The 288,358-nt window shown below is 43.5% G+C and overlaps 2 protein-coding genes across 2 annotated transcripts in view; both read left to right on the forward strand.

Moving 5' to 3' along the window:
- Positions 1-40,115: 40,115 nt before the first annotated feature.
- SCUBE3 (signal peptide, CUB domain and EGF like domain containing 3) lies at positions 40,116-168,050 on the forward strand. Its single transcript, XM_075853524.1, has 23 exons — positions 40,116-40,707; positions 59,628-59,750; positions 59,858-59,983; positions 70,055-70,189; positions 72,751-72,873; positions 74,732-74,848; positions 82,349-82,396; positions 83,942-84,058; positions 98,292-98,414; positions 98,688-98,804; positions 98,978-99,100; positions 99,265-99,381; positions 109,306-109,395; positions 116,217-116,330; positions 116,506-116,667; positions 151,932-152,135; positions 153,323-153,484; positions 155,597-155,764; positions 155,996-156,157; positions 159,648-159,845; positions 162,804-162,956; positions 163,071-163,150; positions 166,209-168,050. Exons 1-23 carry the CDS (start codon positions 40,584-40,586, stop codon positions 166,356-166,358), a joined length of 3,036 nt encoding a protein of 1,011 aa, XP_075709639.1. The 5' UTR covers positions 40,116-40,583; the 3' UTR covers positions 166,359-168,050.
- A 5,360-nt stretch (positions 168,051-173,410) lies between these two features.
- Positions 173,411-288,358, forward strand: part of DEF6 (DEF6 guanine nucleotide exchange factor) — a 328,222-nt gene continuing 213,274 nt past the window's right edge. The window contains exon 1 of the mRNA XM_075850631.1: positions 173,411-173,539. Within this exon, the coding sequence (XP_075706746.1) occupies positions 173,444-173,539 (96 nt within the window). The 5' untranslated portion in view covers positions 173,411-173,443. The remainder of the gene's footprint in view (positions 173,540-288,358) is intronic.

A 288,358-nucleotide genomic window follows, 5' to 3' on the forward strand; every position in this document is an offset into this window, starting at 1 on the left:
GAAAATTCCAAACACATACGTAAACAACAAGCCACAAACCTTTAACTTTAAAAGGGTTGTACTCTGGCTAACAGATGAGGATTCTGAACAGGGAAAATCCCCTCCCTCTTTTTTATAACACAATTTGCTAACAGGTTATTTGAAAATATGATTTTAAGCCAGACAAGTCCTTTGAAGGGGTTGAATAGGATTAGAAAATCTTGGCTGCTTTCTTCCAAAAAACAGTGCCACAACAGGCTGCAGATGGTATTGCAGTTTAGCCCCTTCCACTTCAATGGAGCTGAGCTTAAAGGGAATGTGTTGCCAGAAAAACATGTTTGTTTTTTTTTTAGTTAAACAATTAGTGTGTAGGTGATTAAACATTGTTCTAATTTTATTTTATTTTTTCACGAGTCAGGAAATATTATAAATTGGATTCAATTTATAATATTTCCCAGCACTGGTCACTAGATGGAGCCATTCCCAAAATTGCAGCATTGCATGTGGTAAAGCAACCACATTGCTTTATGCTGCAAAATTGGGTAAAAATCCCTCGCTCTAGTGAGCTCTCAGAATCCCCCCCTCCTTTATCCTGGCTAGTGCCGGGAGAAACGAGGGGTTTGAACGGTCTAACCTCCTACACTGTGTGTCGCCATTTTTTGAGCTAACACACAGTGTAGTAGGTTTACATACAGTAGTAAACACACACTGAAACACGAACATACATAGAAATAACTTACCTGCTCCAGTCGCCGCCGCTCCCTCCGGTCCATCCGCTCCGTCTGCTGCCGCTGCTCCATGTGCTCAAGTCCGGAAGCCGCGACCGGAAGTAGTAATCTTACTGTCCGGCCGCGACTTCCGGTCCACAGGAAAATGGCGCCGGACGGCGCGCATTTCAAATTGAACTGTGTGGGAGCGGCGCATGCGCCGTTCCCACACAGCTACATACACGACAGTGGATGGAACGGGCCCCGTTCGCAGTCCCTATGGGACTGGAGCTGCCGTATTCCATGTCTGTATGTGTCATTAATCAACACATACAGAAATGGAAAAAAAAATGGCAGCCCCCATAGGGAAGAAAAAGTGTAAAAATAAAAAAAAGTAACACACAAACACACAAATTAATCCAAACGTTTTTAATAAAGCACTAACATCTTTAACATATTAAAAAATTTTTTTTGGTGACACTGTTCCTTTAAGTACCAGACAGACCCCCTGATATGCAGTTTACAACCTGCTCCTGGTTTTAGACTTTTCTCCTGTGGTCGTGTCCCACTCAGTAATACATGATGTATGTGTCCAGGCTGCTGCTGCCTTCACTAGCTCCCATGTATCAGCACAGATTTCTCTCTACACAGAAAGTTAATGCGGAGCAGTTGCTGCAGAGTGCAAATTTTTCACAGATATGCCATTTCAGGCATTTTTCCGCATCTCCTATTGTTCAATGATTACAGAGTCTCAGAGGTGTCAAAATAAAACTAGAAAATTATATAAAAATATACTTCTCTAACGCTAAATCTAACCACGCTTTTTGACGCTACCTTCCCTGGCACTAAACCCATACCTCCCAACCATCCTGCATTCAGTGGGACAGTCCCGGATTCTGGGTGGTGTCCCGCTTTCCCGGGCGGCCGGGAGTATGTCCCGCAGATACAGTTGAAGCCAATTCTGAAGCAGGGAACCATCACCTCCCTGCTTCAGAATTAGTTCAGAGAGGAGCAGAGGGAGCTCCTCCGCTTGCCGAGGACTCCCCGGGCACAGCACTACTTTAAGCGCTATGCTCGGGGAAGCCCTTGATGTTCCTGTCCATATATGGACATTGATGTCAGTAGCTACTCCTTGAGCGGAATTCCCGTTGCCGACTCTGGCTGGGGAGCCCCTGACGTCAATGTCCATATATGGATAGTGACCTCAGGGGTTTCTTCTAGGAGCAGAATCCACAGCCAGATCATAGGCAATGAGGATTCCGCTCAAGGAGTAGCCACTAATGTCACTGTCCATTTATGGACTAACGTCAATGGCTTCCCCGAGCACAGCACATGAAGTAGCGCTGTGCCCAGGGAATCCTCGACGAGGGTTCCCTGCTTCAGAACTAGTGACTACTCATTGAGTGGAATCCCTGTTGCCAATGATCTGGTCAGGGATTCCGCTTCTAGAGGAAACCCCTGAGGTCACTGTCCATATATGGACATTGACGTCAGAGGCTCCTCCTGGAGCGAAATCCCCGGCCAGAGTTGGCAACGGGGATTCCACTCAAGGAGTAGCCACTGACATCACTGTCCATATATGGACAGTGACACCAGGGCTTCCCTCTAGGAGTGGAATCCCCGGCCTATGCTCTGGCTGGGAATTCCGCTTCTAAAGGGTGTCCCAATGGTGCTATCTACAGGGAGAGGGGCTCTGTGTCACTACCAGGGAGGGGGCTCTGCGGCACTTCATGGGAGAGGGGCTATGTGTCACTATCTGGGTGGGGGGGGCTGTGTGGCACTACCTGGGAGGGGGGCTGTGTGGCACTACCCGGGAGGGAGACTGTGTCGCACTACCTGGGAGGGGAGCTGTGTGGCATTATCTACAGAGGGCCCAATCTTCAAGGGGGTGTGGCACTATCTACATGGACACTATGGCACTATATGTGTAATGACAGGATAGGGAGACAGACAGGTGAGCCATAATCTACCCGCCACTCAGTCCCTGCCTACTTGCACAGCCCGTCCTAGGCGTCGGCGTAAAACTGGGCGACGGTCCCTACGCTCAATAAGTGCACGACAGACAAACAAGACAAGGGAACACAAAAGCAAGGGATGTGGGGCAGTTGCCCACGGCGACTCCGTGAGCAACAGAGTAGTGGATGAGCCGAGTCAAACCATGAGTGTACGAGGTAACAAATGCAGAGCAGGAGAATAGTCAGTCAAGCCAGGGTCAATATGAAGCAGAAGTCAATGGTAACAGCAGGAACAGCAGAGCCAGGAAACAAGAGAATCACAGGCAAAGGACAAGCAGCAAATTAAGGCATAAGTAGACCAAGGGCGGGAGCTAAAACCGTCTGGCCAGGCTGCGATAGGCTCTCCCACTCCTCAGTCTACCAGACTGAGTGGTAGCAGATTGAGTCACTCTAGCAGACCTAGGAACAGATGCAGGCTGATTAACCACGGGCGTCGACACAGAAGCTGTGTCAGGCAAATCCTTCATAGTACCCCCCCCCCCTTTTTTATGAGGGGCCACTGGACCCTTCCTAGGTGGACCTGGCTTGTTGGGGAACCGAAGATGGAACTTCCTGAGCAATAACCCGGCATGAATATCCCGGGCGGGTACCCAATTCCTCTCCTCAGGCCCGTATCCTTTCCAATGGACCAGGTACTGGAGGGAGCCTTGGACCATCCTGCTGTCCACAATCTTGGCCACCTCGAATTCTACCCCTTCAGGGGTAAGAACAGGGACCGGCGGTTTCCTCAAGGTAGCCAAGGACGGGGAGCAGCGTTTCAGGAGGGAGGCATGGAACACGTTGTGTATTTGAAAAGACGGGGGTAACTCCAGCCGGAAGGAGACAGGGTTAAGGACAAGCAGCAAATGAAGGTATAAGTAGACCAAGGGCGGGAGCTAGAACCAGCTGGCCAGGCTGCGATAGGCTCTCCAACTCCTCAGCCTAAAAGCCTGAGTGGTAGCAGATCGAGTCACTCTAGCAGACCTAGGAACAAATGCAGGCTGATTAACCACGGGCGTCGACACAGAAGCTGTGTCAGGCAAATCCTTCACAATATGGGGGCATTATCTACAGGGGACACTGTGGCCCTATGTACATGGGCACTATCTACATGGGCACTGTGTCACTATCTACAAGGGCACTGACACTAGGGGCATCTAAGGGGGCACTATACTGTATAGGGGCAGCTATGGGGTATTATGCTGTATGGGGAAATTTGTTTGGGCCTTATACTGCATGGGGGCATCTGTATGTGCATTAAACTGCATGGGGGCATCTGTGTTGACTTTATACTGTATGGGTGCATCTATGGGGCAGTATAGTGTATGGTGGCAGCTATGGGGGTATTATACTGTATGGTGGCAGCTATGGGGGCATTATACTGTGTGGGGTCAGCTTTTTGGTATTATACTGTTGCGGGAGACACTATGGGAGCATGATGCTGTGTGGGCTGAACCGGTTGTGTATGGTCGAGAATTGGGTGGGATTAGAGGCGTGGTTTAAAAGAATAAAATAGCCGTGTTGTTCTGAGCGCGCCGCATTGGATGTCCCTCATTGTGATACTTGGAAGGTATGCTAAACCGAACTATGCTTTCTAATGATAAGTTTCATGACATTAAACGTAACTACAGTACTTCACGCTAACTTCCCTACAGTACTTTATGCTAACTACGCTTTTTGATGATAAGTTCCCCGAAACTAAATCTAACAACAGTACTTGATGCTAGCTTCCCTACAGTAGTTTATGCTAACTACGCTTTTTGATTATAAGTTCCTTGACAATAAACCTAAGTACAGTACTTAACGCTAACTTCCCAGATGCTAAATCTAACTACACTTTTTGATGGTAAGTTCCCTAACACTAAACCTAACTGCAGTACTTGACGCTAACCAGGGCCACACCGTCCATGAGGTGAGATGGGCATCTCGCCTCAGGCGGCGGCCTGCTGCCTCTCTGTGGGGACGGTGGCGCCACTGAAACAAGCTGCCGCCACACCATCCTGCACTGTAATTGTACCTGCATCTATAGGACACAAATACAATTACATGCATAAGCACCGAACGGCGGGGCACGCAAGTGGCGCGTCATCGCGCACACTTGCGTTGTTGAGTGGAAGGGTATGGTACACCGCCAATCAGCACCTTTCAACAACGCAAGTAGCGCGATGACACCATCGCGCCGCTTGCGTAGTTGAAAGATGCTGATTGGCAGGGCAGAATGTCAGACTTGCCCTGCCAATCAGCGTATTTTAACGACGCAACTGGCGTGATGATGTCATCGCGCAGATTGTGTCGTTTAACCCCATCAGACCTGCTCAGAAGAGGGCAGGCCTGCATTACAAGAGGACGGCACAGGAACGGGATCAGGTGAGTATGTAAAGTTTTTTTTTCTGTTAAAAGTGTGAGGGGCTATATGTGGAGTACTGTCTACAGGGTGGCTATATGTGGAGCACTATCTACAGGGGGGCTATATGTGGAACACTATCTAAATGGGGGGCTATATGTAGTGCACTACCTACGGGGGCTATATGTGGAACACTATCTACAGGGGGCTGTATGTGGAGTATTATCTACAGGGGCTATATGTGAAGCACTATCTACAGGGAACCATATGTGGGGCATGAGCTACAGGGGCTACTATCTACAGGGGGATCTCTGGGGGGCACTATCTACAGTGGGCTGTATTGGGGGGTGCTATGTATGTAGGGCACTGTCTACAGGGGCCACTATGTATGTGGGGAACTGTCTACAGGGGGCTCTATGTGGGGCACTGTCCATGGGGGGCTTTATGAGGTGCACTATCCATGGGGGGCTCTATGTGGGGCACTGTCTACATGGGGCTCTATGTGGGGCACTGTCTACAGGGGGCTCTATGGGGGCACTATTTACAGGGGGCTCTATGGGGGCACTATCTACATGGGGCACTGTGTGGGGGGGACGCAGTGTATGGTGCTATTATAGTCAGGGACACAGTGTATGGCACTATTATACTTAGGGGCTTGGTGTGTGGCACCATGAAAATATAGGTGCAGAAATGTTTGAAAAGTGAGAAGCTGAAGACATCTAAACGGAAAACTGCAAAAATGGGTTGTGGCCGGGAGAAGTCATCATAGAGGTCTGGACTGGATGGCGAAGAAAAAAAAGAAGAACACCTAGAATCTGAAAAGACGTCACCTGAGTCACTTAATGTAAATGTTTATTTTGCCTCTAATTAGTAGTGTAGTCACTGTATAATCTGCAGCGAGATGATGGGTGGTATGATTTTTTTTGTGGAACAACAACTCCCAGCATATTCTTACCATTGTTTGGGCCATGCTGGAAGCTGTAGTTTTACGTGGTATAAACCTATACGGCAGGTGTGCACTAAGTTAAGCTGTATTGTGTTTATGTTCTTAGCTTGGTTCTGGAGCTGTATTAATGTACTGAGCTTGGGTCTGGTGTTGTATATATGTGCTGAGCTTTGTTGTGGTGCTGCATATATGTACCGAGCCTGGTTTTGTTGCTGTATATATATATATATATATATACACACACACATATATATATATATATATATATATATACATACATATATATATATTATAGGTAGAGATAAGCAGCACTATGCGACAGATTCCAACACGGTAATGGGTGCAAGCAGGTAATCCAGATCCGTGGATTATAAAACATAAACGAAAGAAAACCCACAGCACTCCGATGGTTCCAAAAAGTATGTGATTTATTCAGTCAACAGCTGCAACGTTTCCATCCTGCTATAGGACCTTTTTCAAGCATATATATATATTGAGCTTGGTTCTGATACTGTATATATTTATGAGTTTGGTTCTGAAGATGTAATTAGTTTTAGCCCCTTGAACCGCCACCATGCGGTAATACATGACCTGACAATATTTTCAAACATAACCTTGTTTTTTTCAGATGCAGCAAAATCTATAAAATCAACTTTTAAAACAACGCACACTATATGCTAATTACTCATTATAGGGTCATGGGGCAGTGATGCTTTCTTGAAGAGTCACATAGTCCTGCCTCCAAACCCACCTTTCCATGCTTGATTGACATCCCCCTGGCTGTTATAGATCACTACCAGTCAGTGGCGGATTAAGTAGACCATAGGCCCTGGGCTGTTACTCAAAGTTGGGCCCCCTTTCTCCACCACCGCCCTGTAACTATTGTTAACACTTCCTTTTTGTCCAGACATTAACAAATGGGTGTTACTACTGCCCTTGTCAAAAGGCTGTGTCCCCACATACTGACAGTTTCCAACCATCACTGACAGTATTGCACCGTGTAGGGACGCATTCTCCTGACAAGGGGAGTAGTAACACTTATTTGTCTATCAATCCTGGACAGCACAAAGACTTTTTGTGAAATACAAGGATTTCCTATAATAAACATGTCAGGAGAGATGGCAGATTTTCTATAAATCTAGTGACTCACAGGTGACGACGTAGTTTTTTTCCTCTTTTCTTCTCCATATGGTCCAGACTTCATGACGACTTTTCCCGGCCATGACCCATTTCTGCAGAATTTGCCACTCAGATGTCTTTCACTCCTCACTTTTCCAACATTTCCACACCTATAAACAAAGATAAAATTATTATGGTGGCACACACTGTGCCCCTAAATATAATAGCACCAAACACTGCGCCCCTGAATAAAAATGTACCAAACGCTGGGCCCCTAAATATTATAGCACCATAGACTGCGCCCCTGAATATAATTGTCAAACACTGTAGAGTAAAGCACCACATACACACAGCCCCTGTAGATAGCACCACACACAACCCCCTGTAGATAGCGTTACACACTGACCCCTGTAAATAGCGCTACACAGCCCTCCCCCTCTGTAAATAGCGTCACATAGCCCTCCCCCTCTTGTATATAGTGCTATTCAGCAATCCCCCTTAGATATAGTGATACACAGCGCTCCCCCTTCTATATACTGCTAAACAGCAATCCCCCTTGTATATAGTGCCACATAGCGCCACCCCCCTTGTATATAGTGCTACACAGCCTCTCCCCCTTGGACCTGCAGCTCTTGTAATTGCTCAGTATAATGTCCCCCATAGCTGCCCCCACAGTATATTGCCACCCATAGCTGCCCTATACAGTATAATGCCCTTCATAGCGGCCTCTACACAGTATAATTTCCCCCTTAGCTGTCCTATACAGTATAATGCCTCCATAGCTGCTACACATTATAATGCTCTCCATAGCTGCCTCTACAGAGTATAATGTTCCCCTTAGCTGTCCTACACATTATAATGCCCCCATAGCTGCCTCTACACAGTATAATATTCCCCTTAGCTGTCCTATACAGTATAATGCCCTCCATAGCTGCCTCTACATAGTATCAATGGCGGATCATCATATGGGCATTTCGGGCGGCCGCCCGGGGCCCGAGGCACTCAGGGGGCCCATTGCTGCCCGAACTGCACATAATCGTAAAAACTATGCAGCGCTAACTGTCACTGCAGAGAGAGAAGGTGCAGGCAGAACAATTCGGGGCGGGCTTAGCCGGGATAGTGAAAGTTACCTCTCTACATAAATGTGCTCCGAATTGAAGGCTAAAGGACCTTTGATGACGTCGTGCCCATGTGACCCCCACCCACCAATCAGGTCCGTCTATCACAGTGAAGGAGCAGAATATCTGCAGGGAAGAAGGCCCACCCACCAGTCAAGTTTTTACACAGCGCTCCAGGCTGGTGAGTGCTTTTCCAAACCCCCATCCCTTCATCACTCACTCCCTCCATCTGTTCATCCCTCCCTTCATTCTTCCATAACTCACTCCCTCCCTTCATCACTGCTGTGTGTGATGCTATATACAGGGGGATGTGTGTGTAACGCTATATACAGGGGGATGTGTGTGTGATGCTATATACAGGGGGATGTGTGTGTGATGCTATATACAGGGGGATGTGTGTGACGTTATATACAGGGGGATGTGTATGACGCTATATACAGGGGGATGTGTGTGACGCTATATACAGGGGGATGTGTGTGTGATTCTATATACAGGGGGATGTGTGTGTGTGTGACGCTATATACAGGGGCTGTGTGTGTGTGTAACGCTATATACAGGGGGATGTGTGTGTGATGCTATATACAGGGGGATGTGTGTGTGATGCTATATACAGGGGGATGTGTGTGTGATGCTATATACAGGGGGATGTGTGTGTGATGCTATATACAGGGGGATGTGTGTGACGCTATATACAGGGGGATGTGTGTGACGCTATATACAGGGGGATGTGTGTGACGCTATATACAGGGGGATGTGTGTGACGCTATATACAGGGGGATGTGTGTGACGCTATATACAGGGGATGTGTGTGACACTATATACAGGGGGATGTGTGTGACGCTATATACAGGGGGATGTGTGTGACGCTATATACAGGAAGATGTGTGTGACGCTATCTACAGGGGCCTTTGTGCACGTGGTGCTTTACTATACAGTATTTGACACAATTATATTCAGGGGCGCAGTGTTTGGTGCTATTATAGTTAGAGGCACAGTCTGTGGCACCATGATCATTTGGTTTTCGTTTATAGGTGTAGAAATGTTGGAAAAGTGAGCAACAGAAGACATCTAAGTGGCAAATTCTGCAGAAATGGGTCATGGCCGGGAGAAGTCGTCATGAAGTCTGGACCGGATGGAGAAGAAAAGAGGAAAAATGTTACCAGAATCTGAGGAGTCGTCACATGTGAGTCACTAGATTTATAGAGAATCTGTCACCTCTCCTGACATGTTTATTATAGGAAATCCTTGTGTTTCACTAAAAGTCTTTGTGCAGTCCAGGACTGATAGACAAATGCATGTTACCATTCCCCTTGTTAGGAGGATGTGTCCCTGCACAGTATGATACTGTCAGCGATGGTTGGAGACTGTCAGTATGTAGGGACACAGCCCTTTGACAAGGGGAATCGTAACACCCATTTGTTAATGCTTGCACAAAAAGGTAGTGTTACGGCTCGGTGGGGGAGAAGGGGGGCCCAAGTTTGGGTAACAGCCCAGGGCCCATAGTCTACTTAATCCGCCACTGCATAGTATAATGTTCCCGTTAGATGTCCTATACAGTATAATGCCCTCCATAGCTGCCTCTACACAGTATAATGCTCCCTTTAGCTGTCCTACACAGTATAATTCCCCCATAGCTGCCACATAGTATAATGCGTCTACACAGTATAATGTTCCCGTTAGATGTACTATACAGTATAATGCCCTCCATAGCTGCCTCTACACCAGGCGTCTCAAACTCGACCGGGTAAGTGGGCCGCATATAGAAAAAATGGGAAGTTGACGGGCCGCATTACTTTCAAATTTGATACAATACAAAATTATTGTTAAACAATTAGTTATTTGAACTACTAGAACACTATATTACTAGAATAATACTACATTACTATAATAATAGCGCTAGGTTTAAAATTTGAGATATTTATCCACGTGCTTATTTCAACAATCCAGCTTTCCAGTTTAAGTGTCGCCAAATGCAGTCCGGCGGCTCAGTTAGCACACATGTCAAGATTGGGCAGCCCCTTTTTAGATAGTGCTGCAGTGCCCTCTGTGGATGCTGCCGCAGTGCCCTCTGTGGATGCTGCCGCAGTGCCCTCTGTGGATAATGCAACACACCCCTAGATAAGGCCACAGTGCCCTCTGTAGATAAGGCCACATTGTCCTCTGTAGATAAGGCCACAGTGCCCTCTGTAGATAAGGCCACAGTGCCCTCTGTAGATAAGGCCACAGTGCCCTCTGTAGACAAGGCCACAGTGCCCTCTGTAGATAAGGCCACAGTGCCCTCTGTAGATAAGGCCACAGTGCCCTCTGTAGATAAGGCCACAGTGCCCTCTGTAGATAAGGCCACAGTGCCCTCTGTAGATAATGCAACACACCCCTAGATAATGCCAGTGTCCTCTTCAGATACTGTCACACACTCACTTGTAGATAACGCCACAGTGCCCTCTGTAGAGGCTGCCACAGTGCCCTCTGTAGAGGCTGCCACAGTGCCCTCTGTAGAGGCTGCCACAGTGCCCTCTGTAGAGGCTGCCACAGTGCCCTCTGTAGAGGCTGCCACAGTGCCCTCTGTAGAGACTGCCCCAGTGCCCTCTGTAGAGGCTGCCCCAGTGATGTCAGGGGCTTGCCCAGAGCTGGAGTCCCAGGCAGAGCGCTAGTAGGCTCTTCCTGGGACTCCAGCTGTGCTCCTGACATCACTGGGACTCCTGCTCTGGGGAAGCCCCTGACATCATTGTCGATGTATAGACAGCAATGTCAGAGGCTTCCCCAGAGTCCCGGAGCAGAGCCGATAATAGCGCTCTGCCCGGGACTCCGCTCTGGGGAAGACCCTGACACACTCTCCATGTATTAGATAAAGAGAAAAAACATACGGCGCCACATAGTGCAATTATCCAATGGTCATGGGAAACAACAATGGTAAGGCGATATGCACTCACCTGGACGAGTTATGCTGACCAGGCACAACGCTGTTGAACAGTAAAAAGAGATCTCCAGCAAGCACGACACTGAGAGGATCCGTGTGGAGAAGACACACCCAGGGTGTGTACAGCCAGGTGCGAGGTATAGCTGCTGCCAAGGTCCAAAACCGGTGAACGTAAATTCACCGTTGGTGATAAGATAGGAGATAGGAAAAAAAAAGGACCAATAAAAGGCGCTGCTAAACCAATGTAGGTTTATATTGAAGTGTAGATAATAGGCTATGCGTTTCGACGCAGAAATTGCGTCTTCATCAGGCCATGTATGGGCAGATATGTCAGGGAATTCCGCAGCGTCCCGGAGCAGAGCCTATACTAGCGCTCTGCCCGGGACTCCGCTATGGGGAAGACCCTGACACACTGTCCACATATGGGCAGCGATGTCAGGGAATTCCACAGAGTCCCGGAGCAGAGCCTGTACTAGCACTCTGCCTTGGACTCCGGCTCTGGGGAAGCCCCAGACATCGCTGTTCATATGGGGACAGCGATGTCAGGGAATTCCACAGAGTCCCGGAGTAGAGCCGACACCAGCGCTCTGCTCGGGACTCCGGCTCTGGGGAAGCCCCAGACATCGCTGTTCATATGTGGACAGCGATGTCAGGAAATTCCACAGAGTCCAGGAGCAGAGCCAACACCAGTGCTCTGCTCCGCTCTGGGCAAAACCCTGACACACTGTCCATATATGGGCAGCGATGTCAGGGAATTCCACAGAGTCCCGGAGCAGAGACTGTACTAGCGCTCTGCCCGGGACTCCGGCTCTGGGGAAGCCCCAGACATCGCTTTTCATATGTGGACAGCGATGTCAGGGAATTCCAGAGTCTCGGAGCAGAGCCGATACTAGCGGCTGTGTCCCACGGGCCGCAGATGACAGCCCCAGGGGCCGCATGCGGCCCACGGGCCGCGTGCTTGAGACCCCTGCTCTACACAGTATAATGTTCCCCTTAGCTGTCCTATACAGTATAATGCCCTCCATAGCTGCCTCTACACAGTATAATATTCCGCTTAGCTGTCCTATACAGTATAATGCCACCATATGTACGTATCTAACAAAAAAAATAACATAATTACTTACCTATCCCCGTTCCCACGACGGGTGGGGGATGCTTCTCCTCCTCTGCACTGTCCCGTGAGTGACTCGGTGCAGACAGGCGTGATGACATCACTACATCGCACCTGCCTGTGCCGAGCCACTCACGGCAGAGTGAATGCTGGAGCGAGGCTCCAGCATTCAACCCGATTGAATCTGCGTCCTGCGGACACAGGTTCAGTTGGAAGTGGGACCAGCGCGGTCCACAGCGGCAGTTAGTAGCGCTAGAGCGCTGCATAGTTTTTTAAGATTATGTGCGGTTCGGGTGGCTCATATGATAATCCGCCATTGCTACCAGTCTACTTTAACTTTCTCGGATGCGCCATTGCCTTGTATGAGGAAAGTTCGCAACTACCCTCTCAAATCTAACTTTTAGAATAGATGGAGGGAGCCACACAGGATGTACACCACCAGTAAGGATAGAGCAAATGATGGGAAGGGACGAGAGGGAATAACGTGTGGTTCTATGAACAAAGTAAAATAATAAACTTTATTGATTTAACTAACAAACAAAAAAACATTTTTTATATAATTTTATAAAATGTCCAATGTAGGTCTACATTAATCTGCAGAGGTCCCCAAATACTGCACTTTATAGGGAACAAAATTAGCCACAGTAAATAACTGTCCAACAGTACGAGCAGACAGTAGTTACTAAAATTAAAAGTGCCTGGCACTATTGTTGCAAGGTATAACAATTTCTATGTCAATGATGAAATCAAAAGTGCAAGGAGCGGCAAGTGAGATAGCCAAGAGTGATGTCACCATGGCTTTATTGCCCCAAAATAAATGCTATAAGACAATGTAAGTGTCTGTAGTCCATGTCATGGATTGTGCAACATGGATAATAACCGCTGGCAGCTGGAGGTAAATGTTCCCTAAACAACGGGACTATGCTGGCAGTGGAACCAACTAAATTCTATGTGGAGAACAAGGCAAAATAATTGCGCCTTCTCTGAGCTGCTCTAAACCAAATGCCAAAAATGAACATTGTAGGACTGTTTACCCGCCTGAACCGCTTGTCAAAGCGGAAGAATCAACAGGCAGCAGGACAGTTGAGCCGCAGAGCTGCTCTCACCTTCGCGAACTACTCGCGGCTATGAGATGAGTGAATAAATTATCAACAAGTGAGCACTGTGTTGTTGCTGATCGCTTCCAACGCTTGTGATAAAGGCGGAGGAAACGGGGGAGAGCCTAGCAACTCAACAGAAGAGCCGCTTGAGGTCTGTGAGCTAACACGGCTTATAGTAGCGAGTATGATTATGCCTCCAGTCAGTACGCACAACTAAAATAACTCTCGCTCACATCGCTAAGGACAAGAGCCGAGGACGCGAGAGAGAACAGGGCAAGACACTGCCGTACATAAACACAGTTGGTTTAATGAATGTACTGTCGGCTAAATAAAGAGAACCTATCATCGGACGTATAAAAACTAAACAACCGACGCACGTTTTGCCGGCATTTCCAGCTTCTTCCAGGGGTGGCGACCGCCGATTTGACAGCCCTTAAATGGGTCAATATTTGATTGACAGCCCTAAGGGCCAATGGAATTATTACAATATGAATATAATGTTTCAGTGTATAGAAAGAAATCTAATTTGCTATATTGCCCTGTGAAAGGCTCAATATTAGGAACATCAATCAAAAGCAACAGTATGACTGAAGTTTCCAATTGTAAGAAAATAAGGATTAAGGAGATTGTAGAGCTGTTGCAGATAAGGAAGATCTGCGAGTGCCTACCTACCTAAACTAACTAATAAACTTTTTTTGCAGCTTTATAAAATAAATAATAAACAAAATATCCCAAGGACCAAGAAAAATTGTCCCTGAAGGCTGATCAGTGATTCCTAATCAAAAATGTGGGGTATACAATAAAGTAGATGGGGATAAGGAGGGGGTAAAGAGGGGTATGGAAGGAGATCTGGCAGTAAAAAACACTCTGAGGCACACAAGTCTTCTATACACCCGCTCTGATTGACCTACAAGCCCTTGCCTGGTAGATGGAGTGCCGCCGCGGGTTGTGACGGTTTGCGGCTCCTAACGTTGGTGTCATGTCCGTGGCTGCGGGCCATCAGGTTCACTCTCCCCCTGATGGCCGCAGCCATGGGTCTGCGAGCACTGGCCCCAGTCTCCTCCTCAGGAGACACCAGCGCTCACTTCCACTCACCTCGGCCGGGTCCCGTAGGCTGCGCGCACACACGCTCGTGCCCGCTCTAATAGGGACAGCACGCTCAACGGACTTTAATGTTTAAACCAGCCCATGAGTGCCCTGGACTATAAGAGGGGCCCAGCCCCTTGCTTCGATGCCTGAGCGTTGTTTGTAATTTCCTAGTTTGTCTATGCAAATAGTCTCCCAGTGTTTTCCAGTTCCCAGTGTTTCCTGTATCCCGTGCTATCCTGGTCAAGTGCCGTGCTGTAGTCGTGCTGTGCTGTATTCTACGCCTGTCCTGCTACTCCATGCCTGACGTCTACCCGCTGCCTAGTCCCAGCCGAGCTTGCCTCGCTACTGTCCGAGCTGCCACAGGTATCCTATACGAACTATAGACTTTGACCTGTGCTCTGTTGGCCAGCTGCCATACCGCCAAGGCGGTATGGCCCAGTGGCTCCACGAACCCTACGTAACAGTTGGGAGGAGTGGCATGTGGCATGGCACGTGTGGCATTCACGTGATAAACATGATAGATCAACATTCAACCAGCTATGAAGGCTTGTCTTTTTTTTTTTAATGGCGAAGTTGCATTGAGGCACCATTTTGAGGTAATTTATTGATGAACTTTTATTAACTTTTTTTGGGGGGCTATTGAAAACAAAAGAAATAATTGGATATACTTTTTTGTGTCTTAAATTTACAGCATTCACCATGTGGTATAAGTCACATAATAACTTTCTTCTGCGGGTCATTACGATTATGGCAATATCAAATTTCTATAGATTTTTATGTTTTACTACTTTACTACTTATACACAATAAAAACACTTTCTTTAAGTATTTGTTTTTGTGTGGCCATATCCTAAGAGCCATTTTTCTGCCAACGTAGCTGTATAAAGGCTTATTTTAATTTTTTTGCGGGAGTACTTGTAGTTTTTATTGTCTTTTTTGAAGGCAGGATGAACAGAAAACAGCAATTTTGGCATTGTTTTTATTTTATTTTTTACATTGTTTATGGTGCAGGTTGAATAACATAATAGTTTTACTTATTAGTTTGGGTTGTTACGGATGCAATGATACGAATTATGCGTAACTTTTTTTTAAATGTTAGTCTTTTTAATTATAAACACATTTATAATTTTTAGATTGTATACTTTTTTATTTTCACCATTTTTTGTACTAAAATTGGATTTTTAATTGGAAAAATGGATTTGATTTTGTTTACTTTTTTTCCTTTTACAAATTGATTTATTTAATAATTTATTTATTTTTAAATGTAGTCAGACAAGGGGACTTGAATGTGCGAACCTCTGATTGCTTCAATAATACAATAAATGTATTTATTGCTTGCCAATACTGACAGGCAACCTATTAGACACTGATATAGGCAGGGCATATACGCATGGGAGTCTACACCACGTTCCAAATTATGCAAATGTTATTTTTCGCTGATTTTCCTAAATAGTCGATGCAAATGACAGTCAGTATAATCTTCAAGCCATCAACCGTTGGAGTATAATTCAAATTTTATTGAACAAATCTCCTAATGATAACAGATTTTTTTTTTAGAAGTAAAAAAACTCAAATTATTTTGCACAACAGAGATCAAAACATTTTAAAGGTTGTAAAGAGAACAAAAATGGTAATTTGTTGAATTTGCAGCATCAGGTGGTCATATTTACAGAAATCAAAAGCTCTTTCAATAAAAAAAAAACTTAGCAGGCCAAGTTACATGTTAACATAGGACCCCTTTTTTGATATCCCCTTCACAATTCTTGCATCCATTGAATTTGTGAGTATTTGGACAGTTTCTGCTTGAATATCTTTGCAGGTTGTCAGAATATCCTCCCAGAGCTTCTGTTTTGATGTGAACTGCTTCCCACCCTCATAGATATTTTGCTTGAGGATGCTCCAAAGGTTCTCAATAGGGTTGAGGTCAGGGGAACATGGGGGCCACACCATGAGTTTCTCTCCTTTTATGGCCATAGCGGCCAATGACACAGAGGTATTCTTTGCAGCATGAGATGGTGCATTGTCATGCATGAAGATAATTTTGATACGGAAGGCACGGTTATTCTTTTTGTACCACGGAAGAAAGTGGTCAGTCATAAACTCTACGTACTTTGCAGAGGTAATTTTCACACCGTCAGGCACCCTAAAGGGGCCTATCAGCCCTCTCCCCATGATTCCAGCCCAAAACATGACTCCGCCACCTCCTTGCCAACGTCGCAGCCTTGTTGGGACATGGTGGCCATTCACCAACCAATCACTATTCCATCCATCTGGACCATCCAGGGTTGCACAGCACTCATCAGTAAACAACACGGTTTGAAAATTAGTCTTCATGTATTTCTGAGCCCACTGCAACCGTTTCTGCTTGTGAGCATTGTTTAGGGGTGGCCGAATAATAGCTTTATGCACACTTGCAAACCTCTGGAGGATTCTGCACCTTGAGGTTCGTGGGACTCCAGAGGCACCAGCGGCTTCAAATACCTATTTGCTGCTTTGCAAAGGCATTTTAGCAGCTGCTCTCCTAATCCTATTAATTTGTCTGGCAGAAACCTTCCTCATTATGCCTTTATCTGAACGAACCCGTCTGGGCTCTGAATCAGCCACAAATCTTTTCAGAGTACGATGATCACGCATAAGTTTTCTTGAAATATCCAATGTTTTCATACCTTGTCCAAGGTATTGCACTATTTCACGCTTTTCGGCAGCAGAGAGATCCTTTTTCTTTCCCATATTGCTTGAAACCTGTGGCCTGCTTAATAATGTGGAACGTCCTTCTTAAGTAGTTTTCCTTTGATTGGGCACACCTGGCAAACTAATTATCACAGGTGTCTGAGATTAATTACAATGATTCAAAGAGCCCTAAGACACAATACCATCCATGAGTTTAATTGAAAAACTAATAATTAAATGTTTATGACACTTAAATCCAATGTGCATAATAATTTGGAACACTGTATGTTCGGTCCCCCGGCTTCCATGACAGCGCATCAGCACCCCTCCCCCTGTCTAACCACTTGGATGCCGCGGGGGCTATTGACACACCATCTAAGAGGTGAAACCGGGGGAATTGGAGTTTGCGCTGATCCCAGCTGTTGCAGCAGGGTGTCAGCGTTGCATTTACAGTGCTTTGCATCAAGGAGCAGCCACTAGCACTGTAACTGTATAGCGCAGAGCGGGAAGAGGTTAAAATGATGATATAAAGATGGCATCGAGAGGTGCAATGGCGGAAGTGTTGTTCTTCATCACAGGATTATAATTCTCTTGTGTTCACAAGATAACAAAGGGCGAACTGGTGTCATTGGTTTAAGTACAGTTATGTTGCAACTGTGCAGATGTGCCAAGATTTCACTTCCTTTTAGCAGGTCCTATGACTCAGTAGGCCAGTCCAGGCACTTGTAGTGCAGATAGCAACTGTTACTAATCAGTAATTCATTGAGTTATGTAAAAGTGGGATGTAGAAATAAAGTTGTGCATGTCACAGTTATGCTGCACACAAGCAGGGCCGGCCTTAGGTTGGATGGCGCCCTGTGCGGGACTCTATATTTCCGCCCCCTACACAAACCAAAAAGTATAGCCATGCACATACTGGAACATACAGTATATATTGTACATAGATAAAGACAGATATTTAGACATACAAGCAAATATACATACACACATTCTGGACTATATACATACATACATACATAAAGGTAAATATATAGACGTACAAACACATATACACACACACACACACACACACACACACACACACACACACACACACACACACACACACACACACACACACACACACACACACACAGATAAATACACAGACAGGAACATATACAAATACATAAAAGGCACATATATACAAGCACAAAGACACATTTACAAACAGACCCATATATACCCACACAAGTACATATATACACAGTAAAGATAATGTAGTAGATTTCACATGCAGTCCTAGGTAACACCACAGATAACACAGTGATAACTCCCTGAGTACAGATAATGGAGTAGATTTCACATGCAGTCCTATGTAACACCACAGATAACACAGTGATAACTCTCTGAGTACAGATAATGTAGTAAATGTTACCTGCAGTCCCATGTAACACCACAGATAACACAGTGATAACTCTCTAAGTACAGATAATGTAGTAGTGTTACCTGCACACCGATGTAATACCACAGGTAACAGTGATAACTCTCTGAGTACAGATAATGTAGTAGTGTTACCTGCAGTCCAAAGTAACACTACAGGTAACAAACAGTGATAACTCTGAGTACAGATAATGTCTTAGGCCTCATTCACATGGCAGGGTTTCCCGGCCGGGTGCCGGCCGTTCATAAATCGGCTGGCACCCGGCTGCATTAGGAATAATAGACCCCTAATGGGGCTATTCACACGACCGATTTTTTGATGGCCGGGAAAACCACCCGTCAAAAAATAGGACATGCTCTATTTTCGCCCGGGTACCCGGCCGCCCGGGGCCGGGTAATACCCGGCCATCACCGGGATGTGTCCCGAGTGACGGCCGGGTTTTCCGGCTCTTGCGCTCTATCTCCTCCTCCTCACAGCGCAGAGTGCATGTGAGGAGGAGGAGTTGATGCCATTCTGACGAATGGCATCGCTGTACACGGTTTGGCAGGGCCGGGGTGTACAGCAGGTGGAAGGGAGCGCTGCGCTGGCTCCCTTCTCCTGCTTGTCTTAAAAGCGCCCTGCCCGGCGACACCTTTGATGGCGCCGCTAGCAGCTGCAGCAGCTGCTGCTGCTACTACTACTGTAGCGACGCCACTATGTGCTATGTGCTAGCCGCACTTTAGCTCCTTGAAGAGCGCTTGATGTCTCTGTCCATATCTGGGCAGTGACATCAGGGGAAACTCCTGAAGCGGAATCCCCGAACACATGGGGATTCCCCTTCAGGAGTTGCCGCTGATGTCACTGTCCGGATCTGCCCGGCCCGGCACGGATGCATAACTTTATGCAAACCGGCCGGGCAGAATGGCCGATTTTACCGGCCGGCACTCGGGCTCGGACGCGACCCGGTCGTGTGAATCCCGCCTTAGATGATAACTATAACCACAGACACATATAAACACACACTGAGGCGCATATATATATATATATATATATATATATATATATATATATATAAAAATATGTGTGTGTGTGTGTATGTATGTATGTATGTATGTATGTATGATTTGTATGTAAATCATGCAATGCACTTCCAAACTGGAGATACACTTTAAAAACATTATTTCCATTAATGAATTGCCATGAATTGGTAAAAGTTTTATATATTACTGTATATGAAAATGTGGTGTTTCCCTTGAGGGCAGAAGAGTAAATAATGGGCAGCAGATTATATAAGGGATAGCAGGGTATATAAGGGGGAGGAGAGTATATAAGTGGCAGCAGGATATGTAGGGGTAGCAGGGTATATAGGGGCAGCAAGGTATAAAAGGGCAGCAGGGTATATAGGGGCAGCACGGTATATAAAGGGGCAGCAGGTTATATAGGAGCAGCAGGGTGTATAAGGGAAAGCAGAGTATATAAGGGGCAGCATGGTCTATAAGCAGCAGCAGAGTATAAAGTGGAAGCAGGGTATATAGGGGCAGCAGGATATATAGGGGTATAGGGGCAGCAGGGTATATAGGGGCAACAGGGTATATAGGGGCAACGGTATATAGGGGCAACAGGGTATATAATGGAAAGCAGGGTATATAAGGGGCAGCAGGGTATATAGAAGGCAGCAGGGTATATAGGGGCAGCAGGGTATATTGGGGCAGCAGGGTCTATAAGTGCAAGCAGGGTATATAAAGGGCAGCAGCATAGATAAGGGGCAGCAGAGTATATAGGGGCAGCAGGCTATATAATGGAAAGCAGGGTATATAAGGGGCAGCAGGGTATATAAGGGGCAGCAGCGTATATAAGTGGCAGCAGGATATATAGGGGTAGCAGGGTATATAGGGCAGCAAGGTATATAGGGACAGCAAGGTATATAGGGGCAGCAGGGTATATAAAGGGGCAGCAGGCTATATAGGGGAAGCAGGATATATAGGGGTAGCAGAGTATATAGGGGCAGCAAGGTATATAGGGGCAGCAGGGTGTATAATGGACAGCAGAGTATATAAGTGGCAGCATTGTATATAAGTGGCAGCAGGGTGTATAGTGGAAGCAGGGTATATAGGGTTCAGCAGGGTATATAGGGGCAGCAGGATATATAGGGGTATAGGGAAAGCAGGGTATATAAGTGGCAGCAGGGTATATAGGGGCAACAGGGTATATAGGGGCAGCAGGCTATATAATGGTAAGCAGGGTATATAAGGGACAGCAGGGTATATAAGGGGCTGCAGGGTATATAAGGGGCAGCAGCGTATATAGTGACAGCAAGGTATATAGGGGCAGCAGGGTATATAAGGGCAGCCGGGTATATAAAGGGGCAGCAGGGTATATAAAGGGGCAGCATGGTATATAAGGGGCAGCAGGGTGTATAAGGGACAGCAGAGTATATAAGGGGCAGCATTGTATATAAGGGGCAGCATTGTATATAAGTGGCAGCAGAGTATATAGTGGAAGCAGGGTATATAGGGGCAGAAGTGTATATTGGGGCAGCAAGGTCTATAAGGGCAAGCAGGGTATATAAAGGGCAGTAGCATATATAAGGGGCAGCAGGCTATATAATGGAAAGCAGAGTATATAAGGGGCAGTTGGCTATATAAGGGAAAGCATGGTATATAGGGCAGCAGGGTATATAAGGGCAATCAGGGTATATAAAGGGCAGCAGCGTGTATAAGGGGCAGCAGGGTATATAGGGGAAGCAGCCTATATAATGGAAAGCAGGGTATATAAGGGGCAGCAGGGTATATAAGTAGCTGTAGGGTATATAAGGGGCAGCAGCGTGTATAGGGGCAAGCAGGGTATATAAAGGGCAGCCGCATATATAAGGGGCAGCAGGGTATATAGGGGCAGCATGGTATATAGGAGGCAGCAGGGTATATAAGGGGCAACAGGGTATATAAGTGGCAACAGGATATATAGGGACAGCAGGGTAAATAGGGGTCAACAGTGTATATAGGGGCAGCAGGTTATATAGGGGCAGCACAGAGAACTTAATTTTAATACAGTGATAACTCCCTGAGTACAGATAATGGAGTAGATTTCACATGCAGTCCTATGTAACACCAAATATAAAATACAGTAATAACGATCTGAGCAAAGATAATGTAGTAGACATTACCTGCAGACCTATGTAACACCACAGATAACACAGTGATAACTCTCTCAGTACAGATAATGTAGTAGTGTTACCTGAAGTCCTATGTAACACCACAGGTAACAAACAGTGATAACTCTGAATACAGATAATGTCGTAGATGCTAACTATACCCACAGACACATATAATCACACACAGAGGCACATATAAATATATAAATATGTGTTTGTATGTACAGTGAAGGAAATAAGTATTTGATCCCTTGCTGATTTTGTAAGTTTGCCCACTATCAAAGACATGAACAGTCTAGAATTTTTAGGCTAGGTTAACTTTACCAGTGAGAGATAGATTATATTTAAAAAAAAAAAAAAAAGGAAAATCACATAGTCAAAATTATATATATTTATTTGCATTGTGCACAGAGAAATAAGTATTTGATCCCTTTGGCAAACAAGACTTAATACTTGGTGGCAAAACCCTTGTTGGCAAGCACAGCAGTCAGACGTTTTTTGTAGTTGATGATGTGGTTTGCACACATGTTAGATGGAATTTTGGCCCACTCCTCTTTGCAGATCATCTGTAAATCATTAAGATTTCGAGGCTGTCACTTGGCAACTCGGATCTTCAGCTCCCTCCATAAGTTTTCGATGGGATTAAGGTCTGGAGACTGGCTAGGCCACTCAATGACCTTAATGTGCTTCTTTTTGAGCCACTCCTTTGTTGCCTTGGCTGTATGTTTTGGGTCATTGTCATGCTGGAAGACCCAGCCATGAGCCATTTTGAATGTCCTGGTGGAGGGAAGGAGGTTGTCACTCTGTATTTGATGATACATGGCTCCATCCATTCTCCCATTGATGCGGTGAAGTAGTCCTGTGCCCTTAGCAGAGAAACACCCCCAAAACATAATGTTTCCACCTCCATGCTTGACAGTGGGGACGGTGTTCTTTGGGTCATAGGCAGCATTTCTCTTCCTCCAAACACGGCGAGTTGAGTTAATGACAAAGAGCTCAATTTTAGTCTCATCTGACCACAGCACCTTCTCCCAATCACTCTCAGAATCATCCAGATGTTCATTTGCAAACTTCAGACATGTGCCTTCTTGAGCAGGGGGACCTTGCGGGCACTGCAGGATTTTAATCCATTACGGCGTAATATGTTACCAATGGTTTTCTTGGTGACTGTGCTCCCAGCTGCCTTGAGATCATTAACAAGTTCCCCCCGTGTAGTTTTCGGCTGAGCTCTCACCTTCCTCAGGATCAAGGATACCCCACGAGGTGAGATTTTACATGGAGCCCCAGATCGATGTCGATTGTCTTCCATTTTCTTACTATTGCACCAACAGTTGTCTCCTTCTCACCCAGCGTCTTACTTATGGTTTTGTAGCCCATTCCAGCCTTGTGCAGGTCTTTGATCTTGTCCCTGACATCCTTAGGAAGCTCTTTGGTCTTGCCCATGTTGTAGAGGTTAGAGTCGGACTGATTAATTGAGTCTGTGGACAGGAGTCTTTTATACAGGTGACCATTTAAGACAGCTGTCTTTAATGCAGGCACCAAGTTGATTTGGAGCGTGTAACTGGTCTGGAGCAGGCTGAAATCTTAATGGTTGGTAGGGGATCAAATACTTATTTCTCTGTGCACAATGCAAATAAATATATATTATTTTGACTATGTGATTTTCTGTTTTTTTTTTAATATAATCTATCTCTCACTGGTAAAATTAACCTAGCCTAAAAATGCTAGACTGTTCATGACTTTGACAGTGGGCAAACTTACAAAATTAGCAAGGGATCAAATACTTATTTCCTTCACTGTATGTATGTATTTATACATATGTAAATCATGCAGTGCACTTCCAAACTGAAGATACACTTTAAAAATATTATTTCCATTAATTATTTGCCATGAATTGGTTAAAGTTTTATAAATTACAATATATGAAAATGTGGTGTTTCCCTTAAGGGCAGCAGAGCATATAAAGGGCAGCAAGGTATATAAGGGGCAGCAGAGTTTATAAGGGGCAGCTGGGTATATAAGGAGCAGCAGAGTATATAAGGGGCAGCAGGGTATATAAGGGGCAGCAGGGTATATAAGGGCCAGCAGGGTATACAGGGGACAGCAGGGTATATAGGGGGCAGCAAGGCATATAGGGTAGCAGGTTATATAGGGTCAGCAGGGTATATGGAGGCAGCAGAGTATATAAAAGGTAGCAGGGTATATAAGGAACAGCAGGGTATATAAGGGGCAGCCAAGTATATCGAGGCAGCATGGTATATAGGGTGCAGAAGGGTATATAGGGGCAACATGGTATATAGGGGTATAGGGAAGCAGGTTATATAAGTGGCATCAGGGTATGTAGGGGCAGTAGGGTATATAGGGGCAGTAGGGTATGTAAGGGAAAGCAGGGTACATAGGGACAGCAGGGTCTATAAGGGGAAGCAGGGTATATAGGAGGCAGCAGAGTATATAGGGGCAACAGGGTATATAAGGGTAAGCAGGGTATATACACGAGGCAGCAGGGTATATAGGGGCAGCAGGGTATATAGGGGCAGCAGGGTATATAAGGGGCAGCAGGGTATATAAGGGGCAGCAGGGTATATAGGATGCAGCAGGGTATATAAGGGGCAGTTGGGTTTATAAGGGGCAGCAGGGCATATAAGGGGTAGGAGGGTATATAGGGGAAGCAGGGTTTATAAGAAACAGTAGGGTATGTAGGAGGCAGCAGGATATGTAAGGGGCAGCAGGGTATAAGTGGTAACAGGATATATAGGGACAGCAGGGTATATAGGGGCAACAGGGTATATAGGGGCAGCACAGAGAACTAAATTTTATCTGTTCTATTTATTTTTTATATAAAACACACACTTTTACAAAGAGACATAAACACACACACATACACAAACACACACACTGTAACATATACACTTATAAACATAGAGACACATACTGTATACATACTGTATACACATTTATACACACAGAGACACATAGACACTTACCATCTCTCCTCGCTGACAGGATCACAGGTTTCTTGCAGGATGGGCTGTGGGTGGAGCTTCCTCTTCTTCTCTTGCTCCTCGGGTCTTATGGGAGGCATGCAGCACCCTGTGCACTCGCACAGGTCGCACACCCCTAATGCCTGCCCTACACACAAGAAGCGTGACTGTTGATGTTTATTCTACTCATATCAAGATTCCCCAGTTAAATACCTAAAATCATTTGCACATAGGGTTGGACTGGCCCAGTCTACACAGCTCCCTACAGGTTATCCAGTCCTGATGAATAGTAGAAAAGATTAGTTACAGATAGTTTCTTTCATGTACCTTTGTGATCAGTTCTTCAAAAGGTGAAAAAGTGAGTTGGCTGTCTTATTGAGATTTGACACTCTTACTGCAATGTGACAGGATGCATTGAACTGAAACTGAACCGATTACCACATATATTCTGAAGTACCATTAAAGTGGTTGTCAAACAAAGACAACCACTTTTTAAAAAGAAGCCAGCAGCTGGTCACCGGGGCTCCGGCTACTGCAACCTTCAGTATTCAGCTGTTATAATGTTTTAATTGTATTATGCAAAGGTAACAGTGTTCCAACTGTTGGACTTGATGGACCTTTGTCTTTTTTCAACCTTATCAACTATGTAACTATGTATTATTCAGTAAGAGAAAGGCCAGACCCACTTGATTGTGTATGAAGTATTTGTTACAAAATGTCTTTTCTTTTGACATATACTGACAGATTCTTCTTCTCTCCTATTTCTTTTCTTTTGTTTTTTTTAAACTGCTTTTTACTAGGACAAATGACCCTTACAAACCATCTTTACTGATAAAAGATTTTCATTTTCTTCCCATAGGGTTTTTGCATCTGCAATAAGTCTCATATCATCTTCTCCTCTACTTCCCCAAAAAACAAATATTGTGTGCATTGTATTGTGTATACACTGTATGTTAGCTATTGCATCTAGATACTGAACATTTCAATTAAAGTTATGTGTATTAAATTGTTAAAAAAAAAGATTTTAAAAATTATATTATTTAAAAGCATGAATTCATACGGATGGCATACAGATGGCATAACTTACATATTTGGGGCCCTGTATCAAAACTTGGAATGGGGCCCTTCTAACTTTCCTGCTGGCATGGGCCATCCCAGTCACTCCTTTGTTAAAGGAAGGAGGTGGTTTAGGCTGCCCTTCTTTCCTCCTTGGGAGCTCCTGAAAATGTTCAGTGTGCAAGGGAAAAAGGGGCAAATACTAGCCCTCTCATTTTAATGTAAGCCCAGATCTTGTTACTCCACTGTTGTACAATATCAGCATTCTATTTAACAATTTTGTTATATTGAAGTAGAATTAAATCACATTTCCTGTTTTTTCTTGAATAAACATGCGTCAAGTATTTACTTTAACTTGGAACCTACCAGGGGGTCCTCTGTTAACTTTAATGAACACTGTCTGTGACCTTAGTATACAGAAATGCAGCTGACTATACAGGAAAAAAAGCTGAACTACACAACAGGTTCTCTTTATGTTCATAGTATAAAAAAAGGAGGATTTCGCACCAGGTCCAAGAATACACATTTTTTTTATCTCTTTGCACTGAAGATTTCAGTAATATGAGGGCAGCGTATGTAGTCAAAGGGGCACAGGCTCAAGCCTACATAAAATGTGTGGTCAATTTAACCTGTGGCTGTTAAAGACTTAATATTCTATGTAGTGCAGGATGGAGTACAACAAAATGTAGTTTAAGAGCACCATACTAGACAATAAATGGTTGTCCTATGTACATTATCATAAAAAGTCAGCAAAACTTAAAGTGTATCTAAACGTTTGACCAACTTCTGACATGTCATACTGACATGTCTGAAGTTTGGATTGGTGGGGGTCCGAGCACTGAGACCTTCAACAATCGCTAGAACGAAGCAGCTGAAGTGCTCGTGTGAGCGCTCAGCCGCTTCTTGTCTGTTCGGCTTTTTCCGGAAATAAATATATCGAGTACAGACTCAATAGAAAGTCTATGAGCCCATACACCGATACATCGGCTTTCCGGAAAAAGTCGAACAGACACGAAGCGGCTGAGCACTCACAGGAGCGCTTAAGCTCCTTTGTTCTAGCGATTGGTGAGGGTCTCAGTGCTTGGACCCCCACCAATCCAAACTTCTGACATGTCTCTATGACATGTCAGAAGTTTGCCAAACATTTAGCTACACTTTAAGTTTTGAAGTACATATTTGACTCTTCTTTTCTGCTTTAGTACTTTTTATAAATACTAAAACATTTATTTGTCTTTTAAAGGTAATTTATACTTTTCCTATTGCGTAATGTGCAATATCATTTTTATGCCTTGTGTCATTTCTCTCTGCACCTCATCCTTTTGCCCTTAGCATGACTTGTTCTAACTACTCCTTAAGTGCCCCATGTAATCCAGTTTTACTCATATTTAATCAGGCAAAGGAAATGCGTAATTAGAATCAGATGCAGAATCAGTCTCTCCTTCTTCTTCTCGTGACCTTTGGTCTCTGTCCGTGTCAGATCTCCCTTAAGCATGCTGTTACACTGTACTATATAAAGTGTTAAGAAGTAAACATTATAGGTAAACATGTTTTAACCCATTCAATATTTCTCGACATATACATTTTAAAGCAATATTCAGATCAGCACAAACCATTTTCTTTCTACTTAATTTACCATTATTCTACTGAACTATTGCCCCATTCTCAAATAAAATAAATATCTGGGAACATCTGGAAAAACTTGCTTTTTGTTAGAACTATACAAAACAAATATCTCATGTAAAAGGGAATTTTTATGTATCTTTTCAGCTCGGGTTCATATAAAGATCTCCTCTTCTGTTTCATCAGGTTTTTTTTTTTATCAAGCCAAAGGCAAAACCAGTTGTGACATGACAGGTAAACCTTGGCAAATATTGAATGGCAAATAGAACTTTAAAAGTTTTGTTTTTTTTGCCACACTGTTACATAGTTACGTAGGTTGAAAAAAGACATAGGTCCATCAGGTTCAGCCTATCTCAATAAATTCACATCATCCATTGCTTGATTAATTATAACTCTCAATGCCATTTGTCAGTAAATAAATAAACATCTAGCCTTTTTTTTAAATGCTGACATAGTATCCTCCATCACTACCTCTTGGGGAAGGGAATTCCATAGCTTGACCACTCTAACTGTAAAGAACCCTTTTCAATATTGATATCTGAAACGTCTTTCTTCCGCACGCGATGGGTGTCCCCTTGTCCTTAGTAGTCCTTGGAAGGAACAGATCATGTGCTAGTTCTCTGTATTGACCACACATATACTTATACATATTAATAAAATCCCCCCCCTAAGACGTCTTTTTTCCAATCTGAACAAGCTCAAATTTTCTAGCCTTTCATTGTAAGCGACACCTCCTAACCCATTTAATAATCTAGTTGCCCATCTTTGAACCCTCTCCAGTTCCCCTATGTTCTTTTTACAATGTGGAGCCCAAAACTAAATTCCATATTCTAGATGTGGCCTTACAAGGGATTTATAGTGTTAATCTTACATTTGAATCCCGGGTTTTTATCTCTCTTTTTGTACACCCCAAAATCCTATTTCCTTTTGCAGCTGCTACCTGACATTGAGTGCTGCTGCATAGCTTATTTGTTACCAGAATACCCAGGTACCTCTCTTGTTCCGTTATCCCCAATTTTATTACATTTAATGTATTAATGCTATTATTGCATCCTAAGTGCATTACTTTACATTTATCAACATTAAATTTCATCTGCCATGTTTTTGCCCAAGCTGCCAGCTTATCTAGGTCTTTCTGTATATACTAAAGTCAAGAATCCTACAAAACTTTTGTATCATCAGTAGAGATGAGCGAACTTATCAAAAGTTCGGTTCGGCTAGTTCGCCGAATTTCCCGAAAAAGTTCGATTCGGACCGAACTAGTTCGGACCGAACCTGTAATTTCCGTGCGCCGAGCATGCTACTATCCAGGGTGCTGATAGAGTTAATGGGCTGCACTAACTCTTTCAGCAACCTTGACAGTACATGCTCGGCGCGCGGAAAATAAAATTTTAATGTAATAAAAAAAAAATAATAATACGTTCATACTTACTTTCCTCCTGTCCGGCCTCCAGCGATGACGTTTCATCCATGTCGCCGTTGCAGCCAATCACAGACTGTAGTGGCGGTCACACACGTCAGGATGATGTCAGAAGGCCGGCCTCAAGGGATGACGCTTCATCCCACGTGACCGCCTCTGCAGCCAATCACAGGCTGCAGCGGCGACATGGATGAAACGTCATCGCTGGAGGCCGGACTGGAGGAAAGTAAGTATGAACGTATTTTTTATTTTTTTTGGCATGTATGTATGTTGGCATGTATGTATGTTGTCATGTATGTATGTATGTATGTATGTTGTCATGTATGTATGTATGTATATATGTGCATGTATGTTGGCATGTATGTATATATGTGCATGTTTGTATGTATATATTTGCATGTATGTATGTTTGCCTGTATGTATGTTTGTATGTATGTTTGCATGTATGTATGTTTGCATGTATGTATGTTGGCATGCATGTATATATATGCATGTATGTTTGCATGTTTTTATTTTTGCATGTGTGTTTGCATGTATGTTTATATATATGTGCATGTATGTAATTATGTTTGCATGTATTTATGTTTGCATGTATATTTGTGCATGCTTGTATATATGTATGTATCTTTGCATGTTTGTTTGTTTGTATGTATGTATGTTTTCATGTGTGTGTGTGTGTATGCATGTATGTATGTATGTATGATAGTTCGCATGTATGTATGTATATATGTGTGTATGTTTGCATGTATGTATATTTGCATGTATATATGTGCATGCTTGTATATATGTATGTATGTTTGTATATATGTATGTATGTAAGTATGTATGTTTGCATGTATGCATGTTTGTATGTATGTTTGCATGTATGTATGTTTGCATGTATGTATGTTGGCATGTATGTATGTTGGCATGTATGTATGTATATATAGGTATGTTTGCATGTTTTTATTTTTGCATGTATTTTGCATGTATGTTTATATATATGTGCATGTATGTAATTATGTTTGCATGTATTTATGTTTGCATGTATATTTGTGCATGCTTGTATATATGTATGTATCTTTGCATGTTTGTTTGTATGTATGTATGTTTTCATGTGTGTGTGTATGATAGTTTGCATGTATGTATGTATATATGTGTGTATGTTTGCATGTATGTATATTTGCATGTATATATGTGCATGCTTGTATATATGTATGTATGTATGTTTGTATATATGTATGTATGTATGTATGTATGTATGTTTGCATGTATGTTTGTTTGTATATATGTCTGTATGGCCATGTATGATACTGTCTGCTGGCGCCCTGTATCTAAGTCAACTTCGTGGCAGGCTTCTATACATGGTATAACAGTCAGTATCACACATTAAACTGAATCTAAGCCTACAACATGTTTTATTTCATTTTTTTAAATTTATTTTTTTACAGGTTTGGTGTTTGGACTAAGTCGGTTTCGAGGACTACTTAGATGACGAGTTTTTTTTCTACAATAAAATGGTTAATGAGGGTTGTGTTGGGGGTGCTTTATTTCAATAAAATATTTTATCTATATCTTTGTCTTTTCTTTTCAAATTTTATTACTACCACTTTAGTAATGGCCGCTGTCTGAGTGACAACATCCATTACTAAGGCGAGGCTTAGTGTTAGCCGGTGCAGAGGCTAACACTAACCACCATTATTACCCCGGTACCCACCACCACCAGGGGTGCCGGGAAGAGCCAGGTACGATCCAGTACCCGACCATCTGTTGTGATGGTCGGGCTCTGGGGCGGCCGCAGGCTGGTATTATGAGGCTGGGAAGGGCCAAGAACAGTGGACCTTCCCACCCTTGTAATGCTAGGCTGCTGCTGCTGTGTTGTATCTGGCTGGTTATAAAAGTGGGGGGGACCCCATGCCATTTTTTTTAATTATTTATTTATTAATTTTTAATTTTTTAAAAAAAAGACATGGGGTTCCACCCACTTTATCATAACCAGCCACATACAACACAGTGTTATTAGCCTGGGAATGGACAAAACCAGTGGCCCTTGACACCCATGTAATGCCAGACTGCTGCGGCCTTGTATATGGCTGGTTATTAAAAATGTGGGGGACCCGTCTATTGTTAAATTTGTTAAATTAAAAAAAAAAAGCGACGTGGGGGTCCCCCCCATTTTTATAACCAGCCCGATACAACACAGCAGCAGGAGCCTAGCATTACAAGGGTGGGAAGGTCCACTGTTTTTGGCCCTTCCCAGCCTCATAATACCAGCCTACGGCCGCCCCAGTACCCGACCATCACAGCAGATGGTCGGGTACTGGATCGTACCAAGCTCTTCCCGGCACCCCTGGTGGTGGTAGGTACCGGGGTAATAATGGGTGTTTAGTGCTAGCCTCTGCACCGACTAACACTAAGTACCGCCTTAATAATGGACGCTGTCAATCAGCCAACTGCCATTATCTAGGCACTAATAAAGTTTAAAAAAAACCACAAAGACAATTCTTTTTTATTGAAATAAGAAATCCCCAACAAAACCCTCGTTAACCATTTTATTAAAATTTTGAAAAAACGTAGATCTACGCAGTAGTCCAACGAATCGAAGATGTAGTCCAATCGGTACATCAAAATCTGCAACAACATAAAAAAACAGTTATCAATGTGAACATTAACAATACTTCTACTCGCCTACACACATATACACACACACACACACACACACACACACACACACACCCAAACACACACACATATACCCAAACACATGTACACAAACAGACCCATATATACACAAACACACATATACACACAAACACATATACACAAACACACCCATATATACACAAACACACACACATAAACACACAAACACACACATATACACAAACACACATACAAAAACACACACACACAAACATCTACACACATGCACACACACACACACACACACACACAGTTCACAGCAGCACAGAGTATTTCAGGAGATGAGCGTGCGGATCTTGTGCGGGGTGGTGACTTGCCAGTCATGTGAAGGTGTTATTGAGGACAGGAGTGGAGGAGAGGTAACAGACTGAGCTACGTAATGGTAAGAGCAGAGTTCACAGCAGCACAGAGTATTTCAGGAGAGGAGCGTGCAGATTTTGTGCTGCTGTGAACTCTGCTCTTACCATTACGTAGCTCAGTTGTACCTCTCATCCACTCCTGTCCTCAATAACACCTTCACATGATTGGCAAGTCACCACCCCGCACAAGATCCGCACGCTCATCTCCTGAAATACTCTGTGCTGCTGTGTACTCTGCGCTTACCATTACGTGGTGACTTGCCAATCATGTGAAGGTGTTATTGAGGACAGGAGTGGAGGAGAGGTACAACTGAGCTACGTAATGGTAAGAGCAGAGTTCACAGCAGCACTGAATCTGCACGCTCATCTCCTGAAATACTCTGTGCTGCCTTAAACTCTATGGACAGGTCAGGATCCTGTTTCTTTTAAATGCTGCACTGTAGCACAGCCTTATATAGTGGATCGAGCGGGTTCCCCAGCAGCATTTAAAAGAAACAGGATACTGACCTGTCCACAGAGTTTAAGTCAGCACAGAGTATTTAAGGAAATGAGCACGGCCGGCCACGGGCAGCCGGTCGTTTTTCCGAGCCGTGCTCCCATTATAAAATATATTACCCGTAATGACGGGTGGCTACATGTGTGCACCCGTCATTACGGCAGCGTTGCTAGGCGACGTCAGTAAATAGTCACTGTCCAGGGTGCTGAAAGAGTTAACTGATCGGCAGTAACTTTTTCAGCACCCTGGACAGTGATTACCGATCACAATATAGAGTAACCTGTAGAAAAAAAAAAGACGTTCATACTTACCGAGAACTTTCTGCTTCCTCCAGTCCGGTCTCCTGGCCGTTGCCTTGGTGACGCGTCCCTCTCGACATCCGGCCCGACCTTTCTGGATGACGATACAGCCCATGTGACCACTGCAGCCAATCACAGGCTGCAGAGGCCTCTGCAGCCAATCACAGGCTGCCGCGTCAGAAAAGAAGGTCGGACTGGAGGAAGAAGAGGGACTCGTCACCAAGACAACGACCGGGTACGTATGAAATGCTTTTTATTTTTAATTAGCAGCCTCTTTTCTCTATTAGTGATTGATAGAGATAAGTGGCTGCCGATTTGTATAATATTTTTGACCGGGTTCAGTCAAAACGGGTTCGGCCGAACTCGGTGAAGTTCGGATTCGCTGCGAACCGAACTTTTCCAGATGTTCGGACCGAAACCGGGTTCGGCTGTCCCGGTTCGCTCATCTCTAATCATCAGCAAAAACTGACACCTTGCTATCAATCCCATCCACAAGTTCATTAATAAAAGAGATTAAAAAGAATTGGGCCTAACACCGATCCTTGTGGTACTCCGCTGCTAACTTATACCCATTTTAAGTAAGTACCATTTATAACAACTCTTTGTTTTCTGTCCCTTATCCAATTCTTTACCCACTTGCATACACGTTCCCCCAGTCCCTGTGTCTGTAGCTTCAGAAAAATACGGTTGTGTGGAAAAGTATCAAAAGCTTTTGTAAATACAAATAAATCGCCATGAGGCGAGGTGAGCCGACAGCCTCAGGCGGCGCAACAGAGCCGAAAATGGGGGGCGGTATTTTGAGCCAGGGACGAACTGGACCTGGGGAGGGGCATGCGTTCTTTCACTTCGCAGACATGCCGCATGACTGGCACGTCTGTAAGAACACTGATCCTTTTCTCTGACGCTGTACGCAGCACGCGCCGCCAGAGAGGAGCAGGTCTGCAGGAGGAGCGGTCGAGCGTTCTCTCCTCAAGTAAGAAGAGAAGGGACGAGACACACAAGGTGAGCGGTGGCCTGTATTAAAAACTGAGCGCCACTTACTGCACTCACGCTACTGCCTTCACTAATTTAAAAGGTGTGGGTCGGCCGAAGCTGGGGGACCGGAACCCGGGAGTATACTGTAAGGGGGGTCTGGGCATTTTACTGACAGCCAAGGGCTCTATGGGGGGGGGGGAAATCCACCCCATAGAGGCCTCACGTCAATATAATGGAAGGATAGAGGGGGGGGTCTGACATGCCGCAGAGGGCTCTATAGGGGGGATTCTCCCCCCCTTTAGAGCAGTCAGCCAAATGCTCAGACCCCCCTAACCAGTGGCATATCCTCATATGGGCAGTTCGGGTGGCTGTCCGGGGCCCAAGTCTCCCAGGGTGTCCATGGCCGCCCAAACCGCACATAAGTTAAAAAAAACTATCCAGCAGCTGGCTGCCGCATTCTCTCGGTGATCTGTCCCACCTGCTGATGAAGGGGGGTGCATGTGCATGGGGAGTCAATTGCGGCCATGGAACAGGGAGCGGGCGGCACAGCACATCAGCTGTACAAAGCAGACTGTCAGAGAAAGTGATGGGTAGATGCTGGAGTCTCTCTCCCTGATAGTCAGCTCCTCTGTGCTGCTATGTACTGTCCCATCTATCTAAACCTCCAGCAGCTGCTTGATAACGGCAAGACTGCAACTAGGAGGTGAAGGACCTGTAGTGACATCACAGTCACATGATTAAGGTCCTGGAAGCTGTATCTAAGCACAAACACCGCAGAGGAAGAGGCTCTGGTAAATGTGTGTGTATATAGTGAACATAGTGTAAGTCTATATAGTGTATTGTGTGTATAATGTAAGTCTATATAGTGTGTGGTGTGTGTGTATAGAGTTTATAGTGTGTTAAATGTAAGTGTATATAGTGTAAGTGTGTGTGTGTGTGTGTGTGTGTGTGTGTGTGTGTGTACACTACCGTTCAATAGTTTAGGGTCACTTAGAAATTTTCTTATTTTTGAAAGAAAAGCACAGTTTTATTCAATGAAGATAACATTAAATTAATCAGAAATACACTCTATACATTGTTAATATGCTAAATGACTATTCTAGCTGCAAACGTCTGGTTTTTAATGCAATATCTACATAGGTGTATTGAGGCCCATTTCCAGCAACCATCACTCCAGTGTTCTAATGGTATATTGTGTTTGCTAACTGTGTTATAAGGCTAATGAATGATTAGAAAATACTTGAAAACCCTTGTACAATTATGTTAGCACCGCTTTAAATAGTTTTTCTGTTTAGAGGAGCTATAAAACTGACCTTCCTTTGAGCTAGTTGAGAATCTGGAGCATTACATTTGTGGGTTCGATTAAACTCTCAAAATGGCTAGAAAAAGAGAGCTTTCATGTGAAAATCGACAGTCTATTCTTGTTCTTAGAAATGAAGACTATTCCATGCGAGAAATTGCCAAGAAACTGAAGATTTCCTACAATGGTGTGTACTACTCCCTTCAGAGGACAGCACAAACAGGCTCTAACCAGAGTAGAAAGAGAAGTGGGAGGCCCCGCTGCACAACTGAGCAACAAGACAAGTAAGTTAGAGTCTCTAGTTTGAGAAATAGACGTTTCACAAGTCCTCAACTGGCAGCTTCATTAAATAGTACCCGCAAAACGCCAGTGTCAACGTCTACAGTGAAGAGGCGACTCCGGGATGCTGGCCTTCAGGACAGAGTGGCAAAGAAAAAGCCATATCTGAGACTGGCTAATAAAAGGAAAAGATTAATATGGGCAAAAGCACACAGACATTGGACAGAGGAAGATTGGAAAAAAGTGTTATGGACAGACGAATCGAAGTTTGTGGTGTTTGGATCACACAGAACATTTGTGAGACGCAGAACAACTGAAAATATGCTGGAAGAGTGTCTGACGCCATCTGTCAAGCATGGTGGAGGTAATGTGATGGTCTGGGGTTCCTTTGGTGCTGGTAAAGTGGGAGATTTGTACAAGGTAAAAGGGATTTTGAATAAGGAAGGCTATCACTCCATTTTGCAATGCCATGTCATACCCTGTGGACAGCGCTTGATTGGAGCCAATTTCATCCTACAACAGGACAATGACCCAAAGCACACCTCCAAATTATGCAAGAACTATTTAGGGAAGAAGCAGGCAGCTGGTATTCTATCTGTAATGGAGTGGCCAGCGCAGTCACCAGATCTCAACCCCATAGAGCTGTTGTGGGAGCAGCTTGACCGTATGGTACGCAAGAAGTGCCCATCAAGCCAATCCAACTTGTGGGAGGGGCTTCTGGAAGCATGGGGTGAAATTTCTCCCGATTACCTCCGCACATTAACAGCTAGAATGCCAAAGGTCTGCAATGCTGTAATTTCTGCAAATGGAGCATTCTTTGACGAAAGCAAAGTTTGAAGGAGAAATTTATTACTTCAAATAAAAATCATTATTTCTAACCTTGTCAATGTTTTGACTATATTTTCTAGTCATTTTGCAACTCATTTGATAAATATAAGTGTGAGTTTTCATGGAAAACACAAAATTGTCTGGGTGACCCCAAACTTTCGAACTGTAGTGTGTATATTGCATATATTGTATAGTATGTAAATAGTGTGTGCTGTGTGTATAATGTAAGTCTATATAGTGTGTGTCTGTGTGTATAGTCTGTATATAGCATAAGTCTATATAGTGTGTGCTGTGTATAGATTTTATAGTGTGTATAAAGTAAGTCTATATAGTGTAAGTGCGTGCGTGTAGTGTGTGTATATAGTGTGTTTGGTTTGAATATACCTGATAACTCCTTCCCCCCCAGAGCCATAAGAGTCGGACGCACTGACCCCCCCCCCCCCACCCCCTTGCAGTATAATCCACACATATATCCCTCAGGAGTTATTTTACTGCAAAAGGAGGGTTGTCTGACTGCTTAATGGGTAACTAGAGTTTTTTTTTTTAATTGACATGTCATAGTGGCATGTCAAAAGTTCTGATCGGTGGGGGTCCAGGCACTGAGACCCCACCAATTGCTAAAACAAAGTGGCAGAAGCGCTCAGGTGAGTGCTGTGACACTTTGTTTCTGGTTGTCTTTCCTCTGATAGCTGAGCAAGCAGTGTATGGGCTCAATAGAAAGCCTATGAGTCCGTACACCGCTCTGAGGAAAGACGATCAGAAATTAAGTGGAACAGCGCTCACCCGGGCCCTTCTGCTGCTTTGTTTTAGTGATCGGTGGGGGTCTCAATGCTCGGACTCCCATCGATCAAAACTTCTCACATATCACTATGACACGCCAAAAGTATTTTAAAAGTTTAGTTACCCCTGGGGGACTAAAGTTATTGGTCTGTGTTAATGTATGGGCCTGGGGTCCTAATTTGCTTAGGAGTTTGGTCTCGGGTGTAAAACAACTTAGGGTGTTTAGTTTCTGAATTTTTGTGCCGCTATAGATGCTGAAAATGGCTGGAGAATCGAGGGGCAAAGATTTCTCATCAGGAAACTGTGCAGTCATCAGGAGAAGTCGCCATAACGGTCTGTATCAGAAGGAGAAGAGAAGAAAAGAGAACGACTCCCATCAGAGAATAAATCACTTATGAGTCATTGGATTTATAGATCTGTCCCCTCTCCTGACATGTCCATTACAGGAAATCCTTGTATTCTATAAAAAGCCTTTGTGTACCCAGGACTAATAGACAAATGCGTGTTACCATTCCTATTGTCAGATGGATGTGTCTCTACACAGTGTGATACAGTCAGCAATGGTTGGAGACTGTCAGTATGTAGGGACACAGCCCTTTGACAATGGGAATCGTAACACTCATTTGTCAATTCTCACACAGAAAGGTGGTGTTTAATATAGACATGGTGTGGCAGGGCAGTGGTGGAGAGGGGGGTCCAAGCTTGAGGAACAGACCAGGGCCTATAGTCTACTTAATCTGCCACTGCCCCTAACCTTGCAGTATAGTAATTAGTGAGGGCTCTATGGGGTGGATTATTCCCCCATAGAGCCCTCTTCTATCAGTAAAATGCCCAGACCCCCCCTTGCAGTATACTCCCGGCCCCCCAGCGTCGGCCGACCCCTTTTAAATTAGATGGGGCAGGAAGCTGAGCGCAGTATAATCCTTCCCCATAAATCTACCCCCACTAATTTAAAAGTAATCGGCCGACGCTGAAGGGCGGGGGATTCTACAAGGGACGGTCTGAGCATCCTACTGACAGCTGAGGGCTCTATAGGGGGGGGGGGGAATAATCTTCCCCATAGAGCCCTCACTATCTACCATACTGCAAGGTTAGCGGGGTCTGAGCGTCTGACTGACTGCTGAGGGCTCTAAGGGGAGTCCACCCTCTTAAAGCCCTTAGCAGTCAGTTAGACACCCAGACCCCCACCTTGCAGTATAGTAATTAGTGAGAGCTCTATGGGGGGATTATTCAGCCCCCCATAATGCGTGTTGAGATCTTTGTAAGTCTGGAATGCTTCTGCTGAGCCCTCAGCCTTCAATGTTTTGAATGCTTTTTTTTTTTGTCTTGCCCTATGCAGTAATTCCCTGTTTAGGAATAAAAGGAGACCAATATGGATAGACATTTTGTTACCAGTGGGTATAAACTTACTACACAATTCATGTAATATATCTTTAAAAGCTCCACATTTATGTTCAGTATTCCCATTTACCATTAGATGATCCCAGTCAACAAGACTGTTTCCCTCAGTCGATAGAATTTTGCTTTCTTAAAATTCCAGGTTTTTTTTGCTCCCCTTCGTATTGCTTTATTGAACATTATATAAAAAATTACCATATTGTGGTCACTATTGCCCAAGTGCTGCTGGACCTCCACATGTGATATTGTATCTGGTCTATTAGATAAGACCAGATCCAGCACATTATCCCCTCTGGTTGGCTCATTAACCAACTGACTGAAATAATTGTCTTAAATTGTGTATAAAAACTTTGAGCTTTCAGCAGATCCAGCGGCCTCTATGTCCCAATTAATGTCAGGATAGTTAAAATCCCCCATAATAAGGACCCCAGTATTATTTGCTGCTTTTTCTATTTGTTGCAGCATTTCATCCTAGCCCGTTCTGCTATGTTCGGTGGCTTATAACAAACTCCAATTAGTAGTTTACCATTATTAACCGTTCCATGAATATTTATCCATAATGACTCCACGCTGTCACAGTCTCCCCCAATGTCTTCATTCAGAACTGGTCTTAGGCTGGATTTTACGAACAGACAAACCCCTCCACCTTTTTTTATCTTTGCTATCCCTTCTGAATACGGTGTAGCCCCCATATTTGTTACCCAGTCATGGCTCATCCAGCCAGGTTTCTGTTATGCCCATTACATCAGAATCCATGTCGGTCATTAGAATCTCCAACTCGTCCATTTTACTTGCAAGACTTCTTGCATTCGCCAGCATACCTTTAATCTTACCGACACCTTTAATATTCTTAGGTCCGTATTTTTTCCTAGTCACCTCCCTACTCGGCTTGCTAACCCCGGCCCCCACTAAATCCCCATTATCCCCTTCTGTATCCCACTCCCTATGTACTCTATCTAACCCTGCTTGTGTATCCCCACTCTCCCTCCCCAGATTCTAGTTTAAATGCTCCTCGAGCCATCTAACCATTCTTTCCCCCAGCACAGCTGCACCCTCCCAATTTAAATGCAGCCCGTCCCTACCATAGAGCCTTGTAGCCAACAGTGAAGTTCTCCATGAACCCAAACACTTCCTTCCTGCATCAATTTCTAAGCCACTTATTTAACTGCCTAATCTCCCGCTTTCTTTCTAGTGACACTCGTGGCACTGGTAGTATTTCTGAAAACACTACCTTTGAGGTCCTGGACTTTAGCTTCTCTCCTAATTCCCTAAAATCATTTTTAGGGACCTTCCATCTCCCACTGACTTTGTCATTGGTACCGATGTGTACCATGACTGCCGGGTCTTCCCCAACCCTACCCAGCAACCTGTCTATTCGATCCGCAAAATGCCGATCCCTAGCACCCGTCAGACAAGACACTGTTTGGCATTCACAGTTGCAGCGACAGATGACCCTATCTGTCCGCCTAATAATAGAATCCCCTACCACCGGTATCTGTCGGACCTTTGCTGCACTCCTACTTCCATCCTTCCTACAGCAGTCCAGTAAAATATATTATCTGCAAATACAGGTAAAAATGTAATAAGGGATATAAGTGATGTTAAAAATAAACTTTAGATACCGTATGTAACACAGCACAAAGGTGATATTCTCTTACCCACTGTGTAGAGAGTGGAGATAATAGCGAATTTAGCAAAAATATCTGAGAGTTTAATAATCTGTAATATAAAAGATTAGTACTAGTGCTAGAATTCACATAATATGAAAAATGAGCTCTCAATATAGTACCCAAATATCACCCGAGACAGGGCATCTATGGAGAGGAAAAGTGTATAGGAGGAGCATACCTCCCTCCTTTTCCCCCTCTCCTTTTGGTCCCCCCTCCTTTTTTTCCCTCCCTCCTTCTCCACTCTCCTTCCTCCTCTCCAGCAGGAACCTTTGTGTGTTGCAGCTGGTGAGGGGGGAGGTTTCACTCTATCTTTTCAGTATACAGACTCCTTTTTACCAGCAACACTTCTCCTGCCCTCATTACACTACAGATCTATTTTTATCTTATTTTTGTGAGTGGGAAGGGGAGGTGGGAATCCACAGTACCTTCATTTTAATTAGCATTTTACGTTTGTTTTTATTTTTTTAGCATACAAATAATGTGTGATATTCTATTGGATGATTTTTGCCAATTACAGCTACAATGCAGAGAAAATTGCATCTGTATTCAATGCAGTTAACTTAGCTCAGGTGTCAACTTTAGTAAATTGATACCTAGGTCTCTGCCATTGAGCAATATGATACTTTTATTAACACAGTAGGGTTTCTTTACTAAAAAATGTGCCCTTATAAAACATGTTGCATGGGAAATGAATAGCTCCTCTGGAAGAATATGTTTGACAGCTTAACAGAAGAAAGTTGTGCACGATTGAGCATTCAGATTAGATTTTTTTTTGTGTTGTAAGTTAGCCAAATATGTATTTTTACTGGCACAGAGTATGCACACCCATTGCCTTGGGTATACCTTGGGGTATGGTATACTTTTTATTTTTGCTCCTGTCTTACGCCGGCCACATCTGTTTCAGCGCAGCTAGCCAAGGTAAGACAACTTCTTCCTCCTGTACTTGGTATAACTACATGTTGTAGAATGTAGCTCAGCAGATATTGTCAGTTCTTTGCGAAAGCATGAAATGTTTATTAGTTGGGTATATATTATACTTTATTTATATATGTTTTAATATGGTTTGGTCTGCCTTAACTTTAAATTGCTTTTTCTTACTTTAAACTAAGTTTACAAACTATATAGAGTTCTTTACTTGCTCTAAGACCATTTTATATTAATTGGTATATAAATGCATTGAAAAGAATCTTTAAATGCTGATATGAAATTATCCTGAGGGCATATATTAAATATTATACGCTTTTAGAAATCTCTATGACTACATCATAAAATCTCGTATATACAGTGTCAACCCTTTTGTTACTGTTCCCATCACAACTTCAATAAGAGCTATAAAGTCAATGTCCCAAGTGAGATACCTGCTTAGATCATAACATTTATGCTGTTACATGAAAGAACATAAAATAGAAGTAAATGAAAACTTTTCACACAAAATAGCAAATATGTGAGTTTTAACGTATATAACAACACTAAAGATTATCTAATGAGTATTTGTCACTTAACTACTCAACCTTTGTTCTTGATGAGTTCATGAGACTTGGTGAATTAGAAATAACAGACATAAGGACATTGACATCCCTATAAGTATTCAGTGAGTATCTCATCATGAAATGTAATCTTGTCTCTAATAACAAAAACCCCAAACTCCAGTAGTGTCTTCTAACTATTTGTTAATAGAGTTCTTTGTAACACAACATCATGCAAGCTCATTATTCTCATACGTAAACCTAGTACCATTATAAACAATGCATTAAGGCAAATTATACACTTCTGCGTGTTGCAAGTAATATAAGCATCCAGGTTATCCTGTTTGTGCATTATTGTGCTTGTGCACAGATTTTCTGTCCCATCTTTGTTCTGACCTTTGAATTAGTTGCTTTTGAGGGCTGAGCTAGCCTATGATGTGTTTTCTTGCTGCTGTTATGAGGCCTCTTGTTATTTTTTGACATTTTTTAGCTATGACTGTGGATGTTTGGTGGGGTGGGGGAAATCTCAGCCCAAGTGTTCAGGGCCAGAGGCTAGCAGTCTCGGGTGGCGGGGGCTACGGTATAAGATCTCGGCTTGTATAAAAGCCTTTGATACGTCACATAATTAAAAACAGCAACTAGGGAAATGACCATGAGGTACAAAGTTAAGACATTCTTGCAAGACATGCTCATTACATAAATATCTGATATCATTACACAAAAAGGACACAATGGTAATATGCTATACTACATTCGGTTGTCTATCTATCTATCTATCTATCTATCTATCTATCTATCTATCTATCTATCTATCTATCTATCTATCTATCTATCTATCTATCTATCTATCTATCTATCTATCTATCTATCTAATCTATCTATCTCTCTATCTATCCATCTATATCAGTTCTGTCTGGAATACTTTATCATTAACATGTAATATACATTTTTAGCATTGTTGTTGATATTATTGATACAATTGTAACCTTTTATTTCATGTTGCTTATATAGCACCACTATATTCCGCAGCGCTGTACAAAGGCTGGCATTACTTACATGAGTCCTGTCACCAAGGGTATCCCCTATCTCCCACCCACACACTAAGGCTCATTTACTTTCTATAAAATTGGCCAATCAGTAGGTTTTTTTGTAGTAATGTGAGGAAACTGGAGTACCCATGGAAAACCCAGACAAGTATGGGGAGAACATACAAACTGTGTGCAAACTTGGTTGGCAAATGTTCCTCATAGACTCACTTGAACCACTGAGTATTAGGCCTCATGAACAACTTCCGAGTTGTATGGAACGGTATCGATAGAATTCTATGAGGCTCTACCGTACCTTGTTTGCCTCCAGTCTATATAGAGGTTATTTTTATATCGGATTCCATATGAATAAAAAAAAATTGTGCCATACTCCTTCAAATGTTGTATTAGAGCTATTCCCTCCTAGAAGCATTGCTGCTAATAGAGCGTAAGCATGTAATATGGTAATGTACGGGGCTCAAAATGACAGCATGCGAAGTACATAGAAACAAGTCATAATATGACATGACTGAAGGTACAATTGTTACCAAGATCAAATCTATTATTTATATTAGCGAGTGTATCAATAGATATATCTTCATGTTCATGTACACTTGAATTGGCATACAGTAAAGAATGTGCCCATTAAGGTAGTCATTTGTGTTGTACATAAATAATGATAGTAAAGTATAGTAAGTAAAATACACTATTCACAGTGTACAATGTATACTGTACCAATATTGGATTTCCAAATGATAGATTCTTAAGGCCCTTTTACACTGGCCAATTATCGTGCAAACGTGCGTTCACAGAACGCTCATTCCCGATAAGTGGCCTGTTTAAACAGCTGATGAACGAGAAAACGCTTGTTCATCGGCTGATTGCATAGTTTTATATGCAGAGATATTATCGTTGTCGGCAGCACATCTTCCTGTGTAAACAGGGAAATGCGCTGCTGACATGATAATAATGGATGGGGATGAGCAATCGAAGTAACAAGTGCTTGTCCCCATACATTGCTCCTTGTGAAAGGCGCAAAAGAGCACCGATCAATGAGCTGTCTCGTTGATCGGTGCTCGTTTACATGGCATAGGTCGGGCCGTGTAAAGGTATCTTAAGTCCAGAAGGACACAACAAATCTATTGATAATGTTGAAAAACTCACATTCCTTTCTTTTCTTCCACATTTTCTTTTTATTATTTGTCTTAGTCTGATTTCATCACAGAACATTAACCGGTTGAGAAACAGGCTTCTTTGAGCCTTCAGGACAAGACACCACTTAGCCATTTTTTAGCACGGCAAAGTTAAATGGCAAAAACTTTTTTAGTTCATGGGCTAGCGACGTGAGTTTGCGACATTTTCTTTCGTGAACAGGTTTCTTTTCTTATCAATTTTATGTTTTTTGTTTTGTTTATCTAATTTTTAGACTTATAGTTGAACTTTTTTTTACACAAATATGCTCTTTTACTTTCTCGCAATATTTTTTTTTTTGTAAAAATACAGTGCCTACTACTGACGGCATCCCAGCTGCCTCTATTCTGTTAACAGCACTCATTGAGCTCTGTATGTAAAAGAGTGAAGCGGTGAAGACCGTTTCTGTATTCTCTCCAGGGTCTGATTGATCGCTCGGGCAGCCAGCTAAGGCCATACAGTGGGAGGTATGGAACCAGAAAAGAGAAGTGTACTAACTTTAGTTATACCAGCTCAGAAGATAAGCATCTATATACAATGCATTTGGAAAGTCTTCTGTTGATTTCACATTTTTCACATTTTGTTATGTTGAAAAATTCAAGTTTTTCCCCGCCATTTTGCACTCAATACCCCATAATGACAAAGTGAAAGCAGAACGTTAGTAATCTTTGCTAATTTACTGAAAAGGAAAAATGAAAATCTTGCATTGACATAAGTATTCAGACCCTTTACTTAGTACTTAGTTGAGCACCTTTGGCAGCGATAACAGCCTCCAGTCTTCTTGGGTATGATGCCACAAGGTTTGCGCAACAGGATTTGGGGATTTTCTGCCATTCTTCTCAGCCGATTCTCTCAAGCTCTGTCAGGTTGGATGGGGACCGTAAGTGTTTAACCATTTTCAGGTCATAACCTGATAACCCCTTTGAAAGCTCCATGCAGATGCTGCCTTACCCAGGATCCCTGTGCTGGGTTGTCCAATGGTAACAAGGCTAGACTTACAGAGGATATTCATGTTTGTTGTTTTTTAGTAAAATTATATAATAATTTAATTGTCTTTAAAATCAGAACTGGGAACTATTGTATGACAAAAAGTTGTAGATAAATGCTTACTAGTAAAACTCATGTGATTGAAAATTGCTTGTCAACTCTTTCACAGTTTTGCACCTGCTATATTTTTAGTACAAGTGCGACACCTACCCAAATATAGTGGTATGACTCATGTTTATCTTGCGATTCATGTTTCTTTTTGGGAAAAATGGTTTGTTTATCAAGTTGTAGATCACTAGCAGAGACTTATTTCAGTGACTGTATGGAAGTATAAGAGATATAAAATGTTCTTGATTTTTTAAAAACTCTAAAAAAATATTTTTTTACCAAAATAGATCTTTAAATAATTTTTTGTTATCATCTCTTTTGTGTGGGCACTAATATGTTGCACCCAAGATGAGCCACACTGCCCTTCCAGTGTCACCCAGAATGGCTTCCGAGCACCAGCCACAATAACCTCAGAGTAGGGCTGGGCAATTAATAAAAAACAAAAAAGAAACCGAAATTCAGCGCACATAACCGCACATTGGATGCAGATACAGTTAAATCCAATGGCAGAGCAGGGGGCCGTTAGCCATCAAAAATACTAAAACATATAGTGCAGGGTAGGCTCTAGGGAATTTGGCCAAAAGGGCGAGCGTCAAAAAAACGCCCTCCCCCTTCAAAATCAAACAATGCTTACAATTAATAATAAGAGCAGAGCAAGCACCTGTGTATAAAAGATAGAATGGGCATAGCTCATAGGCAAGGTACTGCTTCTCATCCTGGTCAATCAATTTAATGTGTTTCTTTAAAAAAGTAGATGTAACTAGGAAAAAGCCCCCTGTAGTGCCACACAGCCCCCTGGAGATAGGGCCACACACAGCACCCTGGAGATAGGGCCACACACAGCAACCTGGAGATAGGGCCACACACAGCACCCTGGAGATAGGGCCACACACAGCACCCTGGAAATAGGGCCACACACAGCACCCTGGAGATAGGGCCACACACAGCACCCTGGAGATAGGGCCACACACAGCACCCTGGAGATAGGGCCACACACAGCACCCTGGAGATAGGGCCACACACTTCATTTTTAGATCGTGCCACACTCCCCTCTGTAGATAGTGCCACACACTCTCCACTTTATAGATAGTGCAACACTTCCCCCCTCTGTAGATAGTGCCACCCTCCTTTTTAGATAGTGCCACACTCCCCCTGTAGATAGTGCCCAGGTGCCCCCAAAACAAATTAAAAAAAGCATATTCACTTAGTTCTGTTCCCGTAAAGAACGGAGCTCCACAGCCCCTTCAGTCCTGTAGCCTATGAAGCATCATGACAGGATTCTTGTATAGTCAGGCGCATTCCAGTTATATCATCGCGCCGGCATGGAGCCTGTCCCAGCGTCTTATAGGCTGCAGGCCTAATGTGTCTTGTAGCCTACTGAATGGCAGAACTAGTGCATACTATTCAATTGCATCTGTGCCCTGATGATGCAGATACAATTGAATATGAGGGGGTGGAGTTTGCCAAGACACATGCCGGAGGTTGCAATGTACTGCTTATTCCTGCTCTGGTACTGTCACTATGTATCAGTGGTTCTGGCGCAGGAAAATGTAAGCCCTTTTTCCACTCCCCACCAGCTTTCCCAGCCATCGGCGCCCCGGGCAGTTGCACACCCTGCCTGAAGCTAGAGACGGCAGTGATATAGTATATCTGAAAGGCAGTCAAGTTTCAAACCTCCTCCATCACTATATAAATGTATAGACCTACAGAAATTCTCTGAACTTTATTAGATTGTAATTTCAGTTCTTGAAAGGTACTAATACTTCTTGTCGAGGTCCAGGTCAAAGGGATTCTTGGGGGCAATGCTTCCTGGGAAAAGTTTGCAAAATAGCTCACTTCCAGAAGGAAGAAATTAGTCTCTGGTTTGGCTATTAGCCTGAGTCATGTTTCAAGGCTCTATAAAGGGTCAGACAATGACTAATAGGGTAGTCACACCATAGGTGGCACTAAAGATTAAAAAAAAATTCTTCCAGCAAAGTGTCATTTTGCATCATTTCAGTTCTCAAATTTTGTGAAGGACAGATATATCATGATTGTTGAGTTCATCTAATAAACTTTATGTGGTGGATTGTTGCAAGTGGTTATAGTAGTAAAACTCGGTTATACCAATACCTACTGTATTAGGTCATAAATTCATATAAGTTAGCATTTGTAAAAGATAGTGCAGAATGAGACTATAGTCTATTCTTGCACTAAAAGAGTTTCTGGAGTGGCTATTTAGTTTGATAATCCTCTAAGAACCCAGAATCTTTACAATTGCAAGTAGGGACCTTGATGTTGGTTTCTAAAATCAGGGTGTTCTGTAACCCCCTAGAATAGGAGGACCAAATTTGTGCCCACTGCTCCTTTAGCAGCTTGACTCCCAGGTCCCCCTCACATCTGTGAACATATTGGTAGGTGGCGACCAGATGAAATTGGGGTAAGATTAGAGTAGAGAAAGAAAAGGGAGCCTGGCGGCATTTCAAATCAAATTGCAAGAGTACAGGGGGAGTGTGACTTTTTTTTTGCAGGGAGCAGAAAAGATATTTGATCTACAGATACCAAAACAGTTCTCCTTCTGGCTGGGAAAATTTTCCTTGCAATGTAGGACATTGTTTAACACCCAGGATAGATGAGAAGTGGTAAACTTTTTTGAGGCCTGCTGCAGACCAAACCCAAAACATGTGTGGGGTCTCAAGGCCAAAGGGGAATAGCATGTTACTGCAAATTGGGGCAAGGAAAAGAAATGGCGAGATAAATTTGTCAGAGTACTTAACTGAATCCAAGATCTGAAAAGAGTGGATTAGAATGGAGTTACTGACAAAAGAGTGCTGGGAGGGAAGGAGCCTAAGGAGTCCAGGTAAATCGGGTGACATTCTGGTGCCTCAAGGGCAAGCCAAAGTTTGGGTTAATGCACCCAGTGTAATAAAGTGCCAACTGGACTAAGAATATTTGGTAGTATTTGGTTATATTAGGGACCCCCCAGAACCCCTTTTGATCGATGTTAATAAACATGGCACAGTTATCTCTGGGAAAACCACCCTGGCAGACATATTTATTGATCATGCTCTGTAATATTGAGAGCCAGTGGCCAGGGACTGGGATTGGGAGCATGCAGAAAAGGTATTGGGAGAAAAAATATTTTCAATGTGTGCCTAAATCTTTAAGAATAGAGCAAAGAAGTTGTAGTATCGGGGGGTAGTTGGCTGCAAATATGGAGTGTAGATCATTGGTGAGGCTAATCCCCAGGTATCCAAGATGACCTGATGACCATTGGAAAGGGAAGTTTGATTTTAGGAGTGTGACCACCTGATCGGGAAGCGAAATATTCAAAGAGATCAATCGATAAGAGACCATGTCGATGGCCTTCTTGAAATTAAGGGAAAAGAACATAGCCTTAATGCCCCTAAGTTAACAGCCATGCAGCAGGTGGACGGCCCTACGTATGTTGTCAGAAAAATTCTGCTTCCTCTTTACCTAGCGTTAAGTAATATGATCTTTCTAAAATAAATCACTCTATTCGCCTTATGGTGCCATTCTACTTCCCATGGGAAATCTTTTGAGATCCATTTATAAATGATAACCAATCTTGCCAGAAACAAAATCTTTCTAATTAGTTTGCTACAACCACAAGACCGGAGGTGCCAAAAATAAATAGCATCAATAAATTGGAACCTCTTTCCGAATTAATTTAGAAATAGATGCTGCTAGTCCACTCCAATATCTATGTAACTTGAGGCAATGCCACAACAAGTGGATGAGATCTGCTTGGTGCATACAGCATTTCTGACAATTATCATTATTCCTTAACCCCATTTATATTCCTTTAAAAACGTTGGCGTATAATAAAGTCTATGATTGATCATAAAACAAATAAATCAGTGATCGTGATTTAATGATGCTTCTGCGATATGTTTATAAAATAACCCCAATCAACCCTAATCTCAAGATCCTTATCTGATTTTCCTTGTGCTTTAATAGGATTTCCTTCATCCCCTAAAAGTATTGTTGTATATAGCGAGGACAAATGTCCCTTCTTACTGTTTAAACATTCTAATGATTGAAAAAGGTGTAAGAACGAACCGTGATTTATATTTAATGGCCAGAGGGGCGTGTTTAATTTGAAAATATCTAAACAGACCGTAATCAGGGACCTTGTACAGTCTCTGCAGTTCAGTAAAATTTTAGTTGTGAATTATTAAATAAATGTGATATCCTTGTGATGTGATGCTTTTTCCAAAACAAATAGTCTGGGAGGCCGTCAAACTCACCAATATTCCTATTCTCCCATAGAGGAGTGACTTCAATAAAGGTATTAATTTTTTCAATGAGTTTGACAGCATCCCAGACCCTCTATCATACATAGGCCGAAGTCCCAAATCAGGAGAATTCAGAACCCCGGCTTCTAGACCTTCGAATATATTAGACCATTTGTCCCCTAGTGTTTTCAACAAAAATCTATTAGTCCCCAGGCCCTTCCTGTCCAGAAACTGTTGGAACTGAAGCTAAAAAGTACTTCCACCAGTCAGGAATTGCAAAGCCCCCTTTGGTTACTGGGAGAATAAGAACAGAGAATTTAATTAGATTTTTTTCCGGTTCCAAATTAGGTCATTAGAGGTAGCATCTAGAGTTTTAAAATTTTTCCCCGGCAATCAAATCGGACAGATGGAGGAAAAATGTAATACTTTAGGTAAAAAAAAATTTGATCAGTGCAATTTTTACAGCTCTGGTGAATGGTAACTTATTCCATGCTTTAACTTTCCCCCTCAAATATGCAAACAGAGGAATTATAATCAGTGTAATGTAGTCAGCGAGATCCCTAGACATTTTCATGCCTAAATATTCGAACACCTCAACAGAATGCAAGGAGGAAATCTTATCGGGTTTAACCTTGGTTGATGTATTTAACAAACTAGATTTTTGACAATTGAAATTAAGGCTAGCCTACTCACCAAACTCTTGCTATCGCCGAATTACATGGTCGAACGAGGATAAATCCCCTATAAACAGAGGAACATCGTCTGCGTATAACGAGATTTTATCAACCTTATTACCCATTTGGAAACCCACTATATTCTAAGAAGTTCTTATCTTCATTGCCAAAACCTCAACTACTAAAGTAAATAATAGGAGGATAGAGGACAACCCTGCCGCACTCCCCTTTCTAAGTTAAAGGGAATGTGTCGCGAATGAAACCTTTTTTTTTAAGTGTCGTTACTTATTGCTATTATATTTTTTAAGTCTTTTGCTGTATTTTTTTTTCTTCCATATGGTGGAAAGTATTACAAATTAAATAATAATTTGACATGTTTTCCTATGTTGGCTACCAGGGGGAGCACTTCCCAGAATTACAGCAAGGTGAATAAGGCAAAGCAACCTGACTCACAGCTGCCGTAAATGTGGGAGGGAATCTCACCCCCCCTCCTACAAGCCAGGAAAAGGTGTCTTCAAATTGCTAAGCAGTGTCCGGCAGCCATTTTGGGTGTGATTCTGCAGCTGGCAGAAGTTATAGGACACACCAAAATGCTAAGGGTATGTTCACACGCTTACTAAACAAAGGGAAAACCGCTCCTGATTTTCATCCATTTTTTAATCAAACGTAAGTTTTTTACGGCCGTTTTTGGAGCTATTTATCTATAAAGTCAATTAAAAACGGCTCCAAAAACGTCCCAAGAAATGATGTACACTTCATTTTGGTGGGCGTCTTTTTACGTGCCGGTTTTGGAAAACGACCACGTAAAAAACGCCATGTCGGAACAGAACGCCGTATTTCCCATTGAAACCAATGGTCAGATGCTTGTAGGCGTTCTGCTTCCGATTTTTCAGCTGAAAACATTGTTTGTGAACTTACCTTTAGAATGATGAAAGTGAAGTGAATGACTTTTCAGTTGACCGGTTCACACGCCGTGTATTTGACACGTTATTTTTTTGCACATTTTACGTGCCAAAAACCACATAAAAAAAAATGCTTGACTTGATTACTCTTGATTTTGCGTGTTTGGGGGATTTGTGTGTGTGTGGGGGGGGATGTGCTTGCCGCTGATTCTTCAAAACAGCTGATAAGCGGCTATGAAGTATCAGCGGCGCCCGTGCACACTCCGCTCTGCCACACACACACACACACACACGGGAAAAGTCTTACAGGGGGTAGTCCAGGAAAACATGGCGCCGCACCTGTCCTCAGGTCGTGTGTGGTATTACAGCTCTGTCCTATTCACTTCAATGGAGGTGAACTGCAATACCAGACACAACCTGAGGACAGGTGCGGCGCTGTGTCTCCCATCCGGACACCCCCTTCTGTTCTGAGATGACCCAACGGGGGAGGCTGGTGTCAGAGCCACCCACCGCCATCACTGCAGATAGAACCACACAACTACGGCATGAGGGCAGGGCTTGTCCTGAGTGAACTGTATCTTGTTATGGACAGATTTATAGTCACATGAACCCCATCTGATGAACCGGTAACCTAGGTCCAATCACATGACAGAGGGGGATCACCAAAAACCCTGTGCACCCTCAGCCCATCCATCCAGCCCTTTCCTGGTTATATCTGCTTCTGGGAAAGCTGGGTGACCACCATTACCCTCTCCTACTGGAGTGTGTTTGGCGATGTGGCTAATGAACCTCTCACACTCCAGTAGGAGGGGTAATGGTGGTCACCCAGCTTTCCCAGACCCCTTAACGGTAAATCTCTCTAGTTGTGCTGAGACTGTTTGGGGATGTGACTAATGAACCTCTCAGTCTAAGCACAACTAGAGAGATTTATTGTTCAGGGGTCTGGGAAAGCTGGGTGACCACCATTACCCCCTTCTACTGGAGTGTGTTTGGGGATGTGACTAATGAACCTCCCACACTCCAGTAGGAGGGGTAACGGTGGTCACCCAGCTTTCCCAGACCCCTAAACGGTAAATCTCTCTAGTTGTACTGAGACTTTTTGGGACTGTGACTAATGAACCTCTCAGTCTCAGCACAACTGGAGAGATTTAACGTTCAGGGCTTTCCCAGGACAGTTACATCATGTGTCCTTTATACAGGGGGGGGGCCGTCGGTGGGGGGGCCGTTAGGGGGGAGGGTCCCGTCGGGGGGGGGGGCCATCAGGTGGGGGCACGTCGGGGGTCACGAGAGCGGCGGTCTGTGAGAGAGAGAGCGGGACAGACAGAAACACACATCTTACCTGCAGTGCAGCTGGTCTTCATGATGGCGCCTGCTATCTCCCTGCAAACAGCTGCTCTGCTGTGTGACTCTGACCTGCGTCTGCGCAGTACAGAGACAGAGAGCAGAAGCAATAGACGGGAGCCGTTCATTGACTCCTATGTACTGTAGCTGCCGTATTCCATTTCTGTATGTGTCGTTAATCGACATATACAGAGATGAAAAAAAAAATGGCAGCCCCCATAGAGAAGTAAAAGAAAGAAAAAAAATAAAGTACAACACAAAAACACAAATAAATAAAATTTATTTTAATGACATACTAAAAGCAACATTATATAAAAAAGATTTTTTTCATGACACCTTACCTTTAAAGTTAGCTCATTTCTGACCGTTTATGCCTACTCTGGCCTGTGGTTGTCTATACAGTAATTTAATCGAATTTATGAATTTTACCAATACAACCCAAAATCCTAAAAAGAAAATGCCATTCGACAACATCGAAAGCTTTCATAGCATTGATTTAGAGGATAGCACTCTTCTTAGCGTACACTTTCACGTATTGTAAATTAGCAAAGACTCGGTGGACGTTCTTTACCATAACCCTGCCCGGAAAAAACCTGGTCGGGTCCAGGTGAATTATACTGTTCATTACCTTCATCAGACTACCGGCCAAAACCTTGGACAACAGCTTGACGTCGGTATTCAACAATGAAATAGGCCGGTACAATTCCGGCAAGAGAGGGTCCTTATCTTTCTTAGGGATCATAATATTTTCTGTGGCCTCCATAAATTCGGGAAGCCTACCTCTAACTAAGGAAAAAATTGCTGTTTCCACTAAAATATGGATTAATTTTATCCGGATATAACTTATATAGTTCAAATGGAATTCCGTCTACCCCCACAGCTTTGTCATTTGGCATTTCCAGCAAGGACTCTCTCAATTCTTCCGATGTTATCAGGTGATCTAACATTGATCTTTGTTCGCTATCAATATTAGGGAATTCCATTCTATCTATGCTATCCTCAGAGTCTTTTAACCTAGAGCGGTACAGGTCTTTGATAGAATCCTCTGAATTCTTCTACCACTTCCCTAGCATCGTGAACAAGTTGCCCCTTTGTGTTCTTAATTGAGGAAACAGAATTATTTACAATATGGGCCAAAAATTTACTTGATTTGCTAGCTTCAAAATAGTATTGTTTGCAACTCAAAAAAAATTCTGATTGTGCTTCCTCCTGTATCAAGTTTTCATATTTCATTTGGGAGACTTTCCTTTGAGATTCCATAGCTTCTAAAGGATTATCTGCATATTACCTTTCCGCCTCCTCTAGTTCTTTTTTAATAATATATCTTTGAATATACTTGGCTTTCTTAATAATGTTTTGGTTTCTTAAAACAATTCCTCTAATGAATGCTTCTAGGGTCTCCCATAATATCGCTCAATGCGGGCAACCTGAGTTGGCTTCCAGGAACACTGACAATTCATCATCTATCTCGTGGAATGGAATTTTCACTAAGACTGATGGAAAAATCATATATATCATAAGAGGAGAATGGTCTGAGACCTAACGTGGTTCATAAGACACTTTCTTTATATACTTCAACATTAGTTCATTAACCCCTTCATGACGGCCATACGGCTATATATGTTCCAACTGCAGTTGTCACGTATATAAATGTTGGCAGCCTGTAACGGGGTTTAATGATGCAATGCTGCTTCAGTGTGAGCAGCGCTGCACTCTCATGTCTGCCGGGGCTTTAAGAGCCTCCAACTGTAGATAGCACCACACACAACCCCCGAAAAAACCCCTGTAGATAGTGCCACCTAACCTCCCTCTAGGAGCAGAATCCCCGGCCAGCACTCTGGCTGCAGTTTCCCCTCCTAGAGGGAGGCCCCGACATCTCAACATCCCCGCTGTAAATAGTGCCACCCCCCCTGTAGATAGCAAATCCCCGCCCTGCTGTAGATAGCATCGAACCCCCCTTCCCAATGTAGCGGCAACCTAAACTCCCACTAGGAGCAGAATCCTGGTATCAGATCGCTCCGTGCCGGGAAATCTGCTTCTAGAGATTCACCAGTCCAGCGTCAGGGGCTCTCTCTAGGAGCGGAATCCCCGGCCGAAACTCTGACCCGGGATTCCACTACTGGAGAAGCCCCTGACGTCACTTTTCATATATGGACAGTGACGTCAGGACTTTCTCAAGGAGCGGATTCCCTGGCCAACATTCTGACCGGGGATTCCGCTACTGGAGAAGCCCCTGGCGTCACAATCCATATATGGACAGTGATGTCAGTGCTCTCTCTAGGAGCGGAATCCCCGGCTGACATTCTGACCGGGGATTCCGCTACTGGAGAAGACCCTGGCATCACTATCCATATATGGACAGTGACGTCAGGGGCTACTCCTGGAGCGGAATCCCAGGCTACAGTGCTGCTGACGCTCAGGCAGGGGATTCCGCTTTTAGAGTTAGCCCCGGACCTCACTGTGCATATATGGACAGAGGCATCAGGAGCTCTCTCTAGAAGCGGAATCCCCAGTCAGAGGGATTCCGCTCCTACAGGGAGTACAGTGGTGCTATTTACAGGAAGGTGGTGACATTTACGGGGAGAGGGGGTTCTGCTATCTACAGGGGGTGTGGCAATACCTACAGGGGAAGTGGCACTATCTGCAGGGGGGTGGCGCTTTCTGCAGGGAGATGTTCCTCTCTACAGGGGGTGGTGCTATCAACAGGGGGGGATGGTGCTATCTTCAGGGGGTGGCGCTATCTGCTGTGGATGGCACTATGTACAGGGGGTGTGGTGCTGTCTACAGGGAGTGCAATATACAGGGGGTGTGGCACTATCTGCATGGGCATTGTGGTATTATATGGGCAGTACCTACAGGCGACTCTGTGGTGCTATCTGCATGGGCATTGTGTGTGGCACTATGTGGCCACTTTCTACAATGGGAACTGTGTCTCTATTTACAGTGGGCACTAACTATGTGGGCACTGGCACTATCTACAGTGGGCAATGTGGCACTATCTACAGTGGTATTGCATCACGATCTACATGGGCACTGTGGTGTTTTCAGGTAGCTGGGACAAAAAAAACCGTAACGAATAAAATTCATAAATTTTTTTTAACATCCATGAAAAACGGATGGCAAATGGCGGTGAAAAAGCTCAGATGACAAGGAGATTAATTAAAATTTTGAGAGACATTGATACAAAACAACCATGAAAAACTGACAGTTGATCCGTTGGTAACTGCCCTTTTTTTGCACGTCGTGTGACTATAGCCCTCTTCATTCTCCACTCACATCGATCCAGGGTGACGGAGAGAGAAGACGACTAATTGTTACATAGCTGTACAGTGTATGTATATATATATATATATATATATATATATATATATATATATATCTCAATATACATATAGTATAGATAAATATATACAAAAAAATTGCAAAAAAGTGTTTTTTTCACATTTTTTGTGATTTGTCTGCTCATATTAAAAACATGGAATTAATTTAACTAATATTGAAAATTAAAGCCTCATAAGTCTTGTAAAAAAAAAACAAAGTAAAAATATTTGTGATATTTAAAGCGGTTCCAAAGATATTATCGTTTAATTCCTAATTAAGTTAAAAAAAATAGCATACCTCTTTAGCCTTGCAGCGGCCCCCCTAATGTTCCATGACACTATTTTCAGCATGGTTCTTTTTTATAAATGGCCAACAAAGGAAAAAAGAAAAAAGAAAATCCTTTCTCTGTCTCCCCCCGCCCACCAACACCCATCCACAAGACCCACCACATACTTCGCTAATGCACCAACTACCAGTACACCAGAAAACTCCTCATCTCTCATCTCCCTCTACTATCTCCCCACCCCCGCAACCAAAGGTAAGTAGAATTGGTCACCAGTAGGGGACCCAATATGCCAATAATTAATGGTGAGAAGAACAAAGAAGAAAAAGAAAAAGGCAAAAAGTTTAAAGTTTGGCCATTGCTTGTCAAGCTTTAACATTTAACATTTTAATAGCAGCCTTGACTTCGTCAGGTGAGATGTCTTTATTTAGAAGATCGTCCAGTGACATAGATAAAGCTAACAATGGGTTTGGCGGACAATAAGTCCTTGATAGCAGACAATGTTAGGTGGGTTATATGCTCAATGTAGAGTCGGGTCAGATGGTGTTGAAATTCATGAACTATCAACTAAGGATTAGAGGTGGTAAAACCTGCACTCATCCGCAATCTAAGTGAAGGATGCGGTGGGACAGAACCCTTTAGGCGATGGGCCAAACGAGAATTGTTCCTAGTATTGAGTGTATAAAAGCGCTGTTGAGACCAGCAGATAATCCTCTCCACGATTTTTTGGTCAAAGATAAATCTAATTAATTTCCAATCATTGCCAATTCCTGAGCCAACTGAGAATTAGGCCGGAATCACACGAGCGTGTGCGTTTTGCGCGCGCAAAAAATGTGGCGTTTTGCGCGCGCAAATTGTCCACAAATGGTCCGTGTGTCATCAGCATATGATGCGGGGCTGCGTGATTTTCGCGCAGCCGGCATCATTATGACACTCTGTTTTTATGTTTGTGATACCTGAAGTGGCTAGTGGAATAGGAACCCTCCCAACTCTCCCTATTCCAACAGCCAGGCCCTTTTACGCAGGTTTTCCAGAAACCCTTGAGCAAGGAAAATACATTCTCCTTCTAGCGCGATTCCCTGGCTGTTTTAAAATGTATAGGACAGGAACCTGGGTGAGATGTATACTCCGTCCACTACTTTTCCCCTGGTCCTGTCACACCACATACTATGTTTGTTCCCTCAGCATGGTCTGCTATCAGGCAGTTCCTCTAAAGAGTAAATAAAACTGGTGCTTTAGAAAAATTAAAAAAAATTATCTAATTGGCACTCCTCTAGTCTTATCAGGGGCTTCTGCTACATAAAACTGGGGATATGAGGAGGCCAGGTATCGAGAGGCAGAGGGGGCAGAGAAGTGAGTCTCCTGTAAACAAACCACATTTGCATGTATACTCCTATAGTAGCAGGAGGCTTCGGTACATTTATTAGACAAAACCCTGCACATTGAGTGAAATGATTGTCAGCGGCATAGCAATATATCAGACAGAGGCTTAATAAGAAACCAAGGCTTGAGGGAACAGGCAGAAGGGAATGGCTTGTTGCCGATGGATCTACGGCTAGGTAGAGAGGGTGGATGAGAAAGGAAAGTTTCTTGAAAGAAAAAAAAACATGACCAGACCAGCCATCAAACAAAATACCAATTATACAGACAAAGCACAGAATGCAAAGCAACTGCACCAAATACACTGGAAGAAACATGGTCATTCAACAGTGCTAAGTTTAAGTGAGTAAAGACATTAAGGGGGAATACTGATAAAGAAGAAGAAGCAGCATCAGGCTCTTGCCAGCGGCGTTACAGTGTGAACAAAGTCCAGATAGTAAAACATGAGCATAAAGGAGAAGCCCCGACACTATGTGAAATTTTATGTTCTTAGCCTGTAGAACTTCCAGATAAGGCCGCAAAGCTCTGCATTTAGCATTGATAGACAGCGTCAAGTCAGTAAACATATGAGTTGGGAGCAATAGCTGGCATCTAAAGTGTATGCAAACCTTAACTTCCCTGTGGCCACTTCTGTGATTACTTTATGATCAGTGCTAAGTTTTATGGGTGGCAAGAAATTCTATTATGTTATTATTGTGCTGGTACTACTATTTGGCCTATATTTCTGTATGGGTATTGCAGCGTGGATTATCTGTAATCTGTCTGTAGGTGTTATATGGTCAGCTGGGAACCCTACAATATATACAATTTTAAGGGTGTCAATGGCATCACTAGGTCTGGGCACTCAGAGAATACAGTACTGAGTTTATAATCATGGTTGATTTTGGAGCTGTAGCCAGGGGGTTGGACCATACATTTGAAAAGTTGCTGCCAAAAGTCCTTCTGTTTTTCCACGATTGAGGCTCTTGAAAGGCAGCTTGCCAATACTATGGATCCAAAAAGGCAAACCATCCATGTCACATAAATTATATTACTTGGATCTTGTACATATGCACTTATTCTGCAATGATATAATATAAATGATTTTCTATGTGGAAGTTAATTTTTAATGTTACAAATAATGTTTTTGTATCACCTAACAAAATATTTTACTTTCATTTTTAAAAAGAAAATGCACCAAAGACTGCAAAAAATACGGCACATGTGAATACAACCTTAGGGCAGGGCCCCATGGGACTGCATTTACCCGCAATATCGTGCTACCACTAAGGGTATGTTCACACGGCCAAATTTCAGACGTATACGAGGCGTATTATGCCTCGTTTTACGTCTGAAAATAGGGCTGCAATACGTCGGCAAACATCTGGCCATTCATTTGAATGGGTTTGCCGACGTACTGTGCAGACGACCTGTTATTTACGCGTCGTCGTTTGACAGCTGTCAAACGACGACTCGTAAAAATACAGCCTCGTCAAAAGAAGTGCAGGACACTTCTTTCAGACGTTTTTGGAGCTGTTTACTCATAGACTCCAATGAAAACAGCTCCAAAAACGAGTTGGTAAAAAAATGAGTTGGTAAAAATGTGAGTTGGTAAAAAACGTCTGAAAAGCAGGGTCTGTTTTCCCTTGAAAACAGCTCTGGATTTTCAGACGTTTTGGTTGACTACGTGTGAACATACCCTTAGGGTATGTTCACACGGCCAAATTTCAGACGTATACGAGGCGTATTATGCCTCGTTTTACGTCTGAAAATAGGGCTCCAATACGTCGGCAAACATCTGCCCATTCATTTGAATGGGTTTGCCGACGTACTGTGCAGACGACCTGTTATTTACGCGTCGTCGTTTGACAGCTGTCAAACGACAACGCGTAAAAATACAGCCTCGTCAAAAGAAGTGCAGGACACTTCTTTGGACGTTTTTGGAGCTGTTTTCTCATAGACTCCAATGAAAACAGCTCCAAAAACGGACGTAAAAAACGCCGCGAAAACGGCGTGAAAACGCCGCGAAAAATGCGAGTTGGTAAAAAAACGTCTGAAAAGCAGGGTCTGTTTTCCCTTGAAAACTGCTCTGGATTTTCAGACGTTTTTGTTGACTACGTGTGAACATACCCTTACACTGCAATAACATGGGGTCTTACCCTAAGGGTATGTTCACACGTAGTCAACCAAAACGTCTGAAAATCCAGAGCTGTTTTCAAGGGAAAACAGACCCTGCTTTTCAGACGTTTTTTACCAACTCGCATTTTTACCAACTCATTTTTTTACCAACTCGTTTTTGGAGCTGTTTTCATTTAAGTCTATGAGAAAACAGCTCCAAAAACGTCTGAAAGAAGTGTCCTGCACTTCTTTTGACGAGGCTGTATTTTTACGAGTCGTCGTTTGACAGCTGTCAAACGACGACGCGTAAATAACAGGTCGTCTGCACAGTACGTCGGCAAACCCATTCAAATGAATGGGCAGATGTTTGCCGACGTATTGTAGCCATATTTTCAGACGTAAAACGAGGCATAATACGCCTCGTATACGTCTGAAATTTGGCCGTGTGAACATACCCTAAGTGTGACCACAACGTATCTGCAAAGCCATGGTCAAACGATATTATAGAAGAGATGAGATTCATATTGTTGAAATATATCAGTGTGGAAAAAGTTACATACCCAACTCTAAGGATCTGGGATTTCATCAAACCATGGGGATTTTGCTTGTTTCCCAACATATGACTGCACAGTCTTCCCGTGATATATGCTTCATGCTCTCCATATAATGCTAGGCTCCTGTGTTGTTGTTTTTTTTTGTTTGTTTTTGTGTGTGAATAAAACAGAATTTTCAGACATACTCTATGTTCTCAAACAGTATAACTAGAAGGTAACTTATACCATTAGGCTGTATACTTTTGATGAGATCCTATTAAACCTGCTTTAGATGTTGATGAATGTGTGGAAGGAACAGACAACTGCCACATAGATGCAATCTGCCAGAATACCCTCCGCTCATACAAGTGCATATGCAAGTCTGGATACACAGGAGATGGAAAGCACTGCAAAGGTAAGCAAGAGTTACCGTGAAATAACATCCCTGTGGATGCATTTCTTTGATTTTTTTTAATGAAAAAATAGTTGTTATATATTTGTTTTTTCTTTTTTTTAATATAGATGTGGATGAATGTGAGCGAGATGATAATGCAGGATGTGTACACGAGTGTGTTAATATCCCTGGCAACTACCGGTGTACATGTTATGATGGATTTCGACTGGCACATGATGGACACAACTGTCTAGGTAACGTATAATGTATCAGTAAACCCAGTAGTCATATGATAGTCAACCCTTAATCTAGTACCTAAATGGTATGTAGATAATTTAGAGTAGTGGCCCCTAAGGGTGCCCATATACATTAGATGAAAAACATCCAAACGTGGTAATGTCGTTGGATTACGATATGGAACTTTTGCACAAACAATTTCTAACGTGTGTCGGCCATCTATTTTTCTTTGACAATAGTAAAATAAACACCAGTATTTAATACCATTAACAATTAAATACTAATTATTCCCACCACTATAGCATATATGCATTGGTCAGAACCATACATGTACGGGTTCATGCACATGGCAGAGTACACTGAGCTGAGCCTGTACGGATCCCTTACTATGGAGCAATAGCCTCCATGCACTGCCGTATAGGCTCCGTATGACTGCGTGTGTATGGAGATATTCTCCCCTATATGCAATGCTTCTTATGAAGAATTCCTCTCTAATTACGGTCTCTGAGAAATGGCCGTATGGATAAGGACTAGCATTGTAATGTCTTCAGATTGTTAATTGTTACTTACATGGCAAGATTACTGAAAACAGGAATGACTTCAATAATGGTTCCATTGTAAATTACATGATACTGTAAACCCATAGGATACAGCGCTGCTAATGGGACAGTGGTTATTAAAGAGGCTCTGTCACCAGATTTTGCAACCCCTATCTCCTATTGCAGCAGATCGGCGCTGCAATGGAGATAAGAGTAACGTTTTTTTTTGTTTTTTTTTAAACCTCATTTTTGGCCAAGTTATGACCATTTTTATATTTATGTAAATGAGGCTTTCTAAAGTACAACTGGGCGTGTTTAAAGTAAAAGTACAACTGGGCGTGTATTGTGTGTGTTACATCGGGGCGTTTTTACTTCTTTTACTAGCTGGGCGTTGTGTATAGAAGTATCATCCACTTCTCTTCACAACGCCCAGCTTCTGGCAGTGCACAGACACACAGCGTGTTCTCGAGAGATCACGCTGTGACGTCACTCACTTCCTGCCCCAGGTCCTGCATCGTCTCGGACGAGCGAGGACACATCGGCACCAGAGGCTACAGTTGATTCTGCAGCAGCATCGGCGTTTGCAGGTAAGTCGATGTAGCTACTTAACTGCAAACGCTAATGCTGCTGCAGAATCAACTGTAGCCTCTGGTGCCGATGTGTCCTCGCTCGTCCGACACGATGCAGGACCTGGGGCAGGAAGTGAGTGACGTCACAGCGTGATCTCTCGAGAACACGCTGTGTCTTTGCACTGCCAGAAGCTGGGCGTTGTGAAGAGAAGTGGCTGATACTTCTATACACAACGCCCAGCTAGTAAAAGAAGTAAAAACGCCCCGATGTAACGAACACAATACACGCCCAGTTGTACTTTTACTTTGAACACGCCCAGTTGTACTTTAGAAAGCCTCATTTACATAAATATAAAAATGGTCATAACTTGGCCAAAAATGAGGTTTAAAAAAAAACAAAAAAAAACGTTACTCTTATCTCCATTGCAGCGCCGATCTGCTGCAATAGGAGATAGGGGTTGCAAAATCTGGTGACAGAGCCTCTTTAAAGAGGCTCTGTCACCAGATTATCAAATCCCCAGGGGCGTATCTAAAGGCTCATGGGCCCGGGTGCAAGAATTCAGCTTGGACCCCCCTACCACTCCCCAACACCACCATCATCATCAGACCCCTGCGCGCGCCTATTCCCAACAGCCCCCATAGTATAATGCCCCCACACAGTATAATGCCCCATAACGTATAATGCCCCCCCATAACAGCCCCATACCGTATAATGCTCCCCATATCAGCCCCCTATACAGTATGATTCCCCCATTTCAGCCCCCATGCAGTATAATGCCCCCCATCTTATCAGCCCCCATGCAGTATAATCCCCCCCCGCAATATCAGCCCCCATACAGTATAATGCCCCCCCATAAAAGCCCCATACCGTATAATGCTCCCCATACAGTATAATGCCCCCTATCTTATCAGCGCCCATGCAATATCAGCCCCCATACAGTATAATGCCCCCATATATGCATAATAGAAAAATAACATAATTACTTACCTATCCCCGTTCCCACGTCGGGTGGAGGATCCTTCGCCTCCTCCGGTGTGTGCTATGAGTGACTCAGCGCAGACAGGTGCGATGATGTCGCTGCATCCCGCCTGCCTGTGTCGAGCCTGCGTCGAGCCGCTCAGGGCACAGTGAATGCTGGATCAAGGACACTTCAGCTCCTTGCTCCAGGATTGAATGGAACCGGGACCTCGGTGAGTGACTCGCGACCCCCCGGAGGTCCTCACATGAACCCCCAAGGGGGACGCGACCCACAGTGTAGGGATGTCACGATACCAAAATTTGCACTACGATACCGATACTTCGTTTACTTTGCCAACAGTAATAAAAAAAGTTATTTCGTTTTCTGATGTGAGGCACGAGGTGTGATGATGAATTTTGAATGTGCCTCACATTAATAGTAATTAACCCCATCATGTTTCTCAGTCATAATGGGTTAATGTGTAAGGTACATCATGGGGTTAATTACTATTAGGGCTCGTTTACACGAGCGTGATATACGTACGCACCTATATTAGTCTATGGGGACATGCAGACAATCCGTGGGTTTTGCGCAGCGTGAGTCCGCTGAAAAAAACTCACGACATGCCCTATCTTTGTGCGCTGTTTGCGCATCACGCACCCATTGAAGTCAATGGCTGCGTGAAAATCACGCGCACCACACGGAAGCACTTCCGTGGGACGCGCGTGATTCGCGCAACAGCAGTTAAAAGTATGTTTGCAAACAGTAAAGCACCACGTGCTTTTCTGTTGACAAACATTCAAACGGAGTGTCATCATGATGGCAGCTGCGCGAAAAGCACGCAGCCGCGCATCATACAGGGCTGACACACGGAGCTGTTAATTGCCTTTTGCGCACGCAAAATGCCGCAGTTTTTGTGTCCGCAAAACGCACACGCTCGTGTAATTGAGCCCTTAATGTGAGGCACATGGAGGTTAAATTCATCATCGCACCTCGTGCCCCACAATAAGTGATAGAAAGCAGTTTTTATTTTATTTTTTACAGCGTACACATCATAAATGATGCAAAAAAATTATATGTATATTTTATGTATTGAGACTTATTTTAATGCTTATTGTAAAAAAGGCGTATGTGTATTTTTTTTTATTTAACATTACTTTGTTTTTACTTTATTTTTTAAACTTTAATGTACTGGCATATATCAGATATATGCCAGTACATTAGCCTGTGTACAGATAGTACACAGGCAGCTGTTAGGACATACCTAAGTATGCCCCAAAAACAGGAAATATGGTCAGACAGCACTGGGGTCCTTCAATGGACTCTGGGCTGTCTGCCCATATATGGTATGTCCCTCAATCGCGTCACAGGAATTCCCTGTGACGCGATCCAGGGGCATCCCCCTTCTCACTTTCCCTGAATGCTGGTCAGCTTTGATCGCAGCATTCAGGAGAATAGCGGCGGAGATGAGAGGTTTCTCTGATCTCCGCCGTTATAGAGCGGGGCTGCGGCTGTGTAATACAACCATTGCCCCGCTCCTGACAGGAAGTGCGCGCGTGGTCAGCATGAGGAGATGCGGCCGGCACTGCACTAATGAGCGGCGGTTCAGGCACTGAGGACAGAACATGGGGGTGTTTTGTAGTTGGCCCGCCATGTTCTGTTTTCAGTGCCGCAGATCATTAGTGCAGCGCTGGCCGCATCGCATCATCCTGACCCCGCGCATATGTCAGGACTCAGGAGCGGGGCAGTGATTGTATTACACAGCCGCAGCCCCGCTCTCATAGTCATGTGTACTATACTGTATTGTGTCGGATTGTGCAGTTTGCGGTGGAGAGAGGAGGGGGGGGGCTTTGATTTAACGCCCCCCCTCTCCACCGCAAACAGCACAAAACAACTCAATACATTACAAGGCATCACAACACATTACATTACAACACATTACATTACATTACATTACAACACCACACAATACATTACATTACAGACTGCAGCTTACCTGGAGTCCTCCGAACCAACTCTCCCACTCCACTGTCTGGAAGACTTGTCACGTGAGAACACGGTCGCATGGTACACTAAGTGTACCATGTGACCGTAGTAACCAGGAAGTGCCGGCTTCACGGCACAGAAGATTTATTTAGGAAGCTTGTTGTATGGCAACGGAGGCCCGTGGGCCCCCCAGGCTTAGGGGCCCGGTCGCAACTGCGACCTCTGCGACCACTATAGCTACGCCACGGCAAATCCCTATTTCCTATTGAATGTGATGGGCGCTGCAATGTAGATAACAGCAAAGTTTTTTAGTTTTTTTTAAAACGATCATTTTTGCCCAAGTTATGAGCAATTTTATATTTATGCAAATGAGCTTTTCAATGGACAACTGGGCGTGTTTTCTCGTATTACCAACTGGGCATGTATTGTGTTTTTACCAACTGGGCGTTGTGAATAGAAGTGTATGACGCTGACAAATCAGAATCATACACTTCTCATCGTTCCCACCCAGCTTCTTTCACTAAAGACACACAGCGTGACGTCACCCACAGGTCCTTCAAGCTTGTCGTCGGACAAAGAAGATACATCGGCTCAAGCCATCCAAAAGGTTAATATGCTCGTCTCTAGGGAGTTTACTATGCTTACCTGACACGGTGATGCTGCTGCAAATTCAACTGTACGCCTGGAGCTGATGTGTCTTCTCTCTTCCAACGCCAAGGTTGACGGACCTGTGGGTGACGTCATCATTCCCAGCCAGCTTCTTTCACTGCAGACACAGAGTGACGTCATCCACAGGTCCTTCAACCTTGGCATTGGAAGAGAGAAGACACATCAGCTCCAGGCGTACAGTTGAATTTGCAGCAGCATTACCGTGTCAGGTAAGCATAGTAAACACCCTAGAGACGAGCATATTAACCTTTTGGACGGCTGCAGCCGATGTATCTTCTTTGTCCGACGACAAGCTTGAAAGACCTGTGGGTGACGTCACGCTGTGTGTCTTTAGTGAAAGAAGCTGGGTGGGAACGATGAGAAGTGGATGATGCTGATTTGTCAGCGTCATACACTTCTATTCACAACGCCCAGTTGGTAAAAACACAATACACGCCCAGTTGGTAAAAACACAATACACGCCCAGTTGGTAATACGAGAAAACACGCCCAGTTGTCCATTGAAAAGCTCATTTGCATAAATATAAAATTGCTCATAACTTTGGCAAAAATGATCGTTTAAAAAAAAAACAAAAAAAAAACTTTGCTGTTATCTACATTGCACCGCCCATCACATTCAATAGGAGATAGGGATTTGATAATCTGGTGACAGAGCCTCTTTAAAGATCTATTTAAATTGTTTTATGATTTTCCAAGTGGAAACCTGTACAAATTTCCATCCGATCGAAAACAGTAGGTGCAATATGTCACGATCTGTGGGTATGTGGACCCACTAGGCCACACCGCCGTAGTGGAGTAGCAGCTGGCCAAACAACAGTCCTAGTACAATAGTACCTTTAATAGTCCAGACAGTAATGGAGGCTCGGCACAGATGAACTTGTAGACACCAGACGTGGTGTATATCATCAGGTGTGACCGGTGGCACAACACAACTCCAACAGGTTAGGGCCCAGGAACAGATATAGTACGGACTACAGGATACAGGTAGCAGGGCACGCGAACAACGAGAACAATAACACTAAGGGACCATTTGCTAAGACTAACATGGGTAAACACAACAACGCTCAGGCAATAAGTGAAAGGGCAGAGCCCTTTTTATAGTCCAGGGTGATCATGGGCTAATTACAAGATCTTATTCATGTGTGTACACAAGCCCTTCAAGGCCGAACGCGAGCGCTCGCTCACACACTACGGGAACCAGTGCAGCGATGCGGAAGTGAGTGCCGGCTTCTCTCAGGAGGAAAATGCTGCCCGTAACTAACTCGTCCGTGGTTGCGGCCGTCGGGGGCTAGGTAAGAACGTCAGTCTGCGGCTGTGGACGTTGCACAATACACATACCGACTCCTGTTTACTGTAAAAAAAAGGAACGATTACCATCATATTCATTCACTTTGTAGTCATATGGCAGTGGCTTTGTTCTATGAGGTTTGTACTGTTGAAATTAGACATACTTTTGCCATTAAAATATGTGACTAACCCTAGCATTGGTATATTTAGAAGGAAAATGCTTCCCCCTCTTTTTTCTTACAATCTATAATTGTATTCAAACTGTTCGTACTAAAAATAAATGGGCAACGTTCTATGAAAAGAATTCCAGAATATTTTATAATGATGTAGATCTTGTTAACCTTTTTATTGCCTTACTGCATTAACATTGAGGTTTCTCCGAAGTTATTTTCCAGTTCCACATTAGAATCTTAAGGTTAGTTTTGCTTTGTGTTGTTATCCAAGTCTTAAAACCACCTTCCTTCTCAGAAGACCACAAATCTAATTCTATTGACTTAAATAGAGGAAGCCAAGAGCTGGGCAGGGAGGGAACTCATGTGGTATGCTTTTGAGGTGGACCTCTAGGGAAATGAAAACCTGTATTTTATTTTCTGCCAGTATTTTTGCTCTTAAAAAGCAGAAAAACTGTTACAAGATTGCTAGCAGGCTGTAGATCACAGACCCATTACCACATTTATATTAAGAACAGTCCTTTTCACCTAAGTCTCAACTCCCAGACATTTTGGACCATTTGAGTTACACTGAATAGGCGATTTGACAATAAAGACTATTTAGCAGACCATTTTAATCTCTGTTTATAAAATATTAAAAATTAAAGTTACACAGACCTTGACCTCACAAAGATTTGATTAGTTACTATATTTAATTATAACTATATTGTATATAAGAATATAAACTATAGTTATGTTTTTTTTTCTATTATTGTTGTAATTATCAGCATTCATTATAATAAAACAACAATTTTAATTATTTTAACAATTAGCAAATTATGTAGGTATTACTTACAACTGCAAAATTATATCAAAACTCTTAGGCCTCATGTACACGGCCGTGCTCGCAATCACGGCCCGCGATTGCGGGCACGGCCGACTGCCGCACGCATTTTCGGGCCGTGCTCCCATATAAAGTAAGAAGCACATAAAATGCAAAAGAACGGACATGTTCCATAATTTTCGGGACATTTCTACGGCACGGACACCCATCCGTAGCAATACGGAAAGGTGTCCTCGGCCAATAGAACTGAATGGGTCAGTAATTGTGGACCGTATTACGGTCCGCAATTACAGACAATTTTTACGGTCGTATGAATGGGGCCTTAAGAAGCAGTTCATTTTTAAAGAATTGTATGAATAGTAATTTACTGATGTAATGATATTATTATAATTGCTCCCTTTTATCTACAAGAGCACTCTGTTAATAACCAAGAGCACTAAGGCTTCATGCAGACAGCCATATTACAGCTAAGTTTTTTTTACAAAGCTGTAATAGGGTTCCCATTCTAGTGCATGGGGCCTTTACTGTACTTCCATATGCCTTTAAAATTCATACTTAGGCATACGGAGGTTTTGTTGTGGCATGCTTCAGGAGTGACTGTATGTATGTTGATATTCTCCTCTAGAAGCATTGCTTATAGGGAGAATATATCTATATGTACCTCACAAAATGGATCCTCGTATAGCCTTCTCCCACTCATTGAATCACAAGATCAGACATGGGCCCTGTATCTAAGCTTACCACATGGTAGGCTTAGATACATGGCCATGTATGATACTGTCCAATGGGCCCTGTATCTATGCCTACCACATAGTAGGCTTAGATACAGGGCCCCAGAAGACAGTAATCTTACACTGTATAAGATTACTGTTTGCTGGGACACTATATCTAAGCCTAACATGTGATAGGCTAAGGTACAGGGTCCAACAGACGGTATCACACATGGGCCCTGCATCTAAGCCTATCACGTGTTACTAATGTTTTTTTTGTGTGTTTGTGTTTTTTTACAGGTTCGGTTGTTGGACTACTTTGGCTTCGAGGACTACTTCGATGACGGCTTTTTTGTTTTCAATAAAATGGTTAACGAGTATTGTATGTTTTTTTATTTCAATAAAATACTTTTTCGATATCTTTGTATTTACTTTGAAACTTTATTACTACCTCCTTAGTAATGGCCGCTTGCTGATTGACAGCGTCCATTACTAAGACGAGGCTTAGTGTTATCTGGTGAAAAAGGCTAACACTAACCCCTCATTCTTACCCCGGTACCCACTGCCACCAGGGGTGCCAGGAACAGCCGGGTATGATCCAGTACCCAACCATCTGTAGTGATGGTCATGTACAGGGGCGGTTGCAGGCAGGTATTATTAGGCTGGGAAAGCCCAAAAACAGTGGACCTTCCCATCCTGGTAATGCTAGCCTTCTGCTATGCTGTATTTGACTGGTTATCAAAAATGGGGGGGACTCCAAGCCTTTTTTTTTTTTTTTTTAAATAATTGGAAAAAATTATTTGGGGTCCCCCCCATTTATCATAACCAGCTAAATACAAAATAGCAGCAGCAGGCTAGCATTACCAGGGTGGCAAGACCCACTGTTTCTGGCTTCTCCCAGTCTAATAATTCCAGCCTGTGGCCGCCCTTGTGCCCAACGTCACTACAGATGGTTGCGTACTGGATCGTACCCGGCTCTTCCTGACAACCCTGGTGCCGGTGGGTACCGGGGTAATAATTTTGGTTAGTGTTAACCTTTTCACCGGCTAACATTAAGCCCCGCCTTAGTAATGGACACTGTCAATCAGTCAGCTGCTATTACTAAGGCGGTAGTATTAAAGTTTAAAAAAATACAAAGACATAGAAAAAATATTTTATTGAAATAAAAAACCACCACACAATCCTCGTTAAATATTTTATTGACAATAAAAAACCGCTGTCATCAAAGTAGTCCTCGAACCCGAAGTAGTGCAACAACCGAACCTGTAAAAAACCACAAACACAAAAAAATAAATTGTAACACATAACAAGCAAAGCAATTAATATACTTACCTTTCCTGGGTCCAGCGATGGAGCCGCAATGTCAGCGAGATGGGCCCTATATCTAAGCCTTTCATGTGTGATACTCTCTGCTGAACAACTGTATCTAATCCTATCCATAGCTATAGGGTCGTAGTGCTATAAATATGCTGTTTCCTATAATACAGCATAAGTTAGCCTTATTTCACATGCACAGTTGTTCTTATTTTACAAAATACAACATTTTTTATGTATTTTATTTTTCTAGAAAACCCCTTTAACAATAACCATAACCTCAAATGCCCTGGAATCAGCGGAAGAGTCCCGGGTTTGCTACAGTACATGTCCCTAGTATTCTAAATGGGGGGAGGATGTTTTCAATTATGGGTGGCATGTGGCTCACAATCATAAGTGTAATTTCATTGTCACTATATTTAGCATGTGGCTGGCACTTTGCATGGTGGCCATATGAATATAGCAGGCACTTTGTATAGTGGGCGTATGGTTGACACTGTATATGGGAGGGCATGTCGCTGGCACTGTATATGAGAGGAATGTATGGAATTGTTATTGGGGGAATGTTGCATGCACTAATGGGGGGCATGTGGCAGGCATTTTGAAGTATTTTGCATTTGGATGGCACTGTAATTGGGAGTGCTGTGCTATCACTGCAAATAGGTGCATGTGGCTATCACTGTATGAGGTGCTATATCAATTCATTTGCACCTTATAGCTGGCATTGGTAAATGGGCTCAGAACGCCCCTAGAAATGCAGGACACAAAAATGTGCAATTCTGTGTGTCAGAACATAGGGATGTACAATATGAAGTAACTGAGGTATATAATTGATTAAAAAAAAAACCTTGATTTTAATTGATACCATGATGCAGTTTTATAAAGATGCTGTTCTAGATACCTTTAAGAAAACCACAACTGCTAATAACTGCAAACCATGTTATTATGTCACACACAAAATATAGAAATATTTTGGGATGTTTAGTTTTCCCTTTTTTCCTTTATTATTGCAGTGGTTTTTGTTTTTACTTAATTTTATGTTCTCTTTATCGTCTTCATCTAGATTTGGATGAATGCTTGGAGGGAAATGGGGGTTGCCAGCAGATATGTGTCAACATGATGGGGAGCTATGAATGCCGCTGCCGAGAAGGATTCTTCCTTAGTGACAACCAACATACATGCATTCAGCGTCCAGAAGGTGTGCGATGTTATATTTTACATACAGCTCCCAATGGTATAAACTTTGCAAAGATAAAGTAAATTACTTTTCCACATAGCTACTGGAAATATACATTAATCCTAGCTTTACGGTAGAACCAATAAGTATTGCTTTTAATACTGTTTCAATATATTGTCAATAAGACCGGTCAGGGTTATCCTAAAAAGAAATTGTGGTGTGTTGTAGATGTGGATCAGAGAGCTGTCCTTGTAAGGGCTAGTTTGCACAGAGTTTTTCGTCTGGCAGAAAAAATCTGCCACATACATTTTTTCTGAATTTTTGAGGCAGATTTTGTAATGCACTCATTTTTTTTACGCGGTTTTTCAGGCTTGTTTAAGCGCTTTTTTAATTTTGCAACTGTAAAAACCGTGGACAGTTTTTAGTCAAAAGCCACGTCAAAAACAACTCCAAATGAATAGCACCGTTTTTTTCAGTCTTGTATTGATTTTAATGGAGATTTAGAAGCAGAATCTGCTCCAAGATAGGGCATGAAGCTTTTTTTTCCACGAGCGGACAAAAAACCCAGAGTTTAATGGAAGGAGATTTGGGCCATTTTTAGCGCTGATTTCGGTGTGGTTTCCGAGTCAAAATCAGCGCCTAAAAACGCCTAATGCATTGAGAAGTTGCCTCATCCAGAGGAGAGCTTATATTTGTAACTTTTTTTAACAGAAAATTGCCAAAGGCAAAGAAAGCCTGTTTTGTTCCCAACTACACTAAACTAATTAAACTAATGAATACAACCTTTAATAAGTTACTAAAAAGGGGGCATACCACATATAATTTAAAATTACAATGTATGCTGGCAGGTAAGTATGAGTATTGAAAAGCACAAGCAGAAAAAATGGGACATAGATAACATCAAGACCACAAAAAAGGCCATACTTACTAGGTAGGTGGGTGGGTGAAAACCGGTTCCCAGCAGGACGCAGACAGGTCAAAAAATGCTGCAGAAGGAGTGTGCATTAAATAGTGATAGCCCCTCCCACTAGTCTTCAGGGGAGTGGCGAACTAAGTGCTCAAAGGTGTGCGATAAATGAGTGTCAGTGTAGTGCTAGGGTGTGAATGTATGGTAAAAAAGAAATATGTATGTATGAAAGTGTCAGAACTGTGTAATAATGTAATAAAAATAAATAAATGTGATGAATAGGGGTCAGTGCTGTGAATAGTACATGGGGTGTCAGTACTATGTGTAATACGTGGAGGGATAATGTGCTGGTCGTCAGGCACGGCGTATCTTGCCGAATAACAGCCTATTTGTAACGCCGCTTGTGTTAGCTAAAGCGGGCTGCTCCCCTATTCATCACATTTATTTATTTTTATTACATTATTACACAGTTCTGACACTTTCATACATACATATTTCTTTTTTACCATACATTCACACCCTAGCACTACACTGACACTCATTTATCTCACACCTTTGAGCACTTAGTTCGCCACTCCCCTCAAGACTAGTGGGAGGGGCTATCACTATTTAATGCACACTCCTTCTGCAGCATTATTTGACCTGTCTGCGTCCTGCTGGGAACGGGTTTTCACCCACCCACCTACCTAGTAAGTATGGCCTTTTTTGTGGTTTTGAAGTATGAGTATTGAGACTGCTGGGTAAAGATTACGGCTATGTATAGACCAGACCAAGCAGTAAGAATGTAGATCTCAGCATGTGAAATAATATGTACTGACACTGCTAAGTGTGGTGATGACTATACATGGACCAGACCCAGAGGTCAATTAGAAATGTTGACCTGCACGAAACTGTAAATTGTAGTAGCTGCCAACAACATTGAGCTAAAATGAGAAGAGCCCACCCCCAACATGTTTCGTTATAGAACGTAGCGTCTTCAGGGTTTCGGGGCTAGTGACTAGTGCTTTTCTCATTTTAGTTCAATGTTGTTGGCAGATACTACAATTTACAATTTCGTGCAGGTCGACATTTCTAATTAACCTCTGGGTCTGGTCCATGTATTGCCTTTGGCAATTTTCTTTTACAAATTGAAGTATTTTGCCTGCAAACTACTAGGGTCTTTCATTAATATTTTTCTTATATTTGTAGTTGCTCTAAATTAGTTATAATTGAAGAGGTGTCCTAGGCTGGAACCTTCCATTACACCTACTGTATATGCCCTAATATGACAAATGGATAGGGGTTGTCTAAACTAAATAACCAATTTAAGGGCAGTTAGGGTGAGTACAGACGCTTTAGAAAAAAATCTGAGACAAATCCGCAATTAATCCATGGCAAAATTGCAGTCAATATCCACAGCAAATCCACAATATAATAGACATGCTGCATATTTAAAAATCCACAGCATGCCCTCAGATCTGTAGTTGAAAAAAACATGTGAATGGGGTTTTGCAAAACCCAAATCACAATGTAGTTTTTCGGTGCGGAATACGCATCAAAAATGCAAAACATATCTGAACTTTACATTAAGAATGTTATATGTTTAAAAAACATAGCAAACTAAATTTAGAATATGAACAACTTATAGGATATTTGTATTTATTGTTCTCCCTTTGTACCTACTTCTCTTTTCCAGAAGGCATGCACTGCATGGATAGGAACCATGGTTGTGCCCATATTTGCAGAGAAACAACTAAAGGTGTGTCCTGTGAATGCAGACCAGGATTTGAGCTAACAAGAAATCAGAAAGAGTGCAAACGTAAGTTTTATCAAGATAGCGGAAAATCAACTAACACAACACAATTTGCAGCTATTTGGAAATGTGTTGCTTGCTGTCTTAGGGATGGGATAGAGCATGATTTTATTAAATCACATGGCACATTTAGCTTGTCACAAGTATTGACCATATAGGGCCTATGTAATTCTTCACTTATGATTTGCCCTACATAGACAATTCTAAGGTCTTCAACATGACAGTAATGTTTAATTTATTGTCCATCGCTAGGTTTGAGGTTATTACATTGTTTTGTTCCACAATTGGGCCTATGGTTGGATAATAGCTAACAATAAATTTACTATAAGTCTGATATATCTGTACTTCTTGCTTCTGTTTAAAATATTTACACGGTAGATATGAGATGGGATGGAGGCATTGAGGTACAGGATAATAAGGCAGCTAGCTGGGCACAGTAAGAAGGAGGCATATAGAGAAAAGTGAAAAAAGAATCAAGAAAAACGTAAGGACATAAAGAAAGCGCTACTGACATTTGGCAAAATCCAAGGTAGTTGAATAGAGTTATTTTTTTATCATTATTTAATATGGCTTTGCGTTTCAACACAGCACCTGTGTCTTCATCAGGTCAAAAAGTACTTTTTGAAAACCAATTGAGCTATAACACGGCCTTTAGGCATAAAAATCAAATACAGCTTTATTTAACAACAAGATAAAAAATACACAAATATGATAAAAATGGAGCGTACAACCTTAAGAGAAAAAGCGAGAGAAAGAAGAAAGCACGTTAGGTGAAATGGGTACAAAAGACTGTGACAAGGTCCTTCATGTAAAACATACAATAATCATATTTATATATTTTTTATCTTGTTGTTTAATAAGGCTGTATTTGATTTCTTATGCTTAATAGTCATGTTAGCCCTCAATTGGTTTTCTTTGAGTTTGCTTCACACGAGCCATTTATATATATCAATGGGTTCCCTAGTAGGAGACAAAAAGTACTTTTTCCCAATATGTCAGTAGCGCTTTCTTTATATAAGTTTTTCTTGATTCTTTTTTCACTTATTGTGGTACCATTTGTATGATACCGGAGCTTTGGATTGAGAGCTGCAACTGTATGATACATTCTATACGCCAACGGCAGTATTGTGCCTGAACCGCACAACTGCCATAGGTGAGCATAGCTGCTTTTCCTCGCATTATATTCTTTTACCTACCCGGATGATCCTGCACTAAGTGGCGCCGTGCAATTTTCTTCTCTCTTTAGTTATAGAGAAAAGTGTCAGGACAACAAAGCCTTGATCTGCAGCAGTAAATTTACTCTTGCAACCAGGGAAAATTATTGCTTTAGTAAAGAAAGGAATAGGAGCCTAAGTGGGGCCAGGAAGATGCTGGTAGTGGGGGGGGGGGGGGGATTCAATTATTAGAGGAGTGAACAGGGCAAACTGCAACAAATACTGGGAATTCCAAAAAGTTTCAGTCTAATGGGTGCCTGGGTTTGGCATATCATAGAGGTTGGTGGGAACCCAGTGGTCATTATGCCCATTGGCAGCAATGACACAGTCAGGAATAGGAGGAATTTTCGTAACAATGATTTAAGCGACGTAGGCTTTAAACATAGGACATCGACCATTTGACCCACCAGAGAGGCAATTTTAGAATAGGGAGGCAAATAAGTCGCTTAAGAACTAGTGTAGGAAGGAAGGCTTTAGTTTATTCTGGGACAACTTTTATTGTTAGCTATAGCTTATAACTAGGTCATAACATTCAATTAGAAATTCAGTAATGCTATAAATTCTCCACTTCATAAACGTAACATTATTGTACTAGTTATATTGAACATTCAGTTCACTAAATTCTATATTTTCTGTTTCTTATAATACAGTGACATGTAATTATGGAAATGGTGGTTGTCAACATACATGTGATGACACTGATCATGGTCCCCGTTGTGGCTGTCATGTCAAGTTTTTCCTGCATTTTGATGGCAAGACATGCATAGGTAAGCGAATTAGCTTAAAAGCTATGGACACTTTTGCACTGAATATTTTTTGAATTATTCATTTACTTCCTAAATGAAAAGTTAAGCAATTTTTTTAAATAGTCTTCATTAAAAATGTCTTACTATTTTTCTACTGTAGGTTCTGTGCAGCTCCTGTCGATAACTGTCTGTGTTGCTGCTTCTAACTCAAATCCATCTGTCCACTTGTCCTGATAGGCTGATAGAATGTGCTATCCCCTGTCACGTAGGGTTCGTGGACCCACTGGGCCCTACTGCCTTGGCGGTATGGCAGCTGGCCAACAGGGCGCAGGTTAAAGTCTATAGTTCGTATAGGGTACCTGTGGCAGCTTGGACAGTAGCAAGGCAGGCTCGGCTGGGACTAGGCAGCAGGCAGACGTCAGGCGTGGTGAAGCAGGACAGGCGTGGAATACAGCACGGCACACAACCAGGATAGCACGGATACAGGAACAGCAACAGGAACACACTAGGAGACCATCACATAGACAAACTTAGGCAACAACGACAACAACGCTCAGGCATAGAAGCAAGGGGCTGAACCCATCTTATAGTCCAGGACACTCATGGGCTAATAGTTCATCAAAGTCAGGTGCCTGCGCTGCCCCTTTAGAGCGGGCATGAGCGTGCACCCTACGGGGTCCGGCCGAGGTGAGTGGAAGTGAGCGCTGGCGTCTCCTGAGAAGGAGACTGCGGCCAATGCTCGCTGACCCATGGCTGCAGCCGTCAGGGGGAGAGTTAACCTGACGGCCCGCAGCCACGGACATGACAGTATCCCCCCTCTTACGCCCCTTCTTCTTGGTACCAGAGCAAGAGAGAAACTTCTTCAGAAGAGTAGGGGCATTGAGGTTCTCTTCTCCTTGTGTCCGCCTTCCGCTTCATGCGGGTGACCGCCAGCAGGATGGAGGATCGAGTCTGCTGCCAGATCTGCAGAAAGTCTGTAAAAGCCGTGTCAGCAGCCCCTCGGACGTAACAGGGACCGGGAGAGGAATTTGTAGGTGTTGGCCATAGACGATATAGAACGGTGTCTTCTGTGTGGACTCGCTGGTGTGATTATTGTAAGAGAACTCCGCCCACGGAAGCAACTGCACCCTGTCATCATGCTGCTTGGAGATGAAGTGACGTAGGTAGTTCTCCAAGATCTGATTGAGCCTCTCGACCTGACCACTGGACTGAGGATGGTAGGCCGGGGAAAAGTCCAACTTCACAGCGAGGAGTCCGCAGAGGGCTCTCCAGAACTTCGAGGTGAACCGAACTCCCCGATCAGACATAATATGCGGCGGCAAGCCGTGCAGGCGGAAGATGTGTTGGATGAACAGCTTGGCCAGCAGAGGAGCAGAAGGAAGACCGGTCAGAGGAACGAAGTGGGCCATCATTGAAAATCGATCCACCACCACCCAGACAGTACTGCATCCGGCTGAGAGAGGCAGGTCAGTGATAAAGTCCATAGCTATATGCTGCCAGGGAGCATTGGGCACAGGGAATGGCTGGAGCAAACCAGCAGGTCTGGAGTGAGCGACCTTGTTGGCTGCACATACTGAACAGGAAGAAACAAAGTCCATAATGTCCTTGGGCAGCGTGGGCCACCTGAAATGACGAGCAATCAGATCCCGGGTCTTACAGGACCCCGCATGACCTGCCAGTCTAGAGGAGTGTCCCCAGCGGAGGATTCTTCCACGGTCAGCCAGACACACAAGAGTCCTCCCTGGAGGAATGTCTTCAACTTGCAGGGGATTGACAGAGACAATGCAAGACAGGTCAATAATGTTCTGTGGAATCTCCATGGTGTCTTCTGTCTCGAAAGACCTGGACAAGGCATCGGCCCTCACATTCTTGTCGACCGGGCGATAATGGAGCTCAAACTGGAACCTGGTAAAGAACAGTGACCACCTGGCCTGACGAGGGTTCAGCCGCTGGGCTGTCTGAAGAAAGATGAGGTTCTTATGGTCGGTAAAAATCAGGATAGGATGAGCGGTGCCCTCTAGTAGATGTGTCCACTCCTCCAGAGCAAACTTGATGGCCAGTAACTCCCCGTCTCCAATCGAGTATTTGCGTTCTGCGGAAGAGCTTGGAAAAATATCCACATACTATTGACTTGCCCCTGGAGCCTCTCTGGAACAGGATTGCACCAGTACCGACAGAGGATGCGTCCACCTCCAACGAGAACTGTAGAGAAACATCTGGATGAAGGAGGATAGAGCCTGACATGAAGGCACTCTTCAGGCTGTTGAATGCGGACTCTGCCTCAGGAGTCCACACCTTGGCGTTCATGCCCTTCTTAGTGACGTTAGCGATAGGAGACGTTTGGAATAAACTGTCTGTAGAAATTGGCGAATCCCAGAAAGCGCTGTATTACCCTCAAGCCTTGAGGGTGTGGCCATTCCAGGACAGACTTTAACTTTTCAGGATCCATCTCGAGACCTCGAATCGAGACGATGTAGCCCAGGAAGGGTAGAACATCTTTCTCAAACACGCACTTCTCCAACTTAGCGTACAGACGATTCTCCCTTAACCGCAGCAAAACTTGACGGACATGTCTCTGATGCGTCATAGGATCTGGAGAAAAAAATCAAGATATCATCAAGATAGACTAAAACACAAACATAGAGGAGGTCACGGAAAATGTAATTAACGAACTCCTGGAAGACAGCGGGAGCATTACACAGGCCGAAGGGCATTACTAGATATTCATAGTGTCCATCACGGGTGTTAAATGCAGTCTTCCATTCGTCACCCTGGTGAATCCGGACTAGGTTGTAAACCCCACGCAGGTCTAGTTTGTAAAAAATCTTGGCACCACGTATACGATCAAACAGTTTGGAGATCAGTGGCAACGGATATTTATTTTTCCTCGTGATCTTTTTGAGACCTCGGTTGTCAATACAAGGCCGAAGAGAACCATCCTTCTTTTTGACAAAGAAGAACCCGGCTCCTGCTGGAGAGGAAGACTTCCATATGAAGCCCCTCTCCAAGTTCTCTTCCACATAGGCGGACATGGACAGAGTCACTGGCAAGGAAAGAGGATATACCCTATCACGGGAAGGGATGCACCAGGAATCAGCTCGATAGGGCAGTCATACGCCCAGTGTGAAGGCAATGTCTCCGCCTCCCTCTTGCTGAAGACATCTGAAAATGCAGCATAATGACCCGGCAATCCTGCCAATGACCGAGGCAGAGTAGGATGAGCCGAACGAATCTGCACCAGGCATCGGCTTTGACACTCAGGGCCCCACTGGAGAACCTCTCCAAAATTCCAGTCCAGGACTAGGGCATGAAATCGGAGCCAAGGCAGGTCCAGCAACACAAGATTAACAGCTTTGGATAGGATATAGAACGACAGAAGTTTGGAGTGAAGAGCTCCCACTTGGAGCCTCAGTGGCTTGGTCACAGCTATAACTGGGTCTGGCAGAGGTGGTACAGATGCAACCGTCAACGGACTCTACAGGGGGTGGTGAAGAAGATCTACCAGGTCTCTACGAATGAAATTAGCAGCGGATCCAGAGTCCAGATACGCAGAGACCTGATGCGTTCTCTCGCTGGACACTATGGTCACTGGTTTAGACGGAAGTCCTTTCTTACCCAAGTTTGTCTCTCCTAGCAACCCTAGGCTTTGGGATTTTTAGGTACACAGACACACAAGATGGCCGGCGAGGCTGCAATATAGACAGAGTACCAAAGTGCGTCTGCGTTGTCTCTCCTGGGTGGATAGCTTGCACTGGTCCATCATCACAGACTCCTTAGGAGGATCAACATCTGAGGACACCAGGGGTTGCTGCAAAGTAGGGGCCAGACTAGGGTGGCCTCCCTCCCAATGAACCTCTTGGCGGCATTCTCGGATCCGCATATCAATCCAGGCGGACAGAAGGATGAGGTCATCCAGGGTAGACGGCAGATCTCTAGCGGCAACTTCGTCCTTAAATTTAGGAGACAGTCCATGCCAGAATGCAGCCACCAATGCCTCATTGTTCCATAACAGTTCTCCCGCCAGGGTGCGAAAGTGTATGGCGTACTCGCTCACAGAGGTGTCTTCTTGGCGTAGATTAATCAAGCTAGCCTACAGATGAGACCTGTCGATGCTCCTCAAACACCATGCGAATAGTCCGGAGGAAGCCCTGGTGTAATGTCCGTGGCTGCGGGCCGTCAGCTCCAACCTCCCCCTGACAGCTGTAGCCATGAGTCGGCAAGCGCTGGCCCCAGCCTCCTCCTCAGGAGACGCCAGCGCTCGCGTCTACTCACCTCAGCCGGATCTATTAAAGGGGCAGCGCGCGCACCGGAACTTGTGATGAACGTTGACCCGTGAGTACCCTGGACTATAAGAGGGGTCCAGCCCCCTGCTTCTATGTCTGAGTGTTGTTGTTTCCCTTAGTCTGTATTGCGAAAGTTCTCCTAAGTGTCTTCCAGCTTCCCAGTGTCCCCCGTACCTGTATCCTGTTTCCTGTGGTATCTGTACCATCCTGATCTACTGCCGTGCTGAGCTGTTGTCGTGTTGTGCTTCATTTCCACGCCTGTTCTGCTGCTCCACGCCTGACGTCTACCTACCACCTGGTCCCAGCCGAGCCTGCCTTGCTGCTGTCTACATTGCCTCAGGTACCCTTTTGTGGACTATAGACTCTGTACCATACCTGTTTGGCCAGCTGCCATCCCACTACGCAGTACGGCCCAGTGGGTCCACACCCCGCCTCGTGACAGTACACTCAAGCCATGGACCCCGCTGGTCAATTTAAGGGCATGTCACCCTCCCAAGCCATGCAGGTGGAACTGCAGTATCTCCGAACAAGACAGGATCAACTTCTTGTGGCGGTGGACTCCATGGCGCAGCAGCTAGGGGCGCTAACTGCTTCCATTTCCTCTATACAAGCTCCCCCGACCGACCCTCCTGCTACTTTTCCTGGTGGTTCCAGTTCGGATTCCCGGTTCTCGCTGCTATTACCTTCTCGGTTGCATGGAGACGCAAGTACGTGCAGGGGATTTCTGAACCAACGCTATATCCATTTTTCCCTGCACGCCCGAGCATTTCCTTTGGACGGAACCAAGATCGCCTTCATCGTGTCTCTACTCGCTGGCATGGCCCTGTCATGGGCGAACCCAATCTGGGAACAACAGGTACCCAAGACTCGAGACTTCCAGGGGTTCGTACGGTTGTTCCGTACTGTATCTGAGGAGCCAGGACGTGTTTCATCGTCAGCCACGGCTATCTTCAACCTTCGCCAAGAGGACACCATCCAGTTCCGGACCCTGGCGGGAGAGCTGTCCTGGAACAATGAGGCCTTGGTGGCATCCTTCTGGCATGGCCTGTCGCCCAGGATCAAAGACGAACTTGCTGCCCGAGACCTACCACCTGCCTTGGACGACCTGATTCTGTTGGCTACTCGGGTAGATTTAAGGCTCAGGGAGAGGTCTCATGAGATGCAACAGGAGAGACGGCTTCCTAGATTGGCACCCAACTTTCAACAACCCTCTTGCCTTCATCTACTGCTACGCCCGAGGTGCCGATGCAGGTGGATCGCCTAAAATTGTCTATACAAGAGAAACAGCGCAGGCACACCTCTGGTCTCTGTCTGTATTGCGGCCTTGTTGTGCGCCTGTGTCCCCAGAAACCAAAAAACCCCAACGCCTAGGTTTGGTTGCAGAGACAACCCTGGGCGCTACTGCATTTAATCATGAACTCTCTTCCAAACTGTTTATTGCCGTGACCATCGTTGCTGGCAAGAGGCTCCATCCGGTTTCTGCCTACCTGGACTCTGGCTCTGCAGCTAATTTCATCTGTCAAGACCTTGTGGATCTTCTCCAGTTGCCTACTGTCCGCCTGGAAAGGCCGTTGATCGTTGCCTCGATAGATGAACTGCCTTTGCCTAACCCAGTTTTTTCCATGACCAAGCCATTGAGACTTCAAGTGGGAGCTCTTCACACTGAGCTCATCTCCCTGTTTGTTCTGCCCAAGGCCGTCAACCCCGTGCTGCTGGGTTTGCCTTGGCTCCGTTTGCACGCCCCAGTCCTGGATTGGAGCTCCGGAGAGGTTCTCCAGTGGGGTCCCAAGTGTCTCGACCGCTGTCTGGGTCATATCCATCCACCGCAGCGTTATGTAACAATAAACTTCTCACTGAATTTATAATTATTTTAATTTAATTATTTTGTAGGTTTTGCTTTTATTTAGGCTTTGTTCACATCTGCGCCAGGGTTCCCTTCATGAGTTCCGTCAGACCTTTCCGTCAGGGAAGGCATGAACAGAAACCAAACGGAAACTATAGCTTTCTGTTTGCATTACCATTGATTTCAATGGTAAAGCTTCCGTTGCTAATGATTTCCATTTGTCTCCGTTCCGTAAGTTTTCCGTTCTTTTGGCAGAATCAATAGTGTAGTCGACTATGCTATTGATTCTGATTCTTACAGAACGGAGACAAACGGAAACCACTAGCAATGGAGGCTTTACCATTGAAATCAATGGTAATGCAAACGGAAAGCTATGGTTTCCGTTTGGTTTCTGTTCATGGGTTTCCCTCACGGAAAGGTCTGACGGAACCCATGAACGGAACCCTGACGCAGATGTGAACAAAGCCTTAGTAGGAAGTATTTAATATTCAAACCATGATTTTATCAATAACTTCCTACAATGTTAATACGATTTTGTATGTGGAGAACATATTTACTAAAAGGGTCTGTTGCTTGCAATGTCCTCCAATAGAGCAATAACAAGAGCAAATGTTGTCCATTGATCTATCAATCTGCATTACCAATGCACATGAGAGGAGATTTAATTGTAAATAGCAGAGCTGCGCTAACATCATGAGAACAGACTATAAGGTTGTAAAGACTATTTGGTCTACTGCAGTTTATCTAATCTTGTAAAAAATTTAACAGTTCTTAGATGTTAATCATACAGACCTAGGTCTTATTCACATGGACGAGTCCGTCTTGCACGCGCAATAAACGCTGCATTTTGCGCACGCAAAAGGTCCGTGTGTCATTAGCATATGGTGCGCGGCTGCGTGATTTTCGCACTGCCGGCATTATTATGACACTCTGGTTTTATGTTTACAAACAGAAAAGCATGTGGTGCTTTTCTGTTTTCATTCATTTCTTTTACTACTGTTGCGCGAATCATTCGCGGTACCCAGAAGGGCTTCCGTGTGCCGAGAGCGATTTGCGCGCACCCATTGACTTCAATGGGTGCGTGCTGCGCGAAACACAGCCAAATATGGGACGTCATGAGTTTCACGCAGCGCACATACGCTGCGTGAAATTCACTGACAGTCTGAACCGCCCCATTCATTAACATAGGTCCGTGTGACGCGCGTAGCACGGACATATAATACGTTCGTGTGAATAAGGCCTTACAGTAAGAAAATCTGGAGAGCTGTTTTCTGTAAACTGAACTTTTAGAATCATAAAATGTCCTTCAGTTATGGGAAGTTCACTTATCTTTTATTTGTCAATTAAGTGGTTTGTATTGTTCATTAAGCTAACACAGATGTCTCTTGTAAACAGGTGAGAAACGCTCCGATCAGACCCCCAGTGCCCCAATTTTAGCCAATGGTAAATATAAAGCATTACTTGTCAGCATTTGAGAATGTATATATTTATTGTCTCTTTTCTACGCATCTTTACATGAGGATGTTAAATTGTTGATCTATTCCAGAAAATGTTTCTACAACAGATTAGAGTACCAGATTATGATTCTGTTAGGCCTTAGCAGTTTTAGGGCCCACAATCCAGCCTCCAGTTCTGGTATTATGTCTATTGATCCGAATAGCAATAACCTAATGATTCATTGAAATCCTGTAAAATGCATTTCTTTGTTATCCTCTTTTTCTGTCAAAAAGACTAGAGAGACCCAGAATATGCAAACAGTGTTCAAATCTCTATATGCTCTTATTAGTGTAAATCCCTTTTTTGGCGCCGATTCCGCGCCAAAAATCTCACTGTGAACTGGGCCTTAGAAAGGATTGTTCCATGTTTATGCCAATATTCTAGATATGGCTTATGAATCTTTCACATGTATTACTAGGCAAGGATAATTGTAATCATTATGTTAGGTAGACACCCAATCTATTAACCATTTTTTTTGTGACTTTATCAACATTATATATCACTGAAGATCAATTCATTGAACATTTGAAGACAATTTAAGACCACACTCAAGTAGATAAAAATCTTGGATATTTAATATCTTTTTCAGATTATGTTTAATTTTTTTTTGCTTTTTTAAACACCACTGGCACAATATTGTAGCAGATGAAGCCTTTGCCAACAAAAATACTTTTTAACATTAAAGGCTCTGCTCACATTTCCATTCCGACATGGGTTTCGGTATTTTTTATGACGAGAATAATGCTGTCTGTTTGCTATATTTTTTTGTTTTACGCTAAGTTCACACTGTCATTACTATAGGTTTACCTCTCTTCCATCAGAGGAAGAGAGGATCGAAAGATTGAACGGAAAGCAACGGTTCAGTTAAAATTACCATTGAGTTCAATGGTAATTCTTTTGTTTCAGTTGCTTTCCATTTGTCTCCGTTCGCTAGGTTTCCGTTTTTTTGATGGAAGCAAAAGTGCAGTCTGCAGAACTTTTGTTTCCGTGAAAAAAAACGTAAACTAGCGAACGGAGGCAAACGAAGAGCATGTGAAACAAAAGAATTACCATTGAAATGAATGGTAATTCTAACGGAACCGTTGCTTTCTGTTTCAATCCTCTCTTCCTCTGACTGAAGAGAGGTAAAAGTATATTAACGGTAGTGTGAAAGAAGGCTAAGTGTAAACAATGACAAAAGCAACCATTAAATGATGCCTTTGGATTTACTTTTTTCAAATAAAATGCCAACCTAAATTGTTAAATACTTCCCAGCAGGGAAGCCAAATTGTTGGAAAACTGAAGACCTCATGTACCAAAACTATCACAGAGATTTTGCCTTGTGGCTCGTGGTTTAGTGGAGTTGATAGAGTTAATTAAACATACTAATGTAAATGGCTTCCCTTCATAACCAAGCCATGACAGCTACGATGGTTCCTTTTTTAAACAGATCCCAACAAATTCTGATGGTTCTTATTGACTTTTATTCATTTTTATTCTGTAAACTTCTAGAGACCTGCTCAGTAAATAATGGTGGCTGTGATAGTCGATGTCATGATGCTTTTACCGGAGTTCACTGCAGCTGTCCCATGGGTTTCATGCTTCAAGCAGACAGAAAAACCTGTAAAGGTAAATATATATATATATATATTTACATACAGTGAAGGAAATAAGTATTTGATCCTTTGCTGATTTTGTAAGTTTGCCCACTGTCAAAGACATGAACAGTCTAGAATTTTTAGGCTATGTTAATTTTACCAGTGAGAGATAGATTATATTTTTAAAAAAAACGGAAAATCACATAGTCAAAATTATATATATTTATTTGCTTTGTGCACAGAGAAATAAGTATTTGATCCCTTTGGCAAACAAGACTTAATACTTGGTGGCAAAACCCTTGTTGGCAAGCACAGCAGTCAGACGTTTTTTGTAGTTGATGATGAGGTTTGCACGCATGTTAGATGGAATTTTGGCCCACTCCTCTTTGCAGATCATCTGTAAATCATTAAGATTTCGAGGCTGTCGCTTGGCAACTCGGATCTTCAGCTCCCTCCATAAGTTTTCGATGGGATTAAGGTCTGGAGACTGGCTAGGCCACTACATGACCTTAATGTGCTTCTTTTTGAGCCACTCCTTTGTTGCCTTGGCTGTATGTTTCGGGTCATTTTCGAGCTGGAAGACCCAGTCACGAGCCATTTTTAATGTCCTGGTGGAGGGAAGGAGGTTGTCACTCAGGATTTGACGGTACATGGCTCCATCCATTCTCCCATTGATGCGGTGAAGTAGTCCACCTCCATGCTTGACATTGGGGACGGTGTTCTTTGGGTCATAGGCAGCATTTCTCTTCCTCCAAACACGGCGAGTTGAGTTAATGCCAAACAGCTCAATTTTAGTCTCAACTGACCACAGCACCTTCTCCCAATCACTCTCAGAATCATCCAGATGTTCATTTGCAAACTTCAGACGGGCCTGTACATGTGCCTTCTTGAGCAGGGGGACCTTGCGGGCACTGCAGGATTTTATTCCATTACGGCGTAATGTGTTACCAATGGTTTTCTTGGTGACTGTGGTCCCAGCTGCCTTGAGATCATTAACAAGTTCCCCCCGTGTAGTTTTCGGCTGAGCTCTCACCTTCCTCAGGATCAAGGATACCCCACGAGGTGAGATTTTGCATGGAGCCCCAGATCGATGTCGATTGACAGTCATTTTGTATGTCTTCCGTTTTCTTACTATTGCACCAACAGTTGTCTCCTTCTCACCCAGCATCTTACTTATGGTTTTGTAGCCCATTCCAGCCTTGTGCAGGTCTATGATCTTGTCCCTGACATCCTTAGAAAGCTCTTTGGTCTTGCCCATGTTGTAGAGGTTAGAGTCAGACTGATTAATTGAGTCTGTGGACAGGAGTCTTTTATACAGGTGACCATTTAAGACAGCTGTCTTTAATGCAGGCACAAGTTGATTTGGAGCATGTAACTGGTCTGGAGGAGGCTGAACTCTTAATGGTTGGTAGGGGATCAAATACTTATTTCTCTGTGCACAATGCAAATAAATATATATAATTATACTATGTGATTTTCAGTTTTTTTTTTTCTAGAATCTATCTCTCACTGGTAAAATTAGCCTAGCCTAAAAATTCTAGACTGTTCATGACTTTGACAGTGGGAAAACTTACAAAATCAGCAAGGGATCAAATACTTTTTCCTTCACTGTATGCTTTCTTTAGGGGTTAGTTCATTATGGAATGTGCATATTCTTTTGTTTTTCAATAACACTTTTTATTTTTTTTGAGGAAATTACCCATAGGCCTTTAGTATATGACAAAGCATATTTATATATTGATATAATAACTTTACTAAACTAAGAAGGCTGTATTATTTTTCTATTTAAATTGTTATTACAGAAATAATAGTCATACCATTAAGGGTATGTGCACACGCTTAACCAAAAGCATCTGAAAATAAGAGCTGTTTTCAAGTAGCAACTGATTTTCAGACGTTTTTTAAGCAACTCACGTTTTTTGCTGCATTTTTTTTAAGGCCGTTTTTGGAGCTGTTTTTCTATAGAGTCAATGAAAAACGGCTCCAAAAACGGCTCAAGAAGTGACATGCACTTCTTTTTCGCGGGCGTTTTTTTATGCGGCCGTTTTTAAAAACGGGCGCGTTAAAAAACGGCCTGTCGGAACAGAACGCCGTTTTTCTATTGAAATCAATGGGCAGATGTTTGCAGGCGTTCTGATTCTAATTTCTTGGACGTTTTTTGGCCGTTTACGGCCAGAAAAACGGCCGAAAATAAGCCGTGTGAACATAGCCTAATTCTGATCTATTTGAGTTTGTCACAGAAGAGCAATGTTGGGCCCTGAATTAGATTGTTGAAGATCAGCAAGCAAATCACCCTTTGGTATTATGGTTGCAATGACTAATACAATAACCCAGTTTTCCTCAATGATATTTTTTTGGATTTAGGTCAGTGCACTGCTTGTGTTACTTATTAATTGCCATTTATTTCTCCACCCTCTCACCCGATAATTATTTGATCAATTCATATATGACCCATTTTTTAAAAGCATAAAGCATAGTCTTTTCTGTGATATTCTAAACATCGAGGCTAAGTTCACACGGGGCAGAAAAGCACACAGCGTATCCTCCCTGTGCGCCGCAGGGAATTCCAGCAGAAAAACCGCACCAAACTGTGGTGCAGTTTTTCGCCCGGGAATGTCCGCTGCAGAAAACTGCAGCATTTAGCCGGACTGCTAGGGATGACGTTTTATCCCAGGGAACGTTATAAGATTTTTTTTTTATTAGAATAGGAGCCTATTGTCCAAGTATGCCACGTTTCATCCCAGGAGACCGCTACAGCCTGTGAATGGCTGCAGTGGTCACATGGGATAAAACACCACCCCATGAGGCCTCCCTGGAGCAAGAAACACAGACTTCTGGGTAAGTATGAGATAAGAAAAAATTTGAGTGGTGTTTTTTGTGGTGGAATCGCTACTATTTTTTGCGGGTTTTACCTCCCCATTGAATTCAATGGGGAAAATCCACAACAAATAAGCAGCGTTCACGCAAATACAATTGACATGCTGTGGAATTAAATTTCGCACTACAGGTCAATGTCTGAGCGTTTTTTTCCGCTCAGTATTTATGCAGTGTGTGGATGAGATTTGTTCTATCTCATCCACTCTGCTGCTACTGCATTTGCTGTGGATTTAATGCAACAAACTACGTTGTGGAAAATCCACAGTATTTACGCAACGTGTGAACTAACCCTAATGCATCCATTTTGACAAAAAAGATCTTGAGAGGGCTGTGCAACAACCCCTAATGGGCAGTTCACACGTAAATATTGAGCAGAAAAAACGGTCAGAAATTGACATGGGGTGCGGAATTTTATTCCCAGCATGTCCATTGTATTTACGTAAACGCTACTTATTTGTTGCAAGTTTCCCTCATTTAAATAAATGGGGAGGTAAAACCTGCAAGCAGTTGTTGCGTTTTTTTGCAGAGGAAAAAATAAAAAATCTTTTGTTTACTGTGAGGGATTTAGCATCTGTGTGGAGTGAGGCAAGCGAGTTCACAGCAGTAAGGGCAGGTTCCGGCGTGGTGGAATTGCTGTGGAATTCCGCTGCGGATAGTCTGCAGTGGAATTCTTCAGCGGACGTTTTTTACATTTGTTTCTATACATTTTTAGGTGAAGTATTTGTGGTATATTATAAAACCTTCCACCAAGGTAAATTATGAATTCATACTCTACTTAAATAACAATAGAATCACTGGAGTAGAACTAGAGATTTTCTAAAATATAACTTTTACTCATATTTTATAAAAAGTGTGCAATAGAGACACACCACATAAACTTTACATAAAGAGATATTCCCTATTAGAGAGAGAATCTAACAATTTAAACACTGATTAAATGCCAGTTTGTGCACATAATAAAAATTTTCAGAATACATGCTCCAAAATGTGTCCATACAGGAGGATATGCGTTTCTCCCAGAGGGAGGATATTGGTATGTATAGGGTTAAAGAAATACTTCATTTGAAATCAATTGGGACATGGCAGGCTTTATTGCAAATACGACATAGAAACGTGGCTGAACCAAGCAAAGGAAGTATTTTCGGAAAAATATTTTTTTCAGAAAAAATACACACCATCACTCAAAACAGCATTTAATGAATTAAATAAATGCTACAAAGAACAGGCAATATCTTGGTGGGAGGTGCAATCTTTCGAAAATTATATAAAACACAGCATAGTCCCTAGAGGATTAAGGATCAAACTTATACCAGCAACCAGACTCCAAAATCCAGAATTAATGCGGAGGTGGGAGACTGTGGCTACTAATAGCTCTTTGAAATTTATGCAAATCCTATTGGATGAAGAAAAACGAAAGGGAGAAATAAACCGGAGACTGATCAATCATCCTTCGATACGGATTTCACGGAGCCGGAACAAAACTATATTAGTAAAAGCAGAACGTCCAGAGGTAGAAATGACCCTAGGCAATATAGGGGACGGGGTACCTCCAGGGGGAGGAACCCCAAACAGACATGGGAAACCTCACAAGTAAATCCAAGCACATCATCCTATCAGAACCAAAATATCTATACAAGCAACGAGTCGTTACCTTTTTTAGTCGTTACCTTACCATCTACGAAACAGGGCAAACAATCCAAGATAAATGAAACCAAGATGAAAGTCATTAATCTATCACACAGACCCCTCTCTGACATGGAAACACATGTACTTAATAAAGGCCTTTCCTTCATACCCACAACTGCATATGAAGTCTTTAATTGGGTAAAAGACGTCAATCTATTTACCAGGAAACTCAAATGGCATAAGTTATATATAATAAAAGATAGAAACGAATGCCAAGAATTGGGATTAACTCCAAGCGAATTACCGCATGCAAGGGATTTAGCGACCCTACTATCTCCATATGAAAAGACAAGGGGAGAAGGTCCCTTTACTCAATGCACATTAAGAAGTCAAAAAATGCCTCCGATAGGAGATGTCTCCATAATAGATGTTTTCCAGGACTTTGTTATTAAGGACCTAATGGACATCGAAACATCTAGAAAATCATCTAACCTTAACAGAAGAGAACATTTAGCATTATTGTCACTTGAAAAGGATGAAAGTATCATCATAAAGGCGTCCGACAAAGGGGGGAATACAGTGGTTCTCAATAGAAAGGACTACATAGATATGTGTCAAACCATCCTAAATAACAAGGAGAGCTATGAATTACTGAAAGAGAACCCCATACAGAAGGACAAAGAAGAACTACTTGAGATCCTAAACCGTGCAAGAATGGACAAACTCATCGATTTAAATGAATTTAACTTCATGGCCATTGCTAAACCACAAATCCCAACTTTCTATGCCCTACCTAAGATTCACAAGGGGATCACCCCCTTAAAATGGTGCCCAATAGTATCAGGGATAGGAGGATTAACACTAAATGTAGGAATATATTTGGATAAAGTCCTGAGAATTTTTGTAGAGGCATTACCATCTTACACCAAAGATACCATGAATTTATTATAAAAAATTAATGACATCACGGTAGACCATAATACGATCCTGGCCAGTATTGATATGGAGGCGCTATACTCCTCAATTCCACATATAATGGGTCTAAGGGCGGTTAAATACTTCTTAGACACAAGAGAGATCCATCTACAGTGGCATAATGCTTTCATTATCGAGCTTTTACAATTTGTATTGACAAAGAATAATTTTCTCTTCAATGGTCAAATCTACCACCAACTCAGGGGCACAGCCATGGGTAACTCATGTGCACCAACATACGCCAATTTGCTCCTGGGTTGGTCGGAAGAAACCATGGTATTTACAGATGAACGACAATCCCTAAACCTCCCAATATTAATGTGGGCTCGGTACATAGATTACGTGTTTGTCCTATGGGGGGACCAGAAAGAAGCTTCACAAACTACGCTAATGCTTTGAATTACAATGTCATCGGCCTGAGGTTCACATTCGAATCTAATAATAAAAACTTACCCTTTTTGGATGTATATATCTCCAAGAATGACAAAGGAGGTCTATCATCAACCATATCTCCATGAGCACAAGTCACCTATAGACGAGGAAGGAGTATCAGAGATAGAGTAACACATAGCCATCTGAAAAGCCCCTCAAAAAATCTCAGTTGGTTAGATCAGGGTAAAACCAACCATGCTATAAATGTGGATATTGCAAAGCCTGTATGGTGGTACAAAATACAAACCAATTTGGGAGTGCACATACTGGCGAAAATGACAAAATCAATGACTTCATCAATTGTAGTTCCAAAAATGTGGTCTACAAAATTACATGTAGTTGTCCACTAGACTATGTAGGTAAAACCACTAGGGAATGGAGAAGGAGGGTCCTGGAACATCTGGGGGACATTGCGAACAATAGAGACAAACCAGTGGCCAGACATATACATCAAAATCATGGGGGAAATGCAAAATGCCTCAAATTTACAGCCATTGAGTTAATTTATCCATCGATAAGGGGAGGAGACATAGACACAATAGGGCTCCAAAGAGAATCCAAATGGATATTTAAATCTTCAGTACCCCATGGATTGAATGAACAACTAAATTATTGTTGTTTCATTTAACCCTCCTAAAAACCAAAATAACTATGTCTCAGAGTTCATAGATTATTTTAAAAAATAAGATCACTTTCCTTTGCCAAGCCTAAAATGGAAATATATACACAAAAATTATTATTTTTGCATATGAAGTTTAGGAGGACTATCTTAGTAGATATAACAGATGGTCATAGCCGTAAATGTCCTACTAAAAATCAATTAATTAAATAAAACTCATGAACATGACTAAAACTATAAAATCGTAAACTAGTCTCTGGTGTAGTCTCCTAACTCTGGTTTAGCAAGCTGCATCTAAAATGTATTGCGGTTATGATTTAAACAACCAGAGGAGACGTAAAACACACTATCGCCCCCCCCTTTCCCAGACTTACCTGTCAGTGGGTCTGTTTCACGTTGTGAGGACACGTGTCGGTCAGATGCCTGTTGATCCCTTGTTCACAGCGTGCGACTCTGCTATGTTGTGGAGCGGCGGCTGTAACAACAGGCCCATACCTGCTGACTCGCGACTCTGTGTTCTGGAGTTGTGCGTTGACGGGGCTACAGGCTCCACCCCTTCTGGGAGGGGTTCTGGACTCGTCTTCCTTATGGCGGACACACCCCCAGATACGTCACTGGGGGATGTTCGCTAAAGGAAGGGAATTCCAGTTAAATAGCAGTCAAAAAGCACGTGAGTGCGATGACGTCAGACGCCGAGGCATGCGTACACTATAGCTGGAACGGAACAGATCCTGCTGAGAATCTCTGCCACTGCAGAAGAATCACTTTTAAATTGCTCCAACTCTTTCTCTTGAGCCCCTAGTTGAAGGGGCCACCTGGCCTTATCTCCCCTGTAGAATTCCGGCCATAAGGAAACGCGCTGGGTGAAGGCAAAACTAATTGCCTAGATAAAAAGGATAATGAGGTTTCCCAGTCCCCGGTCGGAGGCTTAGTATGGACTCAGCTACACTACAGAGCGGGTAGGAGGGTTATTTAACCCTATACACACACCAATATCCTCCTTCTGGGAGAAACGCTTATCCTCCTTTATGGATTTTGGAGCATGCATTCTGAAAATTTTTATTATCTGCACAAACTGGCATTTAATCAGTGTTTATATTGTTAGATTCTCTCTCAGATAGGGAATATCTCTTTATGTAAAGTTTATGTGGTGTTTCTCTATTGCACACTTTTTATAAAATATGAGTAAAAGTTATATTTTAGCAAATCTCTAGTCCTACTCCAGTGATTCTATAAATTTTTAGGAAAGTTAGTTCAGACGTTGCTGAAAACTCTGCTGCGGATCATAGGCTGCGGTGCGGAATTTTCCCTCCGCATCATGCACTGTCTGTTGCGGAGAAGAAGCAGAATTTCGCTGCGTGTTTCAGCATTTGTAATGCAAAAACTGAAATCTGTGGCAAGTCTGCTGTGTTTTATGCAACGTCTGAATTACCTGTCAAATATGCAAATGTTGGTGCAGATTCGATGCGTAATTGCCCCAAATCTGCACCAACATTTGCAGCGGAAAAACTCTGCCACGTCTGAACGTGCCCTTAGAGACAGTGACACAGCAATACAGAAGTATTGCAGTGTATTATAAAAGCAAGCAAATGATCGCATAATTAAGTCTCCTTGTGGGACTATTAAAAAAAGTAAAAAAAAGTTTAATAAAGTTTATAATAAATAAATAAAACTCCCAAGTAAAAAAACTAAAACCCCACTTTTTCCCCTTACAAAATGCTTTATTATGAAAATAAGTCACGCATATTTGGTATCACCGCGTCCGTAACGTGCTGATCTATAAAACTATTACATTATTTAACCTGCACGGTGACCGCTGTTAAAAATAAAATAAAAAAACAATGCCAGAATTGATGTTTTCTGTTCATCCTGCCTTAAAAGAAATAAAGATAAAAAGTGATTAAAATGTACTCCATGTACGCATGTACTCCAAAATGGTACCAATAAAAACTACAAGTCGTCCCACGAAAAGCCTTCATACAGCTGCATCGGCAGAAAAATAGAAAAGCTATAGCTCCTAAAATATGGCAACACAAAAACAAATAATTTTGAAAAAAAAGTATTTTTACTGTGTAAAAGTAGTAAAACATAAAATAAACTATATAAATTTGGTATTGCAGCAATCATAACGACCCACTGAATAAAGTTATAATGTTATTTATACCACACGGTAAACTGTGTAAATTTAAGATGCAAAAAAGAAAGGCAAAATGTCAGGTCTTTTTTCATTACCCCACCAAAAAAGTTAATAAAAGTGAATCAATAAATTATATGCACCCCTAAATGGTGCTATTAAAAAATACAACTTGTTCCGCAAAAAACAAGCCCTTATACAGCTATGTAGACGCAAAAATAAAAAGTTATAGCTCTTTGATGTAAAAAACTTAAAAAAAATTGCTTGGTCATTAAGGTTTAACCCCTTAAGGACGCAGCCTAGTTTTGGCCTTAAGGCTCAGAGCCCATTTTTCAAATCTGACATATTTCACTTTATGTGGTAATAACGTGGGAATGCTTAAACCTACCCAAGCGATTCTGAGATTGTTTTCTCATGACACATTGGGCTTCATGTTCGTGGTAAAATTTGGTCGATATATTCAGTGTTTATTGGTGAAAAATTGCAAAATTTAGAGAAAATTTTGAAAAAATTGCATTTTTCAGAATTTAAATGCATCTGCTTGTAAAACAGACGGTTATACCACCCACAATAGTCACTAGTTCACATTTCCCATATGTCTACTTTAGATTGGCATCATTTTTTGAACATTCTTTTATTTTTCTTGGACGTTACAAAGCTTAGAACATAAACAGCAATTTCTCATATTTTTAAGAAAATGTCAAATGCCTTTTATTTAAGGTACCTGTTCAGTTCTGAAGTGGCTTTGAGGGGCCTATGTATTAGAAACCCTGATAAAACACCCCATTTTAAAAACTAGACCCCTCAAAGTATTCAAAACAGCATTTAGAACGTTTTTTAACCCTTCAGTCATTTCACAGGAATTAAAGCAAAGTGGAGGTGAAATTTGCAAATTTCATTTTTCTTGCGGAATTTCCATTTTATTCATTTTTTTTCTGTAACACAGAAGGTTTTACCAGAGAAACACTACTAAATATGTATTGTCCAGATTCTGCAGTTTTTAGAAATGTCCCACATGTGGCCCTACTGCGCTCGTGGACTAAAACACAAGCCCTAGAAGCAAAGAAGCACCTAGTGCATTTTGAGTCCTCTTTTTTGTTAGAATATATTTTAGGCAGCATGCCAGGTTTGAAGAGGTGTTGAGGTGCCAAAACAGTAGGAATCCCCCAATAGTGACCCCATTTTGGAAACTACACCCCTCAAGGAATTAATTTATGGTTGTTGTTACCATTTTGACCGCACAGTTTTTTCTCAGCACGTATTTGAATTGGGCTGTGAAATGAAAAAAATGACATTTTTTCCAAATAAATGTCATTTGTGATCAAAATTTCTTATTTTCACAGGGAACAAAATACCCCATTTGGTTGCCCAATTTGTCCTTAGTGTGGCAATACCCCATTTGTGGTGATAAACTGCCGTTTGGGCCCATGGGAGGGCTCAGAAGGAAAGGAGCGCTATATGTTTGTTGGAGTCCAGATTTTGCTGGATTGGTTTTTGGGTGCCATGTCGCATTTGCAGAGCCTCAGGGGTATCAAAGCAATGGAAACCCACCAAAAGTGACCCCATTTTGGAAACTACACCCCTCAAGGAATTCATTCATGGTTGTTGTTAGCATTTTGAGCACACAGTTTTTTCACAGCACCTATTTCAATTGGGCTGTGACATTAAAAAAATGACATTTTTTCCAATAAGATGTAATTTTTTATCAAAATTTCTTATTTTCACAGGGAACAAAATGCTCAATTTTGTTGCCCAATTTCTCCTGAGTGCAGCAATACCCCATTTGTGGCAATAAACTGCCGTTTGGGCCCATGGGAGGCCTCAGAAGGGAAGGAGCGCTGTGTGTTCTTTGGAGTCCAGATTTTGCTGGATTGGTTTTCGGCTGCCATGTCGCATTTTCAGAGCCCCAGAGATATCAAAGCAATGGAAACCCACCAGAAGTGACCCCATTTTGGAAACTACACCCCTCAAGGAATTCATTTATGGGTAATGTGACCATTTAGACCCCATAGTTTCTTCATAGAACTTATTTGAATTGGGCTGGGAATTAAAAAAATATATATTTTTTCCAATAATATGTCATTTTAGCTCAAAAATTCTTATTTTCACAAGAAATAAAATACTCCATTTTGTTGCCCAATTTGTCCTGAGTGCGGCAATACCCCATTTGTGGCAATAAACTGCCGTTTGGGCCCATGGGAGGGCTCAGAAGGAAAGGAGCGCTGTGTTCTTTGGAGTCCAGATTTTGCTGGTTTGGTTTTCGGGTGCCATGTCGCATTTGCAGAGCCCCAGAGCTATCAAAGCAATAGAAACCAATCACAAATGACCCCATTTTGGAAACTACACCCCTCAAGGAATTCATTTATGGGTGTTGTGACCATTTTGACCCCATAGTTTTTTCACAGAACTAATTTGAATTGGGCTGGGAATGAAAACAAAATTATTTTTTTCAAATAATATGTAGTTTTGGCTGAAAATTTCTTATTTTCACAAGAAACAAAATACCCCATTCTGTTGCGCAATTTGTTCTGAGGGCCGCAATACCCCATTTGTTGTGATAAACTGCCGTTTGGGCCCATGGGAGGGCTCAGAAGGAAAGGACCACCATTTGGCCTACTGGGGATTTTCTAGTGCGAAGTCATGTATGCAGAAGCACCTGAGGTACCAGTACAGTTGAAACCCGCAAGAAGTGACCCCGTTTTAAAAACTACACCCTTAAGGCATTCATCTAGAGGTGTAGTGAGCATTTTGACCGGAGACCTACACCCCATAAACTGTAATGTGGGTTCTCCCGGGTATGGCAAAACCCTACATGTGGCTGTTATCAGCTGCCTGGGCACACAGCAGGGCTCAGAGGGGAAAGACGAGGGGGGATAAGCTGTGCGGAGTGCATCAGGGTAAGTAAAATTGGGGTAAATTATAAACCAAGGGATGTATGATAAATTTTAAAACACTCTTTCATACAGAGCTCTGGTTATTCGGGACACGTGTCACATTGATATATTGTGTCATCCCTTATCACCCTCTTATAGCAGACTTTGCACCTCTTTTGACTTTTTCCCTTCTTGCCAGTTTGGGGAACTTCCCCTGGAAAGTGTTGCCCTGGTACGATGCGTGTGGCCCCGCTTCCAGAAGTACTGGGTGCCCCCCCTTCTTGGTCCCTAAAGATTAGGTTCTTGATAATCACCTCTTGAAATTCCAGGAAAGTTCCCGTCTGGCCTGCACATCGACGTAGCACGTACGCATTGTACAAAGCCATCTGTATGATGTGCACGGCCAGCTTCTTATACCACACCGCATGGCGCTGTAGGGCTTCAGGGCTTGATCTTACAAGTCCATCCCTCCCATGTACCTATTGTAGTCCAGGATGCAGTCTGGTTTGGGGGTGGCCTTTCCTTCATATATCCTAAACCTGTAGGTATACCCTGATGCACTCTCGCAGCTTATACATCTTCACGCCATACCTTGCCCTCTTACCCGGCAGGTACTCGCGGAATTGAACCCTCCCTTTAAAATGTACCAGGGACTCATCAATAGAAATACACTTCTCGGGGGTGTATGCTGGGGAAAACCGGGCACTGGAACGGTCTAATAGGGGTCTCCGTTTATACAAACGGTCAAAACTGGGGTCATCTCGGGGTGGGCACGACTCATTATCAGTATAATGTAAGAAGCGAAGTATTGCCTCATTTATTTATTTTTTTAGGTTACAGTTCAGTTCTGAAGTTGCTTTGAGGGGCCCATATATTAGAAACCCCTATGAAATACCCCATTTTAGAAACTAGACCCCTCAAAGTATTCACAACAGCATTTAGAAAGTTTATGAACCCTTTAGGTGTTTCACAAAAATTTAGAGCAAAGTAGAGGTGAAATTTAAATTTATTTTTTTGTCAGAAAATCCTCTTTACACAATTTTTTTTATAACACAAAAGGATTTATCAGTGAAACGCAAATTAATACGTATTGCCCAGATTCTGCAGTTTTTAGAAATATCCCACATGTGGCCCTCGGGCGGTAATGGACTGAAGCGCCGGCCTCCGAAGCAAAGGAGCACCTAGTGGATTTTGAGGCCTCTTTTTTTATTAGGCACCATGTCCGGTTTGAAGAGGTCTTGTGGTGCCAAAACATTGGGAACCCCCAAAAGTGACCCCAATTTGGAAACTAGACCCCTTGAGGAATCCATTGTAGTTTTCATGTCATGCATGCGGCTTTTTGATCAGTTTTTATTCTATTTTTAGGTGGCGTGGTGACTAAAAAACAGCAATTCTACTATTGTTTTTTTATTCTTTTTTTTTTACAGCGTTCACCGTGCGCTATAAATGACATATTCACTTTATTCTGCGGGGCGATACGATTACGGCGATACCAGATGTTTATAGTTTTTTTTTATGTCTTATGGCGTTTTCACAATAAAATACGTTTTGTAAGCAATAATTCACTTTTTGTGTTACCTTATTCTAAGAGCCATAACGTTTTTATTTTTCAATCAATAAAGCCGTGCGAGGACTTATTTTTTGCGCAACGAACTGTAGTTTCGATCAGGACCATTTTTAGGTACATGCGACTTTTTGATCTCTTTTTATTCCATTTTTTGGGAGGTGAAGTGACCAAACAATTGTGATTGTGGTTCGGTTTATTATTATTTTATTTTACGGCGTTCACCGTGCGGGATAAATAATGAAATAATTTTGTAGTTCAGGCCGTTACGGACGCGGCGATACCAATTATGTATAGTTTATTTGTTTGTTTATATATTTTTATTAATAATAAAGGACTGATAAGGGAAAAAGGGGGATTTCTACTTTTAATACTTTTAAAACTTTTATTTTCTTATTTTTACACAACTTCTTTTAACTTTTTTTTTACTGTATTACTTTGTCCCACTAGAGGACTTGACAGCAGGAGGCCCTGATCGCAATTCTAATACACTGCACTACATGCGTAGTGCAGTGTATTAGAACTGTCAGCTACTCACTGACAGCAAGCATAGTGGGTCCTGACGTTGTCAGGACCCACTAGGCTTCCGTCTATGGCATAGCCGGACGCCATTGTTTGGTGTCCGGTTGCCATAGTCACCATCGCCGGCCGCTATCGCGTAGCAGGCCGGCGATGGCAGCTTAACCCCTAAAAAGCCGCGATCTCTATAGAACGCGGCTTTTAAGGGGTTAATCAGCGGGGACACAGCGATCGGTCCCCGCTGTAGGAGCTGTGACAGCTGCTGAACAAGACAGCAGCGTCACAGCTCCTGTATGTGTCGGGAGGACGGCCGAAACGGCCGTTACTCCCGTGACGTACTATTACGTCATGGAGCGCGAACGATACAGCTGCCATGACGTAATAGTACGTCAAGGAGCGGGAAGGGGTTAAAATACCTTTAGTATTAAGGGGTTAAAATCATTTAGGGGTACTTTGTAATGTAGTGTTTGTTTGTTTGTTTGTTTGTTTGTTTGTTTGTTGTATAACGTCCATATAATAATAATAATCATCTTTAATTTCTTATTAAAATAGTTTCTAAATAATAATAGTGAAAATCCAGGCAAATTGAATGTTCTTGCTAATATTTCATAGTTAAACAATGATGTATATTATTTGTATTTGCAGATATTGATGAGTGCCGTGTTAACAATGGAGGCTGTGATCACAACTGCCGTAACTCAGTAGGCAGCTTCGAATGTGGTTGTAAAAAGGGCTATAAATTGCTCATTAATGAGAGAGGCTGCCAAGGTAAGATTGTATATAATGTTTTAGGGGAATATATATTACCGCTATTTGAAAAAAACAACTTAAATGTTATGATTATTAATGCTTTATCCTCCCAACCCCTGTAGCTGAAAATTAAAGAAGGGATCTGATTGGCTGTTATGGGCAACTTCTCCAATATTCCTTTGCACCAGTTTTAATACATCTCCCTCTTGCTCTTGCTTGTTCCTAAGTTTCCTTTGTTTTATTAAGTAGGCCTACAAAGGTTATAATATTTCTCTCTTTTACATTTCCCAGACATTGACGAGTGCTCCTTTGATAGAACGTGTGATCATATCTGTGTCAACTCTCCTGGGAGCTTCCACTGTTTGTGTCATAAGGGTTATACTCTATATGGGATCACACACTGTGGAGGTAAAGCTCTTACTTTATTTTGACTTTTTTTGTCTTTGGTTTATGGAATGAATTATACCGTTTTGAAATAATAACCTAAATTTTTTTTACTTTAATTGCACTTGGGGAGAAAACATGGGCACCATATAAAATCACACTCATTTTCACTAATATTTACTGTTATCATTCCACAGACATTGATGAGTGCAGCATAAACAAAAGTGGATGCAAATTTGGTTGTATCAATTTTCCAGGAGCCTTCGAATGTACTTGTCCTGCTGGTTTTAAGCTACATTGGAACCGGAAGGACTGTATAGGTAAGTCAAAAATACAAAAGTATTATAGGAGTGATACCTTTATTGGCTAAACAGGAAAAACTCCCTCTTATAGTTTTTCTGTCTACTTAATAACGGTATCCAATATAGCAAAAAGTTTTTCAAATGCATAATGATTCTGTAAAGCTGATATCTTTCCCATTTAGAATTGATGAAGTGTGCAACATCTGGACCTCCATCTCGCGCTTTTTTGGCATGCAATCGAAATGGGAAGAAAGATACCTGCTCTCTCACGTGTAGCTCAAAGACTTTGCTGCAGCCAGGTAATAAATACTCTAAGGCCAGGATCACACACATAGTTTTGTTGCCGTTTTTGGTGCAGTTTTGGATCAGTTTTTTGAGCCAAAACCAGAAGTCGCTTCAAAAAGAAGGAAATATATAAAGAAGAGACTGATTAATCTCCTTTCTTTTCCACCTCTGTGTTTGGCTCAAAACACTGAGCCAAAAACGTCACCAAAAACCGAATAAAATATGCGTGTTTGATCCTGGCCTTAAACATAAGCAAAAGAGAGCAGAAGGATCACAAATGTTTATATTAGTGTAACAAATAAAATATATTACACTATACCAGCTTAGTATGCCAATATAAGAATTTACTGTTGTGTAAAATGTTACTGCTGTGTAAAAATGTTCCTGTTTTTTTTACCAATTCTTGTGGGCACAGAGTAGTGTGCGATTTAAAAGAAACAATACAGTTTCACAATTGCATAAAAGTAATTGTGTATTTTTCACAGTTGTGTAAAATTAATATTTCTGTTTTTTTGTGGGAGTTGAAGTGGCAAAAAAAACAGTAACTCGGCCCTTTTTACCTTTTTTTCCCGCTCACCGTATTGGATTAAAATTTTTTACATTTTTGGAGTTCGGGCATTTTTGGACTCGGGGATACCTAATGTGCTTATGTTTATTATTGTTTATTCATTTTTATATGTGATCTAGGGAAAGGGGGTGATTTTAATTTTTATATATTTATATTTTTAAAGTTTTTTTTACCTTTATTTGGCTTATGCCATAGACTGCAATATCACAATATTTTTCTCAAAATTAGTGCATTGCTATAGAGACCTGCCACAGGCAGGTCTCTATACCAATCTTCCTATAGCAGGGCTGGAAGCGTTCACAATGCTCCCAGCTGCTAGAGGAGTACACCGCCTCCCACGATCTCACCATGCCATAGCCGATGACCGGCCCGAAGTGAAAGGGGCAGTGAAAACTCCTCTGCCTGTGAGCGGGCACCATATTTAAATACCCTTTCACGATGTGAATCAACAGATTAGCGACGGAAAGGGTTAATGAGAGTAGCAGCAGTGCGGATGGCTGCAGAATTTGCTGTAGTGAGTTACTATTTCTCTGTGGGTCTTTGGCTGGATTCACACACAGCGATTGTTGATGCGTTTTTTTTTTTTTTTTTTAGAGTAACCAGATGTTACATTAAGGTCTATAGTAAAATATGAAATGCACTACACACAACTCCAATCTGGTTTTTGGCGTTTTGTGGTCAGTGGCTTTCTTTTCCAAATGCAGCAAGCTCTGGGTATGGCGTTTTTTTCAGGCATTTTTTCTATAGGCTTCTCTATAGGATTTTAAAAACACCACAAAAAACGCATGTACAAAATGCAACTAAAAACTCCATAAAAACCGCATTCTACGTTTGAAAAATGCTAGTGTTTTTTGATGCAGTTTAAAACGCCTGAAATTTTCTGTGTGTGAAAGACGCCTTATAGACGGAGCTCTGTTAATAGTGGGAATAACAGTGGGTCACCTGTTTAGTGAACTCCGAGGAAATTTAAATACAGTCTCTGACACTTGTAGTTATTATTCTCAGTTGTGCACCTCTAGATCCCTTCCAAATACTTTATTCCTATGCACCATGTCATCCAAATTACAGGGTGCCAATATGTTTACTTCATTATCTTTTGCCTGTTCTGTTCATACTTCTGCGGTTGCTACTGCCAATGCAGGTGCTATTTGTGCTGGTGTTGGGCGCCATAGTGGTTATACTATGCTGGTTGCTATGACTCTGAAGGACAGTGAAGGAGCACACTACCAGTGAAACCCACAGCTGTTACCACAGACAGGACAAGTATATGTCTTTCACTTTTACACGTAAACCTTCTTTGGGAGTGCACTCCATTGTTTCTTTTAAAATGATGAATTATAGCTCCATGTTTTTGGATGCTGGAGAACTACAAGTACCATATGTCTTTAACTGCCCACTGAATTTCTGAGGCCAGTGTGGATGGTTCTGCATAATAGTTCTGATAACTATTCTTAATAGGTCGGATCCCCATGGTCCTCTTTCAGAGACCCAAACAGCAAGATGGCTACCTTCTGCTGCTCTCCACCTTCTCCAAGTGAGCAATGTGGTCAGCAACAAGGGCAAACCATTGTCACTGCGCTGTGCAAATGGGGTTTTAAAGAATGGCAAATTGGACAATTGCCATGTGCCCCATCTCCTAGATGATTGGACTCTCAGAAGCAAACTGAATTTACCATTGACTCCTTCAATGCCCTAGACCACCAGGGAATGTGAAATTAATGCCTACACTGCCCTCGACCACCAGGGAATTTACAATTTACTCTTTGGTATGAAGGAGGGGTCCCAACTTTCTGTTGCCTAGGCATCGCAGAAGCAAAGTGAGGACCATCTGTCAGGCATTTGCAAATCATCAGTTAGCCAACTAAGCTAACACATCGACCACTGATGCCATACCGTAATTTATTTTGAAGCATACGCACACTTTAAAAAAAATTGGGAAAATATAATCAACATTAAGGCCTGGTTCCCACGTACCCTGAAAGCTGCGGAATTTCCACAACGGAATTCTGTGTGCATACAGTAGCGGCAGTGAATGAGATTTAGAAAATCTCATGCCCACGTTTCGGGGAAAAAACTCAGCGAAAACATTCAGAAATTGCCCTGTGGTGCGGATTTTCAATCAGCAGCATGTCAATTTATGCTGCGTTTTTGTGGGGGAATCGCAGCGCTTTCTTGTGTTCTTCTTTGAGGCCTGTCTCCTGGGATGATGTTTTATCCCATGTGACTGCTACAGCCAATCACAGGCTGCAGCGGTCACATGGGCTGCAGCGTCATCTCCGAAAGCCACACTGCACGGCAAAGGAGGGGCGCGTCACCATGACTACGACCGGGGGAAGCATAAACTTTTTTTTCTAGCGCTGTTTTCCGCAGAGGATATTCTGCCTGGAAAACCATACTACATTGATTCGCAGCGTATCCGACCCGTGAGAACCCAGCCTAAGAGCTGGCACCTTCGCTCAAAGAACAGCCTGTCTCTTTATCTTCCCCGCCAATGAATTGACCTAACACTTCTTTTTTTATGTGACGTGTTCCCTAAACACGCGTGTGTAAAACATGCACTACCAGTGCGCTTTCCCATTGATGGGCCTAATTGTGTTAAAGGCTCTGTACACTTTTAAAACCGTTTTGTTTTTGTTTGTTTTTCTATAAAAATGTCTATCAGTATTATTTGTGCAACTTTCTAAATACTTTTTATTAAAAATAGTTTTTAGAGCGGCTGTATCTAGCGCTGAAACCTGTATCGGTCAGGTCAGCAGCACTGATGGGTTCAGTGACAGCGGGTCCATGCAAGATCCACCTGTTATCGATCACATCTAAGTTATGAACTTAGATGTGATCGTTAACAGCTCTACCCTGTGTGTCATAGACAGTCTGTTACTGAACCCGTCAGTCACGCTGACCTGATCTCAGTGTTAGGGCTGATTCAGACGAACGTGCCGTTTTTGCGCACCCAAAAACCGCTGCGTTTTGCGTGCGCAAAAGAAACTTCACAGTTCCGTGTGCCCTGTTCATATGGATGCGCGGCTGCATGCTTTTCACACAGCCGCCATCTTTATGACACTCCGTTTGGATGTTTGTAAACAGAAAAGCACGTGGTGCTTTTCTGTTTACATTCATTCTTTTACTGTTATTGCGCAAATAACACTTGTCCCGTGCTTCCGTGGGGCATGCGTGATTTTCACACACCCATTGACTTCAATGGGTGCGTGATGCGCGAGAAACGCCGACACATAGAACATGTCGCGAGTTTTACGCAGCGGACTAACGCTGCGCAAAACTCACGGACTGTCTGCACTGCCCCATAGACTTCTCTAGGTCCGCGCGAGCCGCGTGAAAACCACGCGGCCGGCACGGATGCAAAACACGTTCGTCTGAATCAGCCCTTAGATACAGTGAAGGAAATAAGTATTTGATCCCTTGCTGATTTTGTAAGTTTGCCCACTGTCAAAGTCATGAACAGTCTAGAATTTTTAGGCTAGGTTCATTTTACCAGTGAGAGATAGATTATATTTAAAAAAAAACAGAAAATCACATAGTCAAAATTATATATATTTATTTGCATTGTGCACAGAGAAATAAGTATTTGATCCCCTACCAACCATTAAGGCTGGGTTCACATGTGGCGGAATTTCACTTAAATTCCGCTGCGGACACTCCGCAGCGTTAATCCGCAGCGGAGCCGTTTCTCCATTGCCTTCCACTTCTATTTAGAAGTGTTCGTTTAGACGAGGGGTAAAATTCCGCGGAGCATAGGCTGCGGAGCGGAATTTGGTGTCCGCAGCATGCTCTGTCTGTTGCGGAGCAGTGGCGGACTCATGGCGGAATTTCTCCATTGACTTCAATGGAGATTCTAAATTCCGCAATGAAGTCCGCAGCTGTCATGCACATGTTATGTGTGCTGCGGATGCGTTTTGCTTTTTTAACTTGACATTTCTTCATTCTGGCTGGACCTATGTATTTCTAGGTCTACAGCCAGACTGAGGAAGTCAATGGGGCTCCCGTAATGACGGGAGCGTTGCTAGGAGACGTCAGTAAATAGTCACTGTCCAGGGTGCTGAAAGAGTTAAGCGATCGGCAGTGACTGTTTCTGCACCCGGGACAGTGACTACCGATCCCAATATACAGCTACCTGTAAAAAAAAATTGAAGTTCATACTTACCGAGAACTCCCTGCTTCTGTCTCCAGTCCGGCCTCCCAGGATGACGTTTCAGTCTAAGTGACGGCTGCAGCCAATCACAGGCCAATAACAGGCTGCAGCGGTCACATGGACTGCCGCGTCATCCAGGGAGGTCGGGCTGGATGCCGAAGGAGGGACGCGTCACCAAGACAACGGCCGGTAAGTATGAATTTCTTTTACTTTCACAAGGGAAAGTGCTGTCCCTTCTCTCTATACTGCACTGATAGGGAGAAGGGAAGTACTTTTACCGCAGTCCGCAGCAGCTAGTCCGCATCAATTTACTGCACATTTTGTGCAGATCCGCAGCAGAATCTGCAACGCAGATTCTGTGCGGCATTAATGCGGACAGTTGCGGAGGAAATCCGCCACGTGTGGCCATGCCCTAAGAGTTCAGCCTCCTCCAGACCAGTTACACGCTCCAAATCAACTTGGTGCCTGCATTAAAGACAGCTGTCTTAAATGGTCACCTGTATAAAAGACTCCTGTCCACAGACTCAATTAATCAGTCTGAGGGTATGTGCACACGCTAGCTGGCTTTTACAGCTGAAATTACAGACTGTTTTCAGGAGAAAACAGCTGCCTCGTTTCAGCCGTAAAAGCTCCTCCTCGTATTATGCGAGGCGTCTGTGACGCTCGTAAATCTTGAGCTGCTCTTCATTGAGTTCAATGAAGAACGGCTCAAATTAAGTTGCAAAGAAGTGCCCTGCACTTCTTTGCCGAGGCAGTCAATTTACGCGTCGTCGTTTGACAGCTGTCAAACGACGACGCGTAAATTACAGGTCGTCTGCACAGTACGTCGGCAAACCCATTCAAATGAATGGGCAGATGTTTGCCGACGTATTGTAGCCCTATTTTCAGGCGTAAATCGAGGCATAATACGCCTCGTTTACGCCTGAAAATAGGTAGTGTGAACCCAGCCTGACTCTAACCTCTACAACATGGGCAAGACCAAAGAGCTTTCTAAGGATGTCAGGGACAAGATCATAGACCTGCACAAGGCTGGAATGGGCTACAAAACCATAAGTAAGACGCTGGGTGAGGAGACAACTGTTGGTGCAATAGTAAGAAAATGGAAGACATACAAAATGACTGTCAATCGACATCGATCTGGGGCTCCATGCAAAATCTCACCTCGTGCGGTATCCTTGATCCTGAGGAAGGTGAGAGCTCAGCCGAAAACTACACGGGGGGAACTTGTTAATGATCTAAAGGCAGCTGGGACCACAGTCACCAAGAAAACCATTGGTAACACATTATGCCGTAATGGATTAAAATCCTGCAGTGCCCGCAAGGTCCCCCTGCTCAAGAAGGCACATGTACAGGCCCGTCTGAAGTTTGCAAATGAACATCTGGTTGATTCTGATAGTGATTGGGAGAAGGTGCTGTGGTCAGATGAGACTAAAATTTAGCTCTTTTGGAGGAAGAAAAATCTGCCTATGACCCAAAGAACACCGTCCCCACTGTCAAGCATGGAGGTGGAAACATTATGTTTTGGGGGTGTTTCTCTGCTTAGGGCACAGGTCTACTTCACCGCATCAATGGGAGAATGGATGGAGCCATGTACCGTCAAATCCTGAGTGACAACCTCCTTCCCTCCACCAGGACATTAAAAATGGCTCGTGGCTGGGTCTTCCAGCACGACAATGACCCGAAACATACAGCCAAAGCAACAAAGGAGTGGCTCAAAAAGAAGCACATTAAGGTCATGGAGTGGCCTAGCCAGTCTCCAGATCTTAATCCCATCGAAAACTTATGGAGGGAGCTGAAGATCCAAGTTGCCAAGCGACAGCCTCAAAATCTTAATGATTTACAGATGATCTGCAAAGAGGAGTGGGCCAAAATTCCATCTAACATGTGTGCAAACCTCATCATCAACTACAAAAAACGTCTGACTGCTGTGCTTGCCAACAAGGGTTTTGCCACCAATATTAATATTAAGTCTTGTTTGCCAAAGGGATCAAATACTTATTTCTCTGTGCACAATACAAATAAATATATATAATTTTGACAATGTGATTTTCTTTTTTTTTTTAATATAATCTATCTCTCACTGGTAAAATTAACCTAGCCTAAATATTCTAGACTGTTCATGTCTTTGACAGTGGGCAAACTTACAAAATCAGCAAGGGATCAAATACTTATTTCCTTCACTGTACATATTAGAAAAAAAACTATTTCAAAGGTGTACATAGCCTTTAACATAATTAGACCCTGTTCACACAGCGTGTATTCAACGCATTTTTTGAGAAATGGGAAAGCGCACTGGTAGTGCATACGATGCTTTTTTACACGCGCGTGTATAAAAAACATATTGCATAAATAAAGAAGTGTCAGGTCAATTCTTTGGTGCGTAAAACACGCCAAAAATGCACCTAATTCTCATAGTCAATGGGAGTCCTAATTATACACCAAATAAACGTGACGAAAATATACATAAAACGTGTTGGTTTTCTTGAGCACGTTGTGAAGAAGGCCTTAGGCTGGTTTTACACGAGCGTGTGCGTTCTGGGCGCGCAAAAAATGCGGCGTTTTGCGCGCGCAAAAGGTACTTAACAGCTCCGTGTGTCAGCCGCATATGATGCGTGGCTGCGTGATTTTTGTGCAGCCGCCATCATTATGACACTCTGTTTGTAAACAGAAAAGCACGTGGTGCTTTTCTGTTTTCATTCATACTTTTTACTGCTGTTGCGCGAATCACGCTCGTCCCACGGAAGTGCTTCCGTGTGCTGCACGTGATTTTCACGCACCCATTGACTTCAATGGGTGCGTGATGCGCGAACAACGCACAAATATCGAACATGTCGTGAGTTTTACGCAGCGGATACACGCTGCGTGAAACTCACGGACAGTCTGCACGGCCCCATAAACTAACATAGGTCCGTGCGAGGCGCATGAAAATCACGCACGTTGCACGGACGTATATCACGTTCGTCTAAATAAGCCCTAAGTGTCATAAAACCAAATAACACATAGTTATTCAATGCCAGCTTTGAAAAACTTTCATTAAAACCCAAACTTGGACTATGAGATAAATTTCAGCGACCTCTGCCAGATAAACTTGATTAGCCAATCGTCCTTTCTTCAGCCACCGCCATGGCCATTTTCAATACTGAGTCCTGAATCTGCTACAAAGATGTTCTAGTCACTCTGTCAGATATTTTTACTGCTGCTCTCCAAATTCCTAAATCCCACAAATTCTCTGGCATTTTTATAGAGACGCGTATGGGAAAACGCCTGAAAAAACACCTTACCCGGAGCATTCTGGGTTTGGAATAAAACGCCACTGACCGCAATATTGCCTCAGAAATGCCAAAAAACCAAACGCAGTTGTGTGTAGTAAATTTTTTTTTTTTAGGATAGACTTTAATGTAACCTCTGGTTGTACTTAAAATTGCATGAAAACATGCCACAAAAACTGCCAATAAAAATTCCACGAAAAACACACAAAAACGCAGCAAAATGATGTGTGTGAATCTAGCCTTAAGCAGCGCTTTTGCCCCTACATTCTCAGGATTGTTGGGATCTCAGTCTTTTTGAGATGGGAAAAGCCCTTTAACAAGATAGGGGCGTGTACAGGGTATCTATATACAGATAAGGCCTTATTCACACGGACCTGTCCGTATTGCGCGCGCAAAAGTTCCATGTGGCATCAGCATATGGTGCGCGGCTGCGTGATTTTCGCGCAGCCGGCATCATTATGACACTCTGGTTTTATGTTTACAAACAGAAAAGCACGTGGATCTTTTCTGTTTTCATTCATTTATTTTACTACTCTAGATCAAATCACGAGCGGCACCCAGAAGTGCTTCCGTGTGCCGTGCGCGATTTGCACGCACCCATTGACTTCAATGGGTGCATGGTACGCGAAACATGGCCAAATATAGGACATGTCGTGAGTTTTATGCAGCGCACATACGCTGCGTGAAATTCGCTGACAATCTGAACGGTCCCATTCATTAACATAGGTCCGTGCGATGCGTGTGAAAATCACGCGCGTAGCACGGAAGTATAACACGTTCGTGTGAATAAGGCCTAATGCTGAGTGTTTATACTGTTGCGGCCGAAATGTGAAGAGCTCATCGATGTCAATCAGTATACAATGAGTAAACATTATGCAGTACAACTTTTATTTGCTAAAACTTGAAAGATAATGCAGTTTTAATATATTTCATGTAAATGTTCAATATATATATTGGAGTAGATATGATATCTATAAATATAATTATACACGTCTTTTTCAGCCAAGTTATCGACATAATTATTTAAAAAGGCTCTGTCACCAGTTTATAACTGCCCCATCTTCTACCTAATCTAATAAGCGCTGTAATGTAGATAACAACAGGGTTTTTTTGTGTTTTTTTTTTAAAACTTTTATTTTCAAGTTATGATAATTTTTAGTTTTATGCAATTTTTTTCTAAATGCCCAACTGGGCGTTTTTTTACTTTTCACCAAGTGGGCGTTGTAAAGAAAAGTGTATGACGCTGACCAATCAGCGTCACACACTTCTCTTCATTCATGCCCAGATTGTTTCACTGCACAGCATGATGGTACTTCCTCCCACAGGACCTTCATCGGAGCCATGGAAGACTGAACAGACATCGCCTCCAGCTGCTGCAGATTCGGATAAACGTCCTGGCACGGCTGGAGACGATGTGTGTTGATTCTTCCATCGCTTCGGTGAAGTACCTGCGGGAGGAAGTCCCGTCACAGCGTGATCTCGTGAGGTCATGCTGTGCTGTGAAACAAGCTGGGCATGAATGAAGAGAAGTGTATGACGCTGATTGGTCAGAGTCATACACTTTTCTTTACAACGCCCACTTGGTGAAAAGTAAAAAAAAACGCCCAGTTGGGCATTTTTAACAAATTAGCATAAAACTAAAAATGATCATAACTTGGATTAAAAATAAACGTTTTTCAAAAAAACAAAAAAATTATTTGTTATCTACTTTAAAACACCTATTAGATTAGGAAGTAGATAGGGCAGTTATAAACTTGTGACAGAGCCTCTTTAAATACGAGCCATGCTTTCTAATATTTGAGACAATCCCCCTTCACTTCACAATATGTTCCATCTTCGATCCCCCAGCAGCATGCAGTATTTTAGTAGTATTTTATGCATAATAGATTTATTTATTTACTTATAAAATTGTTATTCTTTCTTTCTTCCACTCTTTTTTTTATATTATAAACAGATTCTGACAGCAGTTACATGTTCAGCTGTGGGGCCCCAGCAGTGAGACCTGGTTTCAATTCTAAACAGAATACAAGCCAACATTGTATTGGTAACTTTCTGCAAATACCATTCTTTTTGTTAGCTATAATAAGAAATATATATACAAAATCTACATGTTTTAATATCTAACTACTGAGCTAAGATTAAATTACAGGGACAAAGCCTGAGGCTGCACTACTGAAAGATTCTGATGACAACATGCCCCCTTGTGATATATTTGGGTGTAGTTTTGACATGGATTCCATGTTTGAGTTCAAATCCCCATTTACATTGGTATCTATATCCATGGTGGCTTGAATATGGCAAATATGGATCTTAACCCCTACCCGTACAAGGACGCAACTGTACGTCCTCGCCGGTCAGCGGTCTATTGCCGCTGATTTCAGCATTTAAGGGGTTTGCAGCAGATTGGCACACCCCACAATGCGATTGCGGGGGGTGCCAATGGTTGGCATGGCAACTGAAGGCCAGGCAATGGCCTCCGGATCTGCCATGTACGGAAGCCTGTCCTCATAGGCTTCCTGTCAGCATGACTGTCAGCGTCATGCTGACATTTATAATACATTACACTAGATAGGTAGTATAATGTATTATAGCAGCAAACCATGCTGCTGGTGTTCAAGTTAATAAGAATGTTGTAAAAATAAAATATATAAGTTAAAAAAACTAAAATTACTTGCTTTTTCCTTTAATAAGAATTTTATTATAGGAAAAAATCTAAACGTTAAAAAAAAGTACACATATTTGGTATCACCGCGTTCGTAAAGACCCAAACTATGAAACTATATGGTTATTGTTCCCATACGGTGAACACCGCAAAAAAATAAAATAAAGAACAATGCCAGATTCTATATTTTTTGGTCACCATCTCTCCCAAATATAGAATAATTAGTGATCGAAAAGTAGCATGCACCCCAGAATAGTACCAATAAAAACTACAACCGTCACACAAAAAACAAGCCCTTACACAGCTTTTTTAACTGAAAAATAAAAAAGTAATGGCTCTTAGAATATGGTGACACAAAAAATATATATTTTCTTTTTAAAAAAGTGATTTTACTGTGCAAACACTGCAAAACATATGGTATCACCATAATTGTATTGACCAGCACCTTGCTTGCCAAAAAATGGAATAAAAAGTGATCAGAAAATTGGATGCACCCCCAAAATGGTGCCAATACAAACTACAGATTGTCCCGCAATACATAAGCCCTAACACAGCTCCGTTGGAGAAAAAATAAAAAAATTCTGGCTCGCAGAATATGGTTACACAAAATGTGCAGAGTGTTCCAAAAGTGGATAAGATTGGGCACCATTTATCAGTGGGACATTGGCAACATATATGTGGATTATTATTTATTTACCACATTATTATACCCTCGTATTATACCCTGATCTACTCCGCACAGCATACATTTGCACGCACATTATAAACTGAAATACCAGCAACACCCCAAACAGAACAACTGCCAAGCTAAATCTGTGCTCCAAAAGCCAAATGGCACTCCTTCCCTTCTGAACCTTACAGCGTGCCCAAGCAACAATTTACAGTACCCGGGAGAACCCTCTTAACATTTTCTGAGGTATTTGTGGCACAACTGGACACATATATCGTGCACATAAATGGCATATCATTGGAAAATTGCAATTTTCACTTTACACCAGCCACTGCGCATTAACCTCTTCGCGTACTATGACATAATAGCATGTTGTGGTACGGGGGGGGTGATGTATGGAGCAGGCTCACGTGCTAAGCCCGCTCGATATGCTGCGGGTGTGAGATGTATATTACAGCTGAAACCCGGGACTAACGGACAGAAACAGCGATCCTGCTGTTACAGAAGCTTGTAAAAATTAGAATATACTGCAATACATTGGTTCAAGTCCCTTAGGGGAACTAATAAAATGTATAAAAAAAAATTATATGAAGTTATTAGTAGTGAAAAAAAATAGTAATTAAAAGCAAAAAAAAACAAAAACTTTTTCCACTAATGTAAAGAATTAAAAAAAATAACAAAATTGGTATCGTTGCATCTGTAATAGTCCAAAATATTACAATATACCATTATTTAACTCTCACGGTGAACCCCTGTAAAAAATAAAGAATTTAAACCGCTAAAATCATTGTTTTGGTCACCTTAGCTCTATAAAAAAAATGTAATAAAAAGTGATCAAAAATTTATAGGTACCAAAAAATGTTACCAATTAAAACTACAGCTCCTCCCGCAAAAAAATAAGCCCTCACAACGCTCAATCGACTAAAAAATAAAAAAAGTTATGGCTCTCGGAATGTTGTGAAACAAAACATTATTTTTTAACAAATAGTTTTTCTTTGTAAAAGTAGTAAAATATAAAAAAAAACTATATAAATTTGGTATCACCATAATTGTATTGAGCTGCAGAATAAAGTTAAGTTGTCCTTTTTACTGCACAGTGAAAGCCGTAAAAACGAAACGCAAAAAACAATGGAGGAATAGCAGTTTTTTTCCCATTTCAGCCCACATTGAATTATTTGTCAGTTTCCCAGTACATTATATGGTACTTTAAATGATGTCAATAGAAACTACAACTTCTCACACAAAAAATAAGCCCTCACACCATGCTATTGAGAGAAAAATAAAAACGTTATGGCTCTTGGAATGCGGGGATTGAAAAACGAAAATGAAAAGGCAAAAAATGGATTAGCCCTGAAAGGGTTAATTAGTTTCTAAGTAAAAAAAATAATTATGACCACATGTGGGGTATTGCCGTACTTGGGAGTAATTGATTTACATACGTTGGGGTGCTTTTTCTCCTTTATCCCTTCTGAAAATAAAAACATTCAACATTCTTCACGGCCTAATTCTAATAAATTCTGCAAAAGACCTACAGGGTCTAAATGCTAATTATATCACTAGAAAAATTCCTTGAGGGGTGTAGTTTCCAAAATGACACTTTTACGGGGGCCCACTGTTTTGATCCCACAGGGCGTTGCAAACGCGACATGGCACCAAAAACCATTCCAGCAAAATCTTTGCTCCAAAATCAAAATGGCGCTCCTGCCCTTCTGAGAACTATCGTTGGTCCAATCAGCAGTTTATTACCACATATGGGGTATTTACCCCTAGATAAATTCTTTGAGGGGTGTAGTTTTCAACATGGGGTCACTTTTTCGGGGTCTCCACTGTTTTGGCACCCAAAGACCTCTTCAAACCTGACACGATTCCTAAAATATGTGCTAATAAAAAGGAGGCCCCAAAGTCTACTAGGTGCTCCTTTGCTTCTGAGGCCTGCGTTTTAGTCCATTAGCACACTTAGGGCATGACCACACGTAGCAGAATTGCTCTGGAATTCCGCTGCGGACTGTCCGCAGCGGAAATCCGCAGCGTACACGTTTCTCCATTACCGTCCACAGCTTTTTAGTTGTGTTCATTTACATGTTGCGGACAATTCCGCTGCGTAGCATAGGCTGCGGCGCGGAATTTGGTGTCCGCAGCATACAATGGTTGTTGCGGACGTGTAGCGGACTTGTTGCGGACTCATTGCGGAATTTCTCCATTGACTTCAATGGAGAGTCAAAATTCCGCAATGAAGTCCGCAGATGTTATGTGTGCTGCGGAGTGTATTGGTTTTACTAACATGACATTTCTTCATTCTGGCTGGACCTATGTATTTCTAGGTCTACAGCCAGACTGAGGAAGTCAATGGGGCTCCCGTAATTACGGGTGACTACGTGTGTGCACCCATAATTACGGGAGCGTTGCTAGGCGACGTCAGTAAATAATCACTGTCCAGGGTGCTGAAAGAGTTAAGCGATCGGCAGTAACTGTTTCAGCACCCTGGACAGTGACTTCCGATCACAAGATACATCAACCTGTAAAAAAAATAGAAGTTCCTACTTACCGAGAACTCCCTGCTTCTTCCTCCAGTCCGGCCTCCCAGATTGACGTTTCAGTGCAAGTGACGGCTGCAGCCAATCACAGGCTGCAGCGGTCACATGGACTGCCGCGTCATCCAGGGAGGTCGGGCTGGATGGCGAAAGAGGGACGCGTCACCAAGACAACGGCCGGGTAAGTATGAATTTCTGTTACTTTTACTAGGGAAAGGGCTGTCCCTTCTCTCTATCCTGCACTGATAGAGAGAAGGGAAGCCCTCTTCCCCTCAATACGCAACGGCTAGTCCGCATCAATTTAATGCCCATTTTAGGCAAAGCCGCAACAGAATCTGCAATCTGTGGAATTGATGCGGACAGTGGCGGAAGAAATCCGCCACGTCTGGGCATGCCCTTAGGGCACATTCAGGCGTGGTGGAACTGCTGTTGAATTCCGCTGCAGACAGTCTGCAGTGGAAATCTGCAGCAGACGTTTTTTAATTGGTTTCTATACATTTTTAGGTAACTTAGGTCAGACATTGCGGAAAATGACAGTGCTGCATCATGCACATTCTGTTGTGGAGAAGCAGCAGAATTTCACTGCGGATTTCAGCCTTTCCAATGCAAAGGCTGAAATCTGTGGCAAGTCTGCTGTGATATCTGCAACATCTGAGTTACCTGTCAAATATGAAAATGTTGCTGCAAATTCGTTGCGAATTTTCAGCAACATTTGCAGCAGAAAAATTCTGCCACGTCTGAACATGCCCTAGGGCCACATGTGGGATATTTCTAAAAACTACAGAATCTGGGTAATAAATATTGAATAGCATTTCTCTGGTAAAACCTTCTGTGGTACAAAAAAAAAAATTATTACAATTGAATTTCAGCAGAAAAAAGTGACATTTGTAAATTTCACCTCTAATTTGCTTTAAATCCTGTGAAATGCCTAAAGGTTAAGAAACTTTCTGAATGCAGTTTTGAATACTTTGAGGGGTGCCGTTTTTAAAACGGGGTGATTTATAGGAACTTTCTAATATATAAGGCCCTGAAAGCCACTTCAGAACTGAACTGGTCCACAAAAAATAGGTTTGTACATTTTATTGAAAATGTGACGAATTGCTGCTAAAGTTCTAAGCTTTGTAACGTCCTAGAAAAATAAAAGTATGTTCAAATAACAATGCCAACATAAATTAGACATATGGGAAATGTTAACTAGTATATATTTTTGGTATTACTATGTGTTTTACAAGCAGATACATTAAAATTTAGAAAAATGCAAATTTTTGCACATTTTCTAAAAATGTTGGTGTTTTTCCCAAATAAGTGTTGAATTTATTGACCAAATTTTCCACTATCTTAAAGTACAATATGTCACGAGAAAATAGTCTCAGAATCGCTTGGATAAGAAAAGGAATTCCAAAGTTATCACCACATAAACTAAAATGTCAGATTTGAAAAAATCGTCTGTGTCCACAACGCCAAAACAGCTTGTGTCCTGAAGAGGTTAATGGTGATTTCAGCCCACCAAAGCCTCTGACACTGCACCATACAAAAAAATCTCTCAGTAGTGCAGCCTCAGGAGTAGGACCTTTGATCATATAGACACAAAAGTAAGATATTAAATCCGGTTTTCACATTTTTAATGGTCACTAAAGGGCATTTTATATATTTTTTTCTGGTAGCACTCGTTTAAAGTGTTTTTCCTTATTAAGAAAACAATAAGTTTTGAGTATATGTCTCTCTGCAAGGCAGGCAGCTGCTTCCACTGCAGAAAAATGAGTCTGACTGTTAGATTCACACGGGCGTTGCGCATCTCAGACGTGAAAAACTGCAGTTTTTCACATCCGAGGTTCATATGTGCTTTGCGGGATGCAATATCACGCATCCCCCATAGTCTTCACGCATCTAGGGATGCGTGAAGCGTGATAAAATACGACATGTCCTATTCTCTCACGGACCCTTCACACGGTCCGTTGAAACAACGGCCACATTGCATTATATAGGTCCCTGTGACGGCTGTTGTTTCAACGGAATAAGGCCTTAGGCTGGGTTCACACGACCTATTTTCAATGCTTAGACTGCTTTCAATGGAAATTACGATGTTCTGTTCCCACGAGCCTTTATTTTACGCTTCGCTGTCAAAAAACGGAGCGTAAAAAGACGCTCCGTAAAAAGAAGTAGCATGTCACTTCTTGAGGCATTTTTAGGAGCTGATTTCCCATTGAACACTATGAAAAACGCCTCAAAAAGAACCTCAAAAAACGTCTGAAAAGAAGCCTCAAAAGAAGCTCCAAATTTCATTCTCGGCTTCAAAAACGCCTGAAAATCAGAGGCTGTTTTCTCTGAAATCAGCTCCGTATTTTTGAGACGTTTTTTGTTAAGCGTGTGAACATACCCTTAGGGTGTTCATACACATTGCAGTAATGTGGCAGGCTGTCAGAAAACACACGGTGAAACACGTTATGAACATGTTTTACCCGTGGCCAAATACTGCATAAAAAATGGTGGAAATTCCCTGTAAGAACACATGCTGTTTTGCTGCTTCGTTTTTGACCACGCAGAACATTACCTCGATGTGTACAGGAGCCCTCATATTCTCTACTTCATGAATGTTCGGTTGAACGTCAATTAGACCATGTTTTTATGCAGCAGAAAACGTCCACTGTGGAAGCAGGCTACAATCCTTAGCAAAATGTATCACGCTGATTTTTTGTGCACCATGCAATAAGATTTATGATACCCCATTTAAATAAATTGTACTGTACTATGCTGCGTGGATTCGACAACAAATACTCATTATGTGGTCATGGCATAGTCAAAGGAACCTGTTGGCAATATTTAATTCCTTCATTTAAGTTTAGAAAATCTAACTTGGTTTCATTGTCCTACAGTATACTAGTATACCTTTGTTTTTATATATATATATATATATATATATATATATATATATATATATATATATATATATAAATATATCTTTTTGCAGTCCTAATGCTATTTTTTTTATATTTTAATATTAGAGACTATGGTGTCACCCGTTAAACAGAAAGCTTCCTTCAAACTTAAGGATTCCAGATGTGGCCTGCGAGTGCGTGGCAGATCAACAAGAGGGGAGGAAAACACAAGACATGGAAGTATGAGAAATGGAGAAGGAAAAAAGTGGTAGGAAGAGAGGATGAAAAGGAATGGTGGGAAAAGTAGCAAGAATAAATATTAGAAGAGGAGCATTATATCAGGGAGGGACGGAAAAACAGAAACAGGGCTATACTTTTCCTTAGCACGCTCGTATAACATTTTTTTTGTTCTCAGCTGCAGCAGCACCCTGTTCAGACTGTCAGCTGACCTATATTCATTTGAAGTGTGACTCTTCTTGGAAGGCTAGAGGCCGCAGCTCACGGTCTGCACTCAATAGAGAAGTGACAAGGATCTCACTAGAACTTGAAGCAGAAGTCAAAGTGGATGAAGCCACAGGTAAACGTTGCCAAAGTTATAAAATTAATGACCTGTCACTATTTAACGCATAGGAGATTTAGGGCTAGTCCAAACAGAGCGGCCCTGACCCGGTTATGACGCGGCCAGAACCGCACCAGCACCATGTTCGGCGCGACTGTCAAATAGCCTTTTAACGGCCACACGATATTGTGGGTAAAATGGCCCTTTACCTGCAAAAGCATGCAGCCATAAAGGCAGGCCCTTATTTGCCATTAGGCCTAGGGCGCCCAGCAAGACGGGGTGGCTGCAGGATCGTTTTTTCTTTTATTAAAAAAATTTTACTTTGTGACCTGACCGACCGGCGGTCAGGTCACTCACAGGGCATTGGGGGGTGGCTACACCAGCGCTTCTAAGACATACCCACTAACAACCACTACATTATCTGTCCTCAGAGAGTTATCACTGTGTTATCTGTGGTGTTACATAGGACTGCAGGTAGCACTACTACATTATCTGTATTCAGAGTTATCACTGTGTGTTATCTATAGTGTTACATACGTTGTCAGGTAATATCTACTACATTATCTGTATTCAGAGAATTATCACTGTGTGTTATCTGTGGTGGTACATAGGACGGCAGGTAACATCCACTACATTATCTGTACTCAAAGAGTTATCATTGTGTTATCTGTGGTGTTACAAACGAATGCAGCCATCTTTAACTTGACTCTGATAACTTGCTGCAGCGTGATATCACACAACAAAAGCCATTGAAAAGTAATTGAAAAAGTCAAGATAAGAGATCCAGCCATTGTTTATTTAAAGAGGCTCTGTCACCAGATTTTGCAACCCCTATCTCCTATTGCAGCAGATCGGCGCTGCAATGTAGATAAGAGTAACGTTTTTTGTTTTTTTTAAAAACGAGCATTTTTGGCCAAGTTATGACCATTTTTATATTTATGCAAATGAGGCTTTCTAAAGTACAACTGGGCATTGTGACTAGAAGTGTATGATGCTGACGAATCGGCATCATTCACTTCTCTTCACAACGCCCAGCTTCTGGCAGTGCACAGACACACAGCGTGTTCTCGAGAGATCACGCTGTGACGTCACTTCCCCAGGTCCTGCATCGTGTCGGACGAGCGAGGACACATCGGCACCAGAGGCTACATTTGATTCTGCAGCAGCATCGGCGTTTGCAGGTAAGTCGATGTAGCTACTTAACTGCAAACGCTGATGCTGCTGCTGAATCAACTGTAGCCTCTGGTGCCGATGTGTCCTCGCTCGTCCGACACGATGCAGGACCTGGGGCAGGAAGTGAGTGACGTCACAGCGTGATCTCTCGAGAACACGCTGTGTGTCTGTGCACTGCCAGAAGCTGGGCGTTGTGAAGAGAAGTGGATGATGCCGATTCGTCAGCATCATACACTTCTAGTCACAACGCCCAACTAGTAAAAGAAGTAAAAACGCTCAGATGTAACGAACACGATACACGCCCACTTGTACATAACTTTAAATACGCCCAGTTGTACTTTAAAAAGCCTCATTTGCATAAATATAAAAATGGTCATAACTTGGCCAAAAAAAAACCAAAAAAAGTTTACTCTTATCTACATTGCAGCGCCGATCTGCTGCAATAGGAGATATGGGTTGCAAAATCTGGTGAAAGAGCCTCTTTAATGCGTTAAAAGTCAAGGTAAAGGCGGCTACATCTGTAGGACTACAGGTAACAATATTACATTATCTATACTCATAGTTACAACTGTGTGTTATCTGTGGTGTTACATAGGACTGCAGATAACACTACTACATTATCTGTATTCAAAGAGTTATTACTGTGTGTTATCTGTGGTGTTACATAGGACTACAGGTAACACTACTACAATATTTGTACTCAGAGAGTTATCACTGTGTTATCTGTGGTGTTACATAGGACTGCAGGTAACACTACTACCTTATCTGTTCTCAGAGTTACAACTGTGTTTTATTTGTGAAGTTACATAGGACTGCAGTTAACATATACTACATTATCTGTACACAGAATTATCACTGTGTTATCTGTGGTGTTACATAGGACTGCAAGTAACATCCACTACATTATCTGTGCTCAGACAGTTATCACTGTGTTATCTGTAGTGTTACATAAGACTGCTGATAACACTACTACATTAACTGTATTCAGAGAGTTATCACTGTGTTATCTGTGGTGTTACATGGGACTACAGGTAACACTACTATATTAACTGTACTCAGAGATTTATCACTGTGTTATATGTGGTGTTACATAGGACTGCAGGTAACATCCACTACATTATCCGTACTCAGAGAGGTATCACTGTGTGTTATCTGTGGTGTTACATAGGACTGCACCAAACACTACTACATTAAGGCTGGGTTCACACGACCATGTTACGTCCGTAATGTACGGAACGTATTTCATGATTACAGTACGGGACAGTTGTCCTGCAGCGAGGCAGGGACTCCTAGCATCGTACATCACTATGATGCTAGGAGCCCGGCCCCCTGCAGTGTGTTCGGTCCGGGTCTTCCGCCCGAAATACGTTCCGTACATTACGGACGTAACATGGTCGTGTGAACCCAGCCTTACTGTACTCAGAAAGCAATCACTGTGTTATATGTGGTGTTATATGTGTTATCCATGGTGTTACATAGAACTAATGGTTTCCGTCTGTCACCATTGTGACAGGGTTCCGTCATTTTGACAGAATCAATAACGCAGTCGACTACGCTTTTGGTTCCGTCAAGAACAACGGAACCCTATCACAATGGTGACAGACAGAGGCTATTAGCTAGGTTTCCTCACCATTGAGTTCAATGGTGAGGGAAATGAAAGCTGAGGTTTCCATTTGCCTTTCCGCTGAGGGCTTAACCTGATGGAAACCTCAGACTAAACCCCTAATCGGAAGGACAACAGTGATGTGAACAGGCCCTAACATCCACTACATTATCTGTATTCACAGAGTTATCACTATATGTTATCTGTGGTGTTACATAGGACTGCAGGTATCATCAACGACATTATCTGTACTGAGAGAGTTATCACTGTGTTATCTGTGGTTTTACGTAGGACTGCAGATAACACTACTACATAATCTGTATTCAGATTTATCGCTGAGTTGTCTGTAGTGTTACATAGGACTGCAGATAACAGACCTACATTAACTGTATTCAATGTGTGTGTCTATGTGTCTCTGTGTATATATGTCTGTGTTTGTATGTGTATATGTTCCAATATGTGTGTATATGTGTCTCTGTGTGTGTATATGTCTATGTGTGTGTATATTTGTCACTGTGTATATGTGTCTGTGTTTGTTTGTATGTGTGTATGTTCCAATATGTGTGTCAATGTGTCTCTGTCGGTATTTGTGTACCTAAGTGCCTATATATGTGTCTGTATGTGTATATGTTCCAATATGTGTGTATGTGTCTCTGTGCATGTATTTGTGTATGTAAGTGCCTATATATGTGCCTGTATGTGTGTATGTTTCTGTGTGTATGCTTCTACTACATTATCTGTACTCAGAGTTATCACTGTGTGTTATCTGTGGTGTTACATAGGACTGCAGGTAACACTACTACATTATCTGTACTCAGAGACTTATCACTGAGTTATCTATGGTGTTATATAGGACTGCAGGTCAGATCCATGAAATTATCTGTATTTAGAGTTATCACTGTGCTATCTGTGGTGTTACATAGGGCTGCAGGTATTGTCTACTACGTTGTCTGTAGTCAGAGAGTTATCGCTGTGTGTTATTTGTTGTGTTACATAGGACTACAGGTAACATTTACTATATTATCTGTACTCAGAATTATCACTGTGCATTATCTGTAGTGTTACATAGGACTGCAGGTTACATCCACTAAATTATCTGTACTCAGAATTATTACTGTGTGTTATCTGTGGTGTAAGGGTATGTGCACACACACTAATTACGTCCGTATTATACGGACGTATTTCGGCCGCAAGTACCGGACCGAACACAGTGCAGGGAGCCGGGCTCCTAGCATCATACTTATGTACGATGCTAGGAGTCCCTGCCTCGCTGCAGGACAACTGTCACGTACTGAAAACATGATTACGTGATTACGGGCTGTATGGCGTTATCTACAGGGGGACTGTATGGTGTTCTCTACAGGGGGATGTATGGAGCTATCTACAGGGGGGCTGTATGGCGTTATCTACAGAGCGGGCTGTATGGCGTTATCTACAGAGGGGGCTGTATGGCGTTATCTACAAAGGGGGCTGTATGGCGTTATCTACAGGGGGGACTCTGTATGGCGTTCTCTACAGTGGGGGCTGTATGGCGTTCTCTACAGGGGGGGCTGTATGGTGTTCTCTACAGGGGGGGCTGTATGGCGTTCTTTAAAGTGAGGCTGTATGGCGTTCTCTACAGGGGGGCTGAATGGCGTTCTCTACAGGGGGATGTATGGCGTTATCTACAGGGGGCTGTATGGCATTATCTACATCGGGGGCTGTATGCCGTTATCTACAGAGTGGGCTGTATGGCATTATCTACAGAGGGGGCTGTATGGCGTTATCTACAAAGGGGGCTGTATGGCATTATCTACAGGGGGGACTCTGTATGGCGTTCTCTACAGTGGGGTCTGCATTGCGTTCTCTACAGGGGGGGCTGTATGGCGTTCTCTACAGGGGGGCTGTATGGCGTTCTCTACAGTGGGGCTGTATGGCGTTATCTACAGGGGGGCTGTATGGCGTTCTCTACAGGGGGGCTGTATGGCATTCTCTACATGGGGGCTGTATGGCGTTATCTACAGGGTGGTCTGTATAGCGTTCTCTACAGGGGGCTGTATGGCGTTCTCTACAGGGGGGCTGTATGGCGTTCTCTACAGGGGGCTGTATGGCGTTATCTACAGAGGGGGCTGTATGGCGTTATCTACAGGGGGCTGTATGGCGTTATCTACAGAGGGGGGATGTATGGCGTTCTCTACAGGGGGGGCTGTATGGCATTATCTACAGAGGGGGCTGTATGGCGCTAACCCGAAGTTCTCCATGACTAACCTCTGACTTCCGGCGTCTGCGCAGCTCAATAAAAATGAAAGGAGCGCTGGTCACGCATGCGCATAAGCGTGACCGGCGCTCCATTCATTTCTACAGAGCTGCCGACACAGACCCCGGAAGTCCGAGGTTTGTGATGGAGAACATTGGGGGACTTTCAGTCCCCTGTTCTCCCTGTCAATGCCAGCGATCACACATGTATCCTCTATCCTGTGGATAGGGGATACATGTCTTTTGTTTAATGGCAGAGCGGGGAGATACCTCCCTGCTCTGCCGTAGTGTTAAGTGGCGTCGCGCTGTAGCAGCCATAGCGGCAACTAGCGGAGCCTCTGGCCATGGTGGGGGCCCGTGCCGGCGGGCGACACGGGCCCCCTCATGCCGCGGGCCCCATAGCAGCCGCTACGGCTGCTACGGTGGTAGTTACGCCACTGGTGCCAGTGTGTGTGTGTGTGTGTGTGTGTGTGTATATGTGCTTATTTGCCTTTGTGTCTAAATATGTGCCTTTATGTATGTACAGTATATATGTGTTTCATTTTTGGTTTTTGGAGGGCAGGACTAGAGACTCCTGCACAGGGCTCCATCCAACCTAAGGTTGGCTCTGCTCAGACTCATGTTTTAAGTAGCACTGCAGCCATTTCTGGACAGCGCTGAGGGTAATGGCGGATCCACGTCACAACTGGAATGCACCAGGTAAAGTATTTATTATTTTACTATGTTGTATGTCCCAGTCCCTGGGACCAGAGGGTCACTTCAATTGTGCCTATGTCCTTAGGAAGCAAACACAATTAGAAGCGCAGGTGAGGCAAGGGAAGCATCAGTTCCCTTCCGCACCATTCAGCGCTTTTCTCGCTGCGCAGGTGGTGCAATGACGTCATTGCGCCATCTGCCATTGTTCCACTGGAGCAGGCCCGATCAGAAAAGACCATGTCTGCATCAACGGCAAATTTAAATGGTGATCCCAGGCCGATGCTTGGAAACTCCTAGCGTGGGGATTCCTTTGAATCTAAAGGAGTTCAGCATTAGGTTCATAGCGGCATGCGCACCCGAGATGCACCAAAATTCTGGCGCATCACGGGTGATCCTTCGCCCCTTACAAGGCTCAGGGAACTAATCACTGATAGGGAAATGAGGTAAATGAGGTAACCTGGGACCATGTGATGTAAACTAACCAATGACAGCTTAGAGCTGTCACTGCTTAGTTAGCTGTCACAGACCCAGGAAGGTAAATATGATAATAGTTTTTTTACAGGTTCAGTTACATAGTTAGTATAGTTGAAAAAAGACACATATCCATCAAGTTCAAGCAAGGGAATTGACATAGGAGCTAATATTTTTTAGTTCTAGAAAATGATCTAAGCCTTTTTTAAAGCCATCTACTGTCCCTGCTGTGACCAGCTCTTGCGGTAGACTATTCCATAGATTCACCGTTCTCACAGTAAAGAAGGCTTGTCGCCTCTACAGATTGAACCTTTTTTTCTCCAGACGGAGGGAGTGCCCCCTTGGTTTTTGATGGGGTTTTACATGGAACAGGATTTCACCATATTTTTTGTATGTGCCATTAATATATTTATATAAATTAATCATGTCCCTCCTTAGTCGTCTTTTTTCAAGGCTAAATAGGTTTAATTATTTTAATCTTTCCTCATAACTTAGATTCTCCATGCCCCTTATTAGCTTTGTATTTTTTCCAACTACATGGCACCCTTTTTATGAACTGGAGCCCAGAACTAAACTGCATAATCTAGATGAGGCCGCACTAATGCTTTGTAAAGTGGTAATATCCGCACTAATGCTTTGTAAAGTGGTAATATTACATCCCTGTCCCGTGAGTCCATGCCTCATTTAACACACGACAATATCTTGCTGGCCTTAGAAGCAGCTGATTGACATTGCATGCTGTTATTTAGTTTATGATCTACAAGTACACCCAGATCCTTCTCAACAAGTGACTCCCCCAGTGTAGCTCCCTCTAAAACATATGATGCATGCAGGTTGTTGGCACCCAGATGCATAACTTTAAATTCATCTACATTAACCCCTTAACCCCTAAAGGACATGGACAATTTTGGCCTTGAGGACAGAACAATTTTTTTTATATTTCCCTCTTTGCATCCCGACGCTCATAACTTTTACATTTTTTGTACGACGTAGTTGTATGAGACTTTGTTATATAAATTTTTATTTTGGCGAAAATGGAGAAAAATAGCAGTTCCGCTGCAGTTTTAATATTTTTTTATTTTACACCATACACCGATCATCATAAATAATGTTATACATTTGTTGTACAGGTTGTTAAGGTCGTGGTGATACCAAATATGTCTATATTATTTCATGTTTTGGGACTTATATTTTAAAAAGTTTATGTATTATAAAAAATGTGTTCCTGTGTATTTTTTTTTTACTTTTTATTTATTTATTTATCATTAAAAAAATGTACATTCATTTAACTTTTTTTTTAAATCCCATAAAGGGATTTTTCATTTTGATTTTGATTTTTCAACTGTAATGTACTGGCATAGATCTATATGCTAGTACATTAGCCTGTGTTCTGATTGTACACAGGCAGTTGTTAGGGCATAGCTCAGTATGCCCTAACAACAGGAAATATGTCCAGACAGCCCTGGGGTCCTTCTATGGACCCTGAGCTGTCTGGCCATACAAGTTATGGGCTTTGATCATGTCACAGTTATTTTCTGTGACACGATCAGAGTGCAGTCCCCCCTCCTTGAACGCTGCGATCAGCTTTCATCGCGGCATTAAAAGGATTAACGGCGGAGAGAGGATGTTTCTCTTCTCTCCGCTGTCAGGGCGGGGCTGTGGCTGTGTATTACAGCTGTTGCCCTGCTCTTGATCGCGCGCACAGACGACTGTCACACAGGATGAGAATACTCGTACTAATGCGCGAAGTACCCGCCGCTCAGGACGAGCATTCTCGTCCAGTGTCGGCAACAGGTTAAGAACGCAGCCTAGTTTGCGCCTTAAGGCTCAGAGCCCATTTTTGAAATCTGACATATTTCACTTTATGTGGTAATAACTTCGGAATGCTTAAACCTATCCAAGCTATTCTGAGATTGTTTTCTCGTGAGACATTGGGCTTTATGTTAGTGGTAAAATTTGCTCGATATATTCAGTGTTTATTTGTATGAAATTTAGAGAACATTTAGAAAAAATTGCATTTTTCTGAATTTAAATGCATCTGCTTGTAAAACAGATGATTATACCACCCAAAATAGTTACTAGTTCACATTTCCCATATGTCTACTTTAGATTGGCATTATTTTTCAACATTCTTTTATTTTTCTTGGACGTTACAAGGCTTAGAACATAAACAGCAATTTCTCATATTTTGAAGAAAATGTCAAATGCCTTCTTTTTAAGGTACCTGCTCAGTTATGAAGTATTCAAAACAGCATTTAGAAAGTTTGTTTAACCCTTTAGGCATTTCACAGGAATTAAAGCAAAGTGGAGGTGAAATTTGCAAATTTCTTTTTTCTTGCTGAATTTCAATTTTATTAAATTTTTTTCTGTAACACAGAAGATTTTCCCAGACAACCACTACTAAATATGTATTGTTAAGACTCTGCAGTTATTAGAAATGTCCCACATGTGGCTCTAGTGTGCTCGTGGACTAAAACACAAGCCCCAGAAGCAAAGAAGCACCTAGTGCATTTTGAGGCCTCTTTTTTATTAGAATATATTTTAGGCAGCATGCCAGGTTTGAAGAGGTGTTGAGGTGCCAAAACAGTAGGAATCCCCCAAAAGTGACCCCATTTTGGAAATTACACCCCTCAAAGAATTAATTTATGGTTGTTGTTACCATTTTGACCCCACAATTTTTTGCACAGCACGTATTTGAATTGGGCTGTGAAACTAAAAAAAAATATTTTTTTTTCCAATAAGATGTCAAAAATTTTCCTCAGTGCAGCAAAACCCAATTTGTGGCGATAAACTGCCGTTTGGGCCCATGGGAGGGCTCAGAAGGAAAGGAGCACTGTGTGTTCTTTGGAGTGCAGATTTTGCTGGATTGGTTTTTGGGTGCCATGTCGCATTTGCAGAGCCCCAGATGTATCAAAGCAATGGAGACCCACCAGAAGTGACCCCATTTTGGAAACTACACCCCTCAAGGAATTCATTTATGGGTGTTGTGACCATTTAGACCCCACCGTTTTTTCATAGAATTTATTTTAATTGGGCTGGGAATTAAAAAAAAATGTAATTTTTTTTCCAATAAGATGTAGTTTTAGCTCAAAATTTCTCAAATACCCCATTTTGTTGCCCAATTTGCCTTGAGTGCGACAATACCCCATTTGTGGTGATAAACTTCTGTTTGGGCCCATGGGAGGGCTCAGAAGGAAAGGATCACCATTTGGCCTACTGGGGATTTTCTGGTGCTAAGTCATGTATGCAGAAGCCCCTGAGGTACCAGTACAGTTGAAACCCCCGAGAAGTGACCCCGTTTTAAAAACTACACCCCTTAAGACATTCATCTAGAGGTGTAGTGAGCATTTTGACCGGAGACATACACCCCATAAACTGTAATGTGCGTTCTCCCGGGTATGGCAATACCCTCAATGTGGCTGTTAACAGCTGCCTGGGCACGCAGCAGGGCTTAGAAGGGAAAGATGAGGGGGATAAGCTGTGCGGAGTGCATCAGGGTAAGTAAAACTGGGGTAGATTAAAAATCAAGGGATGTATGATAAATTTAAAAACACTCTTTCATACAGAGCCCTGGTTTTTCGGGACACGTGTCACATTGATATATTGTGTCCTTCCTTATCCCCCTCTTATAGCAGACTTTGCACCTCTTTTGACTTTTTCCCTTCTTGCCAGTTTGGGGAACTTCTATTGGAAAGTTTTGCTCTGGTACGATGCGTGTGGCCTCGCTTCCAGAAGTACTGGGTGCCCCCCCTTCTTGGTCCCTAAAAATTTGTTTCTTGATAACCACCTCTTGAAATTCCAGGAAAGTTCCTGTCTGGCCTGTACATCGACGTAGCACGTACACATTGTACAATGCCATCTGTATGAGGTGCCCGGCCAGCTTCTTATACACACCGCATGGCGCTGTAGGGCTTCAGGACTTGATCTGACAAGTCCACCCCTCCGATGTACCTATTGTAGTCCAGGATGCAGTCTGGTTTGTGGGTCTCTGTACTGGTACCTCATACAGGTACATGGGTACTGGTGTGGGCATGTATTGTTGTCAATACAAGGACATCACTCTTGTCTTGTACTTGACACACAATATGTTGCTGCTAGAATGTCCCCTGCACTCACCCCTTATTGTTTGCCCAGGCAGTCTTAGGGAGCCCTCTCAGATTTCTTCTAGCAGTGCCGCATGCCGCAGTACCTCTGGAAGTGAGGCACTTGCAGAGTGGGACGCTGGTATAAAAATTATCCTGGTAGGGGTGGTAACCTTGGTCCAGCAGTGGGTGCACCAAATCCCACAAAATTTTTGCATTAACTCCCAGTAAGCGGGGGCATTCTCGGGGCTGAATACTGGTGTCCTTTCCTTCATATATCCTAAATTTTTAGGTATACCCTGATGCACTCTCGCACAGCTTATGCATCTTCACGCCATACTTTGCCCTCTTACTCGGCAGGTACTGGCGGAATTGAAGCCTCCCTTTAAAATGTACCAAAGACTCATCAATAGAAATACACTTCTCAGGGGTGTATGCGTGGGAAAACCGGGCACTGAAACGGTCTAATAGGGGTCTCAGTTTATACAAACGGTCAATATTGGGGTCATCTTAGGGTGGGCACTGCTCATTATCAATATAATGTAAGAAGCGAAGTATTGCCTCATTTTACCTCAGTTCTGAAGTTGCTTTGATGGGCCTATATATTAGAAACCCCTATCAAACACCCCATTTTAGAAACTAGACCCCTCAAAGTATTCACAACAGCATACAGAAAGTTTATTAACCCTTTAGGTGTTTCACAAGAATGTAGAGCAACGTAGAGGTGAAATTTACATATTTATTTTTTTGTCAAAGAAAATCCCTTTTATTAAAAAAAAATCTGCAAAAACAGAAGGTTTTACAAGACAAACGCAACTCAATACTTATTGTCCAGATTCTACAGTTTTGAGAAATATCCCACATGCGGCCCTAGTGCACTAATGGACTGGAGCACTGGCCTCCGAAGCAAAGGAGCTGTCATGAAGCTGGTTAGTGGACCCACTAGGCCGTACCGCCGTAGCGGGGAGGCAGCTGGCCAAACCACAGGAAACCCCAGAAATACAATGTCCCGCACAAGGGTACCTGGATAGTCCAGACGGTGGTCGAAGCTCTGGCACAGATGGAGATGGTTGCAGCAGACAGCGCCAAACGTGGCGGATGAAACAGGAGCCGCAAGTTGCGCCAGACGTGGCAGATTCCTCCGGACGTGGCAGATGACACAGGACGTGGCAGATTCCTCTGGACATGGCAGATGACACAGGACGTGGCAGATTCCTCTGGACGTGGCAGATGACACAGGACGTGGCAGATTTCTCTGCACGTGGCAGATGACACAGGACGTGGCAGATTCCACCGCACGTGGCAGATGACACTGGACGTGGCAGATGACACAGGATGTGGTGGATTGCTCCGGACGTGGCAGAAGACACTGGACGTAGCACGACTTGATACTAAGGCACAGCATGGGAAACAGGAACGGGGAACAAGGCACGGGTAACAACAGGAACAGGAAACACTAAGGGACCATTTACAAGACAGACTGGGAAAACTAACAACGCTCAGGAAAGGATTAGAAGGCCAGGGGCCTTCTCATGGACCAGGAAATCGTGGCAGTTGATGATGATGTTGATGATGATGATGATGACTTCCTCCTATTTGCGCGCGCTGGACCTTTAAAGCCGGGCACGAGCGTGCGCGCGCACCCTACGGGACACGGAGCAGAAGTGAGCGCTGGCATCTCCTAGGAAGGAGATGGGGACCAGCGCTCACAGATCCATGGCTGCGGGCGTCGGAAGGTGAGCAAACCTGATGGCCCGCGGCCATGGACGCTACAGTATCCCCCCTTTACGCCCCCTCTTCTTGGGGTCAGAGTGAGAGAGGAACTTTTTAATAAGAGCAGGAGCGCTGAGGTTCTCTTCTGGCTCCCAGGACCTCTCCTCAGGACCAAACCCTCTCCAGTCCACCAAATAGAAAGTCCTTCCTCCTACCCTTTTGCAGTCCAGGATCTCCTTTACCTCGACTACATCAGAAGGACCGCTGGGAGCAACTGTGGAACTAGAAGTCTTGCTGTAGCGGTTCAGGACCACTGGTTACAGGAGGGACACATGGAAGGAGTTAGGGATTCTGAGAGTAGGAGGCAGCCGCAGCTTATAGGAGACAGGGTTGATTTGTTGCAGGATCTCGAAAGGACCAAGGCACCTGGGAGCAAACTTGTATGAAGGCACCCTCAAGCGAATGTTCCAAGAGGACAGCCAGACTTTAGTCCCCGGAAGATACTGAGGCGGCTTTCTTCTCCTAGTATCTGCCTTACGCTTCATGCGATCTACCGCCAGCAACATAGAGGACCGGGTCTGTTGCCAGATTTGCAGGAAGTCCCCATATGCAGAGTCAGCAGCGGGTACCTGAGAAGAAGTCGACACAGGAAGAGGGACTCTGGGATGTTGACTGTACACGATGTGAAACGGAGTGGAAGTGGTGGACTCACTTGTGTGGTTGTTGTATGAAAACTCGGCCCATGGAAGAAGCTGTACCCAGTTGTCGTGCTGTGAAGAGATGAAGTGGCGGAGATAATTTTTCATGATCTGGTTGATCCTCTCAACTTGCCCATTGGACTGGGGGTGATAGGCTGAGGAAAAGTCCAAACTCACATCCAGGAGTTTACAGAGGGCTCTCCAGAACTTAGAGGTAAACTGAACACCCCGATCTGACACGATGTGTAGAGGCAAGCCATGCAAGCGAAAGACGTGTAGAATGAAGAGACTCGCCAGACGAGGAGCAGAAGGTAGGCCGGTCAGCGAGATAAAATTAGCCATCTTAGGGAGCCGGTCCACAACCACCCAGACAGTGTTACATCCTGCTGAGGGGGGATGGTCTGTGACTAAGTTCATCGCAATGTGCTGCCAGGGGGCATTGGGTACAGGCAGAGGTTGAAGCAGGCCGGCAGGCTTGGAGTGAGTCACTTTGTTAGAGGCACACACCATGCAAGAAGAGACAAAGTTCAGAACATCCTTAGGTAGCGTGGGCCACCAAAAGTGACGAGCAATCAGGTCTCGGGTTTTACGGGCACCAGCGTGCCCAGCAAGTTTAGAACAATGTCCCCAGCGGAGAATTCTTCTCCTGTCTGCCAACCGAACAAAAGTCCTCCCAGGAGGGATGTCTCTAACCTGCAGAGGATTAGCAGTGACAATGCAGGACGGGTCTATGATGGTCTGAAGGGACTCCACCGTGTCTTCCGTCTCAAACGATCTGGACAGGGCATCGGCCCTCACATTCTTGTCCGCGGGACTGTAGTGGAGCACAAACTGAAACGGGTGAAGAACAGCGACCACCTGGCTTTACGGGGATTCAGTCGTTGTGCAGACTGAAGGTAAGTAAGGTTCTTGTGGTCGGTGAAGATCAGGATGGGGTGAGCAGCGCCCTCCAGAAGATGTCTCCACTCCTCCAGAGCCAATTTGATTGCCAGCAGCTCCCGATCTCCAATGGAGTAATTGCGCTCAGCAGAAGAAAACAGTCTAGAGTAGTAGCCACACACTTCTGCCTTTCCTTTGGAGCTCCTCTGGAACAGAAGTACACCTGCACCAACAGAGGAAGCGTCCACTTCCAGTGAGAACTGCCGAGATACGTCAGGATGATGGAGGATCGAGGCTGAAGTGAAGGCTCTCTTGAGGCTAATAAATGCGGACTCTGCCTCTGGAGTCCACACTTTGGCGTTCACACCCTTCTTGGTAAGGGTCGAGATGGGAGCCGTCAGAGAAGAGAAGTTAGGAATAAACTGCCGGTAGAAATTGGCAAATCCCAGGAACCGCTGTATGGCCCTTAAGCCTTGAGGACGTGGCCACTCCAGGACAGCCTTCACTTTCTCAGGATCCATCTTGAGGCCTTGATCCGAGATGATGTAGCCCAGGAAGGGCAGAGAATTCTTCTCAAAGACGCACTTCTCCAACTTGGCGTATAAATGATTCTCCCTCAATCGTAGTAGAACCTGACGGACATGCCTCCGATGAGTCGTTGGATCTGGGGAGAAAATCAAAATATCATCGAGATAAACAACAACACAGACATAGAGTAGATCCCGGAAGATATCGTTAACGAACTCCTGAAACACTGCGGGAGCGTTACACAGTCCGAAGGGCATCACTAGGTATTCGTAGTGCCCGTCCCGGGTGTTAAATGCTGTCTTCCATTCATCACCCCGGCGAATCCGGACTAGATTGTAAGCCCCTCGCAGGTCTAGCTTAGAAACTCGTATGCGATCAAACAGCTCAGAGATGAGTGGCAACAGGTATTTGTTCTTGACTGTGATCAGGTTGAGGCCCCGGTAGTCAATGCAGAGACGAAGGGATCCATCCTTCTTTTTAACGAAGAAGAATCCAGCCCCGGCCGGGGAGGAAGACTTTCGTATAAAACCCCTCTCCAGACTCTCCTTGATATAGGCCGACATGGATAGAGACTCAGGCAAGGAGAGAGGATATTCCCGTCCACGGGGGAGAGAGGCATTAGGAACCAGTTCAATGGGGCAGTCATAGGTCCAATGTGGAGGCAGCGTCTCAGCCTCCCTTTTGCTGAAAAAATCTGCATACTGAGCAAAATGGGGAGGCAGACCCGCCAACGACTGAGGCAGAGGAGACTTGACAGGATGGATCTGCAACAGTCAACGACCATGGCACTTGGAGCCCCATTGGAGAACCTCTCCAGAATTCCAGTCCAGGACTGGGGCATGTAGTCGAAGCCAAGGCAGGCCCAGCAGTACAGGATTCAGAATGCAGAACTCCAACTTGGAGCTTCAACGGCTTGGTTTTAAAAATGATGGGATCAGGCAGAGGCAGTCCATTAACTGAGGCAACAGCCAAACAGTTCCTCTAGGGGAACTGTGGGCAACTGAAGATGATCCACGAGCTCTTTCTGGATGAAGTTTGCAGCAGAGCCAGAGTCAAGATAGGCATAAACTTGATGCGTCCTGTCGCCGGATACCAGGGTCACAGGAATAGTCAATTTGGAACCGAATGCTCTGTTAGATTCCGTTCCACCTAGGGTTGTCTCTCTAACCAATCCTAGGCAATGGGGTCTCTGGGGACACAGACGCACAATATGGCTTCCACGGCCGCAATACAGACAAAGTCCAGAAGTGTATCTGCGTTGTTTCTCCTGGGTAGACAATTTGACATAATTACCCTGCATCGGATCCTCTGGTGGGACGACTGAGGAGGATTGCGGGACAGCAGAATCCAGCCTGGGATGTTCTCTCTCCCGGAGAACCTCTTGTGAATGTTCCCGGATCCTCATGTCAACCTGGGAGGCGAGTAGGATAAGATCGTCCAGTGTAGATGGCAGATCGCGAGCAGCCAGCTCGTCCTTGATCCCTGAAGACAGTCCCTGCCAGAATGTAGCCACCAAAGCCTCGTTGTTCCAGGTCAATTCAGCAGCCAGGATACGGAACTAAATGGCATACTCGCCCACGGAGAGGTCTCCCTGGTGTAGGGTTAGCAAGGATGCAGCAGCCGAAGAAACTCTCCCAGGTTCCTCAAAGATCGAGCGGAAGGTCTGTAAGAAGCACTGCAAGTCACGGGTCTCTGGTCCCTGATGTTCCCACAGAGGATTAGGACATGCCAGGGCTTTGCCAGTAAGGAGAGAGATGATGAAGGCGATCCTGACGTCATCCGAACAGAAGGACCTGGCATGTAGTCTGAAATGAATCAGGCACTGATTCAAAAATCCCCTGCAGGACCTCGGATCTCCGTCATAGCGTGGAGGTAGCGGCAAGAAACACAGGGGATTGGCACCGGTACAGATAGGAAGTGTAGCAAGAGGAACCGCAGGAACGGGTGCAGTGACGACTGTGGTTGGAGCGAGCAACCGATGGACTTTGGCGTTCACCGACAGGAGGAGCTGGTCTTGTCGTGACTGGAGATCCTCCATCTTGGCCAGCATGGCTTGTGTCGTCAAAGTCTCAGGTTGACCAGCGGGGTCCATGGCCTGAGCGTACTGTCACGCAGCGGGTTAGTGGACCCACTAGGCCGTACCGCCGTAGCGGGGAGGCAGCTGGCCAAACCACAGGAAACCCCAGAAATACAATGTCCCGCACAAGGGTACCCGGATAGTCCAGACGATGGCCGCAGCTCTGGCACAGATGGAGATGGTTGCAGCAGACAGTGCCAAACGTGGCGGATGACACAGGAGCCGCAAGTTGCGCTAGACGTGGCGGATTCCTCCGGACGTGGCAGATGACACAAGACGTGGCGGATTCTGCCAGACTTGGCAGATGACACAGGACGTGGCAGATTCCTCTGGACGTGGCAGATTACACAGGACATGGCAGATTCCTCTGCACGTGGCAGATGACACAGGACGTGGCAGATGACACAGGACGTGTCAGATTCTTCTGCATGTGGCAGATGACCCAGGACGTGGCAGATGACAGGACGTGGTGGATTCCTCCGGACGTGGCAGAAGACACCGGACGTGGCACGACTTGATACTAAGGCACAGCACGGGAAACAGGAACGGGGAACAAGGCACGGGTAACAACAGGAACGGGAGACACTAAGGGACCATTTGCAAGACAGACTGGGAAAACTAACAACGCTCAGGCAAGGCTTAGAAGGCCAGGGGCCTTCTTATAGACCAGGAAATCGTGGCAGTTGATGATGATGACTTCCTCCTATTTGTGCGCGCTGGCCCTTTAAGGCCGGGCACGAGCGTGCGCGCGCACCCTACGGGACACAGCCGAACGGAGCGGAAGTGAGTGCTGGCGTCTCCTAGGAAGGAGATGGGGACCAGCGCTCACAGATCCATGGCTGCGGGCGTTGGGAGGTGAGTAAACCCGACGGCCCGCGGCCATGGACGCTACAGGAGCACCTAGAGGATTTTGAGGCCTCCTTTTTATTAGGCACCATGTCCGGTTTGAAGAGGTCTTGTGGTGCCAAAACAGTGGAAACCCCCAAAAGTGACCCTATTATGGAAACTAGACCCCTTGAGGAATTCATTGTAGTTTTCATGGGGTGCATGCGACTTTTTGATCAGTTTTTATTCTATTTTTAAGTGGCGTGGTGACTAAAAAACAGCAATTTTACTATTGATTCTTTATTAAAAAAAATTTACAGCGTTCACCGTGCGCTATAAATGACATATTCACTCTGCGATTACGGCGATAACATATGTTTATAGTTTTTTTTATGTCTTATGGCATTTGCACAATAAAATACTTTTTGTTAAAAATCATTAACTTTTTTTGCCATAACTTTTTAATTTTTCCATCAAGAAATCCGTGCAAGGACTTGCGTAACGAACTGTAGTTTCGATCAGTACCATTTTTAGGCACATGAGACTTTTTGATCTCTTTTTATTTCATTTTTTGAGAGGTGAAATGACAAAACAATTGTGATTCTGGTATGGTTTATTATTTTCTTTTATGGCGTTCACCGCGCGGGATAAATAACGAAATAATTTTGTAAATCAGGCCGTTACGGTCGTGGCGATACCAATTATGTATAGTTTATTTGTTTATTTATCTATTTTTATTTATAATAAATGACTGATAAGTGAAAAAGGGGGATTTTTACTTTTATTACTTTTAAAACTTAGATTTTCTTATTTTTACACAACTTTTTCTTACTTTTTTTTAACTTTATTACTTTGTCCCACTAGGGGACTTGAGGGCAAGAGGACCTGATCGCAATTCTAATACACTGCACTACATGCGTAGTGCAGTGTATTAGAGCTGTCAGCTACTCACTGACAGAAAGCATTTGTCAGGACCCACTAGGCTTCCGTAGATGGCATAGCCGCACGCCATTGTCAGACATCTGGTTGCCATAGCAACCATCGCTGCCCGCTATCATGTAGCGGGCCGTCGATGGTGGCTTAACCCTTAAGAAGCCGCGATCGCTATTGAGCACGACTTTTAAGGGGTTAATCAGCGGGGACACATCGATCGGTCCCCGCTATAGGAGCTGCGGCAACTGCTGTACAAGACACTCCTGTATGTGTAGGGAAGACGGCCGAAATGGCCATTCCTCCCGTGACGTACTATTCCGTCATGGAGCGCGAACGGAATGGTTACCATGATGGAATAGTACGTCACTGAGCGCGAAGGGCTTAAACCTAATTTGCCAAGGGGATGCCCAAACACTGAGTGTGTCCAAATCAGCTTGCAATTTACGAACATCTTCCATAGACCGAACAATACTACATAGCTTGGCGTCATCAGCAAAAATAGAAATAGTACTATTAATCCCATCCCCTATATCATTAACCCCTTAATGCACCAGGACGCACCGGTACGTCCTGCATTGAAGTGCTTTAAGGCACAGGGACGTACCGGTGCGTCCTGGCGAAAAACTGTCACCCTGTCAAAGGACAAGGTGACAGAACTGTGCCGTCAACTGTTTATGACAGTTGACCGGCACAGTAAGACGGCAGGTGATCATTCACAGCGGTCTCCTGCCGGCGATCGCTGTGATTGGTCAGTCAAAGCAGACTGACCAATCACAGCTCCATGACGTGGTGTATGTGATGGCGCTGGCTCAGCTTGAGCCAGCGCTATCACCGCCGGTAATCAGATGTCCGGCACCCCTCTGCAACGGCCAGGACCGGAGCTAGGCTCCGATCCGGCTGATTAACTCCTTCGATGCATCGATCAACGCGATCCCGAAGTGTCTTGTAGCCTGTCGGCAACCACGATGGTTGCCACGGGCGCGGGTGTCAGCCGTTTGTCACAGCTGACATCGTGGTCTAACGGCCAGGACCAGAGCTAGGCTCCGATCCGGCCGATTAACCCCTTAGATGCAGCTATCAGTGCATCTTAGTGATTAGACCGCACGCTATGGTTGCTAATGACAACCATCGGCACCCACGGGTGTTCCGATGGTTGCTATGGCAACCATAGCCTAACAATCGCTTCCTAGTACGGAAGCCTATCAGGCTCCGCCGGGAGGCGAAGCCTAATAGGCTCGCTGTCAGTGAATAGCTGACAGCTCTAATACACTGCACTATGTAGGTAGTGCAGTGTATTAGAATAACGATCAGGGCTTCATGCCTTCAAGTTCCCTAGTGGGACACAAAAAAAAGGTAAAACAAGTTAATAAAAATGTTGTAAAAAAGTTAAAAAAAATAAGTTTCATGAAAAAAAATAAGTTTAAAAAAACACTATCACAGCCTTTTTTCCTATAATAAGTCTTTTATTATAGGAAAAACAGAAAAAAAGTAAACATATGTGGTATCCCAGCGTCCGTAATGACCCAAGCTATAAAAATATCACGCTATTTTACCCGTACGGTGAACACCGTAAAAAAAAAATAATAAAAAACTATTCCAGAATCGCTGTTTGTTAGTCACTACCCCTCGCAAAACAGAATAAAAAAATGGATCTAAAAGTTGCATGTACCCCAAAATTATACCATTGAAAATTGCAGCCCGTCCCGCAAAAAACAAGCCCTCCCGCAGTTTTTTTGATGGAAAAATAAAAAAGTTATCGCTCTCAGAATATGGTGACACAAAAAAAAAATTGAAACAAAAGTGATTTTATTGTGCAGACGCTGCAAAGCATAAGAGAAACTATATACATATGGTATCGCCGTAATCGTACTGACCCGCAGAATAAAGTAAAATTGTCATTCATAGCGCATGGCGAACGCTGTAAAAAAAAAAATTATAAAAAACATCAGAATTGCAGGTTTTTGGTCACCTTGCTTGCCAAAAAAAATGAAATACAAAGTGATCAAAAAAATTGCATGTACCCCAAAATGGTACCAATGAAAACTACAGATTGTCCCGCATCAAATAAGCCCTCACACAGCTCCGGTGGAGAAAAAAAAAAAGTTCTGGCTCTGCAAAATGTGCAGAGTGTTCCAAAAGCGGATAAGATCTGGCACCATTTATCAGTGCGACACCGGCCACATATCTATGAATTATTATTTATTTACCCCATTATTATACCATCTTATTATGCCCCTGATGTACTCCGCACAGCTTACATATGCCCCCACATTATAAACTGAAATAACAGCAATACCCCAAACAAAACTACCACTAAGCAAAATCTGCGCTCCAAAAGCCAAATGGCGCTCCCTCCCTTCTGAGCCCTGCAGCGTGCCCAACGGGCAGTTTACGTCCACATATATGGCATCGCCATACCAGGGAGAACCCGCTTAACAGTTTGAGGTATTTTTCTTCAGTGGCATGAACTGGGCACAAAATATTGTGCACTAAAATGGCATATACCTGTGGAAATTTGGAATTTTCACTTTGCACCATCAACTGAGCATTCATTTATTATAGAAAAAAAAAACCTGTGTGGTCAAAATGCTCACTACACCCGTTAATAAAATGCCTTCAGGGGTGCAGTTTCCAAAATGGGGGTCACTACTTGGGGGTTTGTTTTACTATTTGACCCCAGAGCCCTGCCATTGTGGGCTAATGCTGCGAAAATCATCAAAATAGCCCTCACATGCGCCTTTCACTCCTAAGCCCTGTTATACATCCAGGCAAATTATAAATGCCTTGAGGGATGTAGTTTACAAAATGGGGTAACTTCTCAGGGTTTTACACTCTACTCTGGTACCTCAGGGAGCTCTGCAAATGCGACATGGCACCCATACACCAGTCCAGCAAAATCTGTGCTCTAAAAGCCACATGGCACTCCTTCCATTTTGAGCTCTGCCATGTGCTCAAACAGCAGTTTAGGGCCACACATGGGGTATTGCCGTATTCGGGAGAAATTGGGTAACAAATTATGTGTTGTTTTTTCTCCTATTACACCTTGTGGAAAAAAAATTGGGTGCAAAACGACATATTTTTTGGAAAAAAAAAATGTTTTCATTTTCACACTGCCTCATTCTAATACAGTCTATGAAACACCTGTGGGATCAAAATGCTCAGTACACCCCTAGATGATTACTCTGAGGGGTATAGTTTCCAAAATGGAGTCACTTCTCAGTGGTTTCTACTGTACGGGTACCTCAGGGGCTCTGCAAATGCGACATGGCGCCCAAAAAACAATCAACCAAAATCGACATGCCAAGTAGCACTCCTGCCATTCTGAGCCCTGTGGTGTAGCCAAGCAGCAGTTTATGACCACATGTGGGGTATTACCATACTCGGGAGAAATTGGTTTACAATTGTTGGGGCGCTTTTTCTACTTTATTCCTTGTGAAAATGAAAATAATTCAACATTTTAGTGGAAAGAATGTCGATTTTCATTTTCACTGCATAATTCCAATAATTCAGCAAAAAAACTGAGGGGTCAAAATGGTCACTATACCGCTAGATAAGTTCCACGAGGGGTGTAGTTTCCCAAATGGGGTCACTTTTGCCGCGTTTGCACTATTTTGGCCCCTCAGTGGCTTTGCAAATGTGACATAGCGCCACAAACCATTCCAGTAAAACTTGAGCTCCAAAAGTCAAATGGCGCTCCGTCCTTTTTAACTTCCGCCATGTGTCCAAACAGCAGTTTATTACCACATATGGGGTATTGCTGTGCTCAGAAGCGTTTGCTTTACAAATATTGGGGTGTTTTTTCTCCTTTATCTATTGTAAAAATGAAAAAATCTGAGCTAAAACGACATTTTATTAGAAAAAATGTAGATTTTCAATTTCACGGCATAATTCCCATAAATTAAGCAAAAACCGTGTAGGGTCAAAATGCTAACTATACCACTAGAAAAATTCCTTGAGGGGGGTAGTTTCCAAAATGGGGTAACTTTTGGGGAGTTTCCACTGTTATGGTCCCTCCAGGGCTTTGCAAACACGACATGGCACCGATAACCATTCCAGCAAAATCTGCGCTCCAAAATCCAAATGGCCCTTGTTCCCTTCTGAGGCGTGCCGTGGGTCCAAACAGCAGTTTATTACCACATATGGGGTATTGCCGTAATCGGGAGAAATTGCTTTACAAATTTTTGGGTGCTTTTTCTCCTTTATTCCTTGTAAAAATGAAAACATTGTATGTTTTTTCAGAAAAAAAGTAGATTTTCATTTTCACAGACCAGTTCCGATAAATTTAGCAAAAAACCTGTGGGCTAAAAATGCTCACTATACCACTAGAAAAATTCCTTGAGCGGTGTAGTTTCCAAAATTTGGTCACTTTTGGGGGGTTTCCACGGTTTTGGCACCACAAGACCTCTTCAAACCTGACATGGTGCCTAAAATATATTCTAATAAAATAGAGGACCAAAATCCACCAGGTGCTTCTTTGCTTCGGAGGCCGGTGTTTCTGTCCATTACCGCACTAGAGCCACATGTGGGATATTTCTAAAAACTGCAGAATATGGGCAATAAGTATTGATTTGCTTTTCTCTCGTAAAACCTTCTGTGTTACAGAAAAAATGTATTACAAATGAATTTAATAAAAAAAAAATTGAAATTTGTAACTTTCACCTCTACTTTGCTTTATTTCCTGTGAAATGCCTAAAGGGTTAAAATACTTTCTGAATGCTATTTTGAATACTTTGAGGTGTGCAGTTTTTAAAATGGTGTGATTTAAGGGGACTTTCTAATATATAAGGCCCTCAAAGTCACTTCAGAACTGAACTGGTCCCTGAAAAAATAGCCTTTTGAAATTTTCTTGAAAATGTGAGAAATTGCTGCTAAAGTTCTAAGCCTTGTAACGTCCTAGAAAAATAAAAGGACGTTCAAAAAATTATGCAAATATAAAGTAGACATATGGGTACTGTTCACTAGTCCCTATTTTGTGTGGTATTACTATCTGTTTTACAAGCAGATACATTACAATTTAGAAAAATGCAGATTTTTGCAAATTTTCTCAAAATTTTGGTGTTTTTTACAAATAAATATTGAATTTAACGACAAAATTTTTTCAGTATCATAAAGTACAACATGTCACGAGAAAAGAATCTCAGAATCGCTTGGATAGGCAAAAGCGTTCCGGAGTTATTACCACATAAAGTGACACATGTCAGATTTGCAAAAATCGGCTGTGTCCACAAGGCCAAAACAGGCTTAGACACTAAGGGGTTAATAAATAAATTGAATAACAGTGGACCCAGCATGGAACCCTGGGGTATACCACTTATAACCGGTGACCATTCAGGGTAGGAGTCATTGACCACAACCTTCTGGATACGGTCATTGAGCAAATTCTCAATCCAATTACAAACTATACTTTCTAAATCTATAGTCCTTAATTTACCCATTAGATGTCTATGAGGGACAGTGTCAAATGCCTTTGCAAAGTCCAAAAACACTATATCCACAGCGGCCCCTCTGTCTAGGCTTCTGCTCACCTCTTCATAAAAACATATCAGGTTAGTTTGACACCTTCTGTCCTTAGTAAAACCGTGCTGGCTGTCACTTATAATACTATTTTTTGTCACGTACTCCTGTATGTAGCCCCTCAAACATTTTTCCCACGATTGATGTTAAACTTACTGGTCTATAATTACCAGTGGAATACCTATAGCCCTTTTTGAAAATAGGCACCACATTTTTCACTTGGCACTATACCAGTCCCTTGGCACTATACCAGTCACTAGAGAATCTCTAAATATTATGAAGAGGTGGACAGAAATAGCTGAACTAAGTTCTTTAAGAACTCTAGGGTGTAACCCATCTGGTCCCGGGGCCTTGTGCACATTTATTTTATTTAACTTACCTTGGACCATAACTACATTCAGCCAATTAAATATATTAGTCGATTTATTAATAGCACTGGCACCGTCTACATCAGCTACTCTTTCTTCTGTTGTATATACAGTGCTAAAGAAAACATTTAGTAACTCTGCCTTCTCTTGATCCCCTGTGACCAACTCCCCATTACCACTATTTAGCAATCCTACATGTTCAGACCTTGGTTTTTTTGCATTTATATACTTGAAGAATTTTTGGGGATTTGTTTTACTATCCTTGGCCACCTGCCTTTCATTTTGTATTTTTGCTGATTTTATACATTTTTGCAGATTTTATTAAGCTCCATGTAATTTACAAAGGCTAAAGCTGTACCCTCAGATTTGTATTTTTCAAATGCCCTTTTTTTGTCATATATTGCCATTTTTACAGAAGGTGTAAGCCATGTGGGGTTTAATTGTAGTCGTTTATACTTGTTACCTATAGAAATAAATTTTGCACTATAATTACCCAAAGTCGATTTTAAAATCTCCCATTTATCATTTGTACAATTATTTGACATTAGTTCTTCCCAGTCTATATCCTGAATTGCAGCCCTCATCCTGGGGAAATTAGTCTTCTTAAAATTAAGTGTCTTTGCCCTCCCAGCCTGTGTTTGTTTTATACAGTATAGGTAAAATGTAACTATATTGGGATCACTCTTACCGAGGTGTTCACGAACAATGACATTCCCAACAAGCTCTGCCTTATTTTATATTACCAGATTGTCACAATCTGTGGGTATGTGGACCCACTGGGATGTACCACCGTAGCGGGATAGCAGCTGCCTACCAGAGTAGCAAATCAATATATAAATAGTCCAAGCACAAGGGTACCTGCAGTGGTACAGACAGTAGCAACAGCTAGGCACAGATGGGACCTTGACAGCAGACATCAGACGTGGTGTAACACAGCAGGCGGAACCGGTGGCACAACACGACTCCAACAGGTTTAAGGTACAGGAACAAATAGCACGGGATACAGGGTACAGGTAGCAGGGCACGGGAAATAATGGGTACAAAACGCCTCTTTGATACTTTTCACTCCCTCCTTAGTCCTAAAGTGCAGACACCAATCACAGATCTCAGTGCTGAAGACCTGGCCAATTATTTTAAAGTTAAAATTGACAACATCCGACATGATATTATCTCCCAGTCCCCTAGTAACATCGATCCCCTTCCCCCCCACACTCCCTCTTCTTCACTCTCAGCATTTGACCCAATAACTGAAGAAGAAGTCTCGAGGCTCCTCTCTTCTTCTCGTCCTACTACCTGCCCTAGTGATCCTGTCCCCTCACACCTCCTCCAGTCCCTCTCCCCAGCTGTCACTAGTCACCTCACTAAAATATTTAACCTCTCTCTTTCCTCTGGTATCTTTCCCTCCGCTTTTAAACATGCCATTATAAACCCATTATTGAAAAAACCAACACTTGACCCATCCAGCGCTGCCAACTACCGACCAGTCTCTAATCTGCCCTTCATCTCCAAACTCCTGGAACGCTTGGTCTACTCTCGCCTTATCCGCTATCTCTCTGCTAACTCCATTCTTGACCCCTTACAATCTGGTTTCCGCACTCTACACTCCACAGAAACTGCCCTTACTAAAGTCTCAAATGATCTCTTGGCGGCTAAATCAGACAGGAAATCCTCTCTCCTGATTCTTTTGGATCTCTCTGCAGCCTTTGACACTGTAGACCACAAACGCCTACTTAACATGCTCCACTCTATTGGCCTCAAGGACGCGGCTCTCTCTTGGTTTTCCTCCTATCTCTCTGACCGCTCATTCAGTGTGTCATTTGCTGGTTCCACTTCTTCTCCTCTTCCCCTTGATATCGGGGTTCCTCAGGGATCAGTCCTAGGTCCACTCCTCTTTTCTCTCTACACAGCTCCTATTGGACAAACCATCAGCAGATTTGGCTTCCAGTACCATCTCTACGCTGATGACACCCAATTATATACCTCTTCCCGTGACATCACCCCTGCTCTAATACAGAACACCAGTGATTGTCTGTCCGCTGTCTCTAACACCATGTCCTCTCTCTATCTGAAACTGAATCTTTCTAAAACTGAGCACCTTGTGTTCCAACCATCTACTAACCTCCCTAAACCTGATGTCTCTATCTCTGTGTGTGGCACTATCATAACTCCTAAGCAGCACGCCCGCTGTCTCGGGGTTATTTTTGACTCAGATCTTTCCTTTACTCCTCACATACAATCACTTTCACGCTCCTGTCATTTTCACCTCAAAAACATCTCCAGAATCCGCTCTTTTCTTACGGAGGAAACTGCCAAAACTCTCATTGTTGCTCTGATTCACTCTCGTCTTGACTACTGTAACTCATTACTAGTCGGTCTTCCCCTCACTAAACTCTCCCCTCTCCAATCTATCCTCAATGCAGCAGCCAGGCTCATCTTTATGACCAACCGCTACACCAACGCCTCTAATCTGTGCCAGTCACTGCACTGGTTGCCCATCCCCTTCCGAATAAAATTCAAACTTATTACTCTCACCCACAAAGCTCTCCACAGTGCTGCACCTCCTTACATCTCCTCCCTCATCTCTGTCTACCACCCTACTCGGGCTCTACGTTCTGCCAACGACCTTAGATTAAAATCCTCCATAATCCGAACCTCCCACTACCGTCTCCAGGATTTCTCTCGTGCTGCACCCGTCCTCTGGAATGTGCTACCCCAGACAATCAGATTAATTCCCAATATCCACAGTTTTAAACGTGCCCTGAAAACACATCTATTTAGACAGGCCTATAAAATTCCCTATTCTGACTCCTTTTCATGGCCCTCCATTTAGATTAGTCATCAGAATAAGATTCCCTCACACTCCTTCTCTTCATGTCCGTCATACACGGATACTGGCTGGTGACCGGCTCATGCAGCTTTATGTTACCACCGCATGTGTATAAAAATGGCCGGACCATTGTACAGAACAAACACTATTACACTTTGTGTCTCCCTTATGTCCTCATAGATTGTAAGCTCTTGCGAGCAGGGTCCTCACTCCCCAGGTTTGAATTGTAAATGAACTTTGTCACTATGTAATGTCTGATATTGTTTTCATGTTCCCTCTACATTGTAAAGTGCTGCGTAATATGTTGGCGCTATATAAATTAAGATTATTATTATTATTATTATTATTAACACTAAGGGACCATTTGCTAGACTAACATAGGAAAACACAACAACGCTAAGGCAATGAGCAAAGGGGCAGGGCCATTCTTGTAGTCCAGGTTCATCATGGGCTAATTATTGATAGTTCCCATGTGCGTGCGCTAGCCCTTTAAGGCCGGGCACGAGCGTGCGTGCGCGTCCTACGGGACACAGCAGATAGGAGCGGAAGTGAACGCTGGCGTCTCCTGGGGAGGAGATGCGGGCCAGTGCTCACAGATCCATGGCTGCGGCTGCTGGGGGGTGAGGAATCCCGACGGTCCTCGGACATGGACGCTACACAGATCCAACAGAGCTTCACCTCTAGTCGGGTCTTCCACAAACTGGCCCATAAAAATTTTCTGCAACAGGTTGAGGAAATGTCTCCCCTTGGCAGTTGTAGCCAAACCATGACTCCAATTAATATCTGGGTAATTAAAATCTCCCATTATCACTACAGTACCCACCTGTGCTGCCCCTCCATCTGTTTATATAGCTGACCTTCCATCTCCTCAGTTATATTGGGGGGGGGGTCTATAGAGTACAGCAAAAGTAATTTTTTCAGTGTTTACCTCCTTTTATAATTCCACCCACGAAGTTTCAACCTCCTCACAATCTTCACCCACTATTGCCTCTTTCACACTCGCCTTCATATCACTTCTCACATACAGACATACACCACCGTCTTTCCTATTTGTCCTGTCTTTTCGAAACAGTGTAAAACCCTGTAGATTTACAGCCCAGTCATGTGAAGAGTCTAGCCATGTTTTAGCAACACCACCTATATTTATATGTTCTTCCAGTACCAAGGCCTCCAGCTTCCCCATTTTGCTTGCTAGACTTTTGGCATTTGTGAACATGCACTTTAACTTGCATTTCAAATTGTCACGTTTGGTATCAGAAATGTTATTATTTGACATTATTTGGGCATTTTTCACTGTTTTTTTGTAACAAAAGGATCTCCTTATCCTGTTGTCCAGTCCTCTCCCCACAGTCTATTTCTCCCCCCACCAATATAGTCTGACCCCTCTCTAACCTAACTACCCCTTTATTTTCTACATTGACCTCCCTTCTCAGCCCTAGTTAAAAACTCTGCCACCCCAGATAGAATTCTCTCCCCCAGCACAGCGGACCCCCTTCCATTTAGGTGCAAATCATCTGCAGAATACAGTTTGTACGCCAATGAAAACTCAGCCCAGTGCTCTAGGAACCCAAAGCCTTCTCTTCTACACCAAGGCTTATGACACATCTGCAGGATATTTATGACACATTTATGACACATCGGCAGGATAGATCATAAATGTCAGATTGATGTGGGTCCCAGCTCTGGGACCCGCACCTATCTCCAGAATGGGCCCGCCTAAAACCTGTTCAGCCGCTGTGTGAATGAGGTGTTTTCCGACCATGAAAAACGTTATATGGTTGTGAATTACGTAAACAGCGTAACTCACGGAGCTAGGCTGTGTACGTAACTCCAATAGTAGTGAATGGCAGTTACAGAAGCAGCGTTACATGCAAGCTACGCTGTTTCCGTAACTACCATTAAAGGGATCCTGTCATCAACATCTTACCTGTTAAACTCGCCTGACCCCTCAATGGCCGCAGCTGTCCAGAGTGCGTTCCTGTTCTCTTCTTTCCAGAAGTCCTCCTCTGTCTTCCCGCCTTTTATGGTAATTATTTTTCCCTCTGGGATGCAGCTTCTTAACCCCACCCACCGTTGCCACCTGTCTGGCCCTGACTGGCTAAGGAGCTGTCAATCAAAAAGGAGGTGGAGTCCACTCTGAGATGCTGGAGGAATGAAAATCTGACTCTTTTCAGATGAAGATTTGACTCTTTTCTGCTCATTTGCATATGGCTTGGGACCACTGAAAAACGGAATACTAAAGTTACAGAGCTTACTTAGAACATATTTATAGCTTAGATGACAATGATTTTTCACCCACTTTCACCAGGTATTGCTGGCTTTATAGCTAAAATGCTGGTGACAGGTTCCCTTTAAGTTCTATGAGACTTACGTAAACAGCGTAGACTCCCTGAGCTCCCGATGTCTTTCCTGTGATACGCATGGCACAGGTAGTATGCCTGAGAATATTACCTTGGAGGTCCTTCCCTTCAGCTTGTAGCCTAGTTCTTTAAAATTGTTGTTGGTCTATTTCGGATTCGAGGACTACTTCTATGACGTAGTTTTTATTTTCAATAAAACTGTTAACCAGGGGTGTCTGAGGAGCTTTATTTAAAAAAAATAATTTTTATGTGTTGGTGCTTTTTTTTTGTAATTATTAACCGGCCTTAGGATAGATGGTGCCCCGTGCGAAATGATCTTTTGGTGCCCCCTATCATAAAAAAAAATGCCCCATAAAAAAAGTAGAATGCCCCTTTAGTGCCCCCAGTATACAGTATAATAATAATATTTAATAATATAATATATTACAACCCCTTCAAGGACACAGTCTTTTGTCCTCTAATTGTGCCCACAGTATTATGCCCCCTGTAGTACCCCTACACAGTATAATGTCTGCTTAGTGGCCCCCTCACAGTATAGTGCCCCCTGTATATTTTGCCATACAGCCTCCCTGTAGACAGTGCCATAATCCCCCACCTCCACCTTGTAGATCGTGTCATACAGCCCCCCACCTCTCTCTTGTAGACAGTGCCCCCAAACAAAAACAAAAATTGTACTCACCTAGGCCCCGTTCTCACGACGAACTGAGCTGCTCCACGACCTGATCCTGTAGCCTAGTACAGAGTTTCCCAACCTTTTCGGACTCGAGGCAGCACTGGAAAAAAAACATTTCCTCAGGGCACCCCTACCAAAAATTGTTTTGAGAAAGACAGAAAACGGCTAAAAACAAGCACTACACTTGTAGGGTATGTTCATACAGAGTTTTTTGTATGGCAAAAAATATCTGCCTCAAAATTCCTTCAGGAATTGACAGCGTTGTTTGACCTTTTTTTTTTTTTGCGTTTTTTCCTAAGTCGTTGAAGCTAATGCAAAAGACTCAGGAAAAAAGCACCAAACGGAAGTCGCAGGTATTTTCTGCCTCCTATTCATTTCAATTGGAGGTCAGAGGTGGAAACCACTTGAAGACCATCAGCCCCCCACTCACAGTAAAATGACCATCAGCCCCCCACTCTCAGTAAGATGACCTTCAGCCCCCCCCCACTCACAGTAAAATGACCATCAGCCCACCACTCACTGATTCCCCCTGTAGATAGTGACACACAACCCCTTGTAGGTAGTGCCACACAGCCCCTTGTAGGTAGTGCCATACAGACCCTTGTAGGTAGCGCCACACGTCCCCTTGTAGAAAGTACCACACAGCCCCCTTGTAGGTAGTGTGATGCAGCCGCCTTGTAGGTAGTGCCACACAGCCCGCTTGTAGGTAATGCTACACAGCCCCCTTGTAGATAGTGCCACACAGCCCCTTGTAGATAGTGCCACACAGCTCCATTGTAGGTAGTGCCACACAGCCCCCTTGTAGGTAGTGCCACACAGCCCCCTTGTAGGTAGTGCCACACAGCCCCCTTGTAGGTAGTGCCACACAGCACCCTTGTAGGCAGTGCCACATAGCACCCTTGTTGGTAGTGCCATACAGCCCCCAGCCCCCTTATAGTTTGTGCCACACAGCCCACAGCCCCCTTGTAGGTATTGCCACACAGCCAACAGCCCCCTTGTAGATAGCACGCCCCCCTTCCTAGCGCCACTGTAGCACCCTGAAGGAGCGGAATCCCCATGTGGCCGTAGATTATGCTCCTGGAGCGCTCCGCTTGATGTCTCTATCCATATATGGACAGTGACATTAGGGTCAACTCCTGAAGCGGAATCCCCGACCACAGCGTTGCCGACGCTGTGACCGGGGATTCCACTCCTTGAGTAGCTCCTGTCGTCTGTGTCCATTTATGGACAGTGATGTCATTGGCTTCACCTGGAGTGGAATCCCGGGTCACAGAGTTGGCAACACTGTGGATGGGGATTCCGCTTCAGGAGTTTCCCCTAATGTCACTGTCCATATATGGACAGAGACATCAAGCGGAGCGCTCCAGGAGCGGAATCCCTGGCCAGACAGGGATTCCGCTCCTTCAGGAAGCTACAGTGGCACTAGTAGATAGCAGAGCAGGGAGATACCCTGCTCTGCTATAGTGCCGGCGTTACCGCTGTAGCGGCTGCTAGTGGCGCCGGCGCCCATGGGGGTGCCCGACGCGGGCACCCTCATGCCCGGTGGCACCGCTAGCAGCTGCTAGGCTGCTACAGTGGTAGCGACGCCACTGAGTGAAGCGCCCAGTCGGAAAGGCGACTGCTGAGTCGCCGGGCCCGGGCACTTCTGAAGCAAGCAGGGGAAGGGAGCCAGTGCAGCGCCCCCTTCCACCTGCTGGAGTGATGCGCCATGCGCAAAGGCACAGGTTGCACACCCCTAAGGCCGGCCCTGATTATTACTACGGCCTTAGAAATGGCCGCTGTCTGATAGACAGCTTACAATACTAAGGCGGGGCTTAGTGTTAGCAGGTGAAAAGGCTAGCAGTAACCCCCCATTATTACCCCTGTACCTGCCGGGACCAGGGGTACCAGAAAGAGGTGGGTACGATCCAGTACCTGACCATCTGCAGTGAGGGTGGGAAAGCCCAAAACACGTAAGCCTTCCCACCCTGACAATGCTAGTCTGCTGCTGCTGCTATGTGATATTTGGCTAGTTATGAAAAATGGGGTGGACCCCACATAGTTTAAAAAAATAATAATAATAATAAAAATTTAAAAAAACAAAATTTTTCATAACTAGATGGATTCAAGATAGCAGCAGCTGTCACTGCTAACACTAAAGCCCACCTTAGTAATGGACGCTATCAATCGGAGAGTGGCCATTACTAAGACAGTAGTAATAAAGTTAAATAGAAACACAGACACACAGAAAAAATATATTTTACTGAAATAAAAAACATACACAACCCTCGTTAACCATTTTGTTGGAAATAAAAACCGCCATCATCGAAGTAGTCCTCAAATCTGAAGTAGTCCAAGAACCAAACCTGTAAAAAAAACACAAAGCAACACCAAAAAAAACACGTTAGTAACACACAAAAAAGCAAAACAGTTATTATATTTACCTTTCCTGGATCCAGCACTGGAGCTGCAATGCCAGAGAGCTAATCTGTTTCCGTAACTTCGGGAGTAATTCGGGGCGTCAGCACTAAAAGAGCCTAGGGCAGCATCAACTATAAATATGGCCCTGCATAAGGGGTGTATTTTATTAATGGCCGCACGATTTTGCAGGTAAAGGGCCATTTTACCTGAAATAACATGCGGCCATTAACAGGCTATTTGACAGCCTCGCCGAACATGGTGCTGGCGCGGTTGTTGGCCACGACACGACTGGGTCAGGGACGCTCCGTTTGTATATAATGATAATATCATATATAGTTCTGCCCCATATAAATTATGAACACAAAGCGTCTGCTTCATGCAGATGTCTAGCATTTGTAAAAAACCTATAATGTCATTTTGCAAAGTAGACACATTTAGTCAATAAGTCACAACTATAGATTAGAGAAAAAGTTTTTCAATTATGAGATTTGAGATGAAACTAGAATGCTTGTTGGGTTTGATGAAAGTACAAAATGTTAAGACTTGCTAGTAGTGAATCACAAAACTGAACAGCCAGTCAGAAGTGTTGTGTCACATGATGTGCTGCATGACACAGCCCTTCTATATAAGTAATTGCAGGGTTAAACTAGTACCCAGTGGCGTAACTACCGCTGTAGCAGCCGACGCGGCTGCTACGGGCCTGCGGAATGAGGGGGCCCCCCATGCCTGGTGGCACCACTATCAATGGTATGGCGGTAGCGACGCCACATTCAATAGTATCTGCGTCCTTAGGACGCAGATACTATTGAACACTATGGCAGAGCAGAGAGGTATCTCCAAGCTCTGCCATTTACTAGGCTACAGGCCACGTGACGTCACTGGATCATGCCTAGGTGAGTATAATTATTATTTTTTGGGTGCGCTATCTACAAGGGGGCGCTTGTATGTCACCTTCTACAAGAGTGAGGTGGGGGCCACTATCTACAGGGGGGCTGTTTGACACTATCTACAAGGGAGAAGTGGGGGCACTGTCTACAAGGGGGCTGTATGGCACTATCTATAAGGGGGAGGTGGGGCCACTATCTACAAGGGTGGCTGTATGGCGCTTTCTACAAGGGTGTGGGGGCACTATCTACAATGGGGTGGGGGCACTATCTACAAGGGGGAGGCACTATCTACAGGAGGGCTGTATGGCACAATCTACAGGTTGGCTGTATGACACAATCTACAGGGGGGAATGTATGGCACAATCTACAGGAGGGCACTATCTACAAGGGGGAGCTGTGTTTCCTAGTTACGTCCCTGCTGGTACCCCTCTTAGGGCGAAGAAGAATCGGAACAGAGCTCACCGTTTAGTGCCAGTGTGACACAGCAGACTATAACATAATATTTACTAGCTGGTTGTACTTGCAACCTTGCTTCTTGGAAGTGTTTGCTGGTCTGGATTTTGGCTCTGCTAGATTTTTTTTTTATACAATACGATATAACAATTTCATTTTCTCAACCCATAGTTTACCTCCCTAAAAGGAATATTTTATTTTGGTAACATTTAATCCCTCAAAAAGAAAATTATTAAGTTACATGCATCCTAGCATTCCAGGGATTTTTTTATTCTGATCTACGAACTTGCCATAGTGCATTGTACTGCTAAGTAAATAATTTACTTTACTTGCCATCGTTGGCAATACCTGCCATCAGTGTCAAATGTAAATTCTGGCAACCGCAAACAGAACAGATAAACCTAACCGGTAAACCTATTAAAGCTAATGGCCCCTAAAAATCACACACAGATCAAACCATTACCATTATGTTATTGGAAGTAAGCATACTTTATTCCCACAACTTTCTTCTAGTGTCCCCTAAGAGTTGACCTAACAAAGAGGGAGACTAACAAATGCCTAACCCATTCCACAGCCGTTCCATTCCACGCCCCATGTCAAATTGCTCTAGCAACATCAGACCACACCAACACAGTTTTGGGAAAGAAGACATGATACAGGTGAATCACCAAAACCACTATCACAAGAGGGACACAGACTTATAGACACCACCGCCAGAAACAATTACAACCAAAGCAAGGCCCAACTATAATAACCAGCAACCTACAGCCATTTGTACCAATCCTTAACATGTGCACTCCACTTGATTGATCACATGAATGGCAAAAGAAAACTTAATGGCATACGTTTGCTCCATGGAATGCTTTACAGGTTGTGGTATAAGAATTTAGTTGTTTTTTTTTGTATAATAACACTGTGTGCAATGCTTTTCTTCCCATCAAATCTCTCGAGACAGAAGATCTACACATAGCCTGAGTTAAACACTTAAACAAGCAATGTATATGTAGATGTCTTAGTGCTTTGCATCGTTTGTAACTGGTTGGCTTGTCCATTTTCTTTTGTGGTTTGCATGACAGCTTTTTGTGTATTATAGAATATTGTTGAAATCTCAAACAAAAAACTCTAAGGGTATGTTCACACGGCTTATTTTCGGCCGTTTTTCGGGCCGCAAACGGCCCAAAAAATGGCCGAATGATTGGAAGCAGTACGCCTCCAAACATCTGCCCATTGATTTCAATGGGAAAAACGGTGTTCTGTTCCAACAGGTTGTTTTTTTACGCGGCCATTTTTAAAAACGGCCACGTAAAAAAGAAAACAGCCGCGAAAAAGAAGTGCAGGTCAATTCTTGGGACGTTTTTAGAGCTTTTTTTCATTGACTATAGAAAACCGCTCCAAAAACGGGCGTAATAAACGCCGCGAAAAACGCGAGTGGCTTAAAATACGTCTGAAAATCAGGAGCTGTTTTCCCTTGAAAACAGCTCCATATTTTCAGACGTTTTTTATTTTGTGTCTGCACATACCCTCAAGTTTTTGCTTCCAATCTGTCCAGTTATAAAATGTTTTAACTTTTCATTGTACAACAAATTCCCTTTATGTTCTGTAACTGTAATACCCCTTTAAGTTATTATTTTATATTTTTAACAAATAAATAAATATTTAATGATTGTTATTGCTACAGTGCATATTTAATAATATTAATAATATATACATAATGATTAATAATAAGTGTATATGTACCCATTGTCACTGCTGTTCAAGCTTCCAAATATCCCACAGCAGTGAAATATAATTTCTTATTATTTGTAAATTTGATATTGTTCACAGATGTAATGTCATTGAGTGTATTGTAGTACTTTATTAACTGATTGGTTGTTGTCTCTTCTACAGCAAACTGTGGGATTACTTGTCTCCGTCAGCGTCTGGAACGGAAGATTAAATCCATATTGAAGTCTTTGAGAAAGTCTATCAATCAGGAGCGATTTGTAATCCGTTTAGCATCTATGGAGTATGAGGTAGCTCAGAAAGGACTCACAGGAACGGAAAGAGTAGAAAACTGTCTTCCTGGCCAGCAACGTATGTGGGGCAAATGTGGTAAGGATACTAGTATAACATTATAATGCTTTTTTTTTTTTGTTGCTATGAAAAACTCTCACTGTATTATATGCTAGTTACAACTTAGGCCTCATTCACATCTGCATTGGAGGATCTGTTGGGGGCCACCATCGCAGAATCGGCCGAGATAGCGTAGCAAATTCAGAGTCATAACATCTGTTATCGTTTCTGCTCATTTAAAACTTAAGGTCCTTTTACACAGGCCAATAATCGGGCAAACGAGCTTTCATATGAACACTCCTGTGTAAACGGCGCAACGATCAGCCGATGAACGGGGAAATGTTTGTTCATCAGCTGATCGCATCTTTTATACAGCAATAAATTTTACTGTTGATGGCAGCACATCTCCCTGTGTAAACAGGGAGATGTGCTACCGACATAATGCAAATGCATTGGGACGAGCGATCGTAGTAACTATCACTCATTCACATACATAACCAATCTTAGCTCTTTGAGAAAGAGCAAACGAGCGCCGATCAATAAACTGCCTCATTGATCGGCAATCATTTTAAAAGGACCTTTACATTATCCTCCACTGGCTCACTGTTTGTAGAGAGCTTGTTCTATTGATTTACATTGTGGTAAGTGTGTAATTTACACCATGCATTGTACAGTAATCTGGCAAAGGAGAAAGCACTACATTTCCTCGATGGCACTGCCGCAGACACAATTGCATAATTTGCATTATAGGAATCTCAGTTAAAGGGGTTGTCCTATGAGTACAACCCCGATCCATATGCCCTATGAGGATTCCCCACTCAGGACCCCCTTCTATGAGCTAAAACAGAGTGCCACAAACAAGCAGCGACTCCAACTATGGAAGATTAACACTTTGCATCTCTCATTAATATACAGTAAGCCTCGTACATTATTTTTTCCGCAATATAAGGTCCATTTCATGCTTCTGTATATTGGATTCTTCAGTACATCCTTGATTTATTCCTTGTCTTTTGTATCCTTGACAAGGGTCATGGGTCATGTATAAGCTCCCCTATTGGACTGGGCACTTGGCTGCCACCCATAATAGAACTATATGCCCTTGTGTGTTTTCTATTAAAATGTATTTTAATTAAAAAATAATTTACGTAATACTTAATAACACTGGAATGCAACTGTTATATTTTCCTTGCATTTGTTTCAAATTACCCCGTCTACGTGCACCTCAGCCAGCTGTCCCCCTGGCACATACTACCATGGCCAAATGGATCAATGTCAACCATGTCCTCAAGGTACCTACCAAGAGAAAGAGGGACAACTTTTATGTGACCTGTGTCCTGGAACTGAAGCTATAGGTCCAGCAGGAGCTACCAGTATATCAGCTTGTGGAGGTAAAATGAAAGAATCAAACTTCTAATGTTATATGAAGGATCAAGACTTACCAGAGCCAATAGTTACTGTAATGACGTATAACACATTACGTTTCATGGGGGAAAATGTTTTTATTAAGGGAAAGCTGTCATATTGAACATGCGGTATGATATTTTAGCAGCATGTTGTAGAGCAGGAGGAACTGAGCACATTGATATATATGGGAAAATATTTAGTGTTATTTAGTCATTTAAATCTTTGCTCATTCTGGGCTTAGGAGTCCAGCGCATGGTCCTACTCAGTGATTGACAGCCATCTCTGTAAGTACAGCAATACGAGGAAGGCTGTCTATAACAGGACAGGACTGCCCACTGGACTGCTAAGCATAGAAAGAGCAATGATTTACATAAATAAAAATACAAGTTATATCAAATCTTTTCCCACACTAACAATATAATAATCTTCTCTGCTACTCCTGCTCTATAACATGCTGCCTCCAGATCGGATTACATATTTGACTGACAGCTTCCCTTTGTTTTCATAATTTAAAGATATATGCACTTATTAATCTCAAATTACAAAAATATTTTTACAGCCTCTAAAAATTCCATATGCTGGGTGTACAAAACAACTCAGAGACAACATGAATTATCAAAAAATAATAGTGCATATAAAACTGGCTGTGTAAAATGTAATGTGTATTTCACTAAAACATTAAAAAATATTGCAATCACAGTGTAAATGATGAAATATCACAGTTCCTATTGATTTAAATGGGCTCTCTATATAATGCATGAACATGTTAGGTCCTCCAGAGTGAGAGACGCTCTTTCTAGCTGTCCTCTGTTCTGGCTAAAGGCCCTTTTACACCTGCTGACACTTGGCCGGTGCAGCGAGCGTCGATCAACGAGACATTGTTGTTCGGTGCTCACTTGCTCCTGTCACACTGAGCTATGGATGGGGATGAGCCATCGTTACTCCGATCGCTCGTCCCGTTTCATTATTATTATGCCGCAGAGCAGGGAGATGTGCTGCCGACAACGATAATCTTTTCCTTTTTTAAAACGATACGACCAGCAGATGATTCAGCGTTTGCTCGTTCATCTCTTGATCTCTGCCCTTTTTACACAGGGCAATTATCGTCAACGAGCGTTATATTAAGGCTAGTCTTCCCGATAATCGTCCTGTGTAAAACCCCCTTAATAGATCCTGAAAATGGGACCCCCATCTATTATCTCAGAATCTGCTGTTAGGGTGGATACACACACAGCAGATTTTTTTACAGAAATTACTGTGATTAAAAATCAGTTTGATTCAACTGAATGGGCTTGTTTCTGCTGCCAGTTGTACAGATTTCTGCGAGTTCCATTCACATAAATGAAAGAAATTTTCAGTTGCAGAAATTTCTGTAACAAAATCTGCCATGTGTGAATGCACCTTTAGGCCTTATTCACATGAAATTGTGTGTTTTGCAAACGCAAAAAAAGCTGCGTTTTTTGCGCATTGCAGTTCCGTGTGTCATCAGTGTTTGCTGCATGGCCGCGTGATTTTCACACATATGCAATCCTTATGACACGCGGTTTTGATGTTTAGAAAAAGAAATGAAGGAAGTGGTTTTATTTTTTCCTTCATTTCTTTATCTACTGTTGTGCGAATCACGCGCGACACACGGAAGTGCTTCCGTGTGCTTCGCAGGATTTTCACGCGCCCATTGACTTCAATGGGTGCGTGATGTGCGAAAAATGGGCAAGTCGTGAGTCGCAAGTCGGACATACGCTGCGTGAAAATCACGGACTGTCTGAATGACCCCATTGACTAACATAGGTCCGTGTGACGTGTATCAGGGACGTTAAACATATTCGTGTGAATAAGGCCTAAGGGTTTTCCGTAAATGGGTTTGCTAAGCAAGACAATCCCTTTAAAGCTGTAATGTATAAACAATGCAAAATTATTGTCAAGGATTATTATATGTAAATAGCAGATGCTTGTTTTCTACATGGTAGACAATCATAATGCTTATCTTGAACACGTCTTTTAAATATTTATATAGAAGCGGTCTGTTTTCCTTTTGGACCTACAGTAGTTTTTCATCATTAAAAAGCTAACAAAAATGGTAAAACTATTATTTGCAGGTCAATGTCCTCCAGCACATTTCTCTCTAGATGGGTACAAACCATGTCAGTTATGTCCACGTGGTATGTATCAACCAGAAGCTGGGCGGACCCAATGTATCTTTTGTGGAGGTGGACTAAATACCAAACATGAAGGTGCCACATCTTTTCAAGACTGTGAGACCAAGGGTAAGAAATCAACTAAACATAAAATGAAACTACTTGATTACATTTTTATTCTTACTTGTTTACTTGATTTCATGTATTCTCTGCCTTGTTTGGCATGGGTTAATCAACCATCTTTTATATAAGTTTTTATATACTTCATAATTTAACAGTATTCATCCCTTTTTTATAATATTCTCTTATTCTGTCCTTTTGAGGAGTTACTAACAGTTACTTTTTTTTCCTCTTCTTCAGTTCAATGTTCACCAGGCCATTATTATAATACAACTCTACATCGATGTATTCGCTGTATCATTGGCTTTTACCAACCAGAATTCCGGCAGAACTTCTGTATTGCATGTCCAGGAAATTCCAGCACGGACTTTGATGGCTCCACCAGTGTCGCCCAGTGCAAGAGTGAGGGGACATAGCGGGACAGCAAGAAGGTCATGGGGGTGGATTAAAAGGAGATGTAACCCAACAAAGGAGTTAATGGGGAAGGGACTGCAAACCCTTAATTGAAAGGATTATAAAAATTTAACAAATGCATTGGTACCATTTCACTATACATTAGATATACACATTGTATTTAGAATAAATAAACGTTATACCTTGCGGGTAGAAAGAAACACAAAATGATTTCAAGTCAGCAATTTAGAATTTCTTGCGTGCCAAAAACATTATTATTATTATTATTATTATTATTTTGAGGACCTTGTAGTATCAGTAATTGGTAGTTACAACAGAATATGAGCCTGAGGTTAAAATGTATTGATTATTAAAGTATTATCTAATAGCAACATATGGAAAACTGTTAGTCCTTGGAATCCGTTTTCTGTGCATGGGAAAATGCAGCTCTTTAGAGTATTCTGACATATTCTTATGCAAAAGGTTGGGCACCCAATGTCTAAATTACATTCTGTTGAATTTAAAATGTAGTTTAGACTTACCTAAATTTTTGGAATCAATAAGTAGTACATGTGATTATATAAAACTGTGTAACAAATCTTATTAGGGGACAATGGTATTTTTCCCACATTCCAGAATCCTCTAGTACCCATTGAGTGCCTGCAGGCTCTCTATAAATGTTCAGAAACTTCTTCAGCGACCATAAAATCCATCTAGTATTTTATAAAATCTGCAGGTTGCACGCAAAATCTAATACACATCTACAGCTGCCTAAGGAGGGATTGTGATTTTTGTTTTCTGTAACAGAATCATCTGCAAGGCCAACTAATAGTCTTCATATTTTCCCTCATTCTTGCTTAACCCCTCAACCCCTTACCGACATATGACGTAACTGAACTTCATAGTCGTTTGGGGGCAGTATGTACCGGGCTCACAGGTTAAGCCTGCTGTACACCCAGCGGGTGCCGGCTGTATGACACTTCACAGCACAGATCGGGATCGGAGATAGCGACTGCGGGATCTAAGCCTTTAGAAAGGGGTGGGAGCCTCTATCACTCATGAACTCCATCAAGAGGCAGGGCTTAATAGGAACTGGTAAAAACTACAATACACTGCAATTCATAGGTATTGTAGTGAACTGTACCATTGGTCAAGCGATCATCCAGCAAAAAAACAAACAAAAGCCTCACAACACTCTATTGACAGAAAAATAAGACAGTTATGGCTCTCAGAATATTGCACAACAACATTTTTTTTTTTACAAATAGTTTTTTCTTTGCAAAGTACCGTATTTTTCGGACTATGAGACGCAGTTTTTAGTAAGAATAAATCTTGTTAAAAAGTCCCTGCGCCTTATAGTCGGCAGTAAAGGGACTCGTCTGCGCTGGACCACCTGACCTCTTCCTTACTTAACCCTTTCCCGACACAAGATGTGCCGACACTTCATGAAGCAGGGAGGGATGATATTTTACAGCTGACACACTGCTCTAACGGGCAAAAACAGTGATCGCACTGTTCCTTTCCGTTTAACTACTTAAATGCCGCGGTCAATAGTGACCGCAGCATTTATAGGGGTTTTCCCATGAAGAACCTTTATAACTTATCGCAGGATATGTCATAAATGTCAGATAGATGCGGGTCCCACCTCTGGGACTCGCACCTATCTCTAGAACAGGGCCCCATAAACCCTATTCTATCTTACTCGGCTAAGCTGTCTCCCAGACATTTCCTGGTTAGGTAGTCGGGAGTTACGGAAACAGCCAAGTGCTTGCTGAGCTACGCTGTTTCCGTAAGTCCCATAGAAGTGAATGGGAGTTACAGAAACATCGTAGCACCACGAGCTACAATGTTTCCATAACTCGGTAGCTACCAAAACAGCGTAAATGGTTGAGTTACGAAAATAGCGTAACTCGCTGAGATACGTTGTTTCCGTAACTCCCATAGAACTGAATAGTAGTTACGGAAACAGCGTAGCGCGCATGCTACGCTGCTTCTGTAACTGCCATTCACTACTATGGGAGTTACGCTGTTTCCGTAACTCATCCATGTATTGCAGTGTATTGCACCAGCGATTGCTGGTTCAAGTCCCCTAGGGGAACTAATAAAATGGGTAAATAAAATGTTAGATACATTATCAGGAGTGTAAAAAAATATTAAAAGTTAAAAAAATAAAACCTTTTCACATTTTTCCCCAAGCACAGTGTAAAAAAAAAAAAGTAATTAAAAAAAATTGCTATCGCTGCGTCCGTAAAAGTTCGAACTATTACAATATAGCATTGTTCGCACGGAGAACGGGGTAAAAGGAAAAAATCAAAACCCCAGAATCGTTGTTTTTTAGTCACCTTAGCACTAAAAAAATGAAAGAAAACGTGATAAAAAAATCATACGTACCAAAAAATGGTGGCAATAAAAACTACAGCTCGTCCCGCAAAAAATAAGCCCTCACACCGCTCAATTGATGAAAAAATATAAAAGTTATGGGTCTCAGAATGTGGTGAAACATAATAATTTTTTTTTAACAAATAGTTTTTTCTTTGTAAAAGTAGTAAAATATTAAATATTTTCTATTTTCATTTGTCTAAAACCTGTGTCCGTCTTATAGTTAGGTGTGTCTTATAGTCCGAAAAATACAGTACATCATAAAAAAAGACTATATACATTTCGTATCGCCGCAATTATATTGACCCACAGAACATCTTTAACTTTTACCCGCGTGAATGGTGTCTAAGCTAAACCCAAAAACCAATGGAGGAATCGCTGTTCTCTTTCCCATTCCATCCCACAATAAATTTACTTTCAGTTTCCAAGTACATTGTATAGTACATTAAATTACATTGAAAACTACATTTCGTCCTGCAAAAAACAAGCCCTCAAGGCAGGGGAGGAAAAAAACGAAAATTAAAAACTGAAAAATGGCTGCAGTGGCACGGGGTTATGGACCAAGCCTATTTTGGTGTTACGGATCACAGGATTTTTTTAATTTTTACTATTGAGAATTCCAGGAGCCATAACTTTTTTATTTTTCCGTCGACGTAGCTGTATGAGGACTTGTTTTTCTTTTTTTTTTGCAGGATGAGTTTTCCATGGCACCAATATTGGGGTACATATAACTTATTGATTAACTTTTATTAACTTTTTTTTGGCTGGGAATGGAAAAAACAGCAATTCCGCCATGGTTTTTTGCATTTTAAATTTACCCTGTTTACCGTGCGACATAAATGAAAATGTGTCCATTGTTCTACTGAACAAATGGTTTTTAAAAATTGCATCTGTATTATAGCCTTGACAGAGTTTAGGCACATGTTTAGGTCTTTTCCACTCCAAGGTTCGCTATTTTTGCTATTGATTACTCTAGTTGGCAGTTTTCTGGGGGGACGTTTTTTTTTTTTCAGACTAGAATTTAAGTTGAACAAAATATAATGCTTTAGGAAAGTTGAGTAAAAAAATATTTCCTACATTTCCGTTGTAAAACTTTTTCAACCTTGCATTTAATTTGCAGACCGATACTGTGGTGGAGAACTGGGAGAATATACTGGTTTTTTAGAGTCGCCAAATTACCCTGGGAACTACCCATCTAATGTGGAGTGTACATGGAATATCAGCCCTCCGTCTAAACGCAAAATTCTACTAGTAGTACCAGAGATCTTCTTACCCTCCGAAGATGAGTGTGGAGACCTCCTTGTAATGCGCAAGAATGGTAAATGATCAAAGATGTGTATGTGGCTGCTCACTAAAATATTTCACAGGAAAAAAAAAAAAAATTTACATTTTATTTCAGCAACACTGCTGTATGTACTCTATATGCATACTTAACTAAATACTAAAATGACATAATAATTTGATCACATCCACTAAAAGAATGTAGTGCTAAATAAAATGATTATAAGATTCTTAGTTTTTTGCATCTGACAGAGCCAAATTATGTCAATTTAGATACAGTATAGTCCTGGTTATTTACATTCCTAAATGTATTAGTGCTTAGGCTGTGTTCACACCTGCCTTAATTGGGGTCCATCATGGTTTCTATCGGGCTTTCCAGTATTTTTGAAGGCAAAAAAAGTTCAGTCTGTTGGCAGGGCCAATACACAAGGGTAGGCAAAGAAGACTGGCCAGCCCTGAATTGAGAACTGCACATGTGTAGAGTTGAGGGGTGGAGGGGAACAAGGAATGTGTATTATAAATAGCATTAGAGATTGGTGGAAAAGGGGACAACGACCGCGGTAAAATAAATGAATGAGTGTTCATATTGTAAGGTTGGGACCTGGGTGTTATACAGCCCTTGCAGGGTGTCACAGCAAAAATGTATGAAGCAGGAGATTTATTGCAAAATCAAACTTTACTCTGCGGGTGTTCTCAGCACAAATGGCCACACCAGGAAAACAACAACAAACCTTCACTATGAAAGGTACAAGTTTTAGACATGGCTCAGGCAGGTGACTGGCACAGCAATTCTCTCTCTCGTGACACTGCTCAGTTTCTCTCCAATCTTCCTCTCAAACACAGAACATTAATTTGGCGGAAACACTGCAAGCTTTACCCCTACATTCAGCAAGTCATCCTGGCGCTGCTATGCTGTAGGAATGCAGTCAAAATGACATCTGGAATGCTCCTCCCAGCACCTAAAATTTAGGTTCCAGCAAGCCGACCATCATCATACTTGTACAAATTAAAGTATATGTTACAGTGCATTAACATAACAGCAGCACAACACAACACAGTATACAGGCCAGACTGGCAACTTCTCCTCCAGAATGACAAATTGAGAAAACAAAACAGCATAGTAGCACGAATATGCATCACTAAGTTGCGGCACTCACAATAAAAAATAAAAATAAAAAAATATATATATATTGTTGCATATATACACATACAATTTAAACAGCAAAGTACCCTTTAAGGGGGGGAACTCTCCCCCACACCCTTAGGCTACATTCACACGACAGTGAAAAACTGTCGTGTGACGTTCTATGGGTGTATTCACACGGCCGTTTTTTTAACGGTCCAAGAATACTAGCCGTCAAAAAATAGGACATGTCTTATTTTTGGCTATTTTCGCAGCCCGACAGCTTCCGTAGAACTCAATGGATCAGTTGTTTTTCAGGAATCAATCCTTGTAGGTCAGTAAAAACTAATCCTGGCCGAGGACTCCCCGGACACAGAATTACTTGGAGCGCTGAGCTTGGGTAAGCCATTGACATTACTGTCCATATTTGGGCAGTGAAGTCAAGGCTTTAAACTATGGAGTCCCCGGCCAGAGCATCACAACATCTCTGGCCGGGGACTCTTGTCTTGGGAAAGCCCTTGTCGTCACTGTCCATATATGGACAGGGATGTCAGGGGCTCACTCTGACCCCCCTGTAGATAGAACCCCCCATGTAGATTGCACCCCCCTGTAGATAGCGCCAACCCCTCTGTAGATAGCACCACCCCTCCCCAGAGATGGCACCGCCCATAGATGGCACCCCCATAGATGGCACCCCTCCAGTAGATGGCACCCCCTGTAGATAGCACCACCCCTCATAGATGCCCCCCCTGTAGATAGTGCAGCTGTAGCTCAATGTAGGAGCGGAATCCCCGGCCAGAGCCCGCTTCTAGAGGGTGCCCCTGAGGTCTCTGTATATATATGGACAGTGATGTCAGGGGCTCCCTCTATGAGCAGAATCCCCTGCCAGAGCATTTTCGACGCTCTGGCCGGAGATTCCACTACTGTCGATGCCCCTGGAGTCACTATCCATATATCGACAGTGACGTCAGGGGCTACTCCTGGAGCGGAATCCCAGGCCAAAGCGCTACCGATGCTCTGGCAGGGGATTCTTCTCTTAGACGGAGCCACTGACATTACTGTCCATATATGGACAGAGACAACAGTGGCTCCCTTTAGGAGCAGAATCCCCGACCAGAGGGATTTCGCTCCTACAGGGCGCTACAGCGCTATCTACAGGGGGTGACATTTACGAGGGTGGTGCTATCTACAGGGAGGTGCTATCTACAGGGGGTTGGTGCTATCTACAGGGTGTGTTGATTCTACAAGGGGTGCTATCCACAGAGGATGGTTGGAGCTACCTACAGGGGGGTGCCATCTACAGTGGGCACTGTGGCACTATGTTGGCACTGGCACTTTAAATGTGGACACTATGGCACCTTGTCACTTTATATGTCGGCCCTGTGGCAGTATCTACAGTGGGCACTGTGGCACTATGTGAGAAATGGCACTTTATATGTGGGCACTATGTCGCTTTATATGTGGACACTGTGACACTATCTACAGTGGGCACTGTGGCACTATGTGGGCATTGTGGCATTATGTGGGCACTACCTACAGTGGGCACTATGACACTATCTACAGGGACATTTCGGCACTATATACATGGGCACTGTGGTGTTTTCAGGGGATTGGGGCAAAAACACTCTAACAAATGAAGCCCATTCTTTTTTTTTTAACGACCATGAAAAACCGATGACAAACAGTCATTAAAAACAGACAGATGGACTGAAAATGGATGAAAATTTGAAGACAATGATGCAGAATTGCCATAAAAAACTGACAGTTGATCAGTTTTTATTGGCCATTTTTTACACCGTCTTGTGAATGTAGCCTTACGATCTAGCAAGTATAATGAAATACATATGGTTAATTTTTTATTCTCTTATTCAGCTTCCCCTTCCTCCATCACCACGTACGAGACTTGTCAGACGTATGAACGACCAATTGCCTTTACAGCACGTTCACGTAAACTCTGGGTCCACTTTAAAAGCAATGAGGTCAACAGTGCTCGTGGTTTCCAGGTGCCATATGTGACATATGATGGTAAGAAAAATGTGATGGTAGAATTTTGTTGTGTTTGTGTGTATATATATATATATATATATATATATATTATTGCATACATTAAAATGCAGCCATCCTGCTTGTTTGCTTTAGAGGACTATGAACAGTTAGTTGAGGACATTGTGCGGGATGGAAGATTATATTCATCAGAAAACCACCAAGAAATTTTGAAGGTAAATTTCTTTATAGATTACTACCTGTCCAACGTGTACAAAATTCTTCTTTTATAATATTGTCATTTGAAAAACTATGTTTAGGTAGGAAAAAAAGTACAGTGTGTGTTCAGAAAACTAATCATATTAAAATAAAAAAAATCATGGTAATTTATATGCTGCTATTTTATATAGGCTGTGAGGGCATACACTTGGCATCGGGATCAGTGGCTTTAAAGTACAATATTTCACAGTCCATACAATCTGCCAGGAGAATGCCATAAATGTTGAAGTTGGGAAATGTCTTTAAAGTGGTTTGCCCATCAGGGACATTTATGGCATATCCACAGGATATGCCATAAATATCAGATAGATGCGGGTCCCACCTCTGAGACCCACACCCAGGGCCGGCCTTAGGGGTGTGCGACCTGTGTGAGTGCACAGGGTGCTGCACCCACCCAGCATGTAGGGGGCGCCACTGGGCTCTGCCTCTACTCTGTCCTCTGCTCTTAGTTAAACACACAGAGTAAATAAGAGCCGAGGAGCGAGAGCAGAGGAGGTAGCTCCGCCCAGAGCCCGTCTGGCAAGAAACCTGTAATCCGGTCAGAAAGGATAGATGGTAAGTTTATATGTGTGTCTGTGTGTATATGTGTAAACGGTATTTGTCTCTGTGTGTGTATACAGTATGTGTTTGTGTGTGTGTCTCTGTGTGTATATGTGTGTGTATACAGTATGTGTCTCTGTGTTCGTATGTGTATATGTTACAGTATATGCGTGTGTGTGAGTGAGTGTGTGTGTGTGTGTGTGTGTGTGTGTGTGTGTGTGTGTGTGTGTATGGCCTGCATGTGCTTATGTCTCTTTGTAAAAGTGTGTGTTCAATATGAAAGTAGAACAGATAAAATGAAGATATCTGTGCTGCCCCTATATACCCTGTTGCCCACTATATAACCTGCTGCCCCTTATATACCCTGCTGTCCCTTATAAACCCTGCTTCCCCTATATACCCTGCTGCCCCTAATATACCCTGTTGCCTCTATAAACCCGACTGCCCCTTATATACCCTGCTGCCTCCTATATACCCTGCTGCCCCTTATATACCCTGCTGCCCCTATATACCCTGCTGCCCCTATATAGCCTGCTACCCATTGTATACCCTGCTGCTCCTTATATTCTCTGATGCCCCTTATATACTCTGCTGCCCTTATATACTCTGCGGCCCATTATATACCCTGCTGCCCCTATATACCCTACTGCCCCTATATACCCTGCTGGCTCCTATATACCCTGCTGTCTCCTCTATACCATGCTGCCCCTTATATACGCTACTGCCCCTATATACTCTGCTGTCCCTATATACTCTGCTACCCCTTATATACTTTGCTGCCCCTCATATATACTCTGCTTCCCCTTATATACTCTGCTGCCCCTTATATACCCTGCTGCCTCTTATATACTCTGCTGCCCCTTATATACCCTGCTGTCCCTTATATACTCTGCTGCCCTTAAGGGAAATACCACATTTTCATATATAATAATCTATAAAACTTTAACCAATTCATGGCAATTAATTAATGGAAATAATATTTTTAAAGTACATACATACACGCACACACACACACACACACACACACATACACACACACACACACACACACTCACACACACTCACACACACACACACACACACACACACACACATATATATATGCCTCTATGTGTGTGTATATGTGCCCGTGGGTATAGTTAGCATTTCAGACATTATCTGTACTTAGAGAATTATCACTGTGTTATCTGTAGTGTTACATAAGACTGTAGGTAACATCTACTACATTATCTGTACTCAGAGAGTCATCACTGTGTTATCTGTGGTGCCACATAGGACTGCATGTGAAATTTTCTACATTATATGTGCCTGTGTGGGTATATATGGGTCTATTTGTGAATGTGTCTTTGTGCTTGTATATATGTGCCTTTTATGTATTTGTATATGTTCCTGTCTATTTATCTTCCGGTGGGTGTGTATATATGTCTGTCTGTACTTCTATATATTTACCTGTATGTATGTATGTATGTATATATTCCAGAATGTGTGTATGTATATTTGATTGTATGTCTAAATATCTCCCTTTAGGTATGTACAGTATATATGTTCCAGTATGTGCGTGTTCTATATATGTGGTTCATTTTTGGTTTGTGAAGGGCGGCAATAGAGTCCCGCACAGGGCGCCATCCAACCTAAGGCCGGCCCTGCCTGCACCTATCTCTAGAACAGGGCCCCCTAAACCCCTTTCTATCTTTCTCTGTTCCCGCTGCCTCCCAGGATTCCGCAGCATTAATTGACATGCTACGGCTGAAGAAACCGCATCGCAGGTCAATTTATGTGCATTTTTTGGCGTTTTTTTCCCGCTGTGTGGGGATGATATTTGTTGAAATCTCACCCACACTGCTGCTACTGTAATACGCTTCGGATTTTCCGCAATGAATCCGTTGCGGAAAATCCGCAGTGTTTACGCCTAGTGTGTTCCTACCCTTTAAGTGTTGAATTCATTTTGTATGCTTTACACATCTGAGTGGAGACAGGTTGCGACAAAGAGACTGTTCTGCTCTGCTGTTGGAGCACTCTTGCTCTAATATGCAGTTCACTAATATGCGGATAGTTGTTCCGTTAAGGTTCAAATGTACACTAACAATTTGTAGCGATCTACTAGTTTGTTAACCTATCATTCTGGACATTTAAATCTGTACTGTATTGAAATATAACTATAACTATAGAAAAAGGCTTTAGGGTCCATTTAGACATTGAGGTTGAGGTGTGGTTAAGACCGCATCTGAAAGCCGCATGCGTTTTTACCAAGTTTGGTGTGTTTTTCTATGGGGTTGCTGTAAAAAATGCAACCGCATAGAAATATGCACCAAGTCACGGTAAAAATGCATGCTGTTTTTGCATGCGGTTTTTCGATTCAGTTTTAACCGCACCACATAGGAACGTGTGAAGGGACACTAATAGTATTGTCTTATAATTATCTGATGATATTTTTAATTAACCATGTTATTTACATAATTATCTTATTTTCTTCAGGATAAAAAACTGATTAAGGCATTTTTTGAGGTCCTTGCACATCCTCAAAATTACTTCAAATACACAGAGAAACATAAGGAAATGTTACCTCGGTCATTCATCAAACTCTTACGCTCTAAAGTTTCAGCCTTCTTACGGCCTTACAAATAATACAGACTACGCAAACCTTTATCTGCAAAAGGAGCTTAAAAAAACTACAGTTTATAAAAATGGAAGACCAAGTGCTGAGCTTGACTGCATATGCTAAATAAGAAACTCTGCTCTATTTGAGATCTTAGGATGCTATAAATTAGGCGTCATGCTGTTTCCCACTAGACCTAAGAGTTGTAAAATTATATATGCACAAAGGCCACCTTAAGACTGACTGAAAAAGGCAGCAGAATACTTTCAAGGCCATAATCATTCTGTGCTAATATACTGAATGTGTTTGTACAATTTTAGAAACAAAGAAATGGAATTCAGAATCCCTTAATTTTTTAACTTTTTTTGTCTTAGACCCACTGAGCAGATTAATCAATATTGTCGCTAAGGAATAGCTTGGTGCCATATAAAAACTAATTTGAGCGATGTCTGTGACCTATTCTTGAAATGTCACATAGCTCAGGATAAATGTCTGTCCTAAAATAAGCACAAATTCTGTGCCGGGGCTGACCTTTCACTTTTTTTAAGACAATATTTTGTTATTAGGCATTGAGAAATATGTCGTACCTCTGTGACAAACAAGCTGCATCTCCTTTTAAAAGAAAAAGTATCTCATCTGTTAAATAGATATGAAGCCGTGAAGCCAGCCTTCTGCGACAGCTTTCAGGATCTTCCAACTCCAGCTTCAGAACCGTGTCACATTCAGAAATCTGTCCTGAGTAGAGCGTCTGAAATATCTACATTCTTATTACCATACGACTGGTTCAAAATTCACACATTTCTGAAAATGTTAACCATTATTCTAAACCTGTGATATGAAGTTTACATGTAAAACCACCTATTCTTCCTGTCGTACGGAGCTGTATAGCCTTCGTGCACTGCCATACAATGCTTCTAGGGAAGAATACCTTGATGCATACAGTCTAATGGAATAAGCCAAGATTTTTTTTTCCGTTGAAATCGTATGGAGCCATAATACAGCCATGTGCACGAGCCCTAAAGTTCTCTTTACACTACTGTCATCGTTTCTATGGTTCATGTTTTTAAATGGATCCTGTTTAAAGAAGTCCTGACAGATCGTATCAACTTACAATAAAGTACAGTCCAATGGGGTTCTGTTGGTTTTGGTGGCAAAAATAGCCGGAACCCTGACCAAATGGAACACAACACAAGTGTCAACAGAGCTTAAAATGAACAATGCAAGTGAAATATTTCCACTGGCAAATCCTTGTAGGAAAACTAATCTATAGTAGCTTTCTTGATGACTAAATCAATCACATGTCTATCCAACCTTCACGGACCCTGCCTATCGCTTATTTGTAGTATTGATTCTTCTAAACACTGACAGTTAATCTATCCATTATGCATTGTTTGTATTTGTCATCATGCAGCTTGCCTATATAGCTCTCATACTTCTTCCTGCAATGTTTTATGTACTCGAGGGTTATACCATAAGACTTCTTGCTAGAAGATTATGTATCATGCAAGCTAATTAAATAACATATCTAAAAGGACTTAAGTGATAAGGCAAGTATAGGTCATTAAAAGGGTCAATAATATTTGTACAATGTGTGAAGAGGCTGGAATGGTAGTTAAAAAAAATTATGCCACAGAAATGGGAAAGTAACTATGAAGAATATGTATAAAGACTTGAAGAATACTTGGACAATTTTGATTAATAAGTCACCTACATTTTCTACTCTAAATATTTTATATTGTATAAATAAAGTTGTTTGCACTTAAGAATTGAACAAAATTATTTTTCAATGACACTGTAAATTTTGAATCTTAAAAATTAGTTTATTTATGCTGCTATATATGCAAATGAGTTGCCAGGTTCCAGCTTCGTGTTGCATTTGCCAGGTTTGCCGGACATAGAAATTTTCCACATTCACCTGTGATGAATCGCTAAACCACCAGTCAGGAGTCACATGTCAATCATGTGACATATGACACAGGGCTTCTTGAGTCTCGGAGTTGCCGGCCAGAGAGCTACCTATGCTCCAGCCGGAGACTCCATTGTTGAAAGCCTCTGACCGCACTGTCCATATATGGACAGTGACGTCAGGGGCTTTCTCAGTCTTTATGTTCCCGTCCAGAGCACTACCGATGCTCTGGCTGGGAATCCGTAGTTGAAAGCCCCTGACATTACTATCCATATATAGACAGTGACGTCAAGGGCTTCCCCACTGGCTAGAATCCCTGGGTCAACCGTTACCTGATGTTTTTCCAGAGGACTTTGGCACTGGGGTAGCTCTCCGAGGCTCCCATTAAAACAGATTGAAACAGATAGACTTGTTGCCCAAAAAAAGTACATTTTCAAATACATAAACAATAAGTAATAGAACACTGAAAGTGTTGGCCCTCTCAAAAATAATTTGGGTGTCATGGTGGGGGAGGATGAGGAAAAATCCAATGTATTGAATGCCTTTAAAACTACTTTATTTACACATGAAAATCCAATGACAGGTGACATGATTAGGGGCAAAGTAAATTTTCCATTAAATGACACCTGCTTATCCCAGTAAGAAGCCTTAAAAGCACTAAAATAGACAAATAAGCTAGTCCGGATGCGGGAATTAAGTACAGGGCTAGCCAAAGCACGACTCACTTGCAGAGGCCTATGACCGCACGATTTTACCAGGTATTACCGGCACAATCGTGCGGCCATTGGCCATTGCATGCGGGAGTGGTTTCGGCTGCATTCACCCCTCACTACGTGGGGTCTTACCCTTATTTCTAATATTTAAGGATTCTAAAATGACAAGGTCTGTTACACAGGACTGGTGCATAGCAAATGCGGTATCAATTTCTAAAATGGGGAAAAAAATGAAGACCGGAAACTATAGGCCTGCAAGTTTAACCTCCATTGCAGGTAAAATATTTGAAGGTTTTCTAAGAGATGCTATCTTGGAGTATCCTAATGAAAATAAACTTATTATGCAACATCAGCATGGGTTTTCCGCTGTTTGTGCGGCAGTTTTCGTCCGCGGCCATTGAAATTAGCTTCAAGAACCATGGGCAAAACACCACGAAAAACGCCTCCGAAAAAATTTCAATGAGAGGTCACAGGCGGAAGCCGCAAGAAACACTGCTTTTTTTTCCTTGTGAAAGGTCAGCAGCCACTCGGGAAAAAAAAGCCCCTGCCTCCCATTGAAATCAATGTCAGGAGATTTCAGGGGTTTTATGGCGCTGATTCTGACGCGATTTCCGTATCAAATTCAGCGCCAGCAAGCTCTGTGTGAACAGGGAGTTATATGTCTGTTTTTTAATACATTATTACCACCTTAGTAATGGCAGATGTCTGTTTGACGTTGTCCATTACTAAGGCGGGGCTTAGTGTTAGCCAGTAAAAAGGCTAGCAGTAACCCCCCATAATTACCCCGGTATCCACCGCCACCAGGGGCATCGGGAAGAACCGGGTATGATCCAGTACCCGACCATCTGCAGTGATGGGCGGCCGCAGGCTGGTATTACTAGGCTGGGAAGGGCCAAAAACAGTGACCCTTCCCACCCTGGTAATGCTAGGCTGTGGCTGCTTTATTGCAACTGGCTGGTTATGAAAGTGGGGACCCACGTCGTATTTGTCAATTTATTCATTTTAAAAAATAAATAAAAATTACATGGGGTCCCCCCACATTTTTATAACCAGTCAGATACAATAAAACAGCCGCAGCCTAGCATTACCAGGGTAGGAAGGGCCACTGTTTTTGGTCCTTCCCAGGCTGATAATACTAGCCTGCGGCCGCTCCAGTGCCCGACCATCACTACCGATGGTCAGGTACTGGATTGTACCCTGCTCTTCCCGATACCTCTGGTGGCGGTGGATACCGAGATAATAATGGGGAATTAGTGCTAGCTTTTCTACTGGCTAACATTAAGCCCCGCTTTAGTAATGGATGTCATTAAACAGACAACTGCCACTACTAAGGCTCTAATAAAGTATTTAAAAAAAACACAGAGACATAACAAAATATTTTATTGACACAAAAACTCTCCCACACAACCCTCTTTCACCATTTTATTTAAAGGAACAAAAAAAAAAAAGTAGATCATTGAAGTAGTCCAACGAATCTATGACGTAGTCAAAACGGTCCAGTGCGGTTGCATGTTTGTGTGTGTGTGTGTGTGGGGCGCTCGACGGAGCAGTGGTGCTCGCTGCTGATCCTTCAAAACAGCTGATAAGTGTCTATGAAGGATCAGCGGCGCTTGTGTGCCGCTGATCCTTCATAGCCGCCAATCAGCTGTTTTGAAGGAACAGCGAAGTGCAGCGCTGCTCCGTCGAGCAGCGGCAAGTAGAGCTGCTCCGGCGAGCACCGCTGCTCTGTCGAGCGCCCCCCACACACACACACACCCAAACATGCAACCGCGCCACACATAGACCCACACACACACACACAAAACCCCGACACATACACACACATGCGCAGTACAGAGTGAGACGGCAGTAGCACAGGATAAAACGGACGGCTCCCGTTTGTTATGTCCTATGCCCTGTAGCTGCCATATTCCATCTGTGTATGTGTTGTTAAGAGACACATAAACAGATGAAATAAAACACGGCAGCCCCCAGTGAATTAAAAAAGTGTTAATAAAAATATATTTTATATGAAAAAATAAAGTACATATAACATTTTATTAAATAAAAACACATAAATTCATAAAATAAAAAAAATTCATGACACCTTTCCTTTAAAGTGCTTATGGTTACAACACTTCTTGTTAGACCTCTAATTAGGACTCATATTGTTATTGAAAAAAAAGTTTGTCAGTCCTTGATGATTTTGTCTTTGAATAAAAGGATACAGGTTTTGTCTTGTGTATATCCTTATCTGCTTATGATTAGGTCTGCTATCAGGGTATCTCCTGTAGTGAGAATAGGTTGAACTATAGGTCAGCTATAAACCATCAAGGGAATTCCCACGCTGTTGCGATACTTCTGTTACGTAATCGCGGACGGTGAAAGGAAGGATTCTTTCCGCAGCCAATCAGGAGACAGCTGCCGCAACCAACTAGCTGCTGCTAGGTGGCTGATTTAGTCCATTGAATTAATGCAGATTACAGTCATGGATTCCTGCAAACTGTGTTATGGCAGTCGTTACTCATTAGGTAGTTTTCCCATAGTACTGCCAAAATGTTGTAGTAGTGTTGTCATTATTACACATAAATATGCCACAAAGTCATTCCATGCAGCAGTGACTACATCATCGGTAGTCTCATATAATCCCTACCCACAGTGTACTTATCCTACGGTAGCAGTGTGATACTTCTAACCTCTGATGATCCATTGGGAGTCTGTTTGTCGATGATGATCTTGTAGGGACCTACTCTCTGGTGGTCTATTAGAGGTCTGCTCATGTCTATTTATCTATGGACTGTACTTTACAATAGCAGTATATTTATGCATAAAAATGGATGTTACTAAGGTGGTGCCAATGTCTGAAAAAATTTACATGCCACACTGAGCATATGCTGTCTCTTTGGTTTCCATACTTTGGAAGTATGCAAACCAACTCTCCATCCCTTCTTGTAGAATACTCACCTCCTACTGGCTCTAGTCTCTTCCCACATGCAGGAGGCAGCCTGATTATGTCTACTCTAAATCAAGGGAGACATTATTGCAGTATTCCAAGTCCCGATAGATCTCTAGCTTACAGGACCTTTTAGGACAGGGAATTTCAGGAGAGTGAGACTGTGCCCAGAATTTCGAACAGATCCACTGATTCCAAAATAATTGGTGGGCATGGTAGTTGCACTTATGGGGGATATGTGTCTACACTGTATATGGTGGGTATGTGGCTGCACCATATATGTTGCAGGCAGTTATGAGGGGCATGTGTCTGGAACTTTGTATTTTCCAATCAGTGGTTATGACTACATGGCATCATTCTGCCATCCCTTTTTGGGGCGCTGAGGCTATCCTTATTTTTGAGCCCTGTACCTGGCATTGTTAAAGCGGATCTGTCACATTAATATACTACTCTAGATAAGGGCAGCATAAAACAGCACGAAAAATATATTATGCAGTTTGCCTAACTGTGTTTACAATCAGCTTCATAGGCCGTATGGAGGAGCTGCCTCAATGTGGCAGCTGTTTCATTGTCTCTATATTCTTGATGTTGGTTGTTTCATACAGAAACACGAAGATGTTGCTTAATTATTTGTATGGAAGTTGGGAGAGATCTATAAAAATTTGCGAAAAAACTTTAAAAACAAATGTACATGTCAACACTGCCCTCTCTTTATCAAAATAGATATATTTTTATTTATTTTTATATGTATTTATTTATCCACTCACTAATGTTACAGGACGATGAAAGAAAATGTTTAACATTGTTTAACCCTAAAAGCTCATTGTCCCCAAGGCATTTCTTATTCAGACCCTGTATGCTTCAAGCTACAACATGTTAAATACCACAGTTGAAAATAGGACGTAACTTATATGCTATGCTTATACAATCTGAAGACGGTGCTAGATGCCATTGGGTGGCCTTGTCAGCAGGAAGTGGTAGATGCAGCAACGTCTGTGTCAGAGACAAAATGATTGGGTTGTGTAGTTTGTCTGACTTTTACACATTTGTGGTCACAAATGTAAAAGAGCGTGTGTGGTAGTGAGTTTAGCAGAGCGCAACGGTGACTAAGGATAGACTGTGCAGTGCTTTCCAGTGTGACTAAAGAACTGTAGACTTTGTGGTGCTGATGTAAGTGACAAAAAGCTGTAGACTGTATGGTGCTGATGTGTGTGACACGAAATCTGTAGACTGTGACGTGTGATCGTGGCTGACGATATCTGTGGGGGCATTCTGCTGAACAGGACTCATTATTGCAGGATAAAGTGCTTGTAGAACTTATAGAATTATCTGTACTAGTTTCTGTCAGATTTGTGTGATACATATATATATATATATATTTATATATATATATATATAGCACAGAGTACCTGACGGTAATTGACAGTGGGTTTTAAGGTGATAAAAGCATGGAGAATTCATACTAGCAGCCAGGGTTTCATGTAGGGTACACATATAGTCTGTGTGTGACTGTTTGTATGATTTAGCAGAGTGGAAGGGTGTGGTATAGCGTTAGGGCACAGCATGTCGCTGAGGACTGAGCTCCTAAAGTCTGTGTGGTATGCCTTTACATCTTTGGACACAGAGAAGAGCGGCAAAGTCTCCAAATCCCAGCTCAAGGTGAGTGAATGCATTCCTTTCTTACCTCAGGCTCTGCAATCGAATGTGAATCAATGGAAACTTGCAGTGTCTTAGGGAGTTTTAAAGGCAATCTTTCTTAAAATGTACCTCCAGTTTTGAAAAACTTCGGACATGCCATGTCATAAGTTTCTAGCAGTGGGAGTCTATAATCTAGGACCCCCACCAATCGCAAGAACTGACTCTTATGAATGACTTTTGGCTTGATAATCTAACAGCTCTGAAGCTCTCTGAGTTTATGTTGATGGGATACCAATGGGAAGATAATGGGATTGTAATTCACTGGTGCCCTTTTATTCAAGGGATCGGTGGCGGTCCCAACTCATGCACCTCAATAATGAAATCATGTCTCTATGATGTTCCAGAACTATTCCAAAACTGGAGGTACACTTTAAGGTATAATCCTCACAGAAGGTAATTCTAATGAACTGTAGCTGTTAGGGTAAGGACACATTGAGCGGCCCTGACACGGTCGCAACGCAGCCAACAACCGCGCTGGCACTATGTAGGCGTGGCTGTCAAATACCTTTTTAATTGGTATTCCGGTTACATGCTCATGCGCACTGCCGCTCCATTCATTCTCTATGGGAGCGCTGGAGATAGCCGAATGCAGTGTTCGGCTTTTTCCGGTGCTGCCATAGAGAATGAATAGGGGGTAAGTTGTTGTAACTTGCAAAATCATGCGGCTGTAAAGGGTGTATTAATTCATAGTCGCACAATTTTGCAGATAAAGGGACGGTTTACCGGCATTAACGTGCGGCCACTAACAGGCTATTTGACAGCCGCACCGAACATGGTGCCAGTGCGGTTGTTGGCCGCATAGCGACCGTGTCAGGGCCGCTCCATGTGGCCTTACCCTTATAAACCTGTCAGATTTTAAAAAAAAGTGTCTTTGCTTATAGCTATCACATTTCATTTTTAAAGTGCAAGCTAAACTTAGTTGTCTATTAAAAGTTTTAAAGATACCTATGCTTTAAGACCGTTTTGATAATAATGTTGAAGTTGATTGAAACTTTGTGAGATCTAACTGTGATGTATGACATCTTACTTTAAATTGCACTTCATGTACATTTTCACTGCCGTCTACTAGTAGAAATTGAAAATCACATTTAGAATGCACATGCAGGTTCGGACTGTTCTACCAAACATATCAAACTGACTTACCAAAGTTCAATAATGAGCCCCAAATGTCCAGGAGAAGACAACCCCATTTAGAGCTGACTTTGGAGACAATGATTTGCCACTATAGTCTGTGATGTAGGGTCTGTGGCCCTGTGTGTGCTGTGATAACAAGGAAATGTGCAATGTAATTAAAAATGCACATGTCCTGTATAGATGGAGGGTACCCCAGTACGATATATCATACAGCACAGGTCATCGATGTGTTCTAGCCTTATTGTCCAGCTCAATTATTTAATAAGACTTTAAAGCCTAACTTAACTCAAAACCTGAACATTCAGGTGTAACTGTAGTTATTCCTAGTATCCCAGTCCTTATGTCAGGAGGTAGCTCTTTAGTGTGAGGATCCCTCCAAAAACCCCTATATATCTCAGTTTTCTGCACCCCAGTGAGCCTGACAAGGGTGGGAGCAAGATATTTGGGTTAACTACAGTCTCTCATTAAAGGGGTTCTCTGTATTTTTTTATTTTATTTAGTCCTCTTATTTATGAAGAAAAGGAGGGATTTTAATTTAAAAAAAACTCCCTGCCTACACCCGCGCAGGACTGAGCGATGTTTCATGTAAACATTGCAGCAGCAATCAGGTCTGTACATGGTCAGCCCCTCTCTCGCTCTTTATGCAACCTATAGGACACCCATACATTGCACAAAGAGTGCACACCCACGACGGTCACATCTTGACAGCTTTAGCGCGGGGCGACGACGACTCGCTATGCAATGTATTGGTGTCCCGTACAATACAAAGAGAGTGAGAGAAGGGCTGACCATGTATAGACTTGAGAGCCACTGCAGCTCTTACATGCAGCAATGCTCAGGTCAGTGGGCGCAGCAGGGAGGTAGGGACATTTTTATTTTTTTTAAATAGTATTTGATAAGTCATCTTATTATTCATGAAAAAGAGGGATAAACTGTCTGGTTGGTAGCAGGATTAGACTTTTTGTGCAAGTGCAGCTCGTAACTAGTACAGAAAAAAAAATGGTGTTTCACAAGAAAGAAAACATTGTAAGCACATATAACAAGAGTAGAAATGTTTGTAGAAATATGGGAAGGAAGTGTAGCTGTTCTTGCATACAGGGCAAAAACAATAGTTTTTGGAGCAACTTTTTTTTGTTTTGTTTCTTTTCTCCTAGAAGCTACACATAGCAACAAAGCGGAGTTATGGTGCATTCAAAGTGGAATACTGTGTATTTTATTCTTTATCCAGTCCTGAGAAAAAACAAAAGAAAAAGTCTTTAGTTCATGTAAAATCTAAACGTTTTTATACCAGAATGAGCTTTTTATACCAGAATAGGTTTTGCCCTCAATTGTCAAAATTGTCATCCACAACACATGCATTCACCTTTTTCTTCTTATATTAAATTATACATGCAAAGATCTATAAACATGTGGTATAGTTCTATATAGTTGAATAATCAATTAGCGTCGAGTATAAACAACAATTATAAAATAGATTTTTGAAGAGGTTCCCGGTAGGATTTAATTGACTTAAAGAGGCTCTGTCACCACATTATAAGTGCCCTATCTCCTACATAATTTGATCGGCGCTGTAATGTAGATTACAGCAGTGTTTTTTTATTTTGAAAAACAATTATTTTTGAGCAAGTTATGAGCAATTTTAGATTTATGCGAATTCGCTTCTTAATAGACAACTGGGCGTTTTTTACCTTTTGACCAATTGGGCGTTGTAAAGAGAAGTGTATGACGCTGACCATACACCCACATTAACTTTACTGAAGTGTCCTGAGAGTGAATAGACATTGCCTCCAGCCAGGACGCAAAGTCTATTCACACTCCCAACACTTTGGTAAACTTTGTGCTGTCATTCGTAGGAACTTTACCGAAGCGTCGGGAGAGTGAATAGACATCGCATCCTGGCTGGAGGCAATGTCTATTCACTCTCAAGACACTTCAGTAAAGTTAATGTGGGTGTATGTGACAGCATAGCATGATCTCGCGAAATCACGCTGTGCAATGAATACAAATGAACATAAATGGAGAGAAGTGCATGATGCTGATTGGTCAGCGTCATTCACTTCTCTTTACAACACCCACTTGGTCAAAAGTTAAAAAACACCCAGTTGTTTATTAAGAAACTAATTAGAATAAATCTAAAATTGCTCATAACTTGCTCAAAAATTATCTGTTGTTATCTACATTACAGCGCCGAATATGTAGGAGATAGGGCACCTATAATCTGGTGACAGAGCCTCTTTAATAATGATGGTAAATCATTACCACAGGTACATTACTACACCTATGTAATGATGTAGTGTACCATACTATACTATACATACTGTGAATATTTTCTTTGTTTTGCATTGAGTTTTGAGGGTGGCAACTGTCTTTATTTAGTCTAGCACTCCTCCCATCTGTACATGGCTGCTTTTAAATTGTGCAGAGTATAGCAGGTTTTGTAAGCCCAGAGGATTCCACAGATAAGTGCATTCAATTTCGACCCATGTTGTAGTGTTTGAATTACAAATATAACACCCGGATCTCCCGTGGTTTCACTGAACCGAACTTAAATCACCATAGGGGTTTATAGTGATTTAAGATCTGTTTAACAGGACTACATCGAGTCCAAATGTTGCTGGCATGATACAGACCCTAAAACACAGCTGTATTACGGCCATCTGAATTAGGCGTAGGCCCAAGAGAGAAAAGTAAAGCTCCTGTTGTATAGGTATTATGTTAGTGTAAGGACCTGAATGAGGTGTTTCCTTGATGTGGTAGATGGGCTCACAAATGGTAGTAATGCAACGTTACTGAATATAAAAAGTGAAAATCTTTGTAGGGTCATAAGCTTTGCCCCATGAACAACTGGCGGGGAGAGCTCTTGATATATGTTCCTCTTTATTTGAACTTGGAATGCTTTTATTTCAGTGTAAATTCCAATCCAGTTTCAATATGAGCAATAGTTTGCAAAATTTTGAAAAAACTTTTTTTATGGCTCAGCTATATTCATTCTGTGACTCTATGCCCCCCTCTCCACCGCAAACACAAACTGCACGATACAATATATTACAAACAGTGAGTCGCGACCCCCTGGGGGGTTGTGTGAAGACCTCTGGGGGGTCGTGAGCCAGTCACTGAGGTCCTGGTTCTAACTGTATTTGCGTCCTCAGGACGCAGATACTGTTGAATTTAATGCTGGAGCAAGGAGCTGACGGCTCCTTCCTCCAGCATTCACTGTGCATTGAGCCATTAGCAGCTCGGCGCAGACCGGCGCGATTTAGTGATGTCCAAACATCTGCCCATTGATTTCAATGGGAAAAACGGCATTCTGTTCTGACGGACCATTTTTTTACGCGGTCGTTTTGAAAAACGGGCGTGTAAAAAGAGGCTGTGAAAAAGAAGTGCAGGTCACTTCTTGGGACATTTTTGGAGCCGTTTTTCATTGATTGTATAGAAAACGCAGCGAAAATTGCTTAAAAAACGTCTGAAAATCAGGAGCTGTTTTCCCTTAAAAACAGCTCCGTATCTTAAGTACAGAGATTTTTTTAAAGGTAAAACAGCCAACTGTGTACCATTGTAGCGTACCATCCAACCAGTGGCGTAACTACCGCTGTAGCAGCTGTAGCAGCTGCTATGGGGCCCGCTAGCAGCCGTAGCAGCTGCTACAGCGGTAGCTACGCTACTATGGGGCCGCGCCGCCGAGCATCAAACATTTATGGGCCAGGTGGCATGGACCCCCGCATGCCCGGTGGCGTCGCTAGCACCGTAGGGGGCCCCGGTGCTAGCAACAGCCATCCCCTCTTGCAGTACAGATGTAGCCATCTTTACCTTGACTTTTAACGCATTAAATAAACAATGGCTAGCTCCCTTATGTTCACTTTTTCCAATGACTTTTCAATGGCTTTTGTTCTGTGATATTACGCTGCAGAAAGTTATCAGAATCAAGTTAAAAATGGCTACATCTGTAATTGTACCTGCGTCTATAGCACGCAGGTACAAATACATGCATTAGCGCTGAATGGCCGGGCACGTTCCGTCCCCGACCATTCAGCGCCTTACAATGACGCTTATTGGCACTATGTACAGGGGGAGCGGTATGGCGTTATATACAGGGGAGCTTTATGATGATATCTACAGGGGGGCTGTATGGCACTACCTACAAGTGGGAGGTGGGGGCGCTATCTACAAGTAGGGTGTGACACTGTCTACAGACAGGGCTGTATAGCACTGTCTACAGAGGGGCTGTATGGCACAATCTACAGGGGGCACTATCTATAAGAGGGCTGCGTGTGGCACCTGTGGGGGCCCAGTCAAGAGTTTGCTATGGGACCAAGTCTTTCCTAGTTACACCCCTGCATCCAACTGATCAAAACCCAAATATAAAGTAATAATATCTGCTGAATAGAGGAAGGATTGATAAATTACTCTCCCCACACTAAGGAGATACATAACTCCCCACCTACAGTGAAGGAAATAAGTATTTGATCCCTTGCTGATTTTGTAAGTTTGCCCACTGTCAAAGACATGAACAGTCTAGAATTTTTAGGCTAGGTTAATTTTACCAGTGAGAGATAGATTATATATTAAAAAAAAAAAAAAAAAAAAAAAAAGAAAATCACATAGTCAAAATTATATATATTTTTTTGTATTGTGCACAGAGAAATAAGTATTTGGTCCCCTACCAACCATTAAGAGTTCAGCCTCCTCCAGACCAGTTACACGCTCCAAATCAACTTGGTGCCTGCATTAAAGACAGCTGTCTTACATGGTCACCTGTATAAAAGACTCCTGTCCACAGACTCAATAAATCAGTCTGACTCTAACCTCTACAACATGGGCAAGACCAAAGAGCTTTCTAAGGATGTCAGGGACAAGATCATAGACATGCACAAGGCTGGAATGGGCTACAAAACCATAAGTAAGACGCTGGGCGAGAAGGAGACAACTGTTGGTGCAATAGTAAGAAAATGGAAGACATACAAAATAACTGTCAATCGACATCGATCTGGGTCTCCATGCAAAATCTCACCTCGTGGGGTATCCTTGATCCTGAGGAAGGTGAGAGCTCAGCCGAAAACTACACGGGGGGGAACTTGTTAATGATCTCAAGGCAGCTGGGACCACAGTCACCAAGAAAACCATTGGTAACACATTACGCCGTAATGGATTAAAATCCTGCAGTGCCCGCAAGGTCCCCCTGCTCAAGAAGGCACATGTACAGGCCCGTCTGAAGTTTGCAAATGAACATCTGGATGATTCTGAGAGTGATTGGGAAAAGGTGCTGTGGTCAGATGAGACTAAAATTGAGCTTTTTGGCATTAACTCAGCTCGCCGTGTTTGGAGGAAGAGAAATGCTGCCTATGACCCAAAGAACACCGTCCCCACTGTCAAGCATGGAGGTGGAAACATTATGTTTTGGGGGTGTTTCTCTGCTAAGGGCACAGGACTACTTCACCGCATCAATGGGAGAATGGATGGAGCCATGTACTGTCAAATCCTGAGTGACAACCTCCTTCCCTCCACCAGGACATTAAAAATGGCTCGTGGCTGGGTCTTCCAGCACGACAATGACCCGAAACATACAGCCAAGGCAACAAATGAGTGGCTCAAAAAGAAGCACATTAAGGTCATGGAGTGGCCTAGCCAGTCTCCAGGCCTTAATCCCATCGAAAACTTATGGAGGGAGCTGAAGATCCAAGTTGCAAAGCGACAGCCTCGAAATCTTAATGATTTACAGATGATCTGCAAAGAGGAGTGGGACAAAATTCCATATAACATGTGTGCAAACCTCATCATCAACTACAAAAAACGTCTGACTGCTGTGCTTGCCAACAAGGGTTTTGCCACCAAGTATTAAGTCTTGTTTGCCAAAGGGATCAAATACTTATTTCTCTGTGCACAATGAAAAAAATATATATAATTTTGACTATGTGATTTTCTTTTTTTTTTTTATATATAATCTATCTCTCACTGGTAAAATTAACCTAGCCTAAAAATTCTAGACTGTTCATGTCTTTGACAGTGGGCAAACTTACAAAATCAGCAAGGGATCAAATACTTATTTCCTTCACTGTATATAATCTTCCTCTGCCCATCTCTTAGAGAGCCCGGGTTTCTATACTGTAGATCTGCATCTGTTTCTTTGTATGCTGTAAAAAGAATGTAATAAAAACATCATAAAGTGGACTCATTGTAAGAATGGGAAAGAGAGAGAATCAATATATTTTCTTTGTGTACATTACTATATGGACATGAATAGGAAAATAGAAATTAATGTGAAATGTGGCTTATTTTTTAAAGCAATTTGTAGGAGGTACAGTTGTGCACAGATATACACAGTTTGAAGTTTAATATTACCCCGTTAGTGACCTCCAATACGCCTTTTCATGGCGGCCACTAATGGGCTTTATTCTGATGCATACGCCTTTTCACGACGCTGCATCAGAATAAATAAACAGAGCAGGGAGCTGAGGGCTGGGGACATCCCTGCTCGAACGGGTGAGATGGATATCAGCATCGATCTCACCCATTTAACCCCTCAGATGCAGCGCTCAATAGCGAGTGCCGCATCTGGGTTGTTTTGGAGAGAGGGAGGAAGCTCCCTCTCAACCCACCGGCACCCGACGATAAGATCGCCGAGTGTTTGTGTCTTCTATAGCAGCCGGGGGCCTAATAAAGGCCCCAACGTCTGCCTGTAGTAAATGCATGATAGGCCATGCCAGAGGCATGGCCTAGCAGATGCCTGTCCATTTTAAAAGTACAGGCAGTAATACAATGCAATACAAAAGCATTGCAGTGTATTATAAAAGTGATCGGATGATCGCATATTAAAGTCCCCTAGTGGGACTAGTAAAAAAGTAAAAAAAAAGTTTTATAAAGATAATAAAAAAAAAGTGAAAACATTATGAAAAAAACACTTTTTCCCCTTACAAAATGCTTTATTATTAAAGAAAAACAAAATAAAGTAAAGAAATTACACATATTTGGTATTGCCACATCCATAACGACCCCAACTATAAAGCTATTACATTAATTTAACCCGCACAGTGAACGCCATAAAAAATGTAAAAAAAAAAACAATGGAAAAATTACTGTTTTCTGTGAATCCTGCCTTAAAATAAATGTGATCAAAAGTGATCAAAAGTTGCATCTACTCCAAATGGTACCAATGAAAACTACAAGTCATCCCGCAAAAAAAAAAACTCATACAGCTGCATTGGCGGAACAATAAAAAAAGTTATGGCTCTTCAAATGGAGACACAAAAACAAATAATTTTGAAAAAAAAGTGTTTTTACTGTGTAAAAGTAGTAAAACATACAAAATCTATACAATTCGTATATAGAGTATCGTAGCAATCATAACAACCCTGCTGAATAAAGTTATTGTGTTATTTATACCACACGGTAAACGGTTTAGATTTAGGACGCAAAAAAGAGTGGCAAAATTTCTGGGGTTTTTCTATTCCTCCCCAAAAAAAAGTTAATAAAAGTTAATCAATAAATTATATGTACCCCAAAATGGTGCTATTAGAAAATACAACTTGTCCCGCAAAAAAACAAGACCTTATACAGCTATCTCGACACAAAAATAAAAAAGTTATAGCTCTTGGAAAGCGACGATGGAAAAACGTAAAAAATAGCTTGGTCATTAAAGGGTTAAATAAAATTCTGCAAATGTCAATGGATTTGAAATTACTTTGGACATCTTAAAATTTACTCTCATTCCTGTAAATATGTATAATTTATCTGAAAATTTTGTGTGAATAATTGTGAGCTTTCCAGTATTTCTACAGGGGTTGTCACAAAAATGATTTTTATGACATCATAAAAGTATTTTTTGATGGGGGTCTAGCAGTTAGTACCTTAGCAGACAATTAGCATTGTCCCAGCATCTGTACATGTCATATTTTCGACTTTCATGTGTGTCCCATAAATTACTGCATTGTTAAATGTTTTAGTGTATGTTAAAAAAACAACCAATAATATATGTATTGTATTATACAGTAACTTTTTGAGAAAAAAAAATGGGGGAATGACTGTAGAGACCAATAGGGTAGAAACCTACAAACAAATCTCACTGATCTTTTTCAATAATAATCATAGGACTACACAATGTATATTTGTCCTCAAATTATATTATTATTTTTTTTAATAAAATAGGAAAAAGAGATTTGTGTAAAGGATCCGCCAGACACAGCTTCTGTGTCGACGCCTGTGGTTAATCAGTCTGCATCTGCTCCTAGGTCTGATAGAGTGACACGATCTGCTGGTAGGCTGAGGAGTGGGAGAACCTATCACAGTCTGGCCAGATGGAGCTAGCTCCCGTCCTCGGTCTATTTATACCTTCATTTCCTGCTCTTCCTTTGCCTGTGATTCTGTCTTGTTTCCTGGCTCTGCTGTTCCATCTAGTACTATTGACCTCTGCTTCAAATTGACCCTGGCTTTACTGACTACGCTCCTGGTCTGCGTTTGGTACCTCGTACACTCCTGGTTTGACTCAGCTCGTTCACTACTCTTGTTGCTCAAGGTGTGCCGTGGGCAACTGCCCCATTTCCCTTAGCTTCTGTGTACCCTTGTCTGTTTGTCTGTCGTGCACATACTGAGTGTAGGGACCGTCGCCTAGTTGTACGCCGTCGCCTAGGACGGGTCGTGCAAATAGGCAGGGACTGAGTGGCGGGTAGATTAGGGCTCACCTGTCTGTCTCCCTACCCCGTCATTACATAGAGACACGTGACTTCCAAGCCTTCCTCCGGACTTTTCGTATGGTGTTTGAGGAGCCTGGTCGGGTCTCATCATCCAGCGGCTTTTTTGATTAACCTACGCCAAGGAGACACCTCCGTGAGTGAGTACGCCATCCACTTCCGCACCCTTGTGGGAGAGCTGTTACGGAACAATGAGGCCCTGGTGGCTGCATTCTGGCATGGACTGGCTCCTAAAATTAAGGACAAACTTGCCGCTCGGGATCTGCCGTTTACCCTGGATGACCTCATCTTTCTGTCTGCCCGGATTGATGTACGGATTCGAGAACGCCTCCAAGAGGTTTGACAGGAGGGAGTCCTTCCCAGTCTGGCTCCTACTACTATGGAGCCCCTTGAGACCCTGGCTCAGCAAATGCAAGGTCCAAGCCCTGGCTCAGAGGTGCGACCAGCGTTATGCTAACCAGCTAGTGCCCTCCACCTAACCTCTTGAACCCCATCTCAAGTTGCCTGACCGGTTCTCAGGGGACCAGTAGAGTTTTTTTCTCCTTTCGGGAGAGTTGTAGACTCTATTTCCGTCTAAGGCCCCACTCCTCAGGTTCTGAGAGCCAGCGAGTGGGTATAATTGTCTCCCGGCTCCAGGACGGCCCCCAAGAATGGGCCTTCTCCTTGGCTCCTGACGCCCCTGAACTTTCCTCTGTTGACCTTTTTTTTTCCGTTCTCGGGCTCATCTATGACGAGACTGACAAGACTGCCTTTGCCGAGAGTCAGCTAATGACCTTACGTCAGGGTAGAGACCCATTGAAGAGTACTGTTCTGACTTTAGGAAGTGGTGTGTAGCTTCTCGCTGGAATGACCCTGCCTTGAGGTGCCAGTTTAGATTGGGTCTGTTGAACGCCCTGAAAGACCTGTTAGTTAGCTATCCCTCTTCTGACTCTCTAGATCAGGTTATGGCTTTAGCGGTACATCTTGAACGACGTCTCAGGGAACAACGACTTGAACATTTTTGTACCTTCTCCTCTGGCTCCCCCATGATGGCTCCCGAGGTTCCGTTGCTTCGTTCTTCCACGGAAAACTCGGATGAACCAATGCAACTTGGGGCCTCCATGTCTCCCCAACAACGTAGAGAGCTCTGCAGGAAGAATGGTCTCTGCTTCTAGTGTGGGGATGACAAGCATCAAGTGAACAACTATCCTAGGCGTAAGAATAAGCAGCCGGAAAACTTCCGCGCCTAAGTGACCATCGGGGAGGTCGCTTGGGCGCACAGGTATTTCCCGTAAATATGAAACCTAATAAGATCTTGCTTCCCTTTCAGGTCTCTTTTGAGGGTAGGTCTGCCACCGGCAGTGCCTTCGTGGATTCAGGGTCTTCTGCTAATATTATGTCTGTGGAATTTGCTATGTCTCTAGCTATGCCATTGATTGATTTGCCTAAACCTGTCCCGGTAGTGGGTATCGACTCCACTCCACTTGCTAATGGTTATTTTATGCAGCATACCCCTGTTTTTGAACTCATTGTTGGCTCCATTCATTTGGAGCAGAGTTCTGTACTGGTGATGCAGGGATTATCGTCCGATTTGGTTTTAGGCCTTCCCTGGTTGCAGATGCATAATCCCATGTTTAACTGGAGTACTGGGGATCTTACTAAATGGGGTAATGAATGCATGACGTCCTGTTTTTCTGTTAATTTTATTTCTCTCCCTGAGGAGGTGAACACTCTACCTGAGTTTATTCAGGACTTTGCTGATGTTTTTTCTAAAAAGGCCTCCGTAGTGTTACCTCCTTATAGAGAATACGATTGCACAATCGATTTGATACCAGGAGCTAAGCTCCCTAAGGGTAGGATATTTAATCTCTCTTGTTCCGAATATGAGGCCATGAGAAAATATATCCAGGAAAGCCTGGCCAAGGGTTACCACCGCCCTCATGTCGGTTTGACCGCTAGCAGCCGCTATGGCTGCTACAGCGGTAGCGATGGCCACTAAGTGAAGAAGCGCCCGGGAGCGACTGAAGTTGGTGTGTGTATCCCCGCTGGTAGTTGCAACGGCGCGGGGATACACACACCTGCTGGCGCCCCTCTTGCCGTGTGGCGGCTGGCGCCCTGTGCGACCGCACTGGTCGAACATAGCTAAGGCCGGCCATGGATCTGAGGATAACAGGTCTTATTTAGCAGACCATTTCAGGAATCTTTTCACTAAGAGCTCTTGTGACAAGGATCTTACCCAAAATGCAGCCTGGACCAAATTTTGGACCTTCCAATGTCGATAGACTCAGCCCTTTCCCGAATCCTTCCTGCTGAAAGTGTAGGATGTTGTTAAGCCGCGGGTTGCAACCATCCACTCCTTAAACAGAATATAAAGCTGAAACAGTCAATTCGCACCTTGTAAGTCTTCTTGGTAGTTCCAGACCTGGACTTTAGGCAGGTCTTCATGAATTGATCGGCGAGCCCTTTAGCTTCTAAAGGGGCTAGTTAACCTTCAGGCTGTCAGGTCTTCATGTCTTCAGGTCCTGGCAGAGTTGAGTGCCCTGTGACACCAAGTTCTGCACTGGGGATGTCTCCAGTAACACCCTCGACTCATCTGAATGAGGTGGGAATACTATGACCTCGGTGGCCTGGTATGGAACGGTATGATGTATTTTACCGTGGCCTGGTCTTGCCTTATTTTCATCAATACCCTGGGTATCAAGGAAACCGGAGGTAAAACGTAGGTCAGCCTGAACCTCCTAGGGTTGGACAGGGAGTCCACTTCCATGCGATTGTCACCCTGACAAAGGGAGAGAATATTTCCACCTTGGCGCTGAACCTGTTGGCCATGAGATCGATCTCTGGCACTGCCTATATTCTGGTTATCTGCTTGAAGATCTCTAGATTCCGAGACATTGCTCCTGGACTGTTAGACTTTGACTCAGTCGGAGCCTTGCATATATACAGCAGAGGATGGGAAGATACAACTCTGTCCATATCAAGATCTTTCCCACCTTCCTGAGAAGAGGTTCTGATCGGGTACCACCCTGCCTCTTTGAGTTCCTTTAGGATCAAGGACATATAGCTCTAGAGTGGACTCTTTGAGGCCCAGACTGTCTACCACTCTAGGAGTATTCCCAACCTTTGAGATTCATCTGTAATCAACAAGATCCAATTCTCTGGACCAGGCACCTCACGTCCCTAAGATGTTTCCACATCTGATGGATTCATGAGTTTGGTATGACAGGGTGCGCCTATTGTTCAACCACTTTGGGTTGTATTACCTTTTGTTTCTGGATCTCTCTCTGGAGGGGTTTCCAGTGTCCAAAGGCCTAAAGAACTGCCTCTGAGCTGCTGACATGAACATAAGCACCTCTGCTGCCAATATTCTTTCCTGCCAAGCAGGCGTAAGGGAGAATATCTCCTGGTAATTTATGACAAATCCTAAGAACGTCCTTGTTCTTGCTGGACCAATGTCTGACTTTCCCAATCTATTAACTAACAGCATTGGAAATAAAATGAAAGGGAGGAAACCTCCAGCTCACCGGTTGCTGCGTCTCCGGACACTTCGCTCGGATCCAACGCCTCATCCTCAGTGGAAATACCAATCATACCTGTAACCAATAATTATAGGACGCTCATGTTCCAAGAACAAAGGACAATGCTCTATTTAGAAGATTTAGCTGAAGAACATCCAAAAAACTCCACTAATAATCAAACATCCAGTTTTGTAACTAAAAATCCAAGCTATTACCCTCTACAGTCCCGTACCGAGTCTATGGACAAATTTCAACAGGTTATGGAAAGGGAGCTACACAGGATCAAGGATCAGATGGGAAAGTGCAAACCTACTCACAATCTCACCTTAATAGAAAAACAAGCAATCAAATCCTTACGTGAAAATGAGGATCTCGTAATACGGATGGCGGACAAGGGAGGCTCCATTACAGTTATGGACAAAGAGATGTACATTGACCAAATCAATAAATTGTTGGATGACACGAATACACAAATACCCAGGGCTGCCATCAGGGGGGTATTAGGGGTACTGGTGTGAGGGGCCCGGCCAAACCTAATTGAAAGGGGGGCCCGGCAACTGCCACGACTTGCCTTTGGTAGGAAAAAACGGGCCCCTGCAATGGGGCCCATTTTTTTCACCAAAAGAATGTCGTGAGCTGCGGGCCCCCCCCTCTCGTCATGGGGGGCCGTCAAACCATCCGCCCGCGCGCGCGACCGATCGCGCGCACAAGGTTACTCCCGCGCGTGCGCACTCGCGAGCGTCCGCGAGCGCACACCCATGAACGCCCGCACTCGAGACCGCCCGCGCGCGCACCCGCTATCACCCGCAAACGAAACGCGCGCAGCCGCGGACACACATGGACACAACTTACCTGGAGCCTGGCTGAGGTGAAGGACTGGACGTCTGGACCGAAGACCTCGCCTGGAGGACATCGCCTGAAGAGGACTGGAGTGGGAGCAGCTCTTCTGACACAGTGGGTAAAGTATCTCAAAGTGCTGTTTATGTATGGCCCTGATCACACTGTATTTTGCAGGCAAAAAAAAATCTGCCTCAAAATTCCTTAAAGAATTTTGAGGCAGATTTTGACCTGCCCACACTATCTTGCCGCGTTTTTTTGCTGCGTTTTTTGCCCACGGCGATTGAAGACAGCAGACAAAAAACGCAGCGAAAAATGCATTTTCTGCCTCCCATTGATTTCGATGGGAGGTCAGAGGCGGAACCGCGGCAAGAAAGGACGTGCTGCTTTTCCTTTTTTCCGCGACTGGCTCCCATTGATTTCAGATTAAATCAATGGGAGGCGGTTTTGGAAGTTGTTTGGTGCTGATTCTGACGCAGTGTCCGAGTCAATATCAAGCCCCAAAAACTCTGTGAACTGGGCCTTATTGTTAGGGCTTATTCAGACGAAAGTGTAATACGTCCGTGCAACGCGCGGGATTTTTACGCGCCTCGCACGGACCTATGTTAGTCTATGGGGCCGTGCAGACTGTCAGTGATTTTCACGCAGCGTGTGTCCGCTGCGTAAAACTCACGACATGTCCTATATTTGTGCATTGTTCGCGCATCACGCACCCATTGAAGTCAATGGGTGCGTGAAAATCACGCCCAGCACTTCCGCAGCAGTATAAACTATGACTAAAAACAGAAAAGCACCACGTGCTACAAACATACAAACAGAGTGTCATAATGATGGCGGCTGCGCGAAAATCACGCAGCCACGCATCATACGCTGCTGACACATGGAGCTGTTATGGACCTTTTGCATGCGCAAAATGCCACGTTTTTTGTGAACGCAAAAAGCACACGCTTGTGTAGTTCCGGCCTTAGGGTAGGAACACACTAGGCATGAACACTGCGGATTTTATGCAACACATTATATTGCGGAAAATCCGCAGCGTATTACAGTCGCAGCAGAGTGGATGAGATTTGAACAAATCTCATCCACACGCTGCAAAAAAAAATTTGACCTGCAGTGTGGCTTTTTAAGCCGCAGCATGTCTATTTATTCTGTGGAATCGCTGCTCCTCTGTTGCGGAAATGCTGCGGTTCTGCCGCAAAAATCACAAAATGAGAAAAAAAAAAAGGTGCTTTTATAAATTGATAAAAACGTTTAGACTTGCCCCGGCCGTACTCCTGGTGACGCAATCCTCTATTCTTAGCGCAGCCCGGCCTCCTGTCATGACGTTTCATCCCATGTGACTGCTGCAGCAGTCACATGGTCTACAGCGTCATCCCAGGAGGCGGGGCTATGTTCAGAAGATAGAGATGCGTCACCTAAAATACGGCCGGGGCAAGTCTAAACTTTTTTTTCCCTGCAGGATTCCCGCAGCGGACAAGCCTCACGAAACCTGCGCCACTATTTGGTGCGGTTTTGCGGGCAGAATTCCCTGCGGCTACCGGGGCGGATAAGCTGTGTAGTTTTACTCAGCATATCCGCCTAGTGTGTTCCTACCCTTATGATGTCGCTCCTGGAGCTGCTGCCTGTCTCTAAATAGGCAATTGGTCCAGTAGAATTTTGAATTTTTTTTTTTGTGAACCATCTTAAAAAAATACAAAACTTTTGTGTTAGGGCCTGTTCACATCACCGTTCGCTTCCGTTCCGGGGTTCCGTCTGAGGTTTCCGTCGGGTGAACCCCGCAACGGAAAGTGAAAGTGACAGCACAGTTTCCGTCACCATTAGCGCAGTCGACTACGCTATTGATTCCGTCCGAAAACCAGCCGGAATGGTGACGAACGGAAACCATTAGCGATGTTTCCGTCACCATTGAGATCAATGGTGACTGAAACGGAAGCTGTGCTGCCACTTTCACTTTCCGGAAGCGAACGGTGATGTGAACAGGCCCTAACACGAAAGTTTTGCATTTTTTTAAGCTGGTTCACAAATAGTGGCGCAGGTTTCGTGAGGCTTGTCCGCTGCGGGAATCCTGCAGGGAAAAAAAGGTTTAGACTTGCCCCGGCCGTATTTTAGGTGAAGCATCTCTCTCTTCTGAACGTAGCCCCGCCTCCTGGGATGATGCTGTAGACCATGTGACCGCTGCAGCAGTCACATGGGATGAAACGTCATGACAGGAGGCTGGGCTGCGCTAAGAATAGAGGATCGCGTCGCCTAAACTACGTCCAGGGTAAGTATAAACTTTTTTATAAATTTAAAAAAGTACCTTTTTTTTTTCTCATTTGTGATTTTTGCGGCAGAACCGCAGCATTTCCGCAACAGAGGAGCAGCGATTCCACAGAATAAATTGACATGCTGCGGCTTAAAAAGCCACACTGCAGGTCAAATTTTTTTTGCAGCGTGTGGATGAGATTTGTTCAAATCTCATCCACTCGGCTGCGACTGTAATACGCTGCGGATTTTCCACAATAAAATGTGCTGCATAAAATCCGCAGTGTTCATGCCTAGTATGTTCCTACCCTAAGGCCGGATTTACAGAAGCGTGTGCTTTTTGCGCGCGCAAAAAACGTGGCATTTTGCGAATGCAAAAGGTCCATAACAGCTCCGTGTGGCAGCAGCGTATGATGCGCGGCTGCGTGAGTTTCGCGCAGCCGGCATCATTATGACACTCTGTTTGTATGTTTGTAGCATGTGGTGCTTTTCTGTTTTCATTCAGAGTTTATACTGCTGCGGAAGTGCTGGGTGTGATTTTGACCCACCCATTGACCTCAATGGGTGCGTGATGCGCCAACCACACACAAATATAGGACATGTCGTGAGTTTTACACAGCGGACACACGCTGCGTGAAAATCACTGACAGTCTGCATGGCCCCATAGAGTAACATAGGTCCGTGCGAGGCGCGTGAAAATCATGCGCGTTGCACGGATGTATTACACGTTCGTCTGAATAAGCCCTAACAATAAGGCCCAGTTCACAGAGTTTTTGGGCCTTGATATTGACTCGGACACTGCGTCAGAATCGGCACCAAACAACTTCCAAAACTGCCTCCCATTGATTTAATCTGAAATCAATGGGAGCCAGTCGCGGAACAAAGGAAAAGCAGCATGTCCTTTCTTGCCGCGGTTCCGCCTCTGACCTCCCATCGAAATCAATGGGAGGCAGAAAATGCATTTTTCGCTGCATTTTTTGTCTGCTGTCCTCAATCGCCGTGGGCAAAAAACGCGGCAAGATAGTGTGGGCAGGTCAAAATCTGCCTCAAAATTCGGTGCGCGGTTCCAGGCGGTCGCGGGTGCGCGGGTGGGCGGTCACGGGTACGTGCGGTCGCTGGTGCGCGCTGGTGGACGCATGCGCGGGCGGTCGCGGGTGCGCGCTTGTGGACGTGCAGGAGTTTGCGGGTGCGCGCGATCGGTCACACGGGCGGTGTTTGACGGCCCCCATGACGAGAGGGGGGGGCCCCGCAGCTCACGACATTCTTTTGGTGAAAGAAACGAGCCCCATTGCAGGGGCCTGTTTTTTTTCTACCAAAGGCAAGTCGCGGCAGTTGCCGGGCCCCTCTTTCAATTAGGTTTGGCCGGGTCCCTCACATCAGTACCCCTAATACCCCCCTGATGGCGGCCCTGGGTAGCATGATATAGTGCTGGACGGAGTACCGTTAACAGGCGGTGCCACGGTAGGGGGGCCCAGAAAATGTAGCTGTATGGGGCCCTGAAATTCCTGATGGCGGCCCTGCGAATACCTATACTAAATTACATCATAACCCGACAAATGAGTTTATTATTGCATTAAAAAATCTATTGGATAGGGGTCTGAATGGGGGCTTGCTTACCAAAAAGCAGTATGACCGAATGGCTGTATTCTTTCCTACAACCACTTGTATCCAGAGTACCCGGTCATTTAAGGGATACAAAATATGTCCTATCGATTTTCCATAACAAAGTCTGGAATTACAATTTTACGTGGCTGAGCTGCGATGTAGTCTCCCTATACACCAGCATTCCCCACCCAGTTGCCATCAAAGCCCTCATTCACCACCTTTCCAAATACAGTATGTATGATCAATCATTACAAGTCTTTTTGGTAGAGGTGACCAACTTTCTAATGATGCACAATTATTTCAACTTTGCAGGTTCCTTCTATCTCCAACAAAGAGGGGTGTCCATGGGAGCCAAGTTTTCCCCATCTTTAGCCAATCTGGTTATGGCCTGGTGGGAGGAGTACTTCCTATTTTCCACCATCAATTTCCATGCAGAATACATACATTGGTATGGCCGATACATCGATGAACTCCTATTCATTTGGGAGGGAGATGTGTCTGCCATACCAGAATTTCTTACTTTTCTAAATGATAACGATTTTAACCTCAGATTTACCCATAGCCACAATGATACGACTATCAATTTCTTGGACATAAAACTTACGTCTCAAATTGGCTCTAATATCTGTTCAGAAATTTATCATAAACCCATTTCGGGTAACACCATCCTGCATGCTGCTAGCTGTCACCCGAGACATACAATCTCCGCAATACCGGTAGGCGAGTTAACACGAGCCAAGAGAAACTGCAGCACAGAGATAGGGTACATCAAAGAAGAATCTAATGTATGTCATAGACTGAGGGCACGAGGATACAAAAAGTGGACACTTGAAAGGGCTAAAACTATAGTCAGCACCAAAAGTAGGGATTCCCTTTTGTCCACCAAAGATAATGTCAGTCACCAAGTCTGACCTAATGGATGCTAATATACCTACACTGGTATTACAATTTAGCAACCAGTTTAACATAATAAAAAATATGGTTCTCAAGTATATTCCTCTCCTCTATGAAGACAAAAAATTAGAAAAGGTTCTGCAAAATGGCTGTAGGGTGGTATCACGGAGAGCACCCACTCTTGGTAACATGCTGTCCCCTTCACTTCTAGCATCCAATAATCCCAAACAAACTTGGTTAACCCATAAAGGCTACTTCAAATGTGGCACACAGCCCTGCAAGGTATGCAATTTCTCTAAGGTCATTAAACAATTTTCAAATTCTACGGGGAGTACGAATTTTCCAATTAAAACTTACACTAACTGCAACAGTAATCATGTGGTCTACATCATTGAATGTACAATTTGCAGCCTAAAATATGTGGGATGTACCACAAGGAAGTTCAAAGTGCGCATCCAGGAACATCTAGGCTACATAAGAAATCCCAATATTGCAAATGTATCTAATGCAGCTCGACACTTTATCTCCTGCCATAATAGGTGCATAAATTCCTTTTATACCTATGCAATAGAGAAAATTAGGGGAACAACTAGAGGGGGAGATCTCAAACACCTTCTCTTAAACAGAGAGGCGTTTTGGATCTATAATTTACAAACACGCTTTCCACTTGGTCTTAATCTCAAGAAAGAACTGATGCTTCACTATTAAATATCACAAATTACATCAGTCTCTCATACAATTTTCATATATTGTTTAGTTGAACACAATCCATGACAATTTATGGTCACTTTAGGGACACATTTACTACCACCCAACAAGCTAGATATATCATCTTACTTCAAGTTATCAATGTTAAACATCTGGAAATATTCAATAAACAATCAGATAGTATCAACCAATATATCCGTCCCTTTACATTTTTTTTACACGCTTTACAAGTACTGTAGACAAATGTTATTCTGTTCCAAAGTAAGAAATAGTTGGAAGTAAGATTACAGTTAACAGAAGGGCTAATTTACAACATATTATTACCAAATTCGATTTTAAAATTCCCCTGCATGTACTAAAATTAAATTGGTAAACACTACCCACGGGGACATATATGTATGTGTATATGTATACACATACATATATACACAAACATTCCACCACTTATCTGATATTGTCCAAAAATTATCGCAAATATTTGTAAAATGAAGGCAAAACGTAATAAAGTTTAACTCACCATGTAGACGTGGCGTTTGCTGATCTGTTTTTTGATAACAGTGGAGGCTCCGTTAGGCTCCCTTTCTTTTTCTCCCCTAGCAGGGTTCTTCTTTTTTGACTTCTCCCACAATATGAAGCGAATAAATAATATGAATTAGAACAAATAACATCCATCAAAAATAAATATGATCTCTAGCAAGCATTTGCTGCATAGATTCGTTTTTTTTACGAGCATCTCTGTATATTTAAACTAATCTCTTATTTTCCAGTGTGAAAGTATAGTTAAAAATATCGATATCTATATATTAAAGTTATATTGCTCATATATAGCGTTTCTTTAAGAAAACTATACTACTGTAATATAGAGATTCTCTGGTCTCATGTAGCTTCTGTCACAATGGAGAGTATTCTTCTTTCCACCTTTTTATTTCACATACTAATGCAAATTTTTTTATCTTGATGTCATGTAGTAACAGGCTTATCATATACTCCCCTAATGTCATCCTGGATGTATATAGATCATATTATTGTATTACAACTTGCATTATTTTCACTTCTATGTTTTTCAGTCTTCTGTTATTATTTTGTGTATACTAAGAGTGTTTTGCTGTTCATATGCCCCTCTGTTTTGCCTATGCCTCGCTGGTTTAACATTATTCAACGGATCATCCAGTAAACACCTAAGGTGTTATATAAATGATGGCTCTATAGATATTCTAAACATCCCAATGCATGTTCCATAAAACAATAATAATACAGAGATGTACACGTACTTTCGACAAATTGACACACCCGGAAACTTCTATAAACTGCACAGTTCTTATAAATCTTACCCATACATAATCTATTCCACGAATACTCCTCCTGTAGGGATACTTACCAATTAGTGTGGTCCAATTACCAACATGCCGTAATTACCAGCGATGCATATTAAAGAGGCTCTGTCACCAGATTTTGCAACCCCTATCTGCTATTGCAGCAGATAGGCGCTGCAATGTAGATTACAGTAACGTTTTTATTTTTTAAAAACGAGCATTTTTGGCCAAGTTATGACCATTTTTGTAGTTATGCAAATGAGGCTTGCAAAAGTCCAAGTGGGTGTGTTTAAAAGTAAAAGTCCAAGTGGGCGTGTATTATGTGCGTACATCGGGGCGTTTTTAATACTTTTACTAGCTGGGCGCTCTGAAGAGAAATATCATCCACTTCTCTTCAGAACGCCCAGCTTCTGGCAGTGCAGATCTGTGACGTCACTCACAGGTCCTGCATCGTGTCGGCCACATCGGCACCAGAGGCTACAGTTGATTCTGCAGCAGCATCAGCGTTTGCAGGTAAGATCGACTTACCTGCAAACGCTGATGCTGCTGCAGAATCAACTGTAGCCTCTGGTGCCGATGTGGCCGACACGATGCAGGACCTGTGAGTGACGTCACAGATCTGCACTGTCAGAAGCTGGGCGTTCTGAAGAGAAGTGGATGATACTTCTCTTCAGAGCGCCCAGCTAGTAAAAGTATTAAAAACGCCCCAATGTACGCACATAATACACGCCCACTTGGACTTTTACTTTTAAACACACCCACTTGGACTTTTGCAAGCCTCATTTGCATAACTACAAAAATGGTCATAACTTGACCAAAAATGCTCGTTTTTTAAAAATAAAAACGTTACTGTAATCTACATTGCAGCGCCTATCTGCTGCAATAGCAGATAGGGGTTGCAAAATCTGGTGACAGAGCCTCTTTAAGCAGGCAAAACACAAGAGGCTCTCACATTCTTTGCCATGATTAAGAGCACTGCACGTGCTCGAAACGTGTAGGCTCGGGCATACAGCCCGTTACTACTCTTCATCTTGAGATTGCATCTCCTGTTCATTTTTTAATCGATTTTTCTAATAAAATTGGGAAAGATACTTCCTTTTTAAAACCCAACACAGCGCTGGATCATCCTTTTCTTTCTTAACAGCATTGGAATTACTGGACAGTAGTTTGAAGGTGGCGCATCAATTGAATCGTCAGGGTATGAAACCGCAGGTATTCCCTGTGTTCCTACAGGCAGCTATTGCGGTCACCACTTTAGAAAACGTGTGAGGAACCGAAGAGATCCTGAAGAAAACAGCTGTGAATTGCAGGGACACTGCCTCATATCTACACAGCTGTACTTTGCCATTTTTTCTGCCTCTCAGAAAATTTCTATATGAAGGCATGCATTCTTCAAAACTAGGGAGGCCATGATATCTCATTTGCATGGATGTAATTATCTCGTATTTGACTTTTCTTCTTTATGAAGAATAGGAGGTTGACACCTTTCCTTCTAGGAATTGTAGAAAGGAGACATCCAGATGTAAAGGAGCAGTACGGGGAATGCTTCCAGAGGAAGTGTATTGAATAGCCAGACTGCCTGATCTGCAACCGTAGGGAGGGTTATACCTTGTCAGCTTCAGAAGAGAGCAGGAGGCACCCCCTACAGGAAGGGATCCGGTGTCAGAGTTTAGTCCTTCTGGTGTCAGAAGTGGAATCAGAATCACCGCCTCCAGGGGGAAATGTGACTTAATGCAGAGTCCTAGACTGCTCGGTCATCCTGATTGACTTTGTTAAGGCCTATGGAGCCTCTTAATTCCCTTCTAGGGAATCTTGGTCTGCCTCGGTATTGACTTCTGTGATGTCATTGGGAGTTTCTCGTTGAACTACCTGAACTGACTGCGGTAATGATTCTACCTTCTTAGAGAATCTCTCTAAACCTTTAGTCAGATCGGACCCTAAGAGTCTATTGACTATTACTTTAAATCACAGATGCTGTACTTGGAAGCATTACCTGTTGGGATAGTATCACCCAAATAGTCAAGGGTCAAATTGATGATATCACCACATGTAACTCTGGCGTTTATATTTCCTTGGATATGTTAGAATCCATTTTTGGTGAGCCCTGGAGATTTCCAAAAGTCAATGGAACTAGGCACGGATTCTCAGCCAGCTCTCCCACGCTGGTACTTGTGAGAATTCAAGCTGAGCAACTTCTGCGATCTGACGAGAGCAGGAACCTACAGCCTAGCCCTCCATATTTAGCTTAGCTCTAGGATAGGTCTTTTGTTTACTTTATTAAAAATAAAGTCTTTGGCTGTCAGGAAATTCTGGGAGTTTTAGTTCTACAACAGCTGGAGTGCAACAAGTTGCTGTGCACTTTTGCAGTCTGTAATGAATTGCACCATTGACCTTGCTCAACAGAGTAGGCCCTTCAGGTGCACACTTGGAGATTTGACCTAACTGAGCAGGTACAATAGCCCAGACGGTTTTGGCGATAGCCATATAATCTTGGAGGAGGACCCCACCGCTTAAGTGTAGCTCATCCAAAGGAAACATGGACCGTATTCAAGATGTTTGTTCTTCTGACATGATAGCTTTATTCCAAAGCTTCATCCACTTAGAAGGCCCTAGGCCCCCTAGAGGTGGAGACAAGAGCTTCCCGATGGTCAACATCCTGGTCTCTTGACCAGATGGACTTCCACAATTTTCATTAGAATGATAAATTGACTTAAGGCATTGCCCCTGGCAACGCTTAGAATTTCCGTAGAGGGAATCCCAATCCATCCATTCCGTATGGACCTTTGAACAGTCCTTAAATCACCAAGTCTCCCATATTGGCGCTTGCCAGGCCTTAAACTGCACAGCTTCCGCACTTTGACACGGGTAGGCATACTAGTCTAACATAGCCATGGACATCATCTTGCAGAGATGGTTCACCAGCAAGGATGCAAGGACGACAACCGCAGCACCTAAAAGTTGCTAGCTACAGGCAGGAGAATATTATCACAATCCCTGCAGCTACTGTGCTGTCAATTGGAGGTTGTTTTTCCTTTTAAACCCACATCTGGGGCTGCACAAAGACCCTTGTTACACAGCAGACATGCTCCAATCTGTCTGAGTATATTGCTCCTTCTCTAGCAGGCCACTGTTTCTGCTGAGGAGTTTTCTCCAATCTCTGTTGCCAGAACCTGCTGAAGACATCTAAGAAATAGATTAGTTAGCACTTTATACCAAGCAGTAGCTGCGCTCAATGAGACAGTACAGCAATATGTTCAGACTAAATGCATATATGAACAAACGGAAGAGGATTGCTCTTCATACTAAACTTTCTCAAAGACTCTTATCTGAGAAACGCTGAACTCTCAGATAAGAGGGAGGAAAAAGTTCAAGGTGCATTTTTTGCAACAACAGCGAAACCCTAAATAGCAGGTTGCAGCAGCAGTGTCCAGACTGCATAGGGTTAAAACACCCTTAGTATATCTCCCAGGAATGTCAGAAGTTCAGCATAACAACATGAAAACAGTAAGGGTATGTGCACACGTAGTGTTTTCAGCTGTAAACTTCCCGAAAAACGGCAAAAAAATCAGAAGCAGAACGTCTATATACATCTGCCCATTGATTTAAATGGGAAATATGGCCTTCTGTCCCGACGGGGCATTTTTTACGGAAAAAAAGGCCTGCAAAAAATAAGTGCAAGTCACTTCTTGAGCCGTTTTTTGAGCCGTTTTTCATTGACTCTATAGAAAAATAGCTCCAAAGACGGCCGTAAAATACGCTGCGAGAAACGCGAGTTGCTAAACAAATGGCTGAAAATCAGGAGCAGTTTTCCCTTGAAAACAGCTCCGTATTTTCAGATGTTTTTAATTTTGTGTGTGCACATACCCTAACACAATGCAAACAAGCAGTGCAAACCCATCTTGTCCAAGTCCAAAGGACAGAAAATAACACATGGTAGGAGGGGCTGGATGTCCTTATGAAGGGAGGGGACTCTACTTGATTAGTTTGATTAAATAAAAAATTCCATCTGTCCTACTAGTTCGCAGGGGCAGAAATACCCCATTATTGTGCTGCTGCAGGACGTAAGGGGACAATTAGCTCTCGCAGACAGTTCCCACTCTTAAACATTGGGGGAAAAAAAATTCAAGATTCATAATCTTTGAAGCCAGTATTTATAGATCCCGGGGGAATTACCAAATTCTTGTAAAGACCTGGGAATTCTGGTATAGACATACAGGCTACACATGAACCTAAATGAAAAAAAAAAGAGAGTAGGAGTGGTACGTTTTTTTTTGTTTTTTTTCACTCATGGGAAATTGGTAGGGGAGGGTATTTTTTGCTTGCAAAGATGATATGGATTGTGTTTCATATTTTTTTTTTTGTTCTCTGTATTCAAGCATAAGAAAAATAAAAAAATTCAATATTTAAAAAAATATATTTATGTATTTTATACTACATTATATATTGTGTATGTGTATTTATTCGGTACTTTTGTGCATGTTCTTTTGCTTGGTGCATGTTTTTGGATGTTTAACATTCTTCTTAAGTACATTCTTGATTCTGCTTACTTAAGTATTAATTGCATCTTATCTAGTATCAAACATTCTTACGCTGCAGGAAAACCTCAGCAGAGCAGGAAATAGAGGCGGAAGTGGTGGGGGTGTGGAAACGTCATAACTACACAAGATACTTCTGTTATCTCTGCTCTTCTCTTACTTGTGCAGTCTAGATTGCTCATTTGAATTCTAAGGCTATGTTCACACGGAGTATTTTGGGGGAGGAATATCTGCCTCAAAGCTCCAAACGGAATTTTGAGGCAGATATTCCTCCCCCAAAATACTCCGTGTGAATAGCAATGATCGCGCCGTTTTTCGCCCGCGGCCATTGAGCGCCGCGGGCAGAAAACACGCTTTCTCCTGCCTCCCATTGAAGTCAATGGGAGGTCGGAGGCGGAAGCGCCCGAAGATAGGGCATGTCGCTTCTTTTTCCCGCGAGGCAGTTTTACTGCTCGCGGGAAAAAGACGCCGACGCCTCCCATTGAAATCAATGGGAGGCGTTCTCGGGCCGTTTCTGCCGAGTTTTGCGACGCGGTTTCCGCGTCAAAAAACTCGGCAAAAGACCCCGTGTGAACATAGCCTAAGGCCCTGTTCACACGGAGTTTTTTGCAGGAGGAAAATTCCTCCTGTAAAAACTGACCCTGGAGGTTTTCATGTTTGACGTGGTTTTTGACGTGGTTTTTGACGTGGTTTTTGAGGCGGTTTTCCAGGCGGTTTTTGCCGAGGTTTTCACACGCATGAGGCTGGGTTCACACAACCATGTTACGTACATAATGTACGGAACGTATTTCGGCCGGAAGACCCGGACCGAAGACAGTGCAGGGAGCCGGGCTCCTAGCATCATAGTGATGTACGACGCTAGGAGTCCCTGCCTCTGCGTGGAACTACTGTCCCGTACTGTAATCATGATTACAGTACGGGACAGTCGTCCTGCAGCGAGGCAGGGACTCCTAGCGTCGTACATCACTATGATGCTAGGAGCCCGGCTCCCTGCACTGTCTTCGGTCCGGGTCTTCCGGCTGAAATACGTTCCGTACATTACGCACGTAACATGGTCGTGTGAACCCAGCCTGACATCCTTCTGTCAACGGATCTGTCACCATTGAAATGAATGGTGATGCAAACGGAACTTACTTCACACTTGCCTTTCCGTTGAGGGGTTCCCCTGACTGAAAGCACCGACGGAACCCCTCAGCAGAAACCACGCTGATGTGAACAGGCCCACATTAAAAAAAACATTGTTTTCTGTTTGCATCATCATTGACTTCAATGCTGATGGATCCGTTGCTAATGGGATTCCCTACACTGCGGTATTGGTTCAGTCGAAACGACAGAACCCTTTGCACAACGGGGACAAACAGAAACCATTAGCAACGGATCTGTCACCACTTCACACTTGCCTTTCCGTTGAGGGGTTCCCCTGACTGAAAGCACCGACGGAACCCCTCAGCGGAAACCACGCTGATGTGAACAGGCCCACATTAAAAAAAAAAAGTATACTTACTTCTTGAATCAATTTCCCAACATCAATGTCCATTCGGTGGTACACCTCTGCTGTCGTCATTTCTGTTCCTGAAATGTTAAAAAAAAATAAAAAAGAGATGACATACATGAACAACTGCATAACAAAATTAAAAAATGAAAAATAAAAAAATTGAAAAAAAAAATCTAAAAAAAAAATATAAAAAAAAAATTTAAAAAAAAAATTCTAAAAAAAAAAATGCACAGCTCCATACATGTATAGCATGTATGGAACATAGGAGCAATTGCACTTACTTGTATTCGATTTGGATGCAGGACTTCGGTTTTCTGTATGCCTGAGTTCTGTCCACGATGTTTTTCAGCCTCCACGAGCAGACAGGAAATGACAGCCCCTTGCTGGGCTGGACTAGCAGCAGGAGACGACTCCTGCAAAACACTCGGCAATATACTCGTCAGAAAACACCTCACTAGTTCGAGGTGTTTTTTGACGTGTCCCCATTGCTTTCAATGCGGTTTTGGACGCGGAAACCGCATCAAGAAGGGTCATGTCCCTTCTTTTTGCCGCGAGGCGTTTTTTTTACCCCATTAAAGGGGTTGACTCACTAGGGCATATCGATGTCCTCTGCTCTGGACCCCTTCTATGAACCTTTGTCCCTTGCTCTAGATTCTCTAAAGAAACCTTAAAACAAAGTACAGAACATTATATCATGTCATAAATAAACAGACAGCATAAAATGATCCCTTTCACCTACAACTAGAATAGGTCTGGAAGCTCTATGGACCATGCAATGCTGACTCTATTTGCCCTTCCACCGACTATCCCATTTGTTTTTTGTTGCTATGTTTTAAAAAAAAATAAACTGTGACCTAATTAATAATAGGGGAAATGGGCCCCAGTGTTCATGTGGGGGGCAGGGGAGGGAATGTTAATAGGGTAGCACTGAGCATTTCTTTTAGGGTCAGTTCGCACGTTGAGTAACACTGCAGATTTTCCGCAACTGATTTCATTGCGAAAAATCGACAGCATAACACAGTAGCAGCAAAGTGGATGAGATTTAAACAAATCTCATCCACACGCTACATAAAAAACCCACTGAAAAAAACGTTCATAAATTGACATGCTACAGCGTGATATCACAAGAAAAGCCATTAAAAAAGTTAAGGTAAAGTTTCTTGCCACCATGTATTTAATGCATTAAGAGTCAAGATTAAGAGTGATATATCTGTATATTACATGGTCACTTGTTAATTTCAATGACCACCATGTAATACAACATAAAATATCAGATGATTGCAGTTGATTTTAGCAGCTGGATGCAAAATGGCCTGACTTTTGAGAAGTTGTCCAGATTGGACTCTACAGTACTTTGACCCCTTCCGTCCGCAGCCATTTCTCGGATTTTAATTTTCGCTTTTTCGCCCCACCTTCCATCACTTTTTTAGTTTTACACCGATATAGCCATATGAGAGCTTGTTTTTTGCGTGACACATTGACACATGGCACCATTTATTGTACCGATTAATGTACTGGAAAACTTTGGCACGGACTGGGAAAAAAACTGTGATTCCTCCATTGCTTCCATGACTTTTACCAGCATTGTACGTGCGATAAAAATGACATGTTATTTTTATTCAATACGATTATGGCGATACCAAATTTATATAGCTTTTTTATGTTTTACTACTATTACAAGGAAAAAAATTATTGTAAAGAATGAAATTTGCTTTATGTTGCCATCACTTTTTTATTTTGTTCATCGATTGAGTGATGTGAGGTCTCATTTTCTGCGGGGCGAGCTGTAGTTTTTATTAGTACTTTCTTAGGGCACATTAGACTTTTTTTTTTTTCCAACTCTTTATTTAACAAAAAAGACATGATAATTCGGTAGACATTCCCACAAGTCGGGAGCATATATAGCTTCGCAGAGCTATGATAACATTCTCAGTAGGGAACATTGTGAGATAGATTAATACATAAACATACAGTATGTTGCAGGAATACCAAAAAATTGTCCATATGATGATATTGATATTGGTATGACGATACATTAAAAGATAAGTATGAGTATGGTGTTAGTGAAAAACACATAACCTCTTCCTAGTTTACTATGTAGTAAATGTTTGTCTCTAGGTGAAGTTGGAACATCATGCACGAGGTTGTAGAAGCTAGCAAGGAAGAACCAAACTTAAAACTAAAACAGTCAAAACTTGGTGCAGCAATCTATATTAAAGATTCTAGTTCTTTCATGGACAAATGAGTCACAGAAGTTAACAAAATTCTCTAAGCGATTTCTACTAGGACCAACCGATCCACTGGGCTTCACATTTTGTCAGTTTGTTTTCAAGAATACTAATTCATTTCTCAAATTGATATATCTCTTTAATTTTGTTCAGAGTCCTCAAAAATGGAATAGTTAGAGATTTCGAGCTAATTGCTACTGTCCATTTGGCTGCTGATAAAATATGTGAGATTAATTTTCTACTTTGTTTGGGTATATCAGGAATGTCTGCGTTCAGTAACGCCGACCAAGGGGATAACTTGATTTGTAAATGTAATTTAGAATTAATTAGGCACTCAATTATTTTCCAATGAGCCTGTACTACTGGACAGGACCACCAAATATGAGCCATACTGCCCCTCTCTCCAAAGTTTCTAAAACAAGTGTCAGAACTACCTGGGAACAGTTTGGCTTCCGGAGTAAGGTACCACCTTATTAAAATTTTATACGAGGTTTCTTTAATGTTGTTCGATACGGAGACTTTAGCAGTTCTATCATATATTTATTGCCACGAAGTCGAATCAGGTATAGTCCCCAGCTCCCTTTCCCAAGCTAACATATATGAAGTAGGACCATTGTATTTTGCACTTCTGAGTTGTGAGTACAAGACTGAAATTAGCCCTTTTCCCCTTGGTGAGTCACGACAGGTAGCTTCATAAAAGCTTAGACTGGAGTCATGTGGTAGAAAGGAAGAGCCCGAGAGAAGGTGGTGTATTTGTAGGTATCTAAAATGTTCCCGGAGTGGGATTTGAGAGTCCTGACGTAGGGCCTCAAAAGGAAGGGGTTTACCATCCTGGCATCATTTAATTAATGAGTTGAAACCTGATGAGGTCCACCACTGAAAGTCCTCCTGCTGCAATCCCGGTGGGAAATCAGGATTAACGAATAATGGTTGTAAAGAAGATGGATGTGTTATTAGTTGAAACTTATCCCGACAATGTAGCAATGAGTGTTAGGGAGTGTTTGATAATTTTATTGTCGATGCTAGGAATGTGAGATTTTAATTCTGGAGACCACATCAGTGCCCTAAGTGAGGATGGAGCTGTGGTAAGGGATTCAAACAGAACCCATTTTACAGTGTTGGGGTCACAGTTCCATGCTGAGATTTGATATATAATTTCAGGTTTTTTAAGTCCCCCACTAACGGTGGAGTGATGCAACGTGGATTTACTAACTCTTGATCCTCTATTCGCCCATATGAATTTGTTTATTATCCGCTGTATATGTGAGATGACATAAAGAGGAACCTTAACAGGAAGGGCCCTAAATAAATACAGCAGCTTGGGTAGAATTGTCATTTGAACTGCAATGAGTCTGCCCATCCAAGATATGTGATACCTGGACCACTCCTCCAGTAGTTTCCTGATAGACTCAAATTTTTTAGGGTAGTTACTAAGATATAAATTATTTGTGTCTCTAACAAGAGCAATTCCTAAATATATCGTGTGGGAATGTTTCCACTGAAATTCAAAATTAAGTTTTAACAATTCCACCTGATCTGTCAACATATTAATTTGCATAGAAGTGGATTTAAGCGGATTTACAATCAATCCCGAGTATGATCCAAAGCGGGTCAGAGTATCCATAAGATGTGGTAAAGAGACAAGTGGCGTTGTAATGAATAAAAGCATATCATCTGCATATATGCTAAATTTAAATTCATGAGTATCCAAACGGTATCGCTTAATGTCCAGATTTAGCCAAATGTGTTGTGCAACAGGCTCCATGGTGAGAGCAAACAAGAGAGGAGACAGCGGGCATCCCTGTTGTGTCCCTTTTTGTATCTGAAAATAAGGGGAGTAGGGGGCGTGGTCGGCAGGCAACATGAGCGGACATGCTGAGTGAGAGCTCCGACGGTTAACCCGCTATACACGTTATCCTGTCTATTATCCTGCGACTAATAGACCTCTTGGCAGCTTACCGGAGTATTCCCGAGACATGGCACCGATGGGCCCCACGATAGGGATGTCAGCGGCGGAGAAATTGAAAGATTTCACCAGGGACAGTTCCCCAAATTGCGCCGCAGCATCTCCGGCACAACGCTCAAGGCCACCACGCGGTCAGAGTGCAAGCACGACTCATCCTGACTCATTCTGAGCCTGGCCCAGAATTGACCCTGCAACAGGTATATGAACAACTGCTGCAGGCTATAAATCTGTCTACTACCTCGCTGACAGGGAAGATAGAGGAGGTGAGAGTGGATCTTGGATTGCTACGCCATGATGTACAGAAACTCAGGGAGAGGGTGAAGGAGACGGAACATCGAATCTCCGCCAATGAAGATGCTAATGTCCGCATCCCTGCAAGATTGTCAGCAGTGGAGGTCAAAGTGGAATTATAGCAGCAGAAATGCGACGATTTGGAAAATCGTTAGCGAAGGAATAATGTCAGAATTATTGGTTTACCGGAACGAGTGGAAGGAGCTACGCCTGGCGCATTTATCGAGCAATGGTTCCGGACCACCTTCCCAGAGGCACGTTTCTCCGCCGCTTTTGCGGTGGAACGAGCACACAGAGTGCCAGCTCCACCCGCCTTACCGCCAAGACCTTTATTGGCACGTTTACTCAATTGGAAGGATCGGGATCTGATATTGCAGATGGCTCGTAAGCAACCCAATATTCAGTATGAGAATTCTCGAGTGCTATTGTTCCCAGATTTTTCAGCTGAACTGCAGAAAAAACGTGCCACATTTATCTCTGTTAAAAGGAAGATGCGGGATCTGAACATATCATATTCGATGGCTTATCAGGCTCATCTTCGTATAAATGATGGAGGGAAGGCGGTTTTCTTTGGAGACCCGAGGGAAGCTGAGGAATGGCTATCTATGCAACCAGGAGATCCACTTGATTGACAATGGCCATCTTTCACCTGCGAACTTTGCTATGTTCTCACATGTCCAGGTATGCAGAACAAGTCACCCCCTAGCTGAGCGGAAAGGCAGCTTACTTTTGCTTATTCATTTTAGACTGCATTATCATAATCCTGTCACCTGGTGGACGCTGCATTCTCATCCTATATACTGTCCGGTCTCTCCTGTCTATCATGTGAAGAGGTCTGATGTGTGATAGCGGGGGAAACATATGTTGCTGTTGCTGTTTTATTTCTGTGTAGCTTACATTTACCATCTTCAATTGTATGCACAGATACCCCGTAACCATAAGCCATGGTACACGAGTTACACCCATACCTTTAAGGGTTAATGATATCTTTACACATGGGAGGAGATTCCTCTCATAGAAGCCCCTGCGGGGGGGAGTTATGATGTTGGATAAAAGTTAAAATGCTTGCTAAATGCTCAATGCAATGTGAACGTCGTACATTATTACTTGATGCCTTGTATTCAATGAATGGGGTATGTGGGGATGATTTCTTCAGTACATGTGTGGGTTTGTCTCCATGGCTGAACTGAGAGTGATATCCTGGAATGTTAGAGGCATGGGTAGCCCTCGTACGAGAATTACGGTATTTGCACATGTGAGGGAGTTTGGACCACACATCTTATGTCTCCAAGAGACCCATATGACGGCTGACACTGTTAATTGATTAAATAAAACGTGGGTACAGAGGGCGGAGCATTCGTGGCATACGTCATATTCTCAAGGTGTCTCCATACTAGTTCATGAGAACAGTGAGATGGAATGCGACTAAGACGGTGAAAGATCCGGAGGGTAGATATGTCTGTGTACATGCCTATATTAATTGTGTGTCCTTTTGTGATCATGGGAATATATAATCCGCCTCCGGCAAATCTGTCAATTATACAGTTAGCAGTTACTTTTGTCTCTAACTACCCCGAGGCCAAGGTTTTGTGTATGGGAGGTTTTAATATTTTACTGAACCCGGCTCTTGATAAGTTTGTATCCCAGAGTGGTGCTATGGAGCTGACCTCATCTTCGAACCTGCAAAGGTTAGTGGACGAGATGGGATGGGTGGAGTTGTGGAGACTGAGACATCCCCAATCATTAGAATTCTCATGCTTTACTCCTGCTAGGGGTGCGTTATCCAGAATTGATTATATGTTTGGCTCACTCTCTTTGGGTCCTAGGGTTTCTGACATTGACTATGCCCCGCCTAGTGCTTCGGAGCATGCGCCCCTGCGTGAGATATTTCATTTATGTGACCGACAGGCTAGTAAACTGAACTGGAGAATTCACCCAATTTGGTTATCCCTAATTGGATCCAATGACCGCATTCCCGATCAGTTGACCCATTTTTTTGACATTCACTGTGAGGAGCCTGACAAGATACGGAATGGAATATGTTTAAGGCATTTTTTGAGGGGGTGTCTGAGGTCCACTATTTCTTTCATTAAAAAAACATTGCGGGTGGAGGAAAACAGATTGGCAGCAACTTGCAAAAGCCTGGAAAGGGCTTTTATTGATGAGCCTTCTGAGGAGAATAAATTACAATGGCAGCAGGCGGGCAGATTATACATGTTACAGCTTAAAGAGGCTCTGTCACCACATTATAAGTGCCCTATCTCCTACATAAGGAGTTTGGCGCTATAATGTAGGTGACAGCAGTGCTTTTTATTTAAAAAAAACGATCTGTTTTCACCACTTTATTAGCGGTTTTAGATTTATGCTGATGAGTTGCTTAATGCCCAAGTGGGCGTGTTTTTACTTTAGACCAAGTGGGCATTGTACAGAGGAGTGTATGACGCTGACCAATCAGCGTCATGCACTCCTCTCCATTCATTTACTCAGTGCATAGGGATGCTTTTAGATCGCTATATGCTGTCTTATACTAACACATTAACGATACTGAAGTGTTTAGAAAGCGAATAGACATTCCACGGGATGTCTATTCACAATCTCTGCACTTCGTTACTCTGTCTGTGGTAGTTACAGCAGATGAAGCGTAATCTCGTTGTAACCTGTCGTCTACAGCGTAATCTCGCGAGATTACGCTTCCTCTGCTATAACTTCCACAGACAGAGTAACGAAGTGTCGGGATTATGAATAGACATCCCATGGAATGTCTATTTACTGTCTAAACACTTCAGTATCGTTAATATGTTAGTATAAGACAGCACATAGCGATCTAAAAGGATCCATATGTGCTGATTAAATGAATGGAGAGGAGTGCATGACGCTGATTGGTCAGCGTCATACACTCCTCTGTACAATGCCCACTTGGTATAAAGTAAAAACACGCCCACTTGGGCATTAAGCAACTCATTAGCATAAATCTAAAATCGCTGATAAAGTTGTGAAAACAGATAGTTTTTTAAAATAAAAAGTATTAATGTCACCTACATTATAGCGCCCATCTCCTTATGTAGGAGATAGGGCACTTATAATGTGGTGACAGAGCCTCTTTAAAGAAAAAGGGGATAAGAAATGTTTTTTTCTTAAACAAAACACCTTTGAGCTGGGTTAACCAGTCTGGTAGATTGTTGTCGCATATGGCGCATTATGGTCTGTCATCTCCTGCCATTCTGCAAATTATGGATGAGGGATGTCAGAAACTTAGTGATGCTGAACAAATAGAAGACAGGTTCCGTAGGTTTTATATTGATTTATATACCTCCCAGAGTGAGTACTCAGATGATTCATTGTCTGACTATTTGGAAGGGATTACATTCCCGCAGTTGTCCGTGGAGCATAGAGATCGATTAGATGAGGCTATTACACTAGAAGAATTGCAGATGGCTGTGAAGGATTTGGCTAATGGGAAATCGCCTGGACCTGATGGGATTCCTTTAGAAGTATATTCCAGATACTTGGAGATTATTGGTCCCGAATTGCTCCAGATGTATACAGCAGCTTTTGAATTAGGAACTTTGCCCATATCTTTATATGAAGCTACTATTATAATTTTGTTGAAACCTGAGAAAAATCCCATGGAGTGTGGGTCATATAGACCAATCTCTTTACTCAATTTAAATTATAAAATTCTGACTAAGATTTTGGCAAATAGACTTAATCCTATTATCACCTCGTTGATACATGAGGATCAATCTGGCTTTATTCCCAGGAGGTCCACTTTGGGAAATATCCGCAGGGTCCAGGCGGTTTCACAGGTGGGGGGAAATTTATGCCAACAGTGGGCATTGGCATCTCTTGACGCGGCCAAAGCCTTTGACTCCGTGGAGTGGAGATATCTGCAAGCAGTGCTGACACAATTTAGATTTGGATCTGGATTTTCCAAATGGATATCCATTTTATATAAGCACCCCAGGGCAAATCTATTGGTTAACGGTATGGGTACAGCCTTTTTTGATCTAAGTAGGGGCAATAGACAGGGATGCCCGCTATCCCCTCTTCTATTTGCTTTGGCTATAGAACCTCTTTCCATACACATTCGTCAGGACCATATATTTCGGGGAGTGCTAATTGGTAATAGAGAAAGCAAAATAGGCCAGTATGCGGATGATCTAGTTCTCTACATGTCCGATGTTCATAATACTCTTCCTAGGGCTATTGATATTGTGAACCGTTTTAGCTTCTATTCTGGCCTCCTGATCAACTGGGCTAAGTTGGCTCTGATGCCTTTGTGGGAGATGGAGTGGCCAGATGTGTATTATAATCTGCCTGTGATTACCAGCTTTAAATACCTAGGCATATATATCATGAAACATCATGGTAAGAATATATAACCCCAGGAGAATCTCTTTGTTGAGAAATTTAGAGCATGGAAAACTTTACCTTATCGGTGGCGAGAAGGGTAAACTTGGTAAAGATGATCCTCTTACCGAAGGGTTTATATTTACTGGAGCATGCACATGGTCCTATTCCGAGATCTTTCTTTGACAGGTTGCATTCACTGGTGGCTATTTTTGTATGGGGGAAATCTCGCAGGAAACTTGTTATGTTCAAACTGCAATGTCCCAAAGTCAAGGGTGGACTGGTACTGCCTGATTTTTACATTTACTTTTTGAGTGGTCAACTGCGTTATTTGAAAGAATGGCTTGGCCTGAGCCCGGAATCTTTTTCAGAATATGCTTTAGGGCAAGTGATAGGACAATCAGAGGGAAATTAATACTACTTCATAGACTTGCATGGCAGGTTTGGAAGGCAGCTAAACTGATGTGCGGTTTTAGGGATCTGGAGGAGGAAACCCCCGTTGTGGGAAAATCCCAGGTTCCCGCACCTACACATGTTGGAGGGGTCCGAGTTTTGGAATTCCATCGGGGTTTTGTGTCTTGGGGATGTATATAGGGAAAATATGTTATTATCGTTCACCCAGATGATGGAACGCTATAAATTACATCGTACCCAATTCTTCAGATATTTACAATTACGACACGCGTTAACCTCACAGTTTTGAACACAGTCCCCGTCTCTTTCGAAGTTCCCCTTGATAGGAATTCTGAAGACACAGGGACCCAAGGGCATTATTTCGGCAATATACACTCATCTTCTGAATGCAAAAACTGAGTCGAGTGCACTTCCTGTGCAGGCTGCATGGAAAACTATTATCCCCAATTTATGTGAGGTGGATTGGTCAGAGGCCCTACAGTCTCATTTATTTGTATCTCCTTCTGTCAATAATAGACTGTCCCAACTGTACATAATACACCAGTGTTACCTTACACCAACTCGTCTGTACCGTATGGGTAGGCTGTCACATACAGAATGTCATAGATGTCACTCTTCGGGGGCAAACTTTATACACCTTATTTGGGTGTGTCCGTGTATTAGCTCCTTCTGGGATAAGGTACTCGAAGTCTTGAATAGTATTGTATCGGTGCCTATACCCAAGACCCCGGAGACTTGTCTGTTGGGCTTGCTGCAGGAGGAGAGTTGGCTATTTTACACTCGTATATTTATTAGAGAAACTTTATTTATGGCTGGGAAAGCTATAGCCTTGAGATGGATGGTGGATAGGCCTCTCACGCTTGCACAATGGAAGTCTCTGGTTAATAATGTCATCCCGTTTGAGAGAGTGGTGAAAATCTGGGATGGCTGGCTCTCCTCCTCTACGACCTTAGATCGGGGAAAAACTATGCATTCTTTATTAAACAGATTGACCAGGGAGGGTGAGGAGTCATAGAACTGTTGGGATATTGTACTTGAGTATTGTGCTTTATTCTTTTTGTACCTTTCTTATGCATGTCTGTATATGGACTTATCTCGACTTATGTCATATAACTAATTTGCCGACGTATGGGTTGGACCTATTGCCTGAAATGTACTTTGTGTTATATATTCAATGATTTGAATGATATGTCATCATTCTCATTCCACTGATGTATGATATAATGTAACATTGTATATTCTTTATTGCAAGCTTTGAGTTCAATAAAACGAGTTTAAAAAAAATAAAAAAAAATAAGGGGAGTATTGACCTAAGAATTTTACTCTAGCTTGAGGAGAGTGATATATTGCTCTGATAGCTGTGAGGTATGGACCCCTAATGCCAAATTGAATAAGTGTGCTATACAAGTAGTTCCAGCCAACAGAATCAAATGCTTTCTGAATATCCAGACTCAAAATTAGTAATTGGTGTTTGTGAGTAGCAGCATGGAGAATAATATTGTGAGCCAATCTAACGTTGTCTGTTGCCTGTCTTGCTGGTATGAAACCCGTTTGATCGGGAGATATTAGGGAGGTCATATACAGTGCAAGTCTATTTAAAAGTATTTTCATAAATAACTTGTAGTATACCTTAACCCCTTAATTACCAGCCTATTTTAAACCTTAATGACCAAGCCATTTTTTACGTTTTTCCATCGTCGCATTCCAAGAGCTATAACTCTTTTATTTTTGCGTCGACATAGCTGTATAAGGTCTTGTTTTTTGCGGGACAAGTTGTATTTTTTAATAGCACCATTTTGAGGTACATATTATATATTGATTAACTTTTCTGAACTTTTTTTTGGGGGGGGGGGGAATAGAAAAAACCCTGAAATTTCGCCACGCTTTTTAAATCTACGCCGTTTACCGTGTGATATAAATAACACAATAACTTTATTCAGCGGGTTGTTACGATTGCAACGATACCAAATTTGTATCATTTTTGTATGTTTTACTACTTTTACACAGTAAAAACGCTTTTTTTTCAAAATTATTTGTTTTTGTGTCTCCATGTTTGAAGAGCCGTAACGTTTTTATTTTTTCGCCGATGCAGTTGTATGAGGGCTTTTTTTTTGCGGGAAGACTTGTCGTTTTTATTGGTACCATTTTGGAGTAGATGTGAATTTTTGATCACTTTTTATAAAAAAAATTTTAAGTCAGGATTCACAGAAAACTTTTTACGGCGTTCACCGTGCGGGTTAAATAATGTAATAGATTTATAGTCGGGGTCATTACGGACGCGACGATACCAAATATGCGTAACTTTTTAAATTTATTTTGTTTTTTTAATAGTAAAGCATTTTGTAAGGGGAAAAGCTGGGTTTTTCATTTTTTTTCACATTTTTTTTAAAATTAACTTTATTAAACTTCTTTTTTACTTTTTTACTAGTCCCACTAGGGGACTTCACTATGGGATTCTCCGATCGCTATAATAATAAACTGCAATACTTATGTATTGCAGTGTATTACTGCCTGTCCGTTTAAAACGGACAGGCATCTGCTAGGTCATGCCAGAGGCATGATCTAGCAGGTATTCATGACAGGCAGACCTGGGGGCCTTTATTAGGCCCCCGGCTGCCATAGAAGACACTGACACTCGGCGATCGTATCGCCGGGTGTCGGTGGGAGAGAGAGGGAGCTCCGTCCCTCTCTCCAAAACCACTCAGATGCGGTGCTCGCTATTGCGCACCGCATCTGAGGGGTTAAACATGTGAGATCGATACTAATATCGATCTCACACGGCAGAGCAGGGACGCTCCCAGCCCTCAGCTGCCTCTAGCAGCCGAGAGCAGGGAGATTTGACGGCTCCCTGCTCTGTTTACTCATCCTGATGCAGTGCCGTAAAAAGGCATATGCATCAGAATAAAGCCCGTTAGTGGCCGCCGTTAAAAGGCGTATTGGCTGCCACTAACGGGTTAAGTACCGATATAGGACTAAGGTTAGCACAGTGTGTTTCATCCTTACCCGGTTTTGGAATGAGTGAAATATTAGCATGTGAAAATTCTGGAGGTGGCATAAGTGTATTGAAATACATAGTTAAATGAGGAGTTAATATATGTGAAAATGTTTTGTAATATAAAGTGCAGTAACCATCAGGACCTGGGCACTTGGATGATGTAAAGTTTTTTATGCTTTCAGCGACCTCCTCTGCTGTGATCTGTGAATTTAGTTGTAATCTTGCCTCAGCTGTCAGAGACGGAAGCGAGTGTGTTGAAAGCCAGTCAGCTAGCCCGGTAGAGTTCAAAGAAGAGGGCTTACTATACAGAGCACTACAGAATGTACTCATGGTATTTAATATGTCAAGCAGATTAGTAGTAATTGCTGTTATGCATTTGGTAAATCTGTTACCTCTAATGTGAGAGTTTCGTTTTCTGGAGAAGATAGATTTAGCTCTGTTGGAATATGCATATAGCTTTGCCCCGCACATTAGACTTTTTCATCACTTTTTAATCCATTTTTTGTGGGAGATGATGTGACATAAAACAAAGATTCTGGAATTCTGGTTCCGGTGCCGGGATGTGAGGACAGAGTTAGGTGAGTTCCTGAAGCCCTGATCCCCTGACCCTCCGCCGCCACACACACGCAGGATTTAACTGCCTCGGCATTCAGCTGAGGGCTCAGTGAGAGGAACCAAAGGGTTTATGGAGAGATATCTCCCTCAGAGTGGCAGCAGAGGGGTTTCCCGTCCGGCTGGACACAGCACACGAGGTGAGGCGCAATCCAAGATGGCGGCGCCGCTGCAGCCATTACTGCCACCTAGCCGGCCTCAAAGCCCATTACTCCCTGGGGAGGAGATAATGCCGTCTGTAGTTACTGACTTACCGCTGGACTACAGAAAGTTGGCGATAGAGGTTGCTACTCATCTGGCCCCTGATATTCGGGATTCCTTAATAGCCACAGGACACTCCAGAAACTTCAAAATGAGCTGGATGAGCTGGAACAGCATGTTGGCCTCATGGAAGATGAATCTGCAGGGGCCCATACCTGCATTAGAGGTCTGATGCGAGATAACACCAAGCTCAGGGATCGTTTGGAAGATCTCGAAAACCGTTCCAGAAGGAAGAATTTAAGGATTGTCGGACTACCTGAGCATATTAGACCACAGCTTCGCCAGGGGATTTGTGAGACGGAGCAGCCAGAAGCATTGGGTCTGACTAGATCATGCAGAGTGGAAAGGGCACATCGAGTGGGCCCTCCGGGTCTGATAGCCAACGCAAAAGGAGAGCCACAAACCAGACCACGACAGGTGATCATGCGCTACTTGGATTACAATGATAAAGAGGAACTTTTGCGTACCTTCAGAAATCGGAATAACCCCTTACATATAAGGGGGGCAAAAATTATCCTGTTTGTAGATTATTCAGTAGAGGTCATGCGGCGTCGGAGATCCTTTGGAGGGATTTGCACCTCCCTCTACAAATGCAAAATCAAATTTCAACTACAATATCCGTCTACCCTGAGAATCACGCAGATGGATGGCTCACACGCCAGAGGAAGCGGCAATCTACGTGGACAAGATCCCTGGTTCTCGGAGCCCTAGAGGGTTGGGAGCAGAGACTACGAGTCAAGCATCTGGAGGGGATGGTCCTCTTTCATCAGCTTCTCCTCAACGGGATTGTACTTGTTCTGAAATAGCTTGTGCTCCCTCACCCAAGCAACAACGGGCAGAATCGTCCAAGACTCTACATCGACAACACTTGGACAAGCTGATTGAAACCATCCCGGACTGATAAGTATATCATGTGTGATGAAAGACTGCATTTGATCGTGCCTTACATACATGTGGTCACTGGTTTGGTTGAACTTTACTTGAAGAGGTTCCAGCTTTATTAGACATAGGCATTTGTTCTTCTACTGTTTAGTTTGACCAACTTGTCTTGGAATCTGATGTCTACATCTGGAACATGCAGGGGGCGGGAAGGGGAGGAGGGATGGGTCACAGATCGGAAAAAAGTGAAGTCATGTATGCCGGACTGATGCTTGTTCCACTGGGATTGATGTGGACATTCCTGGTTGGGTATTATGTTCTCAAGGGTTATGTCAATTTTCTTGTGTTGTTTATTCATGTTGTTAATGTTGGGAGCAAACTGGAGCAGATACCACCGAGCGGCTACCAAGGTAGTGGGGCATTCTTGCCTAGCCATTGGTATTTATGACCGGTCATTATTGAACCTTTTAGTGACACTTAGTTTATGCAGCTGACCTCTTGGAATGTAAAGGGGCTTTGATCCCCTAATAAGAGAATGATGGTACTCTTAAAAAAACTTCATACAGATAGCGCTCTCGTTCAGGAGACTCATTTGGAGGAGAGTGACTTCCACCGCATAAAAAAAATTGTGGGTGGGCTCAGCGTATGGCTCTTCAGCTTGTGGCCGTAAGGCGGGGCTACTTATTTTGATAAATAAAAACCTGGTACATGAGGTAACACATACACATTCGGAAACGGAAGGACGTCTGCTCGATGTTGCTCTAAGCACACCTTGCAGGGTATTAACCCCTTTCCGCTCCTGGACGTACTATTAGGTCATGGTAGCTGTATCGTTCACACTCCATGACCTAATAGTACGTCAGGGGAGTAACAGCCATTTTGGCCGTCTTCCCGACACATGCAGGAGCTGTGACAGCTGCTGTCTCATACATCAGGTACCGCAGCTCCTACAGCGGGGACCGATCGCTGTGTCCCCGCTGATTAACTCCTTAAAAGCCGCGTTCAATTGCGATCACGGCTTTTTAGTGGTTAAGCTCCCATCGCCCGCCTGCTACACGATAGCGGTCGGCGATGGTGACTATGGCAACCGGACACCTAACAATGGCGTCCGGCTATGCCATCGACGGAAGCCTAGTGGGTCCTGACAAAGTCAGGACCCACTTTGCTTGCTGTCAGTGAGTAGCTGACAGCTCTAATACACTGCACTACGCATGTAGTGCAGTGTATTACAATAGGGATCAGAGCTTCCTGCCCTCAAGTTCCCTAGTGGGAAAAAGTTAAAAAGTTAAAAAAAAGTTGTGTAAAAATAAGAAAATAAATGTTTTAAAAGTAATAAAAGTAAAAATCCACCTTTTTCCCTTATCAGTCCTTTATTATTAATAAAAATAGATAGATAAACTAATAAACTATACATAATTGGTATCGCCACATCTGTAACGGCCCGAACTACAAAATGATTTAGTTATTTATCCCGCGCAGTGAACGCCATAAAAGAAAATAACAATAAACCATACCAGAATCACAATTTTTTTGTCACTTCACCTCCCAAAAAATGTAATAAAAAGAGATCAAAAAGTCACATGTAGCTAAATAAGGTAATGATCGAAACTACAGTTCGTTACGCAAAAACTAAGTCCTCGCATGGCTTTCTTGATGGAAAAATAAAAAAGTTCTGGCTCTTAGAATATGGCAACACAAAAAGAAAATGATTTTATACAAAAAGTATTTTATTGTGCAAACGCCATAAGACATAAAAGAACTATAAACATTTGGTATCGCCGTAATCGTATCGCCCCGCAGAATAAAGTGAATGTGTCATTTATAGCGCACAGTGAACGCTGTAAAAAAAAAGGAAATAGTAGAATTGCTGTTTTTTAGTCCCCACGCCACTTAAAAAATAGAATAAAAACTGACCAAAAAGTTGCATGCACCCCATGAAAACTACAATGAATTCCACAAGGTGTCTAGTTTCCAAAATAGAGTAACTTTTGGGGGGTTTCCACTGTTTTGGCACCACAAGACCTTTTCAAACCGGATATGGTGCCTGATAAAAAGGAGGCCTCAAAATCCTCTAGGTGCTCCTCTGCTTCGGAGGCCAGTGCTTCAGTCCATTACCGCACTAGGGCCACATGTGGTTTATTTCTGAAAACTGCAGAATCTGGGCAATAAATATTGAGTTACGTTTCTCTGGTAAAACCTTCTGTTTTACAGAAAAAAAATTGAATAAAAAGGATTTTCTGACAAAAAAAATAAATATGTAAATTTCACCTCTACTTTGCTCTAAATTCCTGTGAAACACCTAAAGGGTTAATAAACTTTCTATATGCTGTTGTGAATACTTTGAGGGGTCTAGTTTCTAAAATGGGGTGTTTGATGGGGGGTGTCTAATATATAGGCCCCTCAAAGCAACTTCAGAACTGGAACCTAAAAAAAATAAATTAGGCAATACTTCACTTCTTACATTATACTGATAATGAGCAGTGCCCACCCCGAGATGACCCCAGTTTTTACCATTTGTATAAACGGAGACCCCTATTAGGCCATTTCATTGCCTGTTTGCCCAAGCATACACCCTCGAGAAGTGTATTTCTATTGATGAGTCCTTGGTACATTTTAAAGGGAGGCTTCAATTCCACCAGTACCTGCCGAGTAAGAGGGCAAGGTATGGCGTGAAGATGTATAAGCTGTGCGAGAGTGCATCAGGGTATATCTACAGATTTAGGATATATGAAGGGAAGGACACCAGTATTCAGCCCCCAGAATACACCCCCTTACTGGGAGTTAATGCAAAAATTCTGTGGAATTTGGTGCACCCACTTCTGGACCAGGGTTACCACCTCTACCTGGATAATTTTTATACCAGCGTCCCACTCTTCAAGTGCCTCGCTTCCAGAAGTACTGCGGCATGCGGCACTGCTAGAAGAAATCTGAGAGGCCTCCCTAAGACTCTGCTTGGGCAAACAAAAAGGGGTGAGAGCAGGGCACATTCTAGCAGCAACATATTGTGTGTCAAGTACAAGAACAAGAGAGATATCCTTGTATTGACAACAATACATGGCCACACCCATGTACCTGTATGAGGTACCAGTACAGAGACCCCCCAAACCAGACTGCATCCTGGACTATAATAGGTACATGGGTACATGGGGGTGGGGGGGGGGGTGGACTTGTCAGATCAAGTCCTGAAGCTCTACAGCGCCATGTGGTGTGATATAAGTAGCTGGCCGTGCACATCATACAGATGGCATTGTACAATGCGTACGTGCAATGTCGATGTACAGGCCAGAGGGGAACTTTTCTGGAATTTCAAGAGGTGTTTATCAAGAACCTAATCTTTAGGGACCAAGAAGGGGGACACCAAGTACTTCTGGAACCGAGGCCACACGCATCGTACCAGGGCAACTCTTTCCAGGAGAAGTTCCCCAAACTGGCAAGAAGGGAAAAAAGTCAAAAGAGGTGCAAAGTCTGCTATAAGAGGGGGATAAGGAAGGACACATTATACCAATGTGACACGTGTCCCGAAAAAAACAGGGCTCTGTATGATAGAATGTTTTAAATTTTATCATAGATGCCTTAGATTTTTAATCTACCCTGACGCACTCCGCACAGCTTATCCTCCTCATCTTTCTTTTCAGAGCCGTGCTGTGTGCCCAGGCAGCTGATAACTGCCACATGTAGGGTATTGTCCTACCCAGGAGAACCCACATTACAGTTTATAGGGTGTATATCTCCGGTGGCGCATGCTGGGCACAATATATTGGACACTGAAATGGCATATATGTATAGAAAATGGCAAATCTCACTCTGCACCATCTGCTGCACATTACCTTTTAGACAATACCTGTGGGATAAAAATGCTCACTACACATCTAGATGAATGTCTTAAGGTGTGTAGATTTTAAAATGGGGTCACTTCTTGGGGGTTTCAACTGTACTGGTACCTCAGGGGCTTCTGCATACATGACTTAGCACCAGAAAAGCTCCAGTAGGCCAAATGGTGGTCCTTCAATTCTAACCCCTGCCGTGTGCAAAGGCAGCAGATAACAGCCACATGTAGGGTAGTGCCATACCCAGGAGAACCCACATTCCAATTTATAGGGTGTATATCTCCGGTGGAGCATGCTGGGCACAATATATTGGACACTGAAATGGCATACATATATAGAAAATGTCAAATCTCACACTGCACCATCTGCTTCGCATTACCTTTTAGACAATACCTGTGGGATCAAAATGCTCACTACACCTCTAGATGAATGCCTTAAGGAGTGTAGTTTCCAAAATTGGGTCACTTCTAGTGGGTTTCCATTGCTTTGATACCTCTGGGGCTCTGCAAAGGCGACATGGCACCCGAAAACCAATCCAGCAAAATCTGGACTCCAAAGAACAAATAGCGCTCCTTTCCTTCTGAGCCCTCCCATGGGCCCAAACGGCAGTTTATCACTACAAATGGGGTATTGCTACACTCAGGACAAATTGCGCTACAACATAGGGTATTTTATTTCTTGTGAAAATAAGACATTTTAATCAAAAATTACATCTTATTGTAAAAAAAATTATTTTTTAAATTTCACAGCCAAATTCAAATACATGCTGTGAAAAAACTGTGTGGTCAAAATGGTAACAACAACCATACATGAATTCCTTGAGGGGTGTAGTTTCCAAAATGGGGTTACTTTTGGGGGATTCCTACTGTTTTGGCACCTCAACACCTCTTCAAACCTGGCAAGCTGCCTAACATATATTCTAATAAAAAAAAAAAAAAAAAGAGGCCCCAAAATGCACTAGATGCTTCTTTGCTTCTGGGGCCTGTGTTTTAGTCCACGAGCACACTAGAGCCACATGTGGGACATTTCTAAAAACTGCAGAATCTGGACAATACATATTTAGTAGTGTTTATCTGGTAAAACCTTTTGTGTTACAGAAAAAAATTTGAATAAAATTAAAATTCAGCACGAAAAATTTAATTTGCAAATTTCACCTCCACATTGCTTTAATTCCTGTGAAATGCCTAAAGGGCTAAAAAACTTTCTAAATTCTGTTTGAATACTTTGAGGGGTCTAGTTTTTAAAATGTGGTATTTATGGGGGTGTCTAATACATAGGCCCCTCAAAGCCACTTCAGAACTGAACAGGTACCTTAAAAAAAGCTTTTTAAATTTTCTTACAAATATGAGAAATTGCTGTTTATGTTTTAAGCCTTGTAACGTCCAAGAAAAATAAAAGAATGTTCAAAAAATGATGCCAATCTAAAGTAGACATATGGAAAATGTGAACTACTATTTTGGGTGGTATAACCATCTGTTTTACAAGCAGATGCATTTCAATTCAGAAAACTGCTATTTTTTCAAAATTTTCTCTCAATTTTGCAGTTTTTCACAAATAAACACTGAATAAATCGAACAAATTTTACCACTAACATAAAGCCCAATGTCTCACGAGAAAACAATCTCAGAATCGCTTGGATAAGTTTAAGCATTCCGAAGTTATTACCAAATAAATTGAAATATGTCACATTTCAAAACTTGGCTCTGAGCCTTAAGGCCAAAACAAGGCTGACTCCTTAAGGGGTTAAGGAATTTATAATGTGTATGGACCTAACAGTGATAATGTTTAATTATTTAACAGTTTGGAAGGGTCCTTATTGTCAGATACTGTCCAGCACAAAGTAGTGGGAGGGGATTTTAATTCTGTTCTTGACCACAGAGAGGATAGGCGCTCACACAACACACACGACCCTAAGTACATTCCTACAAGGGCCCCCAGAAAACATGACAGAGTGTTAGGACCTTTGCTGGAAAACACGCCTTAATAGATCCTTGGAGAATAGGTAACCCTGATGCCAGAGAATTTACTCATTCCCCCCATTCTCAACAGTCTTGGTCCAGGATAGACTATTTTTTCATGTCTCCAGCGTTACAACCGAGGTTGGGTCCTCTAATATAGGAGATCTAGTGATCTCAGATCATGCCCTGGTACGGATATCTTTTCAGGAAACCTATCCCATAGGGTCAGATTTTATATGGCGATTCCCAGCCCATTTAGCGTCTGATGACACTTTTGTAAGACTGTTGCGGGGATGGTGGTTGGAATACACCTCAAAGAATTCAGGACACAGGGATGATCCCTCACTTTTCTGGGATACGGCCAAGGCTGTGCTGAGGGGGAGGATACTAGCATACTCAGTGAGCAAAAAAAAGGAAATAACGCAAAAATTTAATTCCTCTAGTGCTTCATGGAGGACAGCTTATACTGCATACTTGACACATTCTACATTAGAGGCTAGACAGGCTTGGATTCAGGCTAAACAGGCTTGGATTCAGGCTACACAATCCTTTGACGAATGGGCTTCACAGAAAGAAATGTCACATAACCGTGATTTTGAAGCTATTCTACACAGGTTTGGTAATAAGGCGGGAAAGTTACCGGCAACTGTGGCTCGGGGAAAACGTCCAACACAACACATAGCGAAATTGCGAGATCATACCGGGCGAGATACGTGTGATCCCTCTCGTATTAATGCTGTTCTGGCTAGTTTTTAGGAGGAATTGTACTCAGATGAATCTTCCCCTCAGTTAGGATAGGAAGAAATTGAGACAGCACTCCAAAATATTCAAAAATAGAGATCCTTTATTCCACGTGTGCAATGTTTCAGCTCAGTGCGAGCCTTTCCCCTCAGTTAGATGACACACTCTTAGACAAAGCCACCTTATCGGTCATCTCCGCGGAACAGTTACAATTCCTAAATGCCAGGGTTACTAAGGAGTAGGTGGATGGGGCTATTAGGAACTTGAAAAATTCGAAGGCGTCTGGCCCAGACGGTTGGACTGGAGAATTTTTTAAAGCAATGAGGGAGCAGGTGACTGAGACTTTGGTCTCTTTATTTAACAATGCTTTGGGAGAGGAGGGATTACCACCATCTGCAGACATGTCTTATGTGAAATTATTGTTAAAACCTGGAAAGGACCCCTATTGCCAGGGTTGTATAGGGCCATATCGCTTATTAATGTAGATGCCAAGCTCCTTTCTAAAATTATTGCAGATAGGCTAGCGACTATAATGCCACATCTCATAGCCCCTGGAACAGGTGGGCTTTATTAAAGGTAGGTCGGCGGTCACTATTATCAGGACAGTCCTTGCAGTGTTAGACAGAGTACAGCATAGTCCATTTCCTAAGGAACATCCAGCATTACTTTTACTAGATGCGGAGAAAGCTTTTGACAATGTCAGATGGAAATGGTTGGATGCTGTCTTGGATAAGATGGGGATAACTGTGGTTTTCAGGGCTTTATTACACCACATTTACAAGGCCCCTAAGGCTAGAATTTCTACCCCAGGTTTTTTATCTCAACCATTCCGTTTATACAGAGGTACTAGGCAGGGATGTCCGCTGTTGCCCCTATTGTTCATCCTGGCTTTGGAGTCTCAGGCACGCTACTTGGCGTCATATAGGGGTATATTGGTAGGGAAGATGGAGGTCAAGGAAACGTTATTTGCAGATGATATATTTTTATTTCTCTCAAATCCCCTACAGGATGTTCCGCGTATTTTCCAGACATTGCATGATTTTGGGAGCTATTCAGGTTACAAAGTTAACACATCAAAATGTCAGTTATTGGATTTAGGGACGCAGGATTCCAAATTTAGGCGGTCCCTAGCCACTCTAGATGTTGAGATCGCAAAATCTAATATAACCTACTTGGGTAACAAGGTGGGCCGGGTGCCTAACTCCCTTTATGATCTAAATTATCCTCCTCTGATTCATGACATCCAAGCTGATCTTCTGAGATGGCACAGCTTACCTCTTTCACTCTTGGGAAGACGTTGCTTGGTCAAAATTTCGGGGGTTTGCGAAATTGCTTTATCCACAACAGACCATCCCTCTTCTGGTTAAGCACTCGGATATTAATATGCTCAATTCATCCTTTACCAAATTTATTTGGGGGGGGGAGGGGACCGAGAATAGCGCTCACAAAACTCATGATGCGGAAGGCGTAGGGAGGGGTCAATTTTTCCAACATCTGGGGGTATAAAATGGCGTGTTTGTGTAGACACCTGCTAGATTGGAAACATGACACGGGGTTTCATTCTAACACTAGATTGGAGAGGCAGCTAGCAGAACCTTGGGATCTCATGGCTCTGGTACACACAACATTTGCATTTCTCCCGAAGACCGTTAAGAAGTCGTCTCTGTTACGAGATACCATCATTGCCTGGAAAATATTGCGCAAACATTGTAATCTTTCTTACCGTATCTCAAAACATATGCCCTTACTGCAGCACCCGGAGTTTGAAGCGGGAAGATCTAACAAACTATTGTCAAAGTGGAGAGAGTGAGGAGTTGCAACTTTGGGGGATATGTTCCATGAAGAGGAAAAGAGGTGGTTGTCCCTGCAGGAGCTTCAGACCAGATATAATTTTGTACAGCATCAGCATTTACAATATTTGCAACCAGGGGCGTAGCTAGGGGGGGGCAGGTGGGGCCCGGAGGATAGGGAAGGGGGGGCGCCAAAGAGCAGCTGATCGCTGCTGACAGGCGCCCCGTATGTCGGACACCTGCAGCAGCTTAGGAAGAGCCAGGACATTACGGCGTTCTGACTGGGGTCTGTGACGGCCAGGGAGTGGACCAGTCCAGTCACCTGACCTCATGTCAGTAACATGAGGTCAGATGACTCAGGTCAGGGGCAGGTCCACTCCCGTGCTGCAGCCTCCCTGCATCTGCCTCTACTCTGTGCTCTGTGCTCTGCCGAGAAGCAGAGGAGGAAGCTCCGCCCACAGCCCATCCTGACCTGTCAGCAAGGAGACATGGTGAGTGTCTGTGTGTGTAGTGTGAATACAGTGTGTCTCTGTGTTTGTTTGTGTGTGTGTGTGTGTATGTGTGTGTGTGTGTCTCTGCATGTGTTTGTCTCTTACATCTACTACATTATCTGTACTCAGAGAGTTATCTCTGTGTTATCTGTGGTGTTACATAGGACTGCAGGTAACATCTACTACATTATCTGTACTGTGTGCTAAATTACAATCTCAGCTCTGCTACACAGTACAGATAATGTAGTAGATGTTACCTGCAGTCCTATGTAACACCACAGATAACACAGAGATAACTCTCTAAATACAGATAGTAGTGTTACCTGCAGTCCTATGTAATGCCACAGATAACACAGTGATAACTCTGATTACAGATAATGTAGTAGCTGTTGCCTTCAGTCCTATGTAACACCACAGATAACACAGTGATAACTCTCTGAGTACAGATAATGTAGTAGCTGTTGCCTGCAGTCCTATGTAACACTACAGATAACACATTGTGCTAAATTACAATCTCAGCTCTGCTACAATGTGTTATCTATGGTGTTACATAGGACTGCAGGTAACATCTACTACATTATCTGTACTCAGAGAGTTATCTCTGTGTTATCTGTGGTGTTACATAGGACTGCAGGCAGCAGTTACTAAATTATCTGTACTCAGAGTTATCACTGTGTTATCTGTGGTGTTACATAGGTCTGCAGGTAACATCTACTACATTATCTGTGCTGTGTACATATGTGCCTGTGTGCGTATATATGGGTCTGTTTGTGAATGTGTCTTTGTGCTTGTATATTTGTGCCTTTTATGTATTTGTATATGTTCCTGTCTGTGTATTTATCTGCCGGTGTGTGTGTGTGTATATGTGTCTGTACGTCTATATATTCACCTGTATGTATATATTCCAGAATGTGTGTATGTATATTTGCCTATATGTCTAAATATCTGTCTTTATGTATGTACAATATATATGTTCCAGTGTGTCCATATATGTGGTTAATTTTTGGTTTGTGTAGGGGGAGGCAATAGAGAGTCCCACACAGGGCGCCATCCAAGCTAAGGCCGGCCCTGGCCATCACCAACCCTAGTCAGAAGGAACTCCGTCGCTGCTTGCGCCGCATGACCTCCTTGGCTCCTCCGGTAAGTCACACCAGGCAGAGCGGAGAGTGGTAGCGGTAGGCTACCGCTCACCGGTCTGTTCACAGTGTGGCGCTAAGTACAAGGGGTGGGAGTGTGGCGCTATTTAAAAGGGGGGGAATGTGGCACTATTTACAAGGGGGGGAGTGTGGCGCTATTTACAAAGGGGCAGCGGGCTGTGTGTGGCACTATCTACAAGGAGGGGGAGTGTGCTGCTATCTACAAGCGGGGAAGCCGGCTGTGTGTGGCACTATCTACAAGGGGGGCTGTGTGGCACTATCTACAAGGGGGGGGGAGTGTGCCGCTATCTACTAGGGGGGAGGCGGGCTGTGTGTGGCACTATCTACAAGGGGGGCTGTGTGGCACTATCTACAAGGGGGGGGAGTGTGCCGCTATCTACTAGGGGGGAGGCGAGCTGTGTGTGGCACTATCTACAAGGGGGGCTGTGTGTGGCATTATCTACAAGAGAGGGGCTGTGTGGCGCTATCTACAGGGGGCTGTGTGTGGCCTCTTTAATTTATTTTCTTTTAATTAATTTTTATGTTAATTACATTATAGAACTATATCGCTTGTAAAATGTAGAAATGCTTTTATACTCGCGTTACATTAAAAAAATTGTGAAAAAAAATGACATCTCATTGATTGTTAGGGAAAGAAAACATGGCGAGGGGGAAGGAGATGTCGGGAAATAAGTTGGGGGGGGGCGCCAATCTCTATCTTTGCCCCGGGTGCAGGAGAACCTAGCTACGCCTCTGTTTGCAACTACTAACTCACTGTAAAACTAAACTTGTAGATATAGCTGGTGAGGTTCCATCTAACATGTTTGACTCGTGGTTCTCGGGCACTCACAGAAGCTCCATTTCACAACTATATAGTACTCTCAGACCGTTACTACTAAGATGCCCCTGCACAGGCCTTTGGGAGATGGGAAAAACAGTTTAGCTTGCCAGGTATTGAAAAGCATATTGAAATGGGGCTGGTAGATTTCAGGGCACATGTCCACAACGAGAATTGGAGGGAAACCCAATTGAAGATCATCCATCAAGCAATATATGAATTCACTTTAACCCCTTCCGTCTCCAAACCAGATAGGAAAACATCCTGTCCTAGGTGCAATACCCCAAGAATGGACATGTATCATGGCTTTTGGGCCAGCGCAAACATTCAACCATTTTGGAGGGAGATAGCATCCTTATTGCAGCAAGTGTGCAAATTTAAAGGGATTGTTGGACCAATGGAGGTCTTATTCCATGTACAACATGATGGAAAACTGGAAGAGGCGGAAGTGACATATATTTCCCCCATAGCTCATGCATCACTTATGGTGACAAAGAGGTGTATACACCAGAATTAGCAGATGTACCAAACCAGAGTATGGTTGTTCAGGGGTTGCTGAGATTGTTCTACGTAGATCGAACCAGCATCTTACAACATAAAGACACACAGGGAAAGAAATTATTTGAGAAATGGATGCTATTTCTTACAAATCACTTCACTAGTTCGGAACGAAGGGACATCATTGGCCCATTCACAGGATCGCCTTGGTATTTGATTGAGGACCTCAAGGGCACTTTAGGGGCACTGAAAGTTTCAAGAACATAATATCTATATTTTTTTCCATGTCATCAACTAGTTGCTTCGGTAGGTGTACTGTTCCACTAGGATCCAGTTTTCGTTCGTTAGTTAGTTAACCCCTTGAGTACCCAGCTCATTTTGGCCTTGAGGACCAGACCCATTTTTTCAAATCTGACATGTATCACTTTATGTGGTAATAACTCTGGAATGCTTTTACCTATCCAATTGATTCTGAGATTGTTTTCTCATGACATATTGTACTTTAGGTTAGTGCAAAAATTTGGTCGATAAATTCATTGCTTATTTGTGAAAAACACCAACATTTAGAGAAAATATGAAGAAATTATGATTTTTCCAATTTTAAATGTATCTGCTTGTAAAACAGATAGTAATACCACACAAAATAGTTACTAATTAACATCTCCCATATGTCTACTTTATGTTTGCATCGTTTTTTGAACATCCTTTTATATTTTTATGACCTCAAAAGGCTTAGAACTTTAGCAGCAATTTCTCATATTTTTAATAAAATTTCAAAAAGCTATTTTTTCAGGGACGAGTTCAGTTCTGAAGTGGTTTTGAGTGCCCTATATATTAGAAACCCCCATAAAACACCCCATTTTGAAAACTGCACCCCTCAAAGTATCCAAAACAGCATTCAGAAAGTGTTTCAACCCTTTAGGCGTTTTACAGGAATTGAAGGAAAGTAGAGCTGAAATTTTCAAATTTAATTTTTTTACAAAATTCATATGTAATACATTTTCTTCTGTACCACAGAAGGTTTTACCTGAGAAACGCAATTCAATATTTATTGCCCAGATTCTGCAGTTTTTAGAAATATCCCACATGTGGCCCTAGTGCGCTAATGGACTGAAAAACAGGCCTCAGAAGCAAAGGAGCACCTCTTGGATTTTGGGGCCTCCTTTTTTCAGAATATATTTTAGGCACCATGTCAGGTTTGAAGAGGTCTTGTGGTGCCAAAACAGTGGAAACCCCCAAAAGTGACCCCCATTTTTTAAACTACACCCCTCAGGGAATTTATCTAGGGGTATAGTTAGCATTTTGACCCCACAGGTATTTTGCTATATTTTCTGGAGTTAGTCTGTGAAAATGAAAATCTACTTTTTTTCTGGAAAAACGTAAATATTTCTAATTTTTGCAAGAAATAAAGGAGAGAAAGCACCCCAACATTTGTAAAGCAATTTCTCGCGATTATGGAAATACCCCATATGTGGTAATAAACTGCTGTTTGGACCCACAGCAGGGCTCAGAAGGGAAGGACCCCCATTTGGATTTTGGAGCTCTGATTTTACTGGAATGGTTTTCAGTGCCGTATCACGTTTGCAACGCCCTGGAGGGACCTAAACAGTGGAATCCCCCCAAAAGTGACCCCATTTTGGAAACTATACCTCTCACGGAATTTTTCTAGTGGTATAGTTAACATTTGCTGAATTTATTGGAATTAGTCTGTGAAGATGAAAAGAGACTTTTTTTTGGAAAAAACACAGAATTTTCTAATTTTTATAAGGAATAAAGGAGAAAAAGCACCTCAACATTTGTAAAGCAATTTCTCCTGATTACGGTAATACCCCATATGTGGTAATAAACTGCTGTTTGGACCCACGGCTCAGAAGGGACGGAGCACCATTTGGATTTTGCAGCTCAGATTTTGCTGAATTGGTTTCTGGGGGCCATGTCGCATTTGCAGAGTCCCTGAAGTACCAGTACAGTAGAAATTCCCCAGATGTGATCCCAATTTGGAGACTATACCCCTGAAAGAATTAAATTAGAGGTGTAGTGAGCATTTTGAGCCCTCAGGTGTTTTATAGATTTTATTAGAATTGATCCGTGAAAATGAAAACATTTTTTTTTTCCAATAACCTGTAGCTTTAGCTCAGAATTTTTCATTTCCACAAGGAATACAGGAGAAAAGACGCCCCAAAATGTGTTACACAATTTCTCCTGATTACGGAAATACCCCATATGTGGTTGTAAACGGCTATTTGGACATACGGCAAGGGTCTAAACGGAAAAAGTGCAATTTCGTTTTTGGAGTGGAGATTTTACAAAATTAGTTTTTGACGCCATGTTGCATTGCGCTGAGGTACGAGTACAGTGAAAACCCCCGAGAAGTGATCCCATTTAGGAAACTACACCCCTCAAGGAATTCATCTAGAAGTGAAGTGAGCATTTTGACCCCCAAAGGTTTTGCAGAAATTAGTGCACAGTGGATGTTGCAGATTGAAAATTGACATTTTCCACATATATGCTATTTCAGTGCCCAATGCGTTTCGCCCAGCTTGTACCACTGGAGACATACGCCCCATAAATTGTTAAGCGGTTCTCCAGAGTATGGTAATACCCCATATGTGGTCATAAACTGCTGTTTGGGCACACTGCCAGGCCCAGAAGGAGCGCCATTTGGCTTTTGGAGCGCAGATTTTGCTTGGTAGTAGTTTTGTTTCGTGTTTTACTGGTGTTTCAGTTTATAATGTGGGGGCATATGTAAGCTGGGCGGAGTGTATCAGGGTATATGTAATATGTGCGGAGTACATCAGGGTATATGTAAGCTGGGCGGAGTACATCAGGGTATATGTAAGCTCTATGTAAGCTGTGCAGAGTGCATCAGGGTATATGTAAGCTGGGCGGAGTACATCAGGGCATATGTAAGCTGGGCGGAGTACATCAGGGCATATGTAAGCTGGGCGGAGTACATCAGGGTATATGTAAGCTGGGCGGAGTACATCAGGGTATATGTAAGCTGGGCGGAGTTCATCAGGGTATATGTTTGCTGGGCGGAGTGTATCAGGGTATATGTAAACTGTGCGGAGTACATCAGGGTATATGTAAGCTGGGCGCAGTACATCAGGGTATATGTAAGCTATGTGGAGTACATCAGGGTATATGTAAGCTGGGCGGAGTGCAACAGGTCATAATAGGATGATGTAATGGGGAAAATGAATAATAAAATGATCCATGGATAGTGACGTACGCTTTGAACCAATCCTTCATGCACAGGCCGGATTATTGGGTGCAGGAGTCGCAGTTCTAAAGGGTGTCTGTGGTGTTGTACAAAACATCCGCACTCCAGTATTGCCTAATCTTTGACTTCTTCACTAGCCCCATATGTAGCACAGACCCCAAAATGTCATCGTTTTCGCGGCATTTACAGGGTCTACCAGTGGGGGCTGCAAATGATGACGAGGGGTTTTAGGTGAAGAACTGCACATATAAATTAGTCTGGGCCGTCATTTTGCATTATTGCGTTCCAAGAGTCAGAACTTTTTTTTTTTCCGTTGACGAGCTGTGTGAGTGCTTGATTTTCATGGAACGAGCTGTCGTTTTTATTAGTATCATTTTGGGGTACATGCGATGATTTGATCAGTTTTTATTCCATTTTTTCTGAGGTGAGGAGACCAAAAAACAGAAATTCTTTCACTATTTTTTTTATAATTTTTTACCGGCGTTCTCTGTGCAGTATAAAAAACATGTTTACTTTATTCTGAGGTTTGATACGATTATGGCAATACCAAATTTATATAGTTTTTATATGTTTTACTACTTTTACAAAAAAAAAAAACTTTTTTCTAAATAAAATGTTTTAGTGTCACCATGTCCTGAGAGCCATAACTTTTTTATTTTTTTGTCGACGGAGCTGTGTGAGGGCTTGTTTTTTGCGTGACACACTGTAGTTTTTATTGGTACCATGTTTGGCTACGCGCGACTTTTTGATCACTTTTTATTCCATTTTTTTGGAAACAACGTGACCAAAAAAGGAAATTCTGCCATTGTTTTTCACCGTGCGGGATAAATAATCTGATATTTTTTTAGGTCAGGCCAATACGAACGCGGCGATACCTATTATGTCTAGTCTTTGTCTTTTTTTTCATTTTTTTTCTAATTATAAAGGGCTTGATCAGGGAAACAAGGTGATTATTGTTTTTATTACGTAAAACTTTTATTTATTTATTTATCTAAAACTTTTTTTTAACTTTTTTTAACTTTTTATTTTACACATACTAGGGGACTGGAAGATCTGATCTTCTGATCCCCTGTACAATACACTGCACTACTTCTGTATGTACTTGTGTAGTGCAGTGTATTGTAACTGTCACTTTACAACTGACAGTTGAGCCTATTACGTCCTGCCTTGGGCAGGACCTAATAGGCTCCCGTACCTGGCAACCAGGAAGCCGTTGCTAGGCTTCCTGGTTGCCATTGCAACCATCAGAACCCCGCGATTTTTCGTGGGTCGGGGGCAATGGGGTGCAGAGGGAGCCCCCTCCCTCTGTATCAATCACTTAAATGCTGCTGTCGCTATTGACAGCGGCATTTAAGGGGTTAAACTACAGCGATCGGAGAGGACAGTGATCGCTGTAGTTGCAGTCCGATGAAGATGGAGCGAGCACAGCTCCTGTTGCCCGCTTCATCCTCAGGGCGTTACTATACGCCCATTTTCGGGAAGGGGTTAATAAAAATGGTGTTTTTTTTTTTTACACCGCTTTCTCTGATCTCCTCACGTATCTCACAGAAATGAGGAGATCAGAGAAAGTGACAGGAGCTTTCTCCTGCAGACGACGTCACAGACGACTGACCAATCACAGCAATCGCCGGCATTGGGGACTGCTAATTGGTCCCCAGGCCGGTAGCAGAGACGGTTAGCTGTCAATAACAGCTGCCGCCGCTGTTATGTTACTATGTGATTTCACATAGTGACAGTTTATTCCTGCTCCGTAACAGTACGGCGAAGGTACGCTGGAATAAGCGGCCAGCGACGTATTATTACGGCGAAGGTACGCAAGGGGTTAAATGATTTACTGTAATTCTGTATACAGGGATACCCAGCAATAGCAATAACAGTGTTTACATGAGAACAGGGATGACAACTGGATAGTTGCCTCACTGACTTAACATTCATGATTATGCTGACATTGTCAGGCTGTATTTATTGTCGCCCGAGATTGGTATTCCCGTCTTTATATTATTGTATTATTGTATAATTATATGATTAAGATTGTATTTTCGAAAAAAAAAAGATCCAATAAAAATATGTTGGAAAAAAAACAAAAACAAAGATTCTGGCGTTTACATTTTTTTTTTTTTACAACATTCACCGTGCGGGTCAAATTTTTTTATTTTTTAATGTTTTGGATTTTTGAGGATGTGGCGAATCGAGTTATTTTCATTTTTATTTTGTTTTACTTTGCTTTTGGGGAAAACGTTCTTTTGGTCAATTTTAATATTTTTTTATATATTAAAAAAACTTAATTTAAAGTGTAATTTCAGTTATATTCTCCCGCCTCAAGTCAATCAGTCATGGAGAGACGCTGTGGCAACCGTACCACGCCCGAAGAGTATCTTGCACGGGTCCAATTAACTAAAATTAATCGGACTGGAGAGTATAACTGGAGAGACACTTTAACTGCATTTTACTTTTTTTATCTATCGTTGGATCGCTTGCATGATATGCTGCAATATTAATGTACTGCACTATATAGTGATTTTTACATGCTTCTATTAAGTCCTGCCCAGGGCTTAATAGGAGCACAAAGATGGCAGACCTGGGGGCCTTCATTAGGGCCCCAGACTACCATGACAACCATCGGCATCCAGCAATCGCATCACGGGACGGCCGATGGGACATCAGGGGTGGAGTCCCCTTATTCTAATGGCTTAGATGCCGCGGTTGCTATTGTTCGGGGCATCTAAGCGGTTAAACGAGGAGGATGCAGCTCATTGCATTACCACCACATGGTGACTAAATAATATCACCATATTGTAACTGAATAATTCCTCCACATCAGGACCACGTATTGCTACCACATAATGTCTGAATAATACCAACATACTGTTATTGAATACCTCCGTAACAAGACCATATATTACGACCACATAGTGACTAAATAAAACCACCATACTGTTACTGAATAATACCTCCACATCATGACCACATATTACTACCACATAGTGACTAATTAATACCTCCACATCATGACCAGATATTACTACCACATAGTGACTAATTAATACCTCCACATCATGACCAGATATTACTACCACATATTGTCTGAATAATAGCAACATGCTGTCATTGAACACCTCCATACCGTGACCACATATTACGACCACATAGTGACTAAATAATACCACCATAATGTTACTGAAAAATACATCCACATCATGACCACATATTACTACCACATAGTGACTAATTAATACCTCCACATCATGACCACATATTACTACCACATAGTGACTAATTAATACCTCCACATCATGACCAGATATTACTACCACATAGTGTCTGAATAATAGCAACATACTCTCATTGAACACCTCTATACCGTGACCACATATTACGATGACATAGTGACCAAATAATATCTCCGTACTGTTACTGAATAATACCTCCACATCATAACCACATATTAATTTCACATAGTGTCTGAATAATACCACCATACAGTTACTGAATAATACCTCCACACCATGACCACACATTACTATCACATAGTGACTGAATAATATAACCATATATTAACTCCACACGATGACCACATATTACCACCACAATGAATGAATAACACGCCATACTGTTTCTGAATATTACCGCCACACCATAACCTCATATTACCACCACATAGTGACTAAATAATACCACTATACTGTCACTGAATAAGGCTATGTTCACACGGGGTCTTTTGCCGAGTTTTTTGACGCGGAAACCGCGTCGCAAAACTCGGCAGAAACGGCCCGAGAACGCCTCCCATTGATTTCAATGGGAGGCGTCGGCGTCTTTTTCCCGCGAGCAGTAAAACTGCCTCGCGGGAAAAAGAAGCGACATGCCCTATCTTCGGGCGCTTCCGCGTCCGACCTCCCATTGACTTCAATGGGAGGCAGGAGAAAGCGTGTTTTATGCCCGCGGCGCTCAATGGCCGCGGGCGAAAAACGGCGCGATAATTGCTATTCACACGGAGTATTTTGGGGGAGGAATATCTGCCTCAAAATTCCGTTTGGAGCTTTGAGGCAGATATTCCTCCCCCAAAATACTCCGTGTGAACTTAGCCTAATACTGCCGCACCATGACCACATAATACTACTATATAGTGAATAAATAATAATACCACCATAATGTTACTAAATAATACCTCCACACCATGACCACATATTATTACCACATAGTAACTGAGTAACACCACCATACTTCAGCAAAATGCAATATGAATGCAACGTCTGAATACATCCTTAATGCAATAGGTGGCAGAGGGGGCAAAGTTACAGTTTACTTGTGTGAGGGAGGTAGACTTGGCTATAAGGCTTCAATTTTGGCATAAGAATGATATGCGCATCAACTTCAATGTTTCCCTATTAGACTATCTGTATTGTTCACAAGGTCGCACAAAACTTTTTTGTTTAGATAGGGAAACAATGCCATCATTTTACGGCAACTTATGGGAGACCAAGGGTCATTGAGGAGTCCTAGCCTCTCTCTGTGTCAGCAGAAAGTTGTGGGGGGAAGAGTGGGTGGCTATAGCTTATTTTTGTATAATAGAATTTGTATTTACCATCTGGATCAGAGAATCATCGCAGGGGCCCTGACCATTGGGCCCAATATTTTCTTATGGCTGCCCTGAGTGCCTGCACCACTGCAGAGAATGTGCCACCTCACCATCTGTCATTAGCAGAGAACAGTCTCTCTGTCAGACAGTGTGTAAATATTTTACAATTACAAATTCTCAAGGGCACAGGCCGCACAGTAAAGACTGAGATAGACATTGGCGCATACAACAGATGTAGTGTTTCATTTATAATGCAGTACTAATAGATCTGAAGGTAGTGGTGCAGGGGCCTGATTATATAATTGTGCTTTGCCAGCTCACTGCTCCATGTAACATTCTATTTACACATTGAGGTGTTAACCCCTTCCCACTGCAGCCACTTTTGACCTTCCTGACAGAGCCTCATTTTTCAAATCTGACAAGTCTCACTTTATGTGGTAATAACTTCGGAATGCTTTTCCCTATACAAGCGATTCTGATATTGTTTTCTCGTGACACATTGGACTTTATGCTAATGGGAAAATTTGCTCGATACATTCAGTATTTAATTGTGAAAAACACCAAAATTTTGCGAAAACTTGCAAAAATTTGCATTTTTCTCAATTTAAATGTATCTGCTTGTAAGACAGGCAGTTATACCACAAAAATAGTTGCTAATTAACATCCCCCATATGTCTACTTTAGATTGGCAAAATGTAAGAAAATACTTTTATTTTTCTTGGACATTACAAGGCTTAGAACTGTAGCAGCAATTCATCACATTTTCAAGAAAATTTCAAAAGCCTATTTTTGCATGGGCCAGTACAGATGTGAAGTGGCTTTAAGGGCCTTATATATTAGAAATCCCCAATAAGTCATCCCATTTTTAAAACTGCACCCCTTAAAGTATTCAAAACAGCATTTAGAGACATTTCACAGGAATTAAAGCAATGTAGAGGTGACATTTTTTAAATATTTTTTTTTGCAGAAATAAATCTTTATTCATTTTTTTTGTAACACGGAGAGTTTTACCAGAGAAACTCAATATTTATTGCCCAGATTCTGCAGTTGTTAGAAATATCCCACATGTGGCAATAGTGTGCTTATGGACTGAAATACAGGCCTCAGAAGGAAAGGAGCACCTAGAGGATTTTGGGGCCTTCTTTTTATTAGAATATATTCTAGGCACCATGTCAGTTTTGAAGAGCTCTTGCAATGCCAAAGCAGTGGAAATCCCCCACAAGAGACCCCAGTTTGGAAACTAAAACCCTTGAGGAAATTATCTAGGGGTATGTTTTTTGCAGAAATTATTGGAAGTAGGCCGTGAAAATGAAAATCTAAAATTTTTCCAAGAAAATCTAGGTTTAGCTAATTTTTTTTCATTTCCACAAGGACTAAAGGAGAAAAAGCGCTACAATATTTGTAGAGCAGTTTCTCCCGAGTACAACAGTACCCCACATGTGGTTTAAAAAAAACGTCTCTGTTTGGGGGCGTGGCCTGACTTCTAAGCTGAATGGCAACTATAGCGACTCTCAACTGATTTTTCTCTTCTTTAATCCCTTCCCGACATTTGTCGTATGGATATGTCATGGAAAGCTAGTGCTTACCGCATTTTGCCGTATCCGTACGACAAATAGATGGCACCAGCTCAGAAGCTGAGTCGGTGACATCATCACCGGAGTGTATTACAGCTGACATCCGGTTGTAATGGCAGGGACTGAAATTAGCTACGATCCCCGCAATTAACCCCTTAAATGCAGCGGTCAAAAGCGATCGCTGCATTTAAGAGTTTGCAGCTCATTGGCACCCCAGAAATTAAAGTGGCTGCAATGGCACTGGAGGCCTAATACTGGCCTCACGGTCTGCCTAACACATTCCTGCTAAATTTGAGCTCCAAAAGTCAAATGGCGCTCTTTCCCTTCTAAGCCCTGCCATGTGTCCAAACAGCCGTTTATGACCACATGTGGAGTACTGTTTTACTCGGGAGAAATTGCTTTACAAATGTTGAGGTGCTTTTTCCCCTTTAGTCCTTGTGGAAATGAGAAAAAATTAGCTAAACCTACATTTACTTTGACAAAATGTCGATTTTAATTTTCACGGCTTACTTATAATAATTTCTGCAAAAAACCCGTGTGGTCAAAATTCTCACTATACCCATAGATAATTTCTATGAGGGGTGTAGTTTCCCAAATGGGATCTCTTTTGGGGGATTTCCACTGTTTTGGTACCGCAAGAGCCCTTCAAATCTGACATGGTGCCTAAAATATATTCTAATAAAAAGAAGGCCCCAAAATTTACTAGGTGCTCCTTTGATTCTGAGGCCGGTGCTTCAGTCCATTAGCATGCTAGGGCCACATGTGGGATATTTCCAAAAACTGCAGAACCTGGGCAATAAATATTGAGTTGCATTTCTCTGGCAAAACTTTCTGTGTTACAAAAAAATGTATTAAAAATGAATTTCCGGGAAAAAAAATGAAATTTGTAAATTTCTTTGCCTTAATTCCTGTGAAATGACTAAAGGGTTAAGAAACTTTCTAAATGCTGTTTTGAATACTTCGAGGGGTGAAGTTTTTAAAATGAGGTCACTAATTGGCTATTTCTAATATATAAGGCCCTCAAAGCCACTTCACAACTGAATTGGCCCATGTAAAAATAGCCTTTTGAAATTTTCTTGAAAATGTAAGAAATTGCTGCTAAAGTTCTAAGCCTTGTAACGTCCTAGAAAAATAAAAGGATGTTAAAAAAAACTGATGCCAATCTAAAGTAGACTTATGGGGGATGTTAATTAGCAAAAATGTTGTGTGGTATAACTGCCTGTCTTACAAGCAGATACATTTAAATTTAGAAAAATGCTAATTTTTGCAATTTTTTGCTAAGTTTGGCAGTAACATAAAGTCCAATGTGTCACGAGAAAACAATATCAGAATCTCTTAGATAGGTAAAAGCATTCCAAAGATATTACCACATAAAGTAAAACATATCAGATTTGAAAAATGAAGCTCTGTCAAGAAGGTCAAAAGTGGCCAAAGCAGGAAGGGGTTAAAACTTCTGACTTGTTCATATCTCTTCCGAGATGCCCAGAAAGAAGAAACCTCTGAAAAGACCGGAGAAACTCCTCGATTTCTATTTCCCTCAGACATCGACCCGCGATGAATATGGCGCCGAATATGGCTTGCAAGCGGGATCTCTCACATCTGAACCAGCACCGCGACTCTCGGATTGGAGAGAAAATGCCTCTACTCCACACACCTTCACTCTGATGAAGAAAGACTTAGCAGTGGGCGTGGTTTGGACATGGTGCTGACCGGACGTGCTGCCTGAGATCTCCGTTCCTGCACTTCCCTAACCCGATCATAAGCACATCAAAACGCAAAATTTCACTTACCTGATGGTCAGGAAATCCAAGGCCACCACTGGGACTCCTTATCTTACGAGGCAGATGTCTTCAACCGGCACCATCCAGTGATTCCTCACCGACGCTGCTGCTGGAACGTCTTCCAAGATGGCGCCGACGGAGGGGAGATGAGCTGGCACCGGGACTCCGCTTGCAGAGGAGATATCTTCGGCGGCAGTAGCTGCTGCATCAGGTACAGGCAGTACCCCCTCCTCAGCCTCTGGGTCACTGGGGAACTCCCTTCCCTGCTGGCAGGGGTAGAGATGTGCTCTTCTGGGGCCATCATGGCGGTCCCTGCTCTGGACTGCTCACCACGTGGTGCTGGTCAAGGAGCCGGGTTTCTCCTTCTTCCTCCTCTTGTGTGCTGGGATCTGCATTGCTGCCTACCACCTCTCCCAGGGCTCGTGATCCTCCTCCCTCTCCCCATAACGTTGGTGCTGCTGTTATTGGGGATGATTTACAGGGCCTGAGACAACAGCTGTCTGCATTGCCCACTAAACAGGACATGGAGCGTTATGTAAACCGTCTGGAGACGACCTATAAATCAGAGATACAATCTCTCACCACCAACCTCTCTCAATTGTTTGACCAAGTTCAGCGCATGGAAGGTGACATTTCACCTGTTACACAGCAGCAAGTTTCTCATGCCGACCGGCAATACTCCCATCAGATTCATGCGCTTTTTAACCTGGCTGAGGACATCTCTCCGGGGCAACTCATACCGGCGTTACAGTCCCTGTTTAACTCCTTGCTAGAGCGCCCTGCTGATGACCTGCTAGAGCTGGATAGAGCTCACAGGACTCTCAGTCCTCGTAACCCGGATCCTGATAGGCCTAGACATGTGCTATGCCGTGTCCATTTTTTCTCTCTCAAGGAGCAGATCATGAGATAGGCCCGGGATAAAGGCGAAGTTTTGTTGAATGGGGTCAAGATTCAGCTGCTGTCTGATTTGTCCAAGATGACTTTGGACAAACGCTGAGTGCTGCGTCCTTTGCTGGATGTTCTGAGAGAACATGAGATCACCTATTCCTGGGGTCACCCCTTTCAGCTGCACGTTCGCCGGGATGGGGCGCTGTTGTGTGTTCGAGACCCAGGGGATGTTCCAGATTTCTGCTCAGCTCTCCATGTGCCTAGGGTATCCCTTCCTGATTGGCCTTATGTTCCCCTTCCACCGCCGCGTCCACGATAACGCAGGCGAGGTCGCTCTCCTGCTTCTCCTAAGGGGCGTCATGGTGGTCGTCATGCTGATCCAATGTAATACCGTCTAGATGTCTCCTTTGCGGCCTGCTGTCAGATTTGGATTTTCATTTTAATTGTTCTTGCATCCATCATATGAGGCGATGTTCTGATGTGTTTAATGTGAAATTGCCGTTTGTGTTCTTTCCTTTGCTCTAGATGGATGCTGTTGGAGAACAGATAGGCCACTTGCTGGGGGTCAATTGCTGTTGCTGAGCTAACAGAGTTGCTTCCACGTGAATGTTATATTACTATTTACATTATTTCTATTTGCACTATTTATACTGACAATGAATGTATTCAGGGGAGTTTTCTTCTCTGATGGGGTTTCTTCATGTTCCTGCTAATGCTGTATACCATAGCTTAATTATCTTGGGATGTTATGCCGAATACCTTGGTTTCTTTTCCTGGGTTTGGGTGTGCGGGGCGCTGGCTAGAGCTTGTCCGGACATTTCTCCTCTTAGGGACTCACTGGTAGTATCCGGTGTATATTGAATTGTTTCTCCTTGATTAGATCAAGGAGTGGGTGATTGTTTAACCCGTTTGTTTGTCTTTGTTGTCGTGTCTCCCTCCCTTGTCTGTATTGTCCCCCTCGCCACTGCTTTAGCGCACTTATTAGTTTGCTCCTTCTGAGTGAGGTGGTGATGGCACAGTTGAAGGTTTGTACCTTTAATGCTAGAGGGCTTAACGTCCCGGAAAAACTCTCGCAGATATTGTATAACATGCACAAAGAGCGGGTACATATCTTGTTCCTCCAGGAGACTCACTTTCAGGTGTGCCATACACCACAGTTTACGAAGCGATACTATCCTGTCTGGTTCCACAGTGCCAACCCGGAATCCAAGTCCAAGGGCGCTAGTATATGTATTCATAAGTCACTTTTTCATAAAATCATAGATGTTCTTGTTGACCCGGGTGGTCGGTATGTCTTTCTCAAATTGTCCATTCAGAATAAGATCTTCACTTTGGCTAATTTGTATCTGCCCAATCAGGATACGGCTCGAGTGGGCCGATTGTTTTTGAAGAAATTAGAGGAGTTCTCAGAGGGAGTTTTACTTGTAGGAGGCGATTTTAACCTGACATTCGATTCCAGACTTGACACCTCCTCGGGCAGGTCTGCTGTTCCTAAGTCGCACTTGGGGGCATTAAAGACTGTGATGCATTCCATGCAATTGATTGACGTGTGGAGGATTCTGCACCCTCGGGTAAGAGAGTATACTTACTTCTCCCCACTGCATAATATGTACAGTAGGCTAGACGCTTTTCTGGTTTGCCACCATTTGCTTACCTGGCATTCTATTTCTGAGGTGGGCCCTATGGTTTGGTCGGATCATGCCCCTGTATTTCTGACACTTACATTCCCTAACTGGGTGCCCAATTTCCAGTCCTGGAAAATCAATGATAATTTACTGCGAGATGCAGTGTGTGTGGCGGCCTTTAAGGACTCGCTCACCGGCTTTTTTTAAGTTCATGCGCATGAATCTACTCCCTTGCCGCTCCAGTGGGAGGCGCTGAAGTGTGTAGTTAGAGGAGTCCTGATACAACATGGGGCACGATTGAAGCGGGAAAAGGGGGTAGCTATTGCGCATCTCCTTACTCAGATACAGGATTTGGAATCCTGTCATAAGCGCGTTCCTTCCTCACAGATTTTTGCGGAACTTTCTACAGCGAGAGAATCCTTACGTTCTCTAATAGATCAGTCACACGCTCGGTTCAGGGATCGGATGCGGAAGCATTCTTACGAATTTGCGGACAAATGTGGCAGGTCTTTGGCACGGATACTGCATCCCCGCACACAAGCGTCATACATCCCTAAAATTACATCTTTCTCGGGCGGTGAGGTTCATGACCCGGTTGGCATTACTGATTGCTTTAGACAATATTACTCGGCCTTGTATAATCTCAAAGGCCAATTTCATGATATGCAGGCTGATGCGTTACAGGATAAAATCGACCGTTATGTCCATGACACTGCATTGCCATCTTTGGAGGATGGGGAGGCTTTGGGACTCGAGGAAGATTTTTTTGGAATCGGAAGTGGAGCGTGCAATTGGAGACTCTCCCTTGGGCAAGAGTCCAGGACCTGATGGGTTTAATAATAAATTATATAAGACATTTAAAGATCAGCTAGCTCCTTTTTTGACGAAAGTCTTTAACTCTGTGTCTTCCTCCTGTCCCTTTGCGCCTCAGTCCCTCGAGGCCCACATTACCCTTCTACCAAAGCCGGGGAAGGATCCGACGTCGTGCGCAAACTTCAGGCCCATATCACTGATTAATGTAGATGTAAAGCATTTCGCGAAGTTGCTCGCCTCTCGCCTATCGCCGTTATTGCCTGGCTTGATCATGGATGATCAGGTGGGGTTTGAAGCGCGGGATAATACTAACAAGACCCTTCTTTTAACAACATATTGCCAAACCCGTAAGATACCGATGTGTTTACTCTTGGTCGATGCCGAAAAGGCTTTTGACAAGGTGCACTGGGTGTTCCTCCGCAGTGTCCTGACGCAGGTTGGCCTAGGCACCACTACGGTAGATAGGATTATGGAATTATACCAATGGCCTACAGCTCGTGTTCGAGTTAATGGTCTGTTATCTGACTCCTTGTCCATCACTAATGGCACAAGACAGGAGTGCCCACTCTCGCCTCTATTGTATGTTTTGGCCATGGAACACCTGGCCGTGGCACTGCGGAGCAACCCTAATGTTAATGGCGTATGTGTTGGCGCACAACATCACAAACTGGAGCTATATGCCGATGATCTCCTTGTGTACATCACGACTCCTATAATTTCCTTGCCATCTTTGATGGAGGAGTTTGAGCGCTTTGGTCATTTAAGTAATTTTAAAGTCAATTACTCTAAATTGGAGGCCCTGAATATATCTCTGGATGCTCCCTTGGCTGCCCATCTCGCTCGGGTTTTCCCGTTTAAGTGGTAATCTAAATCCTTAAAATACTTGGGGGTGCATATTCCCACACAACAGTTGGATCTGTTTGCCTTGAATTACACGCCCATTCTGCAGCGTACAGCTTTAAAGGGAAGGTGTCATGAATTTTTTTTTTTTATCATATTGCTTTTAGTATGATATTAACATTAATTTTATTTATTTGTGTTCTCGTGTTCTACTTTTTACTTTGTTCTTACTTTTACTTCTCTATGGGGGATGGCATTTTTTTTTCATCTCTGTATGTGCCGATTAACGACACATACAGAGATGGAATACGGCACATACAACCCCATAGAGAATGCGAACGGGAGCCATCCCATTCTCTGCAGCGTACGCCGTCTGTGTGGGAACAGCGCATATGCCGCTCCCACACAGACCAAAACGAAGTTCGTTCGCAGAGCGAAATCCGGTGCCATTTTCATGTGGACCGGAAGCCGCTGCCGGACAGTAAGATGACGACTTCCGGCCGCGGCTTCCGGCCATATGTTCAAGGAAGCGAAGGCGCAAGCAATAGGAGCGGAGGCGGCAGCGGCGGCAGGAGCAGGTAATTTATGTTCGTGTATGTGATGTGTGTATTATGTTCGTGTATGTTCATTTTATACTGTCTGCTGAGCACCTTATCTAATCTTCCTACACTGTGCAGTCGCTTAGAAAATGGCGGCACACAGTGTAGGAGGTTTAAAGATTCAAACCCCTCCTTCTCCTGGCACTAGCCAGAAGAAGGGAGGGGGGATTGTGTGAGGACACTAGAGAGAGTGTGTCTATGCCAAATTTGCAGCATAAATGTAAAGGATCTGCCAGGCACAACTTCTGTGTATACGCCCATGGGTAATCAGTCTGCACCTGGTTCTAAGTCTCTGAGACTGACTCCATCTTCCACCACTCAGGATGGCAGGCTTAGGAGTGGGAGAGCCTATCGCAGCCTGGCCAGACGGAGCTAGCTCCCGCCCTCTGTCTATTTTGAGGTTCTCTACTTCTCCGGTAGGTGCTGGCTTCTTCTTCGTAGGGAAGAAGGATGGTGGTCTTAGGCCATGCATTGACTACCGTAACTTAAATAAGGTCACTGTAAGGAACCAGTATCCCCTTCCTTTGATTCCTGATCTCTTTAATCAAGTTCAGGGGGCCCAATGGTTCTCTAAGTTTGATCTACGGGGGGCGTATAACCTTATCCGGGGGATGAGTGGAAGACTACGTTTAACACGCCCGAAGGTCATTTCGAATACCTCGTCATGCCCTTTGGGTTGTGTAATGCCCCCGCGGTCTTCCATAATTTCATAAATGAGATTTTAAGAGATTACCTGGGGGTATTTCTTGTAGTGTACCTTGATGACATACTTGTGTTTTCCAAGGACTTGTCCTCCCACATTGAGCATGTCAGGAAGGTGCTCCAGGTCCTTCGGGAAAACAAACTGTTTGCTAAGACCGAAAAATGTGTGTTTGGGGTGCAAGAGATACCATTTTTGGGTCAAAACCTCACTCCTCATGAATTCCGCATGGACCCCGCCAAGGTCCAGGCTGTGGCGGAATGGGTCCAACCTGCCTCCCTGAAGGCGTTACAGTGTTTCTTGGGGTTCGCTAATTATTACAGGAGATTTATTGCTAACTTCTCGGTCATCGCTAAGCCTCTTACGGACCTCACTCTCAAAGGTGCTGATCTCCTCCACTGGCCTCCTGAGGCTGTCCAGGCTTTTGAGGTCCTTAAGAAGTGCTTTATCTCGGCCCCGGTGCTGGTCCAGCCCAACCAAATGGAGCCATTTATCGTGGAGGTTCACGCATCAGAGGTGGGAGTGGGGGCTGTATTGTCCCAGGGTACCAGGTCCCTCACCCATCTCCGTCCCTGTGCCTACTTCTCCAGGAAGTTTTCGTCCACTGAGAGTAACTATGATATTGGCAACCGCGAACTCTTAGCCATTAAATGGGCATTTGAAGAGTGGCGCCACTTCCTGGAGGGGGCTAGGCACCAGGTAACGGTCCTTACCGACCACAACTTTTTTCAACTTTTTGGTTACCTATAGGGCTGGGTCTAAAAATATTAAGGCCGATGCACTGTCGCGTAGCTTCATGGCCAGCCCTTTTTCGGAGGAAGATCCTGCTTGTATTTTGCCTCCTGGTATAGTCGTTTCTTCTATTGATTCTGATTTAGTCTCTGAAATTGCGGCTGATCAAGGTTCAGCTCCCGGGAACCTTCCTGAGAACAAGTTGTTTGTTCCCCTGCAATTCCGGCTAAGGGTACTTAGGGAAAATCATGACTCCGCACTATCTGGCCATCCAGGCATCCTGGGTACCAAACACCTCATTGCCAGAAACTATTGGTGGCCTGGGTTGCCTAAAGACGTTAAGGCCTACGTCGCCGCTTGTGAGGTTTGTGCAAGGTCCAAGACTCCCAGGTCCCGACCAGCGGGCTTACTACGTTCTTTGCCCATTCCCCAGAGACCTTGGACCCATATCTCCATAGATTTTATCACCGATTTGCCTCCATCTCAAGGCAAGTCGGTGGTGTGGGTTGTAGTAGACTGCTTCAGTAAGATGTGCCACTTTGTGCCCCTCAAGAAACTACCCAAAGCTAAGACCTTAGCTACCTTGTTTGTCAAACACATCCTGCGTCTCCATGGGGTCCCTGTCAATATTGTTTCGGACAGAGGGGTACAATTTGTTTCATTGTTTTGGAGAGCCTTCTGTAAAAAGTTGGAGATTGATCTGTTCTTCTCCTCTGCCTTCCATCCTGAAACTAATGGCCAAACCGAGAGGACTAATCAGTCTCTAGAACAATATTTAAGGTGTTTTATCTCTGACTATCAATATGATTGGGTCTCATTCATTCTCCTCGCCGAATTTTCCCTTAATAACCGGGTCAGTAACTCGTCAGGGGTCTCCCCCTTTTTCTGTAATTTTGGGTTTAATCCACGGTTCTCCTCCGTTTCACCTGGTAGTTCCAACAATCCCGAGGTAGAGGTCGTTCATCGGGAACTGTGCACAGACTGGGCCCAGGTTCAGAAGAGCCTAGAGGCGTCCCAGAGCATACAAAAAACTCAGGCTGATAGAAGACGTTCTGCTAACCCCTTGTTTATGGTCGGGGATCTGGTGTGGTTATCGTCTAAGAACTTGCGCCTTAAGGTCCCGTCCAAGAAGTTTGCTCCCCGGTTTATAGGGCCGTATAAGGTCATTGAATTCCTCAATCCTGTCTCCTTCCGATTGGAGTTGCCCCCATCTTTTCGTATACACGACGTGTTTCATGCCTCCCTCCTTAAACGCTGCTCCCCGTCCTTGGCTCCCTCGAGGAAACCTCCTATTCCCGTTCTCACCCCTGAGGGGGTGGAATTCGAGGTGGCCAAGATTGTGGACAGCAAGATGGTCCAAGGCTCCCTCCAGTACCTGGTCCATTGGAGAGGATACGGGCCTGAGGAGAGGACTTGGGTACACGCCCGGGATGTTCACGCTGGGGTATTGGTCAGGAAGTTCCACCTTCGTTTCCCCAATAAACCAGGTCCACTTAGAAAGGGTCCGGTGGCCCCTCATAAAAGGGGGGGTACTGTAAAGGATCTGCCAGGCACAACTTCTGTGTATACGCCCATGGGTAATCAGTCATCACCTGGTTTTATGTCTCTGAGACTGACTCCATCTTCCACCACTCAGGATGGCAGGCTTAGGAGTGGGAGAGCCTATCGCAGCCTGGCCAGACGGAGCTAGCTCCTGCCCTCTGTCTATTTATACCTGCCTTTCCTGTTCCTCCTTTGCTTGTGATTCTTCTCGTGTGGTTTCCTGGCCTTGCTGCAGCTCCTAGCTATTTGACCTTGCTTCATACTGACCCCGGCTTACTGACTACTCTCCTGCTCTGCGTGTGGTACCTCGTACACTCCTGGTTTGACTCGGCTCGTTCACCCCTCTTGTTGCTCACGGTGTTGCCGTGGGCAACTGCCCCATTTCCCTTTGCTTGTGTCCCCTTGTCTGTTTGTCTGTCGTGCACCTACTGAGCGTAGGGACCGTCGCCCAGTTGTACCCTGTCGCCTAGGGCGGGTCGTTGCAAGTAGGCAGGGACCGAGTGGTGGGTAGATTGGGGCTCACTGTCTGTTTCCCTACCCCCCTGTCGTTACAATAAAGCAATGAGGTTACATTACCACATTGACCATGCTGCAGTTTTGGGAACTGCTCCCTCTAGTGGCCAGCACATGGAAATGTTATAAATTAGAATCAAATTTATAATATTTCCTGACTGGTGAAAAAATTAAAACAATGTGTAATCACTCAAATAATAATCGTTTAACTAAAAAAAAAACTTTCTAGCGACACCTTACCTTTAATGCTGTTATGGTTTAACAAATTTTCGCTTCAAAGCTAGTGTATCATCTTGTTAACTTCTCTGTTTCATTGTTTGTTCTTTATTGTAGTTATGTATAATGATGCATTAATGTTTATTCTCTCCATGGATATCTCTGCAATGTGGTTTTGTATTATAATGCGGTATCTTCTCACAATCCTATACAACAGCTTATATGTAGATAGGCTACTTTTGCTACTTTCAAACATATATCATAATGGTACTAAAATTCGCTTTCCTTAATGTAAAGGGCCTTAACAGCCCACAAAAAAGGGCATATATGTGGTCAGAAGCCCGAGATTTGTCGTGCAACGTATTATGTGCCCAAGAAACACATATTGTCCAGAATGATTCGTTACGGATTAAACAACCTAGCTTTCCGGTTGTATATCACTCCCTTTTTACCTCTAAAACCAGAGGAGTTCTCTTGGCTATTAACCCCTTAAGGACGAAGCCTAGTTTGGGCCTTAAGGCTCAGAGCCAATTTTTCAAATCCGACATATTTCACTTTATGTGGTAATAACGTCGGAATGCTTAAACCTAGCCAAGCGATTCTGAGACTGTTTTCTCGTGAGACATTGGGCTTTATGATAGTGGGGAAATTTGGACGATATATTCAGTGTTTATTGGTGAAAAATGTCACAATTTAGAGAAAATTTATAAAAAATAGCATTTTTCAGAATTTAAATGCATCTGTTTGTAAAACAGATGGTTATACCACCCAAAATAGTTACTAGTTCACATTTCCTATATGTCTACTTTAGATTTGCATAGTTTTTTTAACATTCTTTTATTTTTCTTGGACGTTACAAGGCTTAGAACATAAACAGCAATTTCTCATATTTTTAAGAAAATTTCCAAAGCCTTTTTTTTAGGTACCTGTTCAGTACTGAAGTGGCTTTGAGGGGCCTATGTATTAGAAACCCCCATAAACCACCCCATTTTAAAAACTAGACCCCTCAAAGTATTCAAAACAGCATTTACAAAGTTTATTTAACCCTTTAGGCATTTCACAGGAATTAAAGCAAAGTGGAGGTGGAATGTGAAAATTTCATTTGTCTTGCTGAATTTCAATTGTATTAATTTTTTTTTGTAACACAGAAGGTTTTACCAGAGAAACACTACTAAATATGTATTGTCCAGATTCTGCAGTTTTTAGAAATGTCCCACATGTGTCTCTAGTGCGCTCGTGGACTAAAACACAAGCCCCAGAATCAAAGAAGCACCTAGTGCATTTTGCGGCCTCTTTTTTTATTAGAATATATTTTAGGCAGCATGCCAGGTTTGAAGAGGCGTTGAGGTGCCAAAACAGTAGGAATCCCCCAAAAGTGACCCCATTTCGCAAACTACACCCCTCAAGGAATTAATTTATGGTTGTTGTTACCATTTTGACCCCACAGTTTTTACACGGCATGTATTTGAATTGGGCTGTGAAATTTAAAAAATGACAATTTTTCCAATAAAATGTCATTTTTCATCAAAATTTCTTATTTTCCCAGAGAACAAAATAACCCGTTTTGTTGCCCAAATTCTCCTGAATGCAGCAATACCCAATTTGTGGCGATAAACTGCCGTTTAGGCCCATGGGAGGCCTCAGAAGGGAAGGAGCGCTGTGTGTTCTTTGGAGTGCAGATTTTGCTGTATTGGTTTTCGGGTGCCATGTCGCATTTGCAGAGCCCCAGAGGTATCAAAGCAATGGAAACCCACCAGAAGTGACCCCATTTTGAAAACTACACCCCTCAAGGAATTTATTTATGGCTAATGTGACCATTTAGACCCCATAGCTTCTTCACAGAACTTATTTGAATTGGGCTGGGAATGAAAAAAATAATTATCTTTTCCAATAATATGTAGTTTTGGCTCAAAATTTCTTATTTTCACAAGAAATAAAATACTCAATTTTGTTGCCCAATTTATTTGTGGTGATAAACTGCCGTTTGGGCCCATGGGAGGGCTCAGAAGTAAAGGAGCGCTATTTGTTCTTTGGAGTCCAGATTTTGCTGGATTGGTTTTCGGGTGCCATGTCCCATTTGCAGAGCCCCAGAGGTATCAAAGCAATGAAAACCCACTAGAAGTGACCCCATTTTGCAAACTACACCCCTCAGGGAATTGATTTATGGTTGCTGTTACCATTTTGTCCGCACAGTTTTTTCACAGCGCGTATTTGAATTGGGCTGTGAAATTAAAAAAATTTATTTTTTTTCTAATAAGATGTAATTTCTGATCAAAATGTCTTATTTTCACAGGGAACAAAATATCCCATTTTGTTGCCCAATTTGTCCTGAGTGCAGCAATACCCCATTTGTGGTGATAAACTGCCATTTGGGCCTATGGGAGGGCTCAGAAGGAAAGGAGCGCTATTTGTTATTTGGAATCCAGATTTTGCTGGATTGGTTTTCGGGTGCTCTGTCGCATTTGCAGAGCCCCAGAGGTATCAAAGCAATGAAAACCCACTAGAAGTGACCCCATTTTGCAAACTACACCCCTCAAGGAATTCATTTATGGTTGTTGTTACCATTTTGACTGGACAGTTTTTTCACAGCTATTTGAATTGGGCTCTGAAATGAAAAAATTGAACTTTTTTCCAATAAGATGTCCTTTTTTATCAAAATTTCTTATTTTCATAGGGAACAAAATACCCCATTTTGTTGTCCAATTTGTCCTGAGTGCGGCAATACCCAATTTGTGGTGATAAACTGCCGTTTGGGCCCATGGGAGGGCTCAGAAGGAAAGGACCACCATTGGCCTAGTGGGGATTTTCTGGTGTGAAGTCATGTATGCAGAAGCCCCTGAGGTACCAGTACAGTTGAAACCCCCGAGAAGTGTCCCCATTTTAAAACTACACCCCTTAAGGCATTCATCTAGAGGTGTAGTGAGCATTTTGACCGGAGGCATAAACCCCATAAACTGTAATGTGGGTTCTCCCGGGTATGGCAATACACTACATATGGCTGTTATCAGCTGCCTGGGCACGCATCAGGGCTCAGAAGGGAAAGATGAGGGGGATAAGCTGTGCGGAGTGCATCAGGGTAAGTAAAACTGGGGTCTATTAAAAATCAAGAGATGTATGATACATTTAAAACACTCTTTCATACAGAGCCTTAATTTTTCAGGAAACGTGTCACATTGATATATTGTGTCCTCCCTTACCCCCCCTCTTATAACAGACTTTGCACCTCTTTTGACTTTTTCCCTTCTTGCCAGTTCGGGGAACTTCTCCTGGAAAGTGTTGCCCTGGTACGATGTGTGTGGCCTCGCTTCCAGAAGTAATGGGTGCCCCTCCTTCTTGGTCCCTAAATATTAGTTTCTTGATAACCACCTCTTGAAATTCCAGGAAAGTTCCCGTCTGGCCTGCACATTGAGGTAGCATGTACACATTGTACAATGCCATCAGTATTATGTGCACGGCCAGCTTCTTATACCACACCGCATGGCGCTGTAGGGCTTCAGGACTTGATCTGACAAGTCCACCGCTCCCATGTACTTATTGTAGTCCAGGATGCAGTCTGGTTTGGGGGTCTCTGTACTGGTACCTCGTACAGGTACATGGGTACTGGTGTGACATCTCTCTTGTCCTTGTACTTGACACACAATATGTTGCTGCTGGATTGTGCCTGCTCTCACCCCTTCTGAGTGTTTGCCCAAGCAGTGTATTAGGGAGGCCTCTCAGATTTCGTCTAGCAGTGCCGCATGCCGCAGGACTTCTGGAAGCGAGGCAGTTGAAGAGTGGGAAGCTGGTATAAAAATTATCCAGGTAGAGGTGGTAACCTTGGTCCAGCAGTGGGTGCACCAAATACCAAACAATTTTTGCATTAACTCCCAGTAAGGAGGGGGGGCATTCTGGGGGCTGAATACTGGTGTCCTTCCCTTCATATATCCTAAATCTGTAGGTATACCCTGATGCACTCTCGCACAGCTTATACATCTTCACGCCATACCTTGCCCTCTTACTCGGCAGGTACTGGCGGAATTGAAGCCTCCCTTTAAAATCTACCAACGACTCATCAATAGAAATACACTTCTTGGGGGTGTATGCTTGGTAAAACCGGGCACTGAAACGGTCTAATAGGGGTCTCCATTTATACAAACGGTCAAAACTGGGGTCATCTCGGGGTGGGCACGGCTCATTATCAATATAATGTAAGAAGCGAAGTATTGCCTAATTTTATTTATTTTTTAGGTTCCAGTTCAGTTTTGAAGTTGCTTTGAGGGGCCTATATATTAGACACCCCTATGAAACACCCCATTTTAGAAACTAGACCCCTAAAAGTATTCACAACAGCATTTGGAAAGTTTATGAACCCTTTAGGTGTTTCACAGAAATTTAGAGCAAAGTAGAGGTGAAATTTACATTTTTTTTTTTGTCAGAAAATCCTATTTATACAACTTTTTTCTATAACACAAAAGCTTTAACCAGAGAAACGCAACTTAATACTTATTGCCCGGTTTCTGCAGTTTTGAGAAATATCCCACATGTGGCCCTAGTGCGGTAATGGACTGAAGCAGTGGCCTCCGAAGTAAAGGAGCACCTAGAGGATTTTGAGGCCTCCTTTTTATTAGACACCATGTCCGGTTTGAAGAAGTCTTGTGGTGCCAAAACAGTGGAAACCCCACAAAAGTGACCCCATTTTGGAAACTAGACCCCTTGAGGAATTCATTGCAGTTTTCATGGGGTGCATGCAACTTTTTGATACGTTTTTATTCTATTTTTATGTGGTGTGTTGACTAAAAAACAGCAATTCTACTATTGTTTTTTCATTCTATTTTTTTTACAGCGTTCACCGTGCGCTCTAAATGACATATTCACTTTATTCTGCGGGGCGATACGATTACGGCGATACCAGATGTTTATAGTTTTTTTGTCTTATGGCGTTTGCACAATAAAATACTTTTTGTAAAAAATCATTCACTTTTTGTGTTACCATAGTCTAAGATCCAGAATTTTTTTTATTTTTCCATCAATAAAGCCGTGCGAGGACTTATTTTTTGTGTAACGAACTGTAGTTTCGATCAGTACCATTTTTAGGTACATGCGACTTTTTGATCTCTTTTTATTCCATTTTTTGGGAGGTGAAGTGAGCAAACAATTGTGATTCTGGTATTATTATTATTTTCTTTTATGGCATTCACCGCGCTGGATAAATAATGTAATAATTTTGTAGTTCAGGCCGTTACGGACGCGGCGCTACCAATTATGTATAGTTTATTTGTTTGTTTATATATATTTTTATTAATAATAAAGGACTGATAAGGGAAAAAGGGGGATTTTTACTTTTATTACTTTTAAAACTTTTATTTTCTTTTTTTTACACATCTTTTTTTTAACTTTTTTTTAAATTTATTTCTTTGTCCCACTAGGGGACTTGAGGGCAAGAGGCTCTGATCGCTATTCTAATACACTGCACTACATGCGTAGTGCAGTGTATTAGAACTGTCAGCTACTCACTGACATAAAGCATAGTGGGTCCTGACTTTGTCAGGACCCACTAGGCTTCCGTCGATGGCATAGCCGGACGCCATGTTAGGTGTCCGGTTGCCATAGTTATCATCGCCGGCCGCTATCGTGTAGTAGGCCGGCGATGGTAGCTTAACCCCTAAAAGCTGCGTTCGGTATTGAACGCGGATTTTAAGGGGTTAATCAGCGGGGACACAGCGATCGGTCCTCGTTGTAGGAGCTGCGGCAGCTGCTGTACGAGACAGCAGCTGTCACAGCTCCTGCATGTGTCGGGAAGACGGCCGAAGGGGTTAAAAATACTGTAGCGTTCCAACTTATACATGAAAAAATTTACACTGCTGGTCGTTATATAGTTCTGGTTTGCTATCTTAACAATGTTGTATATACCTTTGTTTCAATGTATGCTCCCAATAAGGGACAACTTCGTTTTTTTCAAAAAATACTGCGACTTGTATCTAAAATGTGCCACGGTAAACTTATCTGTGGGGACTTCAACACTATAACAAACGAACGTATGGATAGTACTTCCATGGTGGGGAGACAAAATTGTACACTTGGCAAGGGTTTATAGAAAGACGAATTATATGATGTTTGGCGAGCTTTGCACAGTACAGAGGGAGACTATTCCTTCTTTTCCAGAGTGCACAATAGCTATTCTATTTGACCAAAATGATAGACACCCTGGGGTTTGAAAATAATGTCATCAATTTAACTGACTTTCCTTTAACAAAAGCACATATTTCTCTTCTGAATCGCGGTCTTTCTTTTGTACCGACCAGTGGCATAGCTATAGGGCTCGCAGCGGTTGCAATTGAGACCGGGCCCCGAAGCCAGGGGGCCCGCAGCGCCCTGCATCACAGCAATAAAAAGTTACTATAGTAACTCGGGCCGCGGGCCCCTGTTACTATAGAAACTGACAGTACTTACCTTCCTGGTTCCGGAGCGCAGCGGAGGTCCTGACGTCACAGCGCTGTGCACAGCGCATGACATCACAACGCTATGCGCCGCACACAACATCGTGATCCTGGATAGAGTCAGGACAGAACTTCCGCCGCGGCTGAAGAGGAGGGTTAGATTAATATCCCTGTCTGCTGAAGCTGATTGGCGGGGTCCGACTCCCGGGAGCCGGCCAATCAGCTGTTTTGAAGGGGCCGCAGCACTTGCTTACACTGTGAATCCGTGTCGGCGATTCACAGTGTGAGCAAGTAAAGCAAATGAAGGGGAAGCAGCTCTCGTACGAGTGCTGCGGCCCATTCAAAACAGCTGATTGGCGTGCTCCCGGGAGTCGGACCCCGACACATCAGCTATTGATGGCTTATCCTGAGGATAGGCCATCAATGTTTAGGGACTGGACAAACCCTTTAAGCCTACAATGTAGAAGGCTTAGAGGGCCCATGAGACAGGATCACAGATTGTGTGGTGCTGTCTGCTGGGCCCTGTATCTAAGCCAATCACATGGTAGGCTTAGATACATGGCCCATGTGTGATCCTGTCTGATGGGCCCTGTATTTAAGCCTACCACACGGTATGTTTATATACAGGGCCCCGGCACACAGTAATCTTATACTGTAAAAGATTACTGTCTGCTGGACCCTCTATCTAAGCCTACCTTGTGGTAGGCTTAGATACAGGGTCCCACGGACAGTATCACACAAGGGCCCTGTATCTAAGCCTAACACATGTGTAACTAATCATTTTTTGTGTGTTTTCTTACAGGTTCCGTCGTTCGACTACGTCAGATTCCAGGACTGCTTCGATGACGGCTTTTTTTATTATCAATAAACGGTTATGTGTTTTGTTTTTTTATTTCAATAGAATATTTTTTCTAGGTCTTTGTGTTTTTTTTAACAATATTACTACCGCCTTAGTAATGGCTGCCGGCAGATTGACAACCTCCATTACTAAGGCGGGGCTTAGTGTTAGCCGATGCAGAGGCTAACACTAACCCCCTTTATTACCCCGGTACCCACCGCCACCAGGGGTTATGGAAAGAGCCAGGTACGATCCAGTACTTGACCATCTGTAGTGATGGTCGGGCAATGGGGCGGCCGCAGGCTGGTATTATCAGGCTGGGAAAGGCCAGAAATAGTGGCTCTCCCAACCCTGGTAATGCTAGGCTGCTGCTGCTTTATTGTATCTGGCTGGTTATGAAAAATGGAAAGAACGATGTGGGGTCCCCCCCAATTTTCATAACCAGCCAGATACAACACAGCAGCAGCAGGCAGCAATACCAGGGTGGGAAGGGCCACTGTTTTTGACCTATCCCAGCCGAATGCTACCAGCCTGCGGCCGCCCCGGTGCCCGGCCGACACTGGAGATGGTCGGGTACTGGTTCGTACCCGGCTCTGCCCAATACCGATGATGGCGGTGGGTACCGGGGTAATAGTGAGGGTTAGTGTTAGCCTCTGAACCTGCTAACATTAAGCCCCGCCTTAGTAATGGAGGTTGTCAATCAGCCAGCGGCCATTACTAAGGCGGTAATAATAATGTATAAAAATATTACAAGCACATAGAAAAAATATTTTATTGAAATAAAAAAACAACCCCCATTAACCATTTTATTGAGAATAAAAAAACAATGTCATTGAAGTAGTCCTCGAATCCAAAGTAGTCCAACAACTGAACTTGTAAAAAAACACAAACACACAAATATAATTAGCAACACATAAAGAAGCAAAACAATTCTTATTCTTACCTTTCCTGGGACCAGCGCTGGAGCCGCATTGTCAGCGAGCGGAGTCCTATATCTAATCCTATCATGTGTGATACTGTCTGCTGAGCCACTGTATCTAATCCTATGATGTGTGATACTGTCTGCTGAGCTACTGTATCTAATCCCATCATGTGTGATACTGTCTGCTGAGCTGTGTATCTAATCCCATTATGTGTGATACTGTCTACTGGGACCTATCTCTAATCCCATCATGTGTGATACTGTCTGCTGAGCCACTGTATCTAATCCTATAATGTGTGATACTGTCTGCTGAGCTGTGTATCTAATCCCATCATGTGTGAAACTGTCTGCTGGGCCTTATATCTAATCCTATCATGTGTGATACTGTCTGCTGAACCACTGTATCTAATACTATCATGTGTGATACTGTCTGCTGAGTCAATGTATCTAATCCTATCATGTGTGATACTGTGCTGAGCCACTGTATCTAATTCTTAGTTTATAGGGTCGTAGTGCTATAGATATGCTATGCTGTCTCCTATACACACACACACACACACACACACACACACACACGTTTTTTGGGCGGACACATATGCATTGGGGCTATTTCCCCTGACATTTTAAGTCCTTAGTGACTCCCCTGGCTGCTAGTGCTACATTGTTGGGTCACTTAGGAGACCCAGAGATGCAACTGAAAGCTGCGGACCGTCGGCCATGAGAAGTTTGCGGGGTGGGGGGCCCAATAAGAACTTTTGCATCGGGCCCATGAGCCTTTAGCTACGCCCCTGGTTCCGACCACAGGTGGTAATGAATTTGAAGTCTATAAAGACATTCAACTCTTTGTACGCAGGTTTTTTTTTTGCACCTTTATCATTCTGAGTACTGACCGCAATTCAGACGAGACAGTGCAGGAGTTGATAAATGATTTTGAAGATAATCTTACCCCTGAGGAGGAAGATGCACTATGTGCTCTTGAGTAATCAAATATTGAATAATTGAACTTTATTGCTATTGAACCTATCAGCCCAAAATTTACGGATTTAAAACCTACTTGCCTCACTATGCCACCAATTTACCTGCAAACGCTGATGCTGCTGCAGAATCAACTGTAGCCTCTGGTGCCGATGTGGCCGTCACGATGCAGGACCTGTGAGTGACGTCACAGATCTGCACTGTCAGAAGCTGGGCGTTCTGAAGAGAAGAGGATGTTACTTCTCATCAGAGCGCCCAGCTAGTAAAAGTATTAAAAACGCCCCGATGTACGCACATAATACACACCCACTTGGACTTTTACTTTTAAACACACCCACTTGGACTTTTGCAAGCCTCATTTGCATAACTACAAAAATGGTCATAACTTGGCCAAAAATGCTCGTTTTTTAAAAATAAAAACGTTACTGTAATCTACATTGCAGCGCCTATCTGCTGCAATAGCAGATAGGGGTTGCAAAATCTGGTGACAGAGCCTCTTTAAGCAGGAGGCCCAGAAACTTATGACACGTTTTAAACAACGGGGATACTCAACAAAGTTTATCAAACGTGGATACAATAGAGCATTACATACTAATAGGGAGTCTCTCTTGTATCATACTGGACAAAAAGGAATCATCACAAAAAACGTAAGATCCTTACCACTATCTGTGAAACAAGAGAATACACTTAGATTTCTTTCTAAGTTTGGACAACACACGGAAGAAGTCAGGGAGATACTCGAGAAAAATTGGTCACATCTTACATTATGTGAAAATATTAAAGAAATGGTCGGAGATCATCCAAGTATGACATCTAAAAGAGACCCAAATCTTCGTAAACTTCTTGTAAGATTCAAGTTTAAAAGAGTTGCAAGTAGTAACTGGCCTACATACAATTTAAAAGGGATGTTGAATGTGGGACATGCTCACAGTGTAAATTCGTTAGGAAGATTGATGTGTTCATGATTAGTCTAATTGTCATATGTTTGACATTAGAAGCTTCCTCAACTGTCGTTCTTCAATGGTGGTCTATTTGATTTTTTTTTCCCTGCAATACATTTTATGTGGGAAAAACCATAAGGGAAGTCCAACTTCGAATGGCTGTGTAAAGGATCTGCAGGCACTACGTCTGTGGATACTCCCAGGATTAATCAATCGACACCTGAGGCCAAACCTCTTAGACTGACACCGGCTCCCACCAATGAGGGTGGCAGGCTCAGGAGTGGGAGAGCCTATCGCGGCCTGGTCAGTCGGAGTTAGCTCCGCCCCCTGTCCATTTATACCTGCCGTTTTCTCTTCCTCATTGCTTGTGATTCTTCTTGGTTTCCTGGCCCCACTGCTGCCTTGCTCCAGCCTGCTTCTGCCGTGCTTCAGCCTTGCTTCAGTTCCCGCTTATCCTGCTTCGCTCTGCCCCCGGCTTGCTTCCTGCTCCGTGCTCTGCGTTTGTATACTTCATTACATCCTGATCCTGACTGCTCGTTCACCACTCCGTTTCCTCACGGTGTTCCGTGAGCTACTGCCCCTTCCCTTGCTTGTTCCCTGTTTGTATCCCCTTGCACTTAGTCAGCGTAGGGACCGCCGCCAAGTTGTACCCCGTTGCCTAGGGCGGGTCGTTGCAAGTAGGCAGGGACAGGGCGGTGGGTAGATTAGGGCTCACTTCTTCCCTTCACCTCCTTCCTGCCATAACATAATCACAAGCCCATACCTAGTCTACCATTTCTCCTACGCTGACGCTATCATGGACCCCCTTGAGACCCTGACCCAGCAGATGCAGGGCCTCTCCCTACAGGTCCAGGCCCTGGCTCAGAGGGTCAACCAGTCTGACGCTGCCATAGTAGTACCCCTCACCTCACCTCTAGAACCTGACCTCAAGTTACCTGACCGGTTCTCAGGGGACCGTAAGACTTTTCTCTCCTTCCGGGAGAGTTGCAGACTTTACTTCCGTCTAAAACCTCACTCCTCAGGTTCCGAGAACCAGCGGGTGGGAATCATTATATCCCGACTCCAGGAAGGGCCCCAAGAGTGGGCCTTCTCCTTGGCTCCTGACGCCCCTGAACTTTCCTCCGTTGATCGTTTTTTCTCTGCCCTCGGACTCATTTACGACGAGACTGACAGGACTGCCTTAGCCGAGAGTCAGCTGGTGACCTTACGTCAGGGTAGGAGACCTGTTGAGGAATACTGTTCTGATTTTAGAAAGTGGTGCGTAGCTTCTCGGTGGAACAACCCGGCCCTAAGGTGCCAGTTTAGGTTAGGATTATCTGACGCCCTGAAGGATCTGCTTGTTAGCTACCCCTCTTCTGACTCCCTAGACCAGGTTATGGCCCTAGCAGTACGGCTTGACCGAAGTCTCAGGGAACGTCAGCTTGAACGTTTCAGTGTTTTCCCCTCTTACTTCCCTGCGATTCCCCCCGAGGTCCCGTCTCTTCGCTCTTCCACGGAAGACTCGGAGGTACCTATGCAACTTGGGGCTTCCATGTCCCCTCGACAACGTAGAGAGTTCCGCAGTCAGAATGGTCTCTGCTTCTATTGTGGGGATGACAAGCATCAACTGAACACCTGTCCCAGGCGCAAGAATAAGCAGCCGGAAAACTTCCGCGCCTAAGTGATCATCGGGGAGGTCACTTGGGCGCACAGGTATTTCCCGTTAATATGAAACGCAATAAAATTTTGCTTCCCTTTCAGGTCTCGTTTGCTGGCCGGTCTGCCACTGGCAGTGCCTTCGTGGATTCTGGCTCATCTGCTAATATCATGTCTGTGGAATTTGCTATGTCTCTAAAAATGCCTTTTATTGATTTGCCTTATCCTGTCCCGGTAGTGGGTATCGACTCCACTCCTCTTGCTAATGGTTATTTTACTCAGCATACTCCTGTTTTTGAACTCCTTGTTGGCTCCATGCATTTGGAGCAGTGCTCTGTACTGGTGATGCAGGGATTATCGTCCGATCTGGTATTAGGTCTTCCCTGGTTGCAGCTGCATAATCCCACGTTTGACTGGAATACTGGGGATCTTACAAAATGGGGTAATGAATGCTTGACGTCATGTTTTTCTGTTAATTCTATTTCTCCCCCTGAGGAGGTAAACACGCTACCTGAGTTTGTTCAGGACTTCGCTGATGTTTTTTCTAAGGAGGCCTCCGAGGTGTTGCCCCCTCATAGAGATCACGATTGCGCCATCGATTTGGTACCAGGTGCTAAGCTTCCTAAGGGTAGGATATTTAATCTTTCATGTCCTGAACGTGAAGCGATGAGGGAGTATATCCAAGAATGCCTGGCCAAGGGTTTCATTCGCCCCTCGACTTCTCCTGTAGGTGCTGGCTTCTTCTTCGTGGGGAAGAAGGATGGTGGTCTTAGGCCGTGCATTGACTATCGGAACTTGAATAAGGTCACAGTAAGGAACCAGTATCCCCTTCCTTTGATTCCGGATCTTTTTAATCAGGTTCAGGGGGCCCAATGGTTCTCTAAGTTCGATCTACGGGGGGCGTATAACCTTATCCGCATCAAAGAGGGGGATGAGTGGAAGACTGCGTTCAACACGCCCGAAGGTCATTTTGAATACCTGGTCATGCCCTTTGGGTTGTGTAATGCCCCTGCTGTCTTCCAGAATTTTATTAATGAAATTCTGAGAGATTACCTGGGAAATTTTCTTGTAGTGTATCTTGATGACATACTGGTGTTTTCCAAGGACTGGTCCTCCCACGTGGAGCATGTCAGGAAGGTCCTCCAGGTCCTCCGGGAAAATAATCTGTTTGCAAAAACCGAAAAATGTGTGTTTGGGGTACAGGAGATACCATTTTTGGGTCAAATCCTCACTCCTCATGAATTCCGCATGGACCCTGCCAAGGTTCAGGCTGTGGCGGAATGGGTCCAACCTGCCTCCCTGAAGGCGCTACAGTGTTTTTTGGGGTTCGCTAACTATTACAGGAGATTTATTGGCAACTTCTCGGTCGTCGCTAAGCCTCTTACGGACCTCACTCGCAAGGGTGCTGATGTCCTCCACTGGCCTCCTGAGGCCGTCCAGGCTTTTGAGACCCTCAAGAAGTGCTTTATCTCGGCCCCCGTGCTAGTTCAGCCCAACCAAAGGGAGCCATTTATTGTGGAGGTTGACGTGTCCGAGGTGGGAGTGGGGGCCGTCTTGTCCCAGGGTACCAGCTCCCTCACCCATCTCCGCCCCTGTGCTTACTTCTCTAGGAAGTTTTCGCCCACGGAGAGTAACTATGATATTGGCAACCGCAAACTTTTAGCCATTAAACTGGACTTTGAAGAGTGGCGTCACTTCCTGGAGGGGGCCAGACACCAGGTAACGGTCCTTACTGACCACAAGAATCTGGTTTTCCTAGAATCTGCCCGGAGGCTTAATCCTAGACAAGCTCGATGGGCGCTATTCTTTACCAGATTTAACTTCTTGGTTACCTATAGGGCTGGGTCCAAAAATATTAAGGCTGATGCACTGTCACGTAGTTTCATGGCCAATCCTCCTTCTGAGAAGGATCCTGCTTGTATTTTACCCCCTGGTATAATCGTTTCTGCCACTGATTCTGATTTAGCCTCTGACATTGCGGCTGATCAAGGTTCAGTTCCCGGGAACCTCCCTGGGGACAAGCTGTTTGTCCCCCTGCAATACCGGCTAAGGGTACTCAGGGAAAACCATGACTCCGCACTATCTGGTCATCCTGGCATCTTGGTTACCAAACACCTCATTACCAGAAACTATTGGTGGCCTGCGTTGCCTAAGGACGTTAGGGCTTACATCGCCGCTTGTGAGGTTTGTGCTAGGTCCAAGACCCCTAGGTCCCGACCTGCGGGCTTACTACGTTCTTTGCCCATTCCCCAGAGACCTTGGACCCATATCTCCATGGATTTTATCACCGATTTGCCTCCATCTCAGGGCAAGTCGGTGGTGTGGGTGGTAGTAGACCGCTTCAGCAAGATGTGCCACTTTGTGCCCCTTAAGAAACTACCTAACGCCAAGACGTTAGCTTCTTTGTTTGTTAAACACATTCTGCGTCTCCATGGGGCCCCAGTCAATATCGTTTCTGACAGAGGGGTACAATTTGTTTCCTTATTTTGGAGAGTTTCGCCTTCCATCCCGAAACTAATGGCCAAACGGAAAGGACTAATCAATCCCTGGAACAATATTTAAGGTGTTTCATCTCTGACTGTCAATTTGATTGGGTTTCATTCCTTCCCCTCGCCGAATTTTCCCTGAATAACCGGGTCAGTAACTCGTCAGGGGTGTCCCCGTTTTTCTGTAATTTCGGGTTTAATCCACGGTTCTCCTCCGTTTCTCCTGGTTGTTCCAATAATCCCGAGGTAGAGGACGTTCATCGGGAACTGTGCACAGTCTGGGCCCAGGTTCAGAAGAACCTAGAGGCGTCCCAGAGCGTACAAAAGATTCAGGCTGATAGAAGACGTTCTGCTATCCTTTCGCATACACGACGTCTTTCATGCCTCCCTCCTTAAACGCTGCTCCCCGTCCTGGTCCCCCTCGAGGAAACCTCCTGTTCCCGTTCTCACCCCTGAGGCGGTGGAATTCGAGGTGGCCAAGATTGTGGACAGTAGGATGATCCAGGGCTCCCTCCAGTACCTGGTCCATTGGAGAGGATACGGGCCGGAGGAGAGGACTTGGGTACCTGCTCGAGATGTTCACGCTGGGGTATTGGTCAGGAGGTTCCACCTTCTCTTCCCCACTAAACCGGGTCCTCTTAGTAAGGGTCCGGTGGCCCCTCATAAAAGGGGGAGTACTGTAAAGGATCTGCCGGGCACTACGTCTGTGGATACTCCCAGGATTAATCAATCGACACCTGAGGCCAGACCTCTTAGACTGACACCGGTTCCCACCAATCAGGGTGGCAGGCTCAGGAGTGTGAGAGCCTATCGCGGCCTGGTCAGTCGGAGTTAGCTCCGCCCCCTGTCCATTTATACCTGCCGTTTTCTCTTCCTCATTGCTTGTGATTTTTCTTGGTTTCCTGGCCCCACTGCTGCCTTGCTCCAGCCTGCTTCTGCCGTGCTTCAGCCTTGCTTCAGTTCCCGCTTATCCTGCTTCGCTCTGCCCCGGCTTGCTTCCTGCTCCGTGCTCTGCGTTTGTATACTTCATTACATCCTGATCCTGACTGCTCGTTCACCACTCCGTTTCCTCACGGTGTTCCGTGGGCTACTGCCCCTTCCCTTGCTTGTTCCCTGTTTGTATCGCCTTGCACTTAGTCAGCGTAGGGACCACCGCCAAGTTGTACCCCGTCGCCTAGGGCGGGTCGTTGCAAGTAGGCAGGGACAGGGCAGTGGGTAGATTAGGGCTCACTTGTTCCCTTAACCTCCTTCCTGCCATAACAGGCTGAACATATAAGAGACATAAAAAATGGTGAAGAAAAGAGTCCCCTAGCAATGCATTTCAATGAATATCACAAACAATCCTCGGATGGCCTTAACTTCATGGCCATATACCAGCTCCCAAAGAACAATAGGGGTGGCAATCGAGATCGAGTTCTACTTCAAAAGAAAAGCATGTGGATTTATAACCTTAGATCATTTTTCCCTTTGGGTTCAAATGAACTTAAACTGCATCGAATGCGCGGTTCGGCTCTTGGGACCCGGTCCGCATCTCTATCTTTTTCTTATTTTGTCTATTCCTCTCTCTCTCTTTTCTTTTTCTTTTTCCTTTTTTTCTTCCCTTTTATTCCCCCTTTTCTCTGTTTTCTCCCCTTGTTTCTTAATTTTTTTTGCTATGGGGGATAGTCAACCAGAAAATTCAAGGAATTCAAGTTATCTGTACTGCGTATTACTGCAATTACTTACCTTAGTTAGATGTGGAACAACTAGGGTTAAAAAGTGGCTTGAAACATTTACCCACATTATTGGCTGGTACTCTTTTGATATAGAGGACCTATGTCAATGCCGTGACATACGCTCTGAGGAATCCAAAAAATAAAGTATTTGAAGCACCACAAATCCCGATATCAGGAGCGGTGTCACGCTGTAAAATCAGACAAACCCAGTCTGACGTAATGTAATCCTCAGAAAATGCATGGTTGAACAGCAGCACACGTCTCCCAAATTTCAATCAATATATTATTTTATTGGTCAAACATCCAGTAAAAAATGGCAAAGTTTCGACCCGTGACAAGTGGAGGGTCGAAACGTTGCCATTTTTTACTGGATGTTTGACCAATAAAATAATATATTGATTGAAATTTGGGAGACGTGTGCTGCTGTTCAACAATACGCTCTGAGGAAGTCCCGTGAGTGACGATACACCGGAAATCCATGGTCTGGTCCGGAGACACTTGAGACACATACTTTGCATGTAATTCGGACGTAGCCGGAACACCAGCCTATTTGCTGGGTAATGACTACACACATCTTCAGAAATCTAAGCTTGGATTCGACCTAGGAGTGCGGACAACACCATACTTACTTTGATAATTGTATGTCCACAAGCACTCATGGCAATCGGAAGTCTATCACTGTATTTTTGCCTGACATTGTTACTTTCTGGGAGACTCCAACAGATGAATATAGTGGAAGTGTGATCGCTTTGCCGTCACTGATCTCCGGCCTTGGAATAAACCTCTCAGAGCTGTAGTTCTCATTTGCAGGAGGAACGATATATTAAGCTCCATTGACAGAACCTGTCTTAAAAGGATCTCCTGTTGGTTGTCATGCATATATCCAATGATAAGTGTAACGTTTATGGCCACGGTCCGTCGTTCGGCCGTTAACCTCGGCGGCCGTGGCCATGGACATCTTACCTCGCTGCAGCGTCGTCCTCCTGTGAGGCTCCTGCACTCACTTTCGGACCTCGAGTGTCTCCGGCGCGCGCCCGCGCGTGCACGACCTTAAAGGGCCAGTGCGCGCATTTTTGCAGGAAGACTGCAATCTAGCCCAGGATGCCCTGGGCTATAAAAAGGGCTCTGTCCTCTTGCTCTTTGCCAGAGCATTGTTTGTTACCCTTCGTTTGTCATGCTTATGGTCTGCCAGTGTCTTCCAGTTTCCCAGTGTACCTTGCTCCTGTATCCCGTATCCTGTTTCCGTGCTTCCTAGTGCTAAATGCCGTGCTGTGCTATTGCCGTGCTGTGCTACAGCCTACGCTTGATCTGCTATGCCTCACCTGACGACTTCCCGCTGCCTAGTCCTGGACGTGCCTGCCTCGCTACTGCCTACGATTGCCTCAGGTACCCTCGCTGAACTAATTGAACTCTGTACTTACCTGTTTGACCAGCTGCTATTCCGATACACGGTACGGCCCAGTGGGTCCACACCCCTCATCGTGACAGTATGCTCTGGCCATGGAATCCGCTGGTCAATTCAAGGGCTTGGCACCCTCCCAAGCCATGCAGGCGGATCTGCTGGATCTCTGAGCTAGGCAGGATCAGCTCCTCGTGGCAGTGGACTCTATGGCGCAGCAGCTAGGGATGCTATTTGCTTCTCTTCCGGCCTCTATGCAAGTCCTTCAAGCCGATCCTCCTGTTACTCCTCTTGGCAGTTCCTGTCCAGATCCTCGGTTCTCGCTGCCATTGTCCTCTCGGTTCGATGGAGTGCTTGTCGGGGGTTTTGAACCAATGCCACATTCATTTTACCCTGCACTCTTGAGCATTTCCGTCAGATGGAGCCAAGATCGCATTCATCATATCCCTCCTGACTGGCAAGGCCCTGGCATGGGCTAATCCTATATGACTGTCCGATCAACCTGTTTCCGGAATCGTCTCCTCCTCGTGGTAGAGTGTACCCTCTCTCCCTGACAGAGACCCAGTCCATGTCGGCCTATATTAAGGAGAACCTAGAGAGGGGTTTCATTCGTAAATCCTCATCCCCGGCCGGAGCGTGGTTCTTCTTTGTTAAAAAGAAAGATGGATCGTTACGTCCTTGCATTGACTACCGAGGTCTAAACCAGATCTCAGTGAAGAACAGGTACCCCCTGCCTTTTATTTCTGAACTGTTTAATCGCATACGGATGGCAGTTTTTTTTTCTAAACTAGACCTGCGGGGGGCCTACAATCTGATTCGGATTTGTCGAGGTGACGAATGGAAGACTGCCTTTAATACTCGTGATGGGCACTACGAATACTTAGTTATGACCTTCGGCCTGTGTAACGCCCCCGCAGTATTTCAAGAATTTGTCAATAACATTTTTCGTGATCTCCTTTATGTTTGTGTTGTGGTGGATAGATTTTCCAAAATGGCTCACTTCATTCCCTTGACCTGCCGTCTGCTACGCGATTGGCTGACGTCTTCATACAGCACATCTTATGTCTGCACGGCTTGCCCCTGCATATTGTCTCGGACCGAGGGGTCCCAGTTCACCTTGAAGTTTTGGAGAGCACTCTGCGGCCTCCTCGGTGTAAAATTGGACTTCTCTTCGGCCTATCATCCCCAGTCCAATGGGCAAGTCGAGAGAGTTAACCAGATTATGAAGAACTATCTATGTCACTTTGTTTCCAGGTGCCATGATGATTGGGTGCAGTTGCTCCCGTGGGCAGAGTTCTCTTATAACAAGCACACCAGTGAGTCGACCACTTCCAGTCCATTCTTCATAGGCTACGGCCAACATCCTCGGATACCTCTTCCTGTTTCTACTATGTCCCAGGTGCCTGCAGTCGATTCTACCTTCAGGGACTTTCTACAGATATGGCAACAGACCCAATCTTCTATCCTGTTGGTGGTGGACCGCATGAAGAGAAAGGCAGATACAAGAAGACGGGCGCCTCCGCAGTTCCTTCCAGGGACTAAAGTCTGGTTGTCTTCTAGGAATATCCGTCTGAAGGTGCCGTAGTGCAAATTTGCTCCTAGGTTTCTCTGACCCTTCGAAATCCTGCTACAGATCAACCCGGTATCCTACAAGCTGCGGCTCCCCCCTACTCTCAGGATTCCTAACTCCTTTTACGTCTCCTTGCTGAAACCTGTGGTCCTGAGCCGCTACTCCAGGACTCCTAGCTCCACAGTGGCCCCTGGCGGCTCATTGGGGACTTTCGAAGTAAAGGATATTCTGGCTACCAAGAAGGTCGGAGGAAGGACATTTTATTTAGTGGATTGGAGGGGGTTCAGTCCAGAGGAGAGGTCTTGGGAGCCAGAGGAAAACATTGATGCTCCTGTCCTCGTGAGGAAGTTTCTCTCCCGCTCTGGTCCCAAGAAGAGGGGGCGTAAGAGGGGGGATACTGTAACGTCTATGGCCACGGTCCGTCGTTCAGTCGTTAACCTCGACGGCCGTGGCCATGGACTTCTTACCTCGCTGCAGCGTCATCCTCCTGTGAGGCTGCGGCACCCACTTCCGGACCTCGAGTGTCTCCGGCGGGCGCGCGCGCACGGCCTCAAAGGGCCAGTGCGTGCATTTTTGCAGGAAGTCTTCAGTCTAGCCCAGGATGCCCTGGGCTATAAAAAGGGCTCTGTCCTCTTGCTCTTTGCCAGAGCATTGTTCGTTACCCTTCGTTTGTCGTGTTTATGGTCTGCCAGTGTCTTCCAGTTTCGCAGTGTACCTTGCTCCTGTATCCCGTATCCTGTTTCCGTGCTACCTAGTGCTATTGCCGTGCTGTGCTATTGCAGTGCTGTGCTACAGCCTACACTTGATCTGCTACGCCTCACCTGACGACTTCCCGCTGCCTGGTCCTGGACGTGCCTGCCTCGCTACTGCTTACGATTGCCTCAGGTACCCTCGCTGAGCTAATTGAACTCTGTACTTACCTGTTTGGCCAGCTGCCATTTCGCTATGCGGTACGGCCCAGTGGGTCCACACCCCGGATCGTGACAATAAGTATATCTTCACATATTAATTATATGGCTTCACTGTTTGAATATTATGTTATGCAGTCTATATTCATGTCCGACAAGGCTTCACTTATTTACATAATCTTTTATGTTTATGTGTAGCAGTTACCCTGTGATTATTTTTCTATTTATAGTTACTACTCTATTTATCAGTCCATGGTATTGTATTTAGCCGCCCCCCCTTCTTCTCAGTGCTATTATTTGATTGATATGTTTACCACTTCATGATTCTCACACTACCTGTATGTAATTATATCCTCTATTATGATGAATATATTCATGCATTAAGCATATCCTCTATTATGATGAATATATTGATGCATTAAGCAAGAATTGCTCAGTATATGCTCTTTTTGAGTAAGATTGCCTTTAAAATTTTTGTGAATCATGTTATTTGCTACCTGGCCGGGCATGTAATGTCTATGTTTAGCAGGAATGGTTTGCAGAGGCAATGTCCCTTTGGGGACAAAACAGTGTAAACCCCCCAAAATTTACCCTATTTGGAAACTACACCACTCAAGGAAATTATTTGAATAACTGATGCAATTAAAAATCCATGGATGTGTGTCATTTATACACAGGCCATCTGCCAGGCACAGCTTCTGTATCCACGCCCATAGGTAATCAGTCTGCACCTGATTCTATGTCTGTGAGACTGACTCCATCTTCCACCACTCAGGATGGCGGGCTTAGGAGTGGGAGAGCCTGTCACAGTCTGGCCAGACGGAGCTAGCTCCCGCCCTGTCTATTTATACCTGCCTTTCCTTTTCCTCCTTGCTTGTGAATCTTCTCTGTTGGTTTCCTGGCCTTGCTGCAGCTTCTGTACTATTTGACCCTGCTTCATATGACACTGGCTTACTGACTACCCTTCTGCTCTGCGTTTGGTACCTCGTACACTCCTGGTTTGACTCGGCTCGTTTGCTTCTCTTGTTGCTCGCGGTGTTGCCGTGGGCAACTGCCCCGTTTCCCTTTGTTCTGTGTTTCCTTGTCTTGTTGTCTGTCGTGCACTTACTGAGTGTAGGGACCGTCGCCCAGTTGTACCCCGTCGCCTAGGGCGGGTCGTTGCAAGTAGGCAGGGACTGAGTGGCGGGTACATTAGGGCTCACTTGTCTTTTCCCTATCTCTGTCATTACATATTCACAAGCCCATCTACCTACTCTACCCTGGTCCCTCACACCATTATGGACCCCCTTGAGACCCTGGTTCAGCAAATGCAGGGTCTCTCCCTACAGGTCCAGGCCCTGGCTCAGAGGGTCAACCAGCCTGATGCTACCATGGTAGTGCCCCTCACCTCCCCTCTTGAACTCCACCTCAAGTTGCCTGACCGGTTCTCAGGGGACCGGAAGACTTTTCTCTCCTTTCGGGAGAGTTGTAGGCTCTATTTTCGTTTAAAGCCCCACTCCTCAGGTTCTAAGAGCCAGCGGGTGGGTATAATTATGTCCCGGCTCCAGGAGGTGCCCCAAGAATGGGCCTTCTCCTTGGCTCCTGACGCCCCTGAACTTTCCTCCGTTGATCTTTTCTTTTCTGCTCTCGGACTCATTTATGACAAGACTGACAGGACTGCCTTTGCCGAGAGTCAGCTGGTGACCTTACGTCAGGGTAAGAGACCTTTTGAGGAGTATTGCTCTGACTTTAGGAAGTGGTGCGTAGCTTCTCGGTGGAATGACCCTGCCTTAAGGTGCCAGTTTAGGTTGGGTCTGTCGAACGCCCTGAAAGACCTGCTAGTTAGCTATCCCTCTTCTGACTCCCTAGACCAGGTTATGGCTTTAGCAGTACGACTTGACCGACGTCTCAGGGAACGACAACGTGAACGTTTATGTGTTTTCTCCTCTGACTCCCCCATAATGCCTCAAGAGGTTCCGTTGCTTCGTTCTTCCACGGAAGACTCGGAGGTACCCATGCAACTCGGGGCCTCCGTGTCCTCCCAACAACGTAGAGACTTCCGCAGGAAGAATGGTCTCTGCTTCTACTGTGGGGATGACAAGCATCAAGTGAACACCTGTCCTAGGCGTAAGAATAAGCAGCCGGAAAACTTCCGCGCCTAAGTGATCATCGGGGAGGTCACTTGGGCGCACAGGTATTTCCCGTAAATATGAAACATAATAAAATCTTGCTTCCCTTTCAGGTCTCTTTTGGTGGTAGGTCTGCTACTGGCAGTGCCTTCGTGGATTCAGGGTCGTCTGCTAATATCATGTCTGTGGAATTTGCTATGTCTCTAGCTATGCCTTTGATTGATTTGCCTAAACCTGTCCCGGTAGTGGGTATCGACTCCACTCCTCTTGCTAATGGTTATTTTACACAGCATACCCCTGTTTTTGAACTCCTTGTTGGCTCCATGCATTTGGAGCAGTGCTCTGTACTGTTGATGCAGGGATTATCGTCCGATTTGGTTTTAGGCCTTCCCTGGTTGCAGTTGCATAATCCCACGTTTGACTGGAATACTGGGGATCTTACAAAATGGGGTAATGAATGCTTGACGTCATGTTTTTCTGTTAATTCTATTTCACCCCCTGAGGAGGTGAACACGCTACCTGAGTTTGTTCAGGACTTCGCTGATGTTTTCTCTAAGGAGGCCTCCGAAGTGTTACCTCCTCATAGAGAATACGATTGCGCTATCGATTTGGTACCAGGAGCTAAGCTCCCTAAGGGTAGGATATTTAATCTCTCTTGTCCCGAACGTGAAGCCATGAGAGAGTATATCCAGGAATGCCTGGCAAAGGGTTACATTCGCCCCTCTACTTCTCCGGTAGGTGCTGGCTTCTTCTTCGTAGGGAAGAAGGATGGTGGTCTTAGGCCATGCATTGACTACCGTAACTTGAATAAGGTCACTGTAAGGAACCAGTATCCCCTTCCTTTGATTCCTGATCTCTTTAATCAGGTTCAGGGGGCCCAATGGTTCTCTAAGTTTGATCTACGGGGGGCGTATAACCTTATCCGCATCAAAGAGGGGGATGAGTGGAAGACTGCGTTTAACACGCCTGAAGGTCATTTCGAATACCTTGTCATGCCCTTTGGGTTGTGTAATGCTCCCGCGATCTTCCAGAATTTCATAAATGAGATTTTAAGAGATTACCTGGGGGTATTTCTTGTAGTGTACCTTGATGACATACTTGTGTTTTCCAAGGACTGGTCCTCCCACATTGAGCATGTCAGGAAGGTGCTCCAGGTCCTTCGGGAAAACAAACTGTTTGCGAGGACCGAAAAATGTGTGTTTGGGGTGCAGGAGATACCATTTTTGGGTCAAATCCTCACTCCTCATGAATTCCGCATGGACCCCGCCAAGGTCCAGGCTGTGGCGGAATGGGTCCAACCTGCCTCCCTGAAGGCGTTACAGTGCTTCTTGGGGTTCGCTAATTATTACAGGAGATTTATTGCTAACTTCTCGGTCATCGCTAAGCCTCTTACGGACCTCACTCACAAGGGTGCTGATCTCCTCCACTGGCCTCCTGAGGCTGTCCAGGCTTTTGAGGCCCTTAAGAAGTTCTTTATTTCGGCCCCGGTGTTGGTTCAGCCCAACCAAATGGAGCCATTTATCGTGGAGGTTGACGCGTCTGAGGTGGGAGTGGGGGCTGTCTTGTCCCAGGGTACCAGGTCCCTCACCCATCTCCGTCCCTGTGCCTACTTCTCCAGGAAGTTTTCGCCCACTGAGAGTAACTATAATATTGGCAAAGGCGAACTCTTAGCCATTAAATGGGCATTTGAAGAGTGGCGCCACTTCCTGGAGGGGGCTAGGCACCAGGTTACGGTCCTTACCGACCACAAGAGTCTGATTTTCCTAGAATCTGCCCGGAGGCTAAACCCGAGACAAGCTTGATGGGCGTTATTTTTTACCAGATTAAATTTTTTGGTTACCTATAGGGCTGGGTCTAAAAATATTAAGGCTGATGCACTGTCGCGTAGCTTCATGGCCAGCCCTCCTTCGGAGGAAGATCCTGCTTGTATTTTGCCTCCAGGTATAATCATTTCCTCTATTGATTCTGATTTAGTCTCCGAAATTGCGGCTGATCAAGGTTCAGCCCCCCGGGAACCTTCCTGAGAACAAGCTGTTTGTTCCCCTGCAATTCCGGCTAAGGGTACTTAGGGAAAATCATGACTCCGCACTATCTGGTCATCCAGGCATCCTGGGTACCAAGCACCTCATTGCCAGAAACTATTGGTGGCCTGGGTTGCCTAAAGACGTTAAGGCCTACGTCGCTGCTTGTGAGGTTTGTGCTAGGTCCAAGACTCCCAGGTCCCGACCAGCGGCCTTACTACGTTCTTTGCCCATTCCCCAGAGACCTTGGACCCATATCTCCATGGATTTTATCACCGATTTGCCTCCATCTCAAGGCAAGTCGGTGGTGTGGGTTGTAGTAGACCGCTTCAGTAAGATGTGCCACTTTGTGCCCCTCAAAAAACTACCCAATGCTAAGACGTTAGCTACCTTGTTTGTCAAACACATCCTGCGTCTCCATGGGGTCCCTGTCAATATTGTTTCTGACAGAGGGGTACAATTTGTTTCTTTGTTTTGGAGAGCCTTCTGTAAAAAGTTGGAGATTGATCTGTCCTTCTCCTCTGCCTTCCATCCTGAAACTAATGGCCAAACTGAGAGGACTAATCAGTCTCTAGAACATATTTAAGGTGTTTTATCTCTGACTGTCAATATGATTGGGTCTCATTCATTCCCCTCGCCGAATTTTCCCTTAATAACCGGGTCAGTAACTCGTCAGGGGTCTCCCCCTTTTTCTGTAATTTTGGGTTTAATCCACGGTTCTCCTCCGTTTCACCTGGTAGTTCCAACAATCCCGAGGTAGAGGTCGTTCATCGGGAACTGTGCACAGTTTAGGCCCAGGTTCAGAAGAACCTAGAGGCGTCCCAGAGCATACATAAAACTCAGGCAGATAGAAGACTTTCTGCTAACCCCTTGTTTATGGTCGGGGATCTGGTGTGGCTATCGTCTAAGAACTTGCGCCTTAAAGTCCCGTCCAAGAAGTTTGCTCCCCGGTTTATAGGGCCGTACAAGGTCATTGAAGTCCTCAATCCTGTCTCCTTCCGACTGGAGTTGCCCCCATCTTTTCGAGTACACGACGTGTTTCATGCCTCCCTCCTTGGCTCCCCGTCCTTGGCTCCCTCGAGGAAACCTCCTGTCCCCGTTCTCACCCCTGAGGGGGTAGAATTCGAGGTGGCCAAGATTGTGGACAGCAAGATGGTCCAAGGCTCCCTCCAGTACCTGGTCCATTGGAGAGGATACGGGCCTGAGGAGAGGACTTGGGTACCCGCCCGGCATGTTCACGCTGGGGTATTGGTCAGGAAGTTCCACCTTCGTTTCCCCAATAAACCAGGTCCATCTAGAAGGGGTCCGGTGGCCCCTCATAAGAGGGGGGGTACTGTTAAGGATCTGCCAGGCACAGCTTCTTTATCCACGCCCATAGGTAATCAGTCTGCACCTGATTCTATGTCTGTGAGACTGACTCCATCTTCCACCACTGAGGATGGCGGGCTTAGGAGTGGGAGAGCCTGTCACAGTCTGGCCAGACGGAGCTAGCTCCCGCCCTCTGTCTATTTATACCTGCCTCTACTGTTCCTCCTTGCTTGTGAATCTTCTTTGTTGGTTTCCTGGCCTTGCTGCAGCTTCTGTACTATTTGACCCTGCTTCATATGACCCTGGCTTACTGACTACCCTTCTGATCTGCGTTTGGTACCTCGTACACTCCTGGTTTGACTCGGCTCGTTTACTTCTCTTGTTGCTCGCGGTGTTGCCGTGGGCAACTGCCCCGTTTCCCTTTGTTCTGTGTTTCCTTGTCTGGTTGTCTGTCGTGCACTTACTGAGTGTAGGGACCGTCGCCCAGTTGTACCCCGTTGCCTAGGGCGGGTCGTTGCAAGTAGGCAGGGACTGAGTGGCGGGTAGATTAGGGCTCACTTGTCTTTTCCCTATCCCTGTCATTACACCAGGTTTGTCGGGGCAGGTTTTGCACTTTTCTTTGTCTTTTCTTCTCCCCCTTTTGTAACACACTTTGCACCTTTTTTGGGTCCTTCCCTTTTTACCAGTGGATGGGATTTTGCTGGAAAATTGTTTTGCTGGTACAATACGTGGACCATCGTACCATAAGTACTGGGGCCCTCCGCTTCCTGGTTCCCAAATACAGGGGCCTTGATAACCACCTCTTGAAAATGAAGGAATATCCCTGTCTGGCCTGCATATTTGTATATCACGTAAGCGTTATACAATGCCATATGTACCATGTGCACGTCCAGCTTTTTGTACCACACCTTTGTTTTCCGCATGGCACTATATGGCTTTAGTACTTGATCAGAGAGATCAACCCCGCCCATGTACTTATTGTAGCCCAGGATGCAATCTGGTTTGGGGGTCATTGTAGTGCTACATTGGACAGGGACAGCGGTGCTGCCGCTACCGTGTATTGTAGTCACATAAGGCTTATATTTGACCAGCAACATGTTCTCGATGTGTAGTGCCCTGCTTTCTCCCTTTCTTATTGGTTGCCAAATCCGAGTTTTATGGAGGCCTCTCTGGTTTTTGCGCATGGTGCCGCATGCTGCAGTACTTCTGGTGGAGAGGCATTTAAATAATGGGATGCTGGTGTAGAAGTTATCCACGTAAATGTGGTAACCCTGGTCCAGCAGTGGGTGCATCAATTCCCACACTATTTTCCCACTAACACCCAGGACAGGGGGACATTCTGGAGGTTCTAGCTTGGTGTCCTTCCCTTCATAAACCCTAAACCTGTAGTTGTATCCTGAGCTGCTCTCGCACAGCTTGTACATTTTAATTCCATACGTCGCCATCTTACTTGTCAGGTATTGGCTGAATTTTAGTCTTCCCTTAAAATGTACAAGGGACTCGACTATTGCTATGTTCTTTTTGGGATTGTAAGCTGCTTGAAATTTGGTGCAGAAATTATCAATGACTGGCCTGATTTTGAATAGGCAGTCATATGTGGGGTCATCACGGGATGGGCACTGTGCATTATCATTGTAATGCAAAAATTTCAGCATTATTTCAAAACGTGTCTGGGTCATTGCCATGCGGTAAAATGGGGTGCAGTATAAAATGTCCATACTCCAGCATTGGCCAATCACTGTCTTTTTTACTGGGCACATACATATGTAGCACAAGGCCCCAAAATGTCATTATCACCTAGCAAATGATGACGTAGGGTATTGGGCTAAAAATTGCTGGGCATATAAATTTATCTGGGCCACCATTAAATGAACAAAAACCTCAGAGAAAAAAACCTTGAAAAAGTCAATTTCTGCGAGGCTTGCCGTCTCAAACCGAATTCCTGAGCTGCCTATGAAATCTGGAATGTGAGGATCATAATTCTCAGGGGGTGGGTTCCACATGGTATCACTCATTTGGAGGGTTGCCTCTGCTGTTGTCCTGGGGTGCCTTTGTGGGGGTTCCTCATTACTGGATGAGGATGATGAGGAGGAGGAGGTCAAGAGGAATGGGAGAGTTTCCTATTCTCCCTCGCTGGTCGAATCAGTGTCAGAGGCCAGGATGGTGCATGTCTCCTCGGCTGAATAGACCCTTTGGGATGATTTGGTAATTTTTATTAGGGGGTGTGTAGTGCTTTAACACATGTAATACTCAATTAATTTTTTATAGAGGTGGTTGTGTGTTGTGCTTTTACACATGTATATGAAATTTATAGGAAAAAAAAAAAAGGAAGAGAAGAAAAAGAAGAAAAGAATAAGATAAAAATGTAAGAGAAAGAAATTTACTGAACGTCCAATATAAAACTGCCCAAAAATTCCTGACTACCTGAGACTAACAAATTAACCCTAAGGCTGTAAAAAACGTGAATCAAGAATTTAGTGAATGAACTTCAGTTACAAAAAACTAAATATCCGTAACTAACTAATGCTAACTATAAGGCCTCACGCACACGACTGTAGTCATGTGCACGGCTGTGATTTTCGGGTCGGCGGGCCGCAGAGTGTTACCCAGGAGTCGCCCTCAAATCGCGGCCTTGCAAGGCCGCATCCATTGTTTTCTATTAGCCTGGGTACGATTGTGTGCATGGGCCCATAGAAATGAATGGGGCCGCAATTCTCCCGTGGATTTTCGGGGTAATTGCAGCCGCAAAAGCACGTTCGTGTGCATGGGGCTTAATGCTGTAATTTTATACTAAACTCTCTACGCTATCAAAAATGTAGTGAACGAATTTCAGTAAAAAAAAAACTGAATGCCGTCACTAACTGACGCTAACTATAACGCTGTAAATTTATACTAAAACTGACGCTACGCTATACAAAATGTATACATGTGAACGAACTTCAGTTAAAAAAAACCCTGAATGGCTGTCACTAACTGACGCTAACTATAACTCTGTAAATTTATACTAAAACTGCCGCTACGCTATCAAAAATTTTGTCAACGAACTTCAGTAAAAAAAACCCGGAATGTCTGTCGCTAACTGACACGAACCATAATGCTGTAAATTTCCACTAATACTGTCGCTAAAATTTTTGTTTTGTGAACAAACTTCAGTTAAAAAAAACTGAATGTCCGTCATTAACTGACGCTAACTGTAAGGCCTCATTTACACGAGCGTATTATACGCGCGTGCGACGCGCGTGCTTTTCACGCGTGTCGTACGCACCTATAATAGTCTATGGGGCTGTTTAGACGATGCGTGAATTTTGCGCTGCGTGAGTGCGTTGCGTAAAACTCACGACATGTTCTATATTCTTGTGTTTTTCACGCAACACGCACCCATTGACTTCAATGGGTGCGTGAAAACAACGCATGCCACACGGACGGTCCTGCGTTGCATGCGCGAAAATCACGCAAGAGCTGTCAAAAGGATGAATGTAAACAGAAAAGCACCACGTGCTTTTCTGGTTACAAACATCCAAACGGAGTGTCAAATTAGAGATGAGCGCACCGAACTTCACCGGGTTCGGCCGAACTCGTTTTGACCGAACCCGGCAAAAAATGTTCGGGTACGCGACGTCAGGAGACAGTCACTGCCCACGGTGCTCAAAGACTTAAACTGTTTCAGCACCATGGACAGTGACTTTCGATCACAATATACATATACGTGTAAAAAAAAACAGAAGTTCGGACTTACCGATAAGTCCCGGCTCCTCCAGTCCGACCTCCCGGGATGACAATTCAGGCCAAGTGACAGCTGCAGCCAATCACAGGCCAAGCACAGGCTGCAGCCAATCACAGGCTGCTGCGGTCTCATGGCCTGCCGCGTCATCCTGGGAGGTGGGGCCGGATGACAAGAGAGGGACGCGTCACCAAGGCAACGGCCGGGAGACCGGACTGGAGGAAGCAGGCAGTTCATGGTAAGTTTGAACGTCTTTTTTTATTCACAGGTTGGTGTATATTGTGATCGGCATTCACTGTCGAGGGTGCTGAAAGAGTTACTGCCGATCAGTTAGCTCTTTCAGCACCTTGGACAGTGACGGGCGTCGACTACCTCATCTCTATGATGGCGGCTGCGTGAAAATCACGCAGCCGCGCATCATACACGGATGACACACGGAGCTGTCAAATGCCTTTTGCGCGCGCAAAACGCAGCGTTTTTTGCGCGCGCAAAACGCACACGCTCGTGTAAATCCGGCCTAAGGGTATGTTCACACGTAGTGACCAAAAATGTCTGAAAATACGGAGCTGTTTTCAGGCGAAAACAGCTCCTGATTTTCAGACTTTTTTTTAACAACTCGCGTTTTTCGCTGCATTTTTTACGGCTGTTTTTGGAGCTGTTTTTCAATGGAGTCAATGAAAAACGCCTCCAAAAACGTCCCAAGAAGTGTCCTGCACTTCTTTTGACGAGCCATCAATTTACGCGCCGTATTTTGACAGCGACACGTAAAATAAAGGCTCGTGGGAACAGATCATCGTAATTCCCATTTCAATGGGCAGATGTTTGTAGGCGTATTAGGTGCGTTTTTTCAGGCGTAATTCGAGGTGTAAAACGCCCGAATTATGTCTGAAAACACTGCGTGTGAACATACCCTAACTGTCTAAATTGACACTAAAACTGTAGAAAAAATATATAGCTAAAACTTCAGATGTATATTTTTTTTACAAAACGGACGTCAGTAAACGTCCGCTACTTTAATGCCCTAACGTTCCTCATTTTTTCACAATTTTATTTTTTTAAAAAGGGCCCAAAAAAAACCTGCGTCAACAAATTACCACTGAGGCTGATTATAGACGCAGTGTCCCTGTGTCCCACAGGGTGCAGACAAAAAGATGGTGTAGTCCAAAAAAGGCCAAAAAAATAAAAAACTTGTGCCAAAAATAGAGCACAGATGCCGATCAGTGAATAGGCACTCAGTGGCCGCAGGACGTAAAAAGGGGAAGGGGGGAGGGGTACAGGCATAAGAAATTTAGGGACAAAACTAGTGCTGCTGCTAAATAAAGAATTCAGCAGCGGCACAAATGATGATGATGACTGATCACACAGCAGCGCGTAGCAGACGGATGAAGACTTCTTAGCATGATCGTAGAACAGAAGGCCTCAAAACCGGTAAGTATGGCTCACAGACGGTCACGCCAACTCTGCTCACCATTCTTAATTGGAATGAGGTGGGCAGAGCTGGTGGAAGGTTTTTCAAGCACCCGCCATGGCTGCGATTGGTCAATCTGTGCAGACCAATCGTAGCGATCGGGTGGGTGGCTTCACCGCCATCTGCTACATGGTACATGATAGAGATTGGTGCTGTCCTAGACAGCACCAATCACCACTGCCACGGTCTGTGGGACTCACTAGGCCGCACCGCTGTAGCGGGGAGGCAGCTGGCCAAACCACAGAGCACCCCAGCAATACAAAGTCCCGCACAAGGGTACCTGAAGAGTCCAGACAGTGGCCGAGGCTTTGGCACAGATGGAGGTGGGTGCAGAAGGTTACGCCAGACGTGGTAGATGACAGCAGGTGCAGCACGTTGCGCCAGACATGGCAGATCACACTGGAAAAGGAAGATGACACAGGATGTGGCAAACGACAGCAGGTGCAGTAGACACGACTCCAACACAAGTAGGCACAGGAACACAACACAGGATACAGGAACAGGTAACAGGGCACGGGTAACAACTGGAACGGGAAAACACTAGGGACAATTTGTAAGACAGACAGGAGATACACTAACAACGCTCAGGCAAGGATCAGAAGGGCAGGGCCCTTCTTATAGTCCAGGAAATCATGGGCAGTTGATGATGATTTCCACATGTGCGCGCGCTGGCCCTTTAAGGCCAGGCACGATCGCGCACGCACACACCCTACGGGACACAGCGGACCTGAGAGAAAGTGAGCACTGGCGTCTCCTAGGAAGGAGATGCGAGCCAGCGCTCACTGATTCATGGCTGCGGGCGTCTGGAGGTGAGTAAATCTGATGGCCTGCGGCCCTGGACGCTACAGTATCCCCCCTCTTACGCCCCCTCCTCTTGGGGCCAGAACGAGAGAGGAATTTCTTAATGAGAACAGAAGCACTGAGGCTCTCTTCCGGCTCCCAGGACCTCTCCTCAGAGGTCCTGGTACCTGGGAGACACTGAGGCGGCTCTCTTCTTTTTGTATCCACTTTTCACTTCATGCTATCGACTGCCAGCAAAATAGAGGACCGGGTCTGTTGCCAGATTTGCAGAAAGTCCCCAAATGCAGGGTCAGCAGCGGGTACCTGAGATTTAGTCGACACAGGAAGAGGGACTCTAGGATGTTCACTGTACACAATGTAAAACGGAGTGGAAGTGGTGGACTCGCTTGTGTGGTTTTTATACGAGAACTCGAGGCATGGAAGAAGTGGCGGAGATAATTCTCCATGATCTGGTTGATCCTCTCGACTTGCCCATTGGACTGGTGGTGATAGGCTGAGGAAAAGTCCAATCTCACATCCAGGAGTCTACAGAGGGCTCTCCAGAATTTTGAGGTAAATTGAACCCCCCGATCGGACACAATGTGAAGGGGCAAGCCATGCAAGCGGAAGATGTGCTGAATGAAGAGACTCGCAAGTCGGGGAGCAGATGGTAGGCCAGTCAGCGGGATAAAATGTGCCATCTTCAAGAACCTGTCCACCACCACCCGGACAGTGTTGCATCCTGCTGAGGGAGGAAGGTCTGTGACAAAGTCCATTGCAATGTGCTGCCAGGGTGCATTGGGTACAGGCAGAGGCTGAAGCAGGCTGGCTGGCTTGGCGTGAGTAACCTTGTTAGAAGCACACACCGTGCAGGAAGAGACAAAGTCCACAACATATTTGGGTAGCGTGGGCAACCAGAAGTGATGAGCAATCAGGTCTCAGGTCTTACGAACACCAGCGTGCCCAGCCAGTTTAGAGCTGTGACCCCAGTGGAGAATTCTTCTCATGTCTGCCTACCAAACAAAAGTCCTCCCCGGAGGGATGTCTCTAACCTGCAAAAGATTGGCAGTGACAATGCAGGACGGGTCTATGATACTTTGAAGGAACTCCACCGTGTCATCCGTCTCAAATGACCTGGACAGGGCATCGGCCCTCACATTCTTGTCAGCGGGACGGTAGTGGACCACAAATTGGAAACGGGTGAAGAACAGCGACCACCTGGCTTGACGGGGATTTAGTCGTTGAGCAGACTGAAGAATAGTGAGGTTCTTGTGGTCGGTGTAGATCAGGATGGGGTGAGCTGCGTCCTCTAGCAGATGTCTCCACTCCTCCAGAGCCAATTTGATGGCCAGTAGCTCCCAATCCCCAATAGAGTAATTGAGCTCTGCAGAAGAAAAATGTCTCGAGTAGTAGCCACATACTACTGCCTTTCCTTTGGAGCTCCTCTGAAACAGAAGTGCACTTGCACCAACAGAAGAGGCGTCCACCTCCAAAGAAAACTGCAGAGATACGTCAGGATGATGGAGGATCGAAGCTGAAGTGAAGGCTTTTTAAAGACAAATAAATGCGGACTCTGCCTCTGGGGTCCACACCTTGGCGTTCACACCCTTCTTGGTAAGGGTGGAAATGGGAGATGTCAGTGATGAGACGTTTGGGATAAACTGCCGGTAGAAATTGGCGAATCCCAGGAAACGCTGTATGGGCATCAGGCCTTGAGGACGTGGCTATTCCAGGACAGCTCTTACTTTCTCAGGATCCATCTTGAGACCTTGATCCGAGATGATGTAGCCCAGGAAGGTTAGAGAATTCTTTTCAAAGACGCACTTCTCGAGCTTGGCACATAAACGATTCTCCCTTAATCGCAGTAAAATTTGACGGACATGTCTCCGATGAGTCGTCGGATCTGGGGAGAAAATCAAAATATCATAGAGATAAACTACAACACAGACATAGAGGAGATCTCGAAAGATATCATTGACGAATTCCTGGAAGACCACGGGAGCGTTACAAAGTTCCAAATGGCATCAACAGGTATTCGTAGTGCCCGTCTCGAGTGTTGAACGCCGTCTTCCATTCGTCCCCTTGACAGATTCGGATCAAATTATAAGCCCCACGCAAGTCTAGTTTCGAAAAGATCTTGGCTCCTCGTTTACGGTCAAACTGTTCAGATATAAGTGGCAACGGGTATTTGTTCTTGACTGTGATCTGGTTGAGACCACGGTAGTCAATGCAGGGTCCAATGGATCCGTCTTTCTTTTTAACTAAGAAGAACCCAGCCCTGGCCGGGAAGGAAGACTTTCTATGAACCCCTCTCGAAATTCTCCTTGATATAGGCCGACATGGATAGAGACTCTGGCAAGGAGAGAGGATATACCCGTCCATGGGGGAGAGAGGCATTAGGAACCAGTTCAATGGGGCAGTCATAAGTCCGATGTGGAATCAGCTTCTCAGCCTCCCTCTTGCTAAAGACATCTGCAAACTGAGCAAAATGGGGGTGCAGCGGAGGCTGGACAGGCTGGATATGTGACAGACAATGACCAAGGCACTTAGAGCCCCATTGGAGAACCTCTCCAGAGTTCCAGTCCAGGACTGGGGCATGCAGTCGAAGTCAAGGCAGGCCCACCAGGATTGATGGCCTTGGGCAAAACAAGAAATTAAATTAGTTCAGAATGAAGGGCTCCAACTTGGAGCTTCAAGGAGGCAGTCTATTCACCGAGGCAACAGCCAAAGGTGTCTCCAGGGGAACTGTGGGCAACTGGAGATGATCCACTAGCTCCTTTTGGATAAAGTTTGCCGCAGACCCGGAGTCTAGATAGGCAGAAACCTGATGCGTCCTCTCGCCGGATACTATGTTCACAGGAACAGTCAACTTGGAACAGAATGCTTTATTTGGTACCGTTCCACCTAGGGTTATCTCTCCAACCAATCCTAGGCATTGGGGTCTCTCTGGCCTCTGGGGATACAAACGCACAATATGGCCACCGAGGCCGCAATACAGACAAAGTCCACAAGTGCGTCTGCGATTTCTCTCCTGGGTAGACAATTTGACTCGATTCATCTGTATAGGATCCTCTGGTGGGGCGACTGTGGAGGATAGTAAGGATTGCTGCAAAGTAGTATCCAGCCTAGGAAGTTCTCTCTCCCGGAGAACCTCTTGGGAACGCTCCCGGATCCTCATTCAACCTGGGTGGCAAGTAGGATGAGATTGTCCAGGGTAGATGGCAGATTGCGAGCGGCCAGCTCATCTTTAATCCCAGAACACAGACCCTGCCAGAATGTGGTCACCAAAGCATTGTTGTTCCAAGTTAATTCAGCAGTCAGGGTATGGAACTGGATGGCATACTCGCCCATGGAGTTGTCTCCCTGGTGTAGGGTCAGCAGGGATGCAGCAGCCGAAGAAACTCTCCCAGGTTCCTCAAAAATCAAGCGGAAAGTCCGTAAGAAGCACTGAAAGTCACGGGTCTCTGGTCCCTGATGTTCCCACAGAGAATTAGCCCATGCCAGGGCTTTGCCAGTAAGGAGAGATATGATGAAGATTATCCTGATGTCATCAGAATAGAAAGCCCTGGCATGTAGTCTGGAGTGGATCTGGCACTGATTCAGAAATCCCCTGCAGGTCCTCGTGTCTCCGTCATAACGAGGAGGTAGCGGCAAGAAGCACAGGGGATCGGCACTAGTACTGACAGGAAGTGTAGCAGGAGGAACAGCAGAAATGGGTGCGGTGACCACTGTGGTTGGAGCAACCAGCCTTTGAGCAATGGCGTTCACCAACAGGAGGAGTTGGTCTTGCCGTGACTGGAGGTCTTGCATCTCGGCCAGCATGGCTTGTGTCATCAAGGTTTCAGGTTGACCAACGGGGTCCATGGCATGAGTGTACTGTCATGGTCTGTGGGTATGTGGACCCACCAGGCCGCACCGCCATAGTGGGGAGGCAGCTGGCCAAACCACAGAGCACCCCAGCAATACAAAGTCCCGCACAAGGATACCTGAATAGTCCAGACAGTGGCCGAGCCTTTGGCACGGATGGAGGTGGGTGCAGAAGGTTACGCCAGATGTGGCAGGTGACAGCAGGTGCAGCATGTTGCGCGAGACGTGACAGATCACACTGGACGTGGAAGATGGCACAGGACGTGGCAGATGACACAGGATGTGGCAAACGACAGCAGGTGCAGTAGACACGACTCCAACACAAGTAGGCACAGGAACAGGAACACAGCACAGGATACAGGAACAGGGCACGGGTAACAACTGGAACGGGAAAACACTAGGGACCATTTGCAAGACAGACTTGGGATAGACTAACAATGCCCAGGCAAGGATCAGAAGGGCAGGAAATCATGGGCAGTTGATGATGATTTCCACATGGGACATAGCAGACCGGAGCGGGAGTAAGCGCTGGCGTCTCCTAGGAAGGAGATGCGAGCCAGCGCTCACTGATCCAAACGACGGCCCGTGGCCATGGACGCCACAACCATCATATCACTGTGCCCTGTGGCACAGTAATTGGCTTAAGCACAAACGGCTGCAATTGGCTCTTCTGAATTGACTGGCCAATCGTAGCGATCGCCGATGAGGGGGGTGAAACATCCCCTGGGCAGCATGTAAAGATGGCCTGCTGTTATGAACAGCTGCCCTCTTTGCTTTATAATTTTCTAATTTTACTTTTTAACCGTTTCCCCGCTTGTCGTAAGTATGCAACATTTTGCCGGAAGCACTGGCTTTCCATGACGTATACTTACAAAAAAAAGTCAGGAAGGGGTTAAAGGATAAATTTTAGGGCTTGAAACCACCAGTATGTTTTAGCATTTTTTCTAAAAGGAATTTATAATAGAGCTTGCACTGTATGTAAATTTACAGACAAGTGTCCAGGTGTACTGGCCTCGACTTTATCTGAACACTGAGCACGTGCAGGATACCATTGGATTCATCTCAAGACTCTTTTCTGGTAATTTGCATACAGCTACTGCTGTTTTATAACCTCTTACAAAATACTAAATCCTCATGGCGGTCTGGGCCAGATAGAGAAGATGGGGAAAGTGAACAACTGTAACAGGAGAAGACGTAACCTGTGAGTCACTCGATGTAATGGCGTCAGTATTTTATTAATTTGTTTAGTCTGCATTGTACTGATAATCTGCAGACCGCCTGTGTGGTATCTAACAACTATATGATCACTCTATTCAGTCTAATATATGTGGTGTAATTCACTTAAACTATGGTGGTCATGTTGGTACTCTTGTGGTGGTTTTTATTCAACAACAGTATGGAGGTACAGTATTATTCAGTCACTGTATGGTGGTGTTATCCATTCACAGTATGGTGCTGTTATCCAGTCATAGTATGGTGGTGTTATTCAGTCACAGTATTTTGTGTTATCCAGTCTCGGTATGGTGATATTTTTCAGTCACGGTATGGGAGTATTATCCAGTCACGGTATAGTTGTGTTCAGTCATGGTATGGTGGTGTTATTTAGTCACAGTATGGTGGTGTTATTTAGTCACAGTATGGTGGTGGTATTCAGTCACACTATGGAGGTAACCAGTAATATTAAGTCAGTATTATTTGGGGGCAGCGCTAATCTTTGTATACAGATTCCAGCTTCTCGTACAGCATAGTGTGCCCTATATTTCCCAAGAGAGCACTTGAGTCTTGGGGAACACGGTCCACACCACTGAACACCAGGACCTGGCTGTGCGCTAAGCAGCAATTTACATTTAATAATAGTACCACCCATGACAATTATTTTTATGACATCGCAATTGTTGATCAATGATGAATAAGAGTTTTATCATTGATCTTTTCCTTTGTTAACACTGACACCATCATTATGATTGCTCACAAAGGGAATCATGGCAATAACTGGCGAGTGTTAATAGACATTTAATCGGGGCGTATTCATCCTTAGTGTCTAGGGCAGTGTGAGCTGTAAAAACGACCTTGTACACAAAGACCAATATTATCGTATACAGTGACCATTTAGTGGTACTTAGGAGGTGTTGTGTGTCGGATTTTCTGCTTCGGTCAGATTTTTTGCCACAAACATATATACATGGGTATGGGTGTTTAGCATGAATTTTTAATTTTATAATTGAGGTTTTATGTGTACATGTTTGCCGCTGCAGAGGGGCATAAAAAAATAAAGCTTATACTCAATTTCACAGGTCTCCTGTAGCAACGCGATTCTGCACCCCCGGCTAGTCTGTGTTGTCCCATGTAACTGTTGCAGTCTGTGATTTACTTTAGCGGTCATATGGAACGAAACATTATCCGGGGAGGCCAGCTGCATAGAGAACAGCCGGGGAAACCAGTGAGGCATTGCTACGAGAGACCAGGGAAGGTTCGTATAGTCTTTTTTTAAATCATATTTTAAAGTGGAAATACCTTGTATCCATCCTTCTTGATTATTGCTGCGAATTCACCACTTTTCCGCATTAAAAAATTGCAACATTGATATTTGTTGCGGATTCACAAAATCTGCAACAAATATGCATACATTCCACAGCATAAAAAAATATGCTGCGGATTAAAGGATCTGCTCTGAAGGTCAATTTCTGCACGGAAATATTCCACAGTTTGTGGATGAGATTTTTGAAATCTCATTTACTTTGCTGCTACTGTAATATGCTGCGGATTTTCCACAGCAATTATGCTACTTGGGAACATGCCCTTATTGTGGAAAGTAGATAGTGCCCGCAAAAGTAATAGTACCACATCAAGCACTTCTAGAGCATGTTGAAACACTAAGCTGCATAAAATTGTAGCTTCCTGATTGACCCTTGGCATTCGGGTGGTGAGCATTGGCTGTTACCCAAACTTGGGCCCCCCTTCCGCACCGCTGCCCTGCCGCGCCATAACTATTTTTAAAACTACCTTTTTGGGCAAGCATTAACAAATGGGTGTTACGATTTCCCTTGTCACAAGGCTGTGTCCCTACATACTGACAGTATCATACTGTGCAGGGACATGTCCTCCTGACAAGGGGAATTGTCTATCAGTCCTGGACTGCAGAAAGACTTTTTGTGAAATACAAGGATTTCCTATAATAAACATGTCAGGAGAGGTGACAGATTCTCTATAAATCTAGTGACTCACAGGTGACGACGTCTCAGATTCTAGTAGTTTTTTTCCTCTTTTCTTCTCCATCCGGTCCAGAGCTCATGACGACTTCTCCCGGCCATGACTCATTTCTGCAGAATTTGCCACTCAGATGTCTTCGGCTCCTCACTTTTCCAACATTTCCACACCTATAAATGAAAATAAAGTTATCATGGTGCCACATACTGTGCCCCTAAATATAATAGCACCAAACACTGCGCGCCTGAATATAATAATACCACACACTGTAAAACACCACATACACACAGCCCCCTGTACATAGTGCCACACACAGCCCCCTATACATAGTGCCACACACAGCCCCTGTAGATATTACACCCCCCCATAGATATCGCCATACACAGCCCCCTCTATATATCACACATCCCCCCCGTAGAGAGCGTTACACACAGCCCCCTATAGATAGTGCCATACAGCCCCCCAGTAGAGAGCGCCACTCAGCCCTCCCCTCTTGTAAATAGCACCAAAAAGCCCCCCTATAAAGAGCACCACACACATACCGCTGTGGATAGCACTACACAGCCCTCCCCCTTGTATATAGTGCCTCACAGCGCTCCCCCTTGTATATAGTGCCACACAGCGCTCCCCCTTGTATATAGTGCCACCCAGTGCTCCCCCTTGTATATAGTACCACAAGGCTATGTACACATTTAAAATCTTTATATTATATCCCCCACGTACCGTCGGCCAGTGACTTTAATGTTAGTTGGGCAGGAGGATAAACCGGCAGCCACTAACCTCAGCGACGGTAACCGCCCGCCCGGCTCTTCTCTTCCAGCTTTGGAGTAACAGAACAGCCGTCCGTCGCTGTTCTGTTACTCAATGGCGGCATCTGCAGTGTCAGAGAGGCGTGTCCTAAGCACTAGCAGACGTGCTTAACGCCTGCTACCTACCCCTATCCCGGCCAATTCCCTGCTCCTTCTCCCCATCTCAGTTAGCAGCGCTAGCGCGCTGAATAGTTTTACAAGACTATGTGCGGTTCGGGCTATCATGGGCCCCCTGGGAGCCTCGGGCCCCGGGCGGCCGCCTGAACCGCCCATATGATAATACGCCACTGTCTGTGATCCTGCCCCTGTATAGCTATTCGAATTTTTGTTCATGTTGTCATTCCCACTACATTAGAGAGCATATGTGTCATGTAAAAGGTGTCTTCTTTTTGTTTTGCTCACCTAACCACCTCCCCCGCATCTAATAAGGCTGCTAGTCGAGTCTGCTGTTTACCAGCATCCAGATCACAAAGACACATCAAGCTCCACAAATACATTTACATACAGTTCATATTTTTTTAAATATCTTTATCCTAGTTCCTACACGATCTTTAATGTTAACCTGATGACCTTTTCTTTACCTATTACGTTTCTACAAACTCATTGACAACATGAACTATGGTTTCCAAGCAGGGAAGCAAACCATTAGAGCTCTGTAAAGATATAATATTAAATCAAACTCTGCAAATTTTAAGGAAAATTTTCACAATCTCAAAATGGGCTCCTGGGAAGAGGGAAAAAATAAAATTGTAGTTATGACCAATTGCTAGGAACTTTCGCTGTTCAGATATGTACAGTGATGTCAGGAGTGTTACAATTATGGAGTGCCCGACCAGAGCATCAGAAGCACTCTGGCCCTAGGAAAGCCATATATGGACAGTGATGTCAGCAGCTTTCCCAGGGTCAAAGTCCACTTCCGTTGCACTGAGGAAGCTACTGACGTCACTGTCCATATATAGATAGTGATGCTAGGAGCTTTATAACACTGGAATCCCCAGTCAGAGCATCGGAGGTGCTCTGGCCGGCGACTCTGGCCCAGGGGAAGCTCCTGACATCACTGTCCAGATATGAGGAGTGTTCCAATGCCGGAGTCCCTGGCTAGGTAAATGGAAGCACTCTGGCCAGGGACTCTGGCCCTGGGGAAGCTTCTAATGTCACTGTCCATATATGGACAGTGATTTCAGGAGTTTCCCCAGGGTCAAAGTCCATGGGCTTCCGATGCTCTGGCCTAAGACTCTGGTATTGGGAAGCTCCTGGACAGTGATGTCAGAAGCTTTCAATGCCGGAGTCCACAGCTAGAGCATCAGAATTGATAAGGCCAGGAACTCTAACCCTGGGGAATCTTTACAATACCAAAGTTGCCAGGCAGAGCATAGGAAGCGCTCAGCCCCGGGACTGTGCTGGGGTAGCTACTGAACTCACGTTTTACACTGACAGTCAATAATGCTTTGAGACACTGAGGGTATGTTCACACGCAGTGGTTTCAGACGTAATTCAGGCATTTTACGCCACGAATTACGTCTGAAAAACGCCCCTAATACGCCTACAAACATCTGCCCATTGCTTTCAATGGGAATTACGATGTTCTGTTCCCACGAGCCTTTATTTTAGGTGACGCTGTCAAAATATGGTGCGTAAAATGACAGCTCATCAAAAGAAGTGCAGGACACTTCTTGGGACGTTTTTGGAGGCGTTTTTCATTGACTCCATTGAAAAACAGCTCCAAAAACGGTCGTAAAAAACGCAGCGAAAAACGCGAGTTGTTAAAAAAACATCTGAAAATCAGGACGTTTTTTCGCCTGAAAAAAGCACCGTATTTTCAGACGTTTTTGGTCACTGCGTGTGAACATACCCTGAGTATACCAAAGCATTAAAGAAGAGATCAGAAGATCGCAATGTGAATTCCCCTATGGGAACTTAAAAAATAAATTCTTAAATAATAAAAAGTTAATTAGGAGAAAAAACTGTGTTAACAGTGCAAATAACATAAAAAAAACTGTTTAACAAAAAAAAAAAACACCCATAGAATAAAGGTAACATGTTATTTATGCTGCACAGTGAACGGTGTAAATGTAATTGAATTGCAGTTCTTTTCCATTTGTTCCCCCAGAAAAGCTAATAAAAGTTAATTAATAATCTATATTTACCCCCAAAAAAGGGGTTGTCCACAGCGGCCCCTCTGTCCCCTGCTTCTACTCACCTCTTCATAAAAACAAATCAGGTTGGTTTGACAACTTCTGTTCTTAGTAAACCATCCTGGCTGTCTTTTTTTCCATCACATACTCCTGTATATAGTGCCATAAGAGCAGCTCAAACATTTTTCCCATGATGAATGTTAAGCTTAACCCCTTCCTGCTCCTTGACGTACTATTCCGTCATGGTAAGCACATCGTTCGCGCTCCATGACGGAATAGTAAGTCATGGGAGGAACGGCCATTTTGGCCGTCCTCCTGACACATACAGGAGCTGTGACAACTGCTGTCTCATACAGCAGTTGCCGCAGCTCCTTCAGCGGGGACCGATCACGGTGTCCCCGCTTATTAACCCCTTCGAAGCCGCGTTCAATAGTGAGCGCGGCTTCTTAGGGGTTAAACCACCATCGACCACTACATGATAGGAGGCGGGGATGAATGCTATGGCAACCGGAGGCCTAACAATGGCCTCTGGCTATGCCATCTACGGAAGCCTAGTGAGTCCCGACAAAGTCAGGACCCACTATGCTTGCTGTCAGCGAGTAGCAGACAGCTCTAATACACTGCACTACGCATGTAGTGCAGTGCATTAGAATTGCGATCAGGGCCTCCTGCCCTCAAGTCCCCTAGTGGGACAAAATAAAAAAAAAGTTGTGTAAAAAAAAAAAAAGTTTAAAAGTAATAAAAGTAAAAATTCCCCTTTTTCCCTTATCAGTCCTTTATTATTAAAAAAAATAAACTATACATAATTTGTATTGCCAAATCCGTAACAGCCTGAACTACAAAAGTATTTAATTATTTATCCCGCGTGGTCGACGCCATAAAAGACAATGGTAATAAACCATACCAGAATCACAATTTTTTGGTGACTTCACCTCGCAAAAAATGGAATAAAAAGAGATCAAAAAGTCGCATGTACCTAAAAATGGTACTGATTGAAACTTCAGTTAGTTACACAAAAAAACAAATCCTCGCACGGCTTTCTTGATTGAAAAATAAAAAAGTTATGGCTCTTGGAGTATGGCAACACAATAAATGAATTATTTTTTATAAAAAGTATATTATTGTGCAAATGCCATAAGACATAAAAAAAACTATAAACATATGGTATCGCCGTAATCGTATCGCCCCACAGAATAAAGTGAATATGTAATTTATAGCGCATGGTGAACGGTGTAAAAATAATAGAATAAAAAACAATAATAGAATTGCTGTTTTTTAGTCACCACGCCTCGTAATAAATAGAATAACAAACCGATCAAAAAGTCACATGTACCCCATTTAAACTACAATGAATTCCTCAAGAGGTCTAGTTTCCAAAATAAGGTGACTTTTAAGGGGTTTCCCCTGTACTGGTACCTCAGAAGCTCAGCAAATTCGACATGGCACCCAGAAACCAATCCAGCAAAATCTACTTGGAGCCCTGCTGTTTGTCCAACCTGCAATGTATGACCACATGTGGGGTATCGCCGTAATCGGGAGAAATTGCTTTACAAATGTTGGGGTGCTTTTTCTCCTTTGTTCCTTGTCAAAATTAAAAATTTGCACCTTTTATCGTAAAAATTTGATTTTCAAATGCACTGCCTAATTCCACAAAATGCAGCAAAAAACCTGTGGGTTCTAAATACCCACTATACCCCTCGATGAGTTCCTT

Source organism: Rhinoderma darwinii, chromosome 2 (genome assembly GCF_050947455.1).
Source record: "Rhinoderma darwinii isolate aRhiDar2 chromosome 2, aRhiDar2.hap1, whole genome shotgun sequence".
In the NCBI taxonomy this organism is placed as follows: Eukaryota; Metazoa; Chordata; class Amphibia; order Anura; family Rhinodermatidae; genus Rhinoderma; species Rhinoderma darwinii.

Bases quoted from the DNA above. Each gene is read 5' to 3' on its own strand.
- SCUBE3 (XM_075853524.1), top strand. From the start codon at position 40,584: ATGTATTTTTACTGGCACAGAGTATGCACACCCATTGCCTTGGGTATA. The intron at 156,158-159,647 runs GTGAGGGGACAT...TTTAATTTGCAG, and splicing joins CAGTGTCGCCCAGTGCAAGA to ACCGATACTGTGGTGGAGAA. The intron at 162,957-163,070 runs GTAAGAAAAATG...TGTTTGCTTTAG, and splicing joins GCCATATGTGACATATGATG to AGGACTATGAACAGTTAGTT.